The sequence below is a fragment of the Tasmannia lanceolata genome, unplaced genomic scaffold (genome assembly GCF_043159265.1).
Source record: "Tasmannia lanceolata isolate RefF3 unplaced genomic scaffold, GAP_Taslan_0.1 ptg000008l, whole genome shotgun sequence".
NCBI lineage: Eukaryota > Viridiplantae > Streptophyta > Magnoliopsida > Canellales > Winteraceae > Tasmannia > Tasmannia lanceolata.
In genome coordinates, this window is record NW_027518685.1 from 26,436,884 (window position 1) to 26,652,165 (window position 215,282).

At 39.2% G+C, this 215,282-nt stretch overlaps 7 protein-coding genes across 14 annotated transcripts; 3 read left to right on the forward strand and 4 right to left on the reverse strand.

Moving 5' to 3' along the window:
- The first annotated feature begins 9,013 nt into the window (after positions 1-9,013).
- On the forward strand, positions 9,014-10,325 carry LOC143885002 (GATA transcription factor 4-like). Its single transcript, XM_077388932.1, has 2 exons — positions 9,014-9,430; positions 9,624-10,325. Exons 1-2 carry the CDS (start codon positions 9,023-9,025, stop codon positions 10,173-10,175), a joined length of 960 nt encoding a protein of 319 aa, XP_077245047.1. The 5' UTR covers positions 9,014-9,022; the 3' UTR covers positions 10,176-10,325.
- A 419-nt stretch (positions 10,326-10,744) lies between these two features.
- Positions 10,745-14,600, reverse strand: LOC143885001 (Pentatricopeptide repeat (PPR) superfamily protein). Its single transcript, XM_077388931.1, has 2 exons — positions 12,504-14,600; positions 10,745-11,439 (listed from the first exon to the last, which is right to left on the reverse strand). The coding sequence occupies exon 1, from the start codon at positions 14,329-14,331 to the stop codon at positions 12,505-12,507; it is 1,827 nt and encodes a 608-aa protein (XP_077245046.1). The 5' UTR covers positions 14,332-14,600; the 3' UTR covers positions 10,745-11,439; position 12,504.
- Positions 14,601-20,496: 5,896 nt separating this feature from the next.
- Positions 20,497-158,100, forward strand: LOC143885003 (uncharacterized). Of its 5 annotated transcripts, none has more exons than XM_077388933.1 (50): positions 20,497-20,726; positions 34,293-34,593; positions 34,735-34,960; positions 35,298-35,667; positions 36,073-36,186; positions 36,276-36,404; positions 36,673-36,864; positions 36,950-37,144; positions 52,003-52,140; positions 52,270-52,392; positions 52,472-52,725; positions 59,381-59,484; positions 64,669-64,763; positions 64,841-65,083; positions 69,019-69,234; positions 69,576-69,690; positions 69,834-69,931; positions 70,464-70,609; positions 70,699-70,807; positions 70,895-71,041; positions 72,859-72,906; positions 72,990-73,118; positions 73,249-73,593; positions 73,686-73,765; positions 73,885-73,990; positions 74,101-74,196; positions 74,334-74,486; positions 81,872-82,054; positions 82,288-82,370; positions 82,477-82,609; positions 82,903-82,980; positions 83,090-83,134; positions 85,808-85,885; positions 85,971-86,087; positions 111,843-111,969; positions 124,405-124,508; positions 124,594-124,731; positions 124,847-124,927; positions 143,853-143,999; positions 144,110-144,226; positions 144,362-144,409; positions 144,678-144,824; positions 144,909-144,970; positions 151,377-151,530; positions 151,629-151,820; positions 152,405-152,509; positions 152,814-152,948; positions 153,826-154,074; positions 157,192-157,293; positions 157,535-158,100. In XM_077388933.1, the coding sequence occupies exons 1-50, from the start codon at positions 20,628-20,630 to the stop codon at positions 157,655-157,657; spliced, it is 7,119 nt and encodes a 2,372-aa protein (XP_077245048.1). In that variant the 5' UTR covers positions 20,497-20,627; the 3' UTR covers positions 157,658-158,100. The 5 variants fall into 5 exon arrangements, with proteins under 5 accessions (XP_077245048.1, XP_077245049.1, XP_077245050.1 ...); XM_077388934.1 differs by having other exon boundaries at positions 69,094-69,234; XM_077388935.1 differs by lacking the exons at positions 151,629-151,820; positions 152,405-152,509; positions 152,814-152,948; ... (1 more) ...; positions 157,192-157,293; positions 157,535-158,100 and adding an exon at positions 149,394-149,463 and having other exon boundaries at positions 151,377-151,524.
- Positions 158,101-167,249: 9,149 nt separating this feature from the next.
- Positions 167,250-172,639, reverse strand: LOC143883506 (uncharacterized). Of its 2 annotated transcripts, none has more exons than XM_077386855.1 (6): positions 172,212-172,639; positions 171,245-171,383; positions 170,865-171,110; positions 170,181-170,370; positions 168,536-168,617; positions 167,250-167,719 (listed from the first exon to the last, which is right to left on the reverse strand). In XM_077386855.1, the coding sequence occupies exons 1-6, from the start codon at positions 172,581-172,583 to the stop codon at positions 167,522-167,524; spliced, it is 1,227 nt and encodes a 408-aa protein (XP_077242970.1). In that variant the 5' UTR covers positions 172,584-172,639; the 3' UTR covers positions 167,250-167,521. The 2 variants fall into 2 exon arrangements, with proteins under 2 accessions (XP_077242970.1, XP_077242969.1); XM_077386854.1 differs by having other exon boundaries at positions 170,865-171,113.
- A 4,035-nt stretch (positions 172,640-176,674) lies between these two features.
- On the reverse strand, positions 176,675-178,000 carry LOC143883507 (zinc finger protein ZAT2-like). The gene has a single exon (XM_077386856.1). The coding sequence runs from the start codon at positions 177,855-177,857 to the stop codon at positions 176,859-176,861; it is 999 nt and encodes a 332-aa protein (XP_077242971.1). The 5' UTR covers positions 177,858-178,000; the 3' UTR covers positions 176,675-176,858.
- A 13,310-nt stretch (positions 178,001-191,310) lies between these two features.
- On the forward strand, positions 191,311-192,663 carry LOC143883508 (zinc finger protein ZAT1-like). The gene has a single exon (XM_077386857.1). The coding sequence runs from the start codon at positions 191,496-191,498 to the stop codon at positions 192,393-192,395; it is 900 nt and encodes a 299-aa protein (XP_077242972.1). The 5' UTR covers positions 191,311-191,495; the 3' UTR covers positions 192,396-192,663.
- Positions 192,664-199,826: 7,163 nt separating this feature from the next.
- On the reverse strand, positions 199,827-204,823 carry LOC143885005 (dihydrodipicolinate reductase-like protein CRR1, chloroplastic). Of its 3 annotated transcripts, XM_077388940.1 has the most exons (10): positions 204,052-204,729; positions 203,781-203,903; positions 203,613-203,687; positions 203,457-203,522; positions 202,917-203,012; positions 202,603-202,719; positions 201,794-201,886; positions 200,589-200,690; positions 200,412-200,498; positions 199,827-200,322 (listed from the first exon to the last, which is right to left on the reverse strand). In XM_077388940.1, exons 1-10 carry the CDS (start codon positions 204,160-204,162, stop codon positions 200,290-200,292), a joined length of 903 nt encoding a protein of 300 aa, XP_077245055.1. In that variant the 5' UTR covers positions 204,163-204,729; the 3' UTR covers positions 199,827-200,289. The 3 variants fall into 3 exon arrangements, 2 of the variants coding, with proteins under 2 accessions (XP_077245055.1, XP_077245053.1); XM_077388938.1 differs by having other exon boundaries at positions 203,457-203,687; positions 204,052-204,780; XR_013253112.1 differs by lacking the exon at positions 199,827-200,322 and having other exon boundaries at positions 200,452-200,498; positions 200,589-201,378; positions 203,457-203,687; positions 204,052-204,823.
- Positions 204,824-215,282: the final 10,459 nt, after the last annotated feature.

The following is a 215,282-nucleotide window of genomic DNA, read 5'->3' on the forward strand; positions in this document are numbered from 1 at the left end:
TGCTTTTGGATTGCCCGAATCAGGAATCGGAATCGGAATCTCCACCCTATTATGATTCCTCTTTAAAATGAATGGGAAGAAATTTAATTAAAAATTTTAATAAAATTTTCAGTTTGACTATGGCAGAATAAAAATACCACCTCCCGGGGTGGGAATTCATTCATTTTGCTGGAATCAAAATAGGATGCTGATTCTTGTCCCTGATTCCAGCATTCTAACTGCACCCTTGGACCCTGTTTGTTTTGGATTTCGAGAATGAATTGTGCGTCCAAAACTGGTTATTGGACTCAAATTTTCTTTTCAGCCCACTTTTGTTTTGGATTTTGAGAATCAATTGTGTCCAAAAGTGTTTATTAGACTCAATTACATATAATTTTGACTCCAATAATCAGTTTGGCATGACAATCGGTTCTCAAAATCCCAAACCAACATTGCTTTAATTTTGAGTCCAATAATCGGTTTTGGACTATGAATCTTTTCTCAAAATCCCAAACAAACAGTGCCTAAGTCCCTGTTCGTTTGATATTGTGGCAAAACAGGGCTTTGGTGAGTATACCAATCGTAGAGGGGACATTATTTGTGAGAATTTTTATCTGAAAGTGATGGACATCCCACTCAAAGAAGAGGGATTAGTAGCTAACTGGTTTAGGTCATGGTGTTTATCACCCTCCAGTATTGCAACAGTGTCGGGATAAGTGTAAGAGTGGTCATAAATACACTACATGGTGGGGGCTCAGTGACGAAATGGGGGCGAATATATTACTTTGCTAAGTATTTGTAGTGCATCAATTATAATGTTTTGAGGGGGCCTACGAATTCACAAGGGCATGCCAATGCCCATACCTTTTAAGGCCCCGTGTGTGTTTCTGACTTTCTGTCCCCTTCCTAAAGTTCATATTGTCTTCTAGTAGTTAATCACCGTCCAATCCTGATGTACATTTAGCACCTCGGTAAATGTCCCTCTGGCTTTTTTAAATGTGAATTTAATAGGACAACGTTTTTATTGTATGTTCTCAGTGAGGAATGATCGATGCAAGCAGGCGCAGAAGTAAGGAAATTACACTAGGGCCGGATTAATTTACACTTTGCCTGCATTGGTCAATGGGGCCGTGGCCATATCAATTGGAATTTAGTCAATTTACACTGAATTTCTGCACATATTAGTACTAATAAAGGGGATTTTGCAAGTTATTGGCCCTGTCAGCCCTGACCCGCCCTGAGCCCGAGCAGGGTTAGGGCTGGATTTTCCAACCCTGAGAGCGGGTCAGGGTTCATTTTTTTAGACCCTGACTCAGGTCGGGTAAGGTTCTGGGTTAATGGCTCGGGTACCCTGACCTGATCTGACCCTAAATTTTCTATTATAGAATTGAACCATCTGTGCATGTTTCTTTTGCTAATGTTTTCTAATATCTTGGATTGATGTTTCTTTAGATTATTATTATTAATTGTCTCTGTTGCCCGTCATGTTGTTGAATTCATATTGTCTTATTTTGTTCCCTTCCTCTGTTTATTTATCATTTTGTTCTATATGATAAGTGGTTGCTTTATTTTTGGCACTCTTAACATGTATTTGCACTAGGGTCAATTAGGGTCAGCCCGGCCCAATCTTGCCCAATGGCCAGGGCTAGTATTGAGCCCTGTAGGGCGGGCAATGGGTTGAGGTTTTTCGGCCCTAACTCAGGGTCAGGGTGGGTCAAGTCCAAGATAATGGGATCCAAGGTTGGATTAGGGTTTTGAAAACCCCGACCCAACCCGACCCTGTTGCAGCCCTAGTCCTCACATTTGAATGAAATTTGCAAATCCCATTAGGCCATCAATTTTTGGACCAAAATACGGTAGATTTGTTTGACTCATAAAAAGACCAAAATTTCCTTATATTTGATTAAAATTATCTTGTGAAAAGACCAAAATACCCATTACATTGAATGATGTTTTGAATCAGAAGGTGTGGAAATATCATTTCTCTCTACCATTCAAAAAAAAATATCATTTCTATTCATGCTGGGTAAGAAAAAGGGGACCCACCCTATACATGTGCTCGGGTTGAGATCCTGGGATCTACCCCATCAAAACACGAGATAATATGGTGGGCCCCACCTGATTTCATGGGACCCACCCTATCAAAAAATATCAATTGAGCATCATGGATATTTTGGTCTTTTTACAAGGTAATTTTAGGGGTGCAACTTGCATCTGGCTCATCCCGAACCCGACGGGTTCAACCCGATTTTGGCTTAGGTTGGGTTGGCAATTCTTCGCGTTGAGGCCTTGGGGAACCCGACATGACCCGAACACAACCTCCGTCCTCTAATTTTTATCATGATTTTTTCTAGGGTTATGTTTTTTTTTTTTTTGGTATTTTTCTATTCAATCCTAGGTTGACCCAAACCCAACCTAATTCAACCCGACCCGATTTGGGAAAAACAGGTTAGATGGATTGGGTTGGGGTTGAGAGATGTGGAGGTAGGTTGGGTTGGGGTTGTCCATCCTTGACCCGAGGCTCGGTTTGGGTCGGGTTAGGGTTGAGGGAATCCTATCTCGGGTTGGGCTAGGGTTGGTCTCAACCCGATCTAATCCGAGCCGAGTTGCACCCCTAGGTAATTATCGTCTTTTGACATATAAGGAAATTTTGGTCTTCTTAGTCAAAACACAACCATGGGTATTTTGGTCACAAATTGATGGCAGGACCTAACTTGAGAAATTCACTAAAATGTGATGACTCTATTTGTAAATTGTGAAACTAGAAGATGGTTTTGCAAATAAATCAAAGTAGAACACTTATTTTTCAAAAACCCCATGTTTAAATTTTGAGCAATGATATTTCCCACACTCTTGTTTCAATAAAGGCACTACACCTTTTACACTTTCATAATGCTTTTAAAGGTTGCTACAATTTCCCTAAATGATCTCAACAACTAATCTAAAAATATTTAAAGTAAAGAGTAGAATGCCAATATGCCATTCAAACTTGGGCAAGGGAAGATCATTTTCATAAAATTTGGGCACTGATAAATTCACCCCCTGAAAGAAGAATACAGCCCCTTTAATAGAAATCGTTAAGTTTTAATGGTTCTGGAGTTAATGCTTGCTCCTCCTGTCCTTGAAGATATCCTAACAATTTCTGTTAAAGGGGTTGTTGTATTCTTCCTTCAAAGGGGAGAATCTACCACTGCCGTAAAATTGGAGTGGGAATATAAATAATATAAATAAACGAAAATAAGTGACTTAATAATCGGCATTATAAGAGTGAAACTGCGTCGAGACTTTATAAAAGGCAATGAATATGGTAAAATTAAAGTTTTTCACAGTGACCAATTAATTTTACAAGGTACAAAATTATTTTATAAAGGAAAAATTGCCAATGAGGGACATCAAAATAAGAGAATTTCCAACAGGGGACACACTTTTGAAAAATTGTTAGAGAGGGACGAAATGGGGTTACCAAGTCTCCAAAAGGGGGTTATCAACCCTCTAAATGAGGTTATCAAACTCTCAAAAGGTGGTTATCAACCCACTTTAACAACTTTTCAAAAGTGTCCCCCCCCCCCCCCCCCCTTGTCAATTCTTGTATTTTGATGTCCCCCGGTTTGCAATTTTTCCTTTTATAAGAAATAAAGGTTATTGATATTGACACTGCCATGTTCTGATTATTGCACAAACACATCTTGTCTTTTATTATTTAATCAGCTGCTAAAGGTCATTACAGTTCCCAAAAATCTCCTTGAAGCCAACTAAAACAGAAAAGACGAGCTGAATTCGTATAATTATTAAAACACGGTAGTGTCAATATCAGTTCCAAAATAAATTTGGTCATCCTGTGTTAAATTTTTGCCCTTCAGATAATCGCATTCTGCCACGTGGAAGGTGGTTCGACCTGTCTTGATCAGGTCAAGCTCGTAAATGATGGAGCTGCACACTTACGCAACCCATGTGGTGGGGCCCACTCTCCCACCGGCAAACTTATTAACTTCCCCGCTTTCTGACCGACGCGTGTCAATATTTGGGTCCCACCAAGGGAAACAGACTAACGGAGCGTCACGTGCGGTTTTTGCCGTGCGTCAGAAAATTTCACCTCCGACCGATAAGGTGTCGGAAAAGGAGCTTACTTTGGCTTTACGTTATAATAGTGACGGAGAGTTGAGGTTTTGATTAATTAATTTGGAGTTCCTTTATTAAACTGAGGTCTTATGCTTTTAGTTTTAGCCCCCTGTTTTTGGTACCGCCCACCCTCTCCCTCTTTATTCTATTTACCTCATGTCATAAATTCGCCCCCTTCTATTAGCATATTCACCTCCTATTTTTCAAAATGGATAGTACAGCCCACACCATAGGATGATCCAAACCCTCCATTTGATGGGCCACAATGTAAATAGGTTGTGCCCCAAAATATATTTTCATAGTGTGATCCTATCCCTCCGATCTATAAAGAATTCCATATAATCAAACCTCTATAGATCCGAGGGCTAGGATCATCCTATGGAAATGATTTTTGGGGCATAGCCTATTTGATTTTGTGCCCAATCAAATGGACGGTTTGGATCATCCTATGGTGTGGGTTGTACAGTCAATTTGAAAAATAGGGGTGAATATAAAATAGGGGTGAATATGGTAATAGAAGGGGGTGAATTTATCGGTGCCTTTTTTTATATTATTATTAAGGGGATGCACGTGCCCGGTGTTTGGATTGCGTTGGGATCTGGACCCCTCTCTTCCCCAGTCACGTGATTCGAGGGCTTCTGCGTTATGATTTCCACGTGTAAGCATTTTCTGGCAAAGTCAATTCGCGAAATCTCGTTTCCCACTTTCTCTTTTCCGCGAAATTCGAGTGTTTAAAAAGACGATACTACCCTTCCCAAGCCTCGTAATTGCCCTTTCTCACGAGGAGAGTATGGTCCATTTGTAAAATGACGTGCCATAATGTCCAGCTGGCATCATTTTTCACGGACGTGAATACACGTCGGACAAAACTCCGTACTGACAGGCAAGCATATACAAGTACTCGACCATATGAGTTGGGGTTGGAATGGTGACGTGGAATTAAGAAATAGTAACAGAATCGCACGTCTGGTTTCTTATATGTGCACGCTATTTGTACTTTATTCCACTTGTATGAATTTGATTAGCACGCATCGGACAGGAAAACCTTCTCGCATGCAATGATAGAAGGGAGTGTCTGTATCAAAAGACGAGAAAAGGGACAGATGCCAGCTAGATACAGAGGGGTTTTCTCGGACTCCGTTCTGGAAGGAAACGGGCGAAACGGAAGGGGCTTTGCCGTTAGGGCCGGTTCGGGATCGGTGAAAAGTAAACGGTTTAAGATTTCCACGTGTTCTTTGTCCGTTATGATAAATAACAGTAAAGATAACCGAGTCGTAATAAAAGCTCTCACAAGGAAGCTCTTCATTTTCCTCTTCTAGAATTACCAAAATGCCCATTTTTCTCCCCCAGAATTACGGAAATGCCATACGCCTAGAGAAGCTTGACATGGGCCCACCCACTTATATCAGCATGATCTAGATCAAATTTGAGGGTCCAGGACATTTTTCGATGAGATAACATGAAATCTAAGCCATGCGATCAAAGATCATGAATGTGGAATGCTTGCTCATTTTCTCCAAACTCTCATTTGCAGAATTCTATTATTGCCCTATTGGCTATTGCCATCATCTATGTTGGAGTTCCACGCAAAAGCGTGATGGGGATGGGATTGGGTTATAAGGGAATGGTTACCCTCACCCGTCACTCTAACAGCTAGCTTTTAGGGGTGAGTTCTACCCGGTTAAGTTCCCTACAATCTATTAGTGGGGTTTTTTTTTCAATTAGATTGTAAGTGTCAACCCCTATTTTATACCATTTGTCCTTAGTAAATGTATTTGATAATTGGACCCCAATTTATAAGATTTATTTGTAACATACACCCACTGTATTATGGTGCAGTATTAGAGGGTTGATAGTTAGGAGGTTTTTATATAATTTGTACACGTGAAGTTTAGTATTTTACAAAAAGTCACATGGGTGATGGGGCCCACTTCATATGATGATCCAAACTGTTCATTTGCTTAGACCATAATGTAAATAGGTTGTACCCGTAAATCGTCTCTATAGGATGATCCTAACCCTCCAATATATAGAAGGACTGTACAATATAGAAACCTCTATAGATTTATTGGAGGGTTAGGATCATCCTATGGAGATACAGCCTACTTAGTTATGACCCAGCAAATGACCGGTCAGGATCATCTTATGAAGTGGGCCCAGGTGACTTTTTTTGAAAAATATTGGACTTGAAGGGCACAAAGCATATAAAATCTCCGATAATTAGAAGGGTTTACTGGGCAAAGAAGCTAGATGTGAAGTTGAAATTGTTGGGCTGGGTAATTGGCATTGAAAATCTTCTCTAAGTCTATATTCACTTGTGTTCTCTGGTCTGTTTGGTTGCCAGTAAAATTTAAAACCTAGGAAGTTTTTAGTAACATTTTCGTCCCATCCCATGTTTGGTTGTCTTTTAGCACTAGATTTTTTTAAATCCCACTCTTGTAATAGATTGCTTATGAGTATGACATGTACTCCCTGTCCCCTCTTTTTCTTTCATAGGGAATGATGTCCTCTCTTTCTCTCTCTCTCTTCCCTCTCTCTCCTCCCTTCCCATATCTGGTAATGACACCCCTAAATTTTGGCGGGAAATTTAGGAATTGTAGGAAAAAAAAACGTAGCAAATCCCGTTGGCTTCACTGTTGGGATTAAAAAGCAGTAGGATAAAAATTTTACCGGCAACCAAACAGAGGTGCAACTTGGGTCGGGTTGAACCCGATTTTTGGGGAGTTGGGTTGACCAATTCCGGGTTGGGTTCGGGTCCGGGTTGGGATTTGGCAACTCGACCCGACCCGTGAACTCGCCAAAGATATACACACTATGTCAGTATACATGTTTTTTTTGTAGTTTTTGACCTTTTGTTGACTTTTTTATTTTTTCTTTCCATCCTTACAAATATAATACTTATTTAATATTTCCTATTAACTTATATCCAAAAAGTAAAGGCAAACAACAAACTAAAGTAAAAAGTAAACAGGTGATTGTCATGGACAACCCGACCCAACTTGGAAAATCGGGTCGGGTTGGGTTGGTTCGTGTTAGGGAAAAATCAATTTGGGTTGGTTTGGGTTAGGGTTGGGAGTTGAAGTTTTAGGGTTGGGTTGGGTTGGGTTGGCCTCAACCAGACCCGACCCAACCCGAGTTGCACCCCTAGCGTTCTCGGGAAAACAAATCCCGAGAAAACACCCCATTTTTTCCCGAGAAAGCTAAAATAACAATGTTCACTTGTTTTCCTGAGAAAATCACTCAGCGTAGGTAGATATTGCCAAAAATTACGTGGAAAATGACGTGGCTAGGTCTTTTTTCTCGCATCCGTGGGAAACCAAATCCCACTAATTTGGTGCGATTTCGTTTCCCACGGTGGTGAGAAAAAAAAACAACTCTTTTTGTCAAGTAAAAAACCCAGCCTTCTTCCTCGGGAGAAAAACCCAGCGTGTTCTTCGTTAGGACAAACACGAAGAACGGCGTCTTCTTCCTCAGGACGATGACACAGAAACAAACGGCTCTCCCCTTCAGCCTCATATCCTCAAGTAGGCCATCTCCATCTTCTTCTTCCGATCCTATTTTCCATTTTTTTTTTAATTTTGCCATGTGGTCTGTAAGAAGGGCATTCGATTTTTTGTTTTTTGCTTTCTATTTCGATATTTCTAGGGTTTCAGTTTCATTTCGGATTTCTAGGGTTAGGGTTTTAATTTCAGATTTGTAAGGTTAGGGTTTGATCTTACTTTTATAGGGTTAGGGTTTGATTTCTGTTTTGTAGGGCTCTCCCATTAGAATGGTATGTGTTTAGTGTGTGCATAAATATGTGGAAGTTGATTATCTTTGGTTTGGAATGTGTGGAAGTTAAAAGCGTAGCTTGGCCTGAAAACAAGAATCCAAATGGTTTTATTTTCTGCATGAATTGCAAGGAAAGATGCTAGATTTTTCGGCTGAAATTCATGATGGGTTTTGTTTGGGACTTTTCTGAATTTGGTTATTTCAGTGGCTGTCTTAGTGATGTGTCATGGAAATGGTCTGGAAAAACATATTACGTAAGTCCTTTGTGGATCATAGAACTGGATGATTGTCAGGGATTGAATTCCATGTATTTAGATGGTTGTATTTATAGCTCATATGAATGATTATTTGAAAATCAGTCTGACAATAAGTTGGAGAATTGATTGAAGTCGAGGCATTTGGATGATTATATTTTGATTCATATGGGAAAATAATGTGAAACTTGGCTTATTGCATTTATAATATACTGTTTCTTTAATTCATAACACATCTGCTAATATAATTTTTGAAAGATAAAAACCAGTTTGTTGATACTGAGTAATCCAGATACTGAAACCATACAATGCCGGGGACGAGTCATCCCCCACATGTATTACTTCAATCTAGTTCCACCCCGTACAAACATGTAAAATGTGATCTAAAATGATAGTGTAATGTGGTTTAAAATGAAGATAATAGTGTAATGTGGTTTAAAATGACTTTTTATGTTTATGTTTACCACCAATGTTTAATTGGCAAGTGAACAGGCGCGGGAAACCTTTTCCTGCATGGTTTTTCGGGATTTTCTGCGCAAGTGAACAGGCGCGGGAAACCTTTTCCTGAGAAACCAAGTGAACGGCGCCTAAGTAGCATCTCGAGAAAGGAGAAATTTGAAAATAGTAGAATCTCATTATCTTTCTTTCTTATATATATATATATATATATATATATATATATATATATATATATATATATATATATATATATATATATATATTAATGAAATTTGCATGTGGTGGTAGGGGTAGAATAAAGTCTCTCTCTTTCAAGAAAATAAAAAAGAAAATAATAATAATAATAAAAAAGTGGGACATTAATTAAATGGGTACAGGCCCTGCATGGGCAGTTGGGCACCCCCTCCACGTTACTTCCCTCACACAACACATTGTAATGAATGAATGAAAACCCCCATCTTTCCCTTCCTTTATATCTTTGTTCCCTTCTCTCCTCTCTCTCTCTCTCTCTCTTCTTCTTCTTCTCTGCAACAAAAATCCCAAAATTTTCCATCAGTATAAAAACTCTTTGTTTTCTTTTGTTTTGGGTTTGCTCATTAATGTCTCCTGAGATGGAAATGGGAATGGAATCATCATCCTATCTGTATGGTCACTCCTCTTCTGATTTATTACACATAGAAGACCTTCTTGATTTCTCAAACGATGAGATTTTCGACTCCAATATCTCTTCTTCCTCTCCCACCCAACAACCTCCGGTACCGGATTCTGGCACCGGAATTCATCCTTCTGCCGGAGAACAACATCCCATTCCCCTCCGCACTAATTTCTCCGACGACCTAAGCGTTCCGGTACGCCAAAAAAAAAAAAAACTTGAAAAAGTTTTCTTGTTATTATTTTTTGAGTTTTGCATTGAACATGTAAATTTACATGGCTTTTGAGTCTTTTTTGTCTCAAACAATGCACCTTAACAAAATCCTTATTTTTTTTATTTGTTTTGTTGATGGGAAACATCTATTTATTCTTTTCATTTTGTTTCTGTAGAGTGATGATGTGGCGGAACTGGAATGGCTCTCGAAGTTCGTTGACGATTCCTTCTCGGATTTCCCATTCCCTGCCGGCGGGAATGAGACGGCCGGAAATGTGGAATTCCGGCCTGACACGTCATTTCCCGGACGGGCGAGGAGCAAAAGGTCGAGGGCAGCGGCAACAAACAACGGTTGGATTTCGCTACCGTCATCTTCGTCGGAATCAGAATTCCCGCCGGCGATTCCTTCGCTGGAATCCGGCAACCCAAAAGCTACCGGCGGGAGGAAAAAAGATATTGCTGGTTTGGTTGAGACGGGTCGGAAGTGCACACATTGTGAGACGGATAAGACACCTCAGTGGAGGACCGGACCTATGGGTCCGAAATCGTTGTGTAACGCTTGTGGGGTCCGGTATAAATCGGGCCGGCTCGTGCCGGAGTATCGGCCCGCGGCGAGTCCGACTTTTGTGCTGACTCAGCACTCGAACTCTCACCGGAAGGTGATGGAGCTCCGGCGACAGAAGGAGAGTCTCCGGCAGGATTTTTTTCATGATTTTAAGATTTGCTGACGTGGAATTGTTTATATTATACTTACTTTCCCTATTAGGGTTTTTTATGACCTCTCTCTCTCTCTATAACGCTTTCTCTTTTTTCTTTTTTTATATAAATTCTTGGATTTTTGTTAGACGTTACTGAAGTAAAGCTTCCACGTTCTGCAACGATGGAGTCTCTTTAGTCTTCTTTTTTTCCTTATCTCTCTCTCTTCTTATTTTTTGGATTTTTGCGAGGAGAGAGAAAGAGAGGGTGATGTTTGTGTGATACGAGTGACGTTCCCCGTGATATGGTGGCAGATGGGAGTGTGGGGTATATTTCTTTACCGGAGGGAGGGTCACATGGATTGCTTGATTGGACCTCTCTCTTAGGTTACGAGTTGAAAAAGTTGGGGTGCTAATATCAAAAATATAGGGAGTTCCCTCTCTTACGTTACTTTCTCTAATAGAGTTAAGACCCTTTGAATTCGTTTGCAGGTAACCAGAGTGCAATTAATGTTCTTTTGACTTTTACAATCATCAATGTACTTTGGTAACCTACAACCAATGGGGGCGCCCTTTCATCCACATTTATTGTAAGGCCGCCCTTCAGTTTAGCATTCCTCCATTTTCATTCGAGAGTTTGATCCTCCCACTGTACAAGATAAGGAGTATTGTAAGGCCTCTGACTAATTTAGGGGGTGGGGGCATGGCCACTAAACTAACTAAAGCATGCATGTACATCCATGAAGTCTAGAAGGAATTTTGAAAGTCATGGGGGCCATGCCCCCCTCATGCTATATGTGCCTCCGCCCCTGCTATCCTGATATGGGATAGGTTTAAAGGGCTCCGATACCAAATGTTATCAAAAGCTCTAGAGCTGTTGGAAAGTGTAGGCCAGACCCTTTAAACTTGTCCCACAACAGGTTGGGTCCCACATATACCCAGGCAGGACCCCACTCAGGATTGTAACAGGGAGAGAATTGAGAGGAGATGAGAGTGAGGACGGATGAGAAGTGGCTGAAAAAGACGGGAAAAGCACCTTCCTCTTGCATGATAGGCACCAGAGGCGAGTTGCTGGTATCGAAAGCGAAGAGGGGAGGGCATCTGTGGGACCCAACCATATGGCCAATACCTCGTGTTTTAAAAACTCAGCTGGCCAAGTGAACTTGAAAAGGGCTTCTTATGTTGGAAACAGTGTACGTTGGAATTAGAGTGTGCTTCGATTGAGTAATCTGTAAACTTAATCTTGACTTAGAGGCGTGCTTCAATGCCACTTCTTGAAGATAGTTTGATCCTCCCACTGCACAAGATAAGGAGAATATGATAAGTTTGTCATGCATTTGAGATTCAACCATGTGATTAAAGAGAAACAATATTGAATATGTTGAGTGTTTCTTCGTATGTATAATTGAATTGTCTCTAATTCCACGAAAGACATTGTCTTTTAATTGCTTTCTTAGATAATTACAATCAACCCTAATCGGTGTTTATATAAAGCAATTAAGGCCATGTCAAGTGGCAACTAGGAATTTTTGTTTCATGATAAAATAGTTTCTCCGAGTGGTAGGAGAGAATAGGGCGGGTGAGCTGGGAGGAGGAGAGAGTTCAAAGGGCACTATTGAGTAGAGAGTGAGAAGTGGCTAAAAAAACTAGGAAAAAGTCAAGGGCAGTGATATTTCCCCTCCCCCCGCCTTTAGCAGATATCGTTGGGATATACAAAGGGGTGGAGGAGCGACCGTCAAGTCCAAAAGGCTTAAAAGTTAACGATTTCTGTTGGGCGGGAGGATATCCATTAGTGGGGGGAAAATATCACTGCCCAAAAGTCAATCGTCTTTTGAGTGGAGTTTTTTGTTTCCTGGTTTTCCGGGCTTTTCTATCCCTCTCTCCACTCAGTCCCTCTCCTATCTATCCATCTCCGATCCTCCCTCACCTTTAGGTAAGCTAATATTTCAGGATAAAGATTAGTGTATCCAAAACATGCCCTAAATTAAATATAGAGACTAGAGAGTGATAGATAAGTTTTCGGGTAAAATAGAGAAAACAATAATCTTTTTGTTTTTTTGTAGGTAAGCTGGGATTGAACCTCTGACCTCCAGGTTGAAGAACAAACCCCTGACCATTGAGCTAGTGGCTCAATCCCCTAAGAATAATCCTAGTCCAACACTCCAACTCCAACCCAACGCAACCACCCAATCTAACATAGTTGCCTAATTTAGCACTTGGATGATCCAACGGTCAGATCTAGTGAGATTTGATATATTGTAACAGACTTTTCCATCCCAAAAGATCAAAAGCCAAAAACCTGATAAAATTACACATGAAAAAAGAACTTGGTATTAGAAGAATAATAAATGAATATTATACCTCAGTAGATACAATTGGGCACAGCATTTTCCCTCTCAATCCAACTACAGCCAGCTTCTTTCCTCAGTCCTCTCTCTTTCATTAGCTCCCTAATGTCACTCACATCACCCCACCTCCCATGAGATGCATACAAATTAGACAGCAAAACATAAACAAACTCATTATCTCCTTCCAATTCAAGTACTTTCTCAGCTGCAATCTCAGCAACCTTCAAATCCCCACAAGTTCCACAAGCACCAAGCAATGCCCTCCAAACCAACCCACATGATTCAAAACCCAATTCACATATCATCCTCTCTGCCCTCAATATGTCCCCTCCTAGGCCCATAAGATCAATCATGCAAGAACAATGTTCCGGCGTCGGCTTTATCTGATAATCATCAATCATCAAATTGAAGTACCTAATTCCATCTTGCAATAGTCCTACATCTTGTGCACAGGCAGATAAAACACTAACAAAAGTGATCTCATCGGGTTTCAAGCCTTGCAATGTCTTCAACTGTTCAAACATCAGAACCACCGCCCTTGCATTGCCGTTGTGAGCATACCCTGAAATCATAGCATTCCAAGAAACCAAATTCCTTCTGGGTAACAACCCAAAAATTGTTTCGGCTTTGTTTATCTGACCACACTTCGAATACATATCAATCAGAGCACTTCCAACGATAACAAACGATTCGAATCCAGACTTAATCGTGCAGCAATGGATCGACATCCCATAATTTAGCATAGATATACTAGCAACACCCCTTAAAATGATAGAAAATGTGAATTGATCCTTCACCACCTCTTGCCTATGCATCTTACTAAAGAAATCCAATGCTTCTTGTGCTTTGTTTCGCTTTATATATCCACTGATTATTGAATTCCAAGATGATGAGTTAGGATTTGGCATTTGGAATAAAATTCTCAATGCATCCTCCATGTTTCCGAATTGAGCAATGCTATTGATCACTTCATTGTATGAGATAGTATCGGGGACCGGCATTTGATGCAACAAATCAAAAGCCTCTTTGATTCTTCGATTTCTAGAACTCACACCTATAACTGAATTCCAAGATACCACATCCTTGTTCTTCATCTCATGAAAAGCTAAAATCGCGTAGTCTACAAACCCACATTTTCCATACATATCAAGTAAACAGTTCCCCACTACAACATTCAAGTCTAAACCAAACTTTACAATCTCACAATGGACTGAAGCACCCAAATCAAATAAACACAATTGGGTGCAAGCTGTTAATGCGGCGGTGAAAGTGAACGAATCCGGCCGCAAATTCGATCGGAGCAAGTCAAAAACCAAAGCCAATGCCTTCAGACAATGCCCAATTTGCACGTACCCAGAAATTAAAGAATTCCAAGAAACTACATTTGGTTGAGGAATTTCATCAAACAATTGGTGTGCATTGTCCAAATACTCGAATTTCACATAAAAGCTAACGAGGGTAGTGGCAATAAAGATATTAAATTGGAACCCAGATCTTAAAACGTAGGAATGAAGCTGCTGACCAACAAAAATCTTACCCAAGTTGGTTGAAGCCCGGATGAGGCAAACTAGGGCATAGGTGTCAAACTTGATGCCTGAATTGTGCATACGAGAGGCGAGAAACAGTGCCTCGTGGTTGGTGTTTACGTGTTGGGAGAGGGTCGAGATGAGAGCATTTGGTTTGGGAATTTCGTCGAACATATGGTGAATGGCATGCCTAGTGCATGTAAGAAGATTATTCCATAATGAGAGAAGCTTGTTTTTGTTTTCTGGAAAGATCGAAGTGAGTTGGTTTGCCTTGTGTAGGGATACTCTGACTGTCCTCAGCATAGAGCTTTGCATATTTTATGGAGGGAAATTCGGTCAGAAAAGTTAACAAGGAGTCAATGTGGGGAGGCATTTTGGGAATAGATGGAATGCAGAGTTTCAAAAGACACTTTGTACTTTGTATGTCAAGCAATATGTGTTGAGCAAGTACATTAATTAATATCTCTTGGAAGATTTCTATTTTTCCATGAAAAATTAATTTTCCCCCGATTGTTTGACTCATTTACAATGAAAATTATCCCATGATTTCAAGGAAAAAGCCAGACTTACCGGACCCTGGAATTATGTATTTATTTTTGCATATAAAGAAACACTTGTCTCATGTAGGGTTGCAACTTGGGTGGGGTTTTACCCGACCTATATTAACCCGACCCGAAAAAATCATGGGGCAGGCTTAGGAATCTCGGGTATTTAAAAAAAAATAAACCGAGCCTGCCCGAGATTCAATAGCAGCGATTCTTAATACAAGTAGATTTAATACTGAAGATTCAACATCATTTTAATGAGGTCATCATGCATGTACATACATGCCTCTACGAATGTTGATTTTTTATCATATTTAGGATGTCTTTGGAGAAAAAACTATTTACCAAGATGTATTCTAAATAGAGAAAACGGTTCCTACACATATGTGTAGAGAGTTCTCTACACACTAGCTTAAAATACAGTGGGGGCCCACATTGTTTGGGTGATCCAAGCCATCAATTTTAAAGGCCCTCACATAGATAGGGTGTCTACGAAAAATTAGATCCATAGGATCATCCCAACCCTACGATTTGTGGAGGTAAAATGGATGTCTTTAAACCTTCACAAATTAGTCCATTTTTTGCCTCCACAGTTCGAATGGTTAGGATGATCCTACGGATCTGATTTTTTGTGGACACCCTATCTATGTGAGGGCCTTAAAAATGAATGGTTTGGATCACCCAAATAATGTGGCCCCCACTGTATTTTAAGCTAGTGTGTAGATAACTTATCTACACATATGTGTAGGAACCGTTTTCTCTTCTAAATATATAGGTTCAACCATTGGATTGGAATAGAACATGCACGATAAAAATTCAACTATTTGAACATAAATTATGGTGCATGTATCGATAATGTAGAAAAACCCAACCTATCTTACCCAAGAAACTATCTTTGGTAGGTCGGGTTTAGGAATTTTGGGCTTCTATGGTATAGAACGTATTGCATATTTTAGCCTTCGTGGACATATTTTGGGTTGACCATTGCATGTGGATCCTTTTTAGCTATCAAGGAGGTTTGAACTCAGGAGCTTTGCTTTGATACCATGTGCAACAAACTAGTTACTCCAAATCCAAAAGCTTAAGCTGTTGGAGAAAGCGTTATTTAATCTTTTTTACTGTAGTATTTTAAGACAAATAAGTCATATCTATTCTTTTCGAACTATTCCTATTTTCATTACTTTTTCACTCATCTCTATTCATGTCTTGAGCCACCCTCTTCTTTGCCTTCTATAGCCAATGACGGCTCACCCTCTGCCGAGAATTTTAATACAGTCTACAGTGTAAGTAGGGCCTAGTAGGACACTTCAGTGGACAATCTGATTGAAATGGTTCATGAGCCAGACACTAATACGATTGATAAGGGAATTGGATGGATCGTAACTGAGTCATAGGTGGATCCGATCTGAAGTTTGGGGGGGGGGGGGGGGGGGGGGAATGAATAAAAGAGGGAGAATATTATCACTTCCCTAAGGACCTGTTCGTTTGAGATTATGACAACCGATGGTGAACCCTCAAACTGATTATTAAACTCAAAATTAAAGTAATTGGAGCCCAATAATAGGTTTAGAGGCTCACCATTGGTTGTCATAATCTTAGAGACGAACATGGCCTAAATCTTCTACATAAGATGACATTATGAATACTTAAACCTATAGTTTGCAAATTAAAGGGTTCGAAATGCTGCCAAAATCTCTACAAATCAAGGTTACGATGATCTCAAGAATGATAGTTTCAGTTTTCGGACCCATTGTAATGATGGTTGGAGATTTGGGTCATCAAATCAATGGGCCCAACCATTCTTTTCTCACCATTTTTTTTCTCGGAAAATGGTATATCCATCCCTCTTTCTTCTGTCTCTCTTTGTTCTGGCACATAAATGTAGGGATCAAAAAGATTATGGCAGATTATGACAACCGATGGTGAACCCTCAAACTGATTATTAAACTCAAAATTATGTAATTGGAGCCCAATAATAGGTTTAGAGGCTCACCATCGGTTGTCATAATCTTAGAGACGAACATGGCCTAAATCTTCTACATAAGATGACATTATGAATACTTAAACCTATAGTTTGCAAATTAAAGGGTTCGAAATGCTGCCAAAATCTCTACAAATCAAGGTTACGATGATCTCAAGAATGATAGTTTCAGTTTTCGGACCCATTGTAATGATGGTTGGTGATTTGGGTCATCAAATCAATGGGCCCAACCATACTTTTCTCACCATTTTTTTCTCAGAAAATGGTATATCCATCCCTCTTTCTTCTGTCTCTCTTTCTGGCACATAAATGTAGGGATCAAAGAGATAATGGCAGATCATGTTCACCAAGAAATGATCAAAAATCGGATCTTAATGTATTTGAGATTGTTCATTTTTAATCGTAATCAAAGATCTTTCCCTGTTAATTGCTTCTTTTTCGAATTGCTGAGCATTACCGATAAATATTCATTTTTTTGTTAAGCTAGGTTTCATATGTATATAATTCTTTGATTATATGAAATAAAAAGGAAGAAATGGCAAGAGAAATTGTATATAGAAGGAGGAAATTATGATGTGGAAAACAAGACAGGGATTCTCTACAATGACACTGTACTTTTTGGTACTTTGATTCTATTTAGAAAAGGTCTATTGAATGTGTTACGGTCCTAAGTGGGGGGCTGCCTATATATGGGACTGGGTGGGACCCAGCCTGCTATGGGATAGGTTTAAACTTTAAAGGGCCTTGCCTAACGCGTTCCATCAGCTTTGAAGCTTTTGGCGTATTGGTAATATACCTAACCCCCAGCCACCACGTCCCGTGTTAGTCACGTAAGGGCGACCTGTGGAAAGGGCTACTTGAAAAAAAAGGCAAGAGTGAAAGCTGTCACAGAGTGAACCGCTGAGGACGGTGGATACGGAAGCGTGGTGCAATGTTACGGTCCTGAGTGGGGGCCTGATTAGGCATGTGATTGGGTGGGATCCAGCATAGTATGGGATAGGTTTGAAGGGCCTTGCCTAACGCATTCCATCAACTCTAGAGCTTTTGGCCTATTGGTAAGCTATCTAACATAATGCCTACTTTTATATAAGCTAATTGAGGAAGGGGTTCTTTTTTTCAACTGACTTTTCATGAATGACTTTAATGAGCCTTTCTTTTTAACGAGTGTTTAAGAGTAGCCTTTATTAGAATATCAATTTATAAAAATATTAATATTATTATTATTAAGAGAAGCAGCGAAACTAGGAAAGCAAGGTTTAGGGGGTGCTTATTATCATTTAATAACTTTTCATTGATCATGAGGGGGGTACTTTTTTTTTTTATTAAACATTTTTTTTAATTATTACAATTACTAAAGTTTGTTTGTCATCTCATCTTTGTTTGATTCCTTCTTCTGATCTTTTCTCTATGCGTTGCTTCGTTTTCTTTGTGTTTTGATCAATTTGATCTTTCCAAATTGATTTTGTTTGAGAAGAGGATGCCCAGGGGAAGAAAGACGGGCAAATATATCACGTCCCTTTTCCCCTGAAAATACCCATGTATAACTTGTTAATAAATAGACCCTTCTATATAGTGAGTTATATAGCAAAGTTATAAAAGAAAATCTATTGACTAACTAGAATTGGCATCAAACATCCCGGTCTTTTGCAGTTAAAGAATATGATTCTAATTCGAGTTAAAATCATGTTGAGAGTCATTGCCTGCGTCTAATAGACTTATGATCCAAATTATGAGTTTTTCCTACACATAACATAGTCAGAATGATCAAGTGTCTTTGTGGCTTGATCGATCTTTGAGCAAAGACAGTTTATTGCGCCATATCAGGCTCAACTTATCTCTCAAGAACAGCCGGCCTTGTTTATATAGGCTGATATGTGGGAATAAGAGATGCCCCCCTCCCCCTTGGTCGACGATGTTCATGCGCAGGCATGCCAGAATTGATCGCCTTTCAATGTTTTCAGCCAATTTTGACCCAAAACACAAAGCCAACTGTGAAATTACAACCCACCGAGGCATTGGCTCTTCGGCATAAAGTCACAGGTTTGCTCCCTGTTGACGAGTGTTCGAATCCCGCCCCCGACTTACCTGATACACGTGGTGAGTGGGTCGTTGCGTGTATCTGTAGGGACTAGTCCTAGTCCCGAAGGAGGTGGGGACATCCTACGTCATAAAAAAAAAAAAAACTGTAAAATTGCTTGCAACCAGGTGAGTGTTTTAGGCATTTTATGAGATAGTGCATTTTGGATATTTTCCATGGACCATGACATATGGGCATGTTTTATGATTTTTTCTCCATTCTAGGATTTTTCTACTTCTCTACTTTTTCTCAATTCGCACGAGTTGAGGGTTATTTTTGTTATTTTTCATGAGACATTTTCTGATATTTTTCCTTTTTTGGAATTTTCTATTTTCGCAATTTCACAATGTTTGATGTGATGAAAAGCGTAATTTTTTATTCTAATTTTAATAATTCTCTCAATTTTCGTGAAATAAGAGCATTTTGGTCATTTTTTCACTAGAGGGGGGCTGCTTGATTAGAGCTTTGAAGTTCTACTCAGTTTGAGAAGAATTCTTAGGTAGGCTTTTCTGATGTGGGTGTGACTTTGGGTGAATCTCGGGGTAATCCTAATCCTCTCGACTAACTCAAGTTTTCGGAGTGGAAGCCAATAGTTAAGTGGAATTAAGGCCTTACTACGTCCCCAAAGTTAGTCTCCAATGCGACTGAACTCACCTCAGAATGATCTCAACCCCTGGCATTGAAACATAGGCAAAACTACTGAAAACCTCCTAAGTATCAACTAGACTCCCGTAAAAAAATTTCTTAATTACCAATATCACTTTCATCTACCTTTAATAAGTTTTAATTCCCCCCCCCCCCCCCCCCCCCCAACATCAAATTTACCCTTAATTTAAGCAAAGGTTACTTTCGATGGGGTGGAGCCATCAACTCTGCTATAGACTGGCACGAGGCCCACCACTTACACCATGTTTTGATGGGTTGTCCCTAAAACCCTTCTCAAACCCATGATTCAGATGAGGCCCGCGGCCCCGCCATTCTAGTTCATGTTTTGACGTGGTTTGGCCTACCCAAGGTTTTAAATTTAGTTCGAAATCCGGAATCGAAACCACCGAAATCCAAAATCGACGAAACGTACAAAATTTCGGCTGAAATTTCAGGAAAAATATTATTTTTTATATCCTTTACTAAACTTCAGTCTAAATTTCAGCCCAAAAAAACAGAAATTTTGAGGCCCTTTACCGAATTACGGCAGAAATTTTGGGATTTCGGCTGAAATTCCAGTTTCGGTGGCGACCGAAATGTACCCCGAAACCGAAATTTAAAACCTTGGGCCTACCATATGCACCAAACCCATGAATAGGTGCGGGCCCACGATTTACACCAAATATATCAATGTGGTCGGCAGCTTTTCATATTTTGATGCGTGGGGTCGAGATAGAGGGAGAGACTTTTCAAAGATTATTGCTTGAAATATATTTCTAGAGGAAGTCTAAACTGAAGGGAGCTCTTGCAAAAATGAGGTGAAAGGGCTCCCCCATTGGCTGCACATCACCATCATGTTTGACTTTTCATCTCTTATTAATGCATGATGGTGATGTGTAGCCAATAGGAGTGCCCTTCAGTCTAGAATTCCTCATATTTTTCTAATATACTATCAATAGAGGGAAATATTTTCTAACTAGCATTCCAAATTAAGAAAAGGGAAATGTTGTCAGCACTACTGTTTTTTATGAGGCCACTCCTTACTTTATTAAAAGTACGGTATGGCCCGCACCATAGGATGATCCAAACCGTCTATTAGAAAATTCTATGTTTATTTGGTAAATAAGTTTTGACGTAGGTTTTTTTAGTAGGGACAAATAAGTAAATTTGCCGCTTATAACTTATATAACTTATATAAGACGCACTTCCCATGTATCAGAAACTCAGAACATTCTTCGTCTTTGCCAGGGCAAATCAAATCCAGAGAGCGCACGTCTCTATTCATCAGTACTCACAAATCCATCCTTTATAATCTTTATTATTCATACATCTACCTTCAGAAACCCTAAACATTGTTCTCACCATGCCTCCTTTCTCTTCCACCATTGCAAATCAGATTCGCTTTTTGCTGGATAACGTGAACGATTCCAATTACGACTCAATCTTTCACGAGTTATGCCAGGTTTGCAAAACCCTAGATAAAACCTATATACTCTATCTCTCTCTATATCCTCTTGCATTATCTGTAAAGCCTAGATATTGTTTTTGTCTGTTTACTTATTCTACTATTCAGAACTATTCGTTTGATGCATCATCTTTTCGGACATTAGGTTTTGCAAAATGTTTTATCAGTAATCGGATCGGACCAATCGATCATTTTGGTTTTCTTGAAAATTGAATGTCTTGTAATAGGACAATATCATTCTTCAAAGTCCTTTCGCACAATACCACAACAAAAAATAGCAAGGCATTGGCTTGGATTGTTCCCATTCCCACCCTCCGAGTAGCGACATTTTGCTGGGCTCCCTTATTTGATTACTCATTTACTCCAATACCCATGTTATTATTCATACAAGGAAAATCATATTTGCAATCAGATGTGAAATGCTTTGGAATGATAACGAATCTGCAACACATGTATTTATGCATTGTAGAATTGCTCAGATGATATGGTGTGGCATTCTTAAGTGCTGACACAATATGGATATCATAGAATCAATGAGATACCTCATAACCAGGTTGTGGATGAAGAAGCTCGGTAAAAGAGGTAAATTCTTTGGTGATTTGTTCCTTATGCTGTTATGTGGGGAATCTGAAAGTAGAAGAACTTATGGATCGTTGAGGGTAGAGTAACAATCCCGTTTTGTTCCGTTTTGTCCCTTTTCAGCTGAAACACAGGATTGAAACATAGGATTTTGTTCTGTTTTGTCCGAAACAGGGCAATGTGTCATCCCGTTTCGTTCGGGGTTTCATTCCCTTCCTCTCTTCCTCTTCCCTCTTCTTAGTTGTGTGACGAAGAACCAGAGAAATACAGGGAACTGTGTATTTACATGCAAAGTTATTTTAGTAATCCATTTACTTAAGATTTACCTGTTAATAGGGGATACCCCCTTTTGGATTTATTAAAAACAGTTTCAAGAACCAATTCTAATAGGATAAAAAGTCAGAAGTTCTAGCACAAAATCCCGACCTTTTATGGTCATTCGAGATTGGGTCAAAATCTTAATTTCTAAACGATGGCGTATTTTGTCAATTTTAAAATTTCAGAAATTCTATCATGCCCAAACATTATTAAATTCCAAAGTCCGGTAAAAAATCATTTCATAATTTGGTCTCTAAATTTTTTTCATCTAGTCTCCATTGGTAGCATCTTTTCCTAAACGAAATGCCGAAACGTTCCGTTTCACTGACAAAAACGAAATAACGAAAGAAACGGAATCGGCAACTAAGCATGGGACGGATTGAGTCCATCTAAAAAGAATGTGAGATGGAGTCCTCTTCCTACCAATTCAGAGAAATTCAATTTCGACTGAAGCACTAGAGGTAATCATGGTCCAACCGGAAGTGGGCTGGTTTTAATAAGTGATATGGGTGAAATTCTCATTTGGTTCTCCGACCCCTATTGGAGCTGCTAACTCTAACGTGGTAGTCGTGAAGTTTCTCCTCAAAGGTTTAAAGATCATCTCAATCAATATGGGAGGCATATTTGGACTGAGATCAAGCTAATTTCATCGCATGAGCCTCAAGGGGGATTTGCAAATCATATAATGTAGTTCATTGACGTTTTAGCTAGGATGGAATCCAGCCTCACTCTTATTCGTCATCTAGCTAATAGTATGGATATCAATCATATTAACTAGTGCATTATCTCCTGAGACAAAGTGAGGAAGGAATTAAGGGAATCGGGAGTGGCAATTTTCAAGGATGCAAGAACAAGACCAAACAAGCAAAATCCATCTAAAAAATTGATCAGCTAATTGGAGAAAAAATCAGCTGATTATCTCAAGCTCAATTATGAGAGTCCTTTTTTTGATATATGTGGACATGGTGATACTGGTTACAAGACCATACGGTTTCAAATAAACGCCGAAAGAAACAGAATCAGCAACTAAGCATGAAACGGATTTAGCCCCTCTAAAAAGAACGTGAGATGGAGCCCTCTTCCTCCCAATTATGTGAAATTCAATTTCGACGGAAGCTCTAGACGTAATCATGATCCAATTGGAAGTGGGCGATTTGGGTGTCATTCTCATTTGGTTCTCCGATCCCTGTTGGAGTTGCTAACTCTAACGAGGTAGACGTTAAGTTTCTCCTTGAAGGTTTAACTGCAGGGCGTATTTGGATTGAGGGCAAGCTAATGTCATCTCATGGGCCTCAGGGAAAAGCGACAATCCATGGGGAATTTGCAAATCATATAATGTTAGATCAAAGATGTTTTAGGTAGGATGGAATCCAGCCTCAGTCATTCGTCGTCTGGCTAACAGTATGGATATCAATCATATTAACTAGTGCATTAGCTCCTGAGACAAAGTGAGGAAGGAATTAAAGGAATCGGGAGTGGCGATTTTCAAGGATGCAAGAACAAGACCAAATTAAGCAAAATCCATCTAAAAAATTGATCAACCCATTGGTAGAGCCTCCAGCCGATTGTCTCAAGCTCAATTATGAGTCCTTTTTTCGATAAACATGGACATGGTGTTACCGGTTACAAGACCATATGGGTTTAGAGGTGCAACTCGGGTCGGGTTGGCTCGGGTTGAGGCCAACCCGAACCCGACCTGAGCAACCATTTGCTCAACCCGACCTGACCCGACCCGACCCGAGTTCCAACCTGACAAGGCTCGACCCGACCCGACCCGAGGAACCCTTTTTGCCAACCCGACCCGACCTGACCCGAGATTTAAGGTTAAAAAATAAAAAAATTATTAAAAATGTCGGGTTCACTCGTGTCGGGTTGCCCAAGCCCTCAACCCGAACCTGACTCAAACTCAACCCTGGTTGAGAAAACCCAAACCCGAGCCCAAACCCGACCCGAACTCAACCCAACCTGATTTTTTCCGGGTTGAACCCGCCCGAGTTGCACCCCTATATGGGTTCACAGAAACGACTAAAGAAACGGAATCTGCAACTAAGCATGGGACCCAAGGGTAGAACAATGCCGGTCTATAATGCCACACTTCAGAAAGGCCCTAGGGGGTCCTTCACTTAATTGTGTGAGCCCTACTCCTTCCCCCCTGCCCGCTGATCAGTTGAATCCAATGCTTGAGAACGCAGGCTTTGAGGATTGAGCCCATCTAAAAAGGATGTGAGATGGAGCCCTCTTCCTCCCAATTCTGTGAAATTCAATTTCGACGGAAGTTCTAGAGGTAATCATGGTCCAACTGGAAGTGGCCAAGTCTTAATAAGCGATATGGGCGACATTCTTATTTGGTTCTTTCACCCCTATTGGAGTTGCTAACTCTAACGAGGTACACGTGAAGTTTCTCCTTGAAGGTTTAAAAATCATCTCGATCAATCGGGGAGGCATATTTGGATTGAGGGCGAGCTAATGTCATCTCATTGGCCTCAAGGGAAAATGACAATCCATGGGGATTTGCAAATCATATAATGTAGATCAAAGCCGTTTTAGCTTGGATGGAATCCAGCCTCACTCTCATTCGTCGTCTGGCTAACAGTATGGATATCAATCATATTAACTAGCGCATTAGCTCTTGCGACAAAGTGAGCAAGGAATTAAGGGAATCGGGAGTGGTATGTTCAAGGATGAAAGAACAAGACCAAATTAAGCAAAATCCATCTAAAAATTGATCAACTAATTGGTAGCACCTCTTGCTGATTGTCTCAAGCTCAATTTTGAGTCTTTTTTTCAATAAACATGGACATGGTAATACTGGTTACAAGACTATAATATGGGTTCAAAGATCCTGTGCTTGTACGAGCACTCCTACAATTTGCGATAATTTAGTCTTTTTTATCTTGGACAAATAATACTGAGAGGCAAAAATCGTTGCTTAAGTAAACTTAATTCTACAGAGGCTCTCCAAAACTACGAAGTGCTTGGCAGAACGTGTGATCCTATCTCTTAATAACTCCCTACAATCCATGCATTTATTCAGTAAATCCACTGAAAATGGATGGTATTTTGTGTTCATCACTCTAGCAAGCAAATGGATGGTACTTTTTGTTCATCACTCTAGCAAGCAAATGAATGGTATTTGTTGTTCATCACTCAAGCAACCATATTTCTATTTTTTTTTGTGATATTTTGTGTTCACTTCTTCGTTCGAAGTCTCTAAGATAATTTAGTGGGTCACCACATGAGTTCTGAAAAATGTGTCTTTTATCCAAGGTTTTAAATCTTGGTTTTGGAGGGCGTTTCGGTCCCCACCAAAACCGAAATTTCAGAAATTTTGAACGAAATCTCTCGAAATCAATTAACGCAATATTTTATCCCCTACAAAATTCAAGCGAAATCCCTGAAATTTTGGCCGAAATTTCGTGATAATATTAAATAATGAATAAAACCCAGATTTTTGGGTGATATTCCTTAAATTTCTCGAAATTTTGTAACATTTCGAGTTTACCCAATTTCGGTTTCGGTCTCAACCGAAACCCGAAATTTCGGATTTCGGTCAAAATTTAAAACCTTGATTTTATCCAGGGGGTGTAACTAGGGTCGGATCGGGCCTGGTTGAGGCCAAACCGAAGCTGACCCGGGGAACCATTTCTCACCCCGAACCCGATCCGACCTGAGTTCCAACCCGACGAGGTTCAACCCGACTTGACACGAGGAACCCTTTTTTGTCCAACCCTAACGCGACCCGATCTGAGTTCAACCCGACCTAACCTGATTTTTTAAGCTTAGTAGAAAAAAATATGATTAAAAATGTCGGGTTTCACTCGGGTTGGGTTGCCCAAGCCCTCAACCCGAACCCAGCCCGAACTCAACCCAAACCCGAACTTGAACCCGACCCAAACTCAACCCAACCTGACCCAAATTTTTTTTTTCTGGTTGAAGCCGGCTGGTTAGGGTTGAATCGGACCCGAGTTGCACCGCTACTTATATCAATCAACATATTCTCATAGCCTTAAAACTTGCCTCGTTATCACTAATAAGCGGACGACATTTGTGTCCCCAACAAAGCCAACCTTCTCAACCGTCAAAGAAAATAAGTGTTTTGCATCTTTAACTTGTCAGACGTACGTTCTAGCTTCAATTGATTGTAGATGGACAATGCCTTAGTGATTTGGGATGTTGGTAGACAATTGGGTTATGCCTTGTGGCCGAAGGGAGGAAAGAGTATGGAGGCTGTCTATTGGCTATTGTGTGGACGCCTTGGAAGGAGAATAATAGAAGATTTTTTAAAGATCAAAGTAAAGGGGTGAGGAGACTGCATGATATTATCTTATCCTCGGTTCCTCAACGGGCATATGTCTCTAAACCAAAGAATAAATAGAGATGAGATAAGGAGGATGTTGAGTTATTGCAAATATGTTCTATTAAGAAAGCAAGATAGTTAATGGATGAAGCCCTCAATGTCACAAATTGTCAAACTAACGTTTAACGACTCTACTTTGGCATTCCTAGCCCCCTTGTATTACCAATTCTGATTGCCGTGGAGAAATAAATAGGCAATACTGGCGGGACCTGAATTTCCCAAACTAGAGCCATCAAGTTTAGTTTGAGAACTTGTAGCAGGAGGAGGGCTCCGTTTATTAACTGTCTCGCTGTTCTGAATACAACGTACATTTAATAAGTCCACAACTTTTTTTTAATGATAAATAACTCCACAACTTTCTTACCTCATCTCTAGCTTTTTAGTGAATTAATTTGGAGGCCTAGCTTCAGGAGGAATTTCTTCGATAGAGAATTGGAGGCGATTTCCTAGTTGTTAGAATTGTTAGAAGGTTGCTCCATCAAAAGATGTGGGGTTGATAGAAGAATTTGGTTATGGAACCCTTCCGGGTTTTTCTCAGTTAAATCTTTCTACTTTCATTTGGTTCCTTCTAGTGGTGAGCCCCTTTTTGCCAAGGTTTGGAAGTATCACTGTCCCCCCTCTGTCGGTTTTTTTGGTTGGGCAGTGTGTAGTGGCCGAATTCAGACTATTGAGTTCATTAGAAAAGGGGCATGTGGTTAGTGGATCATTGTCCTCTATGCTTGGAGGATGGAGAGTCTATTGACCACATTTTTATTCATTGCAGGCTAGTGAGAAAGATTTGGGGGTTGTTATTGTCGAGGTTTGGTATATGTTGGGTGTTTCCTAGTTTGATTCCTGACTTAATGAAGAGTTGGGAGTTTGTTCCGTGGAAAAAGAAAGGGAAAGTGTTATGGAAAATGTCTCTCCTGGCATTGTGATGGGTTACTTGGAAAGAGAGGAATTCAAGGCTCTTTGAGGGAGTGGCTAAATCTTCTTACTGGCTCTATCTGAAAATTATAGCTTTAGTTATATCATGGGCTAAAACTCTGTCGTTGTTTCGATTTGTTTCGGCTTTTGACCTTTGGGAGGGGTGGCGTATAATTTATTTTGAAGTAGAAAAAAGACCTCAGATTATTCATAAGTGGGAAGCCCCGCCTGCAGATTTTTTCAAAATCAATTTCGATGGGTCTAGTTTGAGAAATCCGGGTCCGGCTAGTGTTGGAGGTCTGTGCAGAGATTCTTTAGGATCGACTTTATGAGCCTTCTCTGGTCCTATTGGCATAACTGATTCGACCGAAGCGGAGGTTAAAGAGGCATTCCATGGTATCAAGCATTTGGGTTCGGATCTATATGATAAGGTGATAGTGGAAGGTGACTCTTCGAATGTGATTAGATGGCTTTCGGGATTGGTGGCTTCCCCTTGGAAGTTTCTTAGTTTCTTTGAGGAGATCTCAGATTTGACTTCAGGCTCTTCTATTGTCTTTAGGCATGTTAGGAGATCAGCTAATGATGTAGTTGATTCTCTCGCTAGATCAGGAGTGGTTAGGTTGGATTTGGAGTGGTTTGACTTCCTTCCTCCGTGAGGCTTTTGTTTTTCTTCTTTTTCCTATTGTAATCCTTTTGGATAATCTCGGTTCTTTTTCAATATATCATATTACCATTTGAAAAAAAAAACATGTATTCCTGATGATTTGTGGACGCAGACACGAGTGTCGCGTCTCGACACGGACACGGAGTGTCAGACAAAGCAAACCCCCAAAATTTAGAAACGGAGACACTGTTAAAATAGAAAAAATATATATAATCATGATTTGTGGATAAAGATTTATATGTCATGTTTTAACATGGATACGGGTTGTCTGACATGGCAACATCTAAAAATCTAGAAATGGTGACACTCACATGCATATAAAATTACTCATTGCTATCATAATTTGTCCTCACGCTCACATTAAGTCTAACAGTTCTAGTAGTACATTTAAAAGTGTCCAAAGGAGTGTCGACACCTGTGTCGTGTCGGACGCGTGTGTCTGCAATAAATTCAAAGTGTCACCTACATCATAGTGTATTTCCCTTTCTATTTTATGTTGGGCTTCTTTAAAATAGAAATTTGGGTTTGTTTAGGTTTCTGAAAATCCTAAACCAATTGTTATGATTAAACTGTGGTTTTGAAAGGTATGAACTCACATTTACATACATAGATAATACATTTGTATGATTTTGCTGAACTTTTTTGTGGAGTTTATGAAGGATTGGTCATTTCATTTCTCTTTGCTTGTGATGTTCCAATGTTCCTGTGGAATACTAATTTTCTTGAAAGCCATTAAAAGAAAAAAAAAAATGTTACATATGCGGGTGGTGTGATGCTACCATATCAATAAGAGGTCTATTGTTCTTGGGTTTGTTGCTTTTAGAATAGGTATGCATGTCTATATCTCTGTGTATAATATTGTTTGAATATGATAACATAATTCATTAAAATAAAGTAGAAATTACAAAGGGGTGGCAATTTGCCAGCGAGTTGAACAAATTATTTCTGAAATTTTTGTTTGTTCAATTTTCGATTATATTTCAATTTACTGGAGACTTTTTGGCAGGAAACTAGTGTCGGAGGTGAATAATTTCTGCATAATATTTTTATTATTTTATTGTCTCTGTATTTAGATGCTTGGGTGATGTTGGTTTGGTTTGGTTAACTAGATTATTTAACAATATTTTGAAGACTAAGAAGTTGCCTGATGAGTGGAGGAAGAGTACATTTGATGCAGATTGTAGGCGGCCCATCAAATGAACGCTTTGGATCATCCAAACAATATGGGCCCACTGTGTTTTTGGTAGTGTTTGGATTCGGGTATGGACCCACATTGTTTGGATGATCCAAAGCGTTCATTTGATGGGCCCTGACATAGATAGGGTGTGCCTAAAAAATCAGCTCCATCGGATCATCCTAACCCTTCAATCTGTGGACGAACTGTCAACTGAGGGGGCCTACCTTATACAAATTGAAACTACAGGGTGTTTAGTTGTCACGTTTTAAACTATAGGGGTAGAAGTGGATGTGTCAGAAACTAGAGGGGGTGTAAATGTAATTTTCCCTTGATAAGTGGCATATTTGCCCATTAGGATTTCTAGGCATTTATTTTCCTTGTTTTAGTTTTTAGGCTTTTATTTTCCATGATATTTAGAATTAGGAATTTTAGTCTTTTAGAAATTCTTATTTTAGTAGGTTTCTATCTTTTAGGTTGTTAATTGCCTATTTATAGGCCTCTTTACAGCTTTATTGTGAACTTTGATGATTAATTGAATTGATTGAGAGCTTCTCCCCCAGATTTCTATTTCTTCCTAAATTCTTCTCTTCTACTTCTGATCTTCTCTTCTTCTTCCTCCACTTTCTTCTATTTCCCTTCCCGGTCCTACATCCTTCTCCCCTAGATTTCTATTTCTTCCTAAATTCTTCTCTTCTACTTCTAATCTTCTCTTCTTCTTCTTCTTTCTCCTCTTTCTTCTATTTCTCTTCTTGGTCCTACATCAACATTAGTACCTATTTATAAGAATAAAGGGGATATTCAGAGTTGCACCAATTGCCGAGGAATTAAGCTAATGAGTCACACCATGAAGCTTTGGGAGGGGGTAATTGAGCTTAGACTAAGAAAAGAGACTAAGGTGTCAGATAATCAGTTTGGCTTCATGCCCGGACGATCGACTATGGAAGCTATCTTCTTCATTAGGCGGTTAATGGAGAGATTTAGAGAAAATAAAAAGGACATTCATATGGTTTTCATTGATTTGGAGAAAGCGTATGATAGGGTTCCCAGGAGTGTTATGTGGTGGGTCCTTGAAAGGAAAAAAGTGCCTACTAAGTATGTTGGTGCGATTAAGGATATGTACGATGGAGCAGTAACTAGTGTCAGAACCACAGATGGAACGTCTAGTGAGTTTCCAATTACAATAGGACTGCACCAATGATCAGCTCTAAGCCCTTAACTTTTTACTCTAGTTATGGATGAGCTTACGGAGGGTATCCAAGATGAGGTGCCGTGGTGTATGTTATTTGCAGATGACATAGTATTAATCGACGAAACCAAAGCAGGAGTAAATGCGAAATTAGAGTTATGGAGAACTACTTTGGAATCTAAAGGTTTTAGACTGAGTAGGACTAAGACAGAATGTATGGAATGCAACTTTAGTAATGTAAGGAGGCCGGACGAGAGTGCAGTAACTGGACATGAGGTACCTAAGAGAGATATCTTGGCTATCTCGGTTCAATTCTACATAAGGAAGGAGAGATTGAAGAGGATGTTAACCATAGAATAAGAGCAGGTTGGTTGAAGTGGAAGCTTGCCTCAGGAGTTCTGTGCAACCGTAAAATCCCTACCAAGTTGAAGGGAAAGTTTTATAAGACAGCTGTGAGGCCCGCCATGCTGTACGGCTCAGAATGTTGGGCCACCAAGAAACAGGATGTGCATAATATGAGTGTAGCGGAGATGCGAATGCTTAGATGGATGTGCGGCCACACAAGGCTAGATAGAATTAAAAATGAAGACATTCGTAAAAAGGTGGGGGTGGCTCTAATTGAGGAGAAGATGAGAGAGCACCGCTTAAGTTGGTTTGGACATATCCAACGTAGGCCTTTGGATGCTCCGGTGAGAAGAGGCGTCTCGTGCCAAATTGATGGAGTAAAAAGAGGTAGGGGCAGACCGAAAACCACTTGGGTAGAAACAGTGAGGAAAGACTTGATAGCTAGGAACATAACATAGAACATGACCTTGGATAGGTCGAATGGAAGAAAATGATCCACGTAGAAGAACCCAACTAGAACTAGGATTAGAGCCGGGTAGATTCCTTTTACCTTCTTCATGAATTTTTTCTAAAGGATTCTTTTAGCCGACCCCAACTAGTTTGGGACAAAGGCTTTGTTGAGTTGAGTTGAGTATTGTCTATGTATTTGTTGAATGAAAGATGCTCAATTTGGTGGGGTTTCTTTATAAGCTTCTGGCTAAAGTTCTGGCAGACAGGTTGAGGAATGTTTTGCATAAGGTCATTTCTAGTAACAAATATGCTTTTATCCATGGTCATTATTAGCTTTTGGACAATGCCCCAATTGCTAATGAGGTGGTAAATAATTACTCCAAGATCAGAAGAAAATGCATATTGTGTAAATTTCCTTTTATAGAAAATGCCTATGATATCTATTGGGGCGGAGGGGATTTGGTTCTAGGTGGTGAGCTGGGATGATAAGATGCATGTTTTGTGCATGGTTCTCTATCTTGGTGAATGGTTCTCCTAAAGGGTTTTTTGAATTCTCCCGGGCCTTAGGGGCATGGTGATCCTCTCTTCCCTTGTTATTGCTGGTTGCTGAAACCCTGAGGTGGTAAATAATTACTCCAAGATCAGAAGAAAATGCATAGTGTGTAAATTTCCTTTTATAGAAAATGCCTATGATATCTATTGGGGCGGAGGGGATTTGGTTCTAGGTGGCGAGCTGGGATGATAAGATGCATGTTTTGTGCATGGTTCTCTATCTTGGTGAATGGTTCTCCTAAAGGGTTTTTTGAATTCTCCCGGGCCTTAGGGGCATAGTGATCCTCTCTTCCCTTGTTATTGCTGGTTGCTGAAACCCTTAGTAAAATATTGGATAAAAGTAGAAGCAGTGACCTCATTGAAGGATTCCATTTTGGGTCTTAGGGTGCCTGAAGTCTTCCATCGTCAGTTTGCAGATGATACTATGATTTTTAGTAAGACTGATACTGATAAAGTGCTGAAGTTTAAAGTTGTTCTACGGTACTAGGAGGTAATGATAGGGCACTTTCGGAAGTCTAAACTTCTCAGCATTCATACCACCGAAGAGGAGCAAGACATTCTGGCTGGCTTTCTTGGGTGCTCTGTTGATTAGTTTCCGACTACGTATTTCGGCCTCTCTGTGTAAGGGAAGACCAAAGAAGAGGATGTGGGAACCGATTATGAAAAGGTGGAAAGAAGATTATCTACTTGGAAGCCGAACCTAGTGTCACTAGGGTGGAGGATCACATTGATTAAGAATGTGTTGGTAAATATCCCTATGAACTTCCTCTCTCTTTTTAGGTGCCGATTGGAGTGATCAAGCATATTGAGAATATTCAGAGGAACTTTCTTTGGGGTGATTAGTAGAAAAAGAGGAAGTTCCACCTTGTTACTTGGAAGGAGGTGTGCAGACCTATCAAAGCTGGATGATTAGGGATCCAAAATTTGAGACGTGTTAATAAATCTCTGCTTGGAAGTGGTTGTGGAGGTTTGGGGAGGAAAATCACCGGCTTTGGACCCGTGTCATTGTAAGTACGCATGGTGCGTGCTCTCGTAACTGGATTTTTTTATGAGAAATTTCGGTGTGGTGATTTGACGTTGCAGAGGGGCATTCTGAGACATAATCACTTATTTCTAATAGGCATCATATATAGGGTATACAAAGGGGATTGAGTTAAGTTTTGGAAATACAGATGGAGCAAAAAGGCGGTTTTAATGGACCTATTACTACCTCTTCCTAGTGACTCTAAAATAGAAGCTTTCGTCCAAGATTACTTTCGAAGTGCGGGGAGTAAGTTTCTTGGAAGCTTAATTTCATGCGGAGTTTCTTTAATAGAGAGATTGACAGAATCATTATTCTTCTGGATATTCTTGATTCCTTATACGTCAAGAAGACTGGTAAATATTAAAAGATTTGGAACTCTTCTAGGGTTTTTTGTGTCTAGTCCTATCACAACCTAGCTCCTAGCTCTCCTTCGTCAACTATAGAACATCCCAACACCTCTTAGATTGTGTGCATTTTGGGTCTGTTTTCGAGGATAAGATCTTGATGACTGACGATTGATCATCTGCGCAACCGGAAGGTCCTCATTGTCGAGCACTGTGCATTATGCGTGGAGGCAGGCGAGTTAGTAAACCATTTATCTATTCACTGCAGGATTGCCTGGGGTGATCTTCTAAATAGTTGTTTTTTTGTGCTCTGGCCCAGGAAAGGAAGACTTTTCCATAGCCCAGTGCTCTTTGCTACTATATGGAGCCTCTAGAAGGAAAGGAATGCTCGGACTTTTAAGAATGCAACTAAAACGCCAATCTTCATCTCAATAAGATTATCTCGCTCATCATTTTCTGGGTTAGGATCTTACTCTGCTTCAAGTTTCCCTCTATCACAGATCTCAGAAGGTGTTGGAGGGAGATCTGCTCTAGCAAGGAGAGGGGTGTGACGATTTCTCCCAGATAGAGCCCTTTAGATCCAGGATTGGTGAAGTTTAATTTTGACGGCTCGAGCATTAGTAATCCTGGACTGGCTGGAGTGAGAAGAATTGGGGCCCATCGGAATCAAATATTCCAAGGATGTAGAGGTGAGGGCACTTCTCCAGGTCATTAGCATAGTGGATGATTGTGATTTGGGCAGATTTATTGTGGAGGAAAACTCTCTCAATGTTATCAGGTGGATGGTTGGGAGTAGCTCACAGTGGAGGTTCTCGGATTTTGATTGAGGGGATTCAAGATTGAGTGGCGAGGTACTTGGTTCTCTTCCAGCATATTAGCAGATTGTCTATCACTGAAGTGGATCACCTCGCCCGCATTGGAGTTGATAGGCTGAGATTGGAGATTTTTTTTGTGATGCCCCCTGATGTTCTTTGTTGAGGCGTTCGGTTCAATAAAGCTATCTATCATTGTAAAAAAAGATGTTCACACATGCCTGATCATCTATTCTGATATTCACACATGATCACCTATTCTGATATTGGTGCTCTATTTATCTTGTAGTGGCAGAGTTATATTACCATGTGAGCGATCAAGACACACGAGTTCTTATTTATAGCATATTGAAACTGTGACCAGATCTCCGTGTTACTAAACCACAGTATTTCTGACAATGTGAAGCTTAGCCTTTTGAGTAATGTTTATATTTCTTTTATATTATATCTTTAATAACTAATCTGTAATTCTGTGTTCATTGTCAGTTGGCCAAAGGTTTTTTTTTTGTTTATAATGTGGATTGAGCTTTAAGATCGCCACAATAGCAACTTGAATTTGTTGTGCAAACGGAAAAAAAAGCTTATTAGGTCATGGAAATTGAACTAGTTCATTGTTTTTTGGTGTTTTCATTTAACTTCTGCTCAGCTGAGTCATCAAATACTGCTATTCTTTGCCAACAAATGAAAAAAAGAACTTATAAGGTCATAGAATTTGAATTTAGACATTGTTTTTGGTGTTTTCATTTAACTTAAGCTCAGCTATTCAAATACTGCCATTTTTTGTAACTGTGATGTTGCACAGATATTTTCATTTGGTACTTGCTAATTTTATCTGTTTCTTCTGTGCAGTTTGTTGGGTGTGGACATGAGGGCAGCATTTTACTGCTCCAAACATGTTTAGATCAAGTGATTTTTCATGATGGGGACATGCAGAATATACCATTGAAACCAGACCTTCTCGCAGCCACCTTTAGATTCTTGATGGACAGACCAAATTTCAGTACAGTTTATTGTGAATCACTAAGAAATACTGTGATGACTGAAGGATTTCTTGGCGACCTTTCAAAGGCATTGCATTTGTCAACATCTGAGAAACTTGGTATCGGTCTTGCTTTGTCAGATTCAGAAAATCTGGATTCTAGATTAAGGGGTATGCTTAGTTGCTTTATTTAGAGATTAGTTTCTTAATTATCTAGTTCTGCTATACTTTTGTGCAATTTATTTTACTTTCCCATTACTTATTTTCTCCCTGAGTGATGTTTTGGATTTTAACTATTCATCTTCTCTCCAGGGCAGAACTTTTGCATGGCTCAGATTGAGTTGTGTTTAAATCCTACATTCGATGTTTCTCATGAGCAGATTCAGAATATTGTTATGTTTCTCTCTCGGTCCCAGGGCCTTGCCAAGCATGTTGATTCTTTTATGAAGATGTTGTCATTGATAAAGCTGAGAGAGACGCCCCCATTTGTACTAGCCCCAATGCTTATAGATGATTTATCTGAAGTCAACTCTTTGAGGTGTTTCTCTTTAAATTTCGGTCCAAAATTGTGGATTTCAGTTGGGACCGAAACTGAAATTTTCCGAAATCCGAAATCTCGGTTGAAATTTTGGAACAAATTGATTTTTTTTCAATAATATATTGTTTTTCCGAAATTTCGGCTGAAATTACCAAAATAATAAATTAATACCTTTTTTAACAGATTTCGGCCGAAATTTCGGTTTTGGCCAAGGCCGAAACTAGAACTGGAACCGAAATTTAAATCCATGATCATAACCATGAAGTTGATTAAAAATTCATGTTATGAGTCATTGTTTTGTGCTGATAGAGAAGCCTTCCCTTTTGTTTTGTGGCAGGAATTTGAATTTATTCTATGAGTGCACTGAAAATGATTTTGATGCTGTTCTAGCTGAGATAGAGAAGGAAATGAGCATGGCAGATATTATGAAGGAACTGGGTTATGGATGTACAGCTAATGCTTCAAATTGTAAAGAGATGCTGTCACTTTTTTCACCTCTGAATGAAGCCGCTCTTTCTAGGATACTTGGCACAATTGCGCGCACCTATGTTGGTCTTGAGGACAGTCAAAGCACATATGTAACATTCTCCTCTGCTCTTGGTAGCAGTTCCACTACTGATCCGTCAACTACGGACTCAATAACTCCTGATTCGTCACGCTGGAGCTCATGGAATATTGATGTCCTTGTCGATTGTATTAAGCAACTTGTAAGTATTAGAGCTTGCATTGAACTTTCCATTTTGTCATTTGTTTTGTTTCTCATTTATTGCTGGCCAAGGTTTTAAATTTCGGTTTCGGTTTTGTCCTTGGCCGAAACCGAAATTTCGGTCGAAATTGGGAAAAAAAGAATTTTATATTCCCCAATTTCAGTAATTTTGGCCGAAATTTTGGAAAATTCGTACAATTTTGAAAATAAACTTCATTTTTCCAAAATTTCCGAATTTGGGAATTTTCCAAAATTTCAGTTTCGGTCCCCACCGAAATCCTAAATTTCGGTATTTCGGCCGAAATTTAAAACCATGTTGCTGGCTATTGTAGCAATTGTAGGCAGATAAGACATAGCAAGTGTGTATAATTTGTTCTACTTCTAATTATGATTTTCCAAACTTCAGAATCCTGAAACTAATTGGACATTGGTCATGGAAAACCTGGATCATGAGGAGTTTTACTTTCCTGATGAAGAGGCGTTTTCTTTTTTCATGTCCATTTATGCAAAGGCATGCCCGGTAAGTTTCTCATCTGAACATGTGACTTTGGACCTGGAACTCTTTTTTTGTTGAAACAGTATTGAATAAATGGCTACGAACATGTCTAGGATCCTTTCCCACTCCATTCCATCTGTGGATCTGTCTGGAAGAATGCCGAAGGCCAGCTATCATTTCTAAAGTATGCCATATCTGCACCACCTGAAATATTTACATTTGCACATTCTTCGAGGCAACTGGTAAGCTTTATTATTATTATTATTATAATATTGTTATTATTATTTTTTGAATGGCAAAAAATTTCATTAAAGAAAGACCAAGATGGTCCAAAAGATATACAAAAATAAAAGAAAAAGAACAGCAGAAAGAATATACAAATATTCAAGGAGATAAGTTTCCACGCGTATATTCAAAGAATATAGAATTTATTATTATTATTATTATTATTATTATTATCATTATATTGTTATTCTGCTTGATTGATTGGCTTGGCCAACTGTTTTACAGTCATATGTTGATGCACTGCATGGAGATAAGCTTCCACGTGGAAATGCAAATCAAGCTTGGCTCTGTCTTGATCTTTTAGAGGTGTTATGTCAACTAGCTGAGAGGGGCCATGCCAGCTCTGTTCGAAAAATGCTTGAATTCCCTCTTAAACATTGTCCTGATGTCCTACTTGTTGGGATGGCCCATATTAATGTAATTTTTTGTGTGTGTGTGTTATTTCATTATTTATAGAAGACATTTCATGGTGAATGATGAGATTGTGTTCTATTCATTGCAGACTGCATTTAATCTTCTCCAGTATGAAGTTTCATCTACAGTTTTTCCCATGATAATTGGAAATGCCACGAGAAGGGGTATAATTCATTTTCTCTGGCATGTTAGTCCTAGCCTTGTCTTGCGGGGTTTTATTGCCATTCACAACACTAATCCCAACATCTTTAGTAGAATTTTCGACATTTGCCGGGAGCTGAAGGTACATTCTTTTATTCAATAATTGTTGTTTTTCATTTTCTTCATTTTGAACAAGCGAAACTCAAATTTTATTCGCAAGATGGACTGTAATGGTTGCTTACCTAAGTCAAACGTGATTCACAATTGAATTCAGGCCCACATCACTATGTGATTTAGGGTTTTTTTTTCATAAGGAAGCCACATGAGCTGTTTATATTGCAAAAACATCCTCTTAAACTTTACCATTAAAAAAACCCCATCCTCTTATACTTTAATATTACAATCGAGTCCATACAATTTACATAATCCTGAAAATGTCCTCACATTAGCCGCCCTCATTTTTGTACTTGCAAAATGACACTGCCGATTTTTTTGTTGAGAATAAAGTGCCCATAGTTTTGCAAAATGACAATAATTTCCTTCACAATGCCTTTGCCTTGTGCAATCTAGGCATATTTTAAAACTAGAGATTTCATCTCTTTCTTAGGTAAGTGTATTTTTTGAATTATGTAAAAAGCAGGGCCTTAGTTATAATTTCTAGTTGTAAGACGGTGTTGTTATAATATAGACTGTTCATGAGGACTTCCTTGCAAATACCTTGTAATTTTATCATAATATTGTCTATTAAATGATGCACATCTTATCATCTGATAACTTGCTTTCAAGTTTCAACTACATGAAAAGTAGTGGGATCAACTATATGCAATACTTAGAATATTATTTATACACGTGTTTTGCCTTAGATATAGGACTAACGATCATTAGCACATTTTATTCTTGATCAACCCTTGGTGTGTTGTCTCCATTGGCTTCCATTTATTCTTTTCTTCTGGATGGGATGTTAAGGCTTAGAGCCAAAAATGGAAAGTGGGATGTATGGATGGGCCTCGACTGAGTACATGTATGTTAGTGTTTAGAGCCAAAGATGGATAGAGGGGGTATGTATGGATGGCCACCGATTGAGTACACTCTCTTAGATATAGGACTAACGATCATTAGCACATTTTATTCTTGATCAACCCTTGGTGTGTTGTCTCCATTGGCTTCCATTTATTCTTTTCTTCTGGATGAGATGTTAAGGCTTAGAGCCAAAGATGGAAAGCGGGATGTATGGATGGGCCTCGACTGAGTACATGTATGTTAGTGTTTAGAGCCAAAGATGGATAGAGGGGGTATGTATGGATGGCCACCGATTGAGTACACTCCCTTTTCTAGGAACTTGGGAGGATTTTCTTTCCGTGCTGCATCTGCATTAAGACTGCAATTGAGGCTATTTAATTGAGTGTTTTAATTTCCAGTTAAGTCCTGTAATAAGGTAATTCTTGGACTTGGTTCGTGGGTTTCTTTTGTTAGCCTTTGGATTTAGGTTCTTGATGCGTGAACTGTGTTTATGTTGGTCTTTATTGAATTAATATAAATAAGTGATAAGCTGGTTAAGCATTACATATTAATAATGAGAAGGAAGAAATATTCAACTTCTCAGGTTTCCATTTTGACGACAGAACTGTGATTAGGGAATCATCCTTATAGTATGGGTACAGCATTGGCACTGGATTTATGGGCAGCACACTTACATTTAGCATCAAGTGTCGCTGTGTCGGACATGGGTGTGGCACCCTTTCTGAAGTGCTTAGGTAACATATGGTTTAAAGCATATAAATTTCTTAGTTGTTGTAGGACTGAAGGGGATCTCTTTAAGCCTACCCAATTGTACTCGCACCAAGTGGAAAATGGCAGGCAGACCACTCTTCATGGATATTGAAACTTAACTTTTCCGACAGAATATATCATGGGATTAAAGAAAAAGATTTCTTTTTTTTTTTTGCAACACTAAGGTCCTTTATTTCGTCAATAATCACAGCAAGTCTCCAAGGGCCTGGCGAGCGCACCTCAGTCCAAGAAATGACACCAGAGGAATCACCCTCCAATGAAAGGGTGCCACCAAGTCGATGGCAAACATCTTAAGTCTGATGAGGTTGGATTTAATGCTGTGCTTCTCTCTAACTGTGAATGCAATTCTTCCTCTGGTGCACAACTGCAATTGATACCGATGTCTTTGCTAATTTGGAACTATGGAGATTCATTTGAGGTCTCAAAAGTAATTCTTTGAATTGATGGCTTAGGGGCAATCTTTCTTCTCTATGATGGTTTCTATTTCAATACCAGGGGATGGAGCAGATGTGTTGGTCCTTTCAGTTGGAGGAATTGTCAATGTTCATTACCAAACATTTTTTTAGCTGATAAAGTAGCATTGTTGGAGTTGAGTTGAGTTGAGTTTTCAACATCTTAAGCCTGATGAGGCTGGATTTAGTGCTGTGCTTGTGCTTCTCTCTAACTGTGAATGCAGTGCTTTCTCTGGTGCACAACTGCAGTTGATGCCGATGTCTTAATGAATCAATGGAGATTCATTTGAGGTCTCAAAAAGTAATTCTTTGAATTGATGGCTTAGGGGCAATCTTTCATCTCTATGATAGTTTCTATTTCAATGCCAGGGTATAGAGCAGATGTGTTGATCCTTTTGGTTGCAGGAATTGTCAATATTTTTTTTTGAAAGATCACAATTTATTATAATATGGTTTGGACAAGGCGTCCCCATAAGCTTACAAATACTATTTATAGTCGTTGCCCTGAATCAGGCTTACAAAAAAGATGCAATTTCTATTACTTCCCTTTGGGCTCCAGCCTTTGCTAGGCTATCAGCCACTTCATTCGCCGATCGCCTACGATGTTCAATCCTCGGATCAAGAATCCTTATCAAATCCAGTATTTCCGCAACCAATTCCTGCAACTTCCAAGATCCTTTTGAGGAACTAGAGGCCCATGCGACGACATTTGTAGAGTCACCCTCAACAATTAAGGGACGCTGGTTATTCTCGAATGCCCACCGCAACCCGACGAGGAGTGCCCCGATTTCCGCTTCGTTGGCGTCACAGATGCCAGCCGGTCCGGAGAATGTCATGACTGTCAATGCGCTATCATTTCTAATGATTCCCCCTATACTGACCTTCCCTGGATTACCGAGAGAGCAGCCGTCAAAGTTAAGTTTCAACCACCCCAGTGGTGGCGGTGCCCATATAGGTTTGGGCTTAGTTCTGATTGTTCTGTCCCATATAACTGACCATCAATTCCTTATGAGATCTCCCATCCCATAAGGAATTTGTTTCTTAATCTCTGTCCATGAGACAATTCCACTTTAATATTCGATGCCAGCCGACCACAAGTTTTACTTTTTTCCTCAAATATCCGTCTATTACGCTCCTTCCAGATGTTCCAAGTTATGGTGTAGGGACAGGTCGACCATAATGCTCTGCCTTTGTCACTGAAGGGTCCATTTTGCCACCCAAGAAGAAGAGAGCTGATAGTATCAGGGCATACCCAGCATATGCCAAAAACTCCTATCGTTCTTACCCACAGATGGTATGAATATGGACAGTGCAGCATAAGATGATCCAACGTTTCCTCATGCTGTCGGCATAGGACACATTCTCGCTAAGCTGAAGTGTCGTTTCTTCAGAATATCACAGGTATTTATTTTCCTGTGGACCAACGTCCACCCAAAGGCAACCACTCTCGGAGGGGCTAGAGATTTCCAAATTCACCTAATCAGTGTTGGTTGTCCAGCATTTAAAACCGTAAAGAAGGTTTTGCTGTGAAGTCTCCATTGGGTTTTGGGATTCATATCCGCTCATCTTCCTTAAACTGTGAGCAATATGTCAACTCCGGTACAGATAAGAGCCTCTGTAATTCATGGATTTCTTGCTCCTTGAGGTTCCGGCGTAAACGCGTATATCCCAGAAGCCTCTGCCTCCTTGCCCTTCTCTAACTAAATAGTCAGATACCGTAGCGTCAAGCCTTACTGCAATTCTGAATAGTCGTGGGAATTCCGTGCTCAATAGTGTTTTACCACAGCCGTTACCCACTTTGTAGCGTGTTTCCTGTTCAAAGTCTTCCTTAACCGAACTCGCTCAAATGGCGAGTTAGCCAGATTCGCTGCGACACAAGAAGTATCTTCTGAATGAAAAAAAAAATATTGATAAAAATATGGATGATCCATAAATTAGCAGTAATTCATCGTATTGGTTAGATATAAAATAATAACATCCCCTTCATATGATTCCATTATGTACATCTACATAACATATAGATACATTTTTTTTTGAAAAGCGACATTCCATTGATATTGAAAAACCAATCGGGACCAGTAGTCCTAGCCTGCTATTACAACATATTAAGGGAGGCTCGCGGGCACACCCAAGGCCAGTACAAGGGTAATATATAAGAGTAAGATTGCAGTAGCCCAAATTCTTCAAACTTTCCTTCTAAAAGCATTTGGTTATAGAAAGGCTATTACTTCCATTTCCTCCCTTTGAGGTCCAGCCTTTGCCAAGTTATCTACCGCTTCATTCGCTGATCGTCTACGATGCTCGATCTTCGGGTCGAGCGCTCTCATCAGATCCAATATTTCAACCACTTGATCCTACGACCTCCAAGGTCCCTTAGAGGAGCCAGATGCCCAGCACACTGCATGGGTAGAATCCCCTTCGAGAATTAAAGGTCGTTGATTATTCTCAATGGCCCATCGTAATCCAAATAGAAGAGCTCTGATTTCCGCCTCATTGGCATCGCAAATACCAGCTGGGCCAGAAAAAGTGACGACTATCGAAGAAGTAGAATTTCTGAACACTCCTCCTATACCAGCATTCCTCGGGTTGCCCAATGAGCACCCGTCGAAGCTAAATTTCAGCCAACCCGGTGGTGGTGGGACCCATTTTGGTGTGGGTTTGGTTCTGATTGCCCTGTCCCATATGACGGACCACCAGTTCCTTACAAGATCATCAATCCCATAGGTAAAATGTTTCTTGGATTTTGTTCAGGAAATTAGTTCGGTTTTAATATCCGCTGCTAGTCGACCACAAGTTCGACTTTTTTCCACAAGTATCCTCCTGTTTCTTTCCTTCCACACATTCCAAATTATAGCATAGGGAAAAGTCAGCCATAGAGCTTTACCAATGTCTCCAAAGGGGCCAGCTTGCCATCCAAGCACCAAAGAACTGATTGTTTGTGGGCATACCCAGGAAATACCAAAGGCTCCCATCGCTTTTACCCATAAATGGTATGAATATGGGCAATGTAACAAAAGATGATCCCGTGATTCCTCATGTTGTATACAGAGAACGCACATACTGGCCAGGCTAAAATGTCTCCTCTTTAAACGTTCACAAGTATTTAATTTCCGATGAACAACCGTCCATCCGAACGCGACCACCCTTAGAGGTGCTAAAGATTTCCATATGCGACCGATTGGTGAGGATTGGCTATCATTTAAGGCCGAGAAAGCAAAGTCACCATTAGGTGTCGGCATCTATATCCTCTCATCCTCCTGAAACTGGGGGCAATACTTCGACTCTAAAGGAGAGGAGCCTCTGTAGGTCGAGAATATCCTCCTCCTTCAGATTCCTCCATAATCTTACATCCCAGAAACCCCTACCTGATTGACCTTCACGCACCAGATAGTCTAAAACTGTTGCGTCTGGATTGATAGCTATTCAGAATAATCTCGGGAATTCCGTGCTCAGTAGAGATTTCCCACACCAGAGGTCTAGCCAAAATCTGACATTCATACCAGAGCCCGCTTTATACCTGATTTCACGATCAAACTCATTTTTGACGGAGCATATGGATTTCCATGCTCCCGATCCTTTCCCTCCTGCTGGTTTTTTACTATTCCAATCCCCCCATTCGGATCCGTATTTTGCCCCAACTACTTGGTGCCACAGTGCCGATTTTTCTAGCCCGTATCTCCATAACCATTTACCAAGAAGAGATTTATTCCGCAGTTTGATTTTACCTATCCCAATACCTCCGCTCCTTTTAGATTGGCTTACCTTCTCCCACTTAACCAAATGTCTCAGTTATTTTGCTTCGCCGCCTCCATCCCAAAGAAAATTCCTCTGAATTTGTTTGATTCGCAGTGCAACTTTCACTGGAATCTTATAAAGGGACATAAAATAAATCGGCATATTAGACAACGCCGCTTTTATTAGAGTGATTCTGCCCCCAAATAAAATGTATCTCCTCTTCCATGTAGCCAGCTTTCTCTCAATTCTTTCCACCACCGGATCCCACTGGGGAGGAGATGGGATTCCAAACCCTAAGGGAAGGCCCAGATATGACACTGGGAAGGAACCAACATTACAACCAATTGTCCTTGCAAGCATCTGGATCTCTGACAGATCCATATTTATACCCAAGAGCATGCTTTTGTTGAATTTGATTTTTAAACCCGAGGTAACCTCAAACTAGCTGAATATCTTCATGATGCTAGGAATAGCTTGGGGGCTATTATGCAGAAATACTAATGTGTCATCCGCAAATTGGAGATGAATGATTACGTCGGCATTAGGTCCTGCTTGAACGCCCCGAATGAGTCCCGAGCTACTTGCCTTGGACAGCAACAGACTAAGAGCCCTCGATCACCATAATGAAAAGATATGGGGCTAGAGGGTCCCTTTAACGGATACCCCTGGATGCCTTGAAATATCCCTCGCCTGTACCATTGATGACTACAGAGATTGAATTAAATGATATAAGTGACCTGACCCACATCCTCCATTTTGGACCAAATTCCATCCTTTCTTGAATCGAGTCAAGAAAATCCCAATCCACATGATCACATGCTTTCTCAATGTCTATCTTGAACAGTAAGCCCTCTTGTCCACTCCTCTTGACAGAATCAATTATTTCATTGGCAATGAGAACCCCATCCAATATCTGTCTTGAACTCCTGATTCAACAAATGCTCCTTGGAAATGGGATATAATCCCTGCCATGGCCTTTTTCACCCTTCTCGCCAACAATTTTACAATGATTTTTGCAACACTGTGCATTAGACTAGTTGGACGGAAGTCCTTAATCCCATTCACTCCTTTTTTCGGAATTAGGGCGATGAAAGTCGCTTTAGCGGCCTCGCTAATGATGCCCCTTTGTTGGAATTCATAAAAGAAAGCCATGATATCCCCCTGGAGCATCCCAGAACCGTTGGAAGAAGGCCATTGGGAACCCATCCGGCCCAGGGGCCTTGTCCCCAGCCATTGAAAAAATAGTTTGTTCCACTTCCTCCTCTGAGAAATCCGGATCCAGCAGTTGTTTTTGTACCAGGGATGTGGACTTGAACTGGATCCCGGCCAACTTAGGTTGCTACTCCGAGGCCCTAGAATACAACCTCGAGTAGAAATCCACAATTGATGCTTTAATGATAGATTGATCTTCAATTATGGAATTCCCATCCTTCAGACAATTTATTGAATTGATTCTCCTTCTCGAGTTTGCAGTTCTGTCGAAATATTTTGAATTCCTGTCCCCAGCTTTGAGCCACAAGGCTCGTGATTTTTGTCTGCACCGGATTTCTTCTCTTCGTAAAATTGCCTCATGCTCCTCTAGAAGTTTGAGGCTGACCATTATGATCTGAACGGTTGAGGACCCCTAGAAAAGACAGAAATATCCAACACCACAGCATTATGATCCGACACCATTCTTGGGAGCGTCCTCTGGGAGATCAGAGGAAAACATTCCTCCCATTCTCGAGTAACAAGAACCCTGCCAATTCTGCTCATTACCAGCCGATCTTGGTTGTTGGACTATGTGAATCTAGCTCCGTGAAGAGGGAGATCTATCATCTCATGGTCTTGGATGAAGGCTGAAAAATTTCTCATGCTACTAGTAATTCTGGTGTGAGAGCTCTGCTCTGATGGGAATCAAATTGTGTTGAAGTCTCCACCAATAATCCATGGACCCTGCCAATTTTCTCTGATGGTTCTCAATTCAAACCATAATTCCCTTCTCTCTGAAGCTCTAGCGGGCCCATAGATAGTTGTAAGCATCCACCTCTCATTCCAATCGGAAGATGAAAAGGTGATCGATATCGAAAATCTCCTCATACAAACTGCCTCCCGATGAAACCGCCCTTCTTTCCAGATTACAATTATGCCTCCTGCTGTGCCCGCCACATCTTTTGCAACCCATTCTCTCTGATTTCGACCCCAAGACTTATTGATGATTGAGTCGTCTAGCCCCATTAATTTTGATTCAATGACAGCCACTAAGTCGACTTATTTTGGATAATAAGATTTTTTACCGCCTGTGTCTTCCTATCCTCCCTTAATCCCCTAATATTCCAAAATCTTAGCTTCATTGGGAGCGGGGACTAGGCCTCCCAAAAGCTTCGCCGTTCTCTTAGGCAAGAATTCCCCGCTGGTTGCCGCCCAAAGGAACAACACTCACGTCCCCAAAACTGGATATGGCCTTCTTCCTAGGAGCTTCCTTGATGAATATCTCCCCGGCTCCCCCAGTGTTCGGTTGTATTTCTTTCCCTGATTTGCTGGATTCCATCTTTGTATTTGTCCCTCTACAAATTGTCTCGAAGCTCCTGGCTTTTTCATTTCCTGTTTCAGAACTCGCAAGGCCTTAACAACGTTTTCCTGCAGGCTTGCCGAGGGTAAGGGTAAGGCTGTCAAATCACGCCCCTTTGCGATATTCGATGCTTCCTTCCGAGCCCTATTGATGAGGTCCGGTTTGGAGTCCGCCTTAGCTGGTCCTGACTTTAACTTAATTTATCGTTTAGTTCTATATTAATTTAGGTCTCCTTATTTCCTCTAATAGGGAGATAGAAAATTGATGAAACCACAGATAGACTTCCATGCTCCCTATCCCTTCCCTCCCGATGGTTTTTTAATGTTCCAGTCCCCCCATTCCAATCCATATTTCGACCCAAGTATGTCACAAATATCGTTCTCGGGAATTTCTCGGCAAGGGAAAATCTCAGGATAAATTAATTTTTATTAATTTTCAGGTTTATATCGGGAAATAAACGGTAAAATTAAAATTATTTAAAAAATATATAAAAATATTAAATTTAAGAAAAAATATAAAATAAAAATATCGTAAAAATATCGGGATAATATCGCGATATTATCGGGATATTTTATGATAAAAATGAAAATATCTCTATATTTTTAAAATCTTGGGATTAGTTCGGGATTTTGTCGTTTTATCAAAATCTAGCGATAAAAACGCTATATTTTGAATATATCGGAGATATTTGTGACATAGGACCCAACTACCCGATGCCACAGTGCCATTCTCTCCAAGCCATATCTCCATAACCACTTTCCAAGTAATGATTTATTTCGCAGTCTTGGCTTCCCCAATACCCAGGCCTCCGTGTCTTTTAGATTTGGTCGCCTTCTCCTAATTGATTAGATGTCTTAGCTTCTTTGACTGACCATCTCCGTCCCATAAAAAGTTCCGTTGTCGTCTTTCAATTGTCAATGCGACCTTGACCGGGATTTTGAAGAGAGATATGAAGTATTCCGGCATGTTTGAGAGTGCCACTTTTATTTGTGTGATTCTACTTCGAAGAGATTTGTACCTTTTCTTCCATGTTGCTAGCTTCCTTTCTATTCTTTCCACGACCGGATCCCATTGAGCAGCCGATGGTATTCCAAACCCTAAAGGTAAGCCCAAGTAGGTCACAGGGAAGGTCCCAATGCTGCAACCAATTATCCTTGCCAGCCTTTGAACTTCTCGCTGATCCATGTTGATTCCCAAGAGCATACTTTTGTTGAAATTAATTTTAATGCTAGATGTGACCTCAAACCATTTAAATATCTTCATGATGTTATAGATGGCTTGAGAGTTATTTTGCAAGAACACTAGCCTGTCGTCAGCAAATTGGAGATGTATTATTTCTTCACCGGAAGGCCCAACTTGCAGTCCACGAATCAGGCCCGACCTATTCGCCTTCATCATCATCTGACTGAGAGCCTCCACTACCATTATGAACAGGTAAGGAGCTAAAGGGTCCCCCTGTCGGATACCCCTCGTGGCCTTGAAAAAACTTCTGCCGAACCATTAATGATAACCGAGAAAGAGTTGAATGATATGAGCGACCTGGTCCACACCCTCCATTTTGGGCCAAAGCCCATCCTTTCTTGTATAAAATCAAGGACATCCCAGTCTACATGATCATAGGTTTTCTTGATGTCTATCTGAAACACTGAGCCTGAGCGTCCACTTCTTTTCACCGAGTCAATAAGTTCATTAGCAATGGGGACCCCATCCAAGATTTGCCATGATTCAACGAATGCTCCTTGAAACTGGGATCTAATACCCCCCATGGTATTTTTCACTCTTCTGGCCAGCAACTTAGATATGATCTTAGGGAAGCTATGCATGAGACTAATTGGGCGGAAATCCTTAATCCCAATAACCCCTTCTTTTTTAGGGATTAGAGCAATGAAGGTGGCTTTTGCTGCCTCACTAATGATTCCCCTTTCCTGGAATTCTTGGAAGAAAGCCATAATGTCTCCCTTTAGGGTGCTCCAAAAATGTTGAAAGAAAGCCATTGGGAAGCCATCCAGACCCGGGGCCTTATCCCTGGCCATTGAGAAGATGGTCTGTTCGACCTCCTCTTTAGAAAAATTTCGATCCAGCAATAATCTTTGATCAAGAGTAATGCTTCTAAACTGAACTCCAGCCAACTTCGGTGGCCACTCCGTATACCTGAAGTATAACACCGAATAGAATTCCACAATTTTTGCTTTAATCGGGTTTTGATCTTCAATTATTGAATCCCCATATTCAAGTAATTGATTGAGTTGATTCACCTTCTTGAATTTGCAACTCGGTGGAAGAACTTCGAGTTCATATCTTCTGCTTTAAGCCATAAGGCTCGAGATTTTTGTCACCACCGGATTTCTTCTCTTCGTAAAATTGCCTCACTTTCCTCCAGGAATTTTAGACGATCCATTTTTTCCTCCACTGAAAGCTGGCCGTCCCCCTCTCTGCTTTCTAAAAGGGCTAAACAGTTAGAGATCTCCTCCTTCCTTTGTTTGGTCTCTTCATCAACAACCTTTTGCGATTCTTTATTTTTCAGTTTTAGCACCTTCAATTTTTGACAAAGAACATACCCTTTCCAGCCTCTGACATCGATTTCTTCCCACCACTGCTTGACCTTGTCTCAAAAACCCGTTACCTCTAGAAGATCCATGTCAAACCTAAAGGGCCTTGGTCCCCCAGAGAAATTAAAGATTTCTAGTATAATCGCGTTGTGATCTGACACAGACCTTGGGAATGCCTTCTGAGAAATTAGAGGAAACACTCCTTATAAGAATCCGGTCAATTTTGCTCATTATCAGTCGTTCCTGATTATTGGACCAGGTAAACCTTGCTCCATTCAGTGGGAGATCTATCAATTCATGATCTTGGATAAACTTTGAGAAATTTCTCATGCTGGTTGTGATTTTGGTGTGTGTATTCTTTTCTGATGGGAATCAGATTGTGTTAAAATCACCACCGAGGAGCCACGCACCCTGCCAAGATTCTCGAATATTCATCAAGTCACACCATAGTTCTCGTCTCTCCAAGGCCCTGACTGGTCCATAAATGACCGTAAGCATCCATTTTTCAGTCCAGTCGAAGGAGGAGAAGATGATCGAAATCGAGAACCTCCCCATGCAAACTTCCTCTCTATGGAATCTTCCTTCTTTTCAGATTACAATGATCCCTCCTGCTGTACCCACTGCATCTTTTGCGACCCATTCTCGATGATTTCTACCCCATGCTTTATTAATGATGTTGTCTGTTACCCCCATTGGCTTGGATTCAATGACAGCCGACAAATCTAGCCTACATTGATAAATAAAATCCTTCACTGCCCGTGTCGTTCTATCTTCCCTCGATCCCTTAATGTTCCAAAAGCCTCGCTTCATTGGGAGCAGGGATTGGAACTCCCAATGGCTTCTCTGTCCTCTCAGACGAGGACAACACGCAGGCAGTGGTTTGTGTGAGGAGGGCCCACCTCCCCAAGTATGGAAGCAACTTCGTTATATTTCCAGGGTGTGGCTGACCTTCCTTCGTAACAGGAGACCTTCGTTTGCTTGTTTTTCCCCGAGAAGCTTCCTTCAAATGTTCCTCCCCAAGGGCTTGGCCGAGTATTTCCCCCTTTTTTGCCGCATTCCAACTGACATTTTGGCCCTACACAATCAATTCTGAGGTTCCAAATTGTTTCGACCCTTTTGTTAGGACGCCTAGGGCCTTGGCAACTTTTTCCTGTAATCTTGACGAGAGGAGGGGCAAATGGGACTTTTTTTGTCCCCTTACATTACACGCTGAATCATCACGTGTTTTGGGAAGGACATCCGATCTGGTGACCACTTGGGGTGGGCCTGCCAGCTTGGCTGGGGAAGGATGATTCTTAGCTGTCGGAGGCCTTTGAAATTTGAATTCTCCCTTTGGACCCTTCTTTGACTCTTGGGACCAGGGTCACCCCTTTCCCGAACATGTGGTTGCCATGTGGCAGAGGGCCAACGGTCATCCCACCGGCAATCGTTGTGTCGCCGGAAAAAACTGACCCATGCTCCGGTATCTTCCCTCTTCTCTTCCAGGCCAGAACTTGTTTGGCTGATAAAGCCAATATTCATTAGCGAACATTTTTTTTGGCTTTTAAAGTAGCATTGTTGGAGTTGAGTTGAGTTGAGTTTTCTAGGCTTTAGACGTGGCACATATGGAGAAAAGTGTACCTGGTCTGCTTATGCATCCCTCTCTCTCTCTCTCTAATACTTTTATCATTTTTTCACTTGATATAAGAAAAGCACTATAGTGTGGTGGTTGCATGTGAACCATAGTTTAGAAACTCTGATATTCGTATTGAAATGAAAGTATGTTGAGTTGAATCACCTCAAACGAGTGACTCGTGTCTTGATAAAAAATTGAGCACATTTTTCCCGAGGTTACCGAAAATGTCCCTGGAAGGTAGGAAGCGAGCTTATGGGGAATCGCATTTTCAAAGCTGAAAATGTAGTGCTTGCTGAAATTGGGGAAGCACATTTCCAGGGAAGCACATTCCCACCTTCAGGGAGGCGTACTTCCCATCTTTGGGGAATCACTTTCCTTCTTTTTTGGGAATTGCTTTTGCTGATACCTCAAAACCTGATTCACATTAATGAAAATCACGAATTTGGATTTCACGATTCGCGTTTCCGGAAATCAAAACTCACGATTTCGATTTAATGTATAAATATACATCAAGTTTATGATGTTTAAAAGCTATTTAATTTAATTTTGAATAAGTTTAGTTAGAAGGGTATTTATGTAATTTAGAGAATCGTAAACCTAGGTTAGAGGAAAATTTCCCTTATTTACCCATTTCCTTCCTCTATGCACACACTGATCTCTCTCTCTCTCTCTCTCTCTCTCTCTTCCCCCTTTATGACTCCCATGATATGACGACCTTTTTCCCTTCATGAATCCGACGAGTCTGACTAAAGAAAAGAATAAGAAGAAAAATAAGAAAAGGAATGCTTTTTTCCTTTTCTCTTGTGCGGGAAGCGAAAACGAGGGCTCTTTGGAACGAAGGAAGTGGGAAGCGTGAAGGGTTGGGTCAGCGTCAAGGGAAACAAACACGAAGCGCAAGCAATGGAAAATTAGTTAAAATACAAAAAATGAATAATTGCGAAAAATTAGTGACAATTACTAAGAAATTTTAATAATCTATTTTTAATGCTTATAAAATATAAAAATAAGTAAATTTAAGATTCCAAGCAACACAATAAAATTAAATCCAATCATCATAAACTGTCAAACTTGAACCAAGGTTAATTGCTTAAATGAAGTAACTAACATTACTTAATCTATACAATTATATATAAAAGCAACTCACCTTCTTCTTCTTCTTCTTCTTCTTCTTCTTCTTCTTCTTCTTCTTCCGGTCTTCATTGGCTGCACGCAGGGAGTTTCAGAGTCAGATTAAAAAAAAAACCCTTCTGCATGCATAAAACAGAAAAGAAAAGAATTATAAAAAATACCTTTTCTTCTTCTCTTTTCTTTCGTTTCATTTCTTTATTTTTTTTTCTTCTTTCTTTTTTGTTCTTCATTCTTTTTTGTTCTTCTTCCGGCTGTCGGCATGCTGTAAAATTATTTCATTAAAAAGGAAAAGGGAAACAAAAACAAACGTATACTTTAGAAAACAGAAAAGGAAAACAAGCAAACCTTTCTTTCTTTTTTATGAATGGTAGAGGCATACCCAAGGTTTAAAATTTCAGTTTCGGTTCGGTTTCGGACATAGCCGAAACCGAAATATCGACTGAAATTCGGAAATAAAATGCAAATTTCATTACTGGGTAGGAATTTTGGCCAAAAATCTGGAATTTTAAAAAAAAATTACATTTTCCTGAAATTTCCCGAAATTTGTGATTCTGGTCGAAATTTCTGATTTAGGTAGTTTCGGTGTCGGTCCCAACCGAAATCCGAAATTTCGATCGAAATTTAAAACTATGGGAATACCTTTCGTCTTTTTCTTTTCATATCAACCTACATTTTTTTTTCCTTCTTCAATACTTGTTAGAATCCTTTCTTGATTTATCTTCTTTAATTTTTTATCTGTTATGTGTACATTTTCATTTTTCAAAAAAAGAAAAAAGAAAAAAAAATCTGTTATGAATGCCTACAAAATGTGGAAGGTGCATTTAAAAGACCGTCTAGTTTAGTTTGTTTGCAACTGAGTCTGTGAAAATTCATTTCAATTCTAAATTTGAGATCATGTTGTCCTTCACCACTGATTGTTAAGGCTAAATTTAAGCACAAAGATGAAATGGTGGTGCACTACCTTTTTTTCAGGGATTTCTTTTTTGTTTTTGTTTTTAGCCCTGCTTCTGGATCGATCATTGTTGATGTGTTTACATTTCCTGAACTGACTTTACTTTGTTTCTGCATTTTTAAGATATGCTTTTGATTCTCTAATTTTGTAGAGCAAATCTTCTTTTTGTTCTGGTGTTCATTTTTGGCTTTGCTGCTCGTTGTACTTATTCTTGTTTCTTCTTGCAGATCTTATCATTAGTATTGGACATGACTCCATTTACGTTCAGTATTAAACTGGCTGTTTTTGTTTCGTGGAAGGAACACTTTAATCTTGATAAATGGCTGGATGACAATCTGAGCATATATAAAGATGCTTTCTTTGAGGTAACATCAGCTTTCTTTATTTACAACAGTATGAATGAGCTTTTCATTGAGATGCGCTGCATTTTGTATTCTTCTAACCTTCTTGATAATAAAGTCACTGATGAAGGTCCCTTTTTTCTCCTGTTTCAGGAATGCCTCAAGTTCTTGAAAGAAATTATTCTTGATGTAGCAAATGATGTACCTGATAATCCTTTCCAACATTCTGGCATTTCCATGAATCTTTATCCAGAGACAAGTTCTACTTTTTTCAAGGTTTTGCTGCTATAAGTTTGTTGTCCTGCTATTTTCCCATTTCCATTTATGCATCTTATAATTTACATGAATTTGACAGATTCTTCAAGCCAATTCTGGGCAGCTCATCTCTTGCCAGCTTCCCGAGGAATTGAAAAGGTTGCAGCTGGTTTCTTTGCATGCTAATACAAAATTACAAAGTGGTGGAGCTACGGATTCATCAGCAGCTGTTAGCTATCCACCTGATATTGATGATGAAGCCAACTCTTACTTCCAACAAATGTTTTCTGGGCAGTTGGCCGTTGATGCAATGGTTCAAAAGCTTACCCATTTCAAGGAATCTTCTGAACGAAGGTTGGTTGTAACGGCCCAGATTTTTTTAAAAATACCCGAATCGCTACCCCAAAAAGAAACAATATAAAACTCACAAGATATATTTAAGAACTCAAATAATGTTGATTTAATATCAAATCCATCCTTTTAAAATAAAACCCCCAACATCAAGCTTAGAGAGTTTAGATAGAGCAATTTGTTATAATAAGCGAAATAAAATTGATTAAGACGGTCCTCCCGTCAAGACCACTTGGCCACACCGAAGACTCTGCACTCGCCCTCTAGGCTTCCCCATTAGCATTAGTGTCATCATCCAGTGTCTCAAAACCTGTAATGTATTTTAGGTATTAGTTTCAATAAGAAACTAGTAGGGTCATCCAACCCTAAACCAGTACAAGTAAACAACAGTAGAATTAAAATCATGAAATTCAATTCTTTAGAGAACATAGAAAGAACAGTGTAAGCATGATCCAATAATCATGATGTGAAAGCTACAATAAAGAGGGTACGAGGATCAGAATATCAAGATATAAGCATGAATGTGCAATGTAAGATATGGATGATATGAATGTGAAATGAGACGGCTGCCCAAAGTCCTCCAGCTTTCCCAACCAGCATGTTACCTTTGCCTCCACGCCAGTCCACTCTCCCGTCCATGGCGTGGTCATGTGGGTCTTGGTTACTGCATGTATTCCCCATACTGCCCCAGTGACTCTTGGTCCCTGGAGATACATTACCAATAAGGCTATGTAGGTTGATCATAGCCCTGACGACTCTAGGAGTAGGGGGTTAGGCTCAGAAGAGTTTAATGACCTTTTATCGGTAGGGGATGTTTTTGGGATCACATATAAAGAAGACTTGGGGGCAACAAAAAAAATGTTACTTACAATGAAGGAAAGAGATAAGGAAGAACAAAAGGCCAGGGCTAAAGAAATTTGATACAAGCCTGGAGTAGTTGTCTTTTTTGGTATGTTGGGCGGGGGTTCCCCTCTGATACAGTTCTTGAGGGGTAAGTGTAAAATTGTGTTAGTCTGGCGACTTTGGTGGAAAAAATAGGATCTGGGGTGTAGGAGATTTGGGAGTAATCCCCTCAATGGGTTGCTTAATGTCATTGGGGTGCTGGTCGTCCTCCAAAGATTCTAAATCCAATAGCTGAAGCTTGAGAGATTCGTTCTTTCGCTAAGGTTACCCAGTGTGAGTGCACCAATCCAGCTGATTCTCTTGAAATTGCTAACCCTAGAACTTTACACCCTCAGATGGTTCAAATTCTGAAATTAGATTTTTGTGGCACTGGTGGTTTACGACTCTCTACTCTATATATTTCCAAATAGTACTCTTTTAGCTAGGTTAAAAGTTTGTGCAGACCAAAATGACATAATGACATAGATTAAAGAGATGAGGAAATGAAAGAAAAATATATAAAGAAAGGATACGTATATAATAGAATACATATAGGCACAATGATATGGGTGTTACAATAGAGGAGAGGAATAGTTGAGGTTTGTAATATTTTCCTTGTTTATGATTGGTAAATTAAGATGAGTCATAAGAGGGCTATAGTAAGTTACTAAAAACCCAACACCTTGGTCTTATTTATAAGGCATGATAGCCACTTTTTATGGGTTTTAAATTTTAAAGAAAAGGAAAACAACCAAAAGAGGGGAGAAAGATGCGCACAGTGAGTTGTGCGCTTGATTCTTTCCCTAGTGGGGATTGTGTAACTGCCCAAATATTAGGAAACCTTTTATTTTCTCTCAATCTCTCCTTTTTGATTGGTCAAAGGATATTCTCAATAATATCTCCTTAAACCTAGATTTCTAAATCATATCCCAAAGAAATCAGCAATTATAACATACTTTTAGGATTTGAGTAATTTGGAAGTGGGCCCACTCTTCATTTAAAAGTGTATGCACGTTTTCCCTTGTAGGGTTTCTTCCCATACTCATTTTTTTTTTCATGTTTTAAGTGATATTTTCCCCGGAAATTATTTTTACAACAAGACTTATTTTCTTCTCTCATTTAGGAAATTTAGTTATAACTTTCAATAGCCATAGATTCTAAGATCTATGGATCAAAGCAAATCAAAGGGGGGAAAAGAGTGATTAAAAACTAAGATCATGGGTTGATCAACGATGGATCGTTGATCCCCACCCTCGAAAATAGATCTATTGATCCAATGGCTTAAATCTTAGGGTTTTGAAAGAAGAAGATCATCACAGTCATTACAAGAATCGAGTTCCTGCGCTCGAGCGCAGCTAAGCTTAGCGTTAGCTTAGCTGCGCTCGAGCACAGAAACAGGGTGGGGCCACATTTTGGGTGGGATCCAAAGCATTCATTTGATGGGCCCTTTCATGGGTAGGGTGTCCACCAAAAATCAGCTCCATTGGATCATCTTAGGGCGTCCATTTGTGGGGCAAAAAATTGACAGATTTGTGGACAAACAGTATCTGTCCATTTTTGGCCCCACAAATGGACACCCATTGGTGATCCAATGGAGCTGATTTTTGGTAGGCCCCCCCATCCATGATGGGGCCTTCCAAATGAATGGTTAGGATCAGCCCCCCAATGGCCCCACTAGGAACTCTATTCTCTCTCTCTCTCTCTCTATATATATATATATATATTGTTAAAGTATAAAAGATAAATAACGCCTTTCTCCAACAGCTTAAGCTTTTGGAGAAGTTGGTTAGTTAACATGGTATCAGAGCCAAAGGTCTTGAGTTCAAACCTCCCGGATAGCAAAAATCCACATGCGATGGTAGGCCCAAAGTGGGACCACATGTGCCACATGTTTGCCAAGTGGGCCACACGTGCGGGGAGTGTTAAAGTATAAAAGATAAATAACGCCTTTCTCCAACAGCTTAAGCTTTTGGAAAAGTTGGTAAGTTAACATATATATATATATATATATATATATATATATATATATATATATATATATGCGCGCATGAATGAATTAATAAATCTTAATATTTTCATATATAAAGATTTGCATATGAATGGATTGAAGAAAACTACAGATTGTGTGTGTGTGTGTGTGTGCGCGCGCGCGCGATCACAGATAGAAATCATATTCTTATAGTTATATGCGTGTGAATACGGATCATACACCTATATACTTATACGCATGTATACGGATAAAAATTAGAATTTTAAATAATTATGCTTATGCGCATAAATATACTGTTGAAAATCAGAATTTTATACAACCATGCATATGCGCATAAAAAAAATCAAAATCTTTTATGATTAAGCATATGCGCACAAACATATAGATGAGAAATCAAAATGTGAATACGGATAAAAATCACAAACCTATATACTTATACATATACGCATGTATACGGATAAAAAATAGAATTTTATATAATTATGCATATGCGCATAAATATACTGTTGAAAATCAGAATTTTATACAACCATGCATATGCGCATAAAAAAAATAAAAATAAAAATCTTGTATGATTAAGCATATGCCCACAAACATATAGATGAGAAATCAAAATCTCATATAATTATATGTACGGGTATAAATACTAACAAAAACATGGATTTATATAAATTTACATGTATATATAGAGTACTATTGAAAAATCAAGATTCACATAATCATGTTTATGCTCATGAGTTCACTGTTAAAAATCAAGATTTTTATGATTATGTAAATGCGCATAAGATAAACATATTGATGAGAAATCAAAATCCTACATGTTTGTGCCTATATGCATAACATACTGATGAAAAATCAAAATCTGATATGGATATGCTTATGTGCATAGATACACTGTTGAAAAAAATCAAATTTTATGTAGTTTGCTTATGCGCATAAGTATTGTTGAAAATCAAGATTTAATTTCACACACACACACACACACACACACACACATATGCGTATAGTACTAAAAATATATCATGGATTTACATGTAGATGTATGTATATGACAAAATCTTGGATTTCTGTTCACATGTATGTGCACATACTTTATGATAAAAGTTTCAGATTTGAAACCCTAGGTGTATGCGCTACCTACGATAAATTTCTGATTTAAAACCAAAAAAATAGCTTAGTTTTTACACGCACAATCATCTTAAAAAGAATGAAATATTTAGGTTACCTACTTGAATCTTGGAAGCAGAAGGATTTTGCGTTCTCCCTCCACAAGCCCAAGGATTGTCAAGCCAACTCTCTCTCTCTCTCTCTCTTTTGGGTTGTGCACACGTTTTCCTCTTGTAGGGAAAATGTTAATTATTTTCTTCCTCCTTGTCTAATAAGGTTTATACTCTCAACTCAACTCAACTCAACTCAACTAAGCCTTTGTCCCAAACTAGTTGGGGTCGGCTAATGGTTTATCTCTTTCTAAATTGCTATTATTTGATTGGTTATTTAAAGCAACAAATAAGTTGTCTAATCTTTTTAAAAGAATGGAATTCTTATAAATTTAAAACTCTAACTAATTTAGGATATTATATTAAAATTAGTGGCCCGCTTTTCCTATGGGAAAATTCGCCCAAATAGGGGGAACATTTAGTTTCTTTTTATGGAAATTTATTTCCATGGAAAATTTTATGTTATTTCACCAATTAAAGATTTCAAGAAAAGAAAATATGAGAGTCCTTGATTTCTTGGACCTCTTGATCTTTAAATGATCAAGGGAATCAATGATCAAGAGACTAGATTAAATATCAACTCAAGATTGATCGACGATCCGATGCTTGATCCGGCAGTTCGAAAGGCTCCAAGAGAGATCGACCATCAACTCGGGTCATCCGACCTATCCCAGACCCTGGTGGGGTCGGGCTTTACATTGGTGGCTCAACTTAATATGTTGATTATGAAGTACGCTCCTAATATATATTATGATATTCATTTATCTTGATTGTAAGTTCGCTAAATTTGAACCTGATGCTGTCATTAGTGTCTTTTTGCGATTCTAGTAATACATTTTGTATTGTTACCTCCCCCAATCTGTTTTCTAGTATCTTATATTTGAAGGCAATTTTACTTCTACTCAACTTTCAGTGATGTTGCATTTTGATCTTCTACTGCAATATCGATAATGTATCCTTGGAGTGGGAAGTATTGATAGTGGAAGTTGATGTTGGGTATATTTTCTACTCTTTAGAAAGTCCTTGAGTCAATCATCGGCTCGCCTGAGTCGAAGCGTCCGAGTTGGTGTTTTCTCCTACTAAGTTGATAAAAAAACTCATTTGATTTGCTCGAGTTAATGAAAAATTAACTGCATCAATATTTGGCCTGAGCCATTAAAAAAAAATATCAATATTTGGCTTGCCTGAGTCATCTGCTTTCTACCTTGGTTGACTTCTCGTCAGAGTCCAAGTTTTTAGACACTGGTATTTTGCATATTTTTAAGGAAGGTAACAGAAAAAAAGATTCACCTGCAAAATTTGGAGCTAGCCGTATTAATCTGGAATCATGGACATACACACCTGATGTTTAGGGCAAGGTTTGCTGGGCTTCTGCCCTTTTTAGTGTTTTTTATTATTTCCTTGTACATTGTCTTAGTTTACAATTTTTTATATTATGAATTAAAGTGCACTTGTTGATATTCAAAAAAAAAAAAAGTGTACTTGTTTGAAAATAGAAAACGAATCACGAATGTATTTTGGGCTTTTGATCTCTGGATGTTATGCAGAATTTTTCTATGAGGTACTTCTGTACTTTTGGCTCTATTTGTGTACCTGCTTCTTTGGTTATTTATTTCTATGGTCAAGCTTGCACTTTGTTTGTGTGATTTTTTGATGAATATAATGTGATTCATATCTCCAATCCCTGTATTTGATGAATGGAATGTGGTTAACATCTCCAATTTGGGTCTTGTAAAAGGTTAACCAGATGGATCAGAGGGTTTTCTCGAAAAATTAATAGTAAATGAAAAATGAAAAATTGCTGCTTTTCTTCTTGTAAAACTTGAAGCGGCAAAATTTGTACCTTTAATTGGTCATGGGACAAGAAATTCATTCAAGCAATATTTAATTTATTGAATAACATAATAAATAGTGTTCCTGCGCAGCTGCTCAGATAGCTTATCTGAGCAGCTGCTTCAAAAACTCATGTGGCCCCACTTTTTTGGGGTGATACAAAGCATTCATTTGGAAGGCCTTCCATGGATAGGGTGTGTACTAAAAATGAGCCCTTTAGGATCATCCTAACCCTGCCATTTGTGGAGGGGAAAAATGGTCAGAAACAGTGTCTGTCCATTTTCCCCTCCACCTTTGATTGGGTTAGGATGATCCTATAGGGCTGATTTTTGGTACACACCTTATCCATGGAAGGGCCTTTCAAATGAATGCTTTGGATCACCCCAAAAATGTGGGCCACATGAGTTTTTGAAGCAGTGCTCAGATAAGCTTTTGAGCAGCTGCGCAGCAACACTATGCTCACATATATATATATATATATATATATATATATATATTTATTTATATGGTTACATACACATGTATGTGTGTATATATATATAATTTATGTCTTGCCGTCAAATTCTTGCTTCAAAGCCAAGTTGCACTGCCTATATAGATGCTAAATCAATAAAGTTTTGGTCATGTAGAAGCATTTATATTTTGGCACATATTGCAATGGAGAAATCTTGTACATCTTTGATCATTGATTTCATAATGCTAATTTAATTAAATGGTTGCCCTACTCTATTGACAGGGAGCAGTCAATCTTCGAGTGCATGATAGCAAATTTATTTGAAGAGTACAGACATTTTCCTAAGTATCCTGAAAGGCAGCTTATAATTGCTGCTGTTTTCTTTGGTAAGATTTGATTATATTTTTTTATGGGCTGTGTGATTTATGCTATGTGATCATATTACTATTTTAACAATCCTGTTAATGTTCCTGGGTTAATGGCTTCTGCTCATAATCCTGTTTTCAGTTTTTCTTTTGGTACTCACTGATTTACGTAGAACATATATTTTTAGTCAATGGGGATCTATAAAATTTATCCCAGCAATGTTTTTAATGACTGATAATGTTTTGATTGAAGGGCCAGTGATTCAGAAAGTTTTTTTCCTTTTTTTTTTGAATGGTGGATTCAGAACGGTTAATAACTAATGTTATATACAAGCAGATAATATATGCTATATATTATTTTTTTGAGAGAAATCAAATTTATTATAAAAGAAAAATAGAAGTGACGAGAGAGGAGGCAAAATGCACCAGCACTACAACCAAAGCTTGAAGTGATAGGGAGGAGGACATTAGAAAACAGCAGTCTTTCCCTACTAGAATTGGCCTTTGGTAGATCGTCTGCCATTCCATTTGTAGAGAGAGAGAGAGAGAGAGAGAGAGAGAGAGAGAGAGAGAGAGAGAGAGAGAGCAAATCTGCAAAATAAAGTTAGCAAATCTCCAAGGACCCTCTCGTTTTACTAGAAGAGCAAGAAATATCATTGGCTGAATCACCTTCGACCGAAATAGGACCTCCCCATCTTTCCAACACAATTTTTAGACTTCCAAGCATGATCATCACTTCAGTTTCACTTGAATCCATAAGGACTTGTCCCATATCGTTTATAAGAAATACCTGCTGTCCTTGTTCTTCTACGTTTGTTTCTCTCGTTTTTCTTCTTCCTCACCCACTATCCTCTCTCAGACACCTCAATTGCTCAGAACCAGTTAGGGCAACCACTATTCTTCCTGATCAAGCCGACCTGCAAAGCCCTAGAGTTTGACTCTATGCAGTCAGCCTCCGACCCCAGGTTTTTCATATCTGCACAGGAAAAGCTCCTCCAACGATTGTATATAGGGTTGGTTCCTTTGGAACTTGAATTTGATCTTTGATTTAAAACTTTCAAAATGCGGAGGTATAAAAAAATTATGGTAGCAAGAATAGCTCCGCAATGGTATCTTCTGCCCGAGGGTTGGTTCAAACTCAACTTTGATGGGAGCTCAATCGGGAACCTGGGTAGAGCTGGGATTGGAGGAGTTATTAGGGACCACAACAGCAACACTATCATGACCTACTCAGGTCCTTCTGGTGTATGTGATGCGAATGAAACAGAGGTGTCGGCACTTCTCTTTGGGCTAAAATGGTATGGGAGTAACAACTTGGGTGCTCTTATTGGTGAAGGCAATTCATCTAATACTATAGCTTGGGCAAAAAACAGATGTTGTGGCTACTGGCGCCTAGCAAGTAAGATCGACGATTCGCTATTTGGCGAGAGATATCTGACCGCAATTTGTTCACATGAGGAGAACAGCGAATACCATGGCCGATGAATTGGCCAAGTCGGGGATCGTGAATCTGTCGTGGTTGTCTATGCTAACGTGATGAATTAGCGCCTTATCTTTGTATCTCTCTATCGGTTTCTCGAGGGTTATTATCTGGATGACATGTAATACTGGGAGATCTTGTCCTTTGTATGTTTTTCCATGATCTTTCAATAATACGTATTGTTACTTAAAAAAAAAAAACTTTCAAACATGCGAAGAAATTTATAGGTCCGTAAAATATGAAAGATTCAGGACTATTGTAATGGATGGCTTTGCACTTGAAGGGTACCATCACCAGCCAGGCCAATCCCGTCAGACTTAGAGCAGGTTGTTGTTACTCCTTAGCGGTTATACTTCTACGAGTTCCTTAAGCATGGCATTGAGTCTGATCGATTTCCAAGCAGGTTTTGGGCTCTCACCTATGACACTATTTTGGAATTCACCGTTGGGTCATTAGACGTTTTAGGGTATACAGAGAAGTGGAATTCAGAAGAATGATTGCAGCAGTCAGCCAAGTCTTCTCATGTGTGAGATTGGGGCTGCAATCATTGTGATGGTTAGTAAGGGAAGTAATGGTTGAGGAGTTGAATCTTTGAGATATTGAATCCCATTGTTAGGGTTAGAGAACAAAATTATGTTTCTTTTTTTATTCAATTGGGCTTACATTCTGGTGAAGTATCGAAGAATGGAGGAGGTTGTTGGATGAGAAAGAAAAGAAGGCCTGTTTGAGGGATATCAGATCCAATTATTTTTTGATTCTAAACAGAAATTCAGTAAGCCTGTTTGAAAATGAAACTCATGGAAAAATCAAAAGTATTCCTGCTATAAGTTTAGAGGTGTATACTATAAGAAGCATTTTACGTGATTCAAAAAACACCAAGTTAGCTATCCTATGCAATATGATTCCCTTTTTCATGGAGATGTGATGTAGGACGGATCACACTTGTACGGGGGTGTCTAGAAACGGAATTAAGATGACAAACTAGCAAGTTTTGGAAGTCCAGGAATTTGAAAAAGATAGTAACAAATGTAATATTTTGAATATATTTGGCAACCATGCTGAGATGCTAATCAAATGTTTAACTTTCATGATCGGTCACTAGGGAAGAAAACTAAATCCCAATATGACCTTGTTTCCCACAAAACAAATCCTAGAAAGCATGGTTACGATGATTCTGATATTTTTGTTTTTTTGGTTTAACTTCGGTAGATTTATTAGCTCAGGTTCTGCTCCAGGAGTCTCTCCAGATGCACATTTATATATTCAAAATGTTACTACATGTCACTCTTGCTTTCTTATTCTACAAACATTTTCTTATAGTCACAGTTCGACAATAGAACTAGAGAGAAGAGCCTGGAAAAGCCTTTTTCTGGAGAGGAAATTGAAATGGGGGGTTTTTTCATTAGGAAGGGATAGAGCCCCTGGTCCCGATGGTTTCTGTCTAGTTTTCTTTCAAAGCTGCCGGGAGTATGCAAAGAAGACTTGATGCGATATTTTAAAGAATTTCACGAAGAATTGGAGTTGGATCGTGGTACGGGGACAACCTTTATAGCCTTAATTCCCAAAGTGAAAGAAGCATCATCAATGGCGCAATTTCCCCCCATTAGCTTAGTAGGGTGCTTGCATAAAGTTCTTGCAAAGGTGCTTGCAGAGAGGTTAGAAAAGGTTCCCTAGCAATTATCTCTGGTAGTCAAAGCGCTTTTGTTAAAAAAAGACAAATTCTGGATTGCTCCCTGGATGCCAATGAAGTCGTGGATTATTATCATAAAATTAATTGTAGCAGAGTAGTATGCAAATTGGACATGGAGAAGGCATATGACCGAATAGAGTGGAAGTGTTTGGATTCCTTATTGGGTAGAATCGGTTTTGGCCCTAGATGGAGAAGCTGGATGGAGAGATGTCTATCATCGGCTTGGTTCTCGGTCCTCATTATTGGATCGATTGAGGGATTGGGGATAACGGCGTTGAAGTTTCCCAGTTGCAGTTCGCAGATGACACTTCTTTCAGCTCCCAGATGTGATCAAAGTTTTGAACCTGATAGCCATATTATGTTGTTATGAAGCCATCACTGCTCAGAGATCTAACTTTCACAAATCAAGACTGTTTGGTATTCACCTAGAGGAAGATTTTGATGCCACTTATTAGGCCTACAATACACATCAGATTTAGATGCCCTAGCTTGTCGCTTTGGAGGGAGATTCTGAGATTCAGGAATTTAGTTTGAGGTTGGCATGAAATTCGGAGTATATGAAGGGAACAGGATCCGATTTTGGCTAGACAAGTGGGTTTCACTTCAGACTCTCAAAGATATGTTTCCGGAGTTGTATGTGGTTGCAGTTCTCAAGCATGGGTTTGTAAAAGACCATCTGGATGAAAGAGAAGAAAAGGTGGTGTGGAGACCGTTGTTCAGAAGGAATTTCTTCAACAAGGAGTTAGCATCTATCACTAGACTCTTTGAGGTTCTTTAGGAGGGGTAAGTGAAGCAAGATGGAGAAGATAAAAGGGTTTGGATCTGGAATTCATTGGGAGATTTCACCGTAAAATCTTTCTATCAACAACTAGTAGTTTGCCCTGTGTTGTCCAAGGTATTTAGAGTTTGGGCAATCCAAGCTCCTCCTAGAGTTTGCGCCTTTGGATGTACAGCATGTCGCGAAAGGATTCAAACGGTGGATTTCCCAAGGAAGAGGGAGATGATCATAGTTGTTAACCCGTGACTCGACTCGTGACTCAATTTCTTAATTTTCTGACTCGTGACTCGTAAGAACTGGAATTTAGTTGAAAAAAATTATAATTGTATTATATATCAAAAGATGAAGGCATGAAGCACATAAAAGAGCTGTGAAAAGGTTATTACATGTCCCAAAAAGCTTTCAGGAGCCAATAAAAACAAAAGTTTATAGAGGGATTCAAGACCTGTGAAAAGGTAAAATCCCTTTGTAAAATTCTGGATTTTACAAGCTTAAACTTGAAGTTTATATAGGGATTTGCTAGGGACCATCATGAATAACACAAAATCTGATGCATGAGAGAGCAGACACCTCATAAGAGTAAACTCCCTAGTCGTTTTATCCAAATATGGTGGTATAATCAAATATGGAAAGATATTAAGGATTTTTTTTTGTCTTTCTTTTTTAAACCCTGGGCATGGCATTTTTTTTGGGATGGGGGGGGGGGGGGGGGGTATGATGTGGTTAGCAATTGTTTTATTGACTAAATTTTTGCTGTAACGAAAGGACTAGTGTTTACTGATATCACCCACTTGTTGGAGGAAACCCTCTTACATGCTATCCTCCAAGTAACCATGTCTGTGTATTCTAAGTTTTTGTTTTTTGCCAATCTTATGCTCTCACTCTGATCACATACTCATGAGCTTTTAAAATAATAGATTGATGTGTTTCATTGCATACATTCTCTCTAGAGAGTTTAATGTTTTCAATATTAGTTAGGTGTTTGTTTGTGGCTCCCATGTCATTAAGAAAATTATATTGTGGGCTTCCTCTTTTTCGAGGGGATTTTTATTAGGCCTTCATTTGCTTTCTTAGATTGAGATTGTTGCGTTGGCGTGCTTAACTTTTCTTTCTTGCCTCGTTATCTTACTTCTCTAAATATCTTTCTTTTGAAGCCACTTTCCTTGACATAAGGCTATTACCTGCAATAGTCTTTTAGGAAGAAATTTCATTTTCCTAATTTTACTTTCTACATTTTCGTTCTTAATTCTTTTTCAGGCTCCCTTATAAAGCATCAGCTTGTGTCCCATCTCACACTTGGTATTGCCCTGCGTTGTATTCTGGATGCATTACGAAAATCTGATGATTCAAAAGTTAGTATTGATCTTTTAAAAGCATCTCTGTTTATAAATTTTATCACTAGACATTATTGAGGGACTCTTTTTTCCAGATGTTCGTGTTTGGGGCCAAGTCTTTGGAGCAGTTTGTGGACCGATTGGTAGAGTGGCCACAGTATTGTAATCATATTTTACAAATATCACATTTACGTGGCACCCATGCTGACCTAGTTGCTTTCATTGAGCGAGCTCTTGTACGCATTTCCTCAGGCCAGTCAGAATCAAATGGGGGTGGTAGTGCCCCTAACGATCAGCACCGAGTTTCTACTCCTCAGGCTACCTTGGAAAACATGGAGGTATGATTAGAGTTCTTTGCCAATGTTGGATCCTTTAAAAAAAATTCATGGGGCCATCAAACATGAATGGAGGGCATTAGTTCCCCCCTCTCTTTATCTCTTAATCTTGCTGATGGTAAAGGCATGTTTCTGCCGTGTACATAAATGTTCCCTTAATCCCTTGTCTCTGACTAAAATTTGCGATTTGTTTTTTGCAATTTTTGTGTGTTATGTCCCATTCCACCACGCCATATTCTAACATAAAATATGCCAGCAATAGTTTCCTTTAGATTTGAGTACCTGATGGAACAGGTCAAAGAAGTTTTCACCGTTCATCTTTGTCATGCAGCTTCAAAATTGTTTCCTGTTTTCTTTCTTATTGGGCATAGAAAGCTTTTATGTTGTCTCTGTTTGTGAATGTAATTTTATTTTAATAATTTCTTGTCTCCATGGTTCTTTAATTCTGCGGTCTCCATTCTCTTGTCATGGCTTCTGTCTTACTCTCATTTTGTTTGCTGTATCCCTTTTATTATTTCGTTTGGCCAATCTATCAATATCATTTATGTTACGCTTTTATTTTAAGGTTTGATTGTAAGGTTTCTCCTTGCAACTCTGATGATTACTTATTCATTTGTGCTAATGTGATGCCGTGCATTTGCATGCCAACCAGCCAGCACTATATTTGGTGCATCTTTTTTTTTTTTTTCACACATTTGCAAACAAGCAAAGTCCATCCTTTTAAACTGGGGAAAACGTCGAGACAATGTAACTCTGATGCATGCCTGAGCCATGGCTTTACAAAGATTGGCATGCATGGGGACCATGACCAAACAAAGGGCCCACTTGACCCTTAGGGAACTTGGGGAGGCCTTTTTGTTTTGGTTTTTAGTTGGTATTTTTCTTTAATATTAAAAGTTATGGTAGTTTGACCTTATATGTCATGAGTTTATGTTAGAGTAGGGATTTAAATGAGGGCTATATCGGTATTTTCATGCTTCATTATGTGAGGATTAAGTGGGGAGTCAAATCTCACAAAATTGAAGGCATTTGGGTTATGTTGGTTTATGAAAATAGAAAATTTTCACTCTTTTGGCTTCAACTTGGGTGGATCTTAGTGCTGATTTCAATTTTTTCCCTTCTAGTAAGTGATATCTTATTCTTCTTCTCTTTTCTTTTGTTTAGGGATTATTTATTGCTATTGATGAAATTATTTCTTGCTTAATCTCATAGTTTCTACCCTAGATATCCTTTGGTTTGTTGTGAAGAGATTTCTCGGGATACCAATCCTCAAAGCTGCAGTCTAAAGGTCAAGGCAACACCTTTTTCCAACAAGGCCGCCAAGGTCCTTTGTCCTTTGGTTTGTTTTGGGATTGTTTCATGTGTTATTAGTTGATTTAGTTCTATGATTAGATTTTTATGCCTTGGGATGTTTGAATTTGTTCCAATAGTCATCTTGGACTGATTTTAGTGTGTAAAACCTTCCCCAGTACTGCATCAACTGGTATAGGAGCCTATGTTAGCCTTATATTTTGTTACAATGAATTTCATTTGGGTGCAAGAGCCCAGTGTAGAGGGGGTCATCAAAAGCCTCCCAAGGTGCGAGACATGAAGATATAGAGACATTTAGAAGGAAAATTGAGCAACTAATCCTCCCAGGAGGTGAGACTGATGAAAAAATATGCATCGAAAGATCATGGTTTTAAGTTTAACCCTTTCTTTTACGGTGCTTCGTATTTTGAGTAGAGAGAGAGAGAGAGAGAGAGAGAGAGAGAGAGAGAGAGAGAGAGAGAGAGAGAAGAGATTTACCCAATTTGTGGAAATGAGGCCCTAAAGATTTCGATATCAAGGTTGATATCCCTGATTTCCTGTGGAGACGGTAACCTGAAGATTATATTGATTGGTTGAAGATGGTGGAACAAGTGTTCAATTTTAAAGATGTGATGGATCATACAAATCTGAAAAAATTATGCCGATATTGATTGGTTGAAGACTGTGGAACAAGTGTTCAACTATAAAGATGTGATGGATCATAGAAATCGAAAAAAATTATGGCAATGAAATTGAGGAAAAGTGCTTCGGCATGGTGGGAACCGCTCATGATAATGTGAGGAAAATTATGGCCATAAATGCTTCATGGAAGAAGATGAAGAAATTATGCGAGAAAGTCTACTGGAAAATTATTTATGGCACTTGTATCTGAAGTTTGAACATGCAAATTATGATGCAAGAAGATCAGAGTGTAGATAACTACCGGAAAGAGTTTAACCTTCTCATTGTTTGAAGTTGCATGACATAGAGGGTAGAACAGATCGTGGCACATTGTGTGAACTAACAATCTTTGCCATATAAGACATGGTTACTCTCCAAACATATTGCTTGTTGGCTGATGCTATAACGTAGGAATTAAGGTAGAAAGGCAACACAGGAGGGTAATGTTGTTTTATGATGCTATAACGTAGGAATTAAGGTAGAAAGGTAACGAAGGAGGGCAACAACATGATGGAATGCGAACGTGATCAACACATCGAGAAATTCCAATCCTGGGCAGCAAGATAACCGAGCAAGTGAAAGTAACTGCGAGGAAGTGCGATGACCCAATCCTAATGCTAAGTGAGAGGAAATTCACAATTTTTGACAGGTAGGGATTTTTAGAGGTGTCTCAATTGTAGGTTTGCCCATGATGGATACCGAAATACCCATACATATGGATGGTGTAAATGCTATTTAATGTTCGTTTAAGAAAGAACAACATGGGTAAGGCGATGATGGAAAAGAAAAACTTCTGATGGTAAAGATACATGGCGTGTCCTTATGATCACCTCAAATAGGGACATAGTTTCTCAGTCACTTGTACGATCTCCACATTATGGTGATCCGTAAGCAGGTGTGGAAAAAGCTAGAGCAAAGCAATTCCAAGTACAAAATTAAAGCCTACTAGCTCAAGAGATATCAAGAGTTGCACTTCCCTGGCATTGGGGAATCGCACAGTCGATGCTACGCATCAATTTATTGCCAAGATTTATGCTACTTATGTTTTGCCAGATATGTATGTTAGGGGAAAAACCTTTCGTTACTCTTATATATATCCCAGTGTAAAATTATTAAAAGATAAGAGAGTTCATTTGAGGAACCTTGTAGATATTGTCGCCTTGTTAGATGGCTCATTTACATTACAGTTACACTTCATGCATTCCTTTTCCTGTAAGTTTTGCAAGTCAGTTTATGCATAATCATACTGTTGATAATTGGGATGCAGTTCAACATATTTTGTTGTATTTGAAGGGTGCATTAGGTAGATGATTTTAAGATTTTTTAAAGAAAACAACCACTCAAGGGTGGGAAGATTTTCAAATTTAGATTGGACAATGTCACCTCTTGATGGACATTTGAGAACGGGATGCTGTACCTTTGTTGGATACACAAGGGGACTTGCTTGCCATTAGTTTGGGAGTACTTATTCCAAGCCAGGCATGGATGGCATATGCATTCGAGCTTGAGGGGGGAATCTTAAGAGTTCATATAGTTTAGTGAGATTTACATCATTGTTTCAGTATAATTCCTTAACTTTACATTTACTTTACATTATGAGGATGAGGCCTCTCTTTAGTGACCCTAAATGGCAAGTTATGTAATTAGTTGAGCTTTATATCCATATAAAGCATGCTGTTGTGGGGTTGGAGCTCAACCTCTACAAATTCTCTCCTCTCTTTTGTTACCTTTCTTATTCTTCTCCTCTCTTTATTTCTTCTTTCTTTTAATTCCTATCTTCCATATGAATTTGATGAAGATGCTTTATTATTAGATCAACAATGTCTGTCTGTTTTGCCTTATTTAAGATTTGTTACTGATAAATTTTTGGTCGATATATTTAGTTGGTGCACGTTTCATTATGATATTAAGTCCATTTTTTGTGGAGTCCATTTTGATGTATAATTTACTCGTTGGGTTTGTTCCAGGCATCTGAATCCTCATGGCAGTTAATGGGTTCTGATGCCGTCCAGTCTGGGCATTTGCTTTCTTCTCCACTCCAGGTGCAACAAAGGCATCAGGGTTTTATAGACGACAGGCATAAAGCCTCTGCTACTTCTGTTAGCTACATGAAGCCACTTCTATCTTCTACTGGTCAACTTTCTGTGGGTCCCACACACACTGATTTAATCAGCAGTCAGAAGGTGCATGAACAAATAAAATAGCAATTGACATGCATGGATTTAAATTTCGGTTTCGGACTTGGTCGAAACTGAAATGTCGGCCAAAATCCTGAAATTTCAGCCAAAACCCGGTAATAGAAAAAAATATTATTTTATTAGTTACGAAATTTTGGCCGAAATTTCGGATTAATACTATATTTTAAAAAACAAAAATCCAATTCCTCGAAATTTCAGATTTTGCAAAATTTCGGTTTCGGCCCCTGTCCAAAATTTTGGCTGGTGACATGTAAAGTTGGCTGTATTGTTTATATCTGCGGTAGATCCCATCTTAATTCTTCTTGGTCATACCCTTGTCGGTGTAGGCATCTGCTTCACAGGTCGTGCAACTTATGCCACTTCAGCATCCTGCTAGCAGGCCAACTACTGTGTCTCCCTCTCCTGGTTTTCTACGTCCTTCTCAAGGAATGACATCTGCCGGTAATCTGCCACAATTTCTGTTGATTAACCTTTTGCCTTTATGTGGTGAATAATATCACTAGTTTCTCCTGGTTTGTTCCAAACAGAGTAGTCCTGAATTTGCATCATGCTCCTTATTTTGTCTTGACCTTTGCTTGTTGTAGGTATGCTTAGACAGCACTCATATAGCACAGGTTTTGGTTCTGCGTTGAATATTGAAACCCTAGTTGCAGCTGCTGAGAGAAGGGATACTCCTATAGAGGTATCCAATGCAATTTTTTCTTGCATTTTTTGCTCACCCTGCTTATATTGTGTCTTATATTAGGAGTGCAGCTCGGGTTGGGTTGGATCGTGTTGAGGCCAACCCTAATCCTACCCGAGATAGCATTCTCTCAACCCTAACCAAACCCAATCCGAGCCTCGGGTTGAGGATTGTCAACCCTAATTCAACCCATCTAACCCAAAATAGGGTTGGGTTGAGTCATGTTGGGTTCGGGTTCACCTAGATCCAATCAGAAAATACAGTAACCCAATGAAAATCAAGATAAAATTAGAGGACGGAGGTCGAGTTCGGGTCAGTTTGGTCTTCCAAGGCCTCGACCCTAACCCAACCCAAAATTAAATCGGGTTGGCTTTTCCCAATCGTAACCCAACTCAACCCGAGGAAATGCCAACCGACCCGAGCCAAAATTGGGTTGAACCCGTTGGGTTCGGGTTGAGCCCGACCCTAGTTGCACCCCTATCATATATCCATCAGATGTTGGGAAATTTATATTTTCACTTCTTATATGCAGGCTCCCGGATCAGAGATTCAGGACAAGATATTATTTATGATTAATAATATTTCAGCTACAAATATAGATGCCAAAGCAAAAGAATTCACTGAAGTCCTGAAAGAGCAGTACTTTCCATGGTTTGCTCAGTATATGGTTATGAAAAGGTGAGAAAATGTTAAACAATGGGTTACACAGTTCTTTTATTTTTAAGGTTTTGGCTGTCCTGTCTCACTCATGGAGACCTTTTTTTCAGAGCAAGCATTGAGCCAAATTTCCATGACTTGTACTTGAAGTTCATTGATAAGATCAATTCAAAAGTTTTGAATAAGGAAATTGTGAAAGCTAGTTATGAAAATTGCAAGGTGCCCTCACTCAATTTGCCTCTACTTCCCCCTGGAAATTGTTATATTTATCAACGAATTATTTTTAGCTTTTATTTATTGTTTCAGGCTCTTTTACGGTCAGATCTCATAAAATCAAGTTCGGAAGAGCGATCCTTGCTGAAAAATCTGGGAAGTTGGCTTGGAAAATTCACAATTGGCAGGAATCAAGTATTACTGGCCCGTGAAATTGATCCTAAAGTATTAATAATCGAGGTATTTTCTGTGTTGCATCTGGTGCAATGTATACAAACCCATTGATTGTCTTGTAACTTTGTGTAGTGATTCAGCTTGGCCTTCAAGCTCGTTTCAAATTTTGGGTGTGGACGATCTACTCGGCTGATCGTTAATAGTATTTGGTGGTTCAACTGTTTTCTATATAACCAATGTGGCTTTACATTGACTGGGCCGTGTTGCACTTAGAGATCTGATTTTTGGTACACACCCTATCCATGATAGGGCCTTTTAAATGAATGCTTTGGATCCCCCAAAAACATGGGCCCACATGAGTTTTTGACGCTCGAGCTCAGATAATCAATCTGAGCTCAGAAACACTATTCTCATATATATATATATATATATATATATATATATATATATATATATATATATATATAAAGAGAGAGAGAGAGAGAGAGAGAGAGAGAGAGAGAGAGAGAGAGAGAGAGAGAGAGAGAGAGAGAGAGAGAGAGAGAGAGAGAGAGAGAGAGAGAGAGAGAGAAGGGTTTAGCAGCTAAGATAGCTGCTAACGAGTGCATAAAATAAGGTCGGGCCCATATGTTTTGGGTGATCCTAAGCATTCATCTCAAAGGCCTCATCATGGATGGGGTGTGTACGAAAAATCAGCTCCATTGGATCATCCTAACCCTTCCATTTGTGGGGTGAAAAAATGATCCGATTTGTGGACAAACAGTATCCGTCCATTTCCCACGCACAAATGGACACCCTAAGATGATCCAATGGAGCTGATTTTTGGTACACACCCCATCCATGATGGGGCGTTTGAGATGAATGCTTAGGATCACCCAAAACATGTCGGCCCAACCTTGTTTTATGCACTCGTTAGCATCTTTCTTAGCTGCTAACATTAGCAGCAACCCTTCTCTCACGCACGTGTTCCTGCGCTCGAGTGCAAAAAATTCATGTGGGCCCACATTTTTGGGGTGATGCAAACCTTTCGGTTGGAAGGCCCCCCCCCCCCCCCCCCCCCCCCCTGCACACACATATCGGTATTGGTCTTGTAATTGTTAAACACCATCTCTTTTGCCGTCCTGTTAATAATGACAAAAACATTGCTGTGTTTGTGTCTAACTGCCTGCAAATATCTCAAAACCAATGTGCTGGTACGAATTACTTCCCAAAAATCAAATTTCAAGTCCAAAAATATTATCATTTTTCCTCCAAAAAAATCGCCATTGTTATTCCATCTTGTCATAGAAAATTGCCAAACCAACTGTGATGTTTTTCTATGGCTGGTTGTCTAAGAAATCCAAGGGAAAACTCCTATACTCGTCCACCTATCAAGTATCAACACTCGGAAAGAACCGACTTCTATTTTTTTTTTTTTTCAGATAAAATATTATTCGACCCTATCAATAATCATACAAATTTTAAAGAAAGGACATAATAAATGATTCTCTATCAGATGAGTTAGTTGTTGCTAATCAAGGTCAGCCTCATCTGGTGTAGGGAGAAAATACATTTTTTTATGGGAAATGGGTGTGATTTGTTATCTAACCTATCTCCTCCTCTCCCTGACAACAAAAATGCTCTCGCTAGTTAAATGATCACAAAAATACCCCAATTTATAATAAAAATGTAAATATTTCAAGAAAATAGAAATGATTGGTGTTTCTGTAGTTCTAATAGAAATCTGCGACTAATATTTTTCACATCGGACATGATTGTTGTAGAGATCTTTGAATTCCTTTTCTAGGAAGTGTTGATTGGTAAATCTTCTTATTGTGTTTTTTTAAACGATTAATCTTCTAATTGTGTTCCCACTACTAATGCTCTTAGTTTTATGTGCCCAGGCATACGAAAAGGGATTGATGATTGCAGTAATTCCATTTACCTCAAAGGTGTATTGATCTTGAATATATCATCTCTTTGCTCTCTGAAGTTATTTTTCTTCCATTTTTTCATTTGCCGGTATTTGCTGCAGGTTTTAGAACCATGCCAAGGCAGTCTAGCTTATCGGGCTCCCAATCCCTGGACTATGGCCATCCTTGGTTTACTTGCTGAGATTTACGCGCTGCCAAACCTTAAAATGAACCTAAAATTCGACATTGAGGTGTTCGGAAGTTCTTTATTCTTTCTGATTTCTATTTATCGTTCTTTCCCTATTTTGAGCTTGCTGATTAACTATGAATAGTGCTACTTTTTTCATTCATTTTATCATTTATTCTTCTGTGGCATTTTAGGTTCTGTTTAAGAACCTTGGCGTCGATATGAAAGATGTAGAACAAACTTCACTTCTCAAAGACCGGGTTAGGGAAATTGAAGGAAATCCTGATTTTTCCAATAAAGAGAATAGTATATCCCATCCACAAACGATTACCGAAGCTAATTCAGGAATTATGTCTGCATTAAGTCAAGTTCAGCTGCAACCTGAGGTCGCCAAACCATCTCACCCCTGTGGCCATTCGAACGTATTGACCCAGGTCCATACATTCGGGGAGGATGACAAGATGGGAACCCTGAACTTGTCTGAACGACTCTCTTCTGGCCAGGGACTCTCACAAGTTACTCCATCTCAGTCACCACAGGTTTTGTTGGATACCATACTTAGTCATTGGTTTATTGTAATTAGATTGATTTGCATGTTTTGGTGAACATATAATGGTTGTGTTGTCCGCAGCTTCCGACACAAGCCCCTAATATTGGAACTCATGTCGTTGATCAATTTAATGCCTTGCGCATGCAGTTGCAATTTCAGAGGTTTGGAATTTTTTTTGGCTTGACTATCATGTATTTTTAACTGAGTCAGCTATTTCGTCATCTCTTTTAGCCCTGGTAGGCTTAATTGATAGATCTTAACACTCAGTTACTTATGACAGAATTGTTCCTATGGCCGTGGAGGGGGCCATCAAGGAGATATTATCTCTTATTGTTAAACGCAGTGCCACTATAGCATGCCATACAACGAGGGAACTTGTACTAAAGGTTAGTTACTTATTAAACTTGTTTCTTTTGTTACATATCTCCCCCTTTATTTGTCTGATCGTTTCTGTTTTGGACGCTAATCCTTCTTAATTTGCCAATTGGAATGGTAGGACTATGCTATGGAGTCAGATGAAAACCGCATATATAATGCTGCACACTTAATGATGGCAAGTCTAGCTGGAAGTTTAGCTCGTGTGACCTGCAAGGTTTCTTCTTTTCATCCCTTTGTTATAGTTCCAGCAAAATAAACGTTTGCTCGAAATGTTATAGTTCCAGAGTTTCTTGTGTATAATTACTGGTCTCTGCTATTTGGACATAATTGGATAATTATGGTTTTTGCCAGGAACCTCTTCGTGTTGCCATGAGAAGTCACTTGCACAGTTTGCTTCAAGGGTTATGTGATTCTAAAGAACTTTTTGAAGAAGCTGTGAAGCAAGTTACTAATGATCATCTTGATCTGGGTTGTGCATTGATTAAACAAGCTGCAATTGAGAAGGTAGGTGTACTTTTTCCTTTCATCATTCAAGCAGGTTTTTATGCTGTTGCGCAGTAATCTTTTGCTGATGCTATTATGTTATATCTATTTCCTTTTTTTCAAGGTCCATCTAGCATTTTTTTAACATTTGTGTCATTTGCAACCTATGAAGCACGGGTACGGGTACGGGTACGGGGTGCGGGTACGACACGACACGGGTACGTGGGTACGTGATTTGCCAAAAAAATCGGGTGCGGGTACGTTCGGGTACGCCGAATATAATAATATATTTTAATATTTTATTATATATTTATAAAAATTAAAATAAAATAAAATTGTAGAGCAATCAAATAACAATAACATCACCAAAATGGAAAATTCTAATATTACTCTTCATTTCATAAGTGATTAAGTTCCATATTTCATAACATGAGGCATCAATACATCATTCATTAGAAAAAAAAGTCTGTCACCAGTGTGTTGACCAGTGCCTGACAAGATGAATAATTTTTAGAGACCAAATTATGAGATTTTTTTTACTGGACTTTTGGGATTTAATAATGTTTGGACAAAATAGATTTTATGAATTTTTAAAATTTGAAAAATACCCCACCGTTTGGAAGTTAAGAAAGTTAAAATTTTGACCCGAGCCTTTTTCTTTGAATTTTGTACTAGAACTGGAGAGTTGACTTTTTTTCCTTTTAGATTTGGGTGTTGAAACTATTTTTAATAAATCCAAAAGGGGGGTATTCTGTTATTTACATGTAAATCTTAAGTAAATTGACAATCTACTTAAGTAAAATAGTAAAGACATTTACTTAAATGGTTTACACTTAACATGTAAATACCGAGTACAGGAAAGTAGAGAGAAGTACAGGAGAGGAAAGAGAAGCAGCAGGAAGAAGCAGGACGTGTCGGGTACGCGTGGTGCGCACCCGACACGCACACAACTACCAAAACCAGTTTTTTTTTTTTTTTTAAAACAAATGGGGTACGTACCCCAGACGTACTCGGGGCGTACCCGGACGTACCCGCACCCCATACGTGTCGGGTGCGGGAGCCCGGGGAGAGTACCCGTGCTTCCTAGTTTGCAACTCTTTTTCCTTCTATTTATATCAATTAGTGTGTATTTGTTTTCAAGTGTCAGATTCGTCAAGTGATATATTTCAGATGCATGTCACAGAGCTTATAGTAATGGATAAATGTATTTTTAGTCCATCTAAGGATTGTCACATTTTTTTGGTTTGCTGGCATCTATATGGTTGCTACTTGAAATCTGGAAGCTTTATGTTACTTGTGATGGCCTTTCGATGAAGATCTGGCATGCTTGTTGCTTCTTTGTCATGCTCAGCTTTTATTTATGTAGTGATACCGCTTTTATAGTTATACAGCTGCTAGTAGGAACAGCTAATTGCTGTTCTATGATCTGGTTTGGGTTTTAGTAATGCCATTCTGAATTCTTGATTTCCCTGACTATTCTAAGTTTGTTTTTCACACAATAATACTACTTATATATGGACACATGGGTGTGTTGGGTGCAACCTTCTCACAGGCACATATATTGTATAGTGTGTTGAACCCACGAAGCCCAGAAAATTTGTAATTGTAGACTCAACAATATATATATAGAAAACGGTTTCTACACACAAGTGTAGATAAGTTATCTACAAACTAGCTTAAAATATGGTGGAGGGCATATTGTTTGGGTGATCCAAACCATTCATTTGATTGGCCCTCACATAAATAGGGTGTCCATAAAAAATCAGCTCCATAGGATCATCCCAACCCTACGATTTGTGGAGGTAAAATGGACGTGTATAAACCTTCACAAATCTGTCCATTTTTTGCCTCCACGGTTCGAAGGGTTAGGATGATCCTATGGAGCTGATTTTTGTGGACACCCTACCTATGTGAGGGCCATTCAAATGAATGGTTTAGATCACCCAAACAATGTGGGCCTCCACTGTATTTTAAGCTAGTGTGTAGATAACTTATCTACACTTGTGTGTAGAAACTGTTCTCTTTATATATATATATAGAGAAAACGGTTCCTACACATATGTGTAGATAAGTTATCTACACACTAGCTTAAAATACAGTGAGGGCCACATTATTTGGGTGATCCAAACCATTCATTTTTAAGGCCCTCACATAGATAGGGTGTCCACAAAAAATCAGATCCAAAGGATCATCCTAACCATTTGACCTGTGGAGGCAAAAAATGGACTAATTTGTGAAGGTTTAAAGACATCCATTTTACCTCCACAAATCGTAGGGTTAAGATGATCCTATGGATCTGATTTTTTGTAGACACCCTATCTATGTGAGGGCCTTTAAAATGGATGGCTTGGATCACCCAAACAATGTGGGCCCCCACTGTATTTTAAGCTAGTGTGTAGAGAACTCTCTACACATATGTGTAGGAACCGTTTTCTCATATATATATATATATTTGAATGGTGAAGTATTTATTAAAATGAGAAAGCCTCCTTGACAGAGATGGCGAACTATATACCGAGGCAACATGAATAAAAGGAAAAAGGAACAGAATAGGAAATAGAACAAACCCAAAAAACATTAAGGAGGCAAATAATAAACTAGCTACCCGAAAAAAAATCAAGAGGCAAATAATAAAAAAGATGTACAGTCTCTTCTCAACCCCGGGCTGGGTGAAATGATCCGCCTCTCTTTTGGCCGATTGATACACATGGTGAAGTCTTGTCTTGCACCTCGGAAAAAAGGATCACTGGATCAGAATAGGAAAAAGAACAACCCCAAAAAACATCAAGGAGGCAAATAATAAAAAAGATGTAAAGTCTCTTTCTCAACCCCGGGCTGGGCGAAATGATCCGCCTCACTATTGGCTCATCGATACACACGGTGAAAAGTCTTGTCGTGCACTTCGACCATGTTCACAATTTCGTGAACATCGGCAAATCTCCAAGCGTATGGAACACCATCTTTAATCCACCTGATCACATTAAGAGAGATCACATTAAGAGAATCCTCTTCAGCAATATACGAATCAAGAGATTCCTGGTTCACAAGTCTGATCCCTCTGAGCAGAGCCTGTACCTCTGCATCCTTAGAATTTTTTTTGAAAGATGACAAATTTTATTGATATTGAAATAACACTGGGGACCAGAGGTCCCGGCATGTATTACAAAATATCATATGGTAAAAGGGCCAAGTATACCTAGGCCCAAAAAGGAAAATGTGAAACCATAACAAGAACAAGTACAAATCTCTTTCTTCCCTCCTTATGTCCACAGGGGACGCCTAGAAACCACAGTGACGCAGGGCTGTTCCAAGACAGGGCTGCACAACTAGGAAGTGCACTTTTCCAGTTCCTCCAGAGTTTGTTGGAGGTGGAAAACCGGCAGACCCATGAAGGCGGCATCCAGGTTTCTCTCCAAGAAACCAAGACTTTTGCGGATGAAGATCTTTTCTTCTATGTGTCTAATAGCCACCTCCCTACTGAGCTCCTTAGTACGTTTCCTCTTAGCTCTTTCCTCACTCACGAGCAGTTTGAAGAAAGGGTGATTGAACAAAGGCGAGTGAGATTCTTCCACTGGGACAAAACCACAAACACTGTAGAAGGAGAAAGGGCAATCTTTAGCATCTTGCTTAAAAATGTCTCAGAATTTCCTAAGTACATCCCCTGAGATCTCTTTACTGGTTGGATCATTGATGAACGCCCGCTCTTCTTCATAAACCATCGTTCGCATCCTGTGAAGGATTCTTTCCAAAACCAGGATCTCCATGAATAACTTCCTGCTTGGACCCCGGGGCAAGAATGAGAATCCTGCTTCTCGCTCATTTATGCCTACACAAATTTATAGTCAAGAGACCGAAGGAACCCAAGCGTTTCACCTTTAAACCTTTCCCCTATCAAACAGAAAGCTCCTTTAACAAAAAGTCCTTATTTTCTCGATAAGTGTGCCACACGCACTATGGGTTGAGAAAGGCTACCATAGATATTGCGTAACATATCCCACCATCCAAAAGACAAAAACCAGTTATACAAAATACTAGAATCGCTTAAGACTCAATTTTTAGCAAAAATTGGGGAGGGCCCCCCACCTATAAAGAGCTAGGCGGGGCTGCAGTAGCTTATCCCAAGGCAAAGCTACCCTAGACTTGGGAAAGAGATTATCCACCCGTCCAATTTTCCTCAATTTTCGCTTAAGGGCAAGGAGGGCATACTTCCTAATGCCAAACCTAGCAGATGTCAGGTATTCCTGACCCATGGCCTTTTTCCCCAGACCCCACGCACCTACTGAAGTCCAGTCTTGGGCATTGCACCATTAATTGATTGGACAGAGCCAACATTTGAATTGGGCAGTGGAGACAACGGTTCGCCGGGAGGCTTTTCTCCAGCACCGGAGAACCAGAAGCTAACGGTCCCGACGACTTACCAAAAAAAGTAGCGGTTTCAGAGGGAGAATTTAAGGCCACTGGCCATCCCTCAAGACAGGGGAGATCCAGACTAACCGATGACTCCAGTGGAATCTCTTGAATCTCAAATCCAACAGGATAATACCGATCAAGCATCCGAATATTAACAGGAGAACCTGATATACGCCAATGGGAGGTTAGGATTTTGGCCGACACAAAATTTAGACAATGTTGGTGGTTACCTTCCATTTTTGTCTCTAGGACCTTACCGAACAAACTCCCTAAGGCTTCCACCGTTGAAGTGGCCCAGGCATGCAGGGAGATACCATAAAAATTGACCCAGAGAGCTTCCTCACCCTGGGTATAATCCTTATGCCATGCTGAAAGAGACAAAAGACGATCCCCCAAGGCTTCAGGTCCCCTGGTTAGGATCTTATTGGCTTGCCTTTCCGTTTCAAATATCAATGGAAGCTCATTCTTAGCCAATGAATTGGGAAAGTGTAACGATGGAATTTCCCAGTGCTTCCGAGCCCAAAGCCACATATCCTCTAGGGTTCCTTTGATATCACTCCTTTTCCCTATCAGACATGACTTTAAAGAATCCATTCGAACACCCACCTCACCTCCGGAAATAGATAGCGAGGAAACCCCCCCTTCCAAATGAAGTAGAACATCCCTGCTATCAGGCCACAACCCACCCTTATCCAGAGAGGATGGAGGACTGACATAGGTCACCAGAGTTTGGTGTCTTTTAGTTTGCCAACACCAACGACACTTATCCCTCCATTTGAAGTTCACATATTCACAAGAAGAGCAAGACCAGGCTTCCTGTCTCCTATCCACTCCCTTCTTAGATTTCCATATGCAGTTCCCCCCTTCACATGTGGAACCGGTCTGGACATAAATGAAGCAGAGAGAGAGGGAGTGCTTTCTTTTGTTTATGCTGGCAACAATGACATTTGCTTTTCCACCTAAAGTTATAGTAGTTACAAAGGGAGCAGAACCAGTCCCCCGGCATCTTTTCTCCTATCAAATTTGGATGAAACCTAGAAGAGTTTCACTCCTTCCTTGAAGAGTAGGAGCTTTCTTTCCCTATTAAACATTGAAAATTATGAAATGGCTAAAAAGTGTAAAAACATAATAAATATGGGTTTGGTTTTCCTGGTTTTAGGAGCTTTTCATGCTTTCCTCTGCATCCTTAGAATGACAAACTCCAGTCATCCAGCAGTATATTTAATTATAAAATTGGAACTATAATAGGTAAGTAATTATACTGTTACGTTCTCCCCTAAAATCTTTAGAATCTGTGTTTTTTATGAAATGTATAAAGGGCGGCTTGGTACACGAGGCTCCCACTATTGCGGGGTCTGAGGCTCCCGTCATAAAAAAAGTTCATTTTTTATGAAATGTATATGAATGTAAATTTATGCCATGTACAATTTGGAAACAAACTGAAAATTTAAATCCGGAGTGTTGCACTGAAACCATAGAGTGAAAGTCCGACACATTTCCGATCTGAATACTGTGCTGTTTAGAAGGAAGGACCTGTGCAACATTGGGTGCTAATTGAACCTGGTTCTTGCAATATCTTGTTATATCCTTCCCTTGTCTCACACATTTGTAGCGATATAACTTTGTTCTTGCAATATCTTGTTATATCCTTCCCCGGTTTCACACATTTGTAGCGATATGTGTCATATATTGCAATATAAAAAACTTGGCCATCACTTGATTTTTTTTTCATGGCGTCTTTCTGGTCAAATAGGAATGGAAAACCTAAAAAATGTTGAAAAGGTCTAAATGCAAAAAATATGGAGTGAATGTGATCTTTTTTTTCTATTGGATGGAAAATTAGGTTGGATTTTAAAAGCTTGGTTGTGACACACGCTTACAAGAACATATGTCGTGGATGCTTCTGTATTTTCCAATCGAATTTAGGCAAGCTGAGATCTGTGTTGTTCAGCTGGATTTTTAGAATTGATATATCTGACAAATATAAAATTGATTATAATTTGTAAATTCTATTATGCCATATTGTGTACGGACTTTATGGAACACTATAACCCCACTCTTTTTACCATATGGATATGTTATTTTGTTTCTTACATTCAGATGCACTAGATTTCAGTAAAAATATTGCTGGATGGTTGTTTTTGTTGGCACATCAATTTGGAAAAGATGTTTACTTTTTTTAAATATTAAATATACACCCCAAAATAGTTATGTTTATATGAACTATTATTTATAATTTTATAACTGCCAGCCTGTTGAGTTTTACGATGTTACCATGTTTTTGTCACTGGAGCATGTGTCCGTATCTAAATTACGTAATTTGTAAAATAAAACAGGCCTCCTCAATTTTGTGTCGCCTGTGGGAAAAAGTGTGAAGAATCATTTTGTGCCAGGATGTGAAGTTTAAGAGAGGGCTCAGGCCCTTGTTGTTTTCTCATATGCAACTCTTAGAAGAGTTAAAAAGTTCTAATTGTAAATACGGGAGTTATTTAATTGTCGCTTGAAACTAAGTCATAATTGCTTGTAGGCCCAAGTTATTTAGTTTTTAATCCGATCGTCTTTGAGATAATTAAGAAAAAACCCTAAATGATGTTATTTTCATATTTTTTAAGAGTACACATGGCAATAGAGTCAGATTAATTTTGTCAGTTTAGTACGAAATCTATTACTTCTTTGTGAAAGCAACCAAATTTCGACTGAATATTGGAACTTTATATTCCTCATAAATGTTGAAAAAATATGCATCATTCTCGGAGAACCATACCATTCACTCCGAGAGTGTCTTTATGAAATCAACAAAACAAGTTAAGTCTTTGAAAATTTAATTGTTTTCATAAATCTTTAAAAACTTCAATATTCTAGGAAATCCGTTCCATTCACACACAGAGTCTAATGATTCATCATTTATCTTACTACTTGTATCTTGTTTATTTTGAAAATGATTTTCTGTAATTGAATTTGGTTTTCTATGTTTTTTTTTCTGCATATTATTGCAGGTATCACAAGATATTGATGGAGATATAGCTCCATCAGTTTCTTTTAGAAGGAAGCAGAGAGTCGGGGTCAGTTCTTCATTTTATGATGCTAGTACTTACACACAAAGCCCTTTTTCGCGTGTACCAGAGGCACTTCGACCCAAGCCTGGTCGCTTGTCTATTGCCCAACAGCGAGTTTATGAGGTTGAACATTTTCTGCTCTCCATGTGATTGCTATCAAGGTTTTAAATTTCGACCGCAATCGAAATTAACTGAAACTGAAATTTCGGGAAAATGCAAATTTTATTTTTTTTACAAGATTTTGGCCGAAACCGAAACCGAAACCGAAATCGAAATTTAAAACCTTGATTGCTAGTGCTGGTTTCAATGACATCTAATCGTTTCCCTTTTATTCTATTATATCGCCATTGTGTCAGGATTTTGTTAGGTTTCCATGGCAAAATCAGTCAAGCCAGAGTTCAAATGCTGAAGAGATGGACCCTGTTTCAGCGCTACTTAGGTGGTCTTTCTTAGCCTTTTCAATATTGTCGCTGCCTTCAACCTTTACAAAATACATAAGGATTTCAAATACTCATCCACTTTTACTCCTTTTCTTGATTATACAGTGCATCAACGCATGTTGGAGCCTCAGATGGTATTATCCAGCATGGCACAGATGTCAATGGTGCTGCCTCTTTATTTCCTTCAATTGTTGCAGCCACTGAGCAGCATTCGATGAAACCCTCCAATGCCGTGAAAGTGAGGAAAAATGTCATCTGTGCAACTTTATATTAACTGATGACCTAATTCTATGGTTTTAAATTTCGGCCAAAATACCCAAAATTTTGGCCGGAATTTCGGGAAATTGTAATTTTTAATTTTTTCCCAAAATGTCTGTAATTTCAGCTGAAATTTCGGCACAATAATGAAATTTGTTTTTACTGAATTTTGGCCAGAATTTCGGTTTTGGCTATGTCTGAAAGTGAAACCGAAATTTTAAACCTTGCCTAATTCCATTCCTACTGATGTGGTTTTATTTGGTTTGGTGTAAGGAGTTGGGAAGTGGCATATCAGAACCTCTATTGACGACAGCAGATACATTGGATAAGTACCATATATTAGCACAGAAGGTAGCAATTGTGCTGAACATAATATTTGGTAGCTCCATCGATGCATTAGGTAGTTGTTGGAGTCTACCTTTTTAATTTGATGTCTTAGTTCACGTTTTTTCTTTTTCAGCTGGAAACTTTTATCGCTAAAGATGGCAGAGATGCAGAAATTCAGGTAGCACTTCTTCTACCCCCTCATTTTTTTGTATATTAAGACGGACTAAAACCAAAATGTATGGCTATGGCTGTGTGTATTTTCATATCAATCTGGAACTCCTTGGATATCTTTTCTAGTATGTGATTTTCTCGTGTACATCTTCACAGTAAAGTCATTATTTCTACAGATAATTTGGACTATCTATGTCACAAATATCTCTGATTTTTTCAAAATATCACGTTTTTATTGTGATATTGTGATAAGACGACAAAAAACACGAAATAATCTCGAGATTTTAAAAATATAGTGATATTTTCATTTTTATCACAAAATATCGCGATAATATCACGATATTATCCTGATATTTTTATGATATTTTCATTTTATATTTTTTCTTAAATTTTATATATTTTTATATATTTTTACATAATTTTAATTTTTTCCCGATACAAACCCGAAATATATATATATATATATATATATATATATATATATATATATATATATATATATGAGGAAAGTGAAGCTACACCGCCGGTGTAGCTAACTTAGCTATACCGCCGGCTTAAAATACAATGGGCCCACATTGTTTTGGTGATCCAAACCATTCATTTGATTGGCCCTCACATAGATAGGGTGTCCACCAAAAATCAGCTCCATAGGATCATCCCAACCCTTCAAACTGTGGAGGCAAAAATGGACAAATTTTTGAAGGTTTTTACACGTTCATTTTTGCCTCCACAAATCGTAGGGTTGGGATGATTCTATGGAGCTGATTTTTGGTGGACACCCTATCTATGTGAGGGCCAATCAAATGAATTCTTTGGATCACCAAAACAATGTGGGCCCATTGTATTTTAAGCCGGCGGTGTAGCTTCACTTTCCTCTATATATATATATACCTCTATATATATATATATATATATATATGAGAGAACGGTTCCTACACATATGTGTAGATAAGTTATCTACACACTAGCTTAAAATATAGTGGGGGCCACATTATTTGGGTGATCCAAACGATTCATTTTTAAGGCCCTCACATAGATAGGGTGTCCACAAAAAATCAGATCCATAGGATCATCCTAACCATTCGAATTGTGGAGGCAAAAAATAGACTAATTTGTGAAGGTTTAAAGACATCCATTTTACCTCCACAAATCGTAGGGTTGGGATGATCCTATGGATGTGATTTTTTGTAGACACCCTATCTATGTGAGGGCCTTTAAAATGGATGGCTTGGATCACCCAAACAATGTGGGCCCCCACTGTATTTTAAGCTAGTGTGTAGAGAACTCTCTACACATATGTGTAGGAACCGTTTTCTCTCTCTCTCTCTCTCTTTATATATATATATATATATATATGAGGAATAAGATTGTGCGGTCGACCGCACCTAAGCTTAGGTGCGGTTGAGGGCCCAAACACATGGGTACCACATTTTTTGTGTTGATCAAAACCATTCATTTGCAAGGCCCTATCATAAATAGGGTGTGTACAAAAAATCAGGTCCATTGGATCATCCTAACCCGTCCAAAAGTCGAGGGCAAAAATGGGCAGATTTGTGGCAAACGGTGTCTGTCCATTTTGACCTCCACAAATGGATGGGTTAGGATGATCCTATGGAGCTGATTTTTTGTACATACCCCATCTATGTAAGGGCCTTTCAAATGAATGCTTTGGATCATCCTAACAAAGTGGGCCCACATGAGTTTGGGGCCCTTGACCGCACCTAAGCTTGGTGCGGTCGACCGCACAATCATTTTTCTCATATATATATATATATATATATATATATATAGAGGAAAAGGATTGTACGCTCGAGTGCCCAATCACATGGGTCCCACTTTTTTTGTGGTGATCCAAAGCATTCATTTGCAAGGTCCTATTATAGATAGGGTGTGTACCAAAAATCAGCTCCATTGAATCATCCTAACCCCTCCAAAATTGGAGGGCAAAAATGGGCAGATTTGTGGACACACAGTGTCTGTCCATTTTGACCTCCACAAATGGATGTGTTAGGATGATCCTATAGAGCTGATTTTTGGTACACACCCCATCTATGATAGGGCCTTTCAAATGAATGCTTTGGATCATCCTAACAAAGTGGAACCCCATGTGATTGGGCATTCGAGCGTACCATAAGCTTGGTACGCTCGAGCGTACAATCCTTTTCCTCATATATATATATGGGAAAAGTGAGTATGAGCGGCCCCTTATATGAGGTGACGGCTAGAAACACGGTGGGCCCACATTTTAGGAGTGATCCAAACCATTCATTTGATAGGCCTTGACATAGATAGGGTGTGCCCAAAAAATCAGCTCCATAGGATCGTCCCAACCCTTAGAACTGGGGAGGTGAAAAATGGAAAAAATTGGGCAAATTTATACCCACCCATTTTCACTTCCCCAGTTTGAAGGGTTGGGATGATCCTATGGTGCTGATTTTTTGGGCACACCCTATCTATGCTAGGGCCTATAAAATGAATGGTTTGGATCACCCCAAAAAAGTGGGCCCACCGTGTTTCTAGCCGTCACCTCATTTAAGCTTATATGAGGGGCCGCTCACACACACTCACACAGATATATATATGGTCACACACACACGCACACATTGATTAGAGGGACATATGACTGTATCTGCAACTGTTGATCTCAATGGTTTTATCTAAGGGTTGAGCCTGTTTTCAGGGAGTTATCGCTGAGGTTCCTGAAATCATACTCAGATGCGTAAGCCGGGATGAGGTTTCCCTGGCTATAGTCCAGAAGGTGTTATTATCTTTCTTGTGTTTTATAGACCATCTCAGTATCTGATTTAGTGTCGAATTTGTAATATCTGAAAATGTTGGGACAGGTTTTTAAGAGTTTATATGAGAATGCGTCTAACAGTCTTCACATTGCTTCTCATCTTGCAATTCTGGTCGCTATTCGAGATGTCTGCAAGCTTGTTGTCAAGGAATTAACAAGTTGGGTAAGTCTTTGATTCTGTCCATACATTAGAGGGATTGGTTGGTTTTTACTGAATTATTTTCATTGAGCCTTAATTTCCAATTTATAGTAATATTATTGAAATGAATGTGGCAGGTTGTTTGCATTTATATGGTGTTTTATTGTTATCCTGTTTCTGAAATTTTCTTTCTCCATGATTAGTAATTCTAATTCATATACATTCAATAGTTCGCTCTTGTAATTTAAAGAAACTCCCAACACAGCAAGTTTTGATGGTAAAAAGATTAAACCACTAAAGTACCCTTATATTGTTCTTCTTGTCTGTTTTTAGGTTGTTAGACACACACACACACACACACACACACTGTTTGGATGAGCAAGAGCTCAAAAAAATCATGTGGGCCCACATCGTTTGGATGATCCAAAGCATTCATTTGATAGGCCCTTACGTAGATAGGGTGTGCCCAAAAGATCAGCTCCATAGGATCATCCTAACCCTTCAATTTTTGGAGGTTAAAAATGGACAGATTTGTGAAGGTTTATACCCATCCACTTTAACCTCCACAAATCGAAGGGTCAGGATAATTCTGTGGAGCAGATTTTTTTGTGCACACTCTATCTATCTTTGGACTATCCAAATGAATGCTTTGGATCATCAAAACAATGTGGGCCCATATGTTTTTTTGAGCTCTTGCTCAGATAACTTGTCTGAGGTATCGCACAGAAAATGTTTCCCCTATATATATATATATATATATATATATATATATATATATATAGCAGAAGAGAAAGTCAGGAATTTTTTTCTTTTTTTCAGTAAATTCTGTCAAATTTACACGTCTACCCATTTATTGTCAAGATATTTTGTCTTTTTCCTGATAAATCTATATATATATATATATATAGCAGAAGAGAAAGCCAGGAATTTTTTTCAGTAAATTCTGTCAAATTTACACGTCTACCCATTTATTGTCAAGATATTTTTTGCCTTTTTTCCTTGTAAATCCTGACGTTTAGAGTTTAGACCACGTCTCTCTTTCCAATCCTTTTATGGCAAAACCGACACTGGGTCTTTCTCTCTCCACGCGCCCTCTTTCCAAAGCCCTATTTCTAGCTCTTTCTAAATCCCTTCTGGCTTCCTCTCTCTTCAAACCCTATACCATTGAATAAACCCGGAATTTCTTTCTGGTCTCTCTCTCTCTCTCTGTGCTTTCTTTACACGACGCAAGGTATGTAATTTTCTCCCCGGTTGGATTTTTGCCCCTAAGTCTTTCACTCTCTGATTGGTTTTTTTTTTGTAAACCATTGAATTGCAGGTTAGGGTTTCCCCTTCAATTGGGATTTTTTTGTTTGCAGGGCAACTTGAGATTAGTTGAAATTTCTATGATTCTTTTTTGGAAAACAGTTTTCTATTGTTAGGCTTTCACCTCCAATTAAAATTCTTATGGGTTGTTTGTAAAACTTTGAGTTGCGTGTTAGAGTTTCCCCTCCAATTGAGATTCTAATGGGTTTTATTGTAAACCTTTGAATTGCAGGTTATTCTTTCCCGTCTTCTAATTCAAACAAATCGCAAAACCGTAATCTTTGAATTTGATTTCTTTCGGCAAATAGAACTCCTTTTCTCTCCTCTGCCTATCAGTATGCCGTATATCAATCCTTAACCTTTTTATTCGCATAGGTAGAGAGGGTGGCAATCCTTCATATAGAATTATCTTTTAACATTCTATGAAAACCTTTCTCTTTTCTGGGTCTACAACTTAGTATTAAAGCATTTTTTTTGTTAATTTTCTTCATGGTTAATATTATTGAGTATGATTTACTATATAAGACATCCCATGTTCATATTCAAAATACAGCGTACTACAACTTAGTATTAAACCACTTTTTTGTTAATTTTCTTCATGGTTAATATTTTTTTTTTGAAAGCTAGAACGAACACAATTCATGGTTAATATTATTGAGTATGATTTAATATATAACAGCTTGCTGACATCCCATGTTCATATTCAAAATACAGCGTGTAAATTACAATAAATACAAATCCAACTCCTTCTCTTGAGTTCATATCTAATTGAATTAAGATTGAATTGGTTGTCTCCGTGACCAATATCCCACTATTCAAAATAGCCGTTAAACCTAATGTTTTCATGTAAAGTTGGTTACCCATAAAAAAAAGTTGGTTAGACATTAGCAAAATTAATTTTGAGCTGCTAAAACATCATGTATGCATGTGAAAAATAGTTAACTTCTACTACTTATTCAGTGCCCCAGAAACCCCCACTACCAGCCGATTGATTGATAATGCATCATTTACCATTCGTAACAATTTCTGTACTAAAGGCATGCCACTTTTACACTTTGCGAATGCCAACTGAGACTAAACAGGTTGCCATTCAAAAAAAAAAAAAAACAGACATGTTGCATGACTGGAAATTGCTCAATCCTTTTAAAAAAAATTTCTTTTTTATGTAGGGTAATTTCAATAGTTAAATTGAAGTTTTACAAGTTACAATAAATTAGGGGTGTATCTGTATCTTTTAATCCAGATATAATTTACTTCAGATATCTCTAACAGAGCATCAAAATTATAAATTAAATGATTACAAGCTTAGTTTAGTATAATAGTATGTATAATAATCACAAAGACATGGCGAAGTATTTATGAAATACAATGAAACATGACACTAGAAGTTAGGAGTTTAACCTAACCGAATATTTTATCACCCATGGATGCATTCTTTTCTACATCACATCTTTGAAGCATATTTTTATTCTGTGTGTGGTCATAGCAAAGACAAACTTTAGTTTTAGATGTTAGTTTCACACTTAGTTGTATCTCTACACTATGAATCAGTTAGCAGATGTGTACCATCTTTAGATCTCCTTTTCAATCTCCACTTTTTTAGAGGTTTGTAAATAAAAAATTTTGATTTGATAATCTTTATGTTTTTCTATATATGTTAGGTGTATGTATATGCCTAGGGGCATAATGATCATGTAATATTCTCTCTTTATATATAAGTACATAAGTGAGGGAGAGATTTTTCCCAACTCACTTTTTCTCCTCTTCATCTTCTCTGCAACATGGTGTCAGAGCCCTAGGGTTTTGATCCCCTAGGGACCACCATTGCTGCCCCCCTCACCAACCTCCTTCCTTCCTTCATATCCCTCGGCCTCCACCATCGTCGTCCCCCCTCACCAACCTCCCTCCTCCTCGACCTCACCTCTCTCCATCCCTCTCCCATCTCCGCCATTCCAACCCTAACCCCCTAGACCTTCCCCACATCTGCCCTAACCAACACCATCCCCCCTCCCCCGCACCCGTAACCACCCCATCCTCTCTCCGTATGCCCCTCCCTCCTGTATACCCCCGTATACCCCAAACCCCTCCTGTATACCCCCCTCCATCCTGTATAACCCACGTACCCACTCTCGTATACCCCCGTATCCCCTCTATTTCTCCCGTACTCCTCCCAACTACCGTAACCACTCTCTCTCTCTCTCACCCACCTCCCCGTAACCCACCCACAAACCCACCCGTGACCAAAAAGAAAAAAACCCTCCATTCCGTAACCTTTTCCCCCTTCTCTTCCCCAACAATCCCCCGACCATTTCCCCTCCCTGTCTCTAATATTTACTCTTTCTATTTCCTTTTTTTTACGAACCCTAATCCCCTTCCCTTCCCTCATGGATTAAATCTCTAATAATCTTCTCCTCTTTTCTCCGTGGCTCCGAATTCTTCTTATTTTCTTTTGTTTATATTTTTGTCTTCGAGGCTCTCTATGCCTTCGTTTTGTGGTGTTTCCTTTCGGAGCCGTGATCTCCATAATTGATTTCTCCAATCTCCATCCTTAGAGTTGCCTCTTCTCGTCTGCAGGCTTTTCGCTTTTGATTTTCTTCCCATGGATTCGCCCATCGTTGAGGATCCCTCCCTTGGGCAGCCTTCTGTGGCTCCTGTCCCTCCGCCACGCCCATCCTCCTCGTCTTATAGTCCCTCTTCGTCGGTGGATGGTTAATTCCCACCCATGACCATGGTCAAGCTTGATGGTTCCAATTACATAAATTGGGAAGTGGCTGTGGAGATGTACCTCATTGCTAAGGGAAGGTGTCCATTATTCGTCGTGATCCTCCTGCTACCACTAATCCCTCTTATGAGAAGTGGGAACATGATGATGCACTTATTCGTACTCTCCTCTGGCAGAGTATGACCCCTCAGATTGTCGGTACCATGATCAATCTTCCCACTTCGCGAAAGATTTGGGATTAGACCAAGGTTACCTGGAACGCGGTTCGTTCCGGTACGTGGTACGAGAACGGGTACAGGGTACGATGGTAGCCCGGTATGCGGTACGATGAGGGTAGGCTAATTCGGTTCGTTATTTCGGCTCGCGGGTCGAATTGGAGCGCAAATCTAGGTCGCTCTGGTACTATATTTATAATTTCTTATATATATTTTTACAACAATATCATTCTATAGTCCATACTACATACATTTAATAAACAAAACCTAAAGCCTCGTGTATGCCATTCATATATTTTCAAAATGAAAATTCCAGTTTCAATCTAATCCATAATATATAAAATTTGAAGATCTCCAAATATCACTAAATTAAGTACCAGCATATATTGCATTCCCAATCTTAAGTGAAAGCAAACAGAAAATAACTACCTAGTTCTGAAATAAAAACCTAAAAACATGAAAAAAACTAATAAACTATTGTGCGGGTCTCTTTCCCTAGTACACCGAGTGTTACCTCTCTCCCTTTCCTATGGATCGCTTGGGTCGTCAGTTTTGGCGATCCGGATCGCAAATGACCCACCTTTCGGGTCGGTGACCCCGGATCGCTCAGGTCATCTGTTCAGTCTTTTCAGTGCGAGTGTGAACTTGGAAAACACCATCGGGTGTCCTTTTCCTCTAGGACTGTTAGTCGGGCCTCGCACCCTTTTGATTTAGTGCATTTTAATGTATGAGGTCCCGCGCGGACTACCTCTATGTTTGGACATCGATATTTTGTTATCTTTATGGATGATTATGCACGCATGACTTGGCTTTATTTACTTAAGGATCGTTCCTAAGTTTTCTCTGTTTTTCGTACTTTTCATGCTGAAGTTACCAATCAATTTAATTGTACTCGCAAATGTCTTCGCACTTATAATGCACGGGAGTATTTCTCCAAATCACATGGTTTTGATGAGTTTCTCTCCACTCGTATTCTTTATCAATCTTCCTGTGCTCACACCTCTCAGCAAATGGTGTAGCCAAACAGTAGATGAGATCCTTACTAGATGGGGCCCGCACTCTTCTTCTCCAAATGCGAGTTCCAAAGACTTTTTGGGGTGATACCGTTCTTACTGCGACCTACCTTGCCAATCGGCTTCCTTCCTCGGTTCTCGGAGGTTCCTCAATCCTCACCCTTTGCTACTTTACGTCCTCGTCATGACCCGTTCCCTCTCACTCTTAGGATCTTTGGTTGTGTGTGCTTTGTCCACAACCTTGGTCTTGGTTTGGATAAGTTGGATCCTAGATCTGAACGATGTATCTTTTTAGGTTACTCACGAATGAGAAATGTTATTGTTACAACAGCCCACGCTTACGTTGGTCTTATGTCTCGGCAAATGCCACCTTCTTTGAGACTGAGTCCTACACTCCTACTTTCTCAGCCCTCCCTATGCTACCCCTCTCTCTCCTTATTTAGACCTTCCTCTACCTATTCCTGTTCTTCCTGACCCGGTAGTGACTCCCACCCCTTCTCCTCCATTACTAACGCCTCAGATTGTCCCTGTTTGCGAACCTTCTGCTCCATTATAGGTACCTGCTCGTCCACTACCAGTAACTAATAAGACCTATCAGCGCCGACTCAAATCTGCAGCTCATCCCTCTCCAGCAACGCCATCTCCAGCTCATCAAGAGATCCCTCTTCCATTTCAGAGGTACATGTCGACTCCCCTATTTCTTCTCGTACTCGTTCTCATAGTAGTGCTCATCCTATCTCTTCTGTTCTTTCCTATGATTCTCTCACTCATGTTTTTCGCAGTTTTGTGTATTTCTTGTCTTCTATTTCTTTGCCACAGTCCTTGCCTGCGGCACTTGATCACCCGCTATGGCAAGCAGCTATGGATCTTGAGATGGAGGCCCTTCAGGCCAATCAGACCTGTGATTTAGAACCTCTTCCTCCTGGTGCTCGTCCTGTTGGCTGTCGTTAGGTTTACACGATTAAATACTTGCCATATGGATCCGTTGAGCGCCTTAAGGCGCGCTTGGTTGCCAAAGCCTATATTCAAACATTTGGCGTCGACTATGGCGAGACCTTTTCTCCGGTTGCGAATATATCGTCTTTCATGTTCTCCTGTCTCTTGCTGTCAACCATGGCTGGCTTCTTCATCAGTTAGATGTTAAAAATGCATTCCTTCATGGTGAGCTCACGAAGGAGGTGTACATGGAGCAACCTCCTGTATATGTTCCTTAGGGAGATGTCCTCCGTATGTTGACTGAAGAAATCCATCTAAGGCCTCAAGCAGTCTCCTAGATCATGGTTTGGGAGGTTTAGTGATGTTATCATGCGCTTTGGCATGAAGCAATGTGCATTTGATCACTCTGTCTTCAACCGTTAGTCTGTAGTTGGTTGTGTACTATTGATAGTCTATGTTGATGACATCATCATTACTGGCAGTGATTCAGTGGGGATCCAGAAATTGAAGACCTTCCTGCAAAAAGAGTTCTCTACCAAAGATTTTGGCCGTTTGAGATACTTTCTTGGCATTGAGGTAGTGTGTTCCACCAAGGGGATCTCCCTCTCACTGAGGAAATACGTCTTGGACTTGAGGAGACATGTTATTTTAGAGTGAAACCTACCTCAGTTCCCATGGACCAAAATGTAAGTGTTAACTTACCAACTTCTCCAATAGCTTAAGCTGTTGGAGAAAGGCGTTATTTATCTTTTACACTTTAACACTCCCCCGCACGTGCGGCCCACTTGGCAAACACGTGGCACACATGTGGTCCCACTTTGGGCCAACCATCGCATGTGGATTTTTGCTATTCGAGAGGTTTGAACTCGAGACCTTTGGCTCTGATACCATGTTAACCAACTTCTCCAAAAGCTTAAGCTTTTGGAGAAGTTGGTTAGTTAACAGTAAGATTACTCCCTGAAGAGGGAGACTTATTGGATGATCCTGGCAGATACAAGAGATTGGTTGGTGTAGACACCCCCATTTCGCTACACTTTAAAAAGCAAAAGATTCGGTAGTTTCATCGAGTCTTGAGTCGGTCTTCCATATTAGATTAAGTATTCTTGCATTTTAGGGTGAATTTCACCTCATTTTAGGAGTTTTGAAGTTGATTCGCAATCCTGAAAGTCTCTAGGGGGTTCCATTGGCTTCCGGAAGATGAATAATCAAGTTTCCAATCAAGTAGGAAAAACTGTTATTTTTGGGTTTCTCAGGGTTTCCCTCATTTTTGCCTATTTTTGCACCTCGGAGGTAATTTGGTCATTTCCAATGTGTTTCATTTGATTTCTAGAGTGTGTCTAAGGAGTCAGGAGTCATTTCGTGAATTTTGGAAAACCTGCTAAATTTAGAATTTGTCAGGGGTTTCGCTTGATTTGAAAATTTGTGTGTCGAGGGCATTTTGGCCATTTTCAGGGGATTCCAAGTGATCATGTTTGATATCACCCACCAAAAGAAGCAAACTTAAAAACTTTCTATTTTTTAGGTTTGACCATGAAGACTTTCTATTTTTAACTTTCCCCTTTGGGGGCAATCCAATTTAAGGTCATTTTAGTCGCCTTTGGGTGCGTAATGATCAAACAGGGGCATTTTGGTTCGAAAAATTGTTTCTTCTAAAAGGGATGGTTCGACCATATGTCGGGGGTGCACCAAAAATGTCATATGGATTGAGTTCGTCAATAAAAATTTTGAATTTAAAGGATTTTATTGAATTTTCATTGAAAAAACCCCAAAATACATGTCATAAGGCCCATTGGGCTAAAGCCCACAAGGTGGGGGTCCATGTGGACCCACCCATGTGGGTCGACCACATAAGTGGGCGCCCCACATGGGGAGGCCACATGCAAAAACGTCCAACATGGGATGAGGTGGTTGGTGACATCATATTTGTTTTGAAAAAATAATAAAGGAAGAGCTATAATTAGAAAGGGCTAGTATGGTCAGGTTAGTAAAATGACCATAACTTTTTACCTTCTGGTCCAAAAAGTTTGCAATTATACTTGTTTCTAACGTCTCGAAAAGATCTACAACTTTCTAGTCTATAACTTTTCCTGAATCAGCCTCTAAATAGGTAAAACACGAGCTCAAACGTTGGGCAGCCCTCTTTGGACGAAAATCATTCATAAAAGCTAGTTTCCTATGTGAGAAGGCTTCTAGATTGATCTTGAAGGATGACCATTGTGTAATTTAGCATTGCTTAGCTTGCAAGAAACAAGGTTTAGAAATAAGTTCAATATGAAAATCAAAGAATGAAAAAGTCAAAGCACAAATTGGAAAAAAGCTAAATGGAGAGAGCTCACATTAGAAACTTCCAAATTCACTCAAACCTAGCCTTGTGCCTATAAAAGCAAACCCACTTAAGGCTTTTCTTCTCTTGGAAAAACATCCCACCTTGTCTTTCCCGTCTAGAAAATTCCTTCCCCCATTGTGGTGTTCTTGATCATCTTCTATTACTTGTTTTTCTTCAAAGCACACTTGAATTTCTTCGTCTCTTCTTCAACAAACGTCAAAACCAGATTATATTGGGCGATGTTTGGGGTTTTCTTTTGCGTATACAAGGTGTGACAAAGCGTATATCTTGGATTTACACACCTTAGAGACAAGGAAAGCGATCAACGGTTAGTATCTTATTCTATGTAATCTAGAACTAGTAACATGTTAGAGGTGTCTTTTCTTTGTTTTCTTCATGGGTTTTTGTAGAGAATTTCATGAGAGGTTGTCTTGCATGATCTAATATGATTTACGACGGGTCAATTTACTTTATCACTGATTTTGGTGGAAGAAGAACCATGTTACATGTGGAAAATTAGATGTTTAACCAATTAGGGTTTTAAGTAGTCTTTGAATCGATTTACAAAGCAAGTGTTTAAAATCTAAGGATTTTTCGCAAAGTTATATTTTCTTTCATGTATCAAAACAATTCAAAATTGGACGAAATTTTATTCTTAGCTGTCTTTTAATATTTAAATATCATACAAAAGTTTCCAAAAGATTTTGAGTTTATTTATTATATTTACTGAAATTTTTTAATGAAAATTACTTACTTTCACATGTATGAAGGAGATACCATCAAATGAACTCCTCGGAAGCTGAAATTTTGTAGTAAGATGAATTGGCCCAGAAAAATCATATTATGATTTTTTCGGATTTGTTGTGCATGTTTTGATATTTTTTATAATTTATCTTTGAATCGGACAGAACATAAATAAATATATTTAAAATAGTAAAATTTCAGAGATAATGTGTGAAATTTCTATTGTGGTTTGATATTACTGTGAGCATATTATAGTGATAATTTGGAATGATTTAGAACATGTTTGCTATATGTTGCTTTGTAACAGTATCAATATAGTCTGATTTTGTTAAAATCATTAAAAATTCACTTTAATTCTAAAAAAGGTGAAAATTTTTAGAATATCATAACTTTCCAGAATGCATGTAATCCTTAAGTCATTTGATTAGAAACCTTAAAAATCATTAAGTTCCTTCATAACTGGCTAATCTAAGTCATTTTAGATGAGAGGGTTGTATTCATAATCGTTTTTTTATTGCGATCAACCCTTGACTTTTTAGCATCTAAATCTAAATATATTGTTGGCTCCGAGGTCTTTGTCCACGGAAATCCTGAGAAAATGCCAGGCAACAGTATATCATGATTTATTTGCCGAACTGTGTAAGGGTAGAAAGAACTATTCCCTTCCACAGGGAAATAACTAACCCTTAGAGCCTTAGATTTTTCCTAAATTTTAGGTGTTAGGAACCCTTAAAAGAATTGAAAATCTTTAACCTAATAATTTGGGTTGGGTAAACCCATGTTCAAGTCAATCTTGGAACCGTTGGATCGCGGTCCCACCTCGTAGGAACCTTTAGAGCCGCTTTAGGAACATTTACGTCACGTTGTGTTCTAGGTTTTAGGGTGTCCTAGAGTTAGGAGTCCAGCCTCATCACGACCGATTGCTATTATTAGCAATTGACCTTTAGATTAGTTTCACTAGTTAACCCTCTTTTTCCTGTAGGACATGCCTAGTTAACTTAGGATGTAGGACCCACCTGCATTAGTTTAGGGAGCGTCTTGTACTTAGATAGGGCCATATAGCATCTTAGATGAAGTCCTAGGATTTAAAAAAAAATCTACTCAACTTGAACTAAATAATCTTTCTTAAACTGTCAAAACAGTCTGTCCAGTCTAGATCGGTGTCCTAGATGTCTTAGGCATGTAGCTTAGTTTAGGCCACCGAACTACGTCGACTCTGATCCCACTGAGGCTTGGGTACGTAGGCAGCTTGGATGCTTGATGGCATACCAATCACGAGTCGGCCCCACACACAGTCAGTGGGGTTTTTTTAGGGTAGTTTTTATTTTCTTTCATCATTTAAAACCTTAAATTAAAATTGATTAAATCACTTAGGACTTTTTTCCAAATTAGAATTTTAGGAGAACTTTCACATAGATTGAATCCAAATGAATTAAGAAAACCAAGATACACATTAGGAAATGCATTGAAATTAGATCTTAGGATGCATGTCATATAGTTCGCACATTAATATAGAATTAAATGAGCCATTTAAAAGATTCAAGAGAGTTAACTTTTGGAATTGAAGACCGGATTATCGGGCAAGAATGGTGCATATGGTGGTAACTCCCCATACCTTTCATTCTCGTAATCAGATAACGAATCTAGATTTCTTGTCAATTATGGGTCCTAGATCTCTCATCTAGGTGGCAACTCTGTCATTCTCTTTTGCGTGAAATTCGAATTGCTTTAGTGACCCCAAGTTCACGAAAAAGATGAATTAAATCAATAATAAAAAATGGCACACGACATTCGCGTGGAAACGAGAGATCAAGAGAGAGGGTCATGCGCCGCGCCCCCCTCGCAGGATCGGGTCCCACAGTTGGTAAACTTATATATCTTACAGTCACTCACCCAGACATTTCCTTTGTTGTTGGCGCTGTCAGCCAACATATGAGCTCACGTCGTACTTCACACTGTGCAACAGTTCTTCAGATTCTGTGGTACTTAAAAAGTGCTCCAGGTAGAGGTTTGTTGTTCAAGAAGTACGGACACCAGAAGATAGAAGGGTACACAGATGCAGATTGGGCAGGATCTTCAGCTGACATGAGATCTACTACAGGGTATTGCATGTTTGTGGGAGGTAACCTTGTGTCATGGCAAAGTAAGATGCAGAATGTTATTTCGAAATCTGCATCTAGTGCAAAGGCTGAATATAAAGCTATGGCTCACCCAAGTGGAGAGCTTATTTGGTTACGCTCTCTTTTGTCAGAGATTTGTTTTTCTCCATCATCTCCTTCTCAGCTATATTGTGACAACAAGACTGCCATTTAGATTGCCACAAATCCGGTCTCCCATGAGAGGACCAAACACATTGACGTCGATTGCCACTTCATCCGGCATAGAATTCAGAAAGGGGAGATATGCACAGTGTTCAATAGACCGGTGGACCAATTAGCTGATATGTTGACCAAGCCATTGAACAAAGCAAAATTGAGTGATATTTGTAGTAAGCTAGGAATGTTTGACATTTACATTTCAGCTTGAGGGGGAGTGTCAGATGTATGCATATGCCCAACGGCATAATGGTCATTTAATATTCTCTTTATATATAAGTACATAAGTGAGGTGGAGATTTTTCCCAACTCATTTTGTCTCCTCTTCATCTTCTCTGCAACAATATATATATATATATATATATATATATATATATATATATATATATATATATATATATATATATATAGCAGAAGAGAAAATGATGATTTTTTTTCATTTATTTAAAAAACTCTGTGAATTTAACACGCTAGTGCCGTTCCAGTCCATCAATCTACATAGAACAAGAGAAAAGGCTGGAATTTGACCACTTTTTTTATGGTTTTATAAAGCTGAAAATTCAAAAAATCCCACCTAACCCCTCCTGTCTTTTTCCCAAAAGTCCAAACGAATAGAAAGGACGAGTTTTTTTCAATCTTCCCCTAAAATCACTCCGTTTGACAACTTCCTGGATGAGTGCCTTCTTTTCTTACTCCTCCTGGACCCTTGCCCCCCGTCTCTCTCTACATGTACGCTCCTCCCGTCACGTGGTAGCAACCTGTTACCCTCTTTTTTTACTATCTCAATCAAGGTTTCTGCTCCATTGGATTTCATTAGCGTTTCTCTCTCTGCGACAAGAAACGGACGAACGCAAACCCTATCCTCCAAGTGGGTAACTTTATTTCACTTTTTCTCTATTCCTCCCCATTTTTCTCTAACCTGATTTTCTACTCTTCCCTTATTTTAGATTCTAAGATTTTGTTCCTCCCCATTCTCTAACCCGATTTTCTACTCTTTCCTTATTTTAGATTCTAAGATTTTGTTGGGTATTGTGGATGCTTTCCGGGTATTGTGGATGCTTTCTTTGAGATCTAGGTAATTTCTGATGATTTTTTTGGGTGGTTTTCTTTAAATTGATTTTTGTTATAATTCGGCATTATTGTGCTGCCTTTTCTGGTTCTGCCTTTTCTAATAATTGAAGAGTAATTGATGTGTTTTCTCGATTGGAATTTGTAGGGGTTACTGTTTCCTGTGCTTGTGTAATTCAAGGTTTAGGATGTTTTTCATATGCAATATTTTTGGATTACCTCAACTCATTCAATTTACAAATTTTTTTTCATGCAAGTTGGGGTGTCACGTTCTGCTTTACTGTTTTTCATCCATCAACAGGTAAATCTTCAACCATTTATTTTCCTTCCCATCAATACTTTTCACTTATAAGCGGATTTTCCTGCCTTTGGTTTGCCCCCTTGGCACATAATAGATTTCAAAACTTGTTTACTGCTAAAACTCTCCATATGGAATTGCTCTTTTCCATCTTAAAATTCAACATTGTAATCATGCTAGATGGATCGCATCTTCTCTTCAATTTTATGGTAACTGATATTGCTCATTTGTCCCTTAACCTCCAATATACCCTTAGCCATGTAGTATCTCTTCAAAGACTTTTCAAAATCAAAATGGGAGATGCACTCCTTTTATTAAATGAAGAAGTTTCTTCACATTTTTGCAGCAAATTGTCCCAACCCTATTTGTATGGTTTTTAGTCTTCACAATTATTCTCAGAAAGATTTAAAAATCATAAATCAAAACACATTATACGTTTTTGCTTTAGTTGTGTTGTTCTGTGTCAAGTTTTCTCATGAATTCTCACATATGACAATGCCCAGGATGTGTGATATATTATTGGCATTAAAGTTCTTCTATATCGGAAATGGTCTTATACTTTGGAAAGAGTTCTTATTAACATGCCACATCTTTCTATAGGGATCATGTTGAATGAAGGACAAGCAACTGCATCCTTTTTCAACCTTTTGTAAAGCATGGGCATTTTACATTTAACTACGTAGTCGAAATTCATAATTCCAATTCAATGAATTTGAATGAAGTTGGTGTCTACTGTTGTATACTTCTTGATAGAATACAAATTTCAAGAGGTGGGAGTGAAATCTTGCTTTTCATAACTTATTCTTTATAAAACAATTAACTGCCCTGTTATCGATGTATTGTTTCTGGGTACTTTTCAGGTCTCCTTAATCCATGTTTTCAAATGCATATTTCTCACCCTGTGCATGGCACAGGGTTTTTTAATAGTGTGTGTATTTTATATATGAGTTAAGTGAAGCTACACGTATGTGTAGCTAACTTAGCTACACCGACGGCTTAAAATACAGTGGGTCCACATTGTTTGGGTGATCCGAACCATTCATTTGATAGGCCCTCACATTGATAGGGTGTGCCCAAAAAATTAGCTCCATTGGATGATCCCAACCCTTCAAATTGTGGAGGCAAAAATGGACAGATTTGTGAAGGTTTTTACACGTCCATTTTTGCCTCCACAAATCGTAGGGTTGGGATGATCCTATGGAGCTGATTTTTTGGGCACACCCTATCTATGTGAGGGCCCATCAAATGAATGGTTTGCACCACCCAAACAATGTGGGGCCCACTGTATTTTAAGCCATCGGTGTAGCTAAGTTAGCTACACATATGTGTAGCTACACTTTTCTCTCTCTCTCTCTCTCTCTCTCTCTCTATATATATATATATATATATATATATATATATATATATATATATATATATATCTATATGAGAAAAGTGTAGCTACACATACGTGTAGCTAACTTAGCTACATCGACGCCTTAAAATACAATGGGCCCCACATTGTTTCGGTGATGCAAACCATTCATTTGATGGACCCTCACATAGATAGGTTGTGCCCAAAAAATCAGCTCCATAGGATCATCCCAACCCTACGATTTGTGGAGGCAAAAATGGACGTGTAAAAGCCTTCACAAATCTGTCCATTTTTGCCTCCACAGTTTGAAGGGTTGGGATCATCTGATGGAGCTGATTTTTTGGGCACACCCTATCAATGTGAGGGCCTATCAAATGAATGGTTTGGATCACCCAAACAATGTGGGCCCACTGTATTTTAAGCCGTCGGTGTAGCTAAGTTAGCTACACGTATGTGTAGCTTCACTTAACTCTCTCTCTCTCTCTCTCTCTCTCTCTCTCTATATATATATATATATATATATATATATATATATATATATATATATATATATATATATGAGGAAACTGTTGGTGCGCTTAAGCTCACCAAGCTTATGGTGCGCTTAAGCGCCCAATCACATGGGGGCCCACTTTGTTAGGATGATCCAAAGCATTCATTTGAAAAGCCCTTACATAGATGGGGGGTGTACCAAAATTCAGCTCCATAGAATCATCCTAACACATCCATTTGTGGAGGTCAAAATGGACAGACATTGTTTGTCCACAAATCTGCCCAGTTTTGTCCTCCACAAATGGAGGGGTTAGGATGATCCTATGGAGCTGATTTTTGGTACACCCCCTATCTACGATAGGGCCTTGCAAATGAATGGTTTGGATCACCACAGAAAATGTGGGACCCATGTGATTGGGCGCTTAAGCGCACCATAAGCTTGGCGAGCTTAAGCGCACCAACAGTTTCCTCTATATATATATATATATATATGAGTATGCATTTGCTGCGCCCGAGCACAGAAACAGGGTGGGGCCACATTTTGGGTGGGATCCAAAGCATTCATTTGATGGGCCCTTTCATGGGTAGGGTGTCCACCAAAAATCAGCTCCATTGGATCACCTTAGGGTGTCCATTTGTGGGGCAAAAAATGGAAAGATTTGTGGAAAAATAGTATCTGTCCATTTTTGGCCCCACAAATGGACACCCACTGGTGATCCAATGGAGCTGATTTTTGGTAGGCCCCCCATCCATGATTGGGCCTTCCAAATGAATGCTTAGGATCACCCCCCCAAAGGCCCCACCCCCTGTTTCTGTGCTAGAGCGCAGCAACCCTTCTCTCTCTCTCTCTCTCTCTCTCTCTCTCTCTCTCTCTATATATATATATATATATATATATATATATATATATGAGTAAAGGGTTCCTGCGCTCGAGCGCAGATAAACTTATATGCACTCGAGCACAGAAACAGGGGTGGGCCACATTTGGGGGAGGGGGGAGATCCAAAGCATTCATTTGATGGGCTCTTTCATGGATAGGGTGTCCACCAAAAATCAGCTCCATTGGATCACCATAGGGTGTCCATTTGTGGGGTGAAAATGGGCAGATTTGTAGACAAACAGTATTTGTCCATCTTCTCCCCCACAAATGGACACCCTAAGAGGGTCCAATGGAGCTGATTTTTGGTACACCGCCCATCCATGATGGGACCTGTCAAATGAATGCTTACGATCACCCTCTAATGTGGCCCCACGCCTGTTTCCAGCACTCGAGCGCATAAACCCTTTTCTCATATGAGTAAAGGGTTCCTGCGCTCTAGCGCATATATATATATATATACGGAAAACTGTTTCTGCTCTCGAGCGCATATAGCTTACCTGCGCTCGAGTGCAGAAAACAGGGGTGGGCCCAAATTTTTGGAGGATCCAAAGCATTCATTTGATGGGCCTCTCTACCTAGAGACACCATCTCTAGCTAAACTGTCCGCCACACCATTAGCTGATAACCTAAAATGATGGAAAGAAATGGATGCACCCCCCACCCTATCTTGGATCTCATCGAAGAAAGATGCAATTCTCCAAGGGAAGGAATAAGAGCCACTAAGCCACCTTATCATATTTAGCAAGTCTCCTTCACCTTATTCAAATCTTCATTCTCAAGATACCTTATTCCCTGGTACATAGCACGCACTTCAGCTCCATTAGCTTCTGCGCCAATGAGACCCGCAAAAGCCCATTTCATAGCTCCAAATTCATTCCTCACGACTCCCCCAATTCTGGTAGGACCATGGTTCCCCATGCTAGACCCGTCAAAGTTTAACTTCAAAAAATCATATGCGAGAGGCTCCCAGTCTTGGACTATTTTGGGTTCTTGGCCTGAACCACCACAAATCTCCCTCCAACCATATCATAAATCATGGGTGGATACAAATCTAAAGCAAGGAAGGGTTTCCACCATGATTAAGTTCCAATCATAACTTAATTATTTTTGTGCATGCAAGTTACAAGCATATAGTTATTTATATTTTTGGTTTAGTGCTTTATCCATGTGCTATTTGGTTATATTTTTTAGTTTTTACATGCTTCATCTTTTGATATATTATGATATTTTTTTCAACTAAATTTCTGTTCTTGTCAAAATCTCTTACGAGTCAAGAGTTCTAAAATTAGAAATCGAGTCACGGGTTGACAACTATGGTTGTACCAGCCAATATCCCGATCTACCATCTATATGTGTTTAAATATCCAATGAGTGTCATCGAGCATATTGAGCAAATCCAAAGAAGGTTTCTATGGGGTGGCTCTGACAATAAGAGAAAGATGCACTTTGTGTGCTGGGATGAGGTGTGGAAACATGTCAGAGTTGGGGGTCTTGGTATCAAGACACTGGATGGTGTTAATAATGCACTCCTTGGGAAGTGGTTATGGAGGTTTGGAGAGGAGAGAAATCAATTATGGGTTAGAGTCATTGAAAACAAGTATGGGGGGTGTCTTTGGGCCATTGGATATGAAATGACAAATATAGATCCCGTGCTCTAATAGTTTGGTTGGAGAGACAAACTGAGACAAAACACAAATTCCGCGAAAGGATTCGATATAGAGTCTAAGTGGGTGACAAGATTAAATTTTGGCATGAAAAGTGGTGCATAGAAACTCTATTAATGGAGCGATTTCCTAACCTTTTTAGGGTGACCGCTGATGAGGATGCCTTTGTCAATGATTGCTTTGAGTCGGTTGAGGGTAGAATCTCATGGAAGCTGAATTTTTGGCACAACTTCTTTAATAGACAATTGGATCAACTGACTTTGCTTCTGGGAATTTTGGAATCTCTCTACATTAAAAAGACTGGTAGGATAGAAGGGTTTGGATATGGATATCCTCCGTGGTATTCTTAGTCAAATCATTTTACCATAAGATTGTTCCGCTTCTAGCCTTAGTGTGGAATATCCATGCTCTCCAGGGTTTGTGCGTTCAGCTTGACTGCTTTTCTAGATAAAATCCTAATAACGGATTATTTGCGCAACCTCCACATGCTTGTCATTGATCATGGTTCTCTTTGTGTGGAGGCTAGAGAGACGGTGGATCATATGTTCTTACACTGCAGGCTTGCAAGTGAAGAATCAAGTAAAATTCTTAGTAGATTTGGTGTGATATGGGTCTTTCCAACTCGCCTTATCGACCTCTTTCAAGGTTGGGCCTCTCGGTGGTAGAAGGGAAAAACCCTTTCGGAATGTAGTGTTGCTAACCGCTCCTGTTGGGGTTGAAATCCGATCACGCCACGTGGCACAAGATCTGTCCAGCAACACATATAGCGCTACGCGAGATCAACGAATGGGCGGCGGCCCCAAAGATCACGACACATGGCACCACTGCCCCTGCCAAATCACTTGGCCATCTCAGAAGCCGAGTCCGATTTCGACTAACCCTCACTCCACTTCTCCGAGCCATATAACTTCTTCCACAAGGAAGCCCCTTGACAGCTCACTGCTATCATGAACTGTTCTTGCCAGGATCTGCCACAGATATCTGTTTCGCCGTATTAAAGTCAAGTTCAGCAAGCCGCCAATCTGTCACCGTCATATCTCTTATCCCGTCGAATCATCTTCCAGGATCGTACACGCATGCACTGCCACGCCGACATCTCCAGTGATATACACAGGCCACTTCACCATAACATCGCACCCAGGATACTGGAACTCCCACTTATACAAAGGGGGACCCCTTCCATTCATGGGACTTCCACGGTCCGGTGGAAAGAGGAAAAAACACATGAGAACTCTCTAATAAAAAAAGCCCTTAACATTCCAAGGTCAAGGTAAGATACCCCTCCAAGTGCGCCACCACCCTTTACATTCCAGTTCTGCTTTCCTCCTGGTCCCTCGATCTGACTTGAGTGTCGAAGGGTCCCCCCTAGAGTTCTGAATCTAGGTGGTCCTTAACCCTTGTCTGTGGGTATAGGAAACAGGTCTACACCCCTCGGATCGCCGATCCAGACCGTTCACACTCGGATACAGATTTGAGCAGCATTAGATTGGTGCTTTCATTGAGATTGAATCCGCTACTGGTCACGGATTGCTCCTAACCTCCCATCTCCACCTTGAGCTCCACCTTGGAGGGCGCGGCCCGAGTTTGGTTTGCCACGTTCCAACCAAACTCCATCAGGTCCTACAAAGAGCTTTGGGAGTAAATGGCCATGTGTTTCGACGCCACCCTGGATGTTGGGGATCTTACATCCCTAGCCACCCTCAAACAGCAGGAAGGCGAACTTCTCGACAGCTACCTCCATAGATACAATGACAGGGCCTATGCGACGAGTTTCCAAGGGTGCGCACCATTGGTTCACTTTGATGAAGGACCAAGCAGCCCGCCCCGACAAGCAGGGCAGTCCTCCGGGCAGGCAACCGATCCACCTTCGAGGCTCGGGAGCACACACCCCTCAATACCTCCTTGGAAGGTATCCTCTCCTACATAGCCCACAGCGGCACAACCCCTTTGTGGTGGCCGGAAAGACTGCCCTCTTTGGGAAAACAGGTCGACAAATCCAAATACTGCAGATTCCACTGAGGATACGGGCACGATACAAAGGATTGTCACCTCCTAAAAGATTAAAATGAGGAACTCATTCGCCAGGGTTTCCTCTCGGAATTTGTGTCGGGGGAAGTTCATCACGGCTGATCACCTTCACCCCACCACACCCTACGATCGACCGCGGGGACCCTAGAAGCCCAGCGTTGTCCATCACCGGTCCTTCCTCGGCGAGGCCGTGTCATGACCCCTTGCATGGCCTCCACCTCTCGTGCTCCTTGAAATGTCACCGCGCTCGGATGAATCTAAGACAAGTGCCTACTCTTTGTGAGGGGTCCCTCACCCATCCTATTTTGTATCCTCACCTCGTTTAGGCAATAATAAAAGACGTGTTTTGTATGTTTTCCGCCTCAGTTATTGTAAAGTGGGCCACATCTGGCCGCCACCTCTTTGGGGACACCATGTGCCTCCTACGCCCTCGACGACTACCGACACCCCTCTTCCAGATCCATGATCGTACACGATTTGCAGTCTAGATGAGCAAAATATCTCGCAGGCTCCAGTATATTATTCAGCCTCGCGGGCCCCGCCATTGGATTTCGCTATCTTATTCCGCTTTGCGGCCTAGTCAAGCGAAATATCCTGCGGGCTTGTTGAATGCATCAATGGATCTTTAACAGCCTAGATGAGAGCACCTAACCTCGCGGGCTTCGCCATCAGATTTTGTTATCGTATTCCACTTCGCGGCCTAAATGAGCGAAATATCTTGTGGGCTAGTCGAATGACTCATTGGATCTCCATCAGCCTAGACGAGAGCTCCTAGCCTCGCGGGCTCTGCTATTGGATTTCGCCATTATATTATTTTTCACGGTCTAAACGAGCGAAATATCTAGCAGGCTGCGTCCTTGGATTTTTATCAGCTTAGACGAGAGCGCCTATCCTCGCGGGCTTCACCATTGGATTTAGTCATCATATCCTGCTTTGCGGCCTAGATGAGCGAAATATCTCACCGGCTAGTCGAACACGCTCTGGGGTTGTTATCATCCTAAAAATGCAAGGTATTTCGTGGGAATCGATTATATTATTCCCGCCTCGCGGCTCCTATAGACGCAAGGCCTCAAACGATGGACGACTCTATCGCAGAAATCCACTGACTAACCGTTTGTATAAAACACTGCCAAACGATCAAGTTCCCTCCGACGAGCACCGGATCGACATTTCCAGCACCTTGGACTCTACTTGGGTCGCATGCAACAATCTACTTTATGAGAAGCTCCTTACAACTACATCACACAAGAAATGTGCGCTTCATAGAGCCACGTAAGGCGTATATACTATGTCTCCCGGCCAAAGTACACCTAAATCCAGCCGCGCCCCATTCCCTATGAAGAATTCACACCAGCGCTCGCAATCTATCAACGACAGAAGCCCGCCTCCCTCTGGAGGCGGCCCGTACGACAATAACAAACTTAGCGCTTCAACCTTGCTTACTAAGTGCCTACAGCAACATCGTTGGCAATTGACAAAAAACAAAACAAAGGCAGCGCATCACTAATACAACATAGCAAACAGAGCAAGAGAAGAATTCAAGAAGGAAAAAGTAAAAATTATTCATAAGGCTCTCGGCATAAAGACAAAGTTACACCCACTACCGAAACTCGCGGCAGGATTTATACTGAAACAAAGAAATGGAAGAATGAAACCGGTGCTGAAGAACCGTGCAGAGACAGTTAGCTCCTCCAACGCTTCGCACCGCCTTATCCTCCTCCGCAACAGACGTTAAAAGGCATAAAGAAAAGCAGAGGGTTGCATCACCTCTCCTTTCTGTTCTCCAAGTCTCCTCCATGATCACCTCGTCGACGAAAGGCCGGCGCTCACCCTTTGACTTCTCACCCTCCATATAGGAGGACACTGGAGGAGATGAGAAGACTGCCGCCACCATGAATTTCCTTTCCCTCCAACTAACCTCCTCGCCGTCACCCACACCTCTCTGAGTTCTCCTTGTAGAGATCACCCCCAACCAGAACATACAGAGGTGCAAGGGGAGCCAGAAAGATGAGGTCAATTACTAGCTCGCCATTGATCCATCAGAAGGTTCGGAACCCTCCCGCCGGGCATCAGAATTCTCAGAGGTAACATCCTACATACTACCCGCAAAACCAAGCACAATCAAAGGGAGGCCTGCATAAGCTCATCCCGAGTGGACGCCACGGCCAAAACTCATGGTAGCCCTCCCCAGCACGGCCAAAACTCGAGGCAGACTCTGGTTGCCCCGCAGAAGCAGTAACCTCTCCGGGACAACGTCCATAGTCCCACCGACCCACTGCACAAGGCCACCATAGGAAAGAAAAAGGCCTTTGGTCCTCCGGAGAGAGAGGGGAAGAAAACTCAGAAAACTCAGCATTTGAAAGACAGTAATGAGGACCAAGGCATCCGTCCCCCTCCTTTTATAGAGCCTCTCCATGACGGTTTGAGGCACGTGCCCCCGTATCAATATATGATATCACGCTGTTTCACATTCACAGCACTTATTCCTCCCTATTAACTTCCTTCGAAAGTATAAATTACACCGCCAACGATGTTTCACCTCCCCAGACTTAGCGCGGAAATTCCCACCAACCATGACTCCTCTATCAGGAAAGAGGAAGCCACATTGGTCATGACCCTCGAATTCTGCCTCCATCACTGGCAATCGAACAACACAATATTTCGCCACTTGTACACCGCATATATTCTACTTCTCCGACTTGTACCGACTCAAAGAAGTCACGGGCTTATATATTGAGGTTGAAATCCGATCACGCCACCACGTGGCATAAGATTCGTCCAACAACACATACAGCGGAACGCCATATCAACGGAAGGGCGACAGACCCCGAGATCACGACACATGGCACCACTGCCCCCGCCGAATCACTTGGCCATCTCAGAAGCCGAGTTCGACTCCGAATGACCCTCACTCCACTCCTTCTAGCCATATAGCGTCTTCCACAAGGAAGTCGCTTGACAACTCACTGTCATCATGAACTGGCCTCGTCATGATCTGCCACAGATCTCTGTTTCGCCGTATTAAATTCAAGTTCAACCGGCTGCCAATCTGTCACCACTAGATCTCCTATCCTGTCGAATCATCTTACATGATCGTACACGCATGCACTGCCATGCCGACATCTCAAGCGATATACGCGGTCCACGTCATCGTAACATCTCACCCAGGATACCAGAATCCCCGCCTATACAAAGGGGGACCCTCTCCATTCAAGGGGACTTCCAGATTCCCGTGGAAAGAGGGGAAAAAAGACATGAGAACTCTTTGATATAAAAAACCCCTTGGCATTCGAAGGTCAGGGTAAGAAACCGCTCCAGGTGTGCCACCACTCTTTACATTACAGTGCTCCTTTCAACCTGGTGGCTCAATCTGACTTGAGTGTCGAAGGGTCCCCCCGGAGTTCCAACTTCGAATGGTCCTTAACCCTTGTCTGTGGGTGTGGGAAACAGGTCGACATACACCCCTCGAAAGAAGGATCGTCGATCCAGATCGTTCACACTCGGATACATATTGGAGCAGCATAAGGTCCTATGGAAGGAAAGAAATGCTCGAGTCTTCAATGACTTGGTCAAAAGTTGTTCATATTCTTGAAAATGATTGTCTTAACCATTTTATGGGAAGGACTCTCCTCTACTTCAGGTTTGTTTTTGCCTTTGATTTATGGTGTGCGTGGAGAGAGATTTGTTCAACTAGCTTTTACTCTATCCCTGGGGTTGTATCGTCTAGGTCTAGGCCTCTTGAAACTTTGATGGATCAAGTATGAGCAACCCAGGGCCTGCGGGTGTGGGCGGTGTTCTAAGAGATAAGCAAGTTTTACTAAATGAGCCTTTTCAGGCTCAATTGGGAGTACCGATTCAAATGAAGCAGCATAAGGGCAGTTATACAAGGTATAAGGATAACTGACAGGCGAGACTAGAGCAACCTGATAGTGGAAGGCATGGTTTTAAATTTCGACCGAAATCCGAAATTTCAGGTTTCGCTTGAGACCGAAACCGAAATCGGTAACACCCGAAACGATATTTTTGTTTCGTGTGAAATTTCGTTTATCCCAAAATTTTGTCCTAAAATTAAGGGATTTCCCCCAAAAATCGTTGGGAGTCACCTTCATCTGTGGAGATTCACCAACTGGTTTGACGAGATTCAAGACTGAGTAGCGGAGCTTCCCATATCTTTCCATCTTCTGCAGAGGTCCGCTAACAGTGGCACTAGCAGATTAGCTAGATTGGGAGTTGATAGGGATTCATTGGAGATCTTTGATTTCCTCCCTTCTTGAGGTTTCTGATGTATTTAGGCTCCATATCTTTTCTTTGGCTGTTGTACCTTTGTTTTGAGTCTTTTGACAACCTCGGTTGTAGAATTTCTTCCCTCTTTTTTCTATTAATAAAATCTTCTCATTAATAAAATGGTGTCGGATGATGTTGTGACAAGGCATTTGAGATCACAACATTGGATTTGCAATCACACAGATGAGATTTTGTGATTGCAAATGAGTTATATGGTTGCATGCCTCTCTTCAAGTGGCGATAAAAAGTTATGGCCAAATAGTTAAGTGCATGTATAGGTATGTGTTGTCTGTTGTTCTACCAAGTATGATAATGCATGTGTAGGTACGCCAATGTTGTCTTTTGCTCTACCAAGTTTGATAATCTTTAATTGCATCTATCGTGGTTAGTGTTGATCATTGTTAATCATGCTTTGGATAGATTATAGATTAAATATTGTCGCCATGCTCAGTGTAATTGTGTAAATAGCCATAAGATTCTATATGCACACACTCACTACATCCTGGATCTCGCGTTGCATTGCACTATTTGACCCCTTTGCACCTGTGTAAAGTGCTCTACATTGCATGATAAGAACTCGGATGCACTAGGAAAATTTCCACATCTCATCCTAGTATGTTGTAGAGTACAAATGGCTCCGCATCTAGTACTTTATCACTAGACAATAGCGCTCCCCTGTAAAGGAGCAGCCCGAGAGTTATATCAAGTCAGACCATGCAGAGGCCCAAGCAATTTCCTACAATCAACACGCATGTATTTTTGAGCTTAGAGACCCACACTAGGTAAGGCACTCACAGTGCTAGTCTGCTAGAATAGATGGGTGCTTTCGGATTGCTCATACCCTGAAAGGATGAAAATGTCACTCAAAAGTGACTTCTAAATCAATCAAAGGCCTGAAAATCCTAATTTTGTCATGATACTTGTTGCGATCACATCCCTCAAAGTCTACGATGGATTACCTCTTGTGATCGCAACCAGTCCCTTTTGATTTGATGAACCCATTGCGATCACGAGATCCTTCAATCCAAGTTCTGAAAAATCTCACTCGACAGTTGGTTGCCATTACATCCAGCCTAGTGGTTATCGCCGATGTCAAGACTTGCGATCGGACCATTTCTTGTGATCTCAACTTTGGGACTTGTAGCCAGATCTACCTTTGCGGTCTCAATCTCCTTTAGTCAAGAACATCATAAATTCCGTTTTTTGATTAATGATTGAATCACCCCTTTGGTTTAAATCCCTTGACTCATTCAGTACCATCATTCATACTGATAGATCATTCCAATCTGATCTGTAAATCCATTCTATGGTCCAACCCATTGGCGATCATATGATTGTATGCTATCGCAGAGAATCCACATTGTACAACCACATTCCTCCAATTTCCAGAACCCTGTAAACACTGATTGGCCATTCGAAGATTGGTTGGCCCGACGATCACAGATGGTATCACGATGGGAATTTCTTTAAGAGCTTGGCAACTTGCTATTTTTGTCAAAGTTAGCTGGCAACTTTGTACTTCTTGCTTTGTTATTTCCAGTAATTTCTATTGTATTAGGTACTATATAATATGTCTAAAAGCAATAATTGAAGACATACAAAGCAACAATGGAACGCATACCTCTAAAAGCAATAATTGAAGACATACAAAACAATAATAGGCGGCATACCTCTGCATTTGGTTTACTATTTATGCTCAGTTATGTTTCGTTCCAGATTAATTCATATTTTTGTTTATTAAATAGAGTATGTATATACTTGTTCATATTTTGGTTTTGGCAAAAATGGTGGTTACATGGCTTAGTGGGGGTTAAATAATGTGTTTACATAGTGTGAAATGTGAAACTTTGTTATGATTTTGCTTAGTGGGGGTTAAATAATGTGTTTACATAGTATGAAATGTGAAACTTTGTATTGATTTTGCTGCATGGCTTGTGGAGTTGTGCTGCTATTTTATATTAATTTATTGGTGAATGCTTATTTCTCTAATGATATCAGTATGGGAGATTAGTTGGGGCACCGTCATTTCTAAAAAATGAATTGGATTTTCTGTTTTTTATTTTTCTGTTATTTCTCTTGGTATGTTTGTCATTATTATCCAATATATTAGTTCAGTCTATAGTCTTGTATACTAGGTGATTTACTCGGATGAGGAGCGGAAGTTCAACAAAGATGTAACTGTTGGCCTGATTCGTTCAAAGTTACTAAATCTCGCAGAGTATAATGTACATCTGGCAAAGCTTATAGATGGTGGAAGGAATAGTACGTATTTGCAATCTTTTGAAAATCTTATGATTCAAATCAAATCTTATGGATTACGATTTGAATCCCATGATCGAATCTTAATTTGTATGAATGTTGCGATTTTTTATTGAATGTTACAATTTGATCATAAAATGTATGATTTATACGATTCATTCCATTTATCCTAATTAAGTTTTGTATACAAGAAAATAAGATTTTCTTTCGAACAGCCCTTCTTCCCTTCTGCATTAGAAGCCTTCAAAAGCCCTATTGTGAGAACGAAGAAGACAAATGAGGTGGAATTCGAAGTAATCGAACCTATTTGAACCAGTTAAGCACAATGCATGTGCTTGAGGGAATTACTTACATCTAAGAGGGAGATGACTATAATGAGGACAATCTCGATGGCCTACTGTGGGACCCGATCCCGCGAGAGGGGTGGGGCGCGAGCCGCCTCGCACTCTCTCTTGGTCTCTCGTTTCCACGCGATTGACGTGTGCATTTTAATGTTGATTTGAATTAATCTTTCCTGTGAACTTGGGATCACTAAGGCAATCCGAATTCCACACGAAAGAGACTGACAGAGTCGCCACCTAGATGTGGGATCTAGGACCCGTAATTAACCAGAAATCTAGACTCGCTACCTGGTTACGAGAATGGAAGGTATGGGGAGTTATCCGCCACATGCACCATTCCTGCCCGATAATCGGTCTTCGATTCCAAAAGCTAACTCTTTTAAATTTATTTTAAATGGCTCATTCAACTCTATGTTAATGTGCGAACTAAGTGACATGCATCCTATGATCTAATTTCAATGAGAATCCTAAATGTGTATCTTGATTTATTAATTTGTCTGGATTCAATCTAAGTGAAAGTTCTCCTAGAATTCTAATTTCATGGAAAGTCCTAAGTGATTTGATTAAGTATTTACGAGAAAATTAATATACAAAACACCACAATTTGTTTGTGGTGCCGACTCGCGGGTGGTATGCCATCAGACATCCAAGCTGCCTACGTACCCAAGCCTTACTGGGATCAGAGTCGACGTAGTTCGGTGCACCTAAGCTAAGCTACTTAAGCCTAACTCAACTAGGACACCGACCTAGACGGGATTGACTGTTTCAACAGTTTTAGGAGAAGTTATTTAATTCAAGTTGAGGATTTTATTATCTTAAGATTTCATCTAAGATGCTATATGATTCTCATCTAAATGCAAATGGTCCCTTAGACTAATGCAGGTTTGCCTACATCCTAGTTTACTAGGCTTGTCCTAGGGAAAGATTGGGTGACTAGTGTAACTAGACCTATGGCACGGTTGCTATACATAGCAAACGTCCGTGATGAGGCTGGACTCCTAACTCTAGGACTCCCTAAAACCTAAGACTCCCTAAAACTTAGGACACGACACGACACCGGTGTTCCTAAATTGGGCTCTAAGGGTCCTTACGACGGAAACCGTAATCCAACGGTTCCGAGAGACACGAGGTGAATCGATTTCAGTTCTTGAGGTTAGTGAAAAAAGGGATGGAAGAGATGATGAAATAGTGTGAGGGAATGAGAAAGATAGAGAAATGTGCGACTGAACTTGGGAGTGCCAAATTGCCTACGTACCCCGCGATGGGGATCAAGCCACACGTAGTTCCGCTGGGGAGGTTGCTTGGATTTTGGAAAACAGGTTTGGTATTTGGATCAGGAATCGGGTTTGTATTTGAGCATTGGACTTGAGATTCAAAAACATTGATATAGCAATGGGATTTTGGAATTGGGAATTTGCATCAAAGAATTGAGCATATTGGAATCATCAAGGGTTTGAATTTTCGGAATTCAAAGTGGGCGGGCTTATGAGATTCGGCCAAATGGATTCAGACATGCGACTCGGATTGTGTTGGGATATGACTTGGTTGGATTGGGTTAATGGTTAGGGTCAAGTGAGTCGGGTCTAAGTTAGGAGCAAACCCGAGACTAGCCATGGTCTAACTAGGAGGAAGCAGGGTACAAACCAGGGTGCGGACCAGGGTGCACCAGGGTGCGAACCAGCAGGGAACCAGGGTGCGAACCAGCAGGGAACCAGGGTGCGAACCAGCAGGGGAACCAGGGTGCAACCAGCAGGGAACCTGGGTGCAACCAGCAGCGAACCTGGGTGCAACCAGGGTCTAACCAGAGTGCGAACCAGCAGGGAACCAGGGTGCGAACCAATATCGAACCAGGGTGCGAACCAGTAGGGAACCAGGGTGCAACCAGCAGGGAAGCAGGGTGCGAACCAGTAGGGAACCAGGGTGCGAACCAGTAGGGAACCAGGGTGCAACCAGCAGGGAACCTGGGTGCAACCAGCAGCGAACCTGGGTGCAACCAGGGTCTAACCAGAGTGCGAACCAGCAGGGAACCAGGGTGCGAACCAATATCGAACCAGGGTGCGAACCAGTAGGGAACCAGGGTGCAACCAGCAGGGAAGCAGGGTGCGAACCAGTAGGGAACCAGGGTGCGAACCAGTAGGGAACCAGGGTGCAACCAGCATCGAACCTGGGTGCAACCAGCAGCGAACCTGGGTGCAACCAGGGTCTAACCAGAGGCTAACCAGGGGGAAAACGGACCCTACATGCTTCCTAACATGGTTTTTCTTTTAAAGTAAAAGATATGCGTGAAAACAGACCCTACATAGAATTGAAATAAATGCCTACCTCTTTGGAAACCCACTTTGTGTTTGATTTTTCTTTGATGTTAATTCCTTGAAGATGATTCCTTGCTTGATAATGACTGCTTTTGATATATATTACCCAACGTATAAAATCACCCGATCCGGTAAGGATAGCCGAACTCTTGAAGAGATGAGGGAGAGGGATGAATTTTCTAAGAGAGGGGTTCTTTTTTCTTCTTTTCCTTGGATGGTGGGATGGGAGGGTATTTATAGGAGAATGGGATAGGAGGTTAGGTGAGGTTAGGTGAGGTTAGGTAAGGTTAGGTAAGGTTAGGTGAGGTTAGGTAAGGTTAGGTGAGGTTAGGTGAGGTTAGGTGAGGTTTGGATGGTTAGGATGAGAGGAGAGGTTAGGTGAGGTTAGGTGAGGTTTGGATGGTTAGGATGAGAGGAGAGGTTAGGTGGTTTTGGATGGTTAGACCCAGGTCAAGATCTGCCATTGATCTAACGATTTACGGAAATCGGGTCTCGGAATGGAATCAGGGTTCGGGCTATGAAGTGACCCTATCTTATTTTGTCCCGATTGATGATCCGTAAAGTCAGATCAAGATATTAATGACCTAAAACATATATTAGGTTATTGTTGGTTAAAGTAAAGCAAAATGTGGGTGTCTACAGATGCCCCTCTTTGGTAGAGACGACGTAGTCATCGAATACCAAAGTTAAAATGACAGAACCATTTTGCGTAACTTTAATCGACAAAGGAACCCCCTAAACACAATGCAACCTAATATAATGCAAGACCTTAGATGAAATCCTAGAATTGGAATGCAATAAAACAAACCCGCTGCGGTGCCGCTGGCAACGAGAGAAATGGGATACCATTTTCAAATGGATTTTCGGAGGGAAAGGAATATCGCTTTTGAACAGCTTCAGAGGAAATGAGACGTCATTTTCAAATGGTCTCAGAGAGAATAATGGATGACTTTTGAAAGATTCTTAATGAAAATGCAGCATCATTTTTGAATGGGCTTGGGCAAGATAAAATACCGTATTTATACGGATTCCAAGGAAATGAGACATCATAGTTGTATGATGTTCAAAGGGTATAAGAGATCATTGTTGTATGGACTTGAAGAGAATGAAATACCGTATTTGTACGGATTCCAAGGAAATGAGACATCATAGTTGTATGATGTTCAAAGGGGATAAGAGACCATAGTTGTATGGACTCGAAGAGAATGAAATACCGTATTTGTACGGATTCCAAGGAAATGAGACATCATAGTTGTATGATGTTCAAAGGGTATAAGAGACCATAGTTGTATGGACTCGAAGAGAATGAAATACCGTATTTGTACGGATTCCAAGGAAATGAGACATCATAGTTGTATGATGTTCAAAGGGTATAAGAGACCATAGTTGTATGGACTCGAAGAGAATGAAATACCGTATTTGTAAGGATTCCAAGGAAATGAGACATCATAGTTGTATGATGTTCAAAGGGGATAAGAGATCAAAGTTGTATGGACTCGAAGAGAATGAAATACCGTATTTGTACGGATTCCAAGGAAATGAGACATCATAGTTGTATGATGTTCAAAGAGGATAAGAGACCATAGTTGTATGGACTTGAAGAGAATGAAATACCGTATTTGTACGGATTCCAAGGAAATGAGACATCATAGTTGTATGATGTTCAAAGGGGATAAGAGACCATAGTTGTATGGACTCGAAGAGAATGAAATACCGTATTTGTACGGATTCCAAGGAAATGAGACATCATAGATGTATGATGTTCAAAGAGGATAAGAGACCATAGTTGTATGGACTCGAAGAAAAGAGGCACCGTTCACAAACGGGCTCAAGGAGAAGACAAGACCATTCACAAATGGACTCGAGAAATGAGGCATCATTCACAAACGGGCTCAAGGAGGACGATACCATTCACAAATGGATTCGAGAAAAGAGGCGCCATTCACAAATGGGCTCAAGGATAAGACAAGACCATTCACAAATGGACTCGAGAAATGAGGCACCATTCACAAACGGGCTCAAGGAGAAGACGAGACCATTCACAAATGGATTCGAGAAATGAGGCACCGTTCACAAACGGGCTCAAGGAGAAGACAAGACCATTCACAAATGGACTCGAGAAATGAGGCACCGTTCACAAACGGGCTCAAAGAGGACACGAGACCATTCACAAATGGACTCAGAAAATGAGGCACCGTTCACAAACGGGCTCAAGGAGAAGATGAGACCATTCACAAATGGACTCAGAGAATGAGACACCGTTCACAAACGGGTTCAAGGAGAAGACGAGACCATTCACAAATGGACTTGAGAAATGAGGCCCCGTTCACAAACGGGCTCGAAGAATTTAGAGATTTTTTATGAACTTGAATTTGACGTAGGATTGGATTTTTTTTATTTTTTTTTTTTTAATTAAGGATTTGGATTTGATAAATTTTTTTATTTTTGGAAAATGAGGTACCGTCCGCAAACGGGCTCAAGGAGAAGATGAGACCATTCACAAATGGCCTCGAGAACAGAGGCACCGTTCACAAACGGGCTCAAAGAGGACATTAGAGCATTCACAAATGGACTCAGAGAATGAGAAACCTGTTCACAAACGGGTTCAAGGAGAAGACGAGACCATTCACAAATGGACTCGAGAAATGAGGCACCTTTCACAAAAGGGCTCAAAGAGGACATGAGATTTTTCATGAACTTGAATTTGACGTAAGATTGGATTTGTTTGAATCGGGGATTGGATTTGATGAATTTTGGATTTTTTTTTTTATTTTTTTTTTTTTGAACTCAATGAAATCGGGGACATTATAGATCGTGCCCAGTAAAGATATTGGAAACCAAGACTTTGACGAATGATGAGACGACCAACCTTATGAACGAAGAACCATTAGTAACAAGAATGGATTAGGAACACTTTTATGAAACTTCAACAAGATTTTTCTCAATGAGACTGTTGGTCTTGTCTTCTGGGGATTTTGATAACTGAAACCTTGAACAAGATACTTGAAATTGGTAATTTAGAACAACGGCTCTCTAACATGGAAAAGCGGGATCTGTTTTTTGACAGGTGCTTAGATGAACATTTCTTGACCAGGATAGTATTTAACTAACCGGAAGGAAATTCTGAATTTTAATGGTTCATCTTTCTGAGAAATTGGCTCAACCACCATTGCATCTGGGGCTCTTCCAAGCTTAAGGTGCCTTCCTGGGGTATGATCTTTTTACGGAAGCTGGGCTTTCTGATGTTTCTACTTCTGAACTCTTCTGAGTTGATCTTCTTTGAAATGTAGCTGTTTGACTAGATTCTCGAACCCTTTCAGGTATAATTGCAGGGAGCTGCCTAGGCCGGGCCTCCTTCACCAAGACAGTTACATCATTTGGACATAGGAACGACGATTGACTCTTTCTAAAGAGAAAACTTAGATGAAAGGCACTACTCAAAGGATTGAGCAGCCCTGAAGGAGTGAACTTAGAATAACAAAGATTGACTGACTATACTGACAAACACAGTGATGCTTCTGACTTAGTTAATATTTTGTTTGGTAAGTCTATCCTTTCGAGGAATAGTTTTTCAATTGGTAAACACTGGACTTTTTCCTTAAAACAGTAATGCCTCAAGGATTTAATTACGCCCCCTAAGATTGCTTAGCTTCAATGCCCCCAGTTTTGAGGATATCACTTGAATTTGCTTGAACTTCAGTTGATCTTCAGTCTTGATACCAGCTGTAGCCTTCTTATAATGATTCTCTTACCGTGACCAAGTCACCTCTTCGGGGTTTTTAACTTGGCGGACCGCGCTAGCCTTAACTTTTGCCTGAACCACCATTCTAGGTTTTCGATCCAGCAGGCTATCCCCTTAGCTTTTGCCTAAGCCGCCCTTTCGGGTTTTCAACTTAGCAGGGGAATGATCTTAAATTTTGCCTAGACCGCCCTTTCAGGTTTTCAGTCTAGCAGATCTTCAAACTCCGTTCGTTTTCTTATTCATCATTTTTTTTTATTGTGTCTCGGGACCTAGCTCATTAGTTCTGAACACCAGAAGGACTTTATAGGTAGGATAGGGCTTTTCAAAGAATGGCTTAAGGTTCAACAAAGATTTCGACCGAACCTGTGAACAGGTTGCCTACATATCCCAAGGTAGGAATCAGGTCGTGTGTAGGTCAAGGCGAATGCCCCTAGTTTGAAGATCAATTGTTTGAAGGTTAATTGATTTTTTTCCTTTTTTCTTTTCTTTCTGGAACAATTAACTTCTCTTCTTTTGGAACTTGTCCCTCTTTTTTTTTCTGGAACGATTGATTTTTCTTTTTCTTTTTTTTTGAATCGACCGAACTCGGTTTAACCGAGCTGCCTACGTACCCCAGTGTAGGGATCAGATCTCGCGTAGTTCGGGGCGGATGCCCCTAGTTTGATGGGTTTTCAAGAAAATTTGATTCAGGCTCGAAGGGTTTGCAAACCGGTATTCTTTTGACGTTGGGTTCTGATTTTGGGATTTATTCGGCCAAAGGAGGCCTTCCGATGTTCAAATTGGGAATCGATCTAGGTTACTAGGGTCCCTCTGGTACTGATTATTTATTTATTTTTTCTTTTCTTTTTTTTCACAGAATTTGACGGCATTTCCAGGTAAGAGATAATGGATCTTCTTCTTCCAAGATTCTAATACGTGCTTTTGATTTTCATAGAGTGAAACTTGTTCTTTGACATCCTCCATCTATGGATTCGTACTCTCGATATCTGATGATCACTTTTCATTGTTTGCTCTTGAACTTTTCATCTTGAATTTGTTGGCTTTATGTTATGAATTTGAGAACCAAGGTCATTGATTGGAAATATGAAAGTTGTTTCCACTCTATGCCCCTTGTATAGCATATATCTTCTCACTTTCTTCATTTTCTTTGAGCTTTCCATCTATGTCTTGCCCCTGGTATCGGTTGTAGCTTTTCTAGACAATCTTCTTATTCTTGAAATAATTTTATCAATTCTTCACACTCTTTAGAGGGTAATGTATTTTCAATCGGCATTCACTGAATCAAAGTTTCAGTGCCAGTGTTTATCATTTCAATTTCATCTTTGAAAGGTTGGGATTGGCGCTCCTCCTCTCGTTCAAGTAATTGCTGTGACTCAAGTGGAGTTTCGTCAATTTTGTCCTCATTTGAAGAGGGAGTCTTATTTTAAGATCAGAAGCACACTTAAGAACAGACACAAGTGAACTTTTTGGAACTGACTGAAATTTTATTTAAAGAAAAGCTATTACATCAGACGACCTATCCTGAACATGCTCAGGATTCACAACTCTAAATAAGAAAGGGAAACAGAAGATAACTTGCCTGGACTAGGCATTGACCTTTAACTGTAAGACCGGACTCAACAATTATACTGACCATGATGACTGACTCAACATAAAATAGTAAGTGACTAAAACTTTAACTGCTGCAACTGTTTGGCGTTGAAGGCTCGGCGAAGGCTGGTTCGTTCTGAACATCATCATGGCTGATACTTTCAATTTTGGACAATGATGACTGATTCGCATAGGGAAATGCCCCTAGCTCAAGGATTCTGAGAGTGAACTCTGAAGGACTTAGCAAAATAATCTTGAAAAAGGTAGCCCCTAGAGGAGGAACAGACCAGGGGTACAAGCAAGATTGGATTATCTGGACCAGGCATGATCAGATCATGAGAACGCATAATCGAAAGATTGTGAGATTCTGCATCTGCCAGTTAGGGGATGGCATGAAGATACGATCGAATCGTATGACAGAAGAACGAAAGGCGCACGATCAAAAGATTAGATGAGATAGCATAAGATTGCTTTCAACGGATAGATCATGAATGACTAATCCTATGAGATCTTTGGAAATGATGGGATTTATATCCTAACCCAAAGGGAATTTTTTTTTTTTTCACATTTTATCAGTGTTACCTGAAGGCATCAACCTTAATCCTAATCTATCGGAGTGGAGAGAGAATCTCGACTCATGACTTTGTTCGTGTATATAAGGACCGATCGTGACCATTGGAAGATGGACCACGGCCTAATCTAGACACCAATGGGTAGGATATCCTAAACTAGGCTCACACACGTGATGCACATGTGTTCGTATACTACATGCATGTGTAGGTTAATCTAGGGGTAAGGCCAAGAGTTCCCTTAGCGCGAATCCCTGCTCGATATACTGTACCAGTGTCCGGCGTATCAGTACGTGAACAAGAGATCCGTTTACGTACCATAAAGGTACCAGGCTAAGGGTGGAATGCTTCTCTAGCACAGAGGCACCAGGTGATGAAATCCCAGTCAACCATGCTAGATAACACTCCGGGTTCCTAAAATAGGACGTGTGTGCACGTGAGATGCAAGAGTTTAGATGCAAGTGATGTAAGTGTGTGCAATATGTTTGCGCAATCTACGATGCCTTCAGGTTTTGTTAGATTAAGTTCAAGTAAAATGTGATGAGAAAATAAAACAAGACAAAGTAATCTATCAAGTATAGAGTTTTTATGAGCCAGTTAAATTAAATTCAAATGAATTATCTTTTGAAATTTTAATGAAGTTAGGTGATCCCCAGCAGAGTCGCCAAACTGTGGGACCCGATCCCGCGAGAGGGGTGGGGCGCGAGCCGCCTCGCACTCTCTCTTGGTCTCTCGTTTCCACGCGATTGACGTGTGCATTTTAATGTTGATTTGAATTAATCTTTCCTGTGAACTTGGGATCACTAAGGCAATCCGAATTCCACACGAAAGAGACTGACAGAGTCGCCACCTAGATGTGGGATCTAGGACCCGTAATTAACCAGAAATCTAGACTCGCTACCTGGTTACGAGAATGGAAGGTATGGGGAGTTATCCGCCACATGCACCATTCCTGCCCGATAATCGGTCTTCGATTCCAAAAGCTAACTCTTTTAAATTTATTTTAAATGGCTCATTCAACTCTATGTTAATGTGCGAACTAAGTGACATGCATCCTATGATCTAATTTCAATGAGAATCCTAAATGTGTATCTTGATTTATTAATTTGTCTGGATTCAATCTAAGTGAAAGTTCTCCTAGAATTCTAATTTCATGGAAAGTCCTAAGTGATTTGATTAAGTATTTACGAGAAAATTAATATACAAAACACCACAATTTGTTTGTGGTGCCGACTCGCGGGTGGTATGCCATCAGACATCCAAGCTGCCTACGTACCCAAGCCTTACTGGGATCAGAGTCGACGTAGTTCGGTGCACCTAAGCTAAGCTACTTAAGCCTAACTCAACTAGGACACCGACCTAGACGGGATTGACTGTTTCAACAGTTTTAGGAGAAGTTATTTAATTCAAGTTGAGGATTTTATTATCTTAAGATTTCATCTAAGATGCTATATGATTCTCATCTAAATGCAAATGGTCCCTTAGACTAATGCAGGTTTGCCTACATCCTAGTTTACTAGGCTTGTCCTAGGGAAAGATTGGGTGACTAGTGTAACTAGACCTATGGCACGGTTGCTATACATAGCAAACGTCCGTGATGAGGCTGGACTCCTAACTCTAGGACTCCCTAAAACCTAAGACTCCCTAAAACTTAGGACACGACACGACACCGGTGTTCCTAAATTGGGCTCTAAGGGTCCTTACGACGGAAACCGTAATCCAACGGTTCCGAGAGACACGAGGTGAATCGATTTCAGTTCTTGAGGTTAGTGAAAAAAGGGATGGAAGAGATGATGAAATAGTGTGAGGGAATGAGAAAGATAGAGAAATGTGCGACTGAACTTGGGAGTGCCAAATTGCCTACGTACCCCGCGATGGGGATCAAGCCACACGTAGTTCCGCTGGGGAGGTTGCTTGGATTTTGGAAAACAGGTTTGGTATTTGGATCAGGAATCGGGTTTGTATTTGAGCATTGGACTTGAGATTCAAAAACATTGATATAGCAATGGGATTTTGGAATTGGGAATTTGCATCAAAGAATTGAGCATATTGGAATCATCAAGGGTTTGAATTTTCGGAATTCAAAGTGGGCGGGCTTATGAGATTCGGCCAAATGGATTCAGACATGCGACTCGGATTGTGTTGGGATATGACTTGGTTGGATTGGGTTAATGGTTAGGGTCAAGTGAGTCGGGTCTAAGTTAGGAGCAAACCCGAGACTAGCCATGGTCTAACTAGGAGGAAGCAGGGTACAAACCAGGGTGCGGACCAGGGTGCACCAGGGTGCGAACCAGCAGGGAACCAGGGTGCGAACCAGCAGGGAACCAGGGTGCGAACCAGCAGGGGAACCAGGGTGCAACCAGCAGGGAACCTGGGTGCAACCAGCAGCGAACCTGGGTGCAACCAGGGTCTAACCAGAGTGCGAACCAGCAGGGAACCAGGGTGCGAACCAATATCGAACCAGGGTGCGAACCAGTAGGGAACCAGGGTGCAACCAGCAGGGAAGCAGGGTGCGAACCAGTAGGGAACCAGGGTGCGAACCAGTAGGGAACCAGGGTGCAACCAGCAGGGAACCTGGGTGCAACCAGCAGCGAACCTGGGTGCAACCAGGGTCTAACCAGAGTGCGAACCAGCAGGGAACCAGGGTGCGAACCAATATCGAACCAGGGTGCGAACCAGTAGGGAACCAGGGTGCAACCAGCAGGGAAGCAGGGTGCGAACCAGTAGGGAACCAGGGTGCGAACCAGTAGGGAACCAGGGTGCAACCAGCATCGAACCTGGGTGCAACCAGCAGCGAACCTGGGTGCAACCAGGGTCTAACCAGAGGCTAACCAGGGGGAAAACGGACCCTACATGCTTCCTAACATGGTTTTTCTTTTAAAGTAAAAGATATGCGTGAAAACAGACCCTACATAGAATTGAAATAAATGCCTACCTCTTTGGAAACCCACTTTGTGTTTGATTTTTCTTTGATGTTAATTCCTTGAAGATGATTCCTTGCTTGATAATGACTGCTTTTGATATATATTACCCAACGTATAAAATCACCCGATCCGGTAAGGATAGCCGAACTCTTGAAGAGATGAGGGAGAGGGATGAATTTTCTAAGAGAGGGGTTCTTTTTTCTTCTTTTCCTTGGATGGTGGGATGGGAGGGTATTTATAGGAGAATGGGATAGGAGGTTAGGTGAGGTTAGGTGAGGTTAGGTAAGGTTAGGTAAGGTTAGGTGAGGTTAGGTAAGGTTAGGTGAGGTTAGGTGAGGTTAGGTGAGGTTTGGATGGTTAGGATGAGAGGAGAGGTTAGGTGAGGTTAGGTGAGGTTTGGATGGTTAGGATGAGAGGAGAGGTTAGGTGGTTTTGGATGGTTAGACCCAGGTCAAGATCTGCCATTGATCTAACGATTTACGGAAATCGGGTCTCGGAATGGAATCAGGGTTCGGGCTATGAAGTGACCCTATCTTATTTTGTCCCGATTGATGATCCGTAAAGTCAGATCAAGATATTAATGACCTAAAACATATATTAGGTTATTGTTGGTTAAAGTAAAGCAAAATGTGGGTGTCTACACCTACGAGTTTTTTAAAAGTGATATTTGTCTTTTGATGATTGAGACTTTGAGAATTTATATGATCATGTGTCGTTTATTATTTTTAGGATTATTATCCAATATGCATTTGTTTAAATGGGAAATAGATGATTAGTATGTGACAAGCTTGTTAGCAAACAATTCGTACTATGATATTAATTACCTAATCATGGTGGTTTCTATTTAAATTATTGGATTTGGATGAAAAATGAATAATTGGTGGCCCCTATTACGATTTACGATTTCGATTCCATTCTGTCAGTTGATACTCAATTAAACTAGTTTCATATCATTTACAGAGGCTGCTACAGAGTTTGCCATTTCTCTTGTCCAAACATTGGTTTTTGAGGGACCTGGAGCTAGTGTCTCAGAACTCTACAATCTCATTGATGCCTTGGCGAAGGTGCGAATACTATATTCAGTTCCAACATTTAATTCATTATTTATAATCTACATATCGCTAATTGATAATTGGTTTGAGTATGCAGCTTGCTTTGAGGCCTGGTTCTCCAGAATCTTTGCAACAGCTGGTTGAGATTGCTCGGAATCCTACTGCAAATGCTATATCTATGCCTCGCTTTACTATTGGCAACGATGACAAGTCCAAGCAATCCATGGACAAAAATGTAAATTGAAATCTTAATACTCAATTCAATAATGGCATCACTTACATCTTTTGGGAACATGTTCTTGCTTCTTGTAAGGACCATATAATTTTAATCGTGTTTCTGTTTGGAACAGGTTGCTCGTTCTGTGGGAATTAGGGATTACTATAGTCTTACTGAGTCTACAGGGGCAGACCATTCTGGCTTTCGTGAGCAGGTTTTTATCAATGATATACTACATTTGGATTGCATTCATATCTGTTGATGCCCTATATGAAAGCATGGTTTTAAATCTCGGTTTCGGTTTCGGCTCATCTGAAACCGAAATTTTGGCCGAAATACCAAAATTAAGGATGAAATTCGGTAAAAAAATTTTTTTTGTAACGACGGTAATTTAGACAAAATTTGGTAAATTTCGGTTTTGGCTGATTTCGGTTTCGGTCTTGACCGAAATCTTAAATTTCGAATTTCGGTCAAAATTTAAAACCATGTATGAAAGTGCATGGGCAAAGGGAACTGGTACAAACAGCTTGACAATCTATCTGACACAAGGCTGTTGATAAAAACGAAATAGAAAAATTAAACAAGAATTGAAAGGGAATAACTAAAGCAGTAGTGTGCTGTGTCCTTCGAATTATTTAATATAGTACTAAAATAATGTCCACTTATATTCTGTAGCTCTATATCTCTGCCCTGTTTCTGCATGAACGTTTTTTTGAATGCTAAGGAAATTCTATTAATTATAAAAAGGTACCATATAAAAGAAAAAAAAACGGAGCTGGACTATATAATTCATAACATCAAGGACTTGGGACAATAGAAAATTTATCTGTTTGGCTAGGTCCAAGGTAACTGTCCGTGGGACCGTTTGTCTCTTACAATCCTTGTTATAAACCTGTTGTTTATTTTTCCTCACCTGATGGATGGTTCTTTTTCTGTCAAACTTGATAGGATTGCTTTCAAATCTAGTTGTAGTTTTTCTTCCCAATCTTCTGAAATAATACATCCGGTACCCTACAACCATAAGAGATGATGTTGTAGGGGGATCTTTTCTATTGAAAATTGTGGTGGCTTTTGCAGTCTACTCATTTTGCAGATTGTTAAGATATTGAATGAGACCCATAAGTTTTCTCTTTCTTTAATTTTTTTTTTTTTTTTCATTGCATTCTCAGGGATGGTTTTATCTTTCAATTATGTTCTCGATGTATGCATCTTTATATGTCCTTACGCTGAGCTGCTGATATTTTCTCCTTCTCATTTAAGTGTCGGACATTCCCCGAAGCTCTATTTTTGGTAGTACTAAAAAGTTTTCTAGGAAATAACTGTTTTTTCTGCTAGTTATCATCTGGTAAGTGCAAAGAATAAAAAATTATAGATTGGACATTGAAATCTTATGTGTATGCAACCATCATAGATGCCTACATTACTACTAACAAGTGTTCCCTCAAGATAACTTGGGAATCAACTGAGTGTTATTTTTTCAACCAAGTAGTTAAAACTTAAAAGCCTTAGTGAAAATGGTTTCCGTATGTAACCCACCAAGACTCCAACCTTACTATTTTTTGATGGATTGGAATTTACAATAATCAAGATCTTCGCCCCTTTTACCAATTTATTAGCTGACCTCAACATATGTTGGAATTTGGGGCATATTTTAAGCAAAGATCTCTAATTTTCGCGATAATACCTGCTAACTTCCAAGGACCTGATCACTTCCAAAGTCTGGCTGATGACCTCATCCCGCCTATCCCCCAATGTATCTGATGATAGAAGAAATTAACAAAGAAAACCCCCAAAGGGTTCCAATACCACACTCTTGTCCACCCAATGTGGCTGACCTCATCTACCTCCCAATAAAAAAATTCCGATGGAAGGGGATAGCCCAAGTCACCAAACCATATTGGAAGATTTTAGAGCTTGGGATGTGCTAGATCACATATCGGTTCTACAAATTTAGATTGTCCTAAGGTGGTTCACAAGTATCATAGGCAGGTGTTTCAAAAGCATTTTGAGTATGCTTGTGTTAGTACATGGTAGTACGGTACACAATGTTAGTAAGGAGACAAACAGCCATAGAGGATGAATTGTGGATGGGGACACATGTTGATAAGTTTCACCATCAATAAGTCATGCTTCCCAAGAGTCAGATGGGATTTATCACCATGTTCTTGGTAATGGGAAGGTCATAGTATGGAGTGGTCTTGTTATTAGTGTTTTAAATAAGCCCCACACGCATTACGAAAATTTTAAGCTGGGGAGTCTTTAAATCATTCGAGGGTATTTTGGTCCAAAAATATTAGGTTTTTGTTTAGGGTTTTGGAACTGTCTCATTCTCTTTTTTCCCCTTACACATGTGTATCACTAGGGCACTTTTTGGGGATGCTATGCAATGATGGAATGAATAAAGATTAGATTTGACCATCATATTAGGTCAATTTTCTGTACGAAAACTCTTCTTTCACTATCTTCTTTTCTCTTCTCTCTTTATTCAGTCTGTCTTTCTCTTTTTCCCCTCTTTTTTCCTCTTCCCTTCTTCACGCTTTTCAGTTTGATTCATAAATTTTATCCCCTTTCTAACCCTTTTACCTATCTTTCTTGATCTTAATCTTGGTTCTCTATACTTCCTCCTTTTTTCATTTTCCTGTAATGGATTCACATCATTTTGGTACCAGAGCCCGGATTCGAATGGCTACTTGGGATGCAGGAATATGACGGCAAGATCCTACCTCATGGATCTTATTCAATACACTTTGGATGAATTAATGAATTGAGAATACAGATTCTCCCCTATTTCTCCTCTTCTCTTTCTCTCTTCTTCTTCTTCCTTCCCTCTTTCTCCTTCACAGTTTTCTCCTCTACTCTTCTCTTTCTTCTCTTCTTCTTCTCTTCCTCTTCTTCTTCTCTTTTCCCACCTATCTTCAATTTTCTCCTCCCTGGATCACATCAGTAGATACATACCAAGTTTTTATGGATTTGTTAAACAGGAATGTGTTAATTGGGTAGAAGCATTGGAGTCATATTTATGGCAGCATAACCCGGGCGATGAGCAAATGATTTGCATTACCAGGACAACTTTGGTCTGAATCTTATTTGTTTGTAAACTTTTCTCTTCCTTTTCTTTATCATTATTGTGCATTGATATAAACGGATGGATTCATCAACCCGAACCATTCCATATCCATATCAAGATTTGATTGATCCAATTGCATTGATGACACATCTGAGATCACCAAATGCTCGGGAGTTCCTCTATTCAATCCTTTTCCTTCTTCTTGTTGCTGGATATCTCGTTCGTACACATCTTCTCTTTGTTTCCCGAGCCTCTAGTGAGTTACAGACAGAGTTAGAAAAGATAAAATCTTTGATGCTGGATATCTCGTTCGTACATATCTTCTTTTTGTTTCCCGAGCCTCTAGTGAGTTACAGACTGTAAGAACCGGTAAAATATATATATATATAAATATAAAAATGGCCTCATAGGTGGGTAATCATCGGCCATTACTCATTTTCCCCAAGTTAATCGGGCATGAGGACATCTGGCATAATGGGGCGTACACGATTCGAACCCAAGTCTAAGCTAAGATTGAACGGCTTCCTACCACTAAGCCACCGCCCCAGATGTCAACAAAAACGGAATAGATATATATATATGTTAAAAATTTCCAATAGTCACTATTCACAATTACTATTCACAATAGTCACTATGCGAGATTACTATGCAGAAATACTATGCAAGTTCACTATTGAGATACACTATTTAAAAGTATTATTCACAGTAGGACCCACCGAGTACTATTCATAAGCGGGTCCCACATCAGCGGGCCCCATACAAGCAGGCCCCACATAAGCGGATCCAACACCAGTGGGTCCCACATCAGCGGGTCCCACACGAGCGGGCCCCACGACCAGCGGGTCCTACCACCAGCGGGACCCATCCCTAGTGGAAACGAAAATATCATCGCACCGACGAAAATAATAATAAAAAAATGCAAAAATACTATTGACCGACAAAATTAATAATAAAAAAATATTATTAACTATGCAAAATACTGTTAACCGACGAAAATAATAATTTAAAATAGTAAATAGTTTTTACTATGCAAAAGTACTATGCAAAAATACTATTGACCGACAGAAATAATAATTTAAAATAGTAAATAGTCTTTACTATGCAAAAAGTACTATGCAAAAAAATGTCTATAAATAGAGGAGGAGGAGGAGAAGAAAAGGAGAAGAGAAGAGAAGAGAAGAGAAGAGAAGAGAGAGAGAGAGAGGAAGAGAAGAGAAGAAAGAGAAAGAGGAAGAGAGAGAGAGAAGAAGGAAAAAGAAAATCCACTACCAAGTAAGTCTTTTATAATAGTCTCTCTTTCATGGTTGGTTCTACCACCTAAATTATTTAATGATCTCTTTCAATGGTTGGTTCTACCACCTAAATTATTTAATGATCTCTTTCATGGTTGGTTCTACCACCTACCTATATTTTATTTGAAGTAATGGTTGGTTTTACCACCTATATGGATAAAGTAATGGTTGGTTCTACCACCTATATACTTAACGGTGAAATACTAGCATAGTAACCGTAAAGTAAACTTTATCAACTTATGGTGAAATGAATAGTGACATGATGGGGCCCACATAAATAGTGACATGATGGGGCCCACATAAATAGTGACATGCGGGGCCCACATAAATAGTGACATGATGGGGCCCACATGAATAGTAGCATGTGGGGCCCACATGAATAGTGAACACAGGGAACCTTATTTTAGGACATAAATGGACACAGAAAGGACAAGTGTTGTCTGTGTGATATTAAAAGGACCTAGACTAAAATAAGTTGACCTATTTCACTTATTTGCCTACAGGAGCCATCTCGTCCTACTGCGACTATAAGAAAAGGCAGGTGACAGCTAGACCTTGTCTTGTAATGGTATTCAATATAATTGTCTATGCAATGTAGCTCTGCTTATAAATTGCCTGATAAATACCTGCTTAGTGAATTTATACTCGCTTGCCTGGAATCAAATGAATTGAAATGAATGCTGGAATCAAATGAATTGAAATGAATGCAGGAAGAAAGGCAAAGGTAAGTAATTGCATACATGTTGCATACATGGGGGAGAGTGAAGGGGAACATAAGGGTGTGGTGGAATCATCCTGGGACCTAAGGTCCAAAGGCCAACGCGAGAAGCGTGTACTGCCTTTCGTTGGCAAACCAACCAAAAAGGGAAAGTATCCCCGAGGGATAGTATCCCCGGCTCGGCAAATGCGAGACCGTAATCCAAGTCCATAACGTCACTGCCTTCAGACAGGGGTAGTGGTTAGCCGTGCGGCAAGGACACCGGCAGAAAAAAATAAAAGAAAATGAAAAAGTCAGAAAAGAACTGACAGAAAAATAAATGGGGGAAAAGCCGGATGTACCTGGGGAATGTGCTGTCTCATTTTATAAAATTGTTGCATACATGCATACATAGCATACATTGAAATTATTGTCACTCCTTTGATTTATATTGCCATGGGCATTGTAATCTTTATTCTAGACATTATTGAAATGTGGATTATATTGTATGAACTGTTTATATTGTCTCTTTTACTTTGCTCGGTCTTTGGATGACCCTGCTTTGACGTTGATTCCTCCACCACAGGGGTTGAGGCATTAGATGGCGGAGCATTTGCAAATGAAGGAACCATGGGATAAGGGACTGTGTGATCAGAGAGTTTGTTCCTGAGTTTTTACATTTTGACGCCTTGCGTCATTTACTGTCTATCAATACTTTGTTATGATAAGACATATTTCAGTTGTAATAAGATTCTATCGGGATCGTCGTTGATGCTTGTATAAAAAAAATAAAAAAAAATTTCATGATTTTTACTTTCTTTTGCTCGTAGCGACACGACGGAAATCGGGTCGTTACAGTTATGGTATCAAAGCCGTACCTCCTCTAGTACGATCTGCCAACAAGGACGTTGGGCCCTTTAAGGGGGTGGATTGTAATAGTCCCACATCGGAAGCGGAGAGAGAAAGTTCCTGGATTATATGTTGTAGACCCCATTCCCGGGTTTACGGAAACCCTGGTGCTTGTGGGTTGTGTCGTTAAGTAGGGTTAGATAGCTAATAGGTGACATATGATGTGTCACATTTCAAGGGTAAACTGGAAAAAAAATAAAAATAAAATTGATAGTGGTCCACCATCAAAGAACTTGTGCCCCCACTGTGGAAGGATTCACGTTGGGCAATGCTGGAGAAGAAGGGATTGCCCTAAGGCACCAGCCTTCATCCAAAACCGCCCACCTCCGCCACAATATCAACCGGTGCAAACAATCAGCAGAACCAGGGAAGAAGAAATCAGTACCGCCCTCTGACCCAAGATAAGAACGCACAGCCAGGAACTGAAAAGCGTTTCTTCGCCCTAATCAACGAGGTACAGGATGGGGCCTAATCAACGATGACAACGAGGTACAGGATGGGGCAACAGAAGGTCAGAAAACTTATTTATAAATTATGGATTATGGGAAACAAGGGAATTCATAGGAGTAAAATGTCTGCCTAGAATAGAAGATTAGTAGTATTTAAGAGGCAGTGCAGATTATAATGGATTTCACAAGACGTTGATTTCTAATCAAAATTAAGATTTACAAAGTAAAGGAGATGATCTTAAATTATCATGTGTCGAGATTCTGATTATCAAGATATCTAGGTTATGGGCGTAGGAATTTCGGGGACGAAATTTTTTTAAGGGGGGTAGAATGTAAGAACCGGTAAAATATATATATATATAAATATAAAAATGGCCTCATAGGTGGGTAATCATCGGCCATTACTCATTTTCCCCAAGTTAATCGGGCATGAGGACATCTGGCATAATGGGGCGTACACGATTCGAACCCAAGTCTAAGCTAAGATTGAACGGCTTCCTACCACTAAGCCACCGCCCCAGATGTCAACAAAAACGGAATAGATATATATATATGTTAAAAATTTCCAATAGTCACTATTCACAATTACTATTCACAATAGTCACTATGCGAGATTACTATGCAGAAATACTATGCAAGTTCACTATTGAGATACACTATTTAAAAGTATTATTCACAGTAGGACCCACCGAGTACTATTCATAAGCGGGTCCCACATCAGCGGGCCCCATACAAGCAGGCCCCACATAAGCGGATCCAACACCAGTGGGTCCCACATCAGCGGGTCCCACACGAGCGGGCCCCACGACCAGCGGGTCCTACCACCAGCGGGACCCATCCCTAGTGGAAACGAAAATATCATCGCACCGACGAAAATAATAATAAAAAAATGCAAAAATACTATTGACCGACAAAATTAATAATAAAAAAATATTATTAACTATGCAAAATACTGTTAACCGACGAAAATAATAATTTAAAATAGTAAATAGTTTTTACTATGCAAAAGTACTATGCAAAAATACTATTGACCGACAGAAATAATAATTTAAAATAGTAAATAGTCTTTACTATGCAAAAAGTACTATGCAAAAAAATGTCTATAAATAGAGGAGGAGGAGGAGAAGAAAAGGAGAAGAGAAGAGAAGAGAAGAGAAGAGAAGAGAAGAGAGAGAGAGAGAGGAAGAGAAGAGAAGAAAGAGAAAGAGGAAGAGAGAGAGAGAAGAAGGAAAAAGAAAATCCACTACCAAGTAAGTCTTTTATAATAGTCTCTCTTTCATGGTTGGTTCTACCACCTAAATTATTTAATGATCTCTTTCAATGGTTGGTTCTACCACCTAAATTATTTAATGATCTCTTTCATGGTTGGTTCTACCACCTACCTATATTTTATTTGAAGTAATGGTTGGTTTTACCACCTATATGGATAAAGTAATGGTTGGTTCTACCACCTATATACTTAACGGTGAAATACTAGCATAGTAACCGTAAAGTAAACTTTATCAACTTATGGTGAAATGAATAGTGACATGATGGGGCCCACATAAATAGTGACATGATGGGGCCCACATAAATAGTGACATGCGGGGCCCACATAAATAGTGACATGATGGGGCCCACATGAATAGTAGCATGTGGGGCCCACATGAATAGTGAACACAGGGAACCTTATTTTAGGACATAAATGGACACAGAAAGGACAAGTGTTGTCTGTGTGATATTAAAAGGACCTAGACTAAAATAAGTTGACCTATTTCACTTATTTGCCTACAGGAGCCATCTCGTCCTACTGCGACTATAAGAAAAGGCAGGTGACAGCTAGACCTTGTCTTGTAATGGTATTCAATATAATTGTCTATGCAATGTAGCTCTGCTTATAAATTGCCTGATAAATACCTGCTTAGTGAATTTATACTCGCTTGCCTGGAATCAAATGAATTGAAATGAATGCTGGAATCAAATGAATTGAAATGAATGCAGGAAGAAAGGCAAAGGTAAGTAATTGCATACATGTTGCATACATGGGGGAGAGTGAAGGGGAACATAAGGGTGTGGTGGAATCATCCTGGGACCTAAGGTCCAAAGGCCAACGCGAGAAGCGTGTACTGCCTTTCGTTGGCAAACCAACCAAAAAGGGAAAGTATCCCCGAGGGATAGTATCCCCGGCTCGGCAAATGCGAGACCGTAATCCAAGTCCATAACGTCACTGCCTTCAGACAGGGGTAGTGGTTAGCCGTGCGGCAAGGACACCGGCAGAAAAAAATAAAAGAAAATGAAAAAGTCAGAAAAGAACTGACAGAAAAATAAATGGGGGAAAAGCCGGATGTACCTGGGGAATGTGCTGTCTCATTTTATAAAATTGTTGCATACATGCATACATAGCATACATTGAAATTATTGTCACTCCTTTGATTTATATTGCCATGGGCATTGTAATCTTTATTCTAGACATTATTGAAATGTGGATTATATTGTATGAACTGTTTATATTGTCTCTTTTACTTTGCTCGGTCTTTGGATGACCCTGCTTTGACGTTGATTCCTCCACCACAGGGGTTGAGGCATTAGATGGCGGAGCATTTGCAAATGAAGGAACCATGGGATAAGGGACTGTGTGATCAGAGAGTTTGTTCCTGAGTTTTTACATTTTGACGCCTTGCGTCATTTACTGTCTATCAATACTTTGTTATGATAAGACATATTTCAGTTGTAATAAGATTCTATCGGGATCGTCGTTGATGCTTGTATAAAAAAAATAAAAAAAAATTTCATGATTTTTACTTTCTTTTGCTCGTAGCGACACGACGGAAATCGGGTCGTTACACAGACAGAGTTAGAAAAGATAAAATCTTTGATGATTCCATCATACATGATTGAGTTGCGAAAACTTCTGGATAGGTATCCTACATCTGAACTGAATTCTCCTTCGGTCCCGCACATTCTATGAGCAAAGAGAGCCGCTTACGCTCTCACCACCTTTGTAGCTCTCCTTCACTCAATGAGCTCTCGCCCCGCCGAATGAGCTACGTCATGGTATTTCACAGTTCAATCAATTTGAAAAAGACCTAAAATTAGAGATTTATCAATAGGTAATGTTGCTCCAATACCTAACCAAAGAGCTACTGCGGTACCGATAAAAAAGAACCTGTGGGCCTTCTACCTCCACACGGCATTGCTCCGTCAGGCTTTCGCCCATTGCGGAAAATTCCCCACTGTTGCCTCTCGTAGGAGTCTGGGCCGTGTCTCAGTCCCAGTGTGGCTGATCGGTATCTTATTGAACAAAAATGGTGATATTGTTCCTCCATTGATCAAGAATTTCAATCTTTGGGAAGTATCATGATCATCCAATAAGAAGGGTTTCAATTTATTCAAATGAACAATTTGAACACCTATTGATTCTAACAACCGATTGCAGAGTTGATCATTCGGACCTTTCAATTCATAGGGATCACAATGAGATCTCGATCTCATAAGGGGGATATGGCGAAATTGGTAGACGCTACGGGCTTGATTGGATTGAGCCTTGGTATGGAAACCTACTAAGTGGTAACTTCCAAATTCAGAGAAACCCTGGAATTAAAAATGGGCAATCCTGAAGCAAATGTCTTCGCGAGTCAAGGATGGTTGACCCTTTTTCTCAACAACAACGAATATCTTTCTTTACTGGCTAGGGCTAGAGGCGGCGCATCTCGAGTGGGATCGGCCGATTAATCAATCGGGGTGGCTTAGAATGGTGGCTAACACTGAAGTTGAAATGTCATGTAATGGGAAAATTACCTATCATTTGTTGCTCTGAAGACTTTTCAAGAATCCAAAATATTGCGGGCTAGAATTATTCAAGAGGAAAAATCCAAGGCACGAGTATTGAAGCTATCTGCATGTTTGAGGATCCAGAGAACTTTTAGCGAATGTACCTCTCAAGTAAGTGTACAAGCGATAACTCACTTTAGACATCTAGATCTAGGGGTGTCAGTTTGGGGTCGGGCTCGGAAGCTCGCTCGAGCTCGGCTCGGTAAAGGCTCGGCTCGAGCTTGGTTTGAATCCTTAACGAGCCGAGCCCGAGCTAGGCCAGGCTCAACTCGGCTCGTTAAGAATTTAATATATTTAAATCTATATATTATTTATACACATATATATTATATATATAATTTTATAAGTTATAACCCTAAATCCCTTACAGGTTATGTAATTATTTAACTTGAATCATTTGATTGTACAGGACAGGTCCAAAAAAGCCTAAAAAGCCCAATATATGTAGGATTTTGGGGCCCAATTGGCCCATTAACGAGCTTGGTAAGGCTCGCGAGCCTAACCGAGCCGAGCCCAAGCTCAGGTGTTGAGCTTAACGAGCCGAGCCGAGCTGGGTCAAGCTCGGCTTGGCTTGGCTCGTTTACACCCCTATCTAGATCCTAGCTTTTATGTGATGATTAGTAGCACGAAAAGTGCTTGACATCAAGTGATAGGCCAGTGCAACACTTGTCATCCAACGACGCAACACTCGTCATCCAACGACGATTACGGCAGTATATGGATCGCTCACATTATTCAAGGAATCAGAAAGCGGCAGTCATCCTTCAGAGTTGGTTCTGTCAAAAAGTTAGTTGGTGAACACTATCTAATGGTTGAAGGGGCAACAACTGTCACCCAACACACTTGGAAGCGGAAAGTCATTCAACAAGTCAGCAAGAGCTTCAGAACAAATTCAATGTTCATAGTTTGGTTCCCAATCATTTTTTTTCTACTTAATCAGAGGTGCACAGTACGTGTCTACAGATCCAAGGAAACAGAGGATTCATAGTTTTTTTTTTTGCCTTGTAGACTTGTAGTCATGATGCAAGGAGTATATCGAAGCCAGATCTTGGAATCATATTATTTCAATTCAACCCAAAAACACAATTTCCCAAAAACTTCTTGTGCATTTGAAATATTTAATTCGCTAGCAGGGCCAACTGTTTGTAGATTGTGCTATGATCATAGCCGATAAACTCCCACCCAACATGCTAATCATTGTATTTGACGGAGTTGAATCTTCTCAAGCGAGGGAGTACGATGGAGGCCATCCTAGGGCCATATTCTAAATTTAAGTGTCTTTTAGTTGTTTTTTTCCCATCAAAATCACTTATGTTCTTTGAGTTATGAATGTTTTAAATAGACCTCCCACATGTATTATGAAAATCTTAAGTGGGGAGAGAGTCTTTAAGTCATTAGAGGGTATTGTAGTCCTAAAATATTAGGTTTTTCTTTAGTGTTTTAGAATTTTATAGTTCCTTTTTTCACACACACACACATATATATAAGGGTTGCTGCTAATGTTAGCAGCTAGCTTAGCTTCTAACGTTAGCATAAAACAAGGGTGAGGCCATATTGTTGGGGGGATCCAAAGCATTCATTTGAAAGGCCCCATCATGGATGGGGTGTGTACCAAAAATCAGCTTCATTGGATCATCATAGGATGTCCATTTGTGGGGGTGAAAATTGACACACACACAATATATATATATATATATATATATATATATATATATATATATATATATAGCAAAAGAGAAAAGGAGAGAATTATTTGAATTTCTCTCAAAATTCTAATAGAATTACACATCACTTTTTTTGACTTTTTTTAACAAAGGCACCCATTCAACCCACATATTTTCAATCCTACCCCCTCCTTTATGCTTTTTAACAAAGGCACCCATTAAAGCCACATAATTTCAATCCTACCCTCCTTTATGCTTTTGTAATAAAAAAAAGTGGACAAAGCCAACATAGTGATGTTTTTTCTTTGAAAATTGTGGATTGTGTACATATGTTACATAGTGCTACAGATTTTTGTAAACATATTAAATAATACTACGGATTCAGGACGCCTTTCAAAATATTGACGACTTTCGGGCACCTTAAGAGGAACAACATATTATGGAAACCTTTATAGATTGGAGGGCTAGGATCAGCCTATGGAAATGATTTTACGGGCACAACCTATTTCTGTTGTGTTCCATCACATGGATGGTTTGGATCAACCTATGATGTGGTCCGTACAGTTCTTTGTCGGCCCGTGCATCGCACGTGTTTTTTTACTAGTGTGTGTGTGTAGAGTATTTTGCACTTGAGGGCAAAATAGTCTTTTGAATTGTACGACTCAACTTTTTAGTCACCTTTATGTTCGGTACCACCCACTGCAAATTTCAAAAATTTTCCACAACCCCAAGTCTTTAATCATAAAATCTCATTTTTGAGATATTAACTATTTGTCTCAACCATCCGCCACTGTTCTCTCAAATTTCCTTTCCTGATCTGCCTTCTACCAACCATCGTTTTAATAATGCATTTTCTTCATAAAAAATATCCTATTATCCCTTCATCGTCTTTTCTTTTCTTTCCACTCGATCCAACAATAATCTTTGGGAGGATACATGACTGATTAGATCCTGTGGGCCACTAGCTCCGACTCAAGGTGGCAAACGGGCCAAGGCACGGAAAATTTACGCCCAGAAGGGTACCGCGGGCCGAGCACGGGACAGCACGGAAGGGTTCACTGATTGTGCCGGGCCGGGCCGTTCAATCATATACCCTTTCCAAAAAACTTGAAATGACTTGAATATCCAAAAAAAAAGGTTGTTGGAGGGGATATTTTCGGGATTTTACAAAATATATAAGTTTTGGACGAGAATACCCCCCAAACTAGCCGTTTGAAACACCTTTTGGGGGGTATTCTCGGGTTTAAAAAAAAACACATTTTTTAAAGGGGGCATTTGGGCTCGCGGGCCGTGCCGTGCCTTGGCAAATGGGCGGTGCCGTGCCGGCTCGATGGGCTGCCAAACCAAGCCCGGCACCGCACGGCCCGCGACTATGTGAAGGTTTATACATGTCCATTTTACCTCCACAAATCGTAGTTTTATACATGTAACCTTCACAAATCTGTCCATATTTTGCCTCCACAGTTCGAATGGTTAGAATGATCCTATGGAGCTGATTTTTTCAGCACACCCTATCTATGTGATGTTCAATCAAATGAATGCTTTGGATTACCCAAAAAATGTGACCCCCACTGTATTTTAAGCTAGTGTGTAGATAACTTATCTTCACTAGTGTGTAGAAACTCTCTCTCTATCTCTCTCTCTCTCTATCTCTCTCTCTCTCTCTCTCTCTATATATAGGGAAATGTTTTTTGCGCTCCAATGTTTTGATAATCAGGCGCTCCAATTTTTATCGTGTATCATTTAAAGGGCTGTCAGAGGAATATTACAGTTCTCAAAAAGCACTTAAAGACCTTTAAATACTACACGACAAACAAGTGGAGCGCATGTTTATCAAAACAATGGAGCGCCGAAATCACTTCCCTATATATATATATATATATACTAGTAAGACCCGCCATGCGATGCACGGCGGAACAAAGAACACTATCGCATGACAGAACAAAGAACATTAAGTTATTCATAAAAGTAGAGATATGGAAATGCAATGAAAAAAATATTAAAGATCGAAGCTCAGACAAAAGAAAGATCCAATTGTTATTAAAAAAGAAAAGAAAAAGAAACTATGGAAATGGGGAATGTAATAGAAAAAAATGGGTGGAAGAGTTTGGAAAGATTCAATTGGAATCATTTATGTTTTCCTTTGAAGATGATAGAAATATAAAACATTTCTCGCTAAATCATGGAAAAAATTTAAAAGTTTGGAAAGGAAAATTTTACTTTTTACCTATAATAATATCCCTCTAAATTAACCAAAATCATACCAAATCATGGAAAGAAAAATAAATCAATTATTGGTTAATTAAAAGATTTATAATTTTTAAGAAGTCTTTTATAATTTATTTTCATAAGAAATATCGTTCTAAATTGTGGAAAGAAAAAATTTTCCAAAAAATGTTTTTCCATCACAAATGTTTTTCTTGCAATCTAAACAGGGGTGGAAAAGTTTGGAAAAGAAAAAAAAATCTAAAGTTTGGTACTCTTTTTGCACACAATATAACATAAGTTGAACCACCCTATTCACATATATTAGATAGAGGGACATTCAATTGAAAAAAAAAAATCACTCAAAATTAATCATAATGTTATCATTTTCCTTTGAAATGTGGAAAGAACAAATTTTTCCAAGAAAATATTTTCATCCAACATATTTCTCCAGCAATCTTTAAGAGATACTAATTTCCCCAAAACCATTTTTGCTTTAGTATTTTAGAGGAATTATAATTTTTCCCAAGAAAATTTTCCATGAGAAATGTTGTTCTTGCAATCGAAACAGAGTTGGAAAAGAAAAAAATCTTAAATTTCGTACTTTTTTACACAAAACAATTTAGCTTCAACTACTCCTATTCACGTATTAGTTAGAGGCATGGTTTTAAATTTCGACCGAAATCCGAAATTTCGGATTTCGGTGGGGACCGAAACCGAAATTTTCCGAAATTCAATTTTTTGCCATTTATTTCGTTTTTCCGGAAGTCCGAAACCGGTACGGAAATTGAAAATTTAAACCTTGGTTAGAGGGACATTCAATTGAGGAAAATAACACTCCAAATTAATGACAATATTATCATTTTCCTTTGAACTGTAGTAATAGAATTTTCCAAGAAAAATGTTTCATCGGAAATGTTTTTCTTTCAATCCAAAACGCACCAACATTACAGAAAGAGGGAAGAAACTGATTATTAAATTATTCATGAATCTATAAAATGTTGGAGTGTCTTCATAAAAATATAGCCATTGAAATTAGAAAAAGAAAGAAATATGTTTTTGGGTTTCATTGAAGTAACGGTTGCTTCTCCACCCCTTCATAAAAGTTAACGAAAACTGTTAAAGGAGGGGAAAATATCCATCAGAGGAGGCCGGGGTGGGCTGGGCTGGGGTGCCGGGGGGGGGGGGGGGGGGGGGGGGGGGTTGGGTTTCACTGCCCAACAAATATCTCTGATTAAATCCAAGTAAATCATTCCTTTTGATGCAAGATAAATAGAGATTTTTTATGGTGTAAGGCCTTACAACAATACGGTAGGGGTACCACCCTTGATATTTGATCCAACAGCAGCTCACTTTTTGAGGAGCTGCTGTTGGATCAAATGTGAAGGGTGGTACTTCCACCTTACAAAGGCCGTACACCATATATTTTCTCACATAAATATCTCTTAGAGTTAGAAGACAAAGAGCCAAGGGTGGAGAGAGAGAGTAAAAGACAAAAAAAGGAAAAAGCAACATAGAGAGAGAGAGGGAGCTACGTGTCTATCTGAGAAAAAGTATAAGGGAGAAAATTTGGGGATGGCACAAAATGTAAATATTAATGCTGACATGTAATTCTCACAAAAAAAAAGAAATGTCTTTTTTCTATATATATATATATATATATATATATATATATATATATATATATATATATATATAGAGAGAGAGAGAGAGAGGAAAGTGAAGCTACACCGTCGGTGTAGCTAACTTAGCTACACCGCTGGCTTAAAATACAATGGGCCCACATTGTTTTGGTGATCCAAACCATTCATTTGATTGGCCCTCACATAGATAGGGTGTCCACCAAAAATCAGCTCCATAGGATCATCCCAACACTTCAAATTGTGGAGGCAAAAATGGACAAATTTTTGAAGGTTTTTACACGTTCATTTTTGCCTCCACAAATCGTAGGGTTGGGATGATCCTATGGAGCTGATTTTTGGTGGACACCCTATCTATGTGAGGGCCAATCAAATGAATTCTTTGGATCACCAAAACAATGTGGGCCCATTGTATTTTAAGCCGGCGGTGTAGCTTCACTTTCCTCATATATATATATATACTCTTAGGGACACCCTACCTATGTTAGGTCCTATAGAATGAACAGGTTGGATGAGTCAAACAACATGGGAGATGGCGTATATAGAGGGCTGCTCAGGCTGCGCGATACCTCAGAAACCTTTTCCTGTGTGTGTGTGTGTGTGAGAGAGAGAGAGAGAGAGAGAGAGAGAGAGAGAGAGATGTTAATCGCACCATTTTTTTTGGTGCGCTTAAGTGGTTATATATATATATATATATATATGGGACCCAAACATTTAAACGAATGGGAGGCGTATAACCACTTCAGCGCACCAACACGTCTCTCTCTCTCTCTCTCTCTCTCTCTCTCTCTCTCTCTCTCTCTCTCTCTCTCTCTCTCTCTCTCTCTCTCTGTGTGTGTGTGTGTGTGTGTGTGTGTGTGTGTGTGTATATCAGAGCACTTTTTTGGGATGCTATGCAATGATTGAATGAATAAAGATTTGACTTTCATATCAGGTCATTTTTGTATCCCTAAACTCTTCTTTCACTTTCTTCTTTTCTATTATCTTCTCTCTTTGTTCAGTCTCTCTTTCTCTTTTTCCTCTTTCATTCTTCACCCTTTTCGACCGGGTGGGTTCAGAAACTGCATCCCCTTTCTAACCATATTGCCCTTCTTTCTTGATCTTTTTTAATCGTGAGCATCTTTTATTTCTCTCTTTTTCTCTTTCCTGTCATGAATTCACATCAAGTGGCTTGGTACATACGAGGTTGAAAGAAGAAACTATGCAGGGAGGCAAACATTTTCTTCTTGGAAGAATCAAAACAATTGTGAATGGGCTAGCAAGGGAGGGAACTGTACTCTTGTGCATTATTTAATATAAGGCCGTCATTCAAAAAAAAAACAAAGAAAAGAAAAGAAACGAAAGAAAGAAACCTTATGTATTGGGAACTCATTGCTGTGATGATTTGTTAGATTCATTCTTTGTTATTGTTTAATGTTTTGTGGGGCTATCCCAGGCTTCCCAGCACCTGTTTTGTCCTTTTTTTTCCATTCTTGATTACAACTCAACTCAACTAAGCCTTTGTCCCAAACTAGTTGGGGTCGGCTAATGAATCCTTTAGAAAATTTTCATGAAGTAGGTATTTTCCAAAACCCCGAAGTCAAAAAGTTTGGGGGGTTCTTTTTTTAAAGGTTTATCTCAAAAAAAGCCATTGATATTTGCATCCCTTAGTCAAGTGGACGAGATCTCTTTTCTGTGTGAGATAGGAGTCTGCATTACAGTTTGGTGGTAGGTCTTGTGTTGCATGGATGATCGGCTTTCCTGTCTCTGAAAAACCTGACTTGCATGGGCTCCTTGGGGAAGTTCACACCCACATATAATCTCTCTCTCTCTCTCTCTCTCTCTCTCTCTCTCTCTCTCTCTCTCTCTCTCTCTATATATATATATATATATATATATATATATATATATATATAGGGAAATGTTATCAGCACAACCGTATTTTGATATTTGCACAAACCTATATGTCTTTCCTTCTTTAATTTGCTTGTGAGAGCTTTTCGGGAAATGTCATAACCTTTTGACAACTCTTCGAATACTGAAAGACAAGATGGTTTGTGAAAATATCAAAATATGGTTTTTCTGATATCATTCCCTATATATAATATGCATATGGATATAATTGCATATTACAAAGTTGTTGGATTTTCAATTTTTGATTGTATTAGTTTTTTTCCCGAACTACTTAACATTAAAAGGGGGAAAAGAATGGCTAAAAACCAAGGTTTTAAATCTCGGTTTCGGTTTCGGTCATCAGTGAAACCAAAACGTTTCGGTTTCGGTACGAAATTTCAGACGAAATCTTGTAAAAATTTCACCAAAATTTCGGGTGAAATTTTGTACTTCACCGAAACGTTTCGGCCGAAATTTTCGAAACGTTTCAGCGAAGTTAGGTACTTTTCCGATTCAATGTGGATTTCATTTCGTTTTCCAACGAAACCAAAATATTTCGGCCAAAACGAAACGTTTCGGCCGAAATTTAAAACCATGCTAAAAACCCCCGAAAAAAGGGAAAAAATACATGCCTTGCAAATCGGGCGTCCCATCCCAAACTTTTAACTCGGTACAATTTTTTCCCATAGTCAACATATCCATTTTAGTATTTCTTTCACGATGAATATGGGTGCAACGACACTTGTAGGGGACGACCAAACTTTTGTATCTCTAGACAAACTCTCTATCTCCAAGGGGGTTGCTATCATTCTGGATCCAAGAAATAGTATTTAGTGAATTTCCCTCAATGCGTACTTTGATAGTTTCAGCTTTTCAATCCACATGGGATGCAATCTGAATTAGGCTATTTAATGTTTCTGTTTTTTCCTTTCGAGGTGTGAGACAAGTTGGTAGGTCATGTCTGACTATAAGCATCAAACAAAATTTTAATCCTGATACAAAACAAGAAAATATTGAATAGCTAACAATCACTTTTACCAAAACCAAAAACGAACTAGTCACGTGCTGCCAAGTATTTTGGGAATTAAATTTGAGTGAAGTCCCTGAAAATCAGGAAACAAAATCCCGAAAATGGCTGTCTCCATGATGCGAAGTTGCTAAAAATTGGGAAAATGTTGATCTAGTTTTGAGCAGAGTTTTTTGTTTCCGATTTTTATCAACTTCTCATCACCGTAAACAAACATTTCCGTGATTTTGTTTCCTGATTTTCAGGGACTTCACCATCATCTCCGCTTGGAGATGCCCGATTTATCATGAAAACAAATTCTTGGTAGCCAAACATGCCCATTATGTTTGCCAATTCCATCCCTGGCCATATATCATGTAAGAAATTAAACTTCTAGATGTGGATTGGATATAATTAGACCGTTTTTTTTTTTTCCAAATTGATGCGCTTCAATTGTCTCCATCAATAGATGACAAAAATATTCTTTGCTTCTCTAGTAATCTTTATATACTCATGGATACACTGCAGGTTTCTCTTTTATTCACTGAATGGTGTCGGATTAGTGAACTTCCTGGTGCAACCGATACAGTTTATACCCATTATATCTCACAGCTTAATCAAAGCGGTTTGCTTAAAGGAGATGATATTACGGATCGATTTTTTCGCATTCTCACTGTAATTTTTCTTGTTCTTGTAGCTGTTATTTCCGGAGAAGTCTGCAGACAATTAGCAATTTTGCAGGATTATCATCATCATTATCCTAATTTTTTTTTCTTTAATTTCAGGAACTTTCTGTAGCACATTGCCTAGCCTCTGAGGGGATTAATCCAGCTCAACATGTCAAGAACCTCTCATTTATTGTTGTTGATATGTATGCAAAGCTTGTGGTTTTGGTTATAAAGGTAAAATTATCTTCCAGTAAGTTTTTATATGCATTTTCTTTGAATCTTTGATAGTGACCTTGTTAGGTTACATTATCCTCAGTAAATGTAGCCGTAATTAGTCGTGGTTTGTAACTCTGTCTTTGTTGTTGCCAGTACTGTGCCGTGGATCAGGGAGTGAGTAAAATTATTCTTTTGCCCAAGGTTAAATTCTACAAACAATTTATTTATTTATTTATTTTTGTTTGTTTCTATTGTTGTTACTTCCAGAGGGCGAGCCTTGGCGCAACAGTAAGGTTGCTCCATTGTGACCTGGTGGTCAGGGGTTCGAGTCACGGAAACGGCTTCTCTGCAAAGCAGGGGTAAGGCTGCGTACATCTAGCCCTCTCAGACCCCACAATGGTGGGAGCCTCGTGCACTAGGCCACCCTATTGTTGTTACTTCCATCATTCTCATTTTGATACATGAACAGATTCTATCAGTGACTGTCAGAGCCATCCAGAAGGATGCAGAAGAGAAGAAGTCTTTCTTTAACCCAAGGCCATATTTTAGGTTGTTTGTAAACTGGCTTTTGGACTTTGGGTCACCGGACCCTGTCCTTGATGGTGCCAACTTTCAGGTACAAGTTGTTCACTTTTTGTGACGTCATTATCTTCTATCTCTTTCTATCTCTCTTTATCTGTTGTGAATCTGGTACTTTCAGGTCTTGACATCATTTGCAAATGCTTTCCATGCATTGCAACCTCTGAAAGTTCCTGGTTGGAGGTTAGTTTGGTTCTCTTATTGTTCTGTTAAATTTTGTATTTATAGAATCTTAGTAATTTAAAATCCCAGTGGGAATCTTATAAAACATCATATTAATGATATAATAAAAAATTATAGTGAGCAACAAGTCTCTGATTATGAAAAGATTTAGTTGCAAAGCTGTTATTCTAAAAAAACGAGCTGGAGAGATATCTATGCCAAAACTTTTAGAAGATTGTTCAAAAACATATCTATGAGAAGCAGCTTTGGCTGAGTAGATGCATCAGAAGGCGATTGTGTAGTGATGCCCATATTTTTATTATACACTGAAAAAGTTGTCTTAAGAATATGTGTTCTGATTGTTGTAGGGATGCCCATATTTTTATTATAAACAGAAAAAAAGTTGTCTGAAGAATAGGTTTTCTGATCGTTGTTTCCATTAAATGACCCTTCCATGTTGCCTCGTAAGTTTTCTCCAGCATTATTTTGCTCCATGACAAGGCTTGAGTCAAGCTTTGTCAGGCCAGAATATGTTCAACCTGGTTTACAGAGCATGTTCTGTGGTCTTTGAACACTGTCTTCACTAGGCGTGGAATTATAGCTTGTTTTTTTAGTTTTCATTTTTTTTTTTTCTATTTCCTGTACATGCTGAATTTATTGATGTATTTGGGACTCTTAAATCAGTTTGAGGATCAGCTACAGGCACGGATTTAAATTTTGGTTATGGTTTCGGTTTCTCCGTTGGCCGAAACCGAAATTTCGGTCGAAATCCGGTAATAAAAAAGTATTATTTTATTTATTCCCAAATTTCGGCCAAAATTTTGGAATAATAATATTTTTTAAAAATCAGTTTTTGAATCACAAAATTTGAAATTTTCGGTCCCATCCGAAATCCGAAATTTAAAATGATGGCTACATGCAGTCCATGAGCGGCTTTTCTTTTTCTTTCTATTAGCATACTAGAGTTTTAGACAACTTGATGTACATTCCATTGGGAAAATCTGTCATGATCTTGCTAAAGGTTCATCTCACCAAAACTAGGAAGTATTATATGCAGAGATGGACCCAAACAAAGGCAAAATATTTCCACTTATTTGTAGTATTCTAGCTTCCTTGGGGTAATTGCAACTATTTGGCCTAGGAATTAGGAGGTCTTGATAGCTCTAAAATGTGTATAGAAGAATGGTTAAACCTTAATCAAAGGCTGACCAAACAACTAGAGTGTTTCTTCATCCTCATTTTCAGTCTGCATACATAGTATTCAATGGGTCTCGGCCATGGTTTTAAATTTCGATAATTTCCACCAAAATTTTGTACGAGATAAAATATTAGTTTGTTTAATTTCATTGGATTTCGGCCGGAATTTCGGTGAGGATCGGAACCTAAGAAGCACGGGTACTCTCCGGAGGTCCACGTACACGTGTCGGGTGCGTATCGGGTGCTCTTGGGTACTCTTTGGGTGCGTTCGAGTGCGCACCCGGTTCAAATTAAATCGAAAATTACAGATTTACAATATATGGGTTGTCCAAAAGGGGAGTTGAATATATATATATATATATATATATATATATATATATATATATATATATATATATATATATATAGAGAGAGAGAGAGAGAGAGAGAGAGAGAGAGAGAAAACGGTTCCTACACATATGTGTAGATAAGTTATCTACACACTAGCTTAAAATACAGTGGGGGCCACATTATTTGGGTGATCCAAACCATTCATTTTTAAGGCCCTCACATAGATAGGGTGTCCACAAAAAATCAGATCCATAGGATCATCCTAACCGTTCGAACTGTGGAGGCAAAAAATGGACTAATTTGTGAAGGTTTAAAGACATCCATTTTACCTCCACAAATCGTAAGGTTTGGATGATCCTATGGATCTGATTTTTTGTAGACACCCTATCTATGTGAGGGCCTTTAAAATGGATGGCTTGGATCACCCAAACAATGTGGGCCCCCACTGTATTTTAAGCTAGTGTGTAGAGAACTCTCTACACATATGTGTAGGAACCGTTTTCTCATATATATATATATATATATATATATATATATATATATATAAACTAGTAAAAAACCCCGTGCGATGCATGGGCTGACAAAGAACTGTACGGACCATGTCATAGGTTGATCCAAACCGTCTATGTGATGGAACACAACATAAATAGGTTGTGCCCCAATAATCATTTCCATAGGCTGATCCTAGCCCTCCAATCTATAGAGGTTTTCATAAGTCCTCTTAAATCGGATGGTTAAGATCACCCTATAGATTTTTTATTAAAAAACCATAAAGGAGGGGGGTAAGATTGAAATTATGTGGCTTTAATGGGTGCCTTTGTTAAAAAGCATAAAAGAGGGGGTAGGATTGAAAATATGTGAGTTGAATGGGTGCATTTGTTAAAAAAAGTCAAAAAAAGTGATGTGTAATTCTCATAGAATTTTCAAGAAATTCAAAAAAATCTCTTCTTTTCTCTTCTCCTATATAGTATATAGATATATCCCATAATTAAAAACCTAACAACTTAGAAGTAATATTAGATTTTTGTGATGTTATTGTTATTTGATTGTTCTCCAATTAAATTGTTTGAATTCTTTAACAAAATATTTTATTTTTTATTTTTATAAAAATATATTATATTCAGCATACCGCCAATGCATTCCAAAACCGAAATTTGAAACCACGTACCCGTATCGTGTCGTACCCGTATCCGTGCTTCATTGACCGGAATGCATTCCAAAACCAAAATTTGAAACCATGGTTCGGGTCGGCGACCCAAGCAATGAGTTGTAGACTACATATCTAGGAGGTCTCTTAATCCTCATTCTAATCCCTATTTTATCAGGATTGCTTAAAAGAAGATTTTATTTAAGGCGCCCTCAAAAAAAAGATTTTATTTAAGGTTTCGCACCCACACCCAATGTGTGTTTGTGTTGGTGCGTGGGTGGGTGGTTTTTATTGAAGGAGAGGAGAAGAACTTGTCAATCTTGATCATCACGTTCTGAGAGCTGATATTAGCATCCTATCCAAAAAATTTAGCTTAAAAATCCCTTCAAACATTGTGTCTTAAAATCATATGTATTGCAGTTGGTTATCGTGCTCGTTTCTTTTAGTACTCTGCATTTTTTCCTTCTCCAAAAAGCTATTTCCTCGCTCTTTCCTCTCCACTCCTATCAGTACCGGTAGAATCATCTTCTTCATCGCTTCCATTTCCCTCATAGCGGCAGCAACTACAACAACCTTCCTCTGAAACCCCATAACAGAAATCTCCCCATCCTCTCCATTCATAAACAAAACTTCCCCTCCCATTTTCAGAAGAGTCAGCTCCAAATCCTGCAACACTAATAATCCCGTTGCATCGATTTTTCTGATTCCACACACACACACACACAAGACGACGGAGGTGACGGAGGATGACAAGAGCAAAAAGCTATTTGTTCGATGACCCTTTTGGCTAAACAGCCCATCATCGAAGGGCTGGAAGATGCCCACATAAACAATGGAGAGGGTGTTCCAATGTGGGCGTGTTCCGATGTGGGCATGGAGAGGAGGGAAATCAAGGATTTAATCTTCGTTTCTACCTTTTTTGGTGGCCGTTTCCCTACATTATCAAAGTTCCCATTTCCAAGCTCACCGCCATCTCTCTCTAGAAACAGTTTCCTTCTTTGCGCAAGTTCTTGCTTTTGATTCTCGTGAGGAAGAAAACTGAGTCAGTGAAATGGAATACATACATGATCTAATATTTGAGACAAACCCACTAATGAGGAAAAAAAAGAGAGAAAGGGGAAAGATACAATTGGGGTGGATTTGAATATTTACTTAAAACTGATTAGGAACTCTAATATATCCAACCAACCTCTTGGCTGCCTTGTTGGTAAAGGGTCTCGGCTTTAGCCCTTTAGATTGTAGTTTCGAGCATTGGTTCCCCAAAAAAAACTCTAATATATCCAGGGCTGGGCTTCAATGTTAGGGAGTTAGAGCATTACATCCAGAAATGAGAGAGATCCTCCCTGTTTTCTCATTTCTTAAACCCAAAAGTGATTTTCAGGGCCGTTTGGATGGGAAGCATACCTAGAAAAATCATATTTGGGCTTATGACAAAAAATGCCCTTGATGATACAAAACTAACAATAATCTAACGAGGTTATTTTTGTCTATAAAAAATGGATTAAATGCAAATATGTCTTTGAAGTGGACATCTTAGCATTCCCCATGTGAGTGCACTTCAAGAGAAGAATTCCATGCAAGACCTGATACGAGTGTACCGAGAAGTGTGTACTTTGTGATCCTCTATAGGATATATTTTGCTTCTGTGTCCATTGTGGCAAGTGCATCTTTGTTCATCTTTTACATGTCTCAGTAACTGATCACCGTAGGTGCCTCTTTTTCTACTATAATACTTGGTTTGAGAAACTTGAAGATGCACATTCTATGCAGACAATTTGTACTGAGCATGCTAAAGGTTGATCCCACTAAAACAAGGAAGTGTCCGACACACACAAGACTGGTAATTGTAGACAGTTTCTACTTGTACCTATCTTGTTTCCTTGCGGCATGATCAATATTTCTACTATTTAATCGATATGTTAGGAAGTCTTGATAACATTGAAGTAGGTTTAGAAGCATAGTTAAATCTTTTGTGCAATTGAAGATCGATGAGTTACAGATTGCATAACTAGCAGGTGTTGTTATAACTGTTATCAGGATTGCTTAAATAAAGGATTATTACTCTTTAACTTTTTTCGTAGTTTCTTTTCCATTTCAACTAACGAACTAAGAGAACATTAGAACCATAACTTCAGAGAACTGGAATTCCGTGCATAGCCTGCTAAGCATGTACCATGAAGTGAGTGCATCATGATCCTCTAGGAGGTTATAGTTTGCTCCCGTATTGATTGTGGTACACACACAATTAGTACATGTAGTGTATATCTCTGGTACTTAAGCTTACAAAATCTTTCCCCCATATACACATTCCTGTCAACCTATTAGCCTTACAGAATGAACCCATGATTGCTCTTGCCTACAGGAAATTCCTGATATTATGCTTCGAGGACATTAAGTAAGCAGTTAATTTTTGAAAGTGGCCTATTACAACTCAAAATGCTGACCAGATTTAGAAATGCTCTTTTGATCATTGGGATGTGTATTTAGATGCTTAGGTATTTTATGCGGAGGTTAGAAACTATGTTACTGCTGTTTGGTAGTGATAATGGTTTGACTGAGAAAAACATGTTAAAACCAAGTCTGTCCAACTTCATGCAGTCCTATACTTTTGTTTTTTATTGAATGGTTGAAATTTCATTCAAAGAGAAGGACCGAGATGGTCAAATACGAACACAAAAGAAGAGGACAAAATGGATGCATGAGAATATGAAGAGAAAAGATAACAAAAGATCGAAAAAAGCTCGAGGCGGTAAAAAGTCGAACTGCTCCAGGGCCGCCAACCGAACCCCATCCCTTGCATGCCTATCCACCACCCCATATGTAGATCTCCTGATATGACGTAAGGAGATACTCGAATTACCCAAAATGTCTTTAATCTCCTCAAATAGCTCAGCAATTCTCCAAGGGAAGACGTGAGAGCCTCTCACCCACCAGATAACATTGAGGGAGTCCCCTTCTACCACCACTTTATTTAAATCTTCTCTCACTAGAAGCTTGATACGTTGATGAACTGCATGCACCCCTCCGCCTCACTTGCGTCTGCCACTCCAATGGGGCTAGCAAAGTTCCATTTCATAGATCCCCCATCATCTCTTAGGAACTTCCCCAATATTAGTTGGACACGGGTTTCCAAGACTAGAGTCATCGAACTTAAGCTTCAAGAACCTATGAGCCGGCGGCTCCCAATCCTGCACTATCAAAGGTCTCATCTCAGAGAAGGAGCACACCTCCCTCCACCCATTTCATAAGTCAAAAGTGGAAACAAATTTGAAACTTGGAAGGGACTTCACCCAAACGATTGTGAGAGCTACCACCTTGTTAGATAGATAAGGGAGCTCTTTGCATACCCCTTGAATATCCTAGCATTCCTCTCTTTCCACAAAACCCAAACAACTGCAGGGAAGGAAGTATTCCATAAGATATTGCCTTTCATGGCGTCCTGTACTAAATAACTTAAAGTCTACTTCCCTTCGTGATTTGTCTGTGACCAGTTGACTTTCCCTTGAGGTCATTTCAGGTTGGTAGCTTATTAGGAAATCTGTGGAGTAAGTTTACTCTAATGGTTCTATCTTTGTTGATTGTTCTTTCATTCTGCATTGTCAGGAAATCGTGTTGAGTAAGTTTACTCAAGTGCTAAATCTTTGTAAGTTTACTTGAATGCGAATTCTTTGTTGATTATTCATTCATTCTGTATTATGTTTTTCTCCCTTTATTTTACTCAGTGAGGTCAGTGATCTGATAAATTTCTTTCAGCTTTGCATGGCTTGAGTTGGTGAGCCACCGAAGTTTCATGCCTAAATTGCTAATGAGCAACTCTCAGATGGGTTGGAGTTTCATTCAGCGCTTACTCGTAGACCTGTTCAAGTTCATGGAGCCATATTTGAGGAATGCCGAATTAATAGAATCAGTATGCCTTTTATTATTTATGGTGCTTGTTTTGATGTAAATTCAGTTATTTAAAGTGTCATTTTTTAAAATTTTATCTGTATCTTTACTTGTGTGCAGGTTCACTTGCTGTACAGAGGCACCCTGAGGGTGCTGTTGGTACTGCTCCATGATTTTCCAGAATTCCTTTGTGATTATCATTTAAGCTTATGTGATGTAATCCCTTCCAGTTGCATTCAAATGCGGAATGTTATTCTCAGTGCATTTCCTCGCAATATGAGGTTGCCTGATCCATCTACTCCGAACTTAAAGGTAGCCGCATACCTGTATTGCATGGTTTCTTTGTTCCTTATGCCAAGTCCGTGTTGACACGTTTCGACATGCGAATCGGACATGGATTCTCGTGGGACACATCCGGATTCTTGTCGTAGCCATGTTGCACACGAATCATTTTTTTTCGAGCGAATCCGACACATCGTTGTCTATTTTAAAATGCAAATTCTATATATTTTCCCTTTAAACACGTTCTTCTTAACTCTTTTTTTTATATATAAAAGCACAACATATCCTCTTTTAATTGAAATCCTAGTGCCTCCACCCTCCACCCTCGAACATCTCTTCCCTTCTTCTTCTTCGACTCTCTTAATAAAAATAAACGCCTCAAATTTTTCATGAATATATATATATATATATATATAGATAGATATATATTATTTAATAAAAATTACCGAATCCATGAATCCTAGTTTTTGGGGTTTCCAGAATCCGACATCTCAAATCCGTGTTGGATCCCAACAAACGAATCCGAATCCGTGCAACAAAGCCGTATACACTTCCTAAACATCAATTACCAATCTCAGAGTAAACTGTTTATCCTTTTTCCTTTTCATATGCAGATTGATCTTCTGCCTGAAATCGGTCAATCACCACACATACTCTCTGAGATTGATGCTGCTTTGAAAGTGAAGCAGATAAAGGCAGACATTGATGAGTATCTCAAGGTATTTGGAGTTCGCCATACTAATGTTGACTATATAAACATGATTGCAATATTTTAAAAATGCAAAGACCGGTTATTGTCGTATCTTTGCACATTTTTCTTCTTTGTTTGATTGTGTTCGTTTTCACCTAGATTGTTCGTTTTCACCAAAATAGTATGCGGGCAGTATTAGTATTATTTGTCTGGTCTTTATGTTCTACCATTGTGTAATGATCATCTGTTTGAGAGGGTTTTTTTTTTTTATGGGTAAATATGTTTGAGATTTTTACTCATTATATTTTGTTTCTATCTTTTGTGCTCTGTAGACTAGGCAACAGGGCTCTTCATTTTTAGCGGAGCTGAAGCAGAGACTGCTGCTTCCGCAGAGTGAGGCTTCTCTGTCCGGGACTCGATACAATGTACCACTGATAAACTCCCTTGTGATTTACGTAGGCGTGCAGGTAACAATTTCTTGGAATTCTAGAATTGAAACAAATACCTCGTTGATGAAATTCCCTGTTTTTTTTTTCCTTTTTCTTCCAAAGAAGTTACATAACCTCTGACTTTAATCTATTTGCCATATGAGTTTGAGTCCAAAGATTGATTTCAATCAGGGTGCAAGATAGGTCGTGTTGGCCCATACCAAACTGAACTTGCCGCGTTTGGGTTGTTTATCAATAGGTCACTCCAAGTTGGGTTGGGTTCAGGTTTCCATAACCTGAAAGAAATTTGTAGAGTAGGGTTTATCTTGCCAGACCTGACCTGTTCCCATATGAATTTATGTGGCATTGGCCTTTTATTCGTGTTTGCCTATGTTGGCCTACAGTTACTGTATTTTTCCATCATTTGATATGAATATATAAAGCAATTACATTGGTATTATGAACATGGTGCACGCCATTTATCATTCAAATATAAATGGAAAGCATTGTTCTTGATGTCATTTATTTATTTATTTTTTCTCAATAAATATGCTGGTCTTCATTTCCAACATCAAATATAAATGGAAAGCATTGTTCTTGATGTCATCTGTTTATTTATTTTCTCAATAAATATCCTGGTCTTCATTTCCAACATTAAATGGTCATATTTGCCAGTCAACCATTGAGAATGGGGATCTTCTTTAAATAGGCGATCGGACATCAGTCTTTAGCATCTATGATTTATTTTTCATATAAGGTTATATAGTTTCGCTTTCTAGTTATGCATGATTATTTCCATATTTACATAGCTGAAACATTGAGTATATGGACATTATTTATACAATTTACGAGTAAATGGACATTGATGTAAAAGAAACAATACCCATCTTTTGATACTCTCTTTGGAGCGCTGCAGGCAATCCAGCAACTACAGAGCAAGTCTACAGCTCAGGATGCACCTACACCACAAATGACCCACACTGCTTCCATGGATTTCTTTTCAGTTGGTACTGCCATGGATATTTTCCAGACTCTGATTGGGGACCTGGATACAGAAGGGCGGTACCTTTTCCTCAATGCTGTTGCCAACCAATTACGTTACCCGAACAACCATACACATTATTTCTCCTTTATGCTTCTCTACTTGTTTGTAGAAGCAAAGCAGGTGAGGCTGTGTTATTCATGTGTTGATTTATGTTCTTTTTTTTTTTTTTTTGAATTGCATGTTGATTTATATTCTTGTACTTCAGTAGATAGTCAATGTGGTACTCTGTTCTGTTATTTTTATGCAACTGGGTGTAACTCTCTGAGATTTCATTACCAAGAAAATTGCTCCAGTAAGCAACCTTGTAATTTTCATTATCACTACTATTTATTGCTATTAGAGTGGGCGAAAACTGTCACTCCATGTAGGGACACATGCCGTTAGGTGGCTGTTGTAAAAAGAAACGGAGATGCGGATGGAATTATAAGTTAGGAGGGCTATCTCCAATTTTTCGGTAGAGGACATTGAAGGGATTAAACAGAATTCTAAAGACAAATCTAGAAAAGAAGAAAATCTAATGATGGTGGATTTTCTGATGTAAAAAGGGCTTCTTCGGTGTGTCCACTTTTAGCAGCTCTGGCTATAATTTCTGATAGTCCACCCATATCATAAAGTATTCGACCCAGTTTAACGACGGATAAACTATGCAGTGCTAATCCTTATCATTTTCCCCTGCTTTTAGAGAACTCAACCCTAGCGAGTAAAAGGCTTGATACTGCTCGTATAAATTAGGATTAATGCCTTGGATTTTAACACCAGCAACGCAAGTATAATTTGAAAGCGGTCGGCCCTTCCACTCGGGAATATAAGTTTTAAAAGCTCTATGTCCTTGTGCTTAGGAATATGTGGTACTTGAACTGCTTGCTCTTCTACTTGCTAATCATCATGTTGACCATCGTAGATGGCTAAGTCCTCCACATTATAGATAATACTGAGACTCATGTCTCCTGGTAGCTCTAAGACATAGGCGTTAGCGCTGTTTTTCTTTAAAATCTTGGGACCTGCACTTCTTGAGTGTAACCTCTTAAAGGTTAGATGTAGGAGAATTTATAAAGGGAATATAAAGGATCAATAGGCATGGAATCAGAATCAGAAACGGACCGACATGGTTACATAATGGGTTTGGAAACTGCTGTTACACATTAGCTGTTGAAAACAGAACAGAACCAGATTGGATTCTTTCGCAACAGAAATAGAATATAAAATAGTAATAAATCTGCACCGTAAGTTGGAACGGTTAACCCCAGAAAAGAAGTCAAGAAAAGAGGACAGAGTAAAGAAGGCTAAGAGGGATTAATAGACATGGAAATCAAAATCAGAAACAAACACAGACTTGTCTTCAAACTGGACGTGGCATGGTCTTGCTTTTAGAGGCAAAGGAATTAATTATATTGTCTTACGTTGCTGTAACCTAGTAATAATCTTGAAAGAGCTGTCTCTGTGGTTCTATTAACAGAACTATTGTATCCAAATTCATCCGTTGATAATATCTGATCTTAAATCGTGAGGTGATCATCAACTAAACATCTCAATAAATCTCTAACCTCCTGTTGTTCACCACCTCTATCTTCCCATCCCTCTATGGATGTAAAGCCAATAAATACTTGATCTTGATATTCAACAATTTACCTAGCCATTGAAACTTCACGTCTCTGTAAAAAACAATTGTCTTTGGAAGACCATGAAGAAGCACTGCCTCCTTGAAGAAAAAGTCTTGCCATGTAGACAACAACAGATGTAATACAAGGAATGAAGTGAGCCATCTTAAAGAACCTATTAACCACCACATAAATAGAATCGTGCCCCTCTATGAGTCTTTGGTAAACCAAGGACAAAATCCTTTCTTAGATCTTGCCCTAACTCTTGGGACTTCTGGAAAGAGAGTTCCTCTCTCTGTTACACCCATAATGGAGTATGCCCATTCTGACCTTTTAAGTGAAGGTACTCAGTTTTACTGAACCGCCTTACTAATAAAGGGCATTTTATTATGAAAGATTAATTACTCCCCTTGAGGGTGAACTTGTTTCACGGGACTGCTGAGCGGAAGAGCTCAGCTCCTACTATAAGCTCAAGATCATTCCATCCATTCGTCAATCCCAATCCTGATCTCAGGAGCTGTCTCGCCTCTGGTGGAATTTCATCTTCGAAAAAGGACTCGATCATTATCATTATCCAGTCAACTCTGCGGTATCCAAATTCATCCGTTGATAATATCTGATCTTAAATCGTGAGGTGGTCATCAACTAAACATCTCAATAAATCTCTAACCTCCTGTTGTTCACCACCTCTATCTTCCCATCCATCTATGGATGTAAAACCAATAAATACTTGAGCTTGATATTCAACAATTTACCTAGTCATTGAAAAATAACTTAGAAACTTCACGTCTCTATAAAAAACAATTGTCTTTGGAAGACCATGAAGACGCGCCTCCTTGAAGAAAAAGTCCTGCCATGTAGACAACAACAGATGTAATACAAGGAATGATCGACCACGACATAAATAGAATCGTGCCCCTCTATGGGTCTTTGGAAAACCAAGGACAAAATCCATTCTTAGATCTTGCCCTGACTCTTGGGATATAGGCAACGATGTATACAACCCCGGTCGCTTTAGCAAGTTGACAAATGCTACATTACCATAGTTGGTTGGTCTTTAGCAACAAAAGAGTTAATGGGGGTATTCTTTCCAAGTTTTCTTTAGGAAATGGATGTAATTTATCAAGTATAGGATGCACAAAGACAAGGCGGCAGTGAAATGAACACCCCCTCCCCCGAATGTTATCATGCTTAATTTCGATGGTTAATCTTTGGGAATTTGGATCCGGTAGGCGTGGTGTTTACCGAAATGTTTTGAGACAATTGTGCCTTCTTCGTGTCCAATAGGAGTGAGGATTCAAAACAGAGGTAGGTTCCCTTGTTACCGGAGTTCGTGGTTTCATTACCAATTTGTGGGGTTCTTTTTGGGTGGGAAGGTATTTCATCAAAACTTAGAGCTTGTACAAAATAAAAAAGCTCTGGTTCATGTAGATTGGTGCTTCATTGATGAGTTAAATGATTTGCGTAAAGGATTTTTCATTAGTGATTTACGAAGTCTCTTGCTAGGAGTGAGTCCTTAAAGATGAATTATGTGTTCCCCTATGTAAGATTCTGTATTCCACGTTTGTTCAATAAAATTCTACCATGTGGATTGTCTTCATTGCGAATACTAATTTATTTACTATTGTTGTCATTGCAGGAAATCATCCAGGAACAAATAACAAGAGTATTGTTGGAGCGTCTCATTGTCAACCGACCCCATCCGTGGGGACTGCTAATTACTTTTATTGAGCTTATTAAGGTATTTATTTCAGCGGAACTCAATTCTTGATTCTCTTTGAATAGTTATCAAGGAGACAGGTGTTCTTGTTATGTGAAAATAGTTATTAATAGATGACTTGACGTGTTGCACAATGGAGAGGGCTGTGGGATCATCCCTGATAACGGTGATACGGCGTGCCTATCGTTTTATAGAATTAATTGTTCCTGTATTCTTTTATCTTGAGTTATTTTTCGTAAGTTGGTTCCTTGCTTCTTTGCAGAATCGTCGGTATAACTTTTGGAGTCGGTCATTTATTCGCTGTGCACCTGAGATTGAGAATTTGTTTGAGTCAGTGTCCAGATCATGCGGTGCAAAAGCTGTAGATGATGGAATGATGTCTTGATGAAAAACAGAAAAGAAGTGTTCATGGGAGAAATTTTCTTACCATTTTTCTCTGCAGAAAGCCTAGATTTTCTTCTTAGACCTATTATCTGGTTTGTCAACTCTCCCAAGATTATGGTTCTCTATCAAGTCTATTGGTGCCAGTGAAGAGTTGTGCTCCACCACTTGGCAAAAGGTGGCAAAAATTCTCATAAACATCCAATTATTCATCTGCAATTGCATTTCGAAAACAAATAAATTGCAAAGATTTTACTTTCAAAGGATAGAAGTCCATTAATTTAAAGTTCAGGATCATTCCTTCAACCGGTATGATTTTTATCATGTAGTCTATTTATTGAGTTCATGTCTTTGGATATATTGGTGTATTTAATGTACTCAGATTGTGAACAATGGATCCTCGTCATTTTTCAAGTTGGAAAATACTCACTTATAGGCCATTTTTGGCAACTAAGAATTGTTTTTCCATGGAATATTAACATATTGAATGATGATGGAAGGCGAGAGAGCGAGAGAACTGAGACAGATGGGTGAGGAAGGCCGAAAAATATCAACCCAAAATATAATTTACTTAGGAGAATCACAAAATCTGTCACTTCTCTTTAAGAGAGAAGAACAATCACCAAATCATGAACAGCACTACAAGTGGAACGATAGAATAAGAAAGCTTCAAACTATGGAAAAAATATGGGGTAAGTTGGCTCTTTCCTTCGGTCACAAACTTGCATGCAATAGAGCTTAAATGGAGGTCTTGCTAATGGAGAATATGGGGTAAATGAAGATAAGTCTAGTCAAAGGAAAGTAGAGAGTAAATGGCTTAGGTAAGTGGTAGTTGGTATGGGAAAGTAGAGTCTATAGTGCTTAGGACAGTGGTGGCCGGTTTAGAGTTGAATTTGAAATAGGTGGGCAATGGGAAAAGATTGAGCGAACATATGTTGCTTGCACTTGTGCAAGCTAGTCAAAATGACCAACATGCCTATGGACACAAAATTACAATTTGTCCTTCAGTACATCTCTCAAAATAAAAATAAAATAAAAGGGCTCCTGTGGGTTTAGCATTCCTCCTCAAAAAATATAGGGAAATGATAAATGCACCCTACTTGGGACACCCTGTAGTGTACAATGGCAATCAAGTCCCTTAAATCCATTGCATGGGATGTACACCAGCCTTTTGCAGTCATAGATAAAGTGCAGCTGGGTGTCCAAAGTAATAAAAAGGGGCACATTTATCATTTCCCAAAATATATTGTAAAATTTAACATCTCTCTCACACACACACGCAACTCATTCACTTGGGCAAATTCCGGCATTTGATCTATTTTAGTTTCATAGTTAGAGAAGCTTAGGGAAGTGATTTTGAGATTTGGTATTCTTGTGAGTTTGTCGGTTGGATGTGTTCTATCGCTGATATAATTGCAGAAGCTAAGGTAGTGATTTTCAAGATCTGATCTTGCATTGAGCTTTGATCAGATCTTCGATGCAGTAGAGTGGGAAGGATTGATTCGTTTACCATGGCGTATTTTCATGATTTTTCCAAATAATCTATGTTTCTTCCAACCTACTTTAGCCGGTCACAAGGTGTTAAAGCGGGTGCCCCCAGAATAAAAAGGGATGACTCTGATACCATCCTACCCACCTGTGGTCGCGGGAGTGGCTCGAAGAGCAGTGGAATAAGAAGTTGAAAGGGAGGAGAGATGCATAGAAGATGTCTAGAATTACCACTTGGAGAATAGTGATAAGTAGTGTTTGGTTGCGTTCGTAGAGTAGTGGAAAAAGTAGGAGTGCCATTACAAAAATAGAGGGTGAAGAGAGAGACGGGGAAGAGAGTGAAAGAGAGGAGAGAATAAGATTAGACCTTTTTCACTATTCTACGACCAAAATTTTACCTTTTTGGTAGAATTTAGTTGGCAGATGAGTAGGGGGACATTAGTGGGATAAAAAACAATAATGATGTCCCAAGCATGTTCGAGAGACGAGTGGAGTTTCATTACAATATTGGCAACCAAACAAGGAACAGGCATTCGTTGGCATTTCAAATGCCATTTAATGCGGAGCGTTTGTGCCATCAAACATATAAGTCTCTCCTCCTGCCCTATCAAGTTCCAACACCATCTCTCATTACTTGATAAACTAATATTCCATGGGAAAAAAATCATAGTTTCCAAACATGTAGGGTTTGGCGTTTTTATTTTCAAGGAGAAATATTGGCAGCAAAAGCATAGGTTGGGTTCATTTGGTTGCTGATAATCTGCAATACATGTGGAGGATCTCATCCGTCTAAATATCATAATCAATCCAATTTACACCATCGCCTTTACTTTATGAACTATCCTGTTGAGAAAATTGCCTTATTCCCATCCACGTGACTTGCTTGTGTGGAAAAGCCAAAATAAGAAAGTCTTTTTTTCTAGATTTTTGTAAAATCTAGGGTATAAAACAAAGCCTTAAGCTCACTAGTTGGTGTAGCGGCAAAAAGGCTTTGGGTGTTGCGTTAAGTGTCTCTCTCTTTGTGTGTTTGGACCGAACCACATAAAATCTTGGTATTCATCTTGTGGCTTGCTTGGTTTATTTTACTTTTCCGTTAAATTTGTGCATGGTCGGATTGTTTTGCCCGGCGGATTTTCTCAACATATCCATTTGGAAAAGATTATGTATCTCGGCCGATAAATGAATGGTGTGGATCATTGCACAATTGGTACCTACCACAGTTTTACCCTCTCTAATGTTTCATTGACTATGGTTTTTATCCTATAGTCCATTAAGTTCATGTCTTTGGGAGCAATGGAAAGTCAGAGACAATTTTCAAGTTCAAAATGTGGAAAAAAAATAATTCCAACCCCAAAATTTCTTACTAGCTTGACTGTCCATTTTACAAACATCAAATGCAAGGAGATCATCCAATACAAAACTAGCAAAAACTCTAAACAATAATTCAACCTTTCATCTTCCAAAGTATCATAAGAAAAACAGGACGCTTTCCAGTGGCTCCCATCTTCTCAGCGACTTGAGAGATTTGGGATTTCTTCTTGAGAGTTCCATTCCTCTTATTTAACTTGTTTTCTTCGGCCTTCCTTCTTACCTCATTTATCCTCTGCTCTATCTTCTCCAAAGCCTTCTCCCGTTTCTCTTCCACTTTTCTCTGCCACAACATATGTTTCTCTTCCATTTTGATCTGCCACAACATATGTGTTAAAGTATAAAAGATTAAATAACTCTATCTCCAACAGCTTAAGCTTTTGGAGTAATTGGTTGTTTCATAATATGTATTATTCCTCCTTTCCAACTTTTCATTATCCACAAAATTACAAACTTGCTACTGATTTTCAAATTTTTAATAATAACCACCATGTTTGGATTGCAAGAAAAACATTATTCACGGAATATTCTCTTTGTTACGAAATTTTTTCTTTCCTCAATTTAGGTAAATTATATGATTATGATTAATTTCGGGCGATGATATTTTCACTCCCCCTGCACTACGCATTCCCACCCCTTATAACGCTTTTTGACATAAAATCACGTTAAAAGGGGGAGCAGATGCGTACTGCAGGGGAGTGAAAATATAATTGCCCTTAATTTAGAGGGATATCATTATAAATTGAAGGCCCTCTAAAAACATTGAATTGGGTTGGGTCAAGTTATGTTTTTTCATACGTTAAAGAAGGAAAATTTACAAATATTTTTCCTTTCCAAACTTTTCTAGAAAATTCCTGCAATCCAAACAGGGGCCTTAGTGACTTTATAATTCTAATTGACATTCAAGGGCTGATTAATTTTCTCTCATTTAAAAACAGTTCTATATTTATTAATCTAAAGTGAGTACCTCAAATCCCTTCATGTCCGTCCTAGCATTGTAAATCTGCCTTAACTCCCAATCACTAATTTCTGACTCCTTGCTTCTTAGCCTGCAGAAAGAGGAGGTGAAGATTTTTTTAGAAATTAAAAAAAAAAAAAAAAAAAAAAAACTAGAGTGGAAATATCATTTCCCTATGTATGTATAGGTATGTCGACATTCATGCCTGCAAATTTATGTATGTGTACACATGCCAAATTTCTATGCTTACATGGCCATTGAGTCTTATTAGCTAATGAAAAGAAACTGTGGCTATTATGTGTAGTATGTTGCCAAGGGAAATTATATTTCATTATTTTCACGCCCCTTTCATTTGTCTTTTTTTTATGAAAATGAAGAAAAAGACTAACATGAGATGGTGGAAATGCATCCACTTTTAGTACCATTCACTTTAACCCAAAAGCCATTTGAATAAATCAAGATTTACCAGAAATATACAGACTCGTATGCACGTAGTTATGGATTGATGCCTATTTATATGCTCATGGTGTGAGACAATCAATTACTCTAAAAGCTTAAGCTGATAGAGTAATATCAAGGAGTTGTTAAGGTCCTGTTCATTTTAGATTATGAAAACCGATGGTTAGCAACATGAGATGGTGCCAAATACATTAATTTTAAGTCCAATAATCGGTTTGGAGGCTCACCATTGGTTATCATAATCTCAAATGAACAGGGCCTAAGGGCCTAAGTATGACAACCGATTGTGAGTGCCAAATGGATTGTTGAATTCAAAATTAAGTTTAAATTTGACTCCAATAGTCGGTTTAGCACTCACAATCGGTTGTAATAATCTTGAGCAAACAGGGCCTTAAGCTCTTAGAAATGGTGTTATTCAATCAATTATACTTCAAACAAGTGAGAGGGGGGAAATGTACTTGTTGGTGAGCTTTAGAGCTTCAGCTGCCTTCCATGCAGTAATCTTGGCCAGCTTTAGAGCTTTAGAGCTTTAGCTGCCTTCCATTAAGTATTCTTGGCCTCAATTTCGTTCTTCTTAACTTCAGACATGAAGTCTGCGAAGGGCGTTGAAGTCCCCGATCTCTGATGTTCGTTGATTGAGCTTTCCATGTCTGAATCCTCTTATTTACTCTAGTTACTGCCCATATAACCTTCCGATACTGAAATAAAATACAATTTAGTGATTTACCAACAGAGAAAATTAGGAAATAACAGCAAAATCTGGTTAATGCAGCTTCTTATTATGAGACATTAGCTAATGTGTAATGTTTGCACTGAATTTCAGTGCATAGAAGGTTGGGGGGCCACAAAGTAGGGGTGCAACTCGGGTCCGGTTATGGCAACCCTTAACCCAACCTGAACCTCGGCTTGAAGAGGGTCAACCCTAACCAAACCTGACTTTAAATCTCTCAACCCTGACCCAACCTGTCTAATCTGATTTTCCAAATTGGACCCAATTGGGTTCGGGTTAGCCCAAGAACAGAGGAAAATTCCATAATGAGTTAGAGGGCAGGTCGAGTTCAAGTCGCAATGAAATTAGGGTTATGATATTCTCACCCCCCCTGCAGTACGCATTAGCCCCCCTTATAACGTGAACGGTGGGCAACTTTAACTCTGTTTGACATCAAATCATGTTAACAGGGGGCGAATGTCTACTGCAGGGGGGTGAAAATATCATTGCCCTAAAATTAAGGTCACAATAAAGTTAAGGGGTGATGGGGTTGGGTTTGGGCTGGGCTGGGCCCGTGTAAAATCAGAGAATTCTACTGATGTTGGATGATTAAAAAGAGCCCTAATAACTAATAAGTTGTCTAAGGGGTTAAAGATAAAAAAAAAAAAAAAAAAGGATTATTGTAAGTATGGAAAGTGACAGGGATAGAAATCTTGACTAGTAGATTTAGCCTGATTACTTACATACCTAACCTAAACAATCGCTAAATCCACCCCAAGGCCTCAACACTAGCCCAACACGGTATTAAATTGATTGGCTTTTAGAAATCTGGTTGAACCTGTAGGGTTTGGGTTGGGCTGGACCCAACCCATTATACACTGTGCTAAAGTATATATGTTAAAGTATTTCAACAAAAAAAACTCATAAGAAAATAGTTAAAACCATAGGTACCTTGGAGTGAAATGGACCCATGAGATTGAGGGTCATCAGACCGTCCATTATGATTCTTATTGCATCCCTTGTCATCTTGTTCTGTATTAACGGCCACCAATATAAGTTGATTGTCCTTTGATTCGCTGCTAACCAATGACAGAGAGTTTTTCATCTTCAAATCCAAACTGCCCTCGAATTGTTCTAGCTGATTTGCCTTTGGACTTGGTCTTATGTGTTTTCTTCTCCTTGTTTAGCTGATGCTGATTTCTTACCATCATTAGAAGAGACAATGCAAGAGCTCTGAAGATTCAAAGAAAGAAACAAATCAAAGATTAAAAACCAACATAGAATCAACCCATTATAGAAGAGGACATATATCTTTTCTCTATATTCAACACGTAAGACAAATAGGGTACTGATATTAGCACTACCATGTTTTGATAATTGCACTAACTCATCTTGTCTTTTATCATTTAACTAGCTGTCAAAAGTTATTGGAATTCTCAAAAAAATCTAGAAAGCCAATTAGAAAAGAAAAGACAAGGTGAGTTAGTGCAATTATCTAGTCCCAATATCTGTAGCCTTGAAAAGTTCAAATAACCAGAGTCCAAAAACAGAGAGAGAGAAAGAGAGAGCTCCGCCCGCCTCTCCAAAGGGGCCGAATCCCCATCCAAAGATACAAATTCAATGGATAAAGGGAAACACCCACGCAGCACGCTACACCAAATAGTGATAGTATGGTACCCTAAATTTGGAAGTTAATTAATGGACATTGGACCATCCAAAGATTCCTCCTCGATCGAACCTCCAATGTGCCCGGGCAAGAAATAGTCAAGGTGCAATTTCTGTAATCTTTTTATAAATAATGGGGAAAAAAATTAACAGCATTAGAGGATGGGGTTATCTACCAAAACAAGGACTTATCAACATCAACTTCCTATGTTATATAATAATCCGCCCCCTACTATTGGTTGTGTGAGGGGGTAATTGGTTGTCTCTATTCCATCCTCGACATCAATTCACATGCTGGGACCCATCATGCACTTCCATCGAAGAGCGTGATTTCAGTTAGCAAGGGAACTAGTGCAGGTCCACTTCCTCCAGGCTGATGTGAAAGTGATTTCAATTGATTGAGGGTTCAGTGGTGATGATACTCTTCCTCTAAGATACCCAAGTGCTTCAACATCAAGAAGTAGAACATCATCACTCTCTTAGGCAGTGTTTGGTTGCACAAACACTCGACATCTATTGGAATTTTGAGGGAAAGGTAAAGTTGATTCCTTTTTTGTTGCCAATATTGCATTGAAACTCATTCTCTCTCTCTCTCTCTCTCTCTCTCTCTCTCTCTCTCTCTCTCTCTCTCTCTCTCTATATATATATATATATATATGAGAAAAGTGTAGCTACACATACGTGTAGCTAACTTAGCTACACCGACGCCTTAAAATACAGTGGGCCCCACATTGTTTCGGTGATGCAAACCATTCATTTGATGGGCCCTCACATAGATAGGGTGTGCCTAAAAAATCAGCTCCATAGGATCATCCCAACCCTACGATTTGTTGAGGCAAAAATGGACGTGTAAAAACCTTCACAAATCTGTCCATTTTTGCCTCCATAGTTTGAAGGGTTGGGATCATCCAATGGAGCTGATTTTTTGGGCACACCCTATCAATGTGAGGGCCTATATATATATATATATATATATATATATATATATATATATATATATATATATATATATATATATATATATATATATATATTGCATTGAAATTCCAGGAGACTCCCCATGTGGCATTCATCTCATCTCCTCCTCACCTTCAAACCAAATTCTACCAAAAAGGGAGAATTTTGGTTGAAATACCTTGGAAAAAGTGTTTCTCTCTCTCTCTCTCTCTCTCTCTCTCTCTCTCTCTCTCTCTCTCTCTCTCTCTCTCTCTCTCTCTCTCTCTCTCTCTCTATGTTTTTAATGACACCCCTACTTTTTCCCCTACTCTTCGAGTCTATGCTGTCCAACCAAAACTACTGTAATCTATTCCCCGATTCTCCGAGAGGTAATTCTAGACAAATCCAATGCTTGTCTCCTCTCTTTTGACTTCTTATTCCATTATTCTCTGAGCCTACACCGGGCATCCAAACATATATAGTCATCAATAACTGCATTATTTGCAACAACTATCTTGGACCTCTCCATCTAACGCTAGTGTGATGATTAGGAAGTGCACACTAGCATGGTATGTATGCGGTCATGTATCTCACGCACTTCATTAGTTGGGCTTACACGCAAAAGCAAATCATCCCACATCGGAAAGAATGAGTGGATGTGGATGGGTTATAAGGGAATGGGTACCCTCCCTCTGATGGCTAGCTTTTAGGGGTGAGTTCTACCCCGTTAAATTCCCTACAAGTGGTATCAGAGCCGGGGCGTGGTAACCCCGGTATGTCCTCCGAGGATGGAAATGTCCCTTAGGGAATATCTCGGTAACCCCGGTATACCTCCGAGGACGGAAAAATCCCTCGGGAAAGATCTCATAGACGACAAGATTGTCCACAATGCTTCCATGTGGAGGGGGAGATTGTTGGGGGTTCCATGTGAAATGCAAAAGATACCACATCGGTAAAGTGAAGGCATGTAGATGGGCTTAAGAATCTGGGCATCCTCCCCTTAACGGCTAGTTTTAAGGGTGAGTTCTACTCGAGTCCCAACATTGAATATGTTGGAATGAATAAATATTTGAGGTTTTTTTCCTCTCTTGCGTGGATGTGATGCCTTTTCTCATGTGTTATGCTTCACATTAAGTCGGTTTCTGCCCATAAACTCTTATCTTCCTTTCTTTCCTTTATCTTCTCATTTACCGCTCCTCTCCCCCTCATCCCCTCTCGATTGAGATTATAAATCGACATTCTCTTATACTCTCACTTCTTACATCCTTTTATTCATTTCGACTCCTTCTCTCATCTGTCTTTTCCATTCTTTTCCCCATTCCCATGAACAGTTGGATTTATAAACCGAACCCCCTCTGTTGTGTTCATAAGCTGCTTCTTTTTTCTACTCATACCACCCATCTTTCTTGATTTTGATCTTTCTTGATCCTAATCTTCTTGATCTTTCTTGATCTTGATCTTTCTTTTTTCTTAATCTTGATTATTTATTATCTCTCTCTTGTCATAGATTCACATCAATTTTGTATCGGGGCCTAGGTTCACATTAATTTAGTATCAGAGTCATGTTCAAATGCCTAAATGGAATAGCGAGATTATGAAATGAAGATCCGAGTCTCTAGATCATAATCAATACATTATGAGGATTAGAGACATACCAAGAATTTATAGTTACTAAACAAAAATGTATTAATTGGGTAGAAGCATTGGAGTCATTAGTGCCGCATGGGCACCACATGAGATAAAAAACAATAGTGGGGAGTCAAGTGGATTAGTTTTATTGCTATTTTAGCAACCAAACAAGGAATAGGCATTCATTCGCATTTCAAATGCCACTGAATGTCAATCGTTTGCACAACCAAACATATAAGTCTCTCGTCCCACCCTCCCAAGTCCCAACCCCATCTCTCACAACGAGATCAACTAATATTCCATGGGAGAAAATTCACAGTTTCCAAATATGTAGGGTGTGGGGTTTTTGTTTTCAAGCAGAAGTATCGGCAGCAAAAGCATTGGTTGGGTTCATTTGGTTGCTGATCATCTGCAATACATACGGAGGATCTCATCCGTCTAATCCATATGTATAGAATTTACACCATTGGAAAAATATGGGCATATTAATTCAACTCTGAGAATTTTACACCAATGCCTTCTTACTCTCTAGAAGGTCCATTTTTCAAACATCAAATGAAAGGACACCATCCAAAACAAAACTAGTAAATGACTAAACTAAAAACAATATTTCAACCTTTCATCTTGTTGCCTGCTGCTTGTTCTCTCTGTTTTGATTATAGACAAAGTATCATAAGAAAAGCAGGTAGCTTTCCTGTGGCTCCCATCTTCTTAGCAACTTGAGAGAGTTGGGATATCTTCTTGAGAGCTTCATTTCTCTTCTTTACCTTCTTTTCTTCGGCCTTCCTTCTCACCTCATTTATCCTCTGCTCCATCTTCTGGAATGCCTTCTCCCGTTTCTCATCCATTTTTCTCTGCCACAACATATGTATTAATTCCTTGTTTCCAACTTTTCATCATCCACAAAATTACAGTTGCCACTGATTTTTGAATTTTAATTATAACCATCCTGTCTGGATTGCAAGAAAAACATTTCTCATGGAGATTTTTTTGTTAGGAAATTTTTTTTCTTTCCTGTTTATGTCAAACTGCCAATTACTCCAAAAGCTTAAATTGTTGGAGAAGGCGTTATTTAATCTTTTATACTATAATACTCCCTCCCATGTCTGGCCCCTCTTCTTAGGATTGGCCTACGCATGGCACATGTGGCCCCCTCTTTTGGGTTGACCATTAGATGTGGATTTTTAATATCATGGAGTTTTGAACCCGCTCTTATACCATGTGAAACTACCAATTACTCAAAGCTTAAGCTGTTGGAGAAGGCATTATTTAATCTTTTATACTTTAATAATTTAGGCCTTGTTCGTTTAAGATTATAACAACCGATACTGAGTGCCAAACTGATTATTGGACTCAAACTTAAACGTAACTTTGAGTCGAATAATCAGTTTGGTAAATTATATGATTATGATTAATTTAGAGGGATATCATCATAAATTAAAGGTCCCTCTAAAGAAAAGTTGAATTGGGTTGAGTCTGGTTATGTTTTTTTCATGTTTAAAAGAAGTATGAATTTTAGAAATATTTTTCCTTTCCAAACTTTTCCAGAAAATTCCTGCAATCCAACCAGGGCCTAGACACCTAGTGACTATAATTCTAATTGAAATTCAAGGGCTGATTAATTTTCTCATTTAAAAACAGTTCTATATTTAGTCATCCAAAGTGAGTACCTCGAATTCCTTCACGTCATTCCTCGCCTTCTTAATCTGCTTGGATTCCCAAGCACTGATTTCTGTTTCCTTGCTTCTTAGCCTGCAGAAAGAGATGAATTCATTTTAAGAAGAAAAAAAAGCAAAAAACTAGGGTGGATATATCATTTCCCTATATGTATGTATACACATGCAATCAATTCTCTATAACCCATAATAAGCTTAGGTGTGCAAACCAAATTTCTATGCTTACATGGTCGTCGAATCATATTAACTAATGATAAGAAACAATGGGTGTCATTTCATTATTTCGATCCACCCCCTTTCATTTGGCTTTTTCTGAAAATGAAGAAAAAGACTAACAACATGATGTGATGGGGGTGTCCAAATGCAGCCATTTTTGGGACAAGGGTTTGTTCTAACCTAAAAGCCATTTGAAAAAAAAATAAAGATTTACCAGAGATACATAGACTCGTATGCATGTAGTTATGGACGCAAGCACATCTATATGCTCGTGAAGTGAAACAAGCAATTACTCCAAAGCCCTAAGCTGTTGGAGATGGTGTTATTTAATAATTAATAGTTCAAAACTTCACCTCACATGTACTAGCCCCTCTTTCTTGGGTTGGTCCTACACGTGGCACATGTGGTCCGTGTAGACCTGGCAAAAAGTGACCCGGACCCGCGGGTCCACCCGGCCCGCCCCTTAAATTACGGGTCCGGGTCACCGATTGGTGACCCGTTTGAAATTGACCCGCGGGTGCCCATCGAAAAGTGAAAATGTGGTTTTTTTCTTAGTAATTGTCATATTTTACTACATCATTTTGGTATTTTTTAGGTAATTTTTCTACTTGTGTCCTTTTTGCGGTAATTTTTCATTTCAAACTTAGTTAATTCTGAGAATCTTGCAAAAATCCGTAATGATTACTTCTCTTGTTGCTAGCAACCTTTGCCCAGAGCCGTACTTCACCCAATCTTTGCAGCAAAGGAGAGGCTACAAGCCGAAAAATAGCCCAGGAGAAGGTGGCTAGCAAATCCCTAAATAAATAAAAAAACTCTTAAAAAATACGTCAAAAATCCGGGTGACCCGCGGGTCGACCCAGCCCGTACGGGCCGGGTGCGGGTCCAATGTCAATGACCCGTAATATTTTCCGGGTCACTTTGACCCAGCCCGTTTGACCCGGACCCGTACGGGCCGGGTCAAATCCGGCCCGACCCGCCCGTTTGCCAGGTCTAGGTCCGTGTGTTGAACCCTTGACCCGCCGTGAGGCAATAGCTTTGATACCATGTGAAAACAACCAATTACTCCAAAAGCTTAAGGCCCTGTTCGTTTTATATTATGACAACCGATTGTGAGCCCCAAACCGACTATTGGACTTAAAATTACATTCAATTTTGAGTCCAATAATTGGTTTTGGGCTCACAATCGCTTGGCACACTCGTAAAGCCTGTTTGTTTTAGATTATGGCAACTGATTGTGGAGTCCTCTACTGATTATGGGACTCAAATTTAGTGCAATTTTCAGTCCAATAATCGGTTGGGGACTCCCCAACTTGTTGTCATAATCTAAAACAAACAGGGCATATATGAACAGGGCCTAAACTGTTAGAGATGGTGTTATTTAATCATTTATACTTCAACAAGTGGGAAGAGGGGAAAGATGTACTTATTGGTGAGCTTCAGAGCTTTAGCAGCTTTCCATGCAGTAATCTTGGCCTCAATTTCGTTCCTTTTAACTTCAGACATGAAATCTGTGAAGGGTGTCGGAGTCACTGATCTCTGATATTCGTTGATTGAGCTTTCCAAGTCTGAATCCTCATATCTAATGAACTTACTGCCCATATAACCTTCTGATACTGAAATAAAATACAATTTACCAACATAGAGAATTAGGAATTAACAATAAAATGTGGCTGCAACCTCTTCTTATTAAGAGACATGATCCAATGTGCAGTGTATACACTGGATTTCAGTCCATAGAAGGTGGGGTGGCCACAAAGTAGGGGTCTTGTCGAGGCCACTCCTAACCCAACCCAACATAGCATTACCTTACCTCAACCATAACCTGACCCAACCTGAACCGCAGCTTAAGGAGGGTCAACCCTAACCCAACCCGACTTTAAATCTCTCAACCCTAGCCCAAGGCATGGACTTAACGCTAGCCCAACCCAGTATTAAATCGGGTTGGCTTTTCCCTACCCTAACCCAGCCCAACCTTGAGACCAAATCGGGTTGAACCTGTCGAGGTTTGAGTTGGGCTGGGTCTGGCCCATTATACACTGTGATACAGTCTATATGTTAACAGTATTTCAAAGGAACTGAGAAAATATATAGTTAAAACCAGATGTACCATGGAATGAAGTGGACCCAAGAGATTGAGGGTCTTCTGTCCGTCCGATATGATTCTTATTGCATCCCTTTTCATCTTGTTCTCTATTAACCGCCGCCAATATAAGTTGATTGTCCTTTGATTTACTGCTAACCAATGACAAAGAGTCGTTTTTGTCTTCAAATCCAAACTGCCTCCGAATTGTTTTAGCTGAATTACCTTTGGGCTTGGTCTTGAGAGGACCATCTTGTTTAACACCTCTACTACCTTCTATAAAAAAGATCAAAAAGAAGAGAAAATTCATGAATAATAACAAAACTCCATTCAAACAGTGATTGAGAACTAAAATTAATAATGGTATGTGACTGAAATAAAGAAGAAGTAAGAGAGAGAGAATGAACCTTTGGAGTTGATGCCAATCTTCCCTCTTGTATTTTTCATTTTGGGCCGATATTGAGTACGAGAAGCCTTCTCATTATGAGTTTGTTCTTGTTTAGATGATGCTGATTTCTTACCATCATTAGAGACAATGCAAGAGGTCTGAAGATTCAAAGAAAGAAATAAATCAAAAGATTATTTGAGTATCAGAAGGCCCACATTGAATCAACCCATTAAAGAAGAAGTGGATATATGTATCTTTTGGGAAATGATAACAGCACAACCATACTTTCATAATTGCACAAATGCAGCTTGTCTTTTCATTATTAATTGGTTTGTAAGAGCTTTTTGGGAACGGTAATATAATAGCCCTCGACAACTCTTTAAATAATAAACCGCAAGATGGGTTAGTGCAGTTATGAAAAAAGTTTGTGCTGATGTCATTTCCCTATCTTTTATCTCAATTCAACACCTAATACAAATAAGGTACAGATATTGGCACTACCAAGTTTTGATAATTGCACTCACTCATCTTTTCTTTTATTATTTAACTATTGCGCTCAAAAGGTACTGCAATTAACAAAAAGATCTAGAAGGAGAAAAGATAAGGTGGGTTAGTGCAATTATCAAAACATTGTCGTCCCAATATCTGTACAGCCTTCAAATAACCAGAATCCTAAAACAGAGAGAGAGAGAGAGAGTTATTTACCAAAAAATCCTGTAACAAAAAAAAGAAAGAGATGAAAGAACAAAAGAAAAATTGAGAACCCAAATAAAAACAACCCACTAAAACATGAAATTGCATTTCTTTAGACAGAAAAAGAAACAAACACAGACCCAAAATCTACTTCAATTTTTTTCTAAAACACCAAGAAATCCTGAAACAAAGAAAGATATCAAAGAACAAAAGAAAAGCTGAGAACCCAACATTCAAAAAGAAACACAAACCAACCCATTTTTTTTTTCTTTTTTGTTTGTTTAAACTCGGACCTGGTTAATTGGGCCAAGTTCATTGGAGAACTCGGTTGAGTTCTGAGAGGAGTAGAACTCGGAGGGAGGAGAGAATGAGATTGGACTGCAGATGGGTGAAGGAGTGGGGGGACATTTTTCCGGGAAGGAAGAAATGCTCCACGCGCCACAACTCGCCGAGGAATTGCACTTTCTTGTGAAAATCTCCGAGTTGGTTTTGGTGGATCGGCCGAGTTGACACTGGTCCTCCTCTGACTCGGTCATGAATGAGCATCTCAATGGCTTCACGTACGTACTGTTGGTGCTGTTGCAGGGCGAGACTTGAATCGGCCTTCTTCGTAACATTTTCTTGGGTTTCTTTTGGTTATTGGATGAAGCTTTTTCTTGATTCATTCTACTTTTCTTCGTTGCAGAGAGAGAGAGAGAGAGATGGATATTTGATAAATGAGTGGGGGCCCATATCTGAGAGAGGAGTTTTTATATGGTATGGACCTAGATTTTATATGGTGCAAGCCCTTATAATTCCTTATTTTTCAAAAAGTACTGTACGGACCACATCATAGGATGATCCAAACCGTCCATATGATAGAACACAGCGTAAATAGGTTGTGCCCCAAAAATTATTTCCTTAGGATGATACTAGCCCTCCAATCTGAAGAGTTCTCCATAATATGCAGTTCCTTATAGATGGGAGGGTTGGGATCATCCTACGGGAATGATATTTTGGGAACAACCTATTTACGTTTTGGCCGATCACATGGAAGGTTTGGATCATCTTATAGTGTGCTCTGTACAGTACTTTTTGAAAAATATGGGACTATATGGGCTTACACTGTATAATTTCTCGTATAAACCATATGGTCCAGCATATTTTCAAAATGTATTATACTCAATAAGATGATCCAAACTGGCCATTCGATGGGACACAATGTGAACTGTTGTGCCCCAAAAAATCATTTCCATAGGATGATCCAAACCGTTCATTTGTTGGGCCGCAACATAAATAGGCTTGATCGAGCCGTAGATCATCTCCATTGGATGATCCTAACCCTCTTATCTATAGAGTTTTCTATAATGTGCAGACCCTCTACAGATCAGAGGGATTAGGATTGTTCTATGGAAATGATCTAGGGGGTACAGCCTATTTATGTTGCGGCCCAACAAATGAATGGTTTTGATATATAATCCTATGAAGTGGGATTTCTTTGCTGAATATCAAGCATTCAGACGGCCTATTGGTGGGTCCCGCCATGGATGGGTCATGACCAAAAGGGTTGCACCCATGGGACTGATTTTGTGTTCCATTGGATGCTTGAAAGCTGCTCACTGGATGGTTAAGAAATTTGATCTCTGAATTACTTGTTAATGGAAAGTGCAGATCACTTTAATGATGGCCACCCATAATTAGAGTCTTTTTCTAGGGGTGGCTTATCTCGATCACTAGGGTAGTGGACCCTAAGCGGGTAACATGGGTGCAGAAAATGGTTTACACATTGAACGGGATCATTATCGAATAACTTGTGGACATGGTTTAAAATTTCGATTTCGGTACCTGTTTCGGACCCCTGAAATTTCGATATTTCGACCAAAATTTGGTAATAATTAAAAAAGCTTATTTAATTCATTTCGAAATTTCGGACTGAAATATTGTGACATTTCTTTTTTTAAAAATGTTCTCGAAATTTCGGACCGAAATTCTCGAAATTCCAAAATTTCGCCAAATTTCGGTTTCACACCGAAATCCAAAATTTCGGATTTCGGTCGAAATTTAAAATCGTGCTTGTGGACAATGATTAAGGAATAAGGTTATTGCCTGAGGGGTCATATTGGTTTGTGGGCCCGCTTTATGGTATTATGCCTGCCTTAAGTTCTCGATTGGGGATCACATTCAGGCATGTTGGACCATATGATACCCTCGAGATCAATAGGGATGCCCAACGAGGAATCCACAATCTCTATAAGAGAAAAGTCATTTACAATTTTGATCACAACCCTGACCTCTAAAAATACCTTACCATGTGATTTGATAAATTGTTCATCAAAAGATTTTTCCAAAATGATGTTTTGAAATGAAATTTGCAAATGTCCAGACGGTTTGATTGGAAGGTATACCTTGAGGAGGGCCCAACGGGTAGTAAGTGTCCAACCCCTGTAGAGCCCACCCAGTAAATGAAAATCTGTGGAAGGACATATACTTGGAGATGTGATTAGGGGCATTTTGTTAGGGCACCGATTTGGTGGGGGCCACTTGCCTAAGTGCAATTGTAATTGGACTAGTGAGCAAGATTGCAGTGGGGCTCTTAGGGTCTTGTAGGATGGTTGTCGGAAAAGGAAAATGTAATTGGATTAATACATGAGTGCATATACATAGTAGTGGTGTATGTTTCCTAATTAATTAAGGAAAAGGAAAATGTAATTTCTAATTTTGAGAATAAAGAGAGAAATAATTAAAGAAAAGAAGTTTCCTTATTTAAAATTGTGATTTGGAAATAAAATATTAAATAGAAATAAAAGTGGAGACAAAGGGAAGTAGATGCCCAACGAACCAACCCACCACGCCCCCGCCCCCGCCCCCGCCCCCGCAAACTAAATAAAGCAAAGGGAAAAGAGAGAAGGACAGATTGGATGTTTTTTTAATCTCTCTTTCCCTTTGGCCTTTGGAAGTTTTCTTTCTCCCTCTCTCTAGTTCTTGAAAACTTCGAGTTCCTTCTTGCTTATTGTTTAGAGACGAAAAGTTGTTCTCATCTCCCTTTTATCTTGAATCCCTTGAAGCCACTACTTCAACTTCTAGGGTCTTCATCTCCGGGAAATCGAGCACCAAGCGAAGAGTAGATCAAGCATTTTGCTTATTTCACGTCAGGCCTTTTCTTTTCATGAGTTTTTATACAGTGGGGCTATATGGTTTGATGAGTCAAATCATGGAAGTGATATATTCGCCCCTTTTTCTTTACTTGGGACATCCCCTTCTATAGTATTTATGACTACTATTTTACACTAAAACGGGCTGTCCCAAGTAAAAAAGAGGGCGTCGGTTGAATTTAGAAAGAAAAAAGGAAACATAACTGGTGAGAAGAATGGAGAAAACAGTCGTCACCAAGACGTTTTACAATTGCCCTCGGCCATCATGGAGTGATTGGTTATCCAACTCTTCTGTTTTTTGTTTTTTTGGTATGGTAGTGCGCCAAACCACCTTTAGCAATGCTCCCTCCTTTGACAAAACATCCATGAATGAACTCTTGTCCAAACTTTCTCTTGGTCACCAACAGGATCTTTTCCTATCTATTTAGATTCAAAACTTCAAGGTCATATAGTCAATTTATCTAAAGAATTGGTAGAAAATTCAATTGCTTTTACTAAGGACTAGTTTGTAAGTTAGGTACCTAACTGATACTCTGGAGCTGATGGAATGCTTAGGCTACGCCCTTTAAACCCGTCCCATACCAAGTTGGGTCCCACCTAGTCTCATACTTAGGTAGGCCCCCACTCAGGACCGTAACATTTCACCACGCTTCTGAATCCACCGTCAACGGCAACCCACTATGTGCTAGCTTTCAATCTAGCCTTTTTTTTCCGAAGTAGCTCTTTCCACAGGTCACCCCTTTCGTGGTGGCCTACTAACTTCACTCTAACAATTTTCATTCTAGTTTTTTATCATGTAGCCCTTTCTCAGGCTGCCCCTTCCATGACTCGAACACGTGACACAAAGGCTGCTCTGATACCAAATGTTAGGTACCTAATTGATAGGCCAAAAGCTCCAGTTGAAGGAATGTGTTACGATTGGTACTTTAAACCTGTCTAATACTAGGCTGGGTGCCACTTAGTCCCACACCTAGGCAGGCCACCACTCAGGATGACAACAGTGTATGTCTTCAATCTAATTGGATTTTGCGTGAAATTTGTGTAAACTTCCAATCTAATTTGGTTTTGGGTGCAACAGCTGCACTATCCAAGTGGATTAAGCTTAAATTTTCCTTCAATGGAAGTGTTCAAACTACTCTTGCCCCACCTCTATGTACCTAAATTACCTTTGCCAAGTTTACAAGTGATATCAAAATTTCCCCTTTGGCAAGATAGCCAACACGACCCTTCTGATTTGAGTGGAGTGACGTCCGAAGCATCACATAGGGATTGGAGGGTATTTGGTCCTTTTCTTATTTTATTGGGTTTGCCTTTCTGGTGTGGGATCCAATAATAATAGAGTGCATGAAAAGTAGGGTGGAGTAAGAATAGTGTGAAGGAATCAGAAGGAGAATAGAGACAAAGCATCAGCAAAAGCCAAAGAAACACTCAAGCAAGGAGTACACTACCCTCAACTGTTTTGTTCCAACTGCTTGTCAACAACAACACTCAAATTCCTCAGGAAGTATAAGTTTTTATTCAAAATATTTGCATGAAATTGATACCAGGACTCAATAGATAGAGCTTCCATAAGTACCCATCAGAAATAATACAGAACAAAGGGATAGAGGATAAAGAAAAAAAAATAATCATTGAGTTGGGCTTCTTGAATCCGTAATTACAGTAGTTCCGTAAGGAGCCATCAACACAAATACAGAAAAAAAGAGGTAAAGGACAAAAAAAAAAGAATAATAGAGTTGGGCTTCTTGAGTCTGTAATTACAGTTAATTGATACAAATTACAGTGTGGCTATCATTTTGCACTCATTCTTCATGGGTTACTAGTTCCATGAACAGTAGAACTAATCCCCACTTGCAACCATGGAGAAGAGTCACCACCCAAGTCCATGTCCTTTATATCACTTAGCTTTGCTACTTTGATTTTACTATCTACTTCATCATCCACATGCTGTAGGTGCACTTTGGGAACTTCAAAGTTCAACGGGGTCACTTTGAAGTGTAACAGGTTCTCCCTCCCCTGTCGAGCTAAAGCAAGATCAGCCTCGGGTGCAGGCAGATTAAGATCAAGTGGCTCTGATTTGTCGAACTTGGGTCTCAGTTGAAGCAATTGGCTATGGTCTTGGAGACAATGGAGCTTTGTAATTGAAGTGTCTGGGGAATTTGAAGTCACCCAATGACACCTCTTGTGCCCACCCAATGCCTGACCAGACCCGAAAATCCGATGACATATCGAGCATTCGTGAACTTTTGATTCCGTCTTCGAGGGGATGATCAATGCGTCTCGAGTAGGATTATCGAACGGAAAAATGTTAGTTTTTGACATGATCGAAAATTCCAGATCATCGAGCTTTGCTGCGAAACAACCCTTTACCTTCTTGTGACTAGCCCTATGGCCCCCAAGTGCTTGGTGAGAAGTGAACAGCTTCTTACAACCCTTACATTGGAACATACCCCTTGCAACCCCCTTCGCCTTCTCGCAATTCCGTTGTCTCTCCTCCTCCTCTTTACTAGCAGACCCACATGACTCCTCTCTCTCTGCAACCAATGGGTCGACTCGAGCCGCCGATAGCATTACAAGACAATGTGCCAGGTCCTCCTCCTCGCTCAACGGGCAATTCGAGTTTGAATTTGCATTCCCCAATTTCATCACCCTTCTAGACCGCTTCCCTTTGCACCACCCACCGCACTCGGTGTGCTCGGGCTCGCCCCCGATCCCGTGGGCTCTCATGTGACCTCCAAGAGCTCTCCCACAACCAAATCCTCTCTTGCAAATCCTACAAAAATGCTTGAAACTCTCTTGTTGTTCCATAACCACATCCACAAACAAATAGATAGATATATAGACCTTTCAAGACAAAGAAGAGTGTTATATAAGAAAGAGTAAAATAGGAAGAGAGAGTGAAGGAAGAGGGGTGTTGTGTGGGTGTTCTTGTAGTTGTTGCTCTTGTTGGTTTGTATGGTTTTAAGACTCTCTCTCTCTCTCTCTCTCTCTCTCTCTCTCTCCTTGTTTTTAGTTGAGGTATTGGTTTGTTGTGTGGATGAAGAGAAAAATGCGAAGTGTAAGTTTAGTTTGTGACAAGTGGGGAGAGACTTTTTCTAACAAGGGAAGTGGTGGTGGCGCCGGAGGTCAAAGGTCAACTCACCGGAATGGTGTATGTGTGTGTCAGTATTTTCCTGCGAGAGGGTTCCAACTGCGGACACAAGACCTATTCATGTCCCTTCAATTCCAAGCCAAGAAAACTAAACCTCTCCTCTTTTGTAGGTTGATCCATGCCTTTTTTCCCACAAAAAAAAATTAAATAAACAGAAAAACTAAACTGTACATCAGAACCACAAGATAAATAGGTTATGCCCCAAAAAATCATTTACGTGAGATGATCCCAACCCGCCAATCTATTATAGGTTTTTATAATATGCCGTTCCTCTATAGATCGGATCAGGGCTAGAATCATCCAGTTCCTCTATAGATCGGAGGGGTAGAACCGTAGAATCATCCTATGGAAATGATTTTTTGGGCACAACCTAATTAGGTTGTTGCCCGTCAAATGGACGGTTTGGATCATCCTATGGAGTGGGCTGTACAATACTTTTTTGAAAAATCCTGGACCATACAGGCTTAGACCATATAAGAATGAGAAATATTGGACTATACGGGCTTACACCAGACAAGAACTATGTTTGTTGTGTCCTAACTTAAATAGGTTGTGCTGCGGAAATCATCTACATATATAGGATGATCTGAACCCTTCGATCTCTAACCGGTTTATGTAATGTGTCATCCCTCAACAGATCGGAGGGTTAGGATCATTCTATAAGGATGATTTTCTATGCACTGCATATTTAAGTTGAGGCTGAATAAATGAATGGTTTAGATCATCCAATGTGGAACCCACTGCATTTTCTTAAAAAAAAAAATTCAGACTAAGTAGGTGCATTTATTTTTAGAAAGTAAAGTTCTTTCCATATGTTTTGATGGTCCAAACCATTTTTTCGACGAGCCAAACCATTCATTTGTTGGGTCCCAACAAATTAATGACTGATTTGAAGGGAAATGATATGTTCTCCACTTTTTCTTCCTTGGTTCACCCGCTTGTGAGTGTTAAAGGGTACTCATAAATGCACTAAAGGAGGCTGGCACAAGTAAAAAAGGGGCACATGTAGTGGGTAACTACTTGACCCCCAGTGGTGGACCCTTAACCAAGGCCAAAAGGGTTCGGTAGCAGTGTATCCTAGTCGTCAAGTAAATGGCAAAATGCAGTGATCATGGAACTAGGGCCATTTGATCTTCTCAATTATTTTCCTATGCCTCCATCAGCATATGGCCCACCAAATCAATGAATTGATCACCATAAATATGTGACACGTGTAGGGGAGACATATGGCATGGAACTCAATTCCCCTTCTTTGATTAGTAAAATCTTTAACTTGCTTAGCACAAAACAAAAATAATTAAATAAATACTTCCCTCCACTTTCTAAATAGAGATTTGCTATGGAATTTCATGGAAAAGGCATTTCGAGGGCCACTCTTTTGCATGAGAGAACAGCCACGCAGCTCACTTTTCAGCAGATTTTGTCTCGTTCATTTGATTCATCTAAGGGGCTGTTCTCGCATGCAAAAGTCACCCTCAAAATGATATATTTGCCCCCTTTAAAAAAGAGTAGAGGATGGCCCGAGGAAGAAAATGGAGTCCAGACAATTGTACACCGTAGGTGGTGTGATTAATATCAGATAGGACATCAGGCTGTTTTAGCTAAGCTCACCTAGTACATATTCATTTGGATGTTTGGTATAATTTAGGAACCCATGGAATATGATGAGTGTTTTTGTATCGTTGAGTTATTTAGGAACAATTAAGGTTCTTATACGTATAACTGATCAAGAGAACTTAGAATTTTATTAGATCCTTTACCTAAAAATTTAGAACTTGTGAAATTTAAATCCAGTTTTAATGCTCTTAGCGCCAGTTCTTCTCTATACTTTATCATGTTATATGACGAGTTTGGTTGTCTATTTAATCTTATACACGTTACATTGCAAAATTGGGAATTTTTTTTAATAAAATATCATGATTGTCATGTGATCTCCTGAGTTTCATGGTAGAGACTCATACCTAAACCCACCGAGGCGTTGGCTCTTCGGCATAAATTCACGGGTTTGCTCCCTGCTGACGAGTGTTCGAATCCGATACACGTGGTGAGTGGGTCGTTGCGTGTATCCGTAGGGACTAGTCTTACTCCCGAAGGGGGTGGGTACATCCTACGTCATCAAAAAAAAAAAAAAAAAAAGAGACTCATACCTAATTTTTAACAGGTTATGTCGCTTACAATGAGGTGGACTTGCCCAAGAAAACAAATTAAGGCTTACTCGTTAGGGGATCAACAGTGAGCGAGTGCAGTGTATCTCTGAGAGGCCTCTACAATTCGAGTTAAGAGGAAGAATGAGAATCCACTAGGCAGATTTTACAAGATTAAATTGGAACGCTTAGTTTATTTTCTATTTTTGTTTGAGTGGAAACAATCCACCTGGGGGGGATTCTTTTAAGTATGTGTAGGATTTGATTCATTTTGATCATGGTTTATCGGGACTGGATTGAATTTATTGGACTCACTTACTTATTCCTGATTTAATTATAATTAAAAAAAGGGAAATGATTTCAGCACAACTATGTTTCGTTGCATGTGCTCATGTATCTTGTCTTTTAGCATTTAACTGTCCCCTAAGTATTTTTTGGGGTCAGTAAAAACCCTTTTACAGCTCCTTAAATATAAAAGACAAGAAACACGAGCGTCTTCTATCAAAACATGTTTGTGTTGAAATCATTTCCCTAAAAAAATTATGGTATATATATATATATATATATATGCCAAGCCCTTAATTCCACTTGTTAAGAAAGGAAAAACACGACGTTTACGGGTCCAAGAGGCCTCCTAGTCAAAAAGAGTGTGTGTGTGTGTGTGAAATTACTATTTCTCATTAGTCTATGGTGACGGTCTGGGTTTTTCCGAAAATCTAATTCGTTACATAAAATAACAGATACTAAATAAGAATTAGAATTTGAACCATAGGCCATTGAATAGTCAATTGGTGTGATTTTTGTGTCAAATCCTCCAATGGGCCCAACTAGACTAGTCCATAACACTATACCAAGTGTAGAGGAATACTTCATGTAGGGTGCGACCTCATTGTAATACCATGTGGTGTCCCCACTGTGCAATAGTCGGTCCCACCTTTGATTGAAAACAATAATGATCCATTGACCAGCTGGTGAAACATTAACTACCACTACCCCAACAGATTCATGAAGGTGAAGTCCACATCTAAAGTTCAAGAATGCCTTACTATATTTATTGGGAGGACACAACACTACAACAGAGATATGAAACTTTTCACTACCCCATATCTGACTGTCGATTGATTTAAACGCGATCATTAAACCATGCTTTTAGATGACCATGCACTGATGACCTCACTGTGTGTGTATGTGTGTGAGAGAGAGAGAGAGAGAGAGAGAGAGAAAGAGAGAGAGGGAGAGAGAGAGAGAGAAAGAGAGAGAGGGAGAGAGAGTTGTTGTTGTTGTTAAAAGATGCCCTACTATTGCATCTTATCAAAGCAATGGCAAAGAGAAAGGACGGAGAGACAATGAAGTGAGGAACAGATAGAATAGGTGACTAAACTATTCATGTTGCCTCCATGATTATGGATAAAGGATAAGGGCATGCAAATGTAGAAGCCCAATTCCAAATCTATATACATACATGTACACGGGCAAAACTAAGTGACTTCAAAGAGAGTACTGTGAATTTACGGAAAGTAGGTGATATCAACTCTATTGACCTAGAGCAAGAGAAGAAAAGAAGGAAGAAGAAAAAGAAGATCAGAGAAGGAAAAAAAAAAGGATGACGGAGAAGGACAAAGGAGAAAGAAGAAGAATTGGTAAAAATCAGCTTAAATTAGAAAATAGGAAAAAAAAATCGGGTTATTAGGATCATCTTATGAAAATGATTTTCGGGGTACAACTTATTTATGGTTTGACCCAATAAATGAACGGTTCGGATCATCCTATGAAGTGGACCCCACTATACCTTTTGAACATACATGATCTCACACGCAAGCAACATAATATGACCTATGTGTGTAGGAAAAGGCACCCTCCGTAATAATAGATCATAGCAATGGAGATAACTGTACTCGAACAGCTGAAATATGCCACACCAACACCTCTCAAGCCTCGTCCACTTATTCTACTGTAGAGGCCAATGATTCACGATAACTCCTGCCGTTGATATCCACACTGCCTTAGTTTAATTTGGGCACTTTAGTCCTTGCTCTATACCTTTTTACCTAGGTTTAAAAAGTTGATAAAATTCTCAAGAGGATCCTCAGCGGCAAATAAAAATGTAATTATATTTTTTATTTATTTTTTAACCCGGAAAGATAACGACCCCGGGGCGGATCGGCAAATTTATATATAAAAAGTTGAGACCATTCAAAAGGAGGGAAAGCTCCTAGCCATCAATACAACTAGGGAGTGTGGAAATCATAAAATGTAGAGTGCCAACAACAGAACTAGGGAGTGTGGAAATCATTTCCTTGTATATATATTATACTATTCATGGTAAAAGAAAAACTTCACTCAACTTTATTGTTTGTACTAGGAGGCAAGCTAACGTGCGCCAGTGATGCCGTTGGGAGTCACATGATTCTCTATTCTGTTGCTTGGTTGGAGAATTTGTATGATTTTTTTTTTTTAGCAAGTGAATTATTCGCCCCTTTTTCTTCCCCAGAAGGGCTGGCCAGGGGAATCCAAAGGAGCTAATATATCATTCCTTCCCCGTGAATTTCGGTAGTCTTGTTGTGCTCTTTGGCAGCGTGACTTTCGGATTCCGCTTCACATACGAGCACATGTTTTGTAGCTTTTAACGTCCCCGGCGCATCTTAGAGGTAACCACCGTTGGATTGGTTATGGTATATTTTATGAGTCAAAGTTGGGTGTAAACGAGCCGAGCCGAGCTTGGCCAGGCTCGGCTCGTTAAGCTCAAAAGTTCGGTTCAGGTTCGAACCAGGCTCGAGCTCGGGTCATATTAAGTTCACACCCCTCATCTTCCCTGGACAGCCCTATCTAGTGTAATTTGACTACTTTTTTTACACAACGGGGGGGTGGTCCAAGTGACAAATGGGATTCCAAAAAAGAAGTGGTTTATTTTGCCTCCCCCTTTCACTCCCTGGAAAACCCTTTTAGTGTATATATTAATATATAATATATATATTTAAATATATTAAATTCTTAACGAGCTTTAATGAGCCGAGCCGAGCCGAGCCGAACTAGCCGGCTCGGCTCAGCTCGTTAAGGATTCGAGCCGAGCTTTTTACGAGCCCGAACTAAAATTGACCCCCTTAAGTCAAACCCTATCTGGAATTTTGTATTTTCATTAGGGCTGCACCTTGGGTTGGGTTTTACCCAATCTGCATTGACCCCACACGAAAAAAACATGGGTCGGGTTTAGGAATCATGGATCTTGGGTTGGGTCGGGTTCTATAATGGAAAACCTGACTCAAACATGTGTAGGGTCGGGTTCAAGGGAATAAAAAACCCGAAATTTGATATCCATCCCGACTCATATGGGTCTACTGTGACTTTCTTAAATATCTCTTGAATAACATAGCAAATTATTTTCCAATATATTGATTCAATATTTTCAATTGAGGTGATCATGTATGTTATTTGAAAATATTGTGTCCTTAAATTTAGACAATTGATGACATAAATTTAGAGATGTTTGACTTTTCAACCGATATTAATGCATAATGGTGATGTGCAGCCAATAGGAGAGCCCTTTCACCTCTTTTTTGCAAGGGCTCCCTTCAGTTTTGGCTTCCTCTTAGTCACTATCCTACTCTAAAAATTGAAAACCCAACCCAACCCGACCCGAACCGAGAAACTATCTTAGGTAGGGTCCGGGGTCCGGTTTACAAATCTTGGGTTTTCCTCTAAAAAATCTGACGCGACCCGAGATAATTCTCGCGTAGGGTATGGTTTTGGAAAACCCGATCCGCCCTACCCGAGTTGCACTTCACCTTTGCTCTTGTGGCTAAAATACGCCACTGTTCAATAGGCCATTTATTGAAAGTGACTTGAGGTCTCCTCTCTAACTGCTTTTTTGTTCCAAAGCAAACGATAAAATAGTGATTGACCTATCTGGGCCGTTGTTATAGACATCAACGGCCAAGAAGGTAAAGTTTCCCCTACAGTTGTAGCCAACCCGGTTTCTTCTGGATTTTCATCAATCCTAATTGGGAAAAATCCATGAATTCCCATTGTTTTTTTCCAAGAATGACAAAAGAGAAGCAATCATCTATAATTTCCCTACATTAGTAGAAATTCTTGTTTCCACAACCTTGTCAGGTGTTGGGGAATAAGGAAAAGAAAATTTATGAGAAATAATATTCCAGGATGTAGTATTTTTAATTTTCCTTGAAAAAACATGAAACATTTTCAGATTTTGGCTGTGTTTCTTTCAAAGTAAAATGGGTGTAAAACAAATTTTAATTAAAATATATTTTACAAACATTGTAATTATTTTACAACCTTCTTCTTTTACACTATAAGGGGCTGGCCGGAGGAAGAAAAGGGGGTACATATATTATTTCCCTTTCTAATAAACCTTTTTTGTGGCTATGATCTGACAAGAATACTTCATCGATAAAGACTTCTTGGATGAGTAAAGCCCAAAAATCAATCAATTAGATTTTTCTGGCCATCCAATTGATTCCTTGGTTTAATGATATTTGGTGAGCAGTAGAAGTCATACGCTAGCTATTGTCTCTTGAAAATGTCCACCGAGATCAATGGTTAAGATCATTCGATGCCTGAAATTCTTTAGAGTTGTTGGGTTTTATCTTGTTTCCCTCTGCATGTGGTAGATTTTGGGATTATGGTAAAAACCAAAACGGAGAGAGAGAAAGAGAGTGCTCGTGTGTGTAAAATCTTTTTATAGATCGACGTGGGCTTGATTGATCAAGGGGAGAAAAACCTATTGTAATTTCTTGATTCTTGTTCATAGTGGAATTTTTCATTGTCTAACGTGTGGGTATACATGCCTTAGTGTTGAACTATGTTAATCATGTATGTGCTCTTTGTGTGTTACCATTTTTCGGATTCTCTTCCATGTCATTGGATCATATTTAGCCCATCAGGAGTTTCACGAGGAGCTAGTAAGAGTAATATGAGATGGCTGTGAACGGCTAAAACACAAAGTTCAAATTTGAAGGATTTGATGGAAGAAGAATTGTAGCCAATAACAACACAAGTTCAAGACTTAATGATTCAACAAGGATTTCCTCATCTTCATTTTGATCTCCTTCTACTCTTCATCTTTTATTGCTGCCAACTGCTTACTTTATTTTAGAAAGTCCATGCATGACTAAATATTTGACAAATAAACTATTTCTTAATAATTAATTGAAAGAAGTTCAAATGGAACATAGCTCTAATCTTATATGATATGTTAACTCCTTATATATTTTAATAATAACACAATTGTTGAGCTACCTAGTAGTCTTTTTTGGAAAGAAAGACATGCATGCGATCAACGTTTTAAATTTCGACCGAAATCGGTCAACGTCGAAACCGAAACGTTCCGAAAACCAAAATTCCCCAAACGTACCAAATTTCAGTCGAAATTTCAATATTATATTTTTATTTTATTTCCTTACAGAATTTCAGCCGAAATTATAAGAGAAAAATCCGTTATTTCGATAGCTTCTACCGAAATTTCAGGATTTCGGCGGAAATTTCAGTTTCAGTGAGGCCCAAAATTATAGCAGAAACCGAAATTTAAAACCTTGCATGTTGATCGAGGATCTCCGGGTGCATGTCAAACACAAGTTCACATTCAGATGAGCACCAATCGAAATTAGACCCGCTTGGATAACATCATTTTAAAATCATGTATTTCTTCAAAATCTAGGATTGAAGATCGCTTGATTATTAAATCCTAGATTTTTAAATATGTTGTTTTGATATCATCTTATAATTTTCAAGGATTCGGTATTATGTTGTTTGAATGCAACCTTGAATTCAAAAAGTACTTATTTAGGTTTTTAATATTTAATTTCTTAAACATTAATTAGTAAAATTAATTAGTAATTTTGACGGCCAAATTACTCCTATCTAAAAGAAAATGGTCAAAATATCCTTCCTCATGATGAAGGACAAAAATACCCATCCCTTGAAAAATGATCAAATACACATATTTCATAGAAAGTTATCAAAGTAACCCTATCTCAAAAAAAATCAAAATATCATAATCCCTATACGAGTTAGGGGTGAATGGAAGATGAGGGTATTTTGGTCATAGAAAATTATCAAAGTTCCCCATCTCAGAAAATTATAAAAATACCTTGATCCCAATGAGGTAGGGGAATGCAAGTTCGGGGTATTTTGGTCATTTTGGAAAGATGGCAATGTCGTATAAAATGGGGGCATTTTTGTTATTTCGATAAGAAATGTGTATTTTGATCTTTTTCCATTATTTTCGAGTATTTCTCTCATTTTTTAATGAGATACTTTTGGTTATTTTTCATGAGATGAGTATTTTGGTCAATTTTGTGTGAGATAAAGTTCTCATGATCATTTTCTAGAAGATAGGAGCATGTTTGTTATTTTCTAAAAGATGAGGGTATTTTGGCCATTTTCTATGAAATAAGGGTATTTTCGTCATTTTATGACATGAAGGGTATTTTGGTTATCTTATGGCATGGCTGTATTTTGACCATTTTCTATGAGATAAGTTTATTTTGACCTTTTTCTATGAGATAGGTTTATTTTGACCATTTTCTATTAGGGCTGCAACTCGGGTCGGGTGGGTCGAGTTTTGAAGAACCCAGCCCTACCCAATAAATATCTCGGGTCAGGTCGGTCGGGTTTTTTTTCGGAAAAACCCATAATTCCCAAACCCGACCCCTACCCATGATAAATCTCGAGTCGGGTCAGGTTTTTTTACGTCGACGCAATTTTTCAAGAAAACTCTTGTCTGGCAAGGCAACTCAACTCGTAGAAGTAGAAAAAACTCAAGCATGGCAAAGTCTTTAGTGCATTAACTAATAACTAGTTCAAAGAGAATAAATCGATGCATTATGCCAAATGAAAATGATTATACTCATATGAGATAAAGAACAAACTATTTAGTGCATTAACTATTTAGTTGAAACTTGAAACCCTATGCTAAAGGGGGGAAACGAACATAAGATGGAAAGAGTCCGTGTGATTGTGTGCGTGCGTGAGTTTTACTTTTAAGTTTTCACGTTTAAAGTAACAAAGTTTTAGAAAAAAAAAATACATACTATAACTTAAGTAACTCGGGTCGGGTCGGGCCCCTTCAAACCCGGCTCGACCTGAAACCCGAGAAACATGAACCCAACCCAAGTTATTTTCGGGTCGGATCGATGCGGTCGGGTAAAACCCGACCCAAGTTGCAGCCCTATTTTCTATGAGATAGGGGTATTTTTTCATTTTCAATAGTATGTGGCCATTTTTCTTGTGTAGACGCCTCATTTTGTATGGACTGTGACTTAACGCAGACTAGCACTCAGATGATGATTCAAAGCGGCCTCCCCCCCCCCCCCCCCCCCCCCCCCCGTGGAGAACTTAGGTAGCAAAGCTCTCGAAACCTCTGAAAAGACCTCGGAAACAAGCATCTCTAGAACCCAGAGACTGCGTAGAAAACCCTTAAGATCACCAAAAGCTGTCTCAAGGTGTCCATGCGGACGAACAGACTGGCCGGCCGAACATCTAGTACTCAGCCAATCAAGACCCGCGCCAAATCACTTGGAGAGATTCCTCATGCAGTCCATGCGATCCCATGGTCAGTGCGTCTAGCTGGACTCCCCCGATCATGGGTTGAGCTGCCATGAATCTACCTTTTCATAGTGAGGATGACTATTAGTTACTCGCCGCCGTTAGAAAAGCTGCCACCACGCCTAAAAGGCTGGCAACCCGACCAGATTGCAGCCCCATCCAGTCGGATACCTCAAAAAGTTTGAACCTTACCTTCTCCCCTAGATGGATGCCGTTGACAATGGCTGGTTCAAGTTAATCTTGATTGCTCTAGTCTTAGTAATCCCGGCTGGTAGGGGTGGGAGATTTACTTAGAGATGAGGAGGTGGTGACTATATTGGCTTTTTTGGGCCCCCATTGAGGTTAGAGAATAATGAGCCTAAGGTGAGAGCAATTCTTCAATCATCAGAATTTCTAAAGGCAGTGTTTTGGAGTGGCTAATAGTGGAGGCTCCTTAAACATCATTAAATGGAGCCTCATCTACAGAAATTCGCAGAGTTGATTGATGAGATTAAACACCGTGTGGAGGGTCAATTGGTCCTCGGTTATTTTGGTATTATCTCTCCCCTCCCCCAAGCTTAACTTATATTTCAACTTTGTTTTTTATCTTTGAAGTCCAGAAAAGCCCATTTTGTAATTCATCAAACCCTATTAATTAAGATCCAGACAAGCCCATTTCAATCGGATTGAATCATGAGGATCCGTTGGGCCGTCCGAGTCCATTGATAACCGCTACATGTTATTATTCGCATGTGGTCGTAGAGTAAATTCACAACATTCATAAAATAACTAACATGCACATGGCATGTGTACAATAGAAAGGTGCATGAAGACTCGGTCCTTGGCCAAACTCCTAACAAAACGGCATTTACTCCATGGAAAACTCTCCTCTCATTAGGTGGGTAGTTACCATTTCCACCATCCATTTTCTTTCATCAATATCCAAAGATCCAATTAAAAAGGAAAATAATAAAGTAATAATTAATAATTAATTAAAATAAAATAAACATAGGGGCTGTTTGGACTTTGGACATAGGGAATTTTTTTATTTGAAATTTTTTTTCTTGGAAAATGAATTTCTAGTGTTCGGTAAACACGGGGTGTGTTCGGCAACCATACTCATTCTCCTGCAAGAAAGGCGGATGAAATGGGCAGCAATGGGAGAATCAGAATCCCTCAAATCAAATCTGCATGGCTTCAGAAAATCATGCAAAAACTCATTCTCTCGAATCCGGAGAAACGAGCAAAAACAAGTCCGCTTGCAGAATGGGATTCTTCCTGATTTATCATCCTTTCCCATTCTTCGCAAGGCAAAAAAATGATCCTGTGGAGAATGGTGGCCGAATGTGCCTCATTTTCTATATTTTTTTCCCAAAAATAAAGATTTTCCTTAGTTTTCAAGCAAGTCTATTCAACGGGAGATGATATTTTCAGCCCCCCTGCAGTACGCATTCGCGCCCCTTATAACATGAACAGTGGGCAACTTCAACACTTTTTGACGTCAAAATCACATTAAAAGGGGGGCGAATGCATACTGTCGGCGGGGTATCATCGCCCCTATTTGACCCTGAAATTGTATTTTTCATAGGATATTTTTTGGCTACTAATATTGGCACTACCATGTTTTGATAATTGCACAAAATCAGCTTGTCTTTTCTTTTTTTAACAGCTTGTGAGAGCTTTTTGGGAACTGTAATAAGTTTTGACAGCTGTTTAAAAAACAAGATAAGTTAGTGCATTTATCAAAACTCGGTAGTGTCAATATCAATAGGCAATTTTTTACATGGAATCTCATTTTCCAAAATCTCATTTTCCCTAGATCCAAAGATTCCAAACACGTCGGCAGAGAAAAAGAAACCACCGGCCAGCATGGACCCGGTGGAAAAGCTCCAAGACTTACAGTTGGCCTAAATAACCTCCCAACAAAGGAAACAGCCAAAAAGAAAGGGAAGGAAATAAAAGCAAAGAAATTATAAAAAAAACCAACTGCTTTGGCTTCCACGTGGTTTTTTTATTTTTCTTCTTGCCCCGTCGTTACAAGCAACCCAAGCACGAACTTTTTATTGGGAAATTATTTCTTCAAATACCGAAAATACCCCTCTTAAATGGACAAACACCAAAATGTCCTCTCCTCTTTCATAACTGCTGTGTGATCTGAGAGATTCGGAATAAATAATTTGCAATTAAAAGGAAAATACAAAAAGAAATTTTTTTAAAAAAAGGCTATTGATATTTACACTACCATGTTTTGATAAAGCAATTTTTCATCCAGCTGGGGCACGTGGCAAGCATATAAAAACAATGACGATTTAATTTTTTTTTTTTAAAGACCAAATAATAAAAGGAAACCTCGCATGTTGCATGTCTCTGTTTCTCTCTTCAAACACACGCCCAGCTCTGTTTGGTTGCCGGGTTTTTTTTGTTCCTGCGAGTTATTTGGGAGAGTTAGTTAAATTTTGGTCCCATCCCATGTTTGGTTGCCTTTTAGCACTAGGTTTATTTTAATCCCACTCTTGTAATGATTACTTGTGGAGTGAATTTTTTAATCCCACTTTTGTAATTATTGCCTTTTCATCCCATCCCAAGATAACCCCAGGAACAAAAATAAACTCAGGAACCAAAAATAAGCTTGAGAAGAATTTTTTCTACCCAACAGTTCAAGCAACCAAACAAAGGTTTTTTTTTTTTCCCACCATAATCCGGTCAACCAAACATGAGATTTTTATTTTACCAGGATATTTCTAGGACTTTTTTTTCCCCACCTATCTCCCAGGGTATTTTTTTCTCCCACATAACTCCCAGGAACAAAAAAAACACAGCAACCAAACAGTTAATCTGGCTTTAGATGGAATGCGTTTTTTATCCCTTGTTTCAGTTAATTACGAAAATAAATTCCAATTAATTTCCATCCTTCTACTTTTCCTTCTTTGGGTTTTTTGCAAAAGAAGTCTTCTACTTTGCTTTATTTGTAAAATCCACCTTCTAGTTTGACAAATTACAAATAGGGTCATCTCATTTTAGTGAAAAGACCAAAATACCCATGAAACTCAAACAATAGATTTTTATAGGGCGTGGGAATATCATCTCCACGGAGAATCATTATTGGCCGTGCTATGGGTGGCTGTAAAATAAAAGGCCTCACCGCCTGATGCATTGGTTTTAGTAGAGTTGGTGGGCCCCACCCTAATCTAAAGTCCAAACATCTCACAATGGGTATTTTGGTCTTTCTACAAGGTATTTTTTGTCTTTTCCACATATAAGTACATTTTGGTCTTTTTACGAGTTAAAACAAAAGTACCTTTGGATGTCACAAATGGGTGGCATCACAGCAAAATTCACTCAAATGTGATGACTCTGTTTAGCGAATTATCAAACTAGAAGAGTGGTTTTACAAATAAAGCTAAGTAGATGACTTTTATTTCAAAAACCCTTTCTTTTTTTTTTTGGTTGGGTGCTTGAATAGAGAGAAGAGTCTTTTGGTGGAGGAATGCTTGTCACCTACTCCTTTTTAGTTTCCACTCTCTCTATACTTCCTAAGGCTGTTACAGAAAAAAGAAAGAAAGAGAGGAAGAAGAATAATCTCAATCTCAAATTCTCATCTTTTCTTCCATGGAGAAACGTACTTGCAAGCTCTGCTCAAGAACTTTCTCTAATGGCAGAGCACTAGGGGGTCATATGAGGTCTCATATGAGGATTCTTTCACCTTTTCCAAAGAACCCAAAAACCCAAATGGAAAATGAATCTCCTTCTTCATCTTCATCATCTTCAGAAGAAGAACAAGAGCAGAAACATCAAGATCAAGATCGAGTTCAAGAAGAAGATGAAGGGAAATCTCAATCTCAATCTCTTCATTATACTTTAAGAGAAAACCCTAAGAAGAGCATCAGACTAGTAGATCCTGAATTCTCATTCATGGTAGATGCTGGGTGTGTAGTTCAAGATAGAGAGAGTGAGACTGAGTCATCCAAAAACCCATTTGGAAGACGATCCAAGCGGGCTCGAAAATCCGGCGAGTCGCCGGAGCCGATGAGTTCAGTTTCCGACACCACGCCGGAGGAAGACGTGGCTCTGTGTTTGATGATGCTTTCTAGAGATATTTGGATGAAAGGGTTTGAATCGGAGGACTCGGACGAGTTGAAGTTTGATGGTGGAGGAAAAAGAAAGTACCAGTGTGGTACATGCAAAAAGGTGTTCAAATCTTATCAGGCCTTGGGTGGACATAGGGCTAGTCATAAGAAGATTAGAGGATGTACAAACACCTCTAAAATTCAAGAGGAGGATTCTAGAAATGGAAACTATGGGGGAAGAATCCATGAATGTCCAATCTGTTATAGGGTTTTTTCATCTGGGCAAGCTTTAGGTGGGCACAAGAGATCTCATCTCTCTGGTTCTGCAAAATTTGGGGAGAATTTGATAGATCTAAACTTACCTGCTCCAATTGAAGATGATGAAATTAGTCAAGTGGAATTATCTGCAGTTTCAGATGCTGAATTAGGCCTAAATCAATAGCTAATTCGATCTACATTTCAGTGATGATTCTTCAGGTAAATACCTTTTTTTGCCTATATGAGTTGAATTGGGGGAGCTGATTTTTATGTATTTACATTATAGATTCTTCTTAATTTCATGCTTCTTTAGATGTGTTGTTTTGTGCTGTAATTCTTTTTCTTTAATGGGTTCTTTTTTTTTTCTTTGAATTTGATCTGGTTAAGTGATATTACTTACTGTAATGACTGATTAGTGGATCTACTGATTAGAAATGAGGGTTTTTTTTTTTTTTTTTCGCCCTCTGTTTCTGTGATGCTTCCAGCTGTTCTTACTTTGCTAACTGTTTTATTTCTTTCTTTTCTTATAGATATTGATCAATATTTGATTATAGATGAATCTTGACATCTCATACTACTACTTTTGTACAGTTGTTGAAGCTAATTATTCTCTGCTAGGTACATGTTCCCCCTGCTCTGTTTTGTTTTTTTTCTTCTTTTCTTGGACTTTAGCTAGCTCACTGAGTGTTACAAATGGAAAATTCAAGAAAGCTTTTACATATATTTTTCACATGGGTTTTATCATAAATATGGAATAAATTTGAGATTTGATTATGGAGTAATGAATTTATTCTGCATGAGAAAAATGTTGAAATTACTTCAAATATGTTCTATGCAAATGAGTTTTTCTCTTTTACTGGATTTCAAATTACTTTAAAAGATTGAAACGGCCGAAAGATCTGGTTAGTGTTCTTATCTATTCATCAATGGCATTTATTAAACGGCTATTGACATTTGCACTACCATGCTTTGATAATTGCACTAACCCAGCTTGTCTTTTCCTTTTTAGTTTGGCTGCTATGAGAACCGTAATAACTTTTGACAGCCAGTTTAAATTATAAAGACAAGATGAGTTGGTTCAATTATCAAAACATGGTAGTGCCAATATCAGTAGTCTTATTAAAATTGTAATAAGTGAAATCAAATGTATATCTTTAAATATCTGATTTTTTTGGCCTTGTGAAACTCCTGGTTTAAATCTAATTAGGAATTTTTTTTTTATTACTGGTTTGATCTCTCCTCTTTAATTCTGATTGGGTATTTTTCCCTGTCATTGATGATGCTATAAAGAAAGGGTGGGAGGTTGCAAAAAAGGCTCTCCTTTCTTAAAGTTATGGATTTCGAAGTTTTAGTCTTATAAGGAAATTCAAATCTCATTTGAAACATACCAAGTATCCACCGTTATGATTACCCATATCTTCCGGGATTTTTATCTTGGAACAAGGAGAAGGGGGTTGCCCATATCATTTTCAACTTTGAGAGCTAATATTTTCAGCCTCTGTATTTTGATAGAGACGCCCCCCTCTCTTCTACTTGAATATCATCATCCCATATCTTCAGGGATTCTTACCTCGTAACAAGGAGAAGGGGGTGCCCCGTGCCCATATCATTTTCAACTTTGAGACCTAATATTTTCAGCCTTTTATTTTGATAGATACGCCCCCTTCTTCATCCCATATCTTCAGGGATTTTTACCTTAGAACAAGGAGCAGGGAGTACACATATCATTTTTCAGCCCCTTGTTCTGATTAATACACCCCCTTCAACTTGATTCTCATTTTCTATACATGGTCCAATGAGATGTACTAGGCTACGACTCTACGAGCTAACGAAAGATGCCGAAATTTTTATTAAAAAAAAAAAGTGGGTGTAGATATCATTAGTCCAAGCAGTTATATTTAGCATTTAGTGTATGGTTTTTGGCTTGTAAGGCAATTTTTCTGAAGATTTTTGTTTGGTCAGCCTACCTTAAAAGGCATGGTGGTGTGACATACACCAGAAGCAAAAGGCAATTTAAAAGACTGAAAACGATATTGGCAAGCAAGCCTTGATTCCTTTGCTTGAATTCGGGGACTATTCTGGTAATTTCAACTTGAAATGGGGGAAAGTTCCCCTCGATTTTGATAACTTGTATTGCTGTATCCACTGTGTACACGCGATTACTATCTTAGGTTGAATGGGTGGGGTCCACCATAAGATTACGAAATGATGGGCCCCATCCGACTAATCCAATAGAGGGTGATGGTGGAGTATGAACACCAAATTCTCAGTGTTAAAGCTACACACAACCATGGGATTGAAGGGGCTTTAATGTTTGATGCCCGTCTAATCTTTGCCGTTCATTTTAGGCTGTGCTTGGTTGTGTCCATCTATAAGATGGGGGGCCTTCCAAATGAATGGTCGAGAACTCGAGATGATGTCGTTGTGCCACCAAATATCTCTACCCAACAAGAACCGGATTCTCTCATTCCTTTTTAGAAAGTGTACTGAGAGAGGTAGCTAAGACACTCAGATTTTCATGACTCGGTCTTCCCTTTTTTTCATTTGATAGTTGTGACACTATGACTCACCCATTGGCCCCAGCCCGAGTCAAATGTGGCCTTTTTGGTTAGTGGGTGAGTCGGTGGTGGTTTGAAGTTTTGAGGATAAAGATGAAGAAAGTGGTGAGTGCTCTCCACATTGTTCTACTAGGGAGAAAGGGAGAAAGGGAGAAAGAAACAAAGAGGTTCCAACACGGGCGTGGAGACCAAAGCCAAAAAGGAAGGGAATCAGTCAAATACATGTAGATGTAGCTTCTTTCTTAGTTTTATCTTCATCAACAACCGGCATTGCGTCATCCCCTATCCCTCTCCAAGGGTAAGGATTAGAGAAGTGTAGGACCCACACCCCTCTTTTATTTTATTTTGTTGTAACCTCTCCAAAAGGGCATGTTTTGTAACCATGTAAAATGTTTTATGGAAGAATTAAAAATATATTAATAATGGGATTTGCTAGGGAGCATCGCAGAAAGCATTTTGCAGAACGGCTGTTGCATGAGTGCAGCCATGTAGGCTCAGATTTTGTCTTATTCATTTAATTCAATTGAGGTGGCTGCACTCTCATGCAACAGCCGTTCTAGATGGTCCCTAGCAAATCCCAATATTAATGAAAAATAAGTAAAATTAACCCAAACCCGATCCGATTTTATGGTAAAATTAAGTTCACCTGAATTCCCAAAAATAGACCCCAGTTGCACCTCACCATGCATCTACGGCCTTATGGCCTGCCTGCCATGTTTAAATAATTACACATACTCAGCTCGTCTTTTCTATTTTAATTGGCTTGTGAGAGCTTTTTGAGAACTATAACAACCTTTGAGAGCTCTTTAAATAATAAAAGACATGGTTGTGCTGATATTATGTTCCTTTTTTATTGGTACTTTTTTTTTTTACACACATGCATAGCACGGGTGGGTGACATCGTTTTAAAACCCTTCATTTTACACCCGTGCATTGCGTAAGTGGGCTCATGATTTTGCACCTCATGTTTTGATATGGCAGGGCCTACCATCTCCACTCAAACCTAGCCGTGCAACTCGGGTCCGGTTCAACCCGATCCTGTCAGATTTAACTCGAAAAAAAGTTGGGTCCGGTTGGGGTTTAGGTTCGGGTTGAGGATTTGGACAACCCTACATTTATTTATTTAGTTTTTAGTAAGCTTAAATACTCGGGTTCGGTCAAGTTCGGGTTGGAAAAAGGGTTCCTCGGGTCGGGTCGGGTTGAACCTCTTCAGATTGGAACTCGAGTCGGGTTGAGTAAATGGTTCCTCAGGTTGAACCTCATCGGGTTGGAACTCGAGTTGGGTTGAGTAAATGGTTCCTCGGGTTGGCTTCGACCTGACCCGAGTTGCACCCCTACCCAAACCCAAGCATAGGGCCCATCATTTTATACCCATGATTGGGTATACCCTTTCCACCAAAATCCAAGCATAGGGTGGCCCCCACCATTTAACCATTTTTTGATAGGGTGGTTCCCACCAACTCTCCACTCAAACCCATGCAATGGATGGGGCCCACCATTTTACCTCATGTGTTTGAGAGCGTGAGTCTCACAAATCTCCACTCAGGCCCATACAAAGGATGGGGCCCACCATTTTACACCTCATGTTTTGACAACACGGCCCATTATTTTACATCCGTGCATTGCATGGGACAAGAATGCTGGAATATATATACTAGGAAAAATTGCCAATGGGGACACCAAAATACCATAAAATTGAACGGGAAACACACTTTTGAAAAATTGCTAGAGAGGGACGAAATTGGGGTTATCAACTCTCTAAAAGGGGGTTATCAACCCTCTAAATGGGGTTATCAAGCTCTCAAAAAGGGGATTATCAACCCTCTTTAACCATTTTTCAAAATTGTGTCCCCTGTTCACAATTCTTGTATTTTGGTTTCCCCCGTTCGCAATTTTTCCTATATACTAAACATGCATCTTTCTTAGTTATTCGTTTTCTATTCATGGAAAATTTATTGGGAAAACATTTTTCATTGAAAAACTTCATTTGAATTTTTTTTTATAGGCCATTTGGATTGAAGAAAAGTTATTTTTTGAGGAAAAGTTTTTCCTTAGAATTTTTTATTTCCCTGATTTAGAAGGAACTGATATAGAAGGTGGGATAAATTGAAGGTATATCATTATAAATCAGAGCTCCAAGAATGTAAAAATGGAAAAAAAATGGAATTCTAATGTTTCCAGCTAATTTATTTTCTAAACTTTTTCGAAGAGACCTTGCAATCCAAACAGGGCCTTTATACCAGGCATAGCATGAGTGAGGCCCACTATTTTACACCTTATGTTTTGATATGGTAAGGGCAATCATTTTGCACCATGAGTGGGCAAACAATTTTATGCCATATTCAAATAGGGTGGGTCCCACCAACTGCACTCAAACCCATGCACTAGTGGGCCTACCATTTTACCTCATGTTTTGATGGAGTGGATCCCACGATCTCCTCCCAATCCTTTACTAAAAAGAACCAAATGCTACAAAAGAAAGTATTTTTTGGTCCTTCCTTAAAGACACCTACTTGGCTACTTCCTAGGTGATCAGATCCGTTGATCTGAATGACATCCATAAATCCATCTTGTAATGAATCTTTACTATCTTGGATATCTTGGATTGATAATATTTAGCCGGGAAATGAGAAATGCGCCTCTTTTCATCACTAGGGACACCCAGCAGCAGTGTATCAAAGACTGCAGAGGGGCTGATGTACTTCACGTCAGAAGGATTCAATGGATTTGATTGCCATGTACACTGCAGTTGGGTGCCCCGTGTGATAAAAAGGGGCGCAGTTATCATTTCCCTATTTAGCCTTAATGTGTTTATATAAAACACTCAAAGGGGATAAAGATATACATAATAAAGGATAGAAATTATAACTATTAAACGTATCTAAGTTGCTAATCTATCCAAATTGCCTAATCTACCACACCCCCAATCCAATGGTCAGATCTGAATGGATCTGATATTTTCTAGCACGGCTAAATGCTATTTGAGAACGCCTTGATTTGATGGTCCTTAGTCCTTAAGAAGAGCTAAAATATTGATTTTTGTAGTCCTTTATCTTATGCATGAGAAGTACATTCGGGGTGGTACAGGACCACATGTGGGTCACCTCATGATGTTCCACATGATCTACCGTCTTGATCACACAATGCCAAGATATAGCCCCTTGTATGACCCCAAAGTTGGTAAAGGTTACATTTCTCTCTGTCGTTCTCTTAAGAAATTCAGCATATATTGTTCTAATTGAGTTTTAAAACCCTCCAACTCTAACAAAGAGTCCAGCTAAACAGAGAATCACGGTTAGGATTGTGTTTAAGGGTCAGCAATGGATCCTATATGGGACATGTATCTAAAATCAGGGCCATTAAATTATTTGGTACAATCATGCTCTAATTCTTTGCCAAATGAAACATCACATCCATTAGCCTATAAAAATCAACACTTTAGCTTCTCTTGGTTGAATCGTCAATAAAGCATATTGTACTTGTCGGTGGATCAACTGACTCAATTATGTTTTGTTTCACATAGTTGCCTCGTAGAGTAGTGTTGAATTAGAAGAACTGAAGCAGTCAGCATGTGTAATAGCAGTGAAGTAGTTTCCTCGTAGAGTAGTGGCAAATAGTGTTTGATTGCCGACTCAAGGAGTTTCCAGGTGCGGAGTATCACTACCAAAATAAAGCTTTCCCTTTCTTTCCCCGGATACCCCCTTGTAGTGTGAAAAGGGAATTATATATACACTAGAGAGGGCTGTCCAGGGATGAAAAGGGGGATATTTTATCACTTCCTAAAGAAGCACGTAAATATGTGGGGCCATTCAAGGCGATCAAGAGTTACTCACGATCCATTCAAATATCTTATTGGTCGGATCAGATTGGAAGTGTTCTTTGGATCTCAAGTAGTGGACCCCGCAGATTGAGTCGGGCACGGTTAGTATTGCTGGAAAACAAAACCCGGGGAGGGTGGAAGACCCATAACTGGATAATATTATTTACACAGTGGGGTCTGGGCATGAGACTCTAGACAAAATCTCCTGTAGAAATGATGCTAAGACCTATCTGGATACAATTTTATTGAAATTTAAGGAGATACTGGGCTCAAGTCGAACCCCTGCGTCTTATCATCATCCATTCATCCGATCTTTTGATTATTAAACAATAATGAGGATTACCAACAAGCAATTGATAGCGTGTAACGGTTAACAAGATCATTTCTCTTTTGGCAAGCTTGCTCGATATTCTGCATTTTAAAAAGGAACTATTAGTTACTTATAAATCTCTATTTTGTAATGTATTTCCCAATTAGTGGCAGAAATTTATTAAATGGCCAAGAAATTAAAGTCTTGGGAAAATATTCTATCTTTTACCTCCACCTATTTTTTAAGTCTTGACCATTTTCTCAGCTTCTGGGTGAGAGAATGGCACTGAGGAAACCAATTGTTGGCATCTTTGCCTCTATTGAATAATCACTTTTAATATTGTTTTGTGTGTCTTACCTCATTTTTATTATGTTAAATGGAGAGAATTTATATGATGGGTGGCATTGAAAACACGTGAAGTCTAAAAAAGTAGGTACGGCCCACTTTTTTTTATGATCCAAACCGTTCAGATCGGAGGGTTAGGATCATCCTCTGGAAATGATTTTTGGGATACACCCTATGTACGTTGTGCCCAAACAGATGAACGGTTTGGATCATAAAAAAAAAGTGGGCCGTACCTACTTTTTTAGACTTCACATGTTTTCACGGCCACCCATCATATAAATTCTCGTTATATGGATATACTTCCCATATAATGTAGAAATATTTGAGAAAGGATGGAGATACAATTATCTTCTTTTGATTACCAGGGCTTAATCTCAGCATTTACTCTCTTGATCTACTGTTAATATACTACTTTGCTCTTCTTGAGACTCTCTTCCATCTTAGTAGTCTCTGCAAGTAACTTGTTCGTGATTGCAAGGCACTGTGTTAATGCAATCTCTTGTCTAGGTTATGAAATATATCATAGTTAATTCCAAGCTTATATGACAGAAGGTAATACTAATTACTAAATCAAAGCAGCACTAGAAAATCACCCCCTAATTAGGAATTGAATTGCAAGAATGGATGTATAACTGTTTTGCTACACAGTGAATAAAAAAAAGTACAATCTTTACTTTTCCAGCATTGTGCAAAGGGTGTGTACATTTGAGAGAATATTGGATCAAGGGAGGCCATTCACTTAAATTTAGATTGTTTGTAAATCATGGCTGCTTCTCAGTTTTGTTTGTAAAAACTGGATTTTCCTATCCTCATATCTGCACAATAAATGCACATTATTATATCTTCTTGTGATGACAACATTGCCCACAGCATAATCTCTATATCAGGCATCATTGTTAACAGGATACATGGGTAGTTCAGTGAATGGCTTCTCAAGTTAAAATCTTCAGTAAGGGGAATGAGTTCTCTCCTTGAATGCACCCTGAAAAGTCAGAATCTTCTCTAGATTTACTCAATAGAGGAGCTATGAGGACATCTTGGCTTTCTACAAAAACTTCTCCAAGCCATACACCAAATTCTGCATGAAGTTTGTAATTTGAGCAGGTCTGAAGCACATTGTTAAAAGCAACCCAAAATAAATAAAGGGAAATCTTGAAGGGCATTTACCTTGAGGCGCACGACCTTCCTAATGGCCAAGAGTAGGCCTGGCATGAGACTCTGCACATCTGTTATATCATGTCTGATAGAGTAAACCTGGGATTATTTTACATAGTTTGATCAGATTGTTATATTGCAAAAAACCAGTTTCAGTTTAAATTGTGAAGAAAAGGAATCCAAGAATACCTCTCCTGGACCAGAGAAGTGAACCGTTGTACTTGAGGCAAGACCTGGAAGGACCAAGCTGTGCACGCGTACCCCATCATCACCCAAAACTTGACCCCTCGCCTTGGGCAGACAGAATCATAACGTATCTTGTCAATTTTTTTTTTTGAATGATGTATCTTGTCAAATTTTTGAACTCGAGAAGGATTTTGAAGTTTTAATAGAAATGATATTGGTTGATTGTACTGAATCCCATCAGAACTCAGAAGTTAAGTGCTCTTGGGCGAGAGTATAGTACCAGAATGGGTGGGTGACCTCCTAGGAAGTCCTCTTTTACTTTTTCGAAAAAAGGAAGATATTGGTTGCTTGTACTGACGCAATTTCTTATGAATGTAGTACTTCCGTATTGGGAGCTATGAGTTTCAGGTTGATTTCCTCTTGTTGTATGGACCATATAGGTAACATGCTGATCACCCAAATGTTACATGAAGGTCACTCGTGGCAAGGTGGTAGTTTGCCTAATGTTTTTGAGTTTCGTAAAGGGTTCTTATCCTGTCTTGTTCTCGAGGCAAGGCGGTTAGTCCTCCTCTAGTTTATTTCACTTTATCTAGGAATTTCGAGGTCCTCAGCCGTACTCTTTTCCGGGTTAAAGAAAAAAAAATGGTCACTCTTAAAATTTGGCCTTTTGATCCTTGCCCTATGAAGTCAACTGAAATGGTGAATAATCCTTTTTCCATGATTCATCATAATATGAGAATAAGATATTCATTTCAGGTGTCATGCCACGAAAGGTAATGTGAGATTCCTAGGACTTCAAAAAAAAATGGTCAGAACATTGGGAAGATTATCATAAAAACAGGGAAATGCATCACTGACTAAAAATAAACAGATTAACGGATGATTATGTTGAACCAATATGATTCTATGCACTACACAGGAGATGATTACCTCGTCTTTATGATTAAACATATTCTGTCATAGCTAAAGTCTGAAATTGTTGTAGTATTCGGAAGTAGATTAAAAGCTAGATTGTTCAGAAAAATAAAACCTATATATCTATAATCTTGAATATGAGTGCATTAATTCTAAAAGCAATAAATACTGGGAGTAAAGTTTAGAATTTCCCTCGTTGAATGGATGGGTTTCCTCAAGTCTAAAGTAAATATAAAACGACCATAAAAAATTGCATTTCAGAAATAATTTCTTATGATGAAGTCTTTGCTTACCAAAACATCTGTTGAAAGATCTTCTCTGTTGTATATCTGACCCAGATCAGAAAGGTTGTTCGCTATTTGGATTGCATCAGGTGATGGAAGGTCCTGTCAAAAAGTGAAAAATGAGTGGCTGAAGTATCTTCATATCAAAATAGTGACTCAATCTGTCTCCCAAAATCTCTAAGCAAACAAGTTGACCTCCTTGTATCGTAGCTTTCATCAATACCTAAATTTTAGTCTTAGAAAGACACAAATAGGAACACCGGTCATAAATGAGATTATTTCAACCTTTTACCTTGATTATCTAAGTACTACCTTGAGATTGAGCTTTCTTAAAAGGAGCTCAACTTAGATATTAATAAAAAATTCCTTACTCTTGAGATGAATTTTTCTCTATATCATGTAGTTATAGTGAGAATCCTTCCTTCTCTGCCATCTCTTGATCTTGGTTTCAGTAAACACTTATCTTTTTTAAAGGTTTCATGCCCCTTCTAGGAAAATAATTTTGTAATTAAAACAGTTGGATTCAATCATTTACCTGTACCTTCAACACACTCTAACTTGACTTTAATTGTTAGTATTATGTTACCACATTCTAATTGATTCATCTCTATACTCTGCCTCAAACTTTTCTCACATAAACTGCTAATGGAAATTTAGCTTGCCAAGTGCAACTATCTGAAGCCCAAAGTACTTAAATTTCTAGAAAGCCTGCTTAAGAGACATTGAATTAACTAAAAAGAAAGCTCTGACAAGTATTTGAAGCCTTCCTAATGAAGATAATTTTTCATAATCAAAAGTTTCTGCTTATTTCAACTTACTGATGCATCTGGCCTTGATTCAACAATTTCTACGTTGTTGTAGTGAAATGAAGCTGAAATAGCAGCTTGTTGGAGCAGTACAGAACCAACAGACAGTGTTGGTGCAACTAGACAACCCTGAACAGAAATACTGAATAAATGAATGAGAAAGTTGTTCTAATTTTAATAACTCTAATGACCAAACATTGGAATATTTGATTTTCAAGGAAAAATTTTAGGGGCAATTTTTTTCAATTTAGCCAAAACATGCCCCAAGTATGAACTGTGATGGGCCTGCAACAAGAATAAGATAAAATACCCTCACCCAATCTCACCATGCTGGCCTTCTCACAGAATGCAGATAGAGCTGTTACTGTATCTAACTTTATCCGAGGCACATAGACAACACTTCTCATGCCAAAAGCTGTTGCCTATCACATAAGAACAGAGAGAAGAGGTAGGAAACAGAAACTGTATTTTGTGGATAATTATGACTCTCCTAATAATGCTTTACAAAAATAAATACAAAGAGATTCTAATCTACTACAGCTTAATTCTGTAGGCTAAGGCCCTGTTTATTTTTTGAGAACCCATTGTGATTCCAAAACTGATTATTGGACTCAAAATTACGTTTAGGCCCTGTTTGTTTTGGATTTTGAGAACCGATTGTGAGTCCAAAACTGATCAAAATCCAAAACAAACTGGGTATAAAAATTACAACTTGAGGCAAGAGAGTACTGTACCAAGTTTATTATAAAGAAGATTTTCACTCTAAATTATTCAATGTCTGCCTTAGAAATTCCCATCTCTGTGAATATGGTAATAATTTGCGGCATAACAAAGAAATTAGAGTTCTAACTTCTAAGAAAGCCAACCTGTTTCACATTATCATAAACAGTAGAAGGGTCTGTGAAATCGACAACGACGCCAATTGCTTTCGACTGCCAAACAGAAAGAAGTTCATCACCAGCAAGTTTGATACATGAAATACAGAATATAATGGAAAAGGAAGAGATTTGTGAAGCCAAAACCTGAGATATGGAGCCCAAAACCATGGTTAGGTCATTAATTATGGGTATTTCCAAAGCTTCCTCCATGTTACACACCTACTCAAAGTACTAATATCAGTAGCAGTAACAAAATATTAATGTGAACTCCAAACCAAAAAAGAAAAGAAAAGAGACAAAAAAAAAAAAGACCTTTCCAGCATCTTGGCCAACAAGATGAGAATCCACTGCACCAGCTACTTCCATTCCTCTGGCTTTGGTTACTGCAACAATTGCAGCCTTTCCTATTTCCTTTGTTGCACCATTGATTATCACCTTTTCACCACAGGAGAAAAACCCACAAACAGAACCAAATTCCAACAACATCTTAGCATTTATTCTTATTTTTCTGAGGATTCTATTGCTCTAAATATCACCAAATGAGAAGAAAAGAAGAGACCTTACAAGAAATGTAAGTGGGTACCTTGATATTGTTAGGGGAAGGTTGCATTGAGCAAGAAATGAGAGAGCTGACATTCAGTTTCTGATTTTTCTTGTAAACTCTAGGCTGAAATGAACAGTACATGGCTGCCATTTCTGCTTTTCCAAAGATCTATTTTATTTTATTTTCAAACATCAAGTAGATGAGTTAATTTTCTGATATTTCTGGACTGTTTTTTGTTGGCTATTTTTCATGGCAAGATGAGTACTGTATCCTTATCTTTTGATTCAAGTAGAACAAAATCTTATGGCTACTGATATGTGCACTACCATGTTTTGATATTGACTCAAACTCAGCTTGTCTTTTCCTGTTTAATTGTCTGCTGAGACCTGTTTGTGAAATGTAATAGCTTTTGACAGTTGGGTAAATAACAAAAGACAAGGTTAGTTCAGGGCATTATCAAAACATGGTAGTGCAAACATCAGTAGCCTATCCTATTGGTTGAAGTCTTAAGCTCATAATTCCTCTATCTCTTGTTGAAATTTTTATTATTTTTTCTTATTTTTGCACCTACGTTCAGACAAGGAAATCTCTCCCCAACTCCTCCTCCCCCCAAAATACAAAATCAACAAATTCACAACGAAATCAACTACTATTCCAAAAAACCCTTCCCAATTTCTCAATCTCCATCAACCATCGAAGAACAAACCCTAAACAAACCATCCTCACAGCTAGATTATAATATAACGAACGCAGAAACCACCAAACATTTCCTTTTCCAGTCGGAGAAAATCCTCTGAATTATCCTTCTCCCTAGGAAGGAGCAATTCTCTGTTTGGAGCATCAAACAAAACCCTAACCCTAAGCCAGGTGCCGCCCTCGCGTCCCACTCGGACCTATCCCTCCTAACAATTAATAGAGGAGCAAGAGTAGTGAGATTAGTAGCTTCTCGTCGGTATTTCAGCTCCTTGGGTCAAGGTTTTAAATTTTCGTTCCGATTTTGGTTTCACGCATGATGGAAATCTCGTAAAATCAGGGAAACACGCGAAACCATATGTAAATGATGAAATTTTTTAATTTTTTAAGAAAAGCACATGCAAATGATAAAATTTTAAGATTAAACTTTAGAAAATGCTGGAATAAGCACAAATATTCCAGCACAGATACATCCTCTAAAAGATATTTATTAATCCATGATCAGAATCGTTGATTTGAACGACAACACAGGTCCTCGACCCGAAGCCCTTGACCCTTAAAGCCTTATTTGGGATTCCATCAGGAAAAGTTAAAACGTCGATTTTCTTAGTCCTTCATCTAACATATCAGACGTCTGTTTGGGATGGGTCCAAGAACACAATGGTTCCCTCGTGAAGTTCTACAAGATAAATGGTCTTGATTTCACATATATCCCCACCTATACAGCTTTGTAGGACTCAAAAGGAGATACTAAAGTGGTCAATTAAATATTACTATTATTGGAGCAATTATTTGGTGTGTTAGAATATGAAGGATCCAACGGTTGGATTGGGTTAAGATCTCACCGTTGGATCATCTTGGAGGTAGATTGGGTAAGTTGGCTAAATGAAGCAACTAGATTTATCTAGACAATGGATAGAAGAGGCAAGCAAGAGAGATTAGAAAGTAGATTTGATTTTATTCTCTAATATGCCCCCTCAAACGTATATACATTTGATTACAATAGATATCCCCAAAAAGAAATGTAAATTTTTTTTATGCACACTGTTACGATTGATGTCTGCCTGCTTTTGATATTGCTGAAGATGAATTGCCGCCTGATGTTGATGAATGTGTCGCATGAAAGATGAGGCGCGCAGAGCTTCAAAGAACTGAATTGGACTCAAGCCGGAATGGGCGAGTCTTTAGGCCGTTTTTTAATACCGAACCTTTTGAAAATGTGTCACAATGGACCAAAGCCTCGATAGGCAAAATGATGCCTCAATGGGCGAGCTCATGTAAAAAGTGTGCCACCCTTGATATATTGATCCAACAGCAGCCCCTTAAATATTAAGGGTGGTGCCTGCCCGATCGTGTATCATATAAAAACTCATTTTTACATGCCAAGAAAATCTATGAATATAGAACTAGAAAAGCAAAAGGAATTATTTGGAATTTCTCATTTTGAAAAAGCACAAGAAAATTCCAGACCAATCTTTACAAATGCTGTTCGAAATTCCGAGGTCTAGAATTTTTGTTTTATGAATATAGAAATGAACTAAAAATATAAATGCTGCCCTAACAAAACTCTTCCAATAACAAATCTCTGCTCCGTTTGGTTGCCGGAATTTGTTTGGTTCTTGGGATTTTTGTGGAACAAAAACTTCCCAGGAGATTGATGGGAAAAAAACTCCCAAGAAGTATCCCGGTAAAACAAAAATCCCATGTTTGGTTGACCGGACTATGCTTTGTTTGGTTGCTTGAACTGTTGGGAAGAAGAAAAAAAATCTTCTGCAAGCTTATTTTGGTTCCTAGGATTATTTTTGGCCTACCAACCAAATGTGGGTTTCCTGCAGAAATTCCACAAAAGTCCTAAGAATCAAGAAAATTCCAGCAACCAAACGGAAACACTTCTTAAAATTTATCCCATTCAAGAAATAAAGAAGGGGTGAATAGCATTCGAGAAATAAAGAAGGGGTGAATAGAACAAATGGATTTGGCAAATTTCATGCTTTTTTAGTATTTGTTGGGATATTTGCTCCCTTGTTTTATAGCAATCCTCATCCCTCAAAGGAAGAAGCGAAATAAAATCACCCAAATTATTTTCTATAATATCTAGTAGGAAAAAAAATTAAATAGGAAAATCCTAAACCAGAAAGTGTTTGGCTAACAAGTACATTGGAAAATAAATTTAATATAAAAATTTGTTTAAAATGATTGTAAAATTTCTCTTTCATTGCACCTTAACGAGTGCCCTTTATCAAAACCCAAGAAATACACAGCCGGTAACAGAATTTCCCCTCCTTTTGAGTTGGGGTTTCCTACTTACAAAACATTCAATACATAATTTTCAAAACGAAATCAACTCGTTAAGGTGCAATATACAAAACTGCTCTCATTGTGGTATAGTGACATTAAGATAAACAAATAAGCATGGAATTAAATAATAAGCTAATGTTCTACAACTAGAATGCACAACAATGGGGTATTGTATAGAGTTCCACCATTCTTTCAGTGGTTTGGATGGAGAAATGCTTACTTTTTACTTCTGTTATCTGTACCTGTAAACCACATTATTCATATGTCAGAATTGGAAAGCATTTGCAAACTTCATTTCTTTTTTCGGGCATAAAGATGTTTAACCAAGAAAGGGGCGGCCCAGTGCACGCAGCCTTACCCCTACCTTACCGTTGCGCCAAGGCTCGCCCTCTATGTTTAACCAAGGAGTGATTAAAATACTAACTAAATATACTTGATTTTAATGTGAAGCGAATTGATGATCATTTTTCTTTTATCTCCTTCATTTGTCTTAATTTAGGTGATCTTTCACTTTTCACTGGAATCCTGCTACTTTCTCCTGTAATTAAATCAATTCCTTTCTTAACCTTTTCATGATACGGTGGTGTGAGCTTCAACTGAGGCAAGCTATCTATTTGGAGAGTTATCTGGGCCTTCCCAAGACTACTCAAGATTTCAAACTGCAAATGTAATCCATAAGTTAGCATTTAATAGCTTCAAAGCAAAAAAAAGAAAAGAAAAAGAAGTCAAGGTTCAACAAGAGATTTATTTACCCTGGACATCTGGTGAAGTCCAGAAGGCTTTTCCACAGGATCAGATTCATGTACATGCTGAACAGAAGCAATTCCTTGTGCTTGTTGAGGTCTTGATAAAGAATTCTTGACCAATCCATTCTCAACCAGGATGGATTTGTTTCGAGACCGTGAAGTCTTCTTTTGGGCATAATAACAGGACATATGGCTGAGGAATCTCTTTTCAATTCTTCATGTTCCTGAAATTCACACTGCAGATGGGTTGTGTGACCGCAATTGAACACTAGAATGTTCAAGCCAGAAGAAGACTCCTTGGTAACCAAGGAACCACACATACAGCATATAAGATTCTGTGGGGCATAAGCATGAGACACCCTCTTCTTGAGTAAGGTCATGGTATAAAATGTATCATCCTCGATCAAAGATTTAGCTGTGTCCTAACAAAAGGAAAAACAAAAAAATGTGAAATCCATCACAACCAAAATTAGAGTGCATGGAAAGTCAAATCAGAGCAATCACAGGAATCAAATTTAAGGGAAAAAACTAATGGCCTGCAAGAACTGTTTACACAATCAGATCAGAAAGAAAATGTCACTAAATATGTATTTTGATGAACAAACTTGATGGACTAAAATATAGATTCAGGAAGGCTTGCAGGAGAATCCAAAGATAAGAGTCAAATTAGTTGTTTCCTTATATCTGCTTTGTAAATTGAAAAAGAAACCCAAAATGTATCGGAAAGTAATGAAACAAAGAACATGCCTCAACTTATGGTAATAACTGGCAGAAAATAAATTTGAATGAATAGGATTGGACCTCTATGTGCAGGAGCAGAAAATGTAGCTTGAAACAAATCAAAACTAGAACTGAATTTCCATTATAAGACATCAAACTCCCTAAAATGTGTCCCCTTTACACCATCCATATAGCAACCAAACAACGAATTTTGGAAACCCGTTTCCCCTAAAACTCTTTTCTCGCGTGTGGGAAACTCATTTCGCCTAAAACACGTTTCCCGCATTTCGAAAACATTTCCGGAAAATGATAAAAAAAAATTGGAGAATTTTTTTCGAAACGCATGGGAAACATATGAGAAACTTATGTAAATCATGTGTGAAACGTATGTAACACTCGTAGAAAACGCATGTGAAACTGAAACATATAGGAAACATGTGTGGAACTTACAAAAATTATTTTGGAAAAACAGTATAAAAATTTATAAAATAGATATTAAAAAAGAAAAGGGCTGCCCAGTGCACGAGGCTCCCGCCATTGTGGGGTTTGGGGAGGGCTAGATGTACGCAGCCTTACATCTGCTATGCAGAGAGGTTGTTTTCGTGACTCGAACCTGTGACCACTAGGTCACAATGGAGCAACCTTACTGTTGCGCCAAGGCTCACCCTCAGATATTAAAAAAGAAAACAATAGCATATATTGTAATAAAAATAAAAATAAGAAAAATTCATATAGAAATTTGAAATTAAAAAAAAATAAATCTACAAAACCACATAATTCGTGTTTTCTTTGTGTTTCATGTGTGTTTTTTCTATCGTTTCTGAAACGCTTCTAATGCGTTTCCTAAGATGGCTCTTATATGATTTTCTATCGTTTTCTCGTTTCCCCTATTTTTTTTCATGTGTTTTCCGTTTCCGTTTCAAGTTTCGTTTCCTAGGTAACTATGATTAGACTCTTCGTTTATCATTCCTCCCATGTGAATTTCACCACTTAAACATCTGGATCTACTGCTTGTAGGCTTGATTTAGATTCTCTAATCAAAGGCGCTTGGAGTCCCGTAACAAGAACAACGATTTCCTTCTGGAACTGTACGCCGAAAGCTAATTTAAAGCTCTACTAACGAGCTTCACTTCCTAGCACGAGAAAAAGTATAAGGGGGTGTAAGGAGCAAATAGAGAGAAAGACGTTAGTATCAAGCGACCACACTCTGTAGTCCGGGTCATAGGGAGAAAAATATTGGGACCCAAGGCATGACTTTAAATTTCCCCGAAACAAGCGAAATGATTCCATTTCCATCCCAATCAAAACGAAATCTTCCCAATTTCCTTTCATTTCATTATTTTCTAGAAATTTTGATCGAAATTTCTGAAATTTAATCGAAATTCCCAAAATTCGACCAATATAGTCGGAACAATAAAAAAATAATAGAAATGTCTTACTATTTGCATTTAATTTAATTTCATTAATGTAGAAAATGATATTTGGCATGCAACATCATTGAACTACACAGCAAAGTAACTGTATCTTATACATGTGATGCCGGATTAATGTGAGACCAATAATACCTCGTAAGTCTATGTAGTATTGACGTAGAGTTGAGGTCCTTGGAGGGGAGACTCGTCATTGTACTTTCTTATACTTCATTACATTGCACTTCTTTATTGACTTTAATATTCTAGACAGCTACGACAATGCATGCCACTGCATTGTCACTAGATGTTCGATGTGATTAAGCCATTATGGATGATTTTGTTGCTTATGTGATGGAGAGATGGTTTCTAAGTATGTAGGGCTGCAACTTGAGCCGGGTTTTACCCGACCCGCATCGACCCGACCCGAAAATAGCCTGGGTTGGGTTCAGGTTTCATGGGTTTCGGGTCGAGCCGGGTTGAGCATTCAAAAGCCCACATGAATCTCGGGTCGAGCCGGGTTTGAAGGGGCCCGACCCGAGTTACATAAGTTATAGTATGTACATTTTTTTGTATTGTTAGTTAAAAGTTAAAAGTGAAAACCCACGCACCCACTGTTATTGTATGTGAGTGTAATTTCTGCTTCTATGAGTTGAGTTGATTCAAGTGTTTGATTTAGCATTGCTTGATTGTAATTACAACATTGTTTGATTACAGCATTGTTTGATTAAAGTGTAATGTGAGTGTAATTACATCATTGTTTGATTCAAGTGTAATGCGAGTGTAATTTCTGCTTCTATGAGTTGAGTTGCCTTGCCAAACAAGAATTTTCCTTAAAAAATTGCGTCAACGTGAAAAAACCCGACCCGACCCGAGATTTATCATGGTAGGGCCGGGTTTAGGAATCATGGGTTTTCCGAAAAAAACCCAACCCGAGATATTTCTCGGGTAGGGTTGGGTTCTCCAAAACCTGACCCGCCCGACCCGAGTTGCAGCCCTAGTTTAACTCTATGATAGATTGTCATGGATAAGATATTTTTTAAGGCATGGATTTTCTAGGGACCAGCACATAAGGCATTTTGCGGACCCGCTGTTGCATGAGAGAGCAGCCACCTCACATGAATTAAAGGAATAAGACAGAAGCTTTTGAAATGTGAGCCTATGTGGCTGCTTCCTCAAGCAATAGACGGTCCGTGAAATGCCTTCTGTGATGGTTGATGGGGACTAAAACGACTGCCCAATCACAGGGTGACGTCTGGTAAGGATAATCATGTAATCACACCATTTAAGGAAGGTTCCGGACCTTGCCTTGCCCATTCACAGGTTGACACCTGTCTAAGGGCATCGGGTAATCTCACACTTAATGCCCAACTATAAATAACCTTCCAAGGCTTAAAGGTAAGGGTTCATATCCCAAAATTTACTATTCATAGTAGTTCTTTCCTTATCTGTTGCTGGTTAGTAACTAAAGCATCGAAGGGCCTTCTCGAAGTACTCACTCCGGGTTGGTCGTCTGACCGCCCATGTCAGCTATTCCGAATCTACCTCAATAGATCTCCAATTTTTTGCCTCAACAGATTGGCGTCATTCGTGGGACTCTGAACTAAAAGCCGTTACAGATCTCAGCATAGCAGGTCGGAAGAGCACCCGCACTGGTTTAGCCCAGGGTGCTCGATCAGCTCCTAGGAGTAGCCCCCAGGGCATACGTCTAGCTTCTCCATCCTTGATCAAAGGACAACACTTGTCCTGCCATGACCTCAAATCCCAGCAGCCCAGCCCATGGAGGAGCAGTTCCACACACTGGTTCAGCAAGTGACTACCTTAGCCAACCAATTCAAGAACCTAACCGAAGCACCCTCCACCCGGAGCTCGTCTCGAGAGTCACCGAGCACGACAGTAGAGGGTAGCCACAGATCAAGATGGCGTACCCCCAACCTGGGTTTGGCTCAATCACTAAACAACAAGAATTTAGCTCATCCGAAATCCATATCATCCAACAAATATCAACCAACATGGATATGGCGCAATCACTAAATGACAAAAGTTTAGTTCATCCTTAACAAACGTCACGCGATGTGGATATGGCGCTGTAGACACCCCATTGTGACCGTGCCCTAAACCCTCCATGTTTGAACAAAATCCTACCAAATCAATGATTCAGTACCTCAAATTATGCCCTAGGGTAGCTTAGGATCCCCCCAAGGTCCCCGTAAAGTTTCGTCGAAATCGGATGAGATTTGCCTAATAAGACGAGCCGAATTAGAATTGTAGTGCAAAAGGGGAGTAAAATATCATGTAAGCCAGCCAATTTTTACACTAGAGCAGAAAAGGGGGGTGCATTATCCCTGTAATGTCGCCCATGAAAAGTTTTATTTGAAAATACCCCTCATTTAGTTAAAATACAACATATACATGAATAGGAGGTTGTCCAAGGTAACTTAAGGGGCAAAAAATTTCTTTTAGTTAATTTTTCATTAAACTTTTTTCAAATTGCCACCCTTTTGCAACCAAAATCAAAGCAAAATTTTTGAAAATGGGTTGTCCTATAAACTAATGGGGGACAAAAATTAAGGAAAAACTCTATAAATAGAGCATTTGAGCTCTCATTTTAAAGGGGATTAGGGCTCTTAATCTAATTTCAGAGAGAAAGAGAGAGAGAGCTTTCTAGAGAGAGAGAGAAAGGAGATCTATAGAGAGAAAGAAGCTTTCAAGGAGAGATCCAAGGAGAAGAGCACAAGGTTAGTAGATTTTAAGTTTGATTTTGAGTTTTCCTTGAACATTTAATATAAAATGAGAAATCTAAATGAAAAATGCTAAAAATGGTTAGATCTAGCACCCTATGGCTAAAATCTACCAAAATATATTTGAAAACATGTCTCATATGAAGATCTAAAGCAATTCACCTCAAATTTTGAGTTCTAGTTGAATTTTGATGTGAAAATGACAAAAATAAAATTATGTCCAGGTTCGTTTTTACCATTTTTATCAATTTTCGGTTCGAATTCATGAAAATTTCTTGCATAAAGGTGTAGTACTCATCGAGATCTTCAATTTGGCATATAAAGGCCCAAAATCGGCCAAGAAACGGAAACGTTATGGCCGTTTTAAGATTTCAGCTCAAAATTAGGGTTAAAATGGTGAATCTGTGTGTTTTTGTGAAAACTCCTTAAAGATCTTCACAAGTGAAACTAACATGGTTAGATCTAAGCCTAATCAACATGTATTATCATATATTTGTGTCAAATTCACATAGATCATGTGTTTAAATGAAATTTTGATATGAAATATCATGAAATTGTATTGAATTACATGCTGTTCAGATTTTAATTTTAATTTTTTACTAAAATATGTTTAGATCTAGCAAAAATGATATACACGGAAGTTGTAGATTTTTCCGAGATCTTTGATTTGGCATCTTACGGGCCTCATAACGATAAAAATGAAAAAGTTATGCTATTTTTAAGATGTCAGCCAAAAGCACTACATTTCCAGATTTGGACTTGATCGAAAATTGACGTTTTCCAGCCACTTCCGAGAAGATCTAGCCGAAATTGTCAACCGAGAAAAGTTTATTTGATCAATTTTCTAAAACACTTAGTTGAACACTTTTCTTGAAAATGTATTGTTGATCCTCGTTTTTGCAAAACCAAATCAGAACTTTTTAAAAGCAAAACTACATAAATGAATTTGAAATCAGCCCAAAGATAGCCTTTTCCGGCCACTTCCGGCAAGATCAAGCCAAAATTGTCAACGGAGAAACGTTTGTTTGATCAATTTGCTAAAACTTTGTAGTTGAACACGTTTCTTGAAATGTATTTTTGATCCTCTGTTTTGCAAAATCAAATCAGAACTTCTGAAAAGTAAAACTGCAGAATTGAAATCTAAATTTGCCCGGAGATGGTCATTTTCCGGCCACTTTCGGCTAGAACCGGCTGAATTGCATAAGTAATCAAATGTTCTCTGATTTGTCCCCTATAACTTTGATGTGTATCACTTTTGCTAGTTTTGCCATTTGGATAGTGTAATTTTAAATACAAATGTTCAGCTTCCATGTAGAATACAAATGCGTGCTTTTAATGCTTGATTCAAGCTTAACCTAGTAAGTGATGAAGGCGTTAGCCCAAGCCCATCCTTAGAGGACTTGTTTAGTCATAGTAGCTCTCTCCTCTCTCATTTAGAAGACTTATTAAGTCTTTTATACGTATTTAAACTACAGAATCCTTCCTTCATTGCAAGGGGCGATGAAGGCGTTAGCCCAAGCCCATCCTTATGGGACTTGCTCGGTCCAAGTAGCACTCCCCTCTCTATTTTATAAGACTTGCCCAGTCTTTTTAAGTCATGTAACCTTGTACATTAGAAGCCCATTCTTTTAGGAGACAAGCTATGTCTCGATAGAAAGTTGCACCCTTTGGGAGACAAGCTATGTCTCATGTAAATAAAATCATATCTTCTTAGGAGACAGGCTTTGTCTCATTAGGGAGTCGACCTTTTAGGAGACTATCAAAGTCTCACGAGTTGTACCCCCTATTAGTTGAAGACCAACTCGGTCCATTAGTTGCCCAATCCAATTTATCATTGCAAGGGCAGTGATAAGGATACTTGGAGCCCACCTCGGTGTTTAGGAGACTTGCCGAGTCTCACTAGCACCCTTCTTTATCTTCTCTTCTTTTAAGATACTAGCCTAGTCTAATTATCACTCCCCTCTTAGGGTTGTGCACTAGGAGTCTGTTCTTTAGCCTTTCAAGAGTCTGTCCTTAGCCAGAAAGTCCTTCCACTAGCACATGAGTCTGTCTTTAGTTGGAGAGTCAGTCTTTAGCCTATGAGTCAATCCTTCAGTTTTAGGAGTCAGTCCTATCATCATGGGGAGTTAGGATTCTGTCCAACCTCTCATCAAGTCATGTGATTTTATCCAATCTTGCAAGGTATAGGATGTTGTCCAACCCTTGCAGAGTCGTGATTCTGTCTTTTTCCCTCCGCAAAGTATAGGATGCTGTCCAACCTTTGCGGGATACCAGGAGTCCGTCCTACCCTTATGATGATAGGATTCTGTCATCTTGAGTCAAAAACATCAAAAAATCTCAAAAATCTCGAGTCATTAGGAGAGTAGTCAGGAAAGTCTTTTCTGAACTACGTTGGCTTGATCCCTTTCCACATGGTACGTAGTGCAGCTTGGGATTCTTATCCCAGGTCCAACCAAACCTTTCAAAATAAACATTTCAAACCTTCCAAAATTACATAACTTCTTCAAAACCTTTTCAAAAAGATCTTCCCCTAGAGTTAGGAATCTGTCCTAGATGTTTGGGGTGTCTTAGATTTAGGAGTTTGTCATGTATCTGTTGATGCTTGGTGTGCCTTGTCGTGTGAGTGTCCCTAGAGTTAGGAGGCTTCAAGTCGTGGTCGGTTA

Excerpts from the sequence above, each read along its gene's own strand:
- LOC143885002 (XM_077388932.1), top strand. The coding sequence starts at position 9,023 with ATGAATGAAAACCCCCATCTTTCCCTTCCTTTATATCTTTGTTCCCTT. Across the intron at positions 9,431-9,623 it reads CCGACGACCTAAGCGTTCCG|AGTGATGATGTGGCGGAACT; the intron begins GTACGCCAAAAA and ends TTGTTTCTGTAG.
- LOC143885001 (XM_077388931.1), bottom strand. The coding sequence starts at position 14,331 with ATGCAAAGCTCTATGCTGAGGACAGTCAGAGTATCCCTACACAAGGCA.
- LOC143885003 (XM_077388933.1), top strand. The coding sequence starts at position 20,628 with ATGCCTCCTTTCTCTTCCACCATTGCAAATCAGATTCGCTTTTTGCTG. Across the intron at positions 37,145-52,002 it reads ACATTTGCCGGGAGCTGAAG|ATCTTATCATTAGTATTGGA; the intron begins GTACATTCTTTT and ends TTCTTCTTGCAG. Across the intron at positions 124,509-124,593 it reads TCATTGATGCCTTGGCGAAG|CTTGCTTTGAGGCCTGGTTC; the intron begins GTGCGAATACTA and ends TTGAGTATGCAG.
- LOC143883506 (XM_077386854.1), bottom strand. The coding sequence starts at position 172,583 with ATGAATCAAGAAAAAGCTTCATCCAATAACCAAAAGAAACCCAAGAAA. Across the intron at positions 170,371-170,864 it reads TGGGTCCACTTCATTCCATG|TATCAGAAGGTTATATGGGC; the intron begins GTACATCTGGTT and ends ATTTTATTTCAG. Across the intron at positions 167,720-168,535 it reads ATGACGTGAAGGAATTCGAG|AGAAAAATGGATGAGAAACG; the intron begins GTACTCACTTTG and ends ATGTTGTGGCAG.
- LOC143883507 (XM_077386856.1), bottom strand. The coding sequence starts at position 177,857 with ATGGAACAACAAGAGAGTTTCAAGCATTTTTGTAGGATTTGCAAGAGA.
- LOC143883508 (XM_077386857.1), top strand. The coding sequence starts at position 191,496 with ATGGAGAAACGTACTTGCAAGCTCTGCTCAAGAACTTTCTCTAATGGC.
- LOC143885005 (XM_077388938.1), bottom strand. The coding sequence starts at position 204,162 with ATGGCAGCCATGTACTGTTCATTTCAGCCTAGAGTTTACAAGAAAAAT. Across the intron at positions 203,013-203,456 it reads TTTATGATAATGTGAAACAG|GCAACAGCTTTTGGCATGAG; the intron begins GTTGGCTTTCTT and ends CTTATGTGATAG. Across the intron at positions 202,720-202,916 it reads TCTGTGAGAAGGCCAGCATG|GGTTGTCTAGTTGCACCAAC; the intron begins GTGAGATTGGGT and ends ATTTCTGTTCAG.